Source organism: Pinus tabuliformis, chromosome J, assembly GCF_031772625.1.
Source record: "Pinus tabuliformis cultivar Carrire ecotype Pingquan chromosome J, CPIR1, whole genome shotgun sequence".
Taxonomy (NCBI): domain Eukaryota; kingdom Viridiplantae; phylum Streptophyta; class Pinopsida; order Pinales; family Pinaceae; genus Pinus; species Pinus tabuliformis.
The window spans coordinates 288,717,184-289,005,541 of NC_142295.1; positions in this window are offsets into that span (position 1 = coordinate 288,717,184).

The window sequence follows — 288,358 nt, forward strand, 5'->3', positions numbered from 1 at the left end:
ATGCAGACCTCCAACATACAAACAGACCACTCTATCATTAGACCACGTGTAGTTCTTGTCAAACATGGGTGGCAGATTTACATTTACTGACCTATGGTTCCGTCGTTGGGGGAGAGGGTCAGGCTGAAGGGCATGCTCGACTAACCCAACCACATGTTATATGCAAAGTCCCATGACCAATGGTGAAGTGTTGGGATTGGTGGGGTCATGGCGCCCTTTCCACATCCCAGCCCTAGGTTTCATTACAATTGCGATGACCATGAGCGGAGGTAATGATGGGGGCGTAGGAGAGGGGCATGAAAATTAAGCATTGGCCCACATTTATGTTGAGAGTCACGACGACTGAAAGATAGATAGGGGTTGTGGGCACGTGGCACCCTTCCTGTGCTCAGGTTGAGGCCATATGGGACTACATGATCGAAAGCACGGGGTTCGAAAAAGGCTTCAGGCCCATGAATAAAATAATAATAATTTAAGCGCCAAACCTGCTAGAAAATGGGGATCAAACTTGGAACCTCCAGGATTTCAACTAAGTGTCAAACCAATAGACCAACAAACCATTTTGTTGCAATCTTTTGTAGAGGAACCGGTTTTGAAGAGCAATTTGCAAACATATTGAAGAAGGAGGCCTATCTTGGCCATTTTTGAGCCTTTTTGAAACCAAAAAGAGCCTACACAGGGTTTTTGGTCATTTTGGATGCAATGGAAGTGTTATTTTTGTAGGTTGATCATTATATGTTGATGTATTTAAACATTTGAGCATATAATAAAAAGGGCCACCATTGGAAGATGGACCCGAATATGTAGATCAATAGGGGTGAACTCTGTCATCAATTTGCTATGTTTTGATGCTTCTTATTGTCCATTTTAATTGTTAAAAATATGCAAAATTTACTTTAGTTTGTGTGCTTTTTCATTCACGATCCATTGCCTAAAAGACATAAACGAGCTTGAAAAACATTTCATGAAACCTTCATTTTAAGTTTCAGATCATTCTAGCCCTATCCTCTTGGTTGAGGCATGAAGAGATGAAGACCAAGGAGGTAAAATGAATAGTGGAGGTAGAAATGGCCACACCATTATAGATAAGGGCAGAGGCCCATAATCCCTAAACCATCATTATAGCCCAAAACATCCTCGTGGAAGACTAACATGTAGCAAAAATTTGGAAGCAAAGACAAGAAGAGTTTATCCTCCACTTTAAGGATGTGTTCAAATTACTACGGGATGAGTGTATGCATGACATGCCAAATACGATGACAAAATTTATCATATAGCTTACAAATAAGAGAAGTTCATTCACCCACTAGGTTACATAATGCCTTATTTAGAATTCCTCTCTACTAAAGAATCTTACAAAGGTTGGGTATACAAAATATTGGACTAAAATTCAATCCTCTATTGTAAGAATAATAGAACATACCAACTAAGAGTAGGAATATGAAGAATGGAAGAGGATATAAAATATAGCAAGTTTTTCAACCAGAAGAGCTGCCAAGGTACATAGCATGGGATGCCAGGTAAGTTGCGAAGGAGATGAAAGAGTAGCATCTCAAGGATCGAGAATACTAAGACAGGTACATTTGCCCAGGAATGGGAAAAAATCTAACTAGGGGGGTTATGATGGAACCTTGAATTATATACTTACATGCCCATCTATAGCCTCCACCACCTTGGAAAACATGTATTTCTGACCTTGTCTATTATGCATTTTGATAATTTACATGTTATTCCTTATATTGAGTGGATGCTTGATTGATTGAATCATATTAATGATTTGTATGGCCTTTAACAACCTTATAATATTGGTTTGAATAGGTTTTTGAAGAGAAAAAAGTTCCCTCCAGTATCTTACCATAAAGATAGGAGCCCTATCCCCTTGGATACCAATACGAACCTATAACATTGCTTAAATATAGGATTTATAAGCAATTAGGATGAGAGGTGGTTGTAGTGAAATCACAAGGAGACCAACTACCATAATTGTAGGGATTTTTGGAGGGAAATCAACCTTCATATTAAGGAGGATACTCCCTTATAATTTTGTTTAAAATGAGGATTTGATCTAGTTTAAAGATAACTTTTGAGAGGAGGAAAAATATTACTTTGTTATTACAACTTTGCAACTTTTCATTTTAGTCTCTATTGGCCCTCAATTTTGGTCATCTTTTCCTATCCTAAATCCATTTATTTACCACCATATTCCATCCTATTTCACCTATATATGCCTCATTTTAGTCCTATTTTTCATATTTAGGTAACTAAATTAAGTTTTTCAATTTTTGGAAATTTTTGTAAAAATTGGGTTTTAAGAGTAAATTTGGACTGCATTAAAAATTCCCATAATAGCTCCATGGAATTCATATGTGTAGGACACCTGGGTGAGATCTGAGTGCATATTTGGAAAGCTTGGGAACCACAGATGAAGAAACACCTATTGGTTCAGTCAAATTGAGCAAAAACAAGCCCGATCAACACTGGTCAAACTTGACCTGTCATTAAGGAATTCCTAGTAAAAAGGAGCAGATTTATTATTTTGTGGGATTTTTCCTGATTTTGTGAACCAGACTTGATGAGTTCAACCTATATGGATGGATTAGGATTGATAATGCTGTTAGAGCCATTATAACAAAGTTTTTTTATGATTTTCTTATTTAAACAGAGTTTATGGACCATTCAAAGGGGCGTAATTTTGTATTAAGATTACTGGAGACTTTTGAGATAATTTGAAGAATCATTTCTACTGTTTTATTTGCTGTTCATGCTGTGGATGATTTATAAAGTTAGATGTAGCTGAAGAGTTCTTCAGGTGTACAAGTCAAGGTTTGAGGGCCCCCATACCAAACTAAGTACACTTTGGTTAAATTTTGTATAAATTAGCATAGTTTTGATTCAATATTTCTTGTTTCAGTTTTATGATTCAGTTACTTAAATGTGTTATGATTTCTGTATGATTTTTGGATGATTTTGGTTTAAAATATAATTTGCGTATGAAAGGAAAACTAAGGATTTAAGTTAAATTTTCTTTCTATCAAATTATGAATCACAACTAAAAATCATCCTTTTTCATTTCTTGAATTGTTTCTTGAATTCCAGTTTATGATTTGATGCAATGGTAATGTTGTTGGAGTAGAAATGTGAGGAAGGACAACTAGGACCTCCTAAGTTAGGAGCCGCTTTTCTTGCTTTCTACACATCACAAACTATTGCTCTTTAGTTTCTCTTCTTGAGGACAGTACTATGGGGAAGGACAACCAAGACCTCCTAAGTTAGGAGCCTCTTCCTTTGCTTACTACATCTTGAATCAAAGAATTTTTAGTTTCTTTAGACTTAGAACTTATTTTTAATATGCATTTCCCTTAACCTTTGAGCCCTACCTTCCAAAAATGACTTTACCTGAAATCCATATACTTTGGATGTGATTCCAAGTCTACAAACCCGGATTGACAAGCAAAACACATGCGTTAGTTTACTTAGTAAATTGACCTGACATTTTTGGTGTCGTTTCCAAGGAAGCACATTCATATTTAGTCAAAATAGGAAGCTTTAAACAAAACAAAAAAGCAAAAACATTTTTCATTATGATTATTTACATTTAGACAAAAATTAGAAAGGTAGATTCCCAAAACAAAACCCCCAAACACTAACAAAAACTCATTAATTATAAAATCCATTTGCAAAAAAAATGTCTATAAAACATGATGTTAAAGAATTCATTTAGATAAGGAGGGTATGCCACCACAAGGATCTTCTTAAACCCTTGCCCACAATTTAGAATGGTTACTAGGGATGAATCTTCATTTCAAAATATAGAAGAGGAACAAAGCATCCATGAAGAGGATCCGCAAGAAGAGAACTTAGAAGCTTCTTTTAGTTATCTTTGTAAGGAGATTAATGAGTTATGGATCACATGCGATGAAGTTCAAACAATAGATCTATAAATTCAAGAATATATAGCATATGATCCCTTGTGCATTCATGATTTTGAACACATTCCACAAGAAGAACTTTGTGATATGACAATTAAGGAGAACCAAACAAACAAATATCATTTCAAAACTTGGTTTCAACTAGTCATTAGGCCACAACACCACTCCATTTTTCAACATTCTTTAGCATCAAATCTTTATGATCAACTAATTTTTCAAGTCCAAGTATTTATTAAGGTATATTTTTCAAACTTGGATGTGAGTCTACTTATGATCTTGTTACGCAAATGGATGCATTGGAAATTCTCTTATACTTGAGAGAATGACTTATTTTTTATACAATAGAGTAGGATAGAATAGAATAAATAAATAAATAGGTAGAACGAGTTCACAATAAGAATTTTGGTTCAAACTCTCATGAATAAATTCTTCAAATCATTGTTCAATATTCATTTGGAAGGATTTCATGGCAAAATGTAGGATCATTTTCAAAACATGTTTTTAAGAAAGGTATCTCTTTAAATATAGTTTTTAAATCCATTTTGAAATTTTAATTTTGGATCACAAATAAAAAAAATATGATCAAAATACAAACTAGGTCTCAAGTGAAATTTTGAGGAAAGAGTTAGTACAACCTTGATTTTAGGGGTCTAATGGAAACATTTTAACATGATATTTATAGGGAAGATAGATATTGGAATATAGTTTACAAATCAATTTGAATAACCTTAATCTGATATCATATGAAAAATTTATGCTCAAAATACTAACTGCTTGTCAAAAACTTTGCATGGTGACAATTTTAGGTCTTGACTGTTCATTGGCATATTAAACATACCAAATCATCCTATTTTCAAAACATGTTTATATTGGAGATAGATATTCAAGTCTAGATCAACAAAAAATTTTAATCATCCCATTTGAAGGAGAAATGAAAAAGTTATGCCACATTTAGTGACTGCATGTATTAAAATCAACATAGTGAAACTCTGCCTCCTAGGGCTGTTCATCAACAATTTTGTGATATCAAACCTAAGAATTTTCAAAACCTATTTCGACTGGATAGAAAAAATGAATCTATTTTAATCTCCAAGTGGAATGACATTCATCAGATCTTTAACGAAAAAGTTACACTCCAAAAAGTGACTGTTGGTCTAGTCAAAACTTTACAAGAAGCTCTATCAAACATGGTGTTGTAGCAACTACAACCACCCTCCAAAATTTTGCCTTAGCTTCATTTTGGAGCCTCCCTACCAAGCATCCTCAGAATCATGTCTTGCAATGTCAAGTACATGAGATTCAGTGGTTTTCTAGCAGCTTTCCAGCCTGTGCATGATAGCTTGATTCAATCCCCTCACAAGCTGCTACATCGGACTTGGTCGAGCTACTAGCTGAGAAACTCCCTCAAGGAATTATGCAATTTTGGAGGGGAACCAATATTCCCTCTAGAAATTGTGCAAATATGACTAGAAACCTGCTGGGCTCAGAAACTCCACAATGTCAGACAACCTTGTTGAAAATAGCAACAAGAAATGCTAAATATAGAAGTGATAAATTTATCACTGCTATAAATAACATTTCGAGGTACCTTCCTATTTTAGTTAGCCCCTGAACTAAAATAGAGAAGTAAAAATTCGAATTTGATCTTAGCAGTTGTTTGTAAAATAATTAATTAATTCATATTGAGTTAATTAGTTGTAGAAAATCAAACATGAAGTCTATGTGGGGACATCCAACAGTTTCTCCATTGACTGAGGAATTTATCCAGCAGTTAAAGAGATAAGGATGAGTTGTAATTAGTTGGCTCAGTTAACTGAGTCAAGTCCAGTTAGATTAGTTCAAATAGTTTGTTGAACTAATTGTGAGTTCAGTTAGTTAATGCATGCATGCATGTAACTACCGCACTTCAGATAACTGAATATTCTCTCATAAATAACTCATGCATGTCAGTTCAGACAGAGACCCAGTTGAGATCATATGATGGGGTAGTGTACTATCAGTTGTAGGAATATTCCATTGTGAATATCTCTTGCATGAAGAAGGAATTCATTCCTTAGAGATTGCACAGTTACTTCTTCCATTTAGTGAGTGTGTGATGAGGCCAATCACTTAGGTGGCATCATTGGACCCCAAGAAAAACTGTGCAAGGAAATAGGAGGCTTGGAGGGCTGAGAGAAGGCATATCTAGTGTCTATTATGTCTGTAAGCTGTATTGTTTGATTGCAGAGAGAGCATGATAGCTTGTGAGTTGATTCTTTTTGTAATACTAAACATATTTCCACTTGTATGATAATACAAATATTGGGGTTTTAGGCTGAGGCTTTCCCTGGGTTATTCTTCTGTGTTCATATGTGATTGAATTCTCATTCTCAGTTATATGTGTTCTATTTGATCTTTCTCATATTCGATTAAGCTTCTACAAGTTTGTTGTAGAAGTAGATCTTGTATTTTGCTTTAGTATATTGCATAAGTGAAAGTTCTACATGGTATCGGAGCAAAGGTGATCAAAGGTGAAGAACAATATACAAGAAGGGAGAAGTTCGAAGTTTGAGGTTCCTAAATATAGAAATCGAGTTCTTATCACATTTCAATTTCACCAATGGCGTTCAACGGTTTAAGACTCGAGTATGCCCTTGATGGCAGCTCAAATTATATAGCCTGGAAGGATCGCATGGAAGCAATATTAGAGGATAACGGTCTAAAGGACTTCATTGATCAAGAAGTCCCCAAGCGTGCAACATCTGATGCTACAAAATTGGCGGAATGGAAGAAATGTGTGGCTAGAGCAAGGGGAATCCTCTTGGAGGGAGTTCGAGATCACATAGTCTCGAGCCTCCATGGGAAGTAGACACCGTTTTCGATGTGGAAAACATTGAAAGATCTATATTAGAACAACAACGATCAGATGAAGCTGGCGCTGAAAGACAAGCTTCAGAAAATCAAGTGTGAAAAGGACAACACGATCTCTACATATCTGAACAAGCTCAGCACCTGCAGGGATGAGCTTGGAAGTGTAGGGATCACGACAGCCGATGATGACATGGTGAGTCTTGCACTCCTCAGTCTTCCTAAGAGTTGGCATAGCTACTAAGACTTGGTTAATGGAAGAGAAAAACTACCAGATTGGGAACGACTTTGGTCAGATTTGATGCAAGAGGAGATAAGAAGAAGCATCAAAGATGGATCCTCATCGAATCAAGATGATGAGGAAAATCTAGCCTTAGCGAGCAAGGCAAGGAAGGGGAAGGGAAGGCGTCCCATTCCAAATCCAGTTCTTCCCATGGTGGGAAGAAGTTTGACAAATCGAAAGTGCGATGCTTTCATTTTCATGAAGTGGGCCATTATGCTACGAATTGTCCATAGAAGAAATCCAAGAAGGGATCCTCGAAGGGATCTGATGGTGAGGCCTCACAGTTTGAGTTGGATTTCTCTCTTATCACATGCATGGTTTCATCCATGGTGGGATGTGTGTGGTACCTGGATAGTGGAGCTTCATTCCACATATCAGGTGACAAGAATCTTTTCAGTACCTCGGAGGAGAAGGATCTCCAGATGCGGATCGAGATGGGCGATGATGGAAAGTATCATGTTTCAAGTGAAGGTACGATTATGTTTCAGAGGGAGCATGGAGCTCCTCTCACCCTGACTGATGTAAAGTATGTACCAGGTCTGAAGAAGAATCTTGTGTCTGTTGCTATGCTAGAAGATAAAGGCTATGACGTAGTCTTTAGTAAAGGAAAGGTATTCCTAAGGCATATCGACGCTGGACAGACCAAGCGAATTGGGATTCAAGTAAAGAATCTCTACAAGTTGGAGGTAGATGACTGTGTTGCATTGAGTTCCAAAGCTAAGATGGTGCAAAGCCAAGATGTTGGCGAGCTATGGCATAGAAGACTGGGCCACTTGCACCATGGAGCCTTGAAGATCATGCAACAGATTTCTACTGGACTTCCCAAGGGAAAACTGGAGTAGATGAATACATGCAAAGGTTGTACCTTGGGTAAGTATGCGAAATCTTCCTTTCCGGATCTAGATAGTAGAGCTGGAGAAATCCTGGAGTGAGTTCACTCAGATGTTTGTGGACCATTCTCTACAGCCTCCACCGCTAAAAAGAGGTACTATGTTATTTTTATTGATGATTTTTCTCTTAGATGCTAGATCTAATTTATGCAAAAGAAGGATCAGACCTTCTTGAGGTTTTGTGAGTTTAAAGCCTTAGCAGAGAAAGAATCTGGAAAGAAAATAAAAGCCTTACATAGCAACAATGGTGGAGAGTATGTCTCCCAATAGTTTAAGGACTTCTGCGCTGCAAAAGGAATTAAATGGGAGTTGACAACACCCCATAACCCACAATAGAATGGGTTGGCCGAAAGGAAGAACAGATCGATTGTGTGAGTAGCTTAAGCGATGTTGCATGACCAAAGCCTACCACTGCAATTGTGGGCTGAGGCATGAAATATAACAATATACTTGCAGAACAGAAGCCCGCACTGTATACTGGGAATGAAGACACCTATGGAGGCCTTTTTCGGGAAGTGACCAGATGTGAGTCACTTCCAAATCTTTGGATCATTAGTTTACTATCATGTGACCAAAGATGCCTGGAAGAAACTAGATCCAACAGCTGAGTTGGGAATACTTGTGGGGTACATGGATACACCCCACAACTATCGAGTGTACCTGCCTACTAGTCAGCGGATAGTGGTATGCAGGGATCTGAAGTTCGACAAGTAGAAATCCATGCGAGCATCACTTGAGAGGGAGCTCAAGTTGCATGCAGAGGAGGAACTTTCAGTTCCTAAGGAGGAGGAGCCTCAGATTGATGCAAAGAAGCCACATGCAGAGGATCCGAGAGTGGATACATCCACTCATGCTGAGACTTCCAGAGATGGGCGGAAACACTCAAGGGAAGCTAACAGGTTGATGATGGATGCGCGGGAGAATGTGGGACATCCATATTCTTAGCGCAGACAAAGGAGGTCACCCGAGTAGTACACTGGGTACATATCCCTGGTTGGGGAGTGTGTAGAGTCCTAACCTTCTTCATTCGAGGAGACAGTGCAACAACCAGTCTGGATTGATGCAATGGTAGAGGAGTGCAACACTATCATTCAGAATAGTGTGTGGAATGTTGTCCCAAGACTTCAGGGCAAATCCCTAGTTAGTTCCGGATTTCTTTACAAGGTAAAGCAGGCAGCTAATGGTAGTGTTGAGAAATGTAAGGCAAGGTTTGTTGCCTAAGGTTTCTCACAGGTCGAAGGGATTGACTGCGATGAGACCTTTTCTCTTGTAGCAAGGTACTCTTCTATCAGATCAATGTTGGCACTATCAGCTCAGATGGGTTGGAAGCGCCATCAAATGGACATGAAGACAACATGCCTCAATGGGAAGATTGAGGAGGAGGTGTACATTGAGCAACCAGAGGGTTTCGAGACCTTTGATCGTGAGTAGCATGTGTGCCAACTCAAAAGGGCTTTGTATTGGCTGAAGCAAGCACCTTGTGCTTGGTACACCAGGCTCGACAACTATTTCACCGGGTTGGGCTTCACCAAGAGTGAAGCAGATGCGAACCTTTACCACATCATGGTAGAAGGTAAACCATTGATCATTGTTCTTTATGTCAATGATCTGATTTTGACAAGTGATGATCAGCTGATCCAGTCTTGTAAGGAGGACCTTGCAAGAGAGTTCGAGATGAAAGACATGGGTCTTATGCGCTACTTTCTAGGCATGGAGGTGTGGTAGAAAGATGGTGAAGTATTTGTGTCTCAAGGAAAGTATGCCAATGAGATACTCCAGTGCTTTCACATGGAGAAGTGGAAGCCCATGCAGACTCCTCTAGTTGGGAAGTGGAGGAAGGAGGATGCTACTTCAGGTGAGGTAGTAGTTGCTACTGTTTATTGGTAGTTGGTGGGTTCACTTATGTATTTGGTGAACACACGACCCGACTTATGCTTTGTAGTGAATCAACTGAGTCAAGCTATGGTTCAGCCTACCAAGCTATTTTGGAAGGCAGCGAAGCATGTGCTGAGATACCTTAGAGGCACATCTCAGTTTGGATTGTGGTACAGACGGATAGAGGGAGTGAAGATTCAAGGCTTCACAGTTACGGATTGGGCAGGGAGTCCATCAGACCGGAAGAGCACTTCTGGAGGAATTTTCAACCTTGGTTCAGCTGCAGCTTCCTGGTACAACAGGAAATAGAGATCAGTTGCACTTAGCTCAGCAGAGGCTGAATACATGGCTGCTAGTTAGGCTGCATGTGAGGCTATTTGTAAGCGGAAGATTCTAGTGGGATTGTTTGTTCAGAGGATGGATCCAACTGTGATCTACTGCGATAATCAGAGTTGTATCAAACTCTATGAGAATCTAGTTTTTCATGACAGGTCCAAGTACATTGATATTTGGTATCACCATCTTTGAGACTGTGTTGTCAAGAGGATCATGTTGTTGTTGTATGTTTTGCCCAAGGAATAGGATGCATATATTTTGACTAAGGCGTTGCAAAATTGCAAGTTTGAGTTCCACAGAGACATGATTTGGGTTACTGATAATCCCTTTCTTGTTGAGAGGGAGTGTTGAAAATAGCAACAAGAAATGCTAAATATAGAAGTGCTAAATTTAGCACTGCTATAAATAGAATTTCGGGATACCTTCCAATTTTAGTTAGTGCCTGAACTAAAATAGAGAAGTAAAAATTTGAATTTGATCTTAGCAGCTGTTTGTAAAATAATTAATTAATTCATCTTGAGTTAATAGTTGTAGAAAATCAAACATGAAGTCTATGTGGGGACATGCAACAGTTTCTCCATTGATTGAGGAATTTATCCATCAGTTAAAAAGATAAGGATGAGTTGTAATATTGAGTTGTAATTAGTTGACTCAGTTATCTGAGTCAAGTCCAATTAGATTAGTTCAAATAGTTTGTTGAACTAATTGTGAGTTCAGTTAGTTAATGCATGCATGCATAATTGCTGCACTTCAGATAACTAAATATTCTCTCATAAATAACTCATGCATGTCAGTTCAAATAGAGACCCAGTTGAGATCAAATGATGGGACAATGTACTATCAGTTGCGGGAATATTCCATTATGAATATCTCTTGCATGTAGAAGGAATTCATTCCTTAGATATTGCACAGTTACTTCTTCAGTTTAGTGAGGGTGTGAGGAAGCCAATCACTCAGGTGGCATCATTGGATCCCAAGAAAAACTTCGCAAGGAAATAGGAGGCTTGGAGGGTTGAGGGAAGGCATATCTAGTGTCTATTTAGTCTGTGAGCTATATTGTTTGATTGCAGAGAGAGCAGGATAGCTTGTGAGCTGATTATTTTTGTAATACTAAACATATTTCCCCTTGTATGATAATACAGAGATTTGGGTTTTAGGTTGAGGCTTTCCCCGCGTTATTCTTCTGTGTTCATGTGTGATTGAATTCTCATTCTTAGTTATATGTGTTCTATTTGATCTTGCTCATATTCGATTAAGCTTATGCAAGTTTGTTATAGAAGTAGATCTTGTATTTTACTTTAGTATATTGCATAATCTATTGATATACGATGAAAGTTCTACAAACCTTCCCAGTGAAAACTGTGCAAACCGGCCTAGCAATGCTACTCAGCCCAAAAATTGTGCAATTCTGGGCAGTAGTCAGCTGATCCTCCCAGAAACTACGCAATCCCTCTGGATAGCCAGCCCAGCTTCCTCATAGAAACTGCGGAAAATTTGCCCTCAGTCAAGCAGGCTGTTGCATGTGCCCTCAGGTTGACTGGTTCCACCCAAGATTGAGAAAACTTGACTTGCATGCATGGGCTGATTTTTCCCGAAATAGCAAAAAGAAACATGAAAAAAACATCCCTAGATTTTAGGGAGCTATTTTTAGCAGCTGGAGGTTACATGCAAATATCATTTTAGAAACTTTCCTCCAAGTGTCACTTTTTCCTAGATTTGTGGCATGCGCGTCATGAGCCTCAAACTTATTTATTCAACACTTCAGAGCTCATTCTTCACATCGATCTTGGAGCTCTGACATCCCACAACACATCCAGGAGTCTTTGACACATCCAACTCAAATATTTCTGGGTAAGTCTGCTTAACTTGTCTTTTGCAACATTTCTGTCGCTTTTTGTGTTTTGGATTGTGTGAGTGCCGTCTGCTTGATTTTTATGAATGCTTTCTTTAGTTTGCATGCATATTAGCTTGTACAAGCACCATTTTAGTTTTCCTTAGCATCTCACTACTATCACATGCATGAAACTATTTTGCATGAACAATCGTCGATTTGGCGACTCGTCTCACACACATGCATGTTGTTCCGTTTTCTGAATCTTGAATTCAATGTTTGCATGCATGATCATTCACCTCTTCTTATACCTAGTATCGCCATGCATTCACATCTTCATTTGATTTCAATTGCCCGTCGGTGGGTCTGGGCAACCTTAGCCCAGACTTTGCCTCACCAAGACATCATTGTGAAATCCTAAGAGGGAAGGCTCTGCCTTCCTCCCAGAAAATGCACAATTCTAGATAGTGACTACCCTCCAGTTTTGCCTTGCTCAATTCTGATAGGCAGTGACTGTTGGCCTAGAAAATTGCATAATGCAGTCCCTGGGCCTGCAGCACTTGCCAGCTAAAATTGCGCATTGCGCAATCCCAACACCCAACAGGCCATTTTGGATTGTGCATTATGCAATTCCAATAGCCAAACAGACTCCCGAAAATCCAGACTACCTTTTGCGCAGTTCCGATAGTTAGTCTCTCGACATCCAGTGAAAATTTCCTAATCCTTGCTAGTAAGTCCCCAGGTATGTGGCATGTCATCCCTCACGTTTGCTTTGTTTTTAACTGACAAATTTCTTGCCATGCATTCCATGTCTCCAGATATAGAAGGTTTTCATCCATCTCTCAGCAGTTCAGGATCAATGGTCCCCAAGAGAGAAGGATCAAAGGACATCGACGTAAGTGCAACTGGAGCAGCAGTTGAACGAGTGTATACGAGTATTCTGATATATGAAGACACCATGATAATCATAGAAAAATACATCAAGCTAAAATGGAAAGAGGTCAATGATGCAATCTCAGGCACATTTGGGGAAGATCTCGAAGACCACCAAGTATATGTGAAAATTCACAAGTCCGGCCTGTACCAGATTGTATGCAGGTATCTCGCATTCCCATGTGTGGACATGATACATTGGATCATGTCACACACTGATCCCGAGAAGATGACATTGAGCAGTGTTAGTGGGACATAGATTTCTACCTTTAGGGCACATGATTATCAACAAATGTACCATTTGTCAAAGCTAATGATCACCATGGAGACACCCTTCAGCATACTCAACAGTAATGCCAATTCCAGGGATATCTTGAAGAACTGGGTAAAGAAGTCGGCCAAATTTAGGATGACAACCAACCAGATTTCTAAGACGAAGATACAGTGGAAGGCATATTAATACTTGGTCATCTTTGAATGTCTCTTGTATGGCCAAGAGAGCATGGAGACCTGCCCATAGAGTTGGGTGATCGCGTTGGACCAAATGGCCAGTGAAGGCAAAGCATGCAACTGGTCTGACATGTTGGCTCATAGGCTGAAGGAACAGGTCAAAGGAGCTTGACAGCTGCTCAAAGGTCAGAAAGAATAAATCTACATGTCTGCCTACATCTTGGATGTAATCTGTGCCCATCAGGAGTTCTCAGGCATGAGGTGGGCATGGACATTGGCGGAAACCTCTGTCAATACTTATTGTAAACTGTTGTTTGAATGCAACTTCAGAGGAGTTATCACACAACTTTCAGATCATTTTATCACCCCAGTGTATAAGATGATATTTGAGCAAGATCCACCTTGCATGTCGAAGGCGGCAATGGAGGCAATGATTGACATAGTGGATTGGTATGCCTCACCGTCCAACTCCTTCATATAGATGTACAATGTGGAGAAGCCTCCGCATGTTTTTTCGAAGTTTGCCATGGAAAAGCTTGCCATGCAAGAAGTATAATACCACATCTCGGTAGGACTGTCAGTTAGGCTGCATCAGAAGAAGAAGGAACCTTGGCCCACTCTTCCATTGTGGATCGGGTTGTATGAGATATAGAACCTCAAGCATGTGGATGTCAAAACAGAGGAGATCAAGAAATATCTTTTCAACATCCAAAGCTTCAATCTGTATGACCCGCATTGTATTGTGAAAGATCAATGCGCGAGAGTATAGTTTCAGTGGATCAAGGGGCGTGTCATTGGGCAGAGGAAGACCCATGGTGATATTGTTACAACTTCTCCAAGCCCAATGAACTAGTCGACGTCGCTGTGGAATGGTTAGCGAGGCAGTGTGAAGCAACATCCAGGAGAGCACCAGCAACAGAGGTAAACATACTGATGCGCGACAAAGGCAAGAGAAATATTGTCGATAATGTAGATGCAGAACAGAGCTGAAATTTTAGAGCATACCCACTTGTGTAGAAAGTAGCTTTAGAAATAGAAACAAAGAGGAAACAACGCGAAAGGAGGAACGCACAAAGGCAGAGAGAAAAAAAGAGGATGGAGGAAACAGTGAAGGAGTTGCATGAGTTGAAGGAGCAACTTCATAAGGAACAGGAGTTGTGGAAACAAGAGAAGAAAGTGCAATAAGAATAGTTACAATAGGGGGCGCAACATGTACAGACAGATGAAACTGCACCCATATAGGTAGTAGACTTATTCGAATAGCTGACACCAAGCAGACAAGGTGAGCAGTCACAGGAGTAGGACTTCGCTCAAGAGATTGAACAAAAACTTGAGCAGATGGATATGGATATGGAGCAACAAGAGTTAGAGCAAGACATCAACCTCATGCCTTACCACCAAGAGGTCGACCTACCAGCTTCACCAGATCTAGAAGCAGAGCAAGTCCCAAGCGACCAAGGAGATACTGAGATCCTTGGAGACACATTTGTAAGGAGAGATGCACATCATATCATTTGACGAGTCGCAACATATATTTGTGAAATCACGTAGAGTGTCTACTCTGGATGACAACACATCTCCTGTGTAGTTTGAAGAACGTGTGATCATGAATGATGTGCTTAGGCATCCAGTAGCATTGGCCGATGCTACCAGAGCATATACCAAAGCCACTAGCTTGAGTGTTCACTTCTTGATAGATGAGAAAGAGTGAATGGCTAAGGAGTTAACAAAGACCAAACAAGGAGGAGAACTGGTAATAGCATATGCCTAAGCAAAGTTAAAGAAGGAAATATTGGATGAAGTATTGTCCCTTGAGACAGTCATGCGGGCATTGTATTCCAAGTTTGGTACCGTGAATAAGGCAATTGTCCATCTCAATGGTTGGTAGTGGCGATGTGCTAGAAGAGCACGTATCTTGTCAAATGTGCATACTACTGTTGATTACATGCAAACATGGAAAATGAGATAAAGGGAGCCTCGATACACTTGCCTAAGATGATGAAGCCCAGAGTGATCGAGATGAAGGCATGCATCCAGAGTGAGATCCGGAACTATGAAGATCTCCTGCAGCTCATCACTAGTTTGCATGCTTCCCATGCATGGGTATTTAGGAGTATGGATGTTGTTGTGCATGCACATGCGATACCATCTATTGGGACACTCATCGAGGCAAAGATGAAGGCAGAAGTCTGATTGGATCTTGACTTGTACTTTGACGAGTTAATGTGCATAGCCACCAATGCAAACTTGGTGATCAATGCAGACACCACGTATTAGTATGTCACTGGTTTGGCCACATCCAAGACAACGATGTGCATATTGTTAGATGAGTTGGAAAAAGGAGCTGGAGCAATGTACCCAGATGCTACAGAGGCAAGAGTTTGTTTCCAGAAATATGTCAACATAGAGTACACGGAAACCATCGTGGACTACCGAACTTGGCATTAGTTCGCTACTGTCGACCACCATGAGGATGTCAAAGAGATGGTCTTCCCATAAATGTCCGAGTCATAGTGATGTCTTGCATGGATTACTCAAGCATATTTTGTCTCACATGGGTACATGTGCAGATTGTATGTAATGTCTTGTTAAGTGGAAGTTCAAGTGTTGATAGTTGGATGTAACAATCATAGAGTAGATGAAGAGTCATGAGGGTAGATGAATAGTCACAAAGGGGAATGTCAAGGGCCACCCCACCCTTTGCTATATATAGTCCCTCATAACTCATTGTAGAGGCTTTTGGTTAGCCAAGCTTCCGACAGGAGTATCTAGAGAAAGCTTGGAGAATATTGTAACAAGCCTTGGCTTCTCCACTATCTAGAGCTAGTATATCTCTTTGGAGGAGCATGCGGAAGTGACTGTAACGTTCCGATGTTGGAACTAGTGGTTGGTCATGGTTGTATTGTATGATTGGAACTTTCACTTCTTAATATAACAGAGCCAACACATTTCATGCATGTGTTGTTATTGTATTGCAACTAACTTGTTTACTCTAATAATATATGTATCTGTTTGCTTACACATGCATGTATGGCTTTCCTATATAAGTATGTATGAATCTTACTGAAATGTGCTGTTGGTTTAACCATCACTTTGGAGTGCTAGCTCACTTGCCTTCCTATTTTTGATGCATCTTGGCTCATGTGTTCCCTTCTTAACTCCATTCTTTCACAGGTTTCGAAGGGGTGCACTCACCTCACCCTCAATGTGTTAGAACCACTCATGCACCTTCCTTGACTTGTTGCATATGTCACACCCTTTCTACCAACAGGGAAGTATTACTTTCCTCTACGCGCAACCACGGTCAAGGTGATACCGTATGACCCAGTGCTCGGACTCCTTCGCCAAATGGTTTGAGGTCTAGTTGGGACTTCTTACTAGGGAGATCCCATGACATGTTGGTAGGTCCATCATCGTCAACATTTATGGCGCTAGAAGGAGGGATAGATGACAAGATGTGTCCTCTCATCCTATTTTGAACCTTTGCACATCTATCATGAATTTTATTACACTCATCCCTCCACGATGTCTTTCACATGCCGAACCTTTCAACATCACGAAGGAGTTTTTTAATCTCTTGTCTAAATTCACGTATGATGATGAAGGTGAAGTAGCCTAGCCTGAGTACTTAGAAGACTTCTATGCATTCCTTAATAATGCAGATGAGTTCAATGTAGAAGAGATCAGTTTGGTGCTATCATACACACTTCACAAATCCCCACAATGGTGGTGCTGTAGTCTGCCTCCTGGCAGCTTGCACTCACTTGAGTAGTTCTATGATCTCATTGAATTTACTTTCCATCATTTTGATCCAGAACCTCTTGAAAAAAAATGCTACAACAACGGAAGGCCCCACATGAATCGCCTATGGAATTTTGGGAACACTTTCGTGTGTTACAGTTTCAAGCTTCGAAAAGCTAGATGAAATTTCCATACCTTTGGGATAGATTCAAATACTGTCTTAACAAATCAGTCAATCCCAAGAAGAAGTTCGAGCCCAAGCCCTGCTCAAAATACTTCTGTGATGGAGCTGTGCAATCACAGACGAACATGGTTGCTGTCACAAGTGACTATCCGCCATCCCCTCATCTAACAACTCCACCACCATAGAGTGATGTAGGAGAACAAGCATAAACATCTATTCAACCGACACATCCTCCCAACATATATCCTTCTGATTTTCGCACAAGATTGGTTGTGAATCCATTGGGTTATCACATGCATTTTGTACCTCAACCTTTGTCTTTGTGTTTTGCTGATCCTCCGGATTGCACTATCTTGTATCCTTCCATTCTGGACTCTACACTTGTTGTGAAAAAGGATCAAGCTATCGACAGAGTTGGTGTTGCACAACCTATTGGCATTATGATACAGGTGTTGTCCTTGATGGCAACTCACTCAGATGAAAGATCACAGTGCAACATGTCAACAACAAAGAATTACAGATCAGACTACAAAGAATGAAGAAAGAGAGGTATATGCAGGTTCACCTTGACCAAGCTGCATATACACACAGGTTTACTGAAAAAAAGGAGCGTATATGTACACACACACTTTCACAGAAGGAAAAGCGCATATATCTTGGAAAAACAAAGTTTTTGGTCCAAGGTATTTGACCCAAGGTAATTGGTTCGAGGTATTTGGTCCAAGGTATTGGTCCTAAGTAGTTTTGGTCCATGGTATTGAGAAAGGCCTAAAACTATATAAGGACGATAAGATCATTAGGCCAAGGTGTGCAAGTATTTTGAATATCTTATGAGGTGTTGGATCATATATGCAAGTTAATGAGCTTCTGATGATTTGCTTGATTTGATCTGTGGAGGCACCTATATGGCTGATGAAGGTTGATGAACTGGGATCATAAAGGCTTAAAAGTATTCTCATTATGTGGTTTGATCTTGAACAGTCTAGATCTGAATACTGACGCATTGTTTTATTATGTAAATTTGATGATTAAGGTGTGACTGAATTCTGAAATTGTTGTGATGTTTTATGCTAGCATTTATAGATCTGTACGTAGGTTCACTTTAGTAAAATAGTGTATGCACACTGGTTCAGCATATCAAAGTAGCGTATACATCATAAATTGAAATTTGCAGATCTGTACACTAGTTCCTTTCGGTAAAAGTGCGTATACATATTGGTTCGACACATGGAAGTAGCATATACCTTATGAAGTATGATGTTTAAAGTTTCAGTTGTTTCTATTTGCTATTGCAGAGTTCTGGGTTCTTCTTTGTGTTCTGGTGACTGTATTCTAGTGACAGTGTTCTGAATGATCAGATTGATTGATTGTGATTTGCTTCAGTGATGATGGGTTGTCAATGATTGATTGATTTAGTTGTGGTTGATTCAGAAAGTGATGATTGAGTTTCAGTGATTGGTTGATGCAGATGTATTTGATGGTTGTATTGCAGTTATGATTTTCTGAGTTTCAATGTTGTTGATGGGTCTAGTATGAAAATTGGATGAAATGTGGCCTTCAGATTGTGGTGTTGTGTTCCAGGAGTATCCAACCTGAAAATTCATGAAACGTGGTCCCTGGTAGAAGAGTGGAGTTTTCTGTAGGCTGGCGCCTACATACTAGTAAACATATCAGCTAGTATAAAATCTAGGGGGTTGTAGCTCCCTTCCAGTAGAAGCTGGAGAATGAGAGAAGGTTGTAACCTTCTGCAGGTAGAAGCCTGTGTACTGGTATGAGTATGCACTAGTACAAGATTGTAAACAAATTTTCTTATTATTAAAAGAAGACAGAGACGACAACAGTAGGTGGTTTTTACCCACATTGGGTTTCCACCTTATATCTTGGTGTTCATGTGTGTTTCTTATGTGTGATGCTTTATTCTGCTTTTATTGCACTATCTAATATATCTTTCATATACTGGTTAAAGTTCAATACATGATAAATTGTCTAAATCAAAATTTCTCTGCATATACGCTGGTTTCTTCAAGTATAGTAGTGTGTACATGCTAGTTCACTTAGTTGAAGTAGTGTATATAAATCTATTTGGGAAATAAAATTATTTATCGGATAATATTGATTCACCCCCCTTTCAGTATTATTTCCAACAATTGGTATCAGAGCAGGTCCTTCAGAAGAAGCTTGATCACTTGAAGGGAGATCCACCATCATGAGTAATCAAGAAAGTGTGGGATCCATCAGACTGCCAATATTTGATGGGAGCAATTTTATTTATTGGAAAATAAGAATCACAGCCAATCTACAATCACTTGGAATGGATGTTTGGGAAATTGTGGAAGGAGGATATACATTTCCAACAGCAATTCCTACAGATACGACAGGTAAAAAGCAATATGAAACCAATGCTAGAGATGTCAATACTTTATTGGGAAGTCTGTCACAATCAGAGTTTGTCAAAGTCATGCAGCTCAAATCAGCCAAATAAATATGGGACAAAATCATTATGAGCTATGAAGGAGACTCTAAGGTAAAACATGCTAAGCTTCAAACTCTCAGAATTCAGTATGAAACTCTTAAGATGCACAATGATGAAAGTATAGATAGTTACTTCTTACATATAGATGAGGTTGTTAATTGTATGAAGAATCTGGGTGAAGAAATAAAGGAATTTACCTTAGTTGAGAAAATTTTGAGATCCATGTCTTCTAAATTTGAATCAAAAGTGTCTGCCATAGAAGAAAAACAAGATCTGTAGACTATCACTATGACATAGCTTCACGGAATCTTAACTGCCTTTGAGATGAGAAAAGGAGGACCATCAGATATGAGAGAAGCCACATTTAAAGCTTCAGCAAAAGGAAAGGAAGAACACAATGAATCAGGACATATTTTAGAAGAAGAAGATGAGGTAAAATTTGTCAAGAAGCTTCAATGGGGTTCCAGAAGATTTAGAGGTAAGCTACCCTTCAAATGCTTTGCCTGTGGCAGAGTCGATCATTATGCTGCCAAATGTCCTCATAAAGATAAATATGAAAAAGGGAAGGAATATGCAAAATGGAATAGAAAACAAGTTGTAAATAAAAGGAGTTACTATACTCATGAAGATAGCGATGGTTTATCAAATAGTGATGAAGATGAAAATAGTAATGACTATAGACTTCTAATGGCTTATGACGATGATAATTTTTGGGATGCTTTAGAAGGGATGACCTTCATGAAGAAATCTCTAAACTCAAAATCCGTTTATAAGAAAAGAATATGATTATAGATACCTTGACATACCACCTTAGTGAAAAACAAAAACACAATGAAAAACTAGAATGTAAAATTGTGGGTCTAAGAAAGGATCTTGAGAAAATGAAATCTCTCAATCTTAGATTTGCTAAAGGATCAGAAAATTTAAATGAAATTATCAAAGTGTAGCATTCTCCTCTGATAAATATAGGTCTTGGATATATTCAAGAAGCATCTCAATCGCAGAAGTTGTCAACCTCCACTAAAAGCTATCTTGATGCAGCGAAGACCAGTGAACAGTATGACAATCGTCAGCAAAGGCATAAAGCAGATCACGAGGTAAATCAGGTTCAATTTTCTCCAAGGATGAATAGAAGCCACAACCAAAATCAGGTAAATCATACTCAATTTGCTCCAAAGATGAATATCAATAGAAACTATAATCACCAGGTCAATAGATTCGATAGTCACGGGAACTTCTTTAATGGGCAATGTTTTTCATGTCATAATTTTGGACACAAAGCTACTCAATGTGTTGCTTACAAAACATCATGCCTAGAGAAACATGAAATCAAAGGAATGTAATAGGGGTCAAGAAAAGTTCCTATAATAACTTTTCTTTTCTTGAAAATGAAATAGAATGCTCAATCTGTAACAACTTTGGTCATGAATAATCTGAATGCAGGAGAAATTTTCAGCAAGCATCTCAAAAGGAGAAAAGTCCATTAAATCCCAAGATATGGAGAAGGAAATAATATTAAACATAAAGATGTGGTATAGCCTTATATGCAGAAGGACAAGAAAATCAGTGGTACATCGACAGTGGATGCTCAAAACACATGACAGGTGACAAAGAAAAACTTCACTCATATAATGCCTTAGAAAAGGAAAAGAATGTCTCATTTGGAAACGGCACTCTTGTTGTCATAAAAGGTAAAGGCTCTATTTTCTTGAAAGAAAAGGTTAAAGCTGGAAATGTTATGTATGTAGATAGTTTAAAGCATAACCTGTTGAGTGTCAGTCAAATGTGTGATCAAGGAAATGAAGTGGCGTTTCGATCAAATGGATGTGTTGTTTGTGATCTTGATACAGGAGAGATTGTGATCAAAGGTACAAGAACTCCAAACAACTTATACATACTCAAGGGAGGACAAAAACAATGCTATCTAAGCAAAAATGATGAAAACTGGCTGTGGCATAGAAGATTAGGACATCTAAGCTTTTCTCAAATAAGAAAAGAATGCAGATTGAAGGTTGTTAATGATCTTCCAGATATCAACATCCCTAAGAATACAATATGCAAACCATGTCAAATCGGTAAGCAAACCAGAGCTCATTTAATTGAAAAAGAAGGGTCAGCTAGTAAGCCTCTTGAACTTGTCCATACTGATTTATGTGGACCATCAAGGAAAAAGTCACCTCCTGGAGAAGAATACTTTATTTTGTTCATTGATGATTTTTCCAGAATGTGTTAGATAGGTCTTCTAAATCATAAATATGAAGCATTTGAAAAGTTCCAAGCCTTCAAAGCTTTGGTTGAAAATGAATCAGATCAAAAAATCAAATGCCTTAGATCTGATCGAGGAGAGGAATTTACCTCGGATGAATTCTTTGACTTTTGTGAACAACATGGAATAAAAAGGCAATTCTCCACCGCAAGGACTCCTCAACAAAATGGAGTGGTAGAAAGAATGAACAGAACTATTCAACAAATGGCTCAAGCTATGCTAGATGAATCTGGAACTCCTGCAACCTTCTGGGGTGAAGCTGCATTCGTCATCATAACTATTCTCAACCAAGCAAATGTTCGGGTAAATAGCACTCAAACTCCACATGAACTTTGGTATGGTAATACTCCTACTGTAAAATACTTTAAAGTTTTTGGAAGCAAATGTTATATCAAAAGGAATGATGAAAAACTTGGTAAGTTTGAGCCCAGAGCAGATGAAGGTATTCTTCTTGGTTACTCTTCCCGAAGTAAAGGATATAAATGTTATAATAAAAGACTTGGGAAAATTGTTGAAAGTATTGATGTTGTAGTTGATGAAGCATGCAAAAATCCAAAATAGATAAAAACAGAAGACTATAACAATGAAGAAGATGGGGATTATTTTCCCACATCAAATCACAATGATATTGAAGAAGAAACCAATGAAGCGCTAGAAGAATAGATAACGGTAGAATAAAAGACTCCATCTAGGTATGTTTAGAAAAATCATCTAGAAACTCAAATTTTAGGGGAAAGCGAGGCAGGTGTACAGACAAGAAGAACTATTACACAAACCTCAATCTATCTAGCATTACTATCCTCCACCGAACCTAAAAATGTAAATGAAGCATGCAAAGATGAATTTTGGGTCAAGGCCATGAATGAGGAACTTGAGAAAATTGAAAAGAATAATACTTGGGAATTAGTTCCTAGACCTCATGATAAAAATATTATAGGAACTAAATGGATATTCAAAACAAGCTGAATGAAAATGGAGAAGTCATTAGAAATAAGGCCAGAATTGTTTGTAAAGGGTATGCTCAACAAGAAGGTATAGATTTTGAAGAAATTTTTGCACCTGTTGCTAGACTTGAAGCCATAGGGATGTTTATTGCTCTTTCTAGCTTTCAGAAATTCAAAGTATATCAAATGGATGTAAAATCTGCTTTCCTTAATGGAGATTTAGAAGAAGAAGTTTATATTGAACAACCAGAAGGATTCATTCTTGAAAATGATTCAAAACTTGTATGTAGACTAAAAAAGGCTCTTTATGGTCTGAAACAGTCTCTAAGGGCCTGGTACTACCGCCTTGACAAATATCTACAACAATAAGGTTTTACAAAAGGTTCAACAAATAGAAATCTATATACAAAGATTGAAATTGATAAATTGTTAATTATTGTTGTTTATGTTGATGATATCATTTTTGGTAGCAATAAAGAATCCATGAGTTAGAATTTTGCTTCAGTAATGCAACAAGAATTTGAAATGTCCTTGCCAGGTGAACTTACTATTTTCTTGGTCTACAAGTTCAACAAAATAAAGATGGTATTTTTCTTTCACAAACCAAATATCTCAAATAGATCTTGAAAAGGTACGACATGGAAGATTCTAAACCTGTATGTACCCCAATGGTAACAGGATGCAGTCTCAGCTCAAATGATGAATCAGCAACAATACATCAACCAACTTACAGATCCATGATTGGAAATCTGATTTATCTAATTTGTATCCCTTGTGGTATATGTATTGGTCTGCATGGTTTGCTGCTAATCTTGTGATGTTGTCGAGGTAATGGGAGAAAGTGTAGTTTGATCACCCTCTAATGAGGAAACAAGTGGCTCTTTAGTGGTGATAATATTCTCTTGCTCTGAATCCTTGTTTAGGCTTAGTTTGGAATGTAACTTGGCCTTCTTCCTATACATGATTTTGAAGCTTTCACTAGAAATATCAATCATTGAAGGTGACTCCTCTTCTCTGCTTCTCTTTTTTGTTTTCTCCTTTGTGATGGGAGTTTGTACTGTTGAAGTGGACACCAACTACTCCTCTGCCTCTTGTAGAGTGTTCTTAGTCCATTCTAGCTATTTTTTATACTTTTCGATCTCTGGTTTGGCTGTGTGAAAATAAGTAATAGATTTTTTCTCTACCCTTAACTTGGATATGACCCCTAATGGATCATATGACCAGGTGAAACTAAGGCTAAACAACATCACTTTCAATAACTTATCTTCTTCTTCCTCTGCTGCCTTGGTGTTGAAAATGAAAGGTCCTATTTGAGTTTTTATTTTGAATTGGGATTTCTTCTTGGCAGCTAAAAAGTGAATCTCAACCATATTGAGCATTTGCTTGGTATATTCTAGAGAAAAAATCCTCATTGGGAGGAATTTTGGTAGCTTGTAAGGGGAAATCTCACACCCAAATATCCTAAGCTCTATGTAATTCTTATAAAGGTACCAATTCCCTGTCTAGACTTTGTCAGATAGCTGCAAAACTTTCCTAATTTCTTCACTGATTCTTGGCTTTGTCCTGCTACTTAGGAGACTGAGTGTTGGATGTACAAACATCTATGAATTGTTTGTATATATATTCCTTTTGTTCCTTCATTACCAACATAGTCCAGAAGATGACTGACTATTGATTTCCTTCTTCATCCAGCTTTTGTAAGGCAAGCTTGAGGTTGTCTCCGTGAAAATATAAAAACATATAAACTAACATAGAAGCATATTTGAATACTTCCTCGGTTTGGAATTTGATAAACTGCTCATGGATAGAATCTACAAGAAATTGGCTAAAGTTAAACAAGATGGAAGGCTTGGAATTTGCAGAGAAAATGGAAAGAAATCTTATAATTGCCTCATCTACCCACTGATATGAGTAATAGCCAAGGAGGTAGGAGATGGTTGTGATGATTTTCTTGGCTTTCTTAGGTAAAATGGAGGATGGATAGGGAGGATTTTACTTGGGTAATGGGGCATCTTCAGTCAAGAAAAGCTCCATGGTTTTGGCTCTTTTAGGAAAGTCCAGTTTTTGATAAAATTCAACAAGTGCTTCATGGGAAAAAGGGGTGGCATTCTCTGTTGTAGAATCTTGCATCATTTGGTATATAGCTTGGGGAGTGATGGTGAATAGAATTTCTCCAGTGGGGGCAATAATAGCTCTTTGGCTAGGTAGATAACATGCATGACATTTCCTGACAAATTGAGGGGTGTTGTGGGTACGGGGAAAAATATAGTGGGGCAAATTGGATTCCCACAGTTGAATTTCATCATATTTATCTATAAACCTCTCCTCAAGCCATCAATACATATCAAAAAGATCAAATTCACAGAGGGTTTCATTGATTTTATAGTCTCTGTTTTCCAAAGGGATGTGGTGAAAATCAATGGAAGGGTGGATTAGAGGACTCATGGGTCCTTGTCCCTTGTCTTTAGGAGGCATGATTGGCTAAATTGAGAATCACTAGTAAAATCTGGATGGTACAGGCTTACATTGTGCAAAGAAGACTTGGGATTTGCAGACAAGAAACAAAGGTACAGGCTTGAAATTGAGTTAGCGGGCAATGCCCTTGGCTAAGTGAAATTTTTGCAGTTTGGATTGGCAAACCTATAATAGGAGAATGACAATGGCAGTGTGAAAATCAGTAACTGGTGAATGGGTGATAGGAGGCATTATATAACCTTTTGGCTTTATCATTGATGGTGGCACGGGTCCGTTGGATTAACAATTAATCCATTTAATTTCTTAACGAATTAATTTTGGAGGGAGCGGAGGTGATTGGTGGAGCAACGGGTAGATGGCGTGGCAAACGGTGATTGGTGGGAGTGCAACAGACATGGTGGTGGTTTTACTTGGCAGAGAAACCAATTTTTAGAGGGGGGGAAGGCAGTTAATGGTTTCGGCCAGGGGGGTGCGAAACCATGTGGTGGTGACATGTTGCAGTGGAAGCGAGTTTGAATACCGCCCATTTCGGACCCCTCCCCCCCCGACGGTAAAGTTCGGATGATGATGGGGGGCCGAAATGTATTATGGGCTGACGGATTTTAAGAGGTGAGAAGGGATGAGAGGATAGGTAGCAGGATATTAAGGTGATGTGACGAGGCGTATGGTGGGGTTAGCAAATATATTTAATGTATGTTGGGGAATGATTAGAGTGTATGGCGGGGTAGGAGAGTGGACGAAAATATGAGTGGAGGGGTGACTTTGGGGTATTGAAACTTAGGAATAGGGGATTAATATATCTTATATTATTTGATATATCCCACTTTAGAGTAAAACTTCAATCCTTTTGCCTTTTCTCTACACATGAAATGTATTTGAAATTCATCTTAGAATAAAAACTTTCATGCTATTCCTCTAACCACCATAGTGCTTCTACCTACCCTTTCTCATTTCAATTCTTTTTCTAAGCTAACATTTTCTTTTCTTGCTTTGCAGGGTGCACTTAAACTAGCAGACCAAAATCATTTTTATTTTATGAAAATCTACCTTATCCTATCACTTATTCTTCCATTGACTCAGATTAAACTGTTGAATCAATTTTATTTCTACCTAGCTACTCATTTACCAAGATTAAATTGTTTGGTAAATCTTCATTCACTAACCTATTGAACAGAAATTTAAATGTGTTCAATCATGATTAAATTGTATGATCTAAACAGAATTTTAGTCATTGTGGCATTCAAAAACAATTTGCACACAACCTTATTTGATAATGAATTAAAAGAACTAACTTATCAGTAGTGGCATTTAGACTTGCAACACTTTCAGTATTATTTTCTATTTTTTATTTTGTGGGGTTATTATTTCCTTTTTTCTTTCTTATTTTTTTTTAACATACCCTCTTTTCATTTTCATTTTTCATATTTTTGGAAATCATTTGAATATTGAAATTTATGTACAATATGAAATTACAAATACAAAATACTCAATCACCTTGAGATCCTATAATTTATAGGACCCTAACAGTGGCTCCAGCTAGGGATGGCACTTCTCCAAGTGAAGTGTCAAGAACATATGATCAATAGCCTTGAGTACTCCATGTCTATAATGTCTTCATCTGATTTATTTGCCACTTAAGATACTATTGGTAGCTCATCAATCCAGGCTTAGGGCCTTCACTGTGGGCTTCAACCTTTGTCAATAAGTTACCCAATCAAAACCATAAAGACTATGATATTTAGAATGATAAAAAGAAAATATGTAGGCTAAGAAAAGTAGTGCTTCAACATCCTGCCATTGATAGGACCTCCAAGTATCTCTGCTCCATCTAGGCCCTTAAGGTAGAACGCATTATTTCCCTTGAAAGCATGAACAATATATGGCCCATTCCAAATATTATCAAACTTGCCATGTTTTCCTTTGTCTTCTCTCGTTGAATCCCATCTCAAAACTTGGTCCCTAATGTTAAAGTCATCATCTTTTGTTCTTCTGTCAAAGATCTTTTTAACGTTTTCTTGAATAACTTGGGCCCTGTTGTATACTTTGTCTGTGGACTACTGCAACTTGATAGTTTGATTAATCCTTCTTTGTACATCAATGGGTTCATCTTGCACTTCTTGAATGATCTTCATGACTGGAGCTCCTAAGGAGGATGGAAAAACTGCATCCATCCCATAGACCAATTGGTATGGTTAATGCCAATTGAATTTTTTAGTAGTAAGTCTGTCAGCCCAAATTTCATTGACCAACTTGTTGTGCCAAGACTTTTTGTTGTCTTCTAACAGTTTTTTTATGATGTTTACCAAGCTTTTATTTGAGGATTCAGCCAACCCATTACCCTGAGGGTAATAAGTTGTTGAATGTCCCAAATTAATGTGGTATTTATGGAAGAATTCAACCATCTTTTTAGATTTGAAGGTTGCAGCATTATTAGTGATGAGTTTTCTAGGACAGCCAAATCTGGAGAGGATATTAGTCTCAAGGAATTTAATAATGACAGCATCAGTGGCAGCTCTGGAAGAGGTGGCCTCTATCCACTTGGTAAAGTAGTCAGTGGCTGTAAGAATCCACTTATGTTGGGCAGAGGAAGAGGGATGAATTTCACCAATGAAATCCAATCCCCATTGCTGGAAGGGGCTTTCAATAGAGATAGGTTTTAATGGCAGGGGAAATAATTTTCTCTTTCCCTCAAAAATCTGGCATTTATGACATGAGGTGACTTGTTTGTGAATGTCAGGGAAAAGGGTAGGCCAGTAGAAACCAGCTCTAAGGATTTTATTGGCAGTGGTTTTCCAATAAATATGTCCACCACAATCTCCTTCATGGAATTCCTGCATAACTTTATTTGCATCATCCTTCAACAAGCATTTAAGGAAAATTCCCCCAGCATATTTATAATACAAGGCATTATCTATTATGCAAAATTTAACTGATTTTAACTTCAAAAATCTTGCCTTTGTTTTTTGTCAAACCAGGAGGAGCATTTAAATTAAATAAAACATAAGGCAAGTCTGCATACCAGGGTGAGTTCAGAAATTCCTCACCAATTTGTGGAGTTGTCTGTTCCTCTTGATTATCTAATGAATCAATCAAGTTAATGTCCAAAGCATGGAAATTTGACTCGGCCATCAATTTGGCTAGTCCCTCACCTTTGATTAACTTGGTGGGCTTGATTTCTAAGTCATACTCTAGAATGACTACAATCCATTTGCCTCGCTTTCCATCAGGTCCATTATGTGTCAAAATGTCCTTAACCACTGCATTAGATACATAAGCAATAATATGGGAATGCAAAATATATACTCTAAAACCTTTTATTACTTTAACCAATGCAAAGGTATGTTTTTCCATAATATTGTATTTCAAAGAGGCATCTCTTAAAGCTTTACTAAATAATGCAATTGGTTGTTCAAAGCCTTCACTATTTTACTACTGATCCATTAATGAAAAAGGTGTTATAGACTTTATGTGAAGTTTTCTCATGTTACTTAGTGCAATGGATCAAAAAGATTGCAAATAACATAAACACATAAGAAAATTGAAACATAATGAAACATATCAACACAACAACAATTTGATAACAGAGTTCACCAAACTTCCTGGCTACCTCTCTAGGTCCTTAGCTTCCAGTGTGACCAATTTATTAGTCTTCAAAATGCTTTTACAGACATGAGCTCAAAAATAGAGACTCAAATGAGAAAAAGTATCTCACCATTGTGTTCAGCTCGAAATTTTGAGTCAAATGAGTATAAACTTTTCCATATTTGGCCTTTGTGCCCTCCAGACCCCCTGGAATGTGCAAAACCACTTTACACTGACAAAAACTACCCTATGTGCTATGGAAACCACCTTAGTCAGCGTGTCCTGGATTTGGCGGGTTCGGCTTTGCAACAGGTTAACAAAATTTTGGTTCGGCTCTGTTTCAAGTCCGAACATATGGTATGTTGGTTAGCTCGAAGGTGTGAAGGCATTGGTATATAATGTTGGAGGTCGGCGGGTCGAAACCCCCCCCCGACACTCTGATGTTTTGATATGGATTGACATTCATATATAGCAACATATATTCACATGAAACTTTGGTGGCATATATCTCTGCACTCTGTTGGCTTATGCATTGAACATATGGTTATATATACCATATATGGTTGTGTGTTGCGGTGGATGTGGGATAATTCTTGAAACAAAATAAGGGGTCCGGTGGCCATGGGGTTGACCCCGGCTGTCGGCCCTTTTATTCGGCACCTCTTAATCCGCAACCATAAATACAACATCATCCACAATCCTAACAAGATTCACCATAGCCCGTCTGGTGCGACCCCTCAGGTGAAACCAAGAGGTTAGGGGTTCATTCCTCCCTGATCCCCAAAATTTTGGAAAATAAGTTATATTGGGCAAAGTCTGGGCTGCCACGTGTCAGCACTGAATTGGACCATTACAACCAATCACAATCTGCCATGTTAACTCCTCTGCTGACATCATCCAAGACCCTTAGGTCATTCCCGGGTTGACATGTGCCCTTTCCAATGTAGGCTTTGACCTGGTTGACCGTTGACCTTTGACTTTTTGTCATTTGCCCTAATTTTCCCAAAAAATTTGATTAGTCATAACTTATTCATCTGAACTCAGATTTACACGTCGTTCACAACATTGGAATCATATCGAAGAGCACTTAGACTTGATCCTACTTTCCACTACATTTGAAGACTTTGATCTGGAGGCAAAATTGGATCCATTTTGGATCACTCCCCCCCACTGGAAGCTTTTGGACCACCAAAAGTTGGTTTTAGTTGTTGAGTAAGTGAGGATAAAGTTCCTTCACTTTTCCAATCTCGATCCATCATGATTTACTCGGATTTCCTTGGAGTCCAACTCAAAGAAACTCAACATTTCCCCATCGCGAAGTCCTTATCCTCCTATCTAGAATCGTGTCCTCCTATAGCTCATTGAGATACTCAGGTGAAAAATCTTAAATAGAAGGCAGCTAACCTCGCTCTTCGGGATCTTCAATTAATGAAGGCTCATACAATCGCAAGTTTTCAACATTTATGACAGAATAGATTTGCATATAAGCTGGTAGATCTAGGCGAAAATCATTTTCACCAATTTTGTCAAGTATTTTGAAAGGACCATATCTAATTGGTTTCAACTTCTTACCTTCCCCTTGCAGTCTTTCTTTGCTGATGCACAACTAGACTTGATCACCAACTTGAAAACTATGCTCAATTCGATGCTTGTCATGTCGTGCCTTATACTTTTCTTGGCTTCTTTCCAGTTGTTCCTATACTACCTGGTGAATTTCCTGGATTTGTTCAATGAACTTGGTTTCTTTGTCCACATCATTGTGTCCATCAACTGCTATGTCTTTACCAAAGACAAAATCCAAGGGATACTTTGGTACAAAACGCAAACAAGTCTCAAAAGGAGATCTCTGAGTATAAGAATGTTTTGCATGGTTGTAAGAATGTTGCACATAACACAAATGCTCATCCCAAAGTTTGGGATGCTTGCTGCAATATCCTTGAAGCAACTGTATCACTATCCTATTGACCACTTATGTCTAACCATCTATTTGCGAATGAAATGTCGTGCTCTTATTTAAATTTGTGTCCATTAACTCCCATAGACTTGACCAAAATTTCTCGACAAATTAAGAATCTCGATCGGATACAATAGAAGTGGGTAACCCAAAATGAACCCATACATTTTGAAAGAAAAACTTTGCAGTTTGTTCAGCTGTGACCTGTTTATTACATGGTGTCAAATACACATCTTACTAAACCTATCCACAACTACATACAAATAGTCATGGCCCTTTCTAGACTTTGGCTATCCCCCAACAAAATCCATGGAAACACTTTCCCAAGGATAAGAAGGAATTAGAAGCGGAGTATACAAGCCTAATTTTCTATTACTTGGTTTGCTTGTAGCACACATAGTACATCCTTTAATATATCTAGAAATTGTCTCATTAATTCGTGGCCAATAGCAGAATCTTTACAATTGTGCAATTGTTTTACTTACACCAAAATGACCTGATATGAGAGAAGTATGTGCTTCTCGAATTATATTAACTCTTTCAGTTTGTGGAATACATAACTTTCCTTAATGATATAAGATTTTGTCCTTTATGAAATAATCCAATTCTTCTACCTGCTTACCATGACTTAAAGTTGCATATACATCCTTAAAATCTGTGTCTTGAGCATATTGTTCAATGTAACTTTCTTGAATTACTGAATTATGCTTAAGTATTGTGGATGCATTTATAATTGGTCTTGATAACATGTCTGCAACCTTATTATGTATGCCCTTCTTATATTTGATAACAAGATGAAATTGTTGTAGAAAACCCATCCATCGATAGTGTCTTGATTGTTGCAATTTAGTTTGTGAGTGTAAGTATTGTAGTGGTTGATGATCTGTGTGTATGATTGTTTCTTTACCCATTATGTAATGTTTCCACTTTTTAACACTCTGAACTAATGCATATAATTCCTTATCATATGTAGGATAGTTAACTATTGCTGATGTGAATGTCTTAGAATGAAAGAATATAGGCTTTCTGTGCTGCATCAACACTGCCCCCATGGCATATTCACTTGCATCTGTCTCGATCTCAAATGGATGTTGAAGATCTGGCAGTGCTAGTACTGGCGTTGTACTGATCCTTTCTTTTAATGTGTCGAAGGCTTTCTACTGTTTGCCTTCCCATTGAAACACATGTTTCACACTTGTCAAAGCATGTAAAGGAGTTGCAATCAAAGAAAAGTTAGCAATAAACTTTCTCCAATATTGTGCTACCCCTAAGAAACTTCTAACTTCTATAGCAGTATTGGGCTTAGGCCAATTTACAATGACTTCGACCTTAGAGGGATCTATCTTCAATTCACCACCCCCTACAATATAACCTAAATAATTCAAATATGTCCTACCAAATTCACATTTTGATAGTTTTACATAGATATTTTCTCTTTTCAAAACATCTAAAACCTGCTTTACATGCTTTACATGTTCATCCCATGTTCTACTGGAAACAAGAATATCATCTAAATAGACTATTACAAAATCATCAATGAATGGCCTAAATACATCATTCATGACTCGCATGAATGTAGCTGGAGCGTTAGTTAAGCCAAAAGGCATAACCATCCATTCATGGAGTCCTTACTTTGTTTTGAAAGTAGTCTTCCATACATCATGTTCTGCAACTTTGATCTTATGGTAGCCGCTTCGTAAGTCCAATTTAGAGAAGTAAACTTCATCTTTTAACTGATCTAACAAATCATCAATATGAGGAAGAGGATAATGATTCTTTATTGTGATTTTATTTAATGCTCTAAAATCAATGCACATTCTCCACGAATCGTCTTTCTTTCACACTAACACAATAGGTGACCCACACGGTGATGTGCTTGGTTGAATAAACCCTTGATCGAGCAACTCTTGTACCTGCTTCTTTATCTCTGCATTCTCTAGAGCTAATAACCTGTACATTCCAATGTTAGGTAGTGGAGCATCTTGCTGTAAATAAATCTCATGTTCTATCTCTCGCTTGGGTGGAAGCCCTTTAGGCTCTTGAAACAGAATATCATAATCAGAAACAACTTTAACTAGATCTACTTTCTGCTTAGAATTATAGCCTTGGAAAGCATCGGATTTATCAATATCCTTTGATTTTACAATCATAAGTAAATATTGTTTACTTGAATTTACAATTCTTTTCATCTATCCTAAATTTATGAGAGAGAAGTTATCGTTGAGTTTATGAGCTGTTACAATATATTCAATTCCATCCATAGTGGGTTGATACTTATTTTCAGTTTGATAGAAGATAGCATTTCTATCGTACAAGTATGGACTTCCTAATACAATTCCACATATGTCCAATGGGACTATGTCTAACTCAACCTCATCTACAAACTTTGACCCAATAGCAAAACGAAGCTTACATTGTTTCGTAACTTGTAGCTTAGTTTTATCACACACCCAACCTAACGGATATGGCTTTTTATGAGGTTTTGTTTCTAGACCCAAGTTCTTTACAATTGCTTCAGAAATCAAATTAACTTGTGAACCACTATCAAATAAAGTATCAATTTTAGTATGCTTGGAAATGAATCTAATGTGAAATAGCTCATTTATTTTCCTCTCATCCTTATCATTATCAACATAATGCGAAGAAGTATTTGTAGATTCTTTAGAATCTTTACCTTTTATACCTGTAGTTGTAACCATTGTCTCATCACCTGAATCTGATCCCAAGTCCTTTTGAATAGCAGCAACATTCTTCCACTCCTTACTCCCAAACTTCTTAGGCTTCAATTCCGAATGCAATGACCAGCAATGTGCCTCATCATGGCCTTCCTTCTTACAATGAGTGCATGAAGGTTTATCTTTCTTCACAGTGTTTATTTTCTTCTCCTTCCATTTAAGTTTCTTCTTGTCTTTATTCTTGCTTTCAATAGGTTTGGATGATTTCCCAACATCATGGGTTACATTTTTTCCTCTAGCTTCTAGATGAGTTGCTTGGACCGATACATCATCTAAGCTAGTTGGATTAAACATAAGTATAGTATGCCTCAAATAACTATGAAGACCACCTATGTATTTCAACAATGTCTCTGGTGAGTCCAATGATATGCCTAATGTTAAAGCTCTTTTACGAAATTCCTGAGTATAACTTTGAACACTTTGACCTTTTAATTGACGTAGTGTTTGCCAACTCATCATTGTTTGTTGCATATAATCTGAAGGATAAAATTGCTTCTTAATAGCAGAAACAAATTCATTCCAAGTTGAAATGATTTTACCATTCTTTTTGAGATCTTCTCGTGTCTTGCCTTCCCACCATACAAGTGTGGTTCCTCCAAGTCAAAGGCTAGCAAGCTGGATCTTCTTCCTTTCTGAAACAACTTTCTGCACCGTGCAATACACTTCAATTTGTCTTATCCAATTATCAAGCTTTTCAGCATTAAGTTCTCCATCACAAATTGACAAATCAAATTTTACATCTAATTTGATCAAAGAGGATTTCTTCTTCTTTCTTCTGAGAAGGACTAGATTTATGAGAGGAAGATGATGATGATGACGATGATGGTGATGATGGAGGAGATGGTGGAGGAAGCATTTCTCCCTTTCCCTTATCTTCTTGATCTTTAGGTGATGAATTGCCTTCTTATTTGTTCTTCTTAAACTCACGATACATCTCATCCACCATTGCACGTATCATCATGAAAGTATCCAGAAATTGAGATCTAATCCGAATGGGGTTTCATTCGTCATCCTTCTTTGTGAAAGGACCCTTCCAATCTCTGGATCCGCCTCAACAAGTTCACCTTCACCTCATTCAAGCCTTAACTTAGTAAGCATTCAAATCTTCACACAATTTTGTCAGACCTTAAAAACCTTGCTACTCTGATACCACTTGATCCGTTAATGAAAAAGGTATTATAGACTTTATGTGAAGTTTGCTTATGTTACTTAATGCAATGGATTGAAAAGATTGCAAATAACATAAACACATAAGCAAATTGAAACATAATCAAACATATCAACACAACAACAATTTGATAATGGAGTTCACCAGACTTCCTGGCTACCTCTCTGGGTCCTTAGCTTCCAGTGTGACCACTTTATTAGTCTTCAAAATGCTTTTACAGACATGAGCTCAAAAACAGAGACTCAAATGAGAAAAAGGATCTCACCATTGCGTTCAGCTCGAAATTTCAAGTCAAACGAGTATAAACTTGCCCATATTTGGCCTATGTGCCCTCCAAACCCCCTGGAATGTGAAAAACCACCTCTGCCTTCTGTAAAACCACTTTTCACTGACAAAAACCACCCTCTGTGTTGTGGAAACCACCTCAGTCCGCACGCCCTGGATTTGGCAGGTTTGGCTCTGCAACAGGTTAACAAAAGTTTGGTTCAACTCTATTTCAAGTCCAAACATATGGTATGTTGGTTAGCCCGAAAGTGTGAAGGCGTCGGTATCTAATGTTAGAGTTCGGTGGGTCGAAACCCCCACCCGACACTCCGGCGTTTTGATATGGATTTACATTCATATATAGCAACATATATTCGCATGAAACTTTGGTGGCATATATCTCTGCACTTTGTTGGCTTATGCATTGAACATATGGTTATACATACCATATATGGCTGTGTGTTACAGTGGATGTGGGATAATTCTTGAAAAAAAATAACGGGTCCGGCGGCTGTGGAGTTGACCCCAAATGTCGGCCCTTTTTCTTATGCCTCTTAATCGAAACCATAAATACAACATCATCCGCAATCCTAACAAGATTCACCATAGCCTGTCCGGTGCATCCCCTCCAGCGAAAAATCAGTCTTCTGGGAGGTCAAGGGTTCGATCCTCCCTAATCCCCAAAATTTTGGAAAATAGATGATATTGGGCAAAATCTCAGCTACCACGTGTCAACACCAAATTAGCCCATATCAACCAATCACAATCTACCACGTCACCTCCTCTGCTAACATCATCCACGACCCGTGGCTCATTCCCGGGTTGACATGTTTCCTTGCTGATGTAGGCTTTGACGTGGTTGACCATTGACCGTTGACCGCTGACCTTTCACTTTTTGTCATTTGCCCTAGTTTTCCCAAAAACTTTGATTGGTCATAACTTCTTCATCTGAACTCAGATTTACGCATTGTTGGCACTGTTGGAATCATATCGACGAGCACTTCGAACTGACCCTACTTTCAACTACATTTGAAGACTTTGATCTCGAGGCAAAATTGGATCCATTTTGGATCATCTACAGTAAGACTGCTGCAATAGTCTGTTCAGAAGCAAAAGAGAATATTATGAAATATTTTGTAAAATCTGGGTTGATCAATACTGGTGCCTAGGTCAATGCTTGTTTAACTAAGTCAAAGGATTGTTTAGCCTCAATACTCCATTTTATTTCAGAATCCTTTCTTAGCATGTTTGTGATGTTTCTAAGAAGTTCTGCCAAGTTAGGAATGAATCTCCTTAGGAAATTGATTTTACCAATAAAAGATTGAAGCTCTTTGATATTTCTTGGGTGATTTATTTTTAATATTGCTTCAATTCCACTGGGATCAATCCTAATTCCATCCTTGGAAATAATGTGACCAAGAATCTTTCCTTCCTCAAGGCCAAACATTGTCTTTTTGGGATTGAGTGAGATGCCAAACCTTCTACATTTTTCAAACACTCTTCTTAGATGTGCTAAATGTTCCGCATTAATTTTAGAATAGACTGTAATGTCATATAGATAAATCACAATAAAATGGCCAATTTCATCAACAAAGGCAATATCCATTTCTCTTTGGAAAGTGGCTCCAGCATTCATTAAGCCAAAGGGCATTTTCACATACATGAAAGTGCCCCATGGTGTAGTGAAGGTAGTTTTATCCTGATCATTAGGATGCACTAAGACTTGGTTATAACCTGAGAAACCATCTAACAAGGAAATCCTACTAGACCCTACTAACCTTTGTAATATATCATCATTTTAGGTAATGGGTAGTTGTATTTAAGGGATACCTTATTTAGATTTTTGAAATCAATACACAGTTTGATTTCTCCAGTTTTCTTTCTAGTAGGCACAATGTTAGACACCCATTTAGAGTATCTAAGGGCAAGTATAATTTTAGCATCATACATCATTTTTACTTCTTTCTTGATCAAAGGCATTAGGACAGGATTTATCCTACGAAGTTTTTTCTTAAATGGTTTTTGATCTTCCTTGATTCAGATGTTGTATGATGCTAGTGTCATATACTTTTAGGTATGCATAACTCCAAAGACATCTACGAATTCTTTGAAAAAGGATATGTATCATTGTTTTGTGACAATAGGAAGTGATTTTGAAAGTTTTATCATTTTGGGATTCTGCTCACTACCTATATTTCATTCTTCTATGTCTACCCCTATGGGTTCCATTTTTGGCTTTTTTGCTACATCATTAAAATCAAAAAGTTATTCTAATGGAACTAAACCCCTAGGCAGAACATTATCCTTAAGCTGAAGTACTTCAAATTCTTCTTTTTCTGGGTCTATTTCATGCAATTCTAATTTATGTACATCTTTATTGACTGAAATATTTACATCAAAATCATCAAGTTGTTTATCTATACTACCATATTCAACAATCTAATTTTCTACTTCACACTCTGAATCTATGTTGTACTCTTCATACTCATCCTTAGATTGCAAAAAGCTTTCAATTTATTTGTCACTTCCAAATACCTGCCAATGTCTCATATTGTTAGGTACAGCTGGACAGTGTTTAACCTCCATTGTATATTGTTTGTTGGGATGAGGCATTTTACATGTGCTAGCTGAAAAAGCTAAACCATTAGCCAAGACATTCTGATTTCTGGGAATAACAGCAAGATCATATTCTTCAAAAGTTCCTAGAAAGTCAAGCACAACATTTCTGTAGGCTCTCAACCTAGGATGTTTGGCAGCATACTCTCCCTTGATCTATCTTACAATTAATTCAGAATCCCCATGAACAACAATTCTTTTAGCACCTAACTTCTTCAATAATTGCAATCCTAAAAGAAGTGCCTCATATTCTGCTATATTATTGGTGCAATGAAAATTGAGTTTATAAGAATGACCTTCTGCATGATTGTTCCCTAAATTGGACACCCAGACACCTACCCCTGAACCTGCTTTGCTACAAGAGCCATCAAAGCTCATGTTCCAAAAAGGTTCAGTTTTAGTGTTTTGTTGCACAATTAGTGTTTGATTGTCATGTTTTTCATCAATGTCATTATTTGCCTGAGTAACCTGTGCATCAATGCCTTCATCATTGTAAAGAATGAAAGAGTCTAGGTCGGAATGAATAGAGTAAAGAGGGTAATTGTGTGGTTTATCTTGATTGTTGACCATATAATTCATTAAAGTCTCCCTATACAATTTTCTCTGTGGACCAAACACTGGTATAGTGGCATAATTCATGTCCATTTGTAGGGTTCCTTGTAATTTTTCTCCCCGTGAGTGTGAAAAAAGCATGCCATACTTTGGGGGAATGTCTACAACCACTATATCCATCACTATAATGTTAGCATGGATTTTGGCTAAAGTAACACACATGTCTTTGATAAGACCTAGGCACCTAACTTTGTTAGAATCAAAGGAATACAAATCTTTGTATTGTCTAGTAATGTCAAGTCCTATTTTCTCCATGACTGCTTTGGGCATTAAATTATGGGATGCACCTGAATCTAGCATAGCATTATGGAGAATTTTATCATGAACATTCAAACTGACATAAAATGGGGGGACCCCTCCTTCTTGTGGTTTGTCTTCTACTTTTGGCCCAAATAGGAGCTCAGGCTGATCATTTACATCATCAGTTTTCTCCCCTAAATTTAATGCCTTCGGGACCTAAGTCCTGTATACATTCTTGTTGATTAATTCAGTTAAGGGGATGGAAATTTTCATCTTTTCAAGTTCATTTTCTATACTGAATGGTGTTTGATTTTTAAGCAGATTTGAAAAATCATACTTATCAACAACTATTTTTGGGGCCAGTTCAATTTGTTGGCTGGTAGAAGGTAGATTAATTTGAGTATTTCTAGAAGAAGTATCAATTGCCTTTTTCATAGTAGCTTTTGTTGGCTTATTTCCAAGATTTTTTGTGGTTTTCTTAGGGGAATTTTCAGTTGTTTTCTTAGGATCAGAATCAAAGACCTTTTTGATAGGATTTTCAGCATTCTTTTTATTTGAAGTATCTTGATTTTTCTTACTTCTAAGATTATACTACATATGGACTTCCATTATGGAATTTTCAAATCCTTGTTTGTATTCCTCTAACTCTTCAAAATCCATTTCAATATGGGCTATAAGAAAAAGTTCTTGTTCCTCTTGAGTGAGGAAAAATACTTCATCATCACTTATCCCTAACAAATTAATCTAGTTATCATCCAAATCTTCCATAATATTCCCCTCATCATCTGTGTAATTTTCCTGAAAAGGAGGTCGAATCTGCTAATTTGGTCCCTTTTTCTCTCTTTGTTTAATATGGGGAACATTTCTTCTAAATTTTTGGTTTCTGGTTTGTAGGAAATTTTGGTTTTATCTTGCTTTATTTTGGTCATTGATGCTCACTCTTTGCATAATTTGATTCACTACTCTGACTAGGTTATCAATCTTATGGTCAACAACAAAATTAGAAGGTTCTTCTTTTATGGTTACTCTGCGTTCAGACTTCAGTTTGGCTTTTTCTGCCAGGATGTTGGCTTCAACTTTAATTGAATTTGCTTGCATTTCTTCCAAAGTTGTTGATTATGTTTCCCTAAGTTGATATTCCATATCTACATCAAAACCATCTGGAAAATCAATCAGAGCTAGACCAAGGGAGGGCTTGATGTCTTGTGGGATGGCATTGTAAACAGTATTGAATCTTTCACAATACTCTTCCACAGTTTCATTGGGTTTTCTTTTTAACCTTTTATATTCATTTAGGAGTTGAAGTGGGTTCTTCTTGATCTCCCATCTAACTAAAAAGGCTTGATGGAAAGAAGAAATGTTGGTTATACTTCCTGCAGGTAAACCCATAAACATTTTCTTCACATCACCACCTAAGCTTTGGGAAAACAATCTCATTTTAACATCGGCTTCATCCACTTCCTGGAGGTCAAACACGTCATTAATCCTATCCACATGTTGTTGGGTATTATAAACACCAGTGTTATCAAAGGTCACAATTTTGGATGGATAATCTGCAGGCATAGCATTTAGCTAGCCTGGTAACACCAAGGGTGCATACCTTCCTGCCATAACTGTCCTGGTAGATTGAGTTGAGGATGGACCTAGTGGAGGTGTAGTTTGGATAACTACAGGGATAATAGGTATAGTAGTTTGAGAAACCAGAGGTAGGGAAGTTGAAACTACAGAATGAGTAGGAATGGGAGGTTGTAAATGTACATACTAAGATGACTGAATAGACAAGGAGGCTATTGCAACAATTAAAGTAGAGAATTCAACAGACTAATGAATAAAAGCTTCTTCTATGGTTTGGTCCAACACTGAAACTAGACCTTGTAATTTGTCAAATTGCTGTAAAGATTCTAGATCAGGATCTATTTCAAGGTCTTGGGTTTGGGGTACATATGGTTTCAGTATGGTTTTATCTATGATAGTTTGATCTATAAAATCCTCAAACTTGGATCTAAACAAACTTTGCTAAAAGGGAAAATCAAATTCTATGTCTTGTAAAGTTTCAAATTTCTCAGGGAGAGAATTGGATATTGACAAAGGGGTATTTTCCAGAGGAGAATTGAATCTATACAAGGGACTATTACTACCTTAACTCTCGGTAAAGATTTTCTTTCTTACTAGTTCCTCAGGGTCATCTACAATTTTAGCAGGTTTGGGGTCAAGATGAGATCTAGTATACATTCTTTTAGGAGATAGGGTTATGGAAAAATCATCACACAAAAATCAAAATCAAAATCTATAATCTTGCAAATATCTACAAAAAACAACCTCAGATCATGTATTTCATATTGATACAACAATTGCTTATGGAAATATTGATTTTAAACTAGGGAATAATAATGTTTTTGATTAAAATGTATTCTTCCCCGGTATGGTCGCCACTATGTTATCGTTCTATATTTTTGAGGTTGAGGGAGTAAATATATTGGAAAACATCAAAACCACTTTTGAGTTCAGGGTCTAGCCCTCCTAAACTTAGAGAGGGATCTCTTTGTGATATTTAGCTTGGTTTTTAAGTTGATTTTAGGCTAGTTATGATTATGCTTGGTTGTTTGTTTGAATTTGTTTGATTGGTTTGGTTGGTTGATCTGATCAAATTAATTTCTTTCCATTGGGCTATGGAGTCAAATTCTAAAAAGTATAGTGCTTGATAAAAGAGTTACAATGATAAAAAACCGACCCTCAATACTTTGACTGAATGAAGTATTTAAACATAATTTGCAAAAAATATTACAATTAATGCCTCATTGACATGGCATTCTATTATTGACTTCAAACTAATAGAAATGTAATAATGCAACCAAAAGAGGTGATTTGGGGAAGTGATCTAGACATCTGGCATTGCTTTGGTGGAAAATAGTGGTTGAGTGGCCACTATTTGGGTGTTGTTCTAGTGAAGTTGGCCCTTTCTTTAATCCTGGAATTCACACAGTTTATCCCGCCGCTCCTCATCTGGAATGGTAATTTTTGTTACTTTGTGGTAGATCTCATCTACCTCAGTATACTAAGTGAATTTGGGTTTTACTACAAAGATGTGCTTTATCTCATGCTGGATGAAACTCATGTTGCTGATAACTTCATAAAAATCTCTCCCTGTCATAGCATCTTTAATGTGGGAATACTTGGGTGTATCCTTTGCAATGTCTTTCAGCTTCTTCATATAGTCTTCCCTAGTCATCATCTTGTCATTCATTACAAATAAAGAAGGCATACCCTTCTTATTCAATGCTTCTATTCTGGTGAAAAACCTGTTAACTGCTACCTCCAAAGTGTGACATTTCTCTGTCAGCTGCACAATCAAATTCTTCTTTGTCAGAACTTTATTTACTTCTAAGATTGTTTATGTTTTTTCATCTACTCCCAAATCATCCAATTCATATCTATTTTTAGAGTTGAGAAATTTGATAATGTGGTTGGTTGTGGTAGGCATTTCTCCCAATTCAGTGTTGATAGTGGAAATGGCCTGCTTGGCTTTCTCCATCAACTCTTTCTGCTCAAATATAATTTGGATACAAGGCCAAATTTCATCCATTGCTTCAATAATATTGTTCCAGATAATTTCTTTAACTTGGGCCAGTGTGTGGCCAATAGAGGACTCAATTGTTGATTTCCTCCATACTTCTATCTAGTTTTGAACTCTCTGTAGCTCTGCTACATGAAAAGTTTCAGTATTTGTCTTCTGGTCTTGTAGAAGATTGACTTGAGCCTGCAATATTTTGATTTCTTTAGTTTAGAGAGACATGTTCTACACTGCATTTGTCCACTGATCTATAGTAGCACCTATATTTGTTGTAGAAGATGTAGCTATAAGAATGGTTGTGATAGGCAATGCTTCCAAAGGTATAATAGCCATTTTGGCAACCTGCTCATTTTATTTTATTATATTTTCCATCTTTGTCTCCATTTTCTTTACTTTTGCACTCTGCTCCATGATGAGCTTCATCATGTCTACCTTTTGTGACTTTGTTTATTCAATGTCCTTGGCCAGAGGATCTTCTATGGCTGGTAATTTTAACTGCTTCCTTAATGCTACTATGTCTGTATTCTTTTTCCTTACGAGCTCTTCTGCAACATTGATATTTGCAGGATCATAACCTACTTTGATCACCAAGTCCTCCAAATCTTTGATCCTTGTGTCTTTGGCAAGCGCAGAGACCTTCTCCATCTTCAATTGCAATTGAACATTGGCTAATGTAACCTACAATTTAGACAAACTCATAGCAGTATTAGTGAGAGTGGATGAAATCATTTGCCTAGTCTGCTTGTGCATCTACATTTGGTCAATGGGATGTATGTCTTTCACATCAAATTCAAATGATGTCTTCTTGTAGTCTGATGCTACCTTAGGTTGTAGAATCTGTGCTTGGAGAAAGGCCATTTGCATTTTGCCTTTTTCTAAATCAAAGGCTAACAACAATCTACTTTGAGAGATGGAAGTCCGCTTCCAGAACTGATTGTATGTATTGATCTTCAAAGCCTCATTTCTTACTTTAATCTCCTTGAATAGATCAAAGATACTATTTTCTGTCTCCCCTGTGGTAGATGTAATGATTTGCATGGTATTTTGTTTATCTTGTGAAGTTTTCTAGGTAGTGGGAGAAAGTGTAGTCTGATCACCCACTAATGAGGAAACAAGTGGCTCTTTAGTGGTGATAATATTCTCTTGCTCTGAATCCTTGTTTAGGCTTAGTTTGGAATGTAACTTTGCCTTCTTCCTGTACATGATTTTGAAGACTTCACTAGAAATCTAGTCATTGAAGGTGACTCTTCTTCTCTGCTTCTCTTTGTTTTTTTCTCCTTTGTAATGGGAGTTTGTACTATTGAAGTGGACACCAACTACTCCTCTGCCTCTTGTAGAGTGTTCTCAGTCCATTCTAGCTATTTTTTATACTTTTTGATCTATAGTCTAGCTGTGTCAGAATAAGCAGTAGATTTGTTCTCTACCCTTAACTTGGAGATGACCCCTAATGGATCATATGACTAGGTGAAATTAAGGCTGGACTGCATCTCTTTCAGTAACTTATCTACTTCTTCCCCTACTTCCCTGTTGTTGCAAATGAAAGGCCCTATTTGAGTTTTGATTTTGAATTTGGATTTCTTCTTGGTAACTACAAAGCGAATCTCATCCATATTGAGCATTTGCCAGATGTATTCTAGAGAAAAAAATCCTCATTGGGAGGAATTTTGGCAGCTTGTAAGGGGCAAGCTCACACCCAAATATCCTCAGCTCTGTGTAATTTTGATAAAGGTACCAATCCCCTGTCTGGACTTGGTCTGATAGCTGTAAAACTTTCCTAATTTCTTCACTGATTCTTGGCTCTGTCCTGCTGCTTAGGAGACTGAGTGTTGGATGTACAAACATATCTATGAACTATTTGTGTGAATATTCATTTTGTTCCTTCATTACCATCATAGTCCAGAAGATGACTAACTATTGATTTCCTTCTTCATCTAGCTTTTGTAAGGCAGGCATGAGGTTGTCTCCCTAAAAATATAAAAACATATAAAGTAACACAGCAGCATATTTGAATACTTCCTTAGTCCGGAATTTGATAAACTGCTCATGGATATAATCTTCAAGAAATTGGCTAAATTTAAACAAGATGGAAGGCTTGGAATCTGCAGAGAAAATGGAAAGAAATCCTATAATTGCCTCATCTACCCACCGATTTGGGTAATAGCCCAAGAGGTAGGAGATGACTATGATTATTTTCTTGGCTCTCTCCGGGAAAATGGAGGATGGATAGGGAGGATTTTTCTTTGGTAATGGGGCATCTTAAATCAAGAAAAGCTCAAGTGTTTTGTCTCTTTTAGCAAAGTCCAGCTTTTGATACAATTCAACAAGTGCTTCATGGGAAAAAGGGGTGGAATTCTCTATTGTAGGAGCTTGCATCATTTGGTCTATAGCTTGGGGAGTGATGGTGAATAGAATTTCTCCAGTGGGGGCAATAATAGCTCTTTGGATAGGAAGATAACATGCATAACATTTCCAGACAAATTCAGGGGTGTTATGGGTATGGGGAAAAATATAGTGGGGAAAATTGGATTCCCGCAGTTGAATGTCATCATATTTATCTATAAACTTGTCCTCAAGCCAGCAATACATCTCAAAAAGATCAAATTCACAGAGGGTTTCATGGATTTTATATTCTTTGTCTTCTAAAGGGATGTGGTGAAAATCAATGGGAGGGTGGATCAGAGGATTCACGAGTCCTTCTTTTCCCTTGTCTTTAGGAGGCATGATTGGCTAAATTGAGAATCATTGGTAAAATCTGGATGGTACAGGATTATAATGTGTAGAGAAGACTTGGGATTTGCAGACAGGAAACATAGGTACAGGCCTAAAATTAAGTTAGCAGGCAGTGCCCCGGCCAAGTGAAATTTTTGCAGCTTGGATTGGCACACCTGTAACAGGAGAATGACAATGGCAATGTGAAAATCAGTAACAGGTGAATGGGTGAAAGGAGGGATTATATAACCTTATGGCTTTCCCGTTGATGGTGGCGTGGGTCCATTGGATTAATGGTTAAGCCATTTAATTTCTTAATGGATTAATTTTGGAGGGAGCGGAGGTGATTGGCAGAGCAACGGGCAGATGACGTGGCGAAGGGTGACTGGCGGGAGCGTAATGGATAGGGCGGTGGTTTTACTTGGCGGAGAAACCACTTTTCGGAGGGGGGAGAAGGCGGTTAATGGTTTCAGCTAGTGGGGGTGTGAAACTATTATGTGGTGACATGTTGTATTGGGCACGAGTTTGAATACCGACCATTTTGAACCCTCCCCCACCACCCGACGGTAAAGTTCGGATGGTGAGGGGGGACTAAAACTTACTGTGGGCCGTCAAATTTTGAGAGGTAAGCGAGGATGAGAGGAGAGGTACTGGGATATTAAGGTGATGTGATGGGGCATATGGTGGGGTCGGGAAATATATTTAATGCATGCGGGGGAATGATTGGAGTGTATGGTGGGGTAGGAGAGTGGACGAAAATACGAGCAGAGGGGTGACTTTGGGGTATTGAAACTTAGGAATAGGGGATTAATATATCAAATATTATTTGATATATCCAAATTTAGAGTAAAACTTCAATCCTTTTGCCTTTTCTCTGCACATGAAATGTATTTGAAATTCATCTTAGAATAAAACTTTCATGCTTTTCCTCTAACCACCATAGTTCTTCTACCTACCCTTTCTCATTTCAATTCTTTTTCTAAGCTAACATTTTCTCTTCTTGATTTGCAGGGTGCACTTAAACTAGCAGACCCAAATCATTTTTCTTTTATGAAAATCTACCTTATCCTATCACTTATTTTGCCATTGACTCAGATTAAATTGTTGAATCAATTTTATTTCTACCTAGCTACTGATTTACCAAGATTAAATTGTTTGGGAAATCTTCATTCACTAACCTATTGAACAGAAAGTTAAATGTGTTCAGTCATGATTAAATTGTATGACCTGAACAGAATTTTAGTCATTGTGGCGTTCAAAAACAATTTGCACACAACCTTATTTGATAACGAATTAAAAGAATTAACTTATCAGTGGTTGCATTTAGACTTGCAGCACTTCCAGTATTATTTTCTATTTTTTCTTTTGTGGGATTCTTATTTCCTTTTTTCTTTCTTATTATTATTTTTTTAACGTACCCTCTTTTCATTTTCTTTTTCCCTATTTTTGGAAATCATTTGAATATTGAAATTTTTGTACAATACGAACTTACAAATCCAAAATACTTAATCACCTTGAGATCCTATAATTTATAGGACCCTAACAGTTTATATATACCTCTGACGTGCTTGTTAAGGTTTTCCCTCTCACCTTACTCTACTTGACTGAGATGACAAGTGTTAACCCAAAAACAACCGACTAGAGTAGGTGACACTAGTTAGCATGCAAGCGTTGTGTTTTCACCAAGGTTCACTTCGATCAGTACATATTTTCCATTGGCTTATCATGGACTAAAGATAACAAGTTCTTCATACAGAGGCAAGACGACAGATAACCAAGTATTGATAATTGCACAAGTCCTCTCATACATTACCCAGCTTGTTTCAAGAGTCACACACGTTTCATGCGAAACTAACCTACGACGTAAACAAGCAAACAAACACAAAACAAAATGGAAGAAAAAGTAAATGTGAAAGAAAATCGAGTAAGAAAATAGGCATGCAAGAAAACAAACATGCAAGGTAAGAAGCAAACACACATGCAAGCAAGAAAACCAAAAGCAAACACTACTCCTACTCTTAGGCTAACAGTGCATGGGCCTAATCACGTGAAGTGATACTTCCAATGCAGCCATCGGTGCATTGGTCGACCCATGTTGCTGAAGGCATGGGTCACGAACAACACAGCTGTGTGAACCAGCAAACACGAAAGATATAACAATGAAGAAAAAGACACTCCAAGTTTAAATGTGTCCACAGAACATATGCAAGTGAAAGTGCATGAAATGTAGTATGTGAAATTATCATGGTGTCGTGGGACATTGTGTGCAGTTGTTAAGCATACACATACTCTTGATTGTGACATGCAAGCAAATGAAAGAAACAAAGACAACTTGTATCATGCACGTGTTCTTGATATGTAATATTACTCCAATGCATGAGCGATGGGATCGTGTAGTTCGAGTGGAGGAAGCATAATATGTGTGTGAGATTGAACTTTAATGCATACATATGAGTGATGAGGAGCCTCGGGTGTTTCAACAATTTCCTTATTGGAAGTGAAACCAACCTCAGGATAGTAAGGGCCTAACATAACCATCAGCTTGGGCTGAAGTGCCTCGATAGTCTGTGGGGTTTTGACTTCGTCGACAGATAGATCATCATAAGCAGGTGGCTTGGAAAAATCAACCACGATAGAATCATTATCATGATCAAATACATGAGTAAATAAATCATGACAACTACGATCAGAAAAATCAATGATTTCATCGGCATCCTTATAATCTGATGAACCAAATAGAGGGGTAGATGAGAAGCAAAAAAATTCACCCTCTGTGTTTCCGAAAAAAACATATGAAAAGTCAAGTGGATTTTCAATGAATAATTTATCCTCTTCGTTATCGGATGAAGGACTAACATCCTGTGTGTTCTGCAAATGATCAACAATGGGTGCATCCGTAGATGGAGATACACATGAGAAATCTTGGATGACAGAATCACCAAATATGTCAAGAAAACACGGAGGAGGCTCGGACAGAAGGAATTCATCCTTTGTTGAGGATTGATGCCAAGCTCCCAGTCATACTCTTCATGAATGATAGCGTAGGTTGGTTGTGTTGGAAATAATACTGAGAGGGGGGTGAATCAGTATTATCAAATCAATAATTTTATTTCCCAAATAGATTTATATACACTACTTCAGCTAAGTGAACTAGCATGTACACGCGACTGTACTTAAAGAAACTAGTGTATATGTAGAGAAATTTTGATTTAGACAATTTATCATGTATTGAGCTTTAACCAGTATATGAGAGATATATTAGACAATGCAGTAAAAGAAGAATAAAGCATCACACATAAGAAACACACATGAACACCAAGATATAAGGTGGAAACCCAATGTGGGTAAAAACCACCTGCTATTGTCATCTCCGTCTTCTTTTAATAATAAGAAAATTTGTTTACAATCTTGTACTAGTGCAGACTCATACCAGTACGCAGGCTTCTACCTACAGAAGATTACAACCTTCTCTAGTTCTCCAGCTTCTACTGGAAGGGAGCTACAACCCCCTAGCTTTTGTATTAGCCAATATGTTTACTATTATGTAGGCGCCGGCCTACAGAAAACTCCACTCTTCTACCAGGGACCACGTTTCATGAATTTTCAGACTGGATACTCCTGGAACACAACACCACAATATGAAGGCCACATTTCATCCAATTTTCATACTAGACCCATCAACAACATTGAAACTCAGAAAATCATAATTGCAATACAACCATCAAATACATCTGCATCAACCAATCACTGAAACTCAATCATCACTTTCTGAATCAACCACAACTGTCAATCACTGACAACCCATCATCACTGAAGCAAATCAAAATCAATCAATATGATCATTCATAACACTATCACCAGAACACAAAGCAGAACCCAAAACTCTGAAACTTTAAACATCATACTTCATAAGGTATACGCTACTTCCATGTGTCGAACCAGCATGTACACGCACTTTTACCGAAAGGAACCAACGTATAGATCTACAAATATGAATTTATGATGTATATGCTACTTTAATATGCTGAACCAGCATTTTCTCTTTTACTAAATCGAACTTGCATACAGATCTGTAAATGCTAACGTAAAACATCACAAAAATTCCAAACTTCAATCATACCCAGATCATCGCATTTACAGAATAAAACACGCGTCAGTATTTAGATCTAGACTATTCAAGATAAAACCACATAATGAGAATACTTTTAAGCCTTTATGATCCCAGTTCATCAACCTTCATCGGCCATATAGGTGCCTCCTTAGATCAGATCAAGCAAATCATCAGAAGCTCATTAACTTGCATATATGATCCAACACCTCATAAGATATTCAAAATACTTGCACACCTTGGCCTAATGATCTTCTCCTCCTTATATAGTTTTAGGCCTTTCTCAATACCATGGACCAAAACTACTTAGGACCAATACCTTGGACCAAATACCTCGGACCAATTACCTTGGGTCAAATACCTTGGACCAAAAACTTTGGTTTTCCAAGATATACGCGCTTTTCCTTCTGTGAAAGTGCGTGTGTATGTATACACTCCTTTTGTTAAATAAACATGCGTGTATATGCAACTTGGTCAAGGTGAACCTGCGTGTACATCTCTTTCTTCATTCTTTGTAGTCTAATATGTAATTCTTTGTTGTTGACATGTTGCACTGTGATATTTCATCTGAGTGAGTTGCCATCAAGGACAACACCTATATCATAATGCCAACAATCTCCCCCTTTGACATTAAGGGCAAAGGTTGGACCAAGATATTTTCTCCCTTTGACATACATTATGATGTTCATGCTCCCCCTGAGTACATGCTGAATTCTCTGATTGAGCTCCCCTTTTGTACATGCTAAGATGCAATGAAACCGTCTAGGCTCCCCCTGAGCACAAGCAGAGTCTGGAAAAAAATAGTTTCTAAAAGAATAACATGACTCTATAATTCAACTATGTGAAGATGACCTTCCTATCACCAATGACTCATCCATACATCCATCTCCCAACCAAGTGGGGATATGCCAATTGTTTATACATGACAGAAACAATAAATATTACATCATCCATCCCATGTAAAATGGGGATACAAACTACATCATTTGTCCAAGAGGAATCATTCAAATGTATGAGAAGACATATCACACCCTATACTTTTACATGACCTAAGCAACCAATGGTATAAATATCTGAAGCCATAGCTGGACTCAGCAACCATAATGCCAACAATGCTGAATGTACGTGAAGGCTAATGCTTCCCCTGAACCTGTGTTGCCCATATCAAAGCCCGCCCCACTATTTTGCTTGTCTGAAAAACATGTACACTCCTTGACCCATAGAAACCCACGTGTGTACGTGAATATACTCATGAAACACGCGTATAATAACCTTTCTCTGAAAAATTGGATTTAGTAGTAGGATGATGCAACAACTACTCCCAGCTTTTGTCTGAGATATTCAGATGTCTCTCTAGGTAGTGGTTTAGTGAATATATCAACAACTTATTCTTTGGAGGGAACATACTCCAATTTGACCTTTTGTTCAAGTACTTTTTCACGTCGAAAATGGTATTTGATGGGTATGTGCTTGGTCTTGGAGTGCATGACTGGATTCTTTGAAATACTGATGGCACTTGTATTATCACATAGAATGGAGATGGGTGGAGTACATGTGATCTGAATTTCTTGCAAGGTTTGCATCATCCAAAGTAGTTGTGTGTAGCAAGATGCAGTAGCCACATATTCTGCTTTAGCTGTAGATAAAGAAATTGAACTTTGTTTCTTGCTAAACCAAGACACTAACCTAGAACCCATATAGAATGCACCACCACTAGTGCTTTTTATATCATCAACACTTCCTGCCCAATTTGCATCTGTATATGCATGAAGAGTAAGATCTGTATCTCTAGGATACCATAAACCAAAGTTCTGAGTTCCTTGAAGATATTTGAAAATTATTTTGACTGCCTGAAGGTGTGATTCCTTTGGATTTGCTTGGAATCTTCCAACTATTCCTACTGCATGCATGATGTTAGGCCGGGTACCTAAAGAGTATATTTGATATATTCAAGGAGATTGAAGTAAGAAATGAGGCCTTGAAGATCAATACATACAATCAGTTTTGGAAGCAGAGTTCCAGCTCTCAAAGCAATCTGTTGTCATCCTTTGATTCAGAAAAAGGAAAAATGAAAATGGCCTTCCTCCAAGCCCAAATTCCACAACCTAAGGCAACATCAGACTACAAGAAGACATCATTTGCATTTGATGTGAAAGACATACATCTCATTGACAAAATGGAGATGCACAAGCAGACTGGGCTAATGATTTCATCCACTCTCACTAACACTGCTATGAGTTTGTCTAAATTGCAGGTTACATTAGCTAATTTTCAATCACAATTGAAGATGGAGAAGGTCTCTGCACTTGCCAAAGACACAAGGATCAAAGCTTTGGAGGAATTGGTGATCAAAGTAGGTTATGATCCTGCAAATATCAATGCTGTAGAAGAGCTCGTAAGGAAAAATAATACAAACATAGCAACATTAAGGAAGCAGTTAAAACTACTAGCCACAGAAGATCCTCTAGCCAAGGAAATTGAAGGAACAGAGTCACAGAAGGCAGACATGATGAATCTCATCATTAAGCAGAGTGCACAGTTGAAGAAAATGGGGACATAGATAGAAAAGATAATCAAAGAAAAGGAGCAGGCTGTCAAAATGGCTATTGTCCCTTTGGAAGCATTGCCTATCATAGCCATTCCTACAGATACATCTTCTACAACAAATACAGGGGCTGCTGCAAATCAGTTGGAAAATGCAGTGCAAAACATGTATCTCCAAATTGAAGAAATCAAAAGATTGCAGGCTCAAGTCAATCTTCTACAAGACTAGAAGAAAAAGACTGAAACTTTTCATGCAGCAGAGCTACAAAGAGCTCAAAACCAGATAGAAGTATGGAGGAAATCAATAACTAAGTCCTCTATTGGCCACACGCTGGCCCAAGTTAAAGAAATTATCTGGAACAACATTATTGAAGCAATGGATGAAATCTGGCCTTGTATCTAGATTATATTTGAGAAGAAAGAGTTGATGGAGAAAGCCAAGCAAGCCATTTCCACTATCAACATTGAATTGGGAGAAATTCCTACCACAACCAACCACATTATCAAATTTCTCAACTCTAAAAATAGATATGAATTGGATGAATTGGGAGTAGATGACAGAACAAAAACAATCTTAGAAGTAAAGAAAGTTCTGACAAAGAAGAATTTGATTATGTAGCTGATAGAGAAATGTCACACTTTGGAGGTAGAAGTCAACATGTTTTTCACTAGAATAATAGCATTGAATAAGAAGGTCTTGCCTTCTTTATTTGTAATCAATGACAAGCTGATGACCAGGGAAGACTATATGAAGAAGCTAAAAGACATTGCAAAGGATACGACCAAGTCTTCCCACATTAAAGGTGCTATGATAGGGAGAGCTTTTTATGAAGCTATCAGCAACATGAGTTTCATCCAGCATGAGATAAAGCACATCTTTATAGTAGAACCCACATTTGCTTGGTATACTGAGGTAGATGAGATCTACCGCAAAGTAACAAAAATTACCATTCTAGATGAGGAGCGATGGGATAAACTATGTGAATTACAGGATTAAAGAAAGGTCCAGCTTCACCAGTGCAACACCCAAATAGTGGCCACTCAGTGACTGTTTTCCACCAAAGGAGTGCTAGATGTCCAGATCACTTTGCCAAATCACCTCTTTTGGTCACATTATTTCGTTTCTGTTAGTTTGAAGTTAATAATAAAATGCCATGTCAATGAGGCATTAATTGTAATATTTTTTGCAAATTATGTTTAAATACTTCATTCAGTCGAAGTATTGAGGGTCGTTTCCTGATCATTGGAACTCATTTAGTACTTTTTCCATGTTGTTGGAGCATCAGTAATAAAAGGACTCTTCACAAGATACTTGTGTTGCGATGTAGTGGTGATGTTTTTCTTAGTGTAATTTTGCTTCCATTGTTATTCTATGTATGTTTATCATCTAAAATCTAATTGTAAAACATGATATGTGAAAAATACGATATGTTATTGAGCACCTTATTTGGACTGCGTTTACAATCTGTATGTTTTCTTTTGGATTCTGATTGAGAAATTCTTAACTTCTTTTCAATCACTACTGAATCACACCTTTTCTCCATTCCATAATTCAATTTAAAGATCCAACAAATGTAACTAGCTTTCCCTGTGATTAATCTTTCAAACTTTTGATGCAGCATCCAGCTTTATTTGACTCCATAGCCCAATGGAAATAAAGTAATTTGATCAGATCAACGAACCAAACCAATCAAACAACCAAGCATAATCATAACTAGCCTAAAATCAACTTAAAAACCAAGCTAAATCTCATAGAGAGATACCTCTCTGAGTTTAGGAGGGCTAGATCCTAAACTCAAAAGTGGTTTTGATGTTGTCCAATATATTAACTCCCTCAACCTCAAAAATATAGAATGATAACATAGCGGTGACCTTACTGGGGAAGAATACATTTTAATCCAAAACATTATTATTCCCTGGTTTAAAATCAATATTTCAGTAAGCAATTGCTGTATCAATATGAAATACATGATCTGAGGTTGTTTTTTGTAGATATCTGCAAGATTATAGATTCTAATTTTGAGTTTTGTGTGATGATTTTTCCATAACCCTGGCTCCCAAAAGAATTTATACTAGATATCATCCTGACCCCAACCCTGCTAAAATTATAGATGACCCTGAGAAACTAGTAAGAAAGAAAAGCTTTACCGAGAGTCAAGGTAGTAATAGTCCCTTGTCTAGATTCAATTCTCCTTTGGAAAATACCCCTTTGTCAAGGTCTAATTCTCTCCCAGAGAAATTTGAAACTTTACAAGACATAGAATTTGATTTTCCCTTTCAGCAAAGTTTGTTTGGATCCAATTTTGAGGCTTTTATAGATCAAACTGTCATAGATAAATCCATACTGCAACCATATGTACCCCAAACCCAAGACCTTGAAATAGATCTTGATCTAGAATCTTTACAACAGTTTGAAAAATTACAAGGTCTAGTTTCAGTGTTGGACCAAGCCATAGAAGAATATTTTATTCAACAGTCTATTGAATTATCTTCTTTAACTATTGCAACACCCTCCTTGTCTAGTTAGTCATCTCAGTCTGTACATTTACAGCCTCCTATTCCTACTGCTTCTGTAGTTTTAACTTCCCTACCTCTGGTTTCTCAAACTACTATACCTACTATCCTTGTAGTTATACAAACTACACCTCCACTAGGTCCATCCTCAACTAAATATACCAGGATAGTTATGACAGGAAGGTATGCACCCTTGGTGTTACCAAGCCAACTAAATTATATTCCCGCAGATTATCCATCCAAAATTTTGACCTTTGATAACACTTGTGTTTATACTTCCCAACAACATGTGGATAGGATGAATGATGTGTTTGACCTCCAGGAAGTGGATGAAGCCGATGCTAAAATGAGATTGTTTTCCCAAAGCTTAGGAGGTGATGTGAAGAAATGGTTTAGGGGTTTACGTGCAGGAAGTATAGCAAACCTTGCTACTTTCCATCAAGCTTTTTTAGCTAGATGGGAGATCAAGAAAAACCCACTTCAACTCCTAAATGAATATAAAATGTTAAAAAGAAAACCCAATGAAACGGTGGAAGAGTATTGTGAAAGATTCAATATTGTTTACAATGCCATCCCACAAGACATCAAGCCCTTCCCTAGTCTAGCTCTGATTTATTTTCCAAATGGTTTTTATGTAGATATGGAATATCAACTTAGGGAAAGAGACTTGACAACTTTGGAAAAAATGAAAGAAAATGCAATTAAAGTTGAAGCCAACATCCTAGCCAAAAAACCCAAACTGAATTCTGAACGTAGAGTAACCATAAAAGAAGAACCTCCTACTTCTGTTATTGACCATAAGATTGATAACCTAGTCAGAGTAGTGAATCAAATGATGCAAAGAGTGAGCATTAATGACCAAAATCAAGCAAGAGAAAACCAAAATGTCCCACAAACTAGAAATCAAAACTTTAGAAGAAATGTTTCCCAAATTAAACAAAGAGAGCAAAAGGGACCAGATCAACAGATTCAACCTCCTTTTCAGGAAAATTACACAGATGATGAGGGGAATATTGTGGAAGATTTGGATGATAACCAAATTAATTAGGGATAAGTGATGATGAAGCAATTATCCTCACTTAGGAGGAACAAGAAATTTTTCTTATATCCCAGACTCAAATGGATTCTAAAGAGTCAGAGGAATACAAACAAGGATTTGAAAATTCCATAATGGAAGTCCATAGGCAGTATAATCTTAGAAGTAAGAAAAATCAAGATACTGCAAATAAAAAGAATGCTGAAAATCCTGTCAAAAAGGTCTATGATTCTGATCCCAAGAAAACAACAGAAAATCCCCCTAAGAAAACCATAGAAAATCTTGGAAAGAAGCCAACAGAAGCTACTATGAAAAAGGAAATTGATACTTCTTCTAGAAATACTCAAACTGATCTACCTTCTACCAACCAACAAACTGAACTGGCCACAAAAATAGTTGCTGATAAGTATGATTTTTCAAATCTGCTTAAAAATCAAACACCATTCAGTATAGAAAATGAACTTGCAAAGCTGAAAATTTCCATCCCCTTAACTGAATTAATCAACAAGAATGTATACAGGACTTAGATCTTGAAGGCATTAAACATAGGGGAGAAAAATAATGATGTAAATTTGAGTGATGATCAGCCAGAGCTCCTATTTGGGTCAGAAGTAGAAGGAAAACCATAGGAAGGAGGGATCCCCCCATTTTATGTTAGTTTGAATATTCATGATAAAATTCTCCACAATGTATGCTAGATTCAGGTGCATCCCATAACTTAATGCCCAAAGCAGTCATGGAGAAACTAGGACTTGACATTACTCGACAATACAAAGATTCGTATTCCTTTGATTCTAGCAAATTTATGTGCCTAGGTCTTATCAAAGATGTTGGCTTATATGGGCCTGACCCAGGTTCAGAAGAGTTATTTAGCCAAACAAATCCCGCAACTACCAGACCTTTTGGCAACAACCCATGGAGCGTGGACTGAAGTCTCACCTAAGGTAGCAGGGGAGGGTGCTGGAACCAGGTTTCCACACCCTAGGGATGTCTTGGTGTGGTCTAGAGGTTTCACACACTAGTTTAAAGCTCCGCACTGCTCAGTATTTGCACAGATCCAAATTGATTATATATTTCTTATTAGTGCACTATTCTATCGGAGGATGCAGTTACAACTTAACAAGATCTTTAAGCAAACATTTAACCAACACAATTGATTAGTGCATTGAAATGGACCCAGATTTACATTCATTCATACAATAAGTAGATTAAATTAAAAAGATATTATGAAAGTCAGATTCGTGATGGCTCAGAAGGAACACAGAATTTTAGAAGAAACTTATCTTTATTTCCACTTATCCTCAATACATCCAGATTCGTCCTGCGCGCTCAGATGTAGGGATCTGTGCATACAGTTGCAGACTTTCCAGGCCTCTGCACACACAGCTGTAGAGCCTCTATCTACTACCCCACCCCTTGACTCGGACTTACAGATGCTTTCAGACTATCTTCTTCTAAAACCCATTACATTTCATCTTTTTCCAAACTGAACTGCCTTTCCCTCATAGAGCCGCACTCTAGTTATACCCTTCCTTGGCCCGCGATCCCTGCACGGGCTGACTCTATTTATATTTCTTTACATTATTTTCGGGTGGACTACCCTTTGACTCAATCCTATTATACTTCGCGCTCTGCATACTTCAGAGTTTTTACAATAATTTAATCCTACTTTTTGGGCTTTCTGCCCCAAAACTGTTACGCGGGACCTCCACTACCCAATAGTCCCCCAACACAATCATCATGACTCATCCTGAGTCACTCGTTGGCGCGGCTAGATGCTCTGCCTTGGCTTCGTGGTTCGCCTTCCTTTGAGTGGTGCTTGTCGTCCTGTTGCTCCTTCATTGTCTCCTACAACGCTTCGTCTGGCTCCTACTTCAATGTTTTTACCACGCCTCGCAACTGATGATGCTCATTCTGCTATGCTCAGTTAACACAGAACACCCCCTCATAGGATTTTAACGTGAGTAGGGGAGCCGCATATGGGACCTCCTGGTACCACTGCAGCTACTTCCGACCTTTGTATCTTCGCTTCACACCATCTTCTGCAACTTGTGTTGCAATTTTGTAAGACCCTGGCTACTGTCCGCAAGATCCCAATCTTCGAGGGAAATTAGAGAGGACTTATTAACTGCATAGCTACTCGTGGTCGTCGTTTTCCATCCTTTAGTTGTTCTGTCATAGTGCGCAGACCTGTCCCTAGGCAAGGCAATGACATCCAGACCAATTCTGCTTCGTGCTCCCTCTTTTCCAGTACATCCCATACCAGTGATGCGGTATCTTGCGGGATGGCCGTAGCGGTCAACACCATACTCCTTAGAGAGTCCTGCTTCTCCATTGGCCAGATCACTACCATCGGGCACATGCCTTGTGCATAACTAATGAAGAGCTTCATATGTGTTTCCGAAGTGTAGGCCGCCCTCAGTGATTTATAAGCCATGATAATTTAAAATTCACCACTTACTGCCTATTTCAGCGTGTGCAAACTGCTCGTGTAAAATCTATGGCAGCTCATTTCATATCTGGCTTGTACTATTTCTCTTAATTGCCCACCGCCTGCTCCCTTTTGCCATAATGCAGACATCTTGTCATGAATAGTGATATCAACGGTCATCATTCCTTGTATCAGCACATCCGCGTGATCCTTTTTGTGCAACCGCGATCCTTGTGTTTGGTCAAATGTACACACACTGTAGTACTTGCACATCTGTCCCTAAGTTTTCTTTATCGTCCCATGCTCTCTTCCAACTGGGTGGAGCGGTGAGACTATCCTCTCTTTGGCTAGTCAGGCGGTTGGCCCGCCTGTGTAGAGCTTTAGGCGACTGCCATTCACTCTGCCTGGGAAGGGGTCTCCATTGAGTTTAGCCAGCTGAACCGCGCCCCCATCGATAACTTCTTTGATGACATAGGGTCCCAACCAGTGCATGCGGAGTTTACCTAGGAATTTTTTGAACTTACTGTCATAAAGCAATACTAGATCATTTTCCTTGAAGGTGCGCACCTTGATATGGTGATCATGCCATGCTTTCTCGCGTTGTTTCTGTACTTTTTGATGGAATCTAGCTAGAAAGCGTTCCTCCTCCAATTCTTCTAGCTGTGCGAGCCTTTCTTCCAATGCCCCACGGTCTGCCATACCTGTGATTGCTGCGATCCGCAGACTAGGCACAATATATTCCATAGGCATAATGGCCTCCTTGCCATAGACTAAGCAAAATGGTGTCTGGCCTGTCAGCTTCTTGCACGTAGTTCGGTATGCCCATAGCACAACAGGGATGTGCAAGTCCCAGTCATTTCGTCGCGCATTACAGACCTTAGTCAATGCGGTCTCCAAAATTTTGTTGAAGGCCTCGACAGTCCCATTTGCTTGCAGATGGTAGGGCATACTCTATTGGTGATATATCTGAAATTCCTTAGTGAGTGCACTGATCGTTTCATTCAGGAAATGTGTTCCCCTATCACTCATGAGAATTTTGGGGCAGCCAAACCTGGTCAGTACATTCTCGAACAAGAATTTTGTTGTTGTCGTAGCCGTGCAATCCTTAACTGGCTGCACCTCTGCCCATCGGGTCAAATATTCGGTCGCAGTGATGCTATAATGCACGCCCGTCTTTCCTTGCGGTTCAATAGGACCGATGAAGTTGATTGCCCATTTCGCAAATGGCTATAGCATCATTTGTGGTTGAAGGGACATTTCATCTCTCCGCGATGGTTTTCCCGTCCATTGGCATACATCGCTGGCCCGATAGTATGCTTTCGAATCTTGATGTAGAGTGGGCCACCATAATCCGGTGCGAAGAATCTTCTGGGCTGTGGTGTGGTTTGCATAATGTCCGCTAGCAACCCCTCCATGTGCTTTGGCTAGGATCTGTTCACGCTCAAATTCTGGTACATATCTACACAATATTTCGTCGTTGCCCATCTTGTAGAGGTGGCCTGCAATTACGGTAAAATCTGTTGGATGTTGTTAGAGCCTAGATTTACCTTAGGCTGAAAAGGTAAGATCCAGGGCCAACATCAAACCATGCTCAGCCTCGTAGCTAGCCCTATGAGGAAAGGAGAGGGCTCTCTCCGGGTCAATCTCAGCAAAAGATAATCAGATGGGGCTTGAGATGAATGATTTAACAACTAATCTTAGGCTAAGTATGAAGTGCAAGGATTTGATTTGATTTTTTGGGGGCTTTTTGTTGGAAAAAGGGAAAGGCAAATTTGGGTCCGGGGATGAGGCCAAATTTTTGCAGAGTTTTGGTTGGGGCAAGGTAGGCAGTAATTTTGATGTTGTAGATTAAATGAATGGATGGAAAAGACTGTTGAGGAGCTGAAGAGGGCAAGAGGCTACAAGAATCCTCTCCAAACAAATGAAAACATATAAAACTAAACAAATTTTAAGGCAAAGCACAGCAAGCCAAATGAATTCTACCTTTGTCACTCAATTCGTTTAATTCCAGAAGAAAATAGAAGGGAAATGGCATACATAAAACATCAATGAACTTACAATTACATGAAGAAAAACACCATCAAAACACAGAGCCACAAGGATCCCAACAAGTGCTGCAAAAACCCTGGTCTTTCCTTTGCCAAAATTGTAGAAATGAAATGTACAATAGGGTGCCAAGCAATCCCAAGTATCCAACCATGAAAATGACTAAGAAATTACATAATATAGACAAGCCTAACTCCTTACCATGCCTCTAGGGGTCGAGCTCATCATTCTAGGAGCCGTTTCAACCATATCTAAACAAGGAACTGAAAAATAGGCAATGAAACAACTTGCCTCTATATGTTAGGAAACTGATTCATTCACTCACATTTCACCTTTTGGTGAATGAATCTTCTAGAACAAGTAAAAATGTGCCAATATTACATCATGGTTATCAAATTACATCATGGTAGATCAATAGTTACATCAAAAAGTAAAACTAGTCAAAACTGGGCGAATTTCTGAGCTGAAGAGTGAAAATGAGGCCAAATTTTTCTATGCGTCGTGCCACTTTGGAGCTGATTTTGAGGCACTTCCCAAAGTCCAAATTGAGCCCAAGATAGCTCGTTGGAAATCCCTGCCTGTCTACTTTCCAACCCAAGTGGAATTTCTAGATTTGGATGTCATTTTCCCCTCCAAAACTTCAATCTCTCAAGACTGCTTCCTGTGTGTCAAAATAGGGGCAGTGAGGTCATTTTTTGAGTGTTTTTGACCTCTTTGAGGGCTCAAAACTTGTCCAAATTTCTTGGCCATAGGTAGACAAGCATAAATTTTCATGAAAAATCTAGAAATGTAAAGTTTTTGTGATTTATAGCCCTCTAGAAAAAGCGAGCGCCACGTGGCGCGACGCATAGGGAGGGAAACTCTATTTTTTGTGCCAAACATTTTCAAAAATACAAAAATTGCTCCAAGTGCTATGATGGGCCAAGGAAGCCTCAGCCAAGATTTGAAGTCTATCATGCATTTTGCATCATTTTTGTGCTTTCCTTAATCTTTCCTTTAGGATTTTGATCCTCGCTTTGCAAACATGATTTCGTGCCCAATAATGGTTTTTCATGTGCCTGAGCATGTCCTTGTCCTTTCTTGCTTTCGCCAACAACATCTCAAGATGAATGTTGATCCTCTCAAGCCAAATCCCTCGATCAACCTCTATCTCCTATTGAATGGGTGTCATCTTATTTAGGCTTCTTTGGGCATCCTGTCGGTCTTCACAAATTTTTTGTCACCTCTATGAGGCCTCCTGGGTGCATGTACACTTGTTGGTGAGTCACTGAGGGTCTCCTCCTCATACTCATATGAAGAATCATATGCCATCATTGCTAGTGAATGAATTGTTTTGGAGCTGTAGATGCTGATGTGTTTGACCTTTTGTTTTGTTACCAAGGGAAAACAATGATATAGGGGATTGTAGAAGGGAGAAAAGAGTGAGGGATTTGAGGGACTGTTGGGATAGGGTTTAGTTAGGGATAACTTAGGTGTTTTGTATATGGACTAGGGTTTAGGATTTTGGGAAATAGGAATTGGGGGTATGGGATTAGTGAATTTAGGGGGTAGGGAAACTTAGGAATGATGAAAATAAGGGAGAAATGGGATGGGGGAATGAATTTGGTGACAAACAATAAATTTGAAACCCTAACAGCAGGTTTTTGGGTTTAACTATTTGTTTAGGGTTTCACCACATCAATCATCACAACACATCACAATATAAACCTCAAAATTGGATGAATAAATAACAACCTACTTGAAACCAAGATAATGTAGGAGGTTTTGGCAATTGGAGGCAATTTTGGAACGTTTCGGGCCAGTCAGCTGTATGCGCCGCGCAGCTCGCCCAATGCGCCGCGCCTCACCAATGCGCCGTGCACGTGTAAAATAACACTGTGCGTTTTCTCCCAGTGCACCGCGCCTCCCCAGTGCGCCGCGCCACCTGCTCTATGCGCCGCGCCGGCCAAGTTTCTTCCAAATTCACCCAAATTGCGCACTTGCTCAACAAATGTGCTCTACCTTGCTTCTCTTTAGCAAATGAGCTAATGACATGAAGGAATTACTTATAATCAAAGAGCTTTTAAGATTTTAGCTCATGAAACCCACTTTGTAATGTTTTGACTTGGCACTTTTTTCACAGTTAATACAACTCTGACTTTTTGTTTTCTCCTTGATTATTGGCTTGAATGATGAATCTTTTGGCTACTTTTGCAAGGATAATGGCATGTCTTGACAAAGGAAGACCAGGGCTGCGCCTGGAGAATTCAACAACTGAAAAACTTTTGAAAATTACATGGTAATTTATTACAAAACAGAATGACGAATTTTCTTCAAAACAAAGTTTTGAAGAAAAGTCATAGTCGAGCATATGATGATGAAAATATTGGAAATGAAAACTTATTAAGAACCTCCCTCATGGGTCTGCTGACATTGTTGGACATTGTTGAAGACCAAATCAACTAACCCTAGACCTAGTGACTGAAATGACTCTTGCTAATCAAGAGACTAAAACAAGACTGTAAGTGACTTTAGAACTTGATTTTGATGAACAGACCTAAGCCAGCATGATAAGGCATGACGGGTAATGAATGACAAGACCCTTCCGTCAGATTATGGCATGCCTCTGGTGGAATGCAACTGAGTGAATCGAGCGAGACACCTAAAAATGAAATGCAATAAGAGAAATGATCTCTGACAGAGGGATGACCAGACTGACTCTAACACGTGTATCACTAATTCCTTCTTTTGCTGGATAGAATACCCCTGTGGTGCAGTGCCCCTGGTTAAAAAGTGGATAATATCTTCAAAGTGGCCATCTGCAATGCGCAAGGCATATAACTGGGTGTCCAGGAGTCCCTCCTCTAGGTTTGTTGGTTCTTAGCCAGTCTCAATTCGGGACAAGTGATCTGGACCTGCATTCAGACGTCCCAGCTTGACAACAACCTCAAAGTCATATTCTTGACAACAACAACCATCGACAGATACACCCCCCTAACACAGGCTTATTCACTAAGTACTTGAGCGTAGAGTGATTAGTATACATCTTAAAATGTGCTCTGAGCAGATAGTGACTGAACTTTTGGAGTGCATATACCATCGCCAATCCCTCTCACTCTGTAGTAGAGTAATTCTTTTCTGCTTTGGACAACCTACGGCTTGCGAATGAAATCGAGTGATCGATGCCCTCTGCTCCTTCTTGAGTGAGTACCATACCCAATGTGATACACGATGCGTTGACATGTACATGAAATTCAATGTCCCACTTTGGAAAGACCAAGATAGGGTCAGATGCCATCTTTTCCTTAAGCATTTCTAGGCTTTTGTTACATTCCTTGTTCCAACAATACATAACATCCTTCTTCAGTAACTATTCCATTGGAGCTGTGATCTGGGCGTAGCTTTTTATAAACTTCCGATAGTAGCTCGTGTGTCCTAATGTAGCGCGTAGCTGCTTTACACTTCGCGGTGCTTGCAGATTTAGTATGACAACGATCTTTTCCAGATCCACCATCAGTCCTTGCTTACAAACCACATGGCCCAGCAAGTTCCCGAAAGGGACGAGGAAAGTACACTTCTTTAGGTTGAGCGCAATCTGGTGCCGGTGGCAGGTATCCAACATCAATTGTAAGCTCACAACATGTTTCTTAACCAAGCCAAATATGGTCTAGTCATCCAGGTAGACTTCTAAGAACTTGTGGATAAATTCCTTGAATGCGACTACCACAATATGGGAAAATATTGCCGGCACATTCTTCAGCCCAAAGGGCATTACTGTATACTAAAAACAACCCCATTCGATAGAAAATGTTGTCAAGCTCTGATCCTCTAGCGTGATCTTGATCTGATGGTACCCGGAGAACCCATTTGTTAAGGAGTATGCTTCCTGTCGCCTACATTTTCTAGTACCTCATTTGTAAAGGGTGTTGGAAAGGGATCGTTAACACAAGCATCATTGAGCTTCTATAGATCTACGTAGATGTAGATCTCACCCTTCTGTTTCTTCTCTTGTATGATGATAGGGCTTACCCAATTGGACTCCTAGACTAGTTCAATAATGCCTGCTGCCAGCATCTTGTCCAATTCTTCGCAGACCTTTGCTTTGTATTTTGGATTCAATCGGTAGGGTCACTGTTTCACTGGCTTTGCATCTAGCTTCAAAGTTATCTTCATCATTCCTAAGTCTCCTAGAATCCCTTTCAGCTCCATAATTTTTGTAGGGAATAAATCTCGGTATTCTCGGAGCAACTCGACGACCTTTTCCACCTTGGTGTCGTCCCAGTAGTCCCCAAGCGTAGCATACTTCGGTTCTTCCTCTGTTCTGATATTCACTTGATTTGTTTTCAATGGTGTCGTTATGTCTGGATCTTCTATCATAGGGCCACACACCTCACGACTCCCTTCGAATTCTGGGATATTGATGTTACACGGGTCATCCTCATCATCTTCTACTTGTACATTGTAACATGCTAAGGCCTGGCTCAATTGTCTGTTGGCATTATGATTCTGGTATGGCTTTATGATACATATGTTGTACTTGATGGCAACCCACTCATCTCAGATGATAAATTATAGTGAAGAAAATTTCACGCACTTATATGCAGAGAAAAGCTTATTCTATGTAGAGAAAAGTTCACGCACTTATATGCAGAGAAAAGTTTATTTCATGTAGAGAAAAGTTCACGCACTTTTATGCAGAGAAAAGTTTATTTCATGTCGAGAAAAGTTTATTTCATGTAGAGAAAAAGTTCACGCACTTTCATGTTGGAGAACTTACCTTTGGTCCATGGTAGTTAGTCCTTGGTATTTGAACCTATGGTTTTGGACCATGGTACCTCGTCAAAAGTGTGTATATGTTGGAGAACTTACCTTTGGTCCATGGTGGTTAGTCCTTGGTATTATTGAGCCCCATGTTTTTGGGCCCCTTGTATTGGTTATCTATGGTATTGATCCATGATTTTAGGAAGAAGCTTGCCTATATAAAGCAAAGGAGATCACTTGGCTAATTTATTCTTGCAAATCGAATATCTTAAGATCTGAAATATTGGGTTATTGTTTTAAAAGTTTGATCTATGAAAGGGAAGTTGAAAGTGAATCTGTGAAGGGTGATCTCTCGAGCGCTGCAGCTGCGGAAGTGCGGAGGCGCCACAGAAGGCGCAGTGCGGAGGCGCCACAGAAGGCGCAGTGCGGAGGCGCCACAGAAGGCATAGTGCGGAGATGCCACAGAGGCGCCACAGAAGGCGCAGTGCGGAGATGCCACAGAGGCGCCACAGAAGGTGCAGTGCGGAGGCGCCACAAAAGGCGCAGTGCGGAGACGCCACAGAGGCGCCACAGAAGGCGCAGTGCGGAGGTGCCACAGAAGGCGCAGTGCGGAGGCGCCACAGAAGGCGCAGTGTGGAGACGCCACAGAGGCGCCACAGAAGGCGCAGTGCGGAGGCGCCACAGAAGGCGCAGTGCGGAGACGCCACAGAGGTGCCACAGAAGGCGCAGTGCGGAGGCGCCACAGAAGGCGCAGTGCGGAGACGCCACAGAGGCGCCACAGAAGGCACAGTGCAGAGGCGCCACAGAAGGCGCAGTGCAGAGGCACCACAGAAGGCGCAGTGCGGAGGCGCCACAGAAGGCGCAGTGTGGAGGCGCCACAGAAGGCGCAGTGCAGAGGCGCCACAGAAGGCGCAGTGCGGAGGCGCCACAGAAGGCGCAGTGCGGAGGCGCCACAGAAGGCGTAGGTGCGGTGGTCGCAGCGCCACAGAAGGCGCAGGTGCGGAGGTAGTACAGATATCCGCAGATCTATACCAGTGAAGTTGCGATCCCTGCTTAAAATTTGTTTTAACTGCCTTTGACTATTCTGCATGGTTTTGGGTGCATAACTGATGTTTGGTTACTGGTATTGAGTTCAGATAACAACATGATTAATGACTTATCTTTATGTACTAGATCTGGTTGATAACTCTCATAATATCATTGTATATGTATGGATCTGGTGATTGGGTGATTCAGAAGGTTGTTTGATTATGAGCTTCAATGTTGTTGTTGGATCCAGTTTGAAAATTTATGAAAAGTGGTCCTTGAAAGAAAAGAAGTAGGGGGTTGTAGCTCCCTTCCAGGAGAGACTGGAAAACGAGAGAGAGTTGTAGCTCTCTGCAGGTTGCAGCCTGCGTACTGGTAAAGGACTGCACCAGTACAAAATCATTGTAACAGGAGTTTCTAATTTGAAAGAAGATAGAGACATATTGCAGCAGGTGGTTTTCACCCACATTGGGTTTCCACCTTATATCTAGTGTTCTTTGGTGTGACTATCTGTTTTTCTTGTTCATGCTCATTATTTTATGGTACTGATATGCAAAAATAATTCAAAGTGTAAATAAGGAAGATTTGTTAAAAGAACTTGATAATACTGATTCACCCCCCCCTCTCAGTATTATTTTCAACATTGTCGCGACCAGTCTGATGACACAACTTCTTCTAGTTCCAGCGGTGTTTTGAATATGGCGGTTTTTATTAGCTGTAATGCATCGTCCACGGTATCCATCCATTGGTCTTCAAAAAGAAATGTCGATAGAAACCCTTCGCGCAGGATATCCCACTCTCCAGGTGCCATGTCAGAGCTCTGTTTCTGTATACCAGTTCCGTGGAATGACATCCAGGGTATGATAAAATAAGTGCACCCATTCTGGTTGAGGCTCCACACCATAAGCTTTAGTCCATTTGGTCAGGTGCAGGCGCGAATCATCGCAGCCATCATATTTCTCCGTTATTCGTAGCTCTCGGTTCCCAAATCTTATCTGCATCATGCGCCTACAAATTTGCTAATTTTCAAAGGTCCCACCATCGCACTAGTGTCACGCGCAATGTCCATTTTAGCACATCAAACCATTGGTACTCTGGTACCGTGCTTTCGAATTTAACCAGGAATTCATCCACTACTGTCAGCCCATCATACATCAGCAGCTCACGGTTTTGAGCTTTAACGCAATACAGCGATTTCATCATCATATTACAGTGTAACGTGGTTACCCCGTTCACCCTGTTTCACCATCGCTCATCCTCTTCCTCTGAATCGCTGGTGCATGAGCCGTCGTAGCGTCGCGAGAGTCTCCACTCCTCTTTCAGCCTATTTGCAGCAACTTTGTAGATACAATCCAATGCATCATCCTTTTCTTTGTTGCGCACAGGTTCTATGTAGCGCGATTCGTCTGTTGGATCTAGCGGAATGACTACATGGAGTGACTTCTTCTCAAATATCATCTTCCTCTATTTAAGGTCAATAACCCCATTCATGTTAGTTGCCTAGTCTATCCCTAGCAAAGCAAGGTATGGCTACTCTTGTCCATGATTTCAATAGCTTCGAAATCCATCCAGGTACTTGCGCCATCAATATCTATTGTAATTCCTTGCAGTCTTCCCATGGCAAGATCATCTGTTGATTGGCCATCTGCAATTGGATAGGAGACCATTGTAGTATAGGCTTACCCATGTGTTCCCAAGTCTGTTTAGGCAGTACATTTGCATCTGAACCTAAGTCCAGAATGACTTGATCCATCTCGTAGTTGCCAATCTGCACTGTTAACCACATCTCCCGACCCGTCCGCGATGCGTGTCTTCCTAACTTCCAGATTGCATGAGGTTCATCCCATCTTGCACATCTATTTATCACTTCTGGTAACCCTTTAACTGCCCTGTTATCATGAAGCAGTTTCATGCATGTCTCTAAGAAGGTAGTCAACATCGAGGGATCCCTAGCTAGCTCAGGTCGATCCCTACTACCTCGGGTAGAGATGCCCGTGAAGCTTTCCCTAGCTTCCATATTGTTCTCCCTATTGACCGTTCCTGTGGCTGTGCCACTCCAAACTACCATGTTTATCATGGGTTCGTTGTCACGTGGTTCGGATCTCATCATCTGCACATTTTGCATTGTTGTAGGAGGCGCTGCCTTCTTGTTGCGAATCTATGTTATCAGCATGGGGTAGTCTAGCAACTCATGATCGAATTGCTCACAATAAGGACATGATATTCGGGTTGGATTGGTACAATCCCATGCATAATGTCCTGGTCCTCCATAGTTGTAATAGATTAGCTACCCGCGACCCCTTCCTAATCCTATTTTACCCTGTCCTCGACCTTGTCCCAGGAACCCACCACGCGCCATTGCCATGGCTGGATCCTGACCTCGCACCTCAGTCTGCATTCTATAGGCAGGTGCCTGGTCCATCAACATTTGATAGCTACGACAATCTCTTTCTTCGTGACCCACCGATCTACAAAAGTTGCAAAAGAGCTATTGGGGGGTCTGGTTGTATTTTGGCAATAGATGACAATTATCAGTGTTGTGCTTTCCTCCTACTTGATAGATTGTGCACCAGAGCGGGGCGATCACGCTCGGCCCTGCCTGTGCCTCTGGTCGCAATGGTGTCGATCCCCCCGTGACCACAAAATTCACCGAGACCAGACAATGATCTTTATTGTGTCCTTGGCTCCTGCACTTTATACACCATACTTCCTCCCGGAATTCCAAATGCGGTGTCTATTCTTGTTTTAACTTCTGTATTTCCAAACAAAAATTTTGGACCTACGCTTGGATTTGCTGAACTCCCAACCCTGTGTCTTGTACCAGGGTTTTGTGCAGCTGCATTGTTGCCTCCAGTGCTTCCACCTGGGTTGGGATTTTTTGTTGTGACAAAGGCAACTTCAAATATGGCGTTAATGATGTGACGAACCAAGCGCGGTGCTCTGCATCTGTTAGGGTCATGTTGGCCTCACGAATGGTGCTTTTCAACCTCTGATCCAAGTCCCATGGGGTCTCACCAGGGATCGTCTTGATCTCTTTGAATCCTACAGCCGATTGCGCTTTTGACTTTGTTCGGCTAAACTCCTTTGTTAATTCAGTATGGATGTCCGCTATCCCCGCCATTGGGTTGATGCTTGAATACTTCATGTACCATGTTAGTGCTTGATCTTGCAGTGTGCTGACTAAGATGGCTTTCTTGATATTATCATCCATGACTTACTGCGCATTCCATACTGATGTTAGCACAAACTAATATTGTTCTAGGTCTTTGCCTCCTGCTCCTTTGAACACTGGTTACTGGATCATGTTCACCATAGTTACCCTTGCTCTACTACCGTCCCTGATCCTTTTGATTTTTTAACATTCTTTTCTATAGAGTCACTGCGTTTCACACCAGACACCCCTTATGGAAATCCCGGTCCCAGCAACGGAACCATTTGTTGGCTTATATGGGCCTGACCCAGGTTTAGAAGAGTTATTTAGACAAACAAATCCCATAGCTACCGGCCCTTTCGGCAACAGCCCACAGAGCACAGACTGAAGTCTCACCCGAGGTAGCAGGGGAGGGTGCTAGAACTAGGTTTCTGCACCCTATGGATGTCTTGGTGTGGTCTGGAGGTTTCGCACACTGGTTTAAAACTTCGCGCTGCTCAATATTTTCACAGATCCAAATTGATTATATCTTTCTTATTAGTGCGCTATTCTATTGGAGGATGCAGTTACAACTTAACATGATATTTAAGCAAACATTTAACCAACACAACTGATTCACGCATTAAAATGAACCCATATTTACATTCATTCATACAATAAGCAGATTAAATTAAATAGATATTATGAAAGTTAGATTCGCGATGGTTCAGAAGGAACATAGAATTTCAGAGGGAACTTATCTTTATTTCCACTTATCCTCAATACATCCAGATCTGTCCTGCACACTCAACTGCAAGGGTCTGTGCACACAGCAGTGGACTTTACAGGCCTTGGTGCACATAGCTACAGAGCCTCTATCTACTACCCCACCCCTTGACTTGGACTTACAGATGCTTCCAAACTATATTCTTCTAAAACCCATTACATTTCATCTTTTTCCAAACTGAACTGCCTTTCCTTCATAGAGCCACGCTCTAGTTATACCCTTCCTTGGCCCGCGATCCCTGCACGGGCCGACTCTATTTATATTTCTTTACATTATTTTCGGCTGGACTACCCTTTGACTCAATCCTATTATACTTCGCGCTCCGCATACTTCGGAGTTTTTACAACAATTTAATCCTACTTTTTGGGCTTTCTGCCCCAAAACCGTTACGCGGGACCTCCGCTACCCAACAAAATACCTGTGTGTTACTTTAGCCCAAATCCATGCTATGGATATAGTGGTTGCAAACATTCCCCCAAAGTATGGCACGTTGTTGTCACGCTCACGAGGAGAAAAATTACAAGGAACCCTACAAATGGACATGACTTATGCCATTATACCAGTGTTTGGTCAATGGAGAAGACTGTATAGGGAGACTTTAATGAAGTACATGGTCAACAGTCAAGATAAACCACAAAATTACCCTCTTTACTCTGTTCATTTCGACCTATACTCTTTCATTCTTTACAATGATGAAGGCATTAATGCACATGTTACTCAGGTAGATAATGACATTGATGAAAAACATGAAATCAAACACTAATTATGCAACAAAACACTGAAACTGAACCTTTTTGGAACATGAGATTTGATGGCTCTTGTATCAAAGCAAGTTCAGGGGCAGGTCTCTGGGTGTCAAATTCAGGGAACAATCATGCAAAAGGTCATTCCTATAAAATCAATTTTAATTGCACCAATAATATAGCAGAATATGAGGCACTTCTTTTGGGATTGCAATTATTGAAGAAGTTAAGTGCTAAAATACTTGTTGTTCATGGGGATTATGAATTAGTTGTAAGTCAGATCAAGGGAGAGTATGATACCAAACATCCTAGGTTGAGAGCCTATAGAAATACTGTGATTGACATTTTAGGAAATTGTGAAGAATACAATCTTACTGTTATTCCCATAAATCAGAATGTCTTGGCTAATGGTTTAGTTTTTTCAGCTAGCACATGTAAAATGCCTCATCCCAACAAAAAATATACAGTGGAGGTTAAACACCATCCAACTGTACCTGACAATATGAGACATTGGCAGGTATTTGGAAGTGACAAAGAAATTGAAAGATTTTTGCAATCCAAGGATGAGTATGAAGAGTACAACATAGATTCAAAGTGTGAAGTAGAAAATCAGATTGTTGAATATGGTAGTATAGATAAACAACTTGATGATTTTGATGTAAATATTTCAGTCAATAAAGATGTACATAAATTAGAATTGCATGAAATAGACCTAGAAAAATAAGAATTTGAAGTACTTTAGCTTAAGGATAATGTTCTGCCTAGGGGTTTAGTTCCATTAGAAGAACTTTTTGATTTTAATGATGTAGCAAAAAAGCCAAAAATGGAACCCACAGGGGCAGACATAGAAGAATGAAATATAGGTAGTGAGCAGAATCCCAAAATGATAAAGCTTTCAAGATAACTTCCTATTGTCACAAAATAATGATACATAACCCTTTTCAAAAAAATCATAGATGTCTTTGCCTAGAGTTATGAGGACCTAAAAGTATATGACACTAGCATCATACAAAAAATCCCAATCAAGGAAGATCAAAAACCATTTAAGCAAAAATTTCGTAGGATAAATCCTGTCCTAATTTGATTGAGAAAGAAGTAAAAAGGATGTATGATGCTAAAATTATACTTCCCCTTAGATACTCTAAATGGGTGTCTAACATTATGCCTACTAGAAAGAAAACTGGAGAAATCAGACTGTGTATTGATTTCAGAAATCTAAATAAGGTATCCCTTAAAGACAACTACCCATTACCTAAGATGGATCATATATTATAAAGGGTAGTAGGGTCTAGTAGGATTTCCTTGTTATATGGTTTCTTAGGTTATAACCAAGTCTTAATGCATCCCGATGATCAGGATAACACTGACTTCACTACACCATGAGGCACTTTCATGTGTGTGAAAATGCCTTTTGGCTTAATGAATGCTGGAGCCACTTTCCAAAGAGCAATGGATATTGCCTTTGCTGATGAAATTGGCCATTTTATTGTGGTTTATATAGATGACATTATAGTCTATCATAAAATTGATGAACATTTAGAACATCTGAGAAGAGTGTTTGAAAAATGTAGAAGGTTTGGCATCTCACTCAATCCTAAAATGACACTGTTTGGCCTTGAGGAAGGAAATCTTCTTGGTCATATTATTTCCAAGGATGGAATTAGGATTGATCCCAATAGAATTGAAGCAATATTAAAAATCAGTCACCCAAGAAGTATCAAAGAGCTTCAATCTTTTATTGGTAAAATCAATTTCTTAAGGAGATTCATTCCTAACTTGGCAGAACTTCTTAGAAACATAACAAACATGCTAAAAAAGGATTCTGAAATCAAATGGAGTATTGAGGCTAAACAATCCTTTGAATTAGTTAAACAAGCATTGACCAAGGCACCAATATTGATCAACCCAAATTTTACAAAAGATTTTGGTGAGCACTAGTATTGCAGCAATAATGCTGCAACTCCTGGGGCTTCCTACTTTACTTTTATCAACCCATTAGTTCGTAACAAACTTGTAAGCGACGGTGCTATATGCACAAATACTAGCTCTTACTGTAGGCTGTCACTTGGTCAGCTGGTGCAAGATCACTAGGAGGTTAAGCCAAATTCTATGAATTCTCAGAAGAATCTTTTAACTGTGATGAAAGAAAGCTAACTCTACGAGGACTATTCTACTTGCAGAAAGAGAAAGAAGACTGAAATGTAAGGCAAACCCTAGCAAACCCTAATTTATCCAACTAACCCTACTTTTGCAGAAAAAGAGATAGAAACTGATGTGATGAGTGCCATTGTCTACTGAAAAAGGTAAATTACATTTATTCAAGCTACTTCTGAAAAGAAATGAGAAGAAAACATCTTTTGTGCTTTTGAGTGTTTTTATGTGAAATTATTATGCTTGTAATTTATCTAGTTGTGATTGTGTATAGGTTTCGTGGTGAAGGAAGATGGACTTGGTTTTTGCAGAGGTGGAGGAAGGTGTGGAGAGGTCCTAAGAAGCCCCTAGTACCCTTATGAAGACTTCCATTGCAATTGGATTTCAAAAAACCACTTACAGGGAATTCCACAGGAGGCTGCAGGGGATCTACAGGAGGAGGCTGAGAGCTATTTTTGGAAGTTTTGAAGGTGGAGAAATGATGGAAAAGGGTAACTGAAGGCTAGATGAAGGTTTTGAGGTGTCTGGAGTTTGTCAAGAAAGATCAAGAGGGAACATTATAGTTGGATTTGTTCAAATGGCAAGATGGAAGCTTATGGAGAAAACTATAGAAATTAGGGCAGATTGGCGAAATGTTGCGAATGACTTGGGAAATCTGTGAGAAGTGAGTTGGTGCTAGTTTCTTTATGGATGTATGGTGAGATGAGGTGCCTTGCAAGATATTTGCACATCTACTTACGAAAACTGATCAAAGAAAGGACTAACTATACCATGAAAACAAAACTTTCTCTAGCTTGACCTAATTTCTGACCTACAAATAGAAAATGCTGAACAATAACCTTTGAATAGAAAATCATGTAGAGAGATCTATTGTAAAAGAACAGGAAATGATCTAGGCAACTGAATCTGAAGCAATACATTAATCTTTCCAAATCAAGTCATCACACTAGAAATTGCATGGGAGAGCAAAACTGTGTTTTTGGTGGCAGCAGTAGTGCCTTGACCTCGAATCATAGTCCCAGAAAGGGAGAAAGGAGATCAGGGCCTACTGTTGGCCTTTTTGAATCTTAGTTTGTCACTGCATTAACCTACTTGAGCAACTAAAACAAAAACAGCTATGAAAACCATCAAAAGCAACCTAATCTAAACAAAGTAAAATGAACTGAAGCAGAAATTAACTCATGAACTGAAGCAAAAACATATAAGTACAAAGAAAGAGGTGCTGGGCAGCTTGGGTTGGGCTCTAACCCAAGAGCTTCAGCCCTTTGAAAGAGATCAGTGCTGGCTCAAAAACTGTTTCATCTCCATTATGAAAAGTAAGTCACATTACATAAGCTGTTCTAAAAAAGGAAGCTCGAAAATGAGCTGAACAAGTGCTGCACAAAAGTGCAAAAATTCTACTAATGACTGGATAACCTACTAAGGCTCTAAGCCCCCTTATTTATAAAAATTGAGTCCTCTAATCGTTCTCCTAAAATCAAGGAGATTGGCTTCCCAGACTTGGAGATAAACAATAGTCCTTCTTTACTTGCTCGGCTGCCCCTTGGATGCATCAATGTGGACCTTTGTGCTCCAAGTTCCTGATGGAGGATTTGAGGAAAGGGGTCATGAATGAAGGAGATACCCCCATACAAATACTCTTCCCTATTTTCCTCGAGTATTTTCTGCCATTTGCTCATAAATCCCTTAACTTTGTCCAAAATTGACGAAAAAATCTGCATAAAGCACACATTAGACTACATGGAAAAATGCCTAACCCAATTCACTCTATTAGCATAAATATATTCAAAAAAATGCAATAAACTAATGAGAATAGTGGATTAAGTCAAATTAAGAGGAAAAACGATCCCATATAATTACCCATTTCTGGGGCTCATCATCACCCCCTACTGAATGGGTTGCTCATCCTCTGAGTAACTAGTCTAACTCTTCATCCTTGATGGCTCTGATAGATTCCCTGACATCCCATGCTTCTGATGTGATATCTTCCTCTTTATCATGGAATCCTACCTTTCTATCCACCTCTTCTAACTGTTTCTGTTCTTCTTCCTTTTTTACTCCTTCCAGCAGTCCTAGCAGTAGTGGAGGACTGAATTTGAGGCCAATCCAATTGGCCTTCAAACTTTGCATAGAGTGCTTATACAGTGGCACTCTCCTCATGGCTTCCCTCATCCTGTTTGGGGAGTGATACTCCCTGATCTGTAGGCTGTGTGGCAATGTGTTCCACCTTCTCATGCAGGCATGAATGCAGTCATCTCCAAACAATCTCTCCATGTCCTCGAAATGTTTAATAGCCTGAGCCTGCCTATCAACATATTTGGGGACACTTTGAGGATTAGTTGCAAGGTGTTGGTGGGCATACATGAGAGCCATGGGGTCTGCTAGTTTTGCTCTAACCATCAAGGGTTCATTTAGCTCTTTTGCCATCATTTTCTGGATTTCTGCTACCCTTTTCTCTTCATGGCTCATCAAAGATGCCATGGCCATCTGCTGCAAGTCTCCTAACACAGCATTGGGGTCCCATAGGTTCATATCAGTAAGGTCCATGTTGTGCAAGTAAAACTCTACCAGCTTCGCTTTGTCCTCAGCTGAATTGTGATCACATAGATTCATGAATTGGCCATAATCCTAAAAAGGTATTGTGCCCCTTTGGGCCAATGTCTTGATCTGAAATTGGAGCCACTGATCCTTGAGTTACACTGCATATGATTTGGCTAGCTCCTTGCATTGTAATGCCTCCATAGCCTAGCTGGCCACGCAGGCTAATTGGGCTTCCCTTTCTTGTAGCTGCCTTCTTAAGATCAACACCTCATTTTCTACCTAGGATTCCCTTTCCTGTTGTTGTATTATTAATGTCTCACTGTCTACCTGGGGTTCCTCTTCCTGTTGCTGTCTTTTTAAGATTGACAGCTCATTTCCTCCTTGGGGTTCCCTTTCTTGTAGCTGCTTCTTTAACATTTCATTTTTTACCTCAAATTGAGCTCTTCTGATGCTTTCTGTATGCTTGACCATGCTCAATTGTTTGCCCATTTCCCTCAATTTGTTTTCCATGTGCCCAATGTCTTCCACCCCTCTTGATTTTGCAATTTGCATCCATGTATGGGTCCTTACTCTTTCCTTTTCTAGCTCAAAGAAAATAGGGACTACAAACTTTTGTGGGATGATTTTCCCCCCTTCCAGAAGGTTGTAGTAAGAGCCTAAGTTAGGCTGAGGTTTAGGCTCTGGTATCTCTTTTGCCTTATCTTCCTCCTTGGTCTATTCTTCTACCTTCTTTTCAAGATTTTCAGTCTCTTGAAGCTTTGTCAATGTCCCCTGTAGAGAGGTCTGCGCCTCCTGTAGGACTATTTTAGAGTCCATAAGTTTGATCCTTTCTTCCCAAGTAGAGGTATTAGGACTTCCTCTTTCATAAGTGATGGGTGTTTTGGATGGAGATTCCTCCTTTGTTGTAGTAGGGACACCCTCAATGATGATGGGCTCCATTGAAGGTGGCTGAGGCTTCCCCATCTTTATTCTGGTGCTTTTTCGAGCCTTGAAGTACATGGATGGTTGTCTCTTTCTTTTTCCTTTGGGCTTGGCTGGATTACTAAGTGCAGCAAGAACAGCTACTGCCTCTCTTGCCAGTGTCTCAGGAGACACTTCTTCCTGCTTTGCTTCTTCTTCTTCATTTGCTGTTTTTCCTGTTTCTGCTGGTTTTGCTTCTGTTGTCTTTGATTTTGTTTGCTCCTCTGCTTGCTTAGTTTCTACTTTTCCTGTGGCAACCTTCTTCTGAACTGTCATAGGCTTCTTCCTTTGAGTTCTTGGACTCTTCTTTTTCCCTGCTGTGGTTTTACCCTTTTCTGCTTTTGATTCTTTCTTCTTCTCTGCTTTGGGATCATCTTTGGTGGTGTCATGTTTCTCCTCTCCTATTTGGTTTTCTTCTTTTTTCGTGTGGGGTTCCTCTTCTTCCAATTGAGTGTTCTTTTCTTCTTCATGGATTTCCTTCTCAGCTTCCCCTTTTTCTTCCTCCTCTTCGCTTTCAGATGGACTAAGGTCATAGGTGAGAGTTTTTATATCATCCTCTTTAGTCATGTTTCTGAAAATCTCCTAGGCTATGGGGATTGTGAAAGTGTGGAGGGCATCCTCCACTAGCAATTTAATTAGCCCATGGTGATCCAATTGGTCTGGAACCCCTGCCTTCAATTTGGTGCTAGATTCTATTAAAGATTGGAGGAGAAAATATGGAATATTGAGTTTTCTGGATGTAGGAAGGTCCATGCCATATCTTAGTTCATGTAATAGTTTGAAATGGTACCCATAAACTATGTTGTATCTTCCTTCATAGGAGATGTATTTCATAATTTGATAACTGACCTCATCCCATGGATAAGGTATATTTTTTCTCCTAATGCCATTCTTGTCCTCGACAGGATGTTCATTAGACTGGAAAAAGGTCTTCTTGGAAACTTGACCCAATGGTTTTTATTCCTTGCTCCAGGGTAGTCCAAGTGGGAGACTGGTGACCCTACTGATGAATTCTGGTGTGAGTTCTATGGTTAGACCCCTAAAACTGACAGTGGCATGGGTTTTTGAGTGAGGTTTTAAAGACAGTGCAAATTCCTCTGTGACTTCCTCATCATACCCATGAAAATTTTCAAAGAAAGGCATCCAATTTTCCCTGGTAAAGAGGGCTACCACTTCTAGATGTTCATGCAACTTAGTTGAATTCAGAGGCTGCTTCCTCATAAAACCCCCTGTCATGATGTTTAGAGACTACTGGAATGTCTCAGGTGAGAAGGAAGGAAGCAAGTTTCAAACCCAAAAACAGAGGAACAGTTGAGGTTTTATTTCTAGAACCAAAGAGAGAGTTTTTGTGTTCTTCCTTTTTAACAAAAACAAATTGCAACTTTCCTTCCTTCCAAACTTTGTTCTTAAACTTACATTACTTCTCGGTCTGTTTGAGGGAAACAATATCTTAAAAAACAGAGAGTATACAGGACAATGTTTTTTCCCTTTCAAAAAATAAGTAGACTACCCAATGCAAGTTCACTTTTTTTACAGGCTTAATTTTCTAGAGTTGCATCATCTTTTTATAGAGGAGAATACCACGGAGGAGAAAGAGACAATATTTCAGTGCAAAGAGTAAATGGAGAAACTGTATATATTTAAAAAAAAAACATGGGCAAACTCTGTTCTCACTTTCCTTCCCTTTTCAACTCAATACCTCGCTTAGAATCACACCACCTTTTGTATATATATGGAAATGCAGAGTGGGTTTTACTGAGCCTACCATTTTCAGCCTGAATTTGTCCTGAAATCCTGAGTTTTCCTCTGCGGTGCTGCTTAATGGCCTTCCTGTAGAAAGGCTCCTGTAGGACTATGTTTTCGCTCCTGTAGAGCCCGATAAGCAGAGGGGTTCAGAAACTAACAGAGAGCGACTGTTTCGAGGCTCTGGAGGTGGTAGGTAGGTTGCTACAGCCGAGAGCTCATCGACACAAATGAGAACAAAGGTGGTGAAGGCGGTCGACTGTAGCGTACTTAAGCTTACGGGAGTGTTCTGCGGTGACGAGGTGAGGTGGCAGGAAGGGTACGTTACCCTCATCTAGACCGTTGGTCCCTACTTTAGTGTCATGATGAAAATTTTATGTCGTCTGCCACAATTATTTCAATCATTCCCGTTAGATGCCGCCACTACCTGTTTTGATATTTTTTCGAGTTGATTGAACACACGTGTTGATTGCACCCACTGAGCACTGTTTGAACTGGACGAGGGTGGCCAGTTAGCTGGCCACCGATCTCGTTTAATCGCAACCATCTCACTTGTCCATGCAGTTTTTAAATTATACTCATGCAACAGAGGAACGGGTTTAGTCACTTACCTGTTAGTCGAGAATTGCGTGCTACCGTGCTGTTGCATGCTCAGACTTTGGCGTTCTATCCATGGATTTTTGTTGCTAGTGCCCGTGGATTTTGAATTGGTGGCTCAGCTACCTCGTACTAGTGATCTTCAATCAGGACCGGGCTCCTTGCACATTTTATACATCTGTGGCTGCATTGACCCTGCCTCTAGAGCTCGATTTTTAAGGGGATCAGTTGCTACAAGAATCTTGTAGGATTTCCTATAACTGCTTCTCCCCCTAAAACTTTTGGCTGAGGCTTGAGTATGGATTGGAGAGGTAGTTGAGGAAGGTTCTATCAGTCAAGGAAAAGCAGCTGGTATGCACTAGGTAAGAGTTAAGTTAAGGATGCTGCTTGTTTATTCTTCATGTTTTGAAAAACAAAAGAAACAGGATTTCTGTGTTTTCTGTGCAGGGAAGAAAGAAGCGAGTGGAAATGCAGTGGTGTAGGTATATAATGGAGAATTAGGAGGATAAATGGTGGTAGGGGGGTCCACAGGTCTTCTGGACAAGTTTCTAGCCCTTTGATCCTTTTCTTGACTTGATTTCAAGCTCTCTGTGATTTCTACAAGAGCCTCCTGTAGAATGCACAGAGCCTCCTGTAGGATAAGTAGTTTTCCAGAACAAGTGAGACTAGGGACTGGGAAAAGACAATAGCAATGGAGAAATGGTCTGCCAAAGGTGTATTTGGCTTGGCCACGTCCCTTTTTCTTCTGTGGCCCTCCTGCAATCTCCAATGCATTCAAAAGAAGTTAATTTTTCTGTTCCTGTTTTTTCTCTTTTTTCTTTTTTTTTTAGAGACAGTTGGGGCACCTCCAGGAGGTTTTCACCCTCACTACCTGCCCTGGGCACCTCCAAGGGGAGGTTTTCACCCAGGGATCTTTTATTCTCCTCATTTTTCTTTTTTGTTTTTTTGTTTAGGGTGTGGGTGGAGTGGAGGCAGAGACTTGCTCCACTACCAACACTGTTTTACTTAGATTCTCAATGAATTGTTGCTTGGAGAGAAGCTTCCTATATATTTTCAACCTATGCCCATTGAAAAGCATGGGGATGGCTTCTTCATTGATGGTCCTGATCAGAATTGAACCATTGTCATTGCACCTTTCTATTGTGTACGGTCCCAACCATATTGTCCTCAGTTTGCCCTTGAAATCTTTATACCTTGAAGCATACAACATCGCCCAATCTCTTTCTTGGAATTGTTTCTCTTTGAGGTGTTTGTCATGCCATATTTTCCTTTGAAGCTAGACTACCTCTGAGTGGAGAAAGGCCTGCAAACTTTGTTCATCCAATCCATTTAGCTGGAGTAACCTTTCCTTTTGTGCATGGTTGAGATCTAGGTCCAACTAAGCTGCCATCCTTAGTGTGTTATATTCAAATTCTATTGACAGCAAAGCCTTCTTCCCATAGACTAGCTCATAGGGTGTGAACCCTGTGGTGGTCTTCCAAGTGGTGTTATAGGCCCAGGTGGCCTCAACCAATCGATTTGCCCAATATTTTATGTTGTTGCTCACTACCTTGGTCAAAATCCCTTCCAAAGCTCTGTTAGTGACTTCCACCTGTCCATTTGCTTACGGATGGTAAGGGGTGGAAGTTCTATGCTTAATTTTGTGATGTGTGAGCAGGTCTTCAATCAGATTGGAGGTAAACTGACTCCCTTGATTTGTGACTAATTCTCTTGGATATCCGAACTTGTAGAATATATTCTCTCTCAAAAACTCAGCTACTTTTTCTTTTATTGCTGCCTTGATCGCCTTTGTTTCTACCCATTTTGTCAGATAATCAGTGCACACGATGATGTAAGATTTCTGCTTTGGAGGGTTGAAAGGACCCACAAAGTCCATGCCCCACTTCTCAAATGGCTCGAAAGTCACTTGAGGTTGTAAGGGCATCTCATCCCTTGGAGTAGGTTTCCCCATCCTTTGACACCGATCACATTGGCTGATATATCACCTTACATCTTGATGAAGAGTGGGCCAATAGTAACCTGCTTGCAGTATTTTGAAGGCAATCCTCTTTGTTGCAAAATGGCCCCCACAGGGCCCATCATGATAGGTTAGGAGAATGTCAAATCCTTCCTCCTCCCTGACACATCTCCTCAAAACCTAATCTGTGCCAAGTTTGAAGAGATTTCCCCAAATTCAGGTGAAAGGGGCACTTTTCCTCATGATCTTTCTCTTCTCTTTTGAGGACAGGTGTGGCGGGAACTGTGTGGAAACCAACTAATTTGCTGTATCAGCAAACCATGGAGAGAGTACTAAGATAGAAAATAGGTGTTCATCTAGCATTTGATCATACACCATTCCTTCTTCACCTGTAGGCAAATCTATTCTAGACAAGAAATCAGCAACAACATTTTCCTTACCCGGCTTATCAACAATGTAAATGTGAATGAGTACAGACTAAAGGGTGCACCACCTTCATCTCCTTATAGCTCCAAGAAAAAGCATACAAGTGGTTTCTTAATAGGCTACAAAGTTCTTTCTCCTGAGAGGTGGATAGGGATGAGTTGATTTTCAAGGTTCTTTATGGCCGAATTCCATATTCTTAACTTGGAGAGAGGTCGGGTCAGCCACACAGAGATCAACTAAAGGATTGGCTTGGGTTTCTTCCACCAGCTCTTCTAATGGCAACACACTGGGGGGTGGATTCTGAATCAAGTTTTCAATAAGATCATCCTCGGTTTGTGGGTTCCCCCCCATGGTAGCTTCCACTACACACAGTGGTGCAAAATAGACTTCATCCTCATCTTCCTCCTCCAACCAGAGAGGTAAATCATGTTCTAACAAAGGTTGGGCAGGAGGATATAGGACTAGCTGCTTGGACATATGCCCATTCTTGATTGTCATGTTCCTAGCTTGACAACTGATGTAGGCATCTGTAGTATCCAACCAAGGTCTTCCCAGGATGAGAGGATACCTAGTGAGCTTTGCCTTTGGTTGGAGAACCAAGAAATCAGCAGGGTACTCCCAAGAATCAATGGAGACCATTACATCTTCCACAATCCCTTCAAGGGTCATGGTGGAGCGGTCTGCTAACTGTAGTACTGTTGTGGTCTTTCTCAGGGAGCCCTGAAGGTTGAGCTTGAGCATAGTGTCCTTAATCATCACATTAATGGCATCCCCTAGATCAATTAGAGTATGGGGGATTATGGTGCCATTGATGTGGACATAGACTATAATGCTTCTAGAGTCTAGATATTTCCGACAGATTACTTGCCCCAACATTAGGTCGGATAGTTGTCCTATGACATTGATAGTTGGAGCATCTCTCTTGCGCTTGCCTAGGTGCCTGAAGCACTTCTCCTTGATCATCTTGTTGTATATAGGCACATCCTTTATGGCTTGGAGAAGTGGTATCTTTACACATAATTGTTTCAATTCTCCCAGAAGTTTAGTTTCTTTTGGGGTAGGTTGTGTTGTTCCAGATAATCTCTCAGGAAAGGGTGGAGTGGCTTTTGGTTCACTTTCCTCTTTTTCTTCCTCATCCTCCTTAGGGGGAGGCTGGTTATCTGGGAGAACCTTCCCAGATCGTAGGTTAATCTCCTGAATCTCCACAACATAGGTCGGGCATGATGGTTCCCCACTATATACCTGCTGGGCCTATCTGTTATTCGGGTTCGGGTTCGGGTTCGGTTGAGCAGGTATTTGGGGTTGCCTTGGTGGAGCAGGAGGCAATGGTTGTGGTTGAGCAGGTGGTGGAGGCAAAAGAGCGGGAGGAGAGTTGTACTGGGGCCTCCACCCCTGATGAGGTGCATTCCATTAAGGCTGTGGCTGAGCATAAGAGTGAAATGAATGAGCAGTTGGTTGAGCATGGTATTGAGATGGATATGACCAAGGAGGGGGTGTGGACCAGGAAGGATGAGTAGGGGGACCCCAAGAAGGCATGGAAGTGGCTTGATTGGGGTTGTAATATGTCTGGGATGTCCCTTGCATTCCCTGCTGGTAAGGTCTGGGCCCATGTGGCCTCCTCTGGTTCATGAAATAGAGTGGTTCAGTGGCTCCTTCGGCCCCTTGGTATGTAGCTTTAAGTCCGGGCAAGGAAGGGAACTGATTCATAGAATGGTCTTATTCACACAATAAACACACTTCTATAGAGTTCAATGGAGATTTGTTCCTAGGATGCCTTCTGGTGCGCCTAGGAAAAAAAATGGCCAAGGCCCTTTCTGCTTCTTCTTGTTTCCTTTTGATATGCAAGGTATCTATTTGCATGGCAAGAGTCTGCATCATCTCGCTCTTGAAATCTTTGAGCAGATTTCCAAATTCACCTCTAAGGGATGAACTGAATGAGGATGTATTGGCTAGGGGTTGACTTCCCCTACCTCTCTTTCTGGCTGCCCTAGAATGGTTTCTAAACACAGTCTTTATGTCTTCATAAGGTAGTTGGTAGATGTCCCCCCCAACTAGCAAATGGAGGGTATCTAGAAGGTCTTTTGGGACTCCTATGAGCAGGACCAACTTCAGAGATCCGAGGTCTAGTGTGCACCTAGCCCTTTTATAACTGAGCTGAAACCTCTCTTCATAATCTTCCAAGGATTCATCACTTCCCATGGTCATTCAAAAGATTTCTTCCTTGGTATCCTTTGACCTACAGTAGTCCTGGTATTTGTTATTAAACGCTTGCTGCATCTAAGACCAAGTTGTGATGGTTTTGCTAGGTAACCCCATGAACCAGCGTAATGTTGCATCCTTGAGGGTAGAAGGAAATAGTTTCAACTTCTGTTCATCTTCTTCACAGTCATAGGTTCGAAAGATAATAGAAAATTCAAACAAAAAGGTATCAGGATCTTCGGTAGTTAACCCATGGAAGTGAGGTAAGGCTGAGAGACTTATGTTCTTCATTTTAGTGTCCCTATTGGTCTCTTGGATGGGAAAGGTACCCTCTACTCTTTCCCTATTCCCTCTAACGTTTCTGTTTTCAGCCATGGTCTCAGGAGGGATGGTTTCTTCCTCTTCTTCTGCTATAGGAACTTCGTATATCTCTGGTGGTTCACCTATAGGTTCTTCTGGATCACTGCCATCGAAGAAGAGAGAAGGGTGACTTTGTGATGTGGTGGGGGTGCTGGGTAGAAATTTCCCTGAATTATCTCTATTCCTATGAGGCATGAAAGGGAATCTCTTTTTGGGTGATTTTTTATTTTTTTTTAAATTTTTTAAATTTTTTATTTTTTATTTTTTTATACTTGCAAAACTGAAATTGATTGAATAAACAAATTGCAACTAACTGAAATGAACCTGCTGAAATGAAATTGTAGAATTGAAATGAAATAAAGGAAATGACTAATCTACTTTGTTGGAATGGAAATTGCAGAATTGAAATGAAAGCGAGGAAATGACTAATCTAATTTTGCTAAAATAGAAATTGCAGAATTGAAAGAACTAATCCACTTTTGCTGAAATGGAAATTGCAGAATTGAAATGAAAGCAAGGAAATGTAGAAATCGAAAGAATAACTACTCTACTTTTGCTAAATAAACTACTTAGCAGAATGTTGCAATAGAAAATAGAAGAAAAGCAGTAATCAAAAAATACTCTGATGCTTCCCTGGCAACGGTGCCAAAAAGTGGTGAGCACCAGTGTTGCAACAATAATGCTGCAACTCCTGGGGCTTCCTAGTTTACTTTTATCAACCTGGTAGTTCGTAACAAACTTGGAAGCGATGGTGCTGTATGCATAAGTACTAGCTCTTACTGTAGGCTGTCACTTGGTCAGTTGGTGCAAGATCACTAGGAGCTTAAGCCAACTTCTATGAATTCTCAGAAGAAGCTTTTAACTATGATGAAAGAAAGCTAACTCTACGAGGACTATTCTACTTGCAGAAAGAGAAAGAAGACTGGAATGTAAGGCAAACCCTAGCAAACCCTAATTTATCCAACTAACCCTACTTTTGCAGAAAAAGAGATAGAAAATGATGCGATGATTGCCATTGACTATTGAAAAAGGTAAATTACATTTATTCAAGCTACTTCTGAAAAGAAATGAGAAGAAAACATCTTTTTGTGCTTTTGAGTGTTTTTATGTGAAATTATTATGCTTGTAATTTATCTGGTTGTGATTGTGCAAAGGTTTGGTGGCAAAGGAAGATGGAATTGGTTTTTGTAGAGGTGGAGGAAGGTGTGGAGAGGTCCTAAGAAGCCCCTAGTACCTTTCTGAAGACTTCCATTGCAATCAGATTTCGAAAAACCACTTACAGGGAATTCTACAGGAGGCTGCAGGGGATCTATAGGAGGATCTACAGGAGGAGGCCGAGAGCTATTTTTGGAAGTTTTGAAGGTGGAAAAATGATGGAAAAGGGTAACTGAAGGCTAGATGAAGGTGTTGAGGTGTCTGGAGCTTGTCAAGGAAGATCAAGAGGGAACATGATGGTTGGATTTGTTCAAATGGCAAGAGGGAAGCTTATGGAGAAAAATGCAGAAATTAGGGCAGATTGGCGAAATGTTGCAAATGACTTGGGAAATCTGTGAGAAGTGAGCTGGTGCTGGTTTCTTTATGGATGTATGGTGAGCTGATGTGCCCTACAAGAGATATGCACATCTACTTATGAAAACTGATCAAAGAAAGGACTAACTATACCATGAAAACAAAACTTTCTCTAGCTTGACTTAATTTCTGACCTACAAATAGAAAAGGCTGAACAGTAACCTTTGAAAAGAAAATCATGCAGAGAGATATATTGTAAAAGAATAGGAAATGATCTAGGCAATTGGATCTGAAGCAATACATTAATCTTTCCAAATCAAGTCATCACACTAGAAATTGCATGTGAGAGCAAAACTGTGTTTTTGGTGGCAGTAGTAGTGCCTTGACCTTGAATCATAGTCCCAGAAAGGGAGAAAGGAGATCAGGGTGTGCGGTTGGCCTTTTTGAATCTTATTATGTTACTACATTAACCTACTTGAGTAATTGAAACAAAAACAACTATGCAAACCATCAAAATCAACCTAATCTAAACAAACTAAAATGAATCTATGTAAGCAGAAATTAACTCATGAACTGAAGCAAAAACATATAAGTACAAAGCAAGAGGTGCTGGGAAGCTTGGGTTGGGCCCTAACCCAAGAGCTTCAGCCCTCTGAAAGAGATTAGTGCTGGCTCAAAAACTGTTTCATCTCCATTATGAAAAGTAAGAGTCACATTACATAAACTGTTCTCAAAAAGGAAGTTCGAAAATGAGCTGAACAAGTGCTGCACAAAAGTGCGAAAATTCTACTAATGACTAGATAACCTACTGAGGCTCTAAGCCCCCTTATTTATACAAATGGAGTCCTCTAATAGTCCTCCTAAAATCAAGGAGCTCGGCTTCCTAGAACTGGAGATAAAAACAGTGCTTCTTTACTTGCTCGGTTGCCCCTTGGATGCATCAATGTGGACCTTTGTGCTCCGAGTTGCTAATGGAGGATTCGAGGAAAGGGGTCATGAATGAAGGTGACACCCCCCTAAAAACCCTCTTCCTTGTTTTCCTCAAGTATTTGCTGCCATTTGCTCATAAATCCCTTAACTTTGTCCAAAATTGACCAAAAAATATGCATAAAGCACACATTAGACTACATGGAAAAATGACTAACCCAATTCACTCTATTAGCATAAATATATTCAAAAAAATGCAATAAACTAATGAGAATGGTGGATTAAATCGAATTAAGAGGCAAAATGAGCCCATATAATTATCCATTTCTGGGGCTCATCAGATTTCATAATCTTCTCTTTTGCTTCCGAACACACCATTGCAGCTGTCTTACTGTAGAAAAACAATGAAGGCTTTGAATAGCCTATTGCATTCTTTAGTAAAGCTTTAAGAGATGCATCTTTGAAATACAATATTATGGAAAAACAGGCCTTTGCATTAGTTAAAGCAATAAAGATTTTAGAGTATATATTTTTCATTCCCATATTATTGCTTATGTACCTAATTCAGTGGTTAAGGACATTTTGACAAAAAATGGACCTGATGGAAAGTGAGGCAAATGGATTGCTGTCATTCTTTAGTATGACTTAGAAATCAAACCCACCAAGTTAATCAAAGGTGAGGGACTAGCCAAATTGATGGCTGAGTCAAATTTCCATGCTTTGGACATTAACTTGATTGATTCATTAGATAATCAAGAGGAACATGCGACTCCACAAATTGATGAGGCATTTCTGAACTCACCCTGGTATGCAGACTTGCTTTATGTTTTATTTAATTTAAATGCTCCTCCTGGTTTGACAAAAAAGAAAGGCAAGATTTCTGAAGTTAAAGCAGTTAAATTTTGCATAATAGATAATGTCTTGTATTAGAAAGGTGCTGGGGGAATTTTCTTTAAATTCTTGTTGAAGGATGATGCATATAAAGTTATGTAGGAATTCCATGAAGGAGATTGTGGTGGACATCTTTATTGGAAAACCACTTTCAATAAAATCCTTAGAGATGGTTTCTACTGGCCTACCCTTTTCCTCGAAATTCTCAAACAAGTCACCTCATGTCATAAATGCCATATTTTTTAGGGAAAGGGAAAATTGTTACCCCTGCCATTAAAGCCTATCTCTATTGAAAGCCCCTTCCAGCAATGGGGATTGGATTTCATTGGTGAAATTCATCCCTCTTCCTTTGCCCAACATAGGTAAATTCTTATAGCCACTGACTACTTTACCAAGTGGATAGAGGCCACCCATTCCAGAGCTGCAACTGATGTTGTCATTATTAAATTCCTTGAGACTAATATCCTCTCCAAATTTGGCTATCTTAGAAAACTCATCACTGATACTGATGAAAACTTCAAATCTAAAAAGATGGTTGAATTCTGCCATAAATACCACATTACTTTGGGACATTCAAAAGCTTATTACCCTCAAGGTAATGGGTTGGCTGAATCCTCAAATAAAAGCTTGGTAAACATCATAAAAAAGCTGTTAGAAGACAACAAAATGTCTTGGCATAACAAGTTGGTCAATGCACTTTGGGCTGATAGATGTACTACTAAAAAATTAATTGGCATGTCACCATACCAATTGGTTTATGGGATGGATGCAATTTTTCCATCCTCCTTAGGAGTTCCAGCCATGAAGATCATTCAAGAAGTGCAAGATGAACCCAAAGATGTACAGAGAAGGATTCATCAAAATATCTAGTTGCAGCAGTCTAGGGATGAAGTATACAATAGGACCCAAGTTATTCAAGAAAATGTTAAAAAGATCTTTGACAGAAGAACAAAAGCTGATGACTTTAACATTGGGGACCAAGTTTTGAGATGGGATTCCAAGAGAGAAGACAAAGGAAAACATGGCAAGTTTGATAATCTTTGGAATGGGCCATATATTGTTCATGCTTTTAGGGGAAATAATGCATTCTACCTTAAGGGCCTAGATGGAGCAAAGATACTTGGAGGTCTTGTCAATGGCAGGATGTTGAAGCACTACTTTTCTTAGCCTACATTTTTTCTTTTTATCATTGTAAATATCATAGTCTTTATGGTTTTGATTGGGTAACTTATTAACAAAGGTTGAAGCCTGCTGTGAAGGCCCTAAGCCTAGATTGATGAGCTACCAATATTATCTTTAACAACAAAGAAATCAGATGAAGACATTAAAAACATGGAGTACTCAAGGCTACTGATCATATGTTCTTGACACTTCACTTAGAGAAGTACCATCCCCAGTTGGAGCCACTGTTAGGGTCCTATAAATTATAGGATCTCAAGGTGATTGAGTATTTTGTATTTTTAAGTTCATATTGTACATAAATTTCAATATTCATATGATTTTCAAAAATATGAAAGAATAAAATGAAAAGAGGGTATGTTAGAAAAAAAAAAAAAGGAAATAAGAACCCCACAAAAGAAAAAATAGAAAATAATACTGAAAGTGCTGCAAGTCTAAATGCCACTATTGATAAGTTAGTTCCTTTAATTCATTATCAAATAAGGTTGTGTGCAAATTGTTTTTTAATCCCACAATGTGTAAAATTCTGTTCAGGTCATACAGTTTAATCATGACTGAACACATTTAAATTTCTGTTCAATAGGTTAGTGAATGAAGATTTACCAAACAGTTTAATCTTGGTAAATCAGTAGCTAGGTAGAAATAAAATTGATTCAATAGTTTAATCTGAGTCAATGGCGAAATAAGTGATAGGATAAGGTAGATTTTCATAAAAGAAAAATGATTTGGGTATGCTAGTTTAAGTGCACCCTGCAAAGCAAGAAGAGAAAATGTTAGCTTAGAAAAAGAATTGAAATGAGAAAGGGTAGGTAGAAGCACTATGGTGGTTAGAGGAAAAGCATGAAAGTTTTATTCTAAGATGAATTTCAAATACATTTCATGTGCATAGAAAAGGCAAAAGGATTGAAGCTTTACTCTAAAGTCAGATATATCAAATAATATTTGATATATTAATCCCCTATTCCTAAGTTTCAGTACCCCAAAGTCACCCCTCCGCTCGTATTTTCTTCCACTCCCCTACCCCACCATACACTCCAATCATTCCCCCACATGCATTAAATATATTTCCTGACCCCACCATACGCCCCGTCACATCACGTTAATATCCCGCTACCTCTCCTCTCATCCCTGCTCACCTCTTAAAATGCGACGACCCACAATACATTTTAGCCCCTGCTCACCATCTAAACTTTACCGTTGGGGGGGGGGGGGGGGGGGGGGGGGGCCCTAAAATGGGCGATATTCAAACCCGTGCCCATTGCAACGTGTCACCACCACATGGTTTTGCACTCCACCTGGCCAAAACCATTAACCGCCTTCCCCCCCCGAAAAGTGGTTTCTCCACCATGTAAAAGCACCTCCCTATCCATTGCACTCTCACCAGTCACCCTTCGCCACGTCATTCGCTTGTTTATCTACCAATCACCTTGCTCCCTTGAAAATTAATCCGTTAAGCAATTAAATGGCTTAACCATTAATCTAATAGATCCGTGCCACCATCAACGAGAAAGCTAGAAGGTTATATAATCCCTCCTTTCACCCATTCATGGGTTACTAATTTTCACACTGTCATTGTCATTCTCCTGTTACATGTGTGACAATCCAAACTGCAAAAAAATTCACCCGGCCGGGGGCACTGCTCGCTAACTCAATTTCAAGCCTATACCTTTTTTTCATGTCTACAAATCCCAAGTCTTCTCCGCACACTGTAAGCCTGTACCATCTAGATTTTACTAGTTATTCTGAATATGCCTCCTAAAAACAAGGGACAAGAAGGACCTGTGAGTCCTTTGATCCACCCTCCCATTGATTTTCACCACATCCCTTTGGCAGACAAAGACTATAAAATCCATGAAATCCTCTGTGAATTTGATCTTTTTGAGATGTATTTCTGGCTTGAGGAAAAGTTTATAGATAAATCTGATGATATTCAATTGTGGGAATCCAATTTGGCCCACTATATTTTTCCCCGTACCCACAACACCCCTGAATTTGTCAAGAAATGTCATGCATGTTATCTGCCTAGCCAAAGAGCTATTATTGCCCCCACTGGAGAAATTCTATTCACCATCACTCCCCAAGCTATAGACCAAATGATGCAAGCTCCTACAACAGAGAATGCCACCCCTTTTTCCCATGAAGCACTTGTTGAATTGTATCAGAAACTGGACTTTCCTAAAAGAGCCAAAACACTTGATATTTTCTTAACTAAATATGCCCCATTACCCAAGAAAAATCCCCCCTATCCATCCTCCATTTTCCCTGAGAGAGCCAAGCAAATCATCACAGTCATCTCCTACCTCCTTGGCTATTACTTAGATCAATGGGTAGATGAGGAAATTATAGGATTTCTTTCCATTTTCTCTATAGATTCCAAGCCTTCCATCTTGTTTAACTTTAGCCAATTTCTTGCAGATTCTATCCATGAGTAGTTTATCAAATTCTAGACTGAGGAAGTATTCAAATATGCTTCTATGTTAGTTTATATTTTTTTATATTTTCAGGGAGACAACCTCAATATTTCCTTACAAAAGATGGATGAAGAAGGAAATCAGTAGTAAGTCATCTTCTGGACTATGCTGGTAATGAAGGAACAAAAGGAATATTCACACAAACAGTTCATAGAGATGTTTGTACATACAACACTCAGTCTCCTAAGCAGTAGGACAGAGCCAAGAATTAGTGAAGAAATTAGGAAAGTTTTGCAGTTATCAAACCAAGTCTAGACAGGGGATTGGTACCTTTATTAGAATTACACAGAGCTCAGGATATTTAGGTGTGAGATTTCCACTTACAAGTTGCCAAAATTCCTCCCAATGAGGATTTTTGCTCTAGAATACATTAGGAAAATGATTAATATGGATGAGATTCACTTTGTAGCTGCCAAGAAGAAATCCCAATTCAAAATCAAACTCAAATAGGGCCTTTCATTTGCAATAATAGGGCAACAGGGGAAGAAGCAAATAAGTTACTGAAAGAGATGCAATTAAGCTTTAGTTTCACCTGGTCTTATGATCCATTAGGGGTCATCTACAAGTTAAGGGTAGAGAGAAAATCTACTACTTATTTTCACACAACCAGATGAGAGATCGAAAAGTACAAAAACCAGCTAGAATGGACTGAGAACACTCTACAAGAGGAAGAGGAGTAGTTGGTGTCCACTTCAACAGTACAAATTCCCATCACATAGGAGAAAACAACAAAGAGAAGCAGAGAAGAAGAGTCACCTTCAGTGACTGAGATTTATAGTGAAGGCTTCAAAATCATGTATAGGAAGAAGGCCAAGTTACATTCCAAACTAAGCCTAAGCAAGGATTCAGAGCAAGAGAATATTATCACCACTAAAGAGCCACTTGTTTCCTCATTAGTGGGTGATCAAACTACACTTTCTCCCACTACCTCGACAACTTCACAAGATCAACAGTAGACCATGCAGACCAATACATCTACCACAGGGGAGACAGAAAAGAGTATATTTTATGTATTCAAGGAGATTAAAGTAATAAGTGTGGCATTGAATACCAATACATACAATTAGTTCTTGAAGCAGACTTCCATCTCTCAAAGCAAGCTGCTGTTAGCCTTTGATTCAGAAAAAGGAAAAATGCAAACGGCCTTCCTCCAAGCATAGATTCCACAACCTAAGGCAGCATCAGACTACAAGAAGACATCATTTGAATTTGATGTGAAAGACATACATCCCATTGACCAAATGGATATGCACAAGTAGACTGGACAAATGATTTCATCCACTCTCACTAACACTGCTATGAGTTTGTCTAAATTGCAGGTTACATTAGCCAATGTTCAATCACAATTGAAGATGGAGAAGGTCTCTGCACTTGCCAAAGACACAAGGATCAAAGCTTTGGAGGACTTGGTGATCAAAGTAGGTTATGATCCTGCAAATATCAATGTTGTAGAAGAGATCGTAAGGAAAAAGAATACAAACATAGCAACATTAAGGAAGCAGTTAAAATTACCAGCCACAGAAGATCCTCTGGCCAAGGACATTGAAGAAACAGAGTCACAAAAGGCAGACATGATGAAGCTCATCATGGAGCAGAGTGCACAATTGAAACAAATGGAGATAGAGATGGAAAATATAATCAAAGAAAAGGAGCAGGCTGCCAAAATGGCTATTGTCCCTTTGGAAGCACTACCTATCACAACCATTCCTACAACTACATCTTCTACAACAAACATAGGGGCTGCTGCAGATCAGTTGGAAAATTCAGTGCAAAACATGTCTCCTCAAACTAAATAAATCAAAAGATTGCAGGCTCAAGTAAATCTTCTACAAGACCAGAAGACAAAGACTAAAATTTTTCATGCAACAAAGCTACAGAGAGCTCAAAACCAGATAGAAGTATGGAGGAAATCAACAACTGAGTCCTCTATTGGCCACACACTGGACCAAGTTAAAGAAATTATTTGGAACAATATTATTGAAGCAATGGATGAAATCTGGCCTTGTATCCAGATTATATTTGAGTAGAAAGAGTTGATGGAGAAAGCCAAGCAGGCCATTTCCACTATCAACACTGAATTGGGAGAAATGCCTACCATAGCCAACCACATTATCAAATTTCTCAACTCTAAAAATAGATATGAATTGGATGATTTGGGAGTAGATGACAGAACATAAACAATCTTAGAAGTAAAGAAAGTTCTGACAAAGAATAATTTGGTTGTGCAGCTGACAAAGAAATGTCACACTTTGGAGGTAGCAGTTAACAGGTTTTTCACCAGAATAGAAGCATTGAATAAGAAGGGCCTGCCTTCTTTATTTGTAATCAATGACAAGTTGATGACCAGGGAAGACTATATGAAGAAGTTGAAAGACATTGCAAAGGATACAACCAAGTCTTCCCACATTAAAGGTGCTATGACAAGGAGAGATTTTTATGAAGCTATCAGCAACATGAGTTTCATCCAGCATGAGATAAAGCACATTTTTGTAGTAAAACCCACATTCGCTTGGTATACCGAGGTAGATGAGATCTATTGCAAAGTAACAAAAATTACCATTCCAGATGAGGAGCAACGGGATAAACTGCGTCAATTCCAGGATTAAGGAAAGGGCTAGCTTCACCAGTGCAACACCCAAATAGTGGCCACTCAGTGATTGTTTTCCACCAAAGCAGTGCCAGATGTCCAGATCACTTCACCAAATCACCTCTTTTGGTCACATTATTTCATTTCTGTTAGTTTGAAGTTAATAATAGAATTCCAGGTCAATTAGGCATTAATTGTAATCTTTTTTACAAATTATGTTTAAATACTTCATTCAGTCGAAGTATTGAGGGTCGATTCTTGATCATTGTAACTCTTTTTATCGAGCACTGTACTTTTTCCACGCTGTTAGAGCATCATTAATAAAAAGACTCTTCACAGGATACTTGTGTTGCGATATACTAGTGATGTTTTTCTTAGTGTAATTGTGTTTCCATTGCTATTCTCTGTATGATTATCATTTGAAATCTAATTGTAAAACAAGAGATGTGAAAAATAAGATATGTTATTGAGCACCTTATTTGGACTGCGTTTACAATTTGTATGTTCTCTTCTAAAGGATAATTGAGAAATTCTTAAATTCTTTTCAATCACAGCTAAATCACACCTTTTCTCCATTCCATAATTCAATTTAAAGATCTAGTAAATGTAACTAACTTTCTCTGTGATTACTCTTTCAAACTTTTGATGCAACATCCAACTTTATTTGACTCTATAGCTTAATGTAAAGAAAGTAATTTGATCAGATCAACCAACCAAACCAATCAAGCAAATTCAAACAAACAACCAAGAATAATCATAACTAGCCTAAAATCAACTTAAAAACCAAGCTAAATCTCACAAAGAGATCCCCCTTTAAGTTTAGGAGGGATAGACCCTAAACTCAAAAGTGGTTTTGATGTTGTCCAATATATTTACTCCCTTAACCTCAAAAATATAGAACGATAACATAAACTACTTCTCTGAAGGAAAAACCTCTTATGCTCTCAGTAACTTGGGATCCCTCTTCTGCCTCTGAAATGAATAAGTGTTATTCACAGTTATGAAAATGAAAAATGAAAAAAATGAAAAAGTGAAAAATTTCTAAAAAAAATTGAAAAATGAATAAGGCGAAAGAAGAGAAAGGCTTCCTGCGTAGAGAGGTGATGTAAGTAACTCTGTTAGGGTACTAACCATGCTCAATGGCAATGGAGCGATGCTTGTGTTCCTGCGTGACTCCGCCGAGGTACTATCCAGGTCTACTGGCAGCGGAGCAACATCGAAGATGAAACTAAAACTCTGATGACTATACTTCTTGTGCACCAATATACCCCTCATCCCTAATCGAAACAACTGTGTTGAATTGGCTTGGAATGTGTGTTGATCGACCAAGAGCTTGGTAGATGCTACATCCTACAATCAAGCAAGTGTGGAAACCAAGACGAACAAAGAACTGAACAATACTTCTGGAGGTGTTAGACTTGCTTTTCACGAACAAGGTCCATTCAGAGAGCTAGAGTTCTACTAGTGTGTCACCAAGTGTTGTAGCAGCCACAACCACCCTCCAAAATTTTTCCTTAGCTTCATTTTGGAGCCTCCCTACCAACCATCCTCAGCAACATGTCTTCCACTGTCAAGTACATGAGCTTCAATGGTTTTCTAGCAGCTTGCTAGCCTGTGCATGATAGCTTGCTTCACCCCCCTCACAGGTTACTACTCCAGACTTGGTCCGGCTACTGGCTGAGTATCTCCCTCAAGAAATTGTGCAATTTTTTAGGGGAACCAGTCTTCCCTCTAGAAATTGTGCAAATCTGATTGGCAACCTATTGGGCTCAGAAACTGCATAATCCTGTGAGACAACCTTCCCAATGAAAATGAACAAACTTTTCCAGTAGTGCTGCTCAGCCTAGAAATTGTGCAATTCTAGGCAGCAATTAGCTGCTCCTCCCAGAAATTCACAATCCCTCTGGACAACCAACCCAAATTCCTCCCAGAAACTGCGCAAATTTTCCCCTTAGTCAAGCAGGCTATTGCATGTGCCCTCAGTTTGACCGGTTCCACCTAGGACTGATAAAACTTGACTTGCATGCATGCATGGGCTGATTTTTCCCAAAATAGCAAAAAGAAACATGCAAAAGGCATCCCTAGATTTTAAGGAGCTATTTTTAGCAGCTAGAGGTTACATGCAAAGATCGTTTTAGAAACTTTCCTCCAAGTGTTGCTTTTTCCTAGATTTGTGGCATGTGCATCATGAGCCTCAAAATTATTTATTCAACGCTTCAGAGCTCATTCTTCACTTCAATCTTGGAGCTTTGACATCCCACAACACATCCAGGAGTCTTTGACACATCCAACTCAGCTATTTCCGAGTAATCCACTTAACTTGTCTTTTGCAGCATTTCTGTCACTTTTGCATGCATATTAGCTTGTACAAGAACCGTTTCAGTTTTCGTTAGCATCTCACTGTTGTCACATGCATGACACTGTTTTGCACGAATGGTCGTTGATTTAGTGACTCATCTCACACACATGCATGTTGTTCCATTTTTTGAATCTTGAATTCACTGTTTGCATGCATGATCATTCACCTTTGCTTACACTTGGTATCGCCATGCATTCACATCTTCATTTTCTTTTAGTTGCCCATCGGTAGGTCTAGAAAAACATTGGCCTGAACTCTGCCTCACCAAGACAACATTGCACAATCCTTAGAGGGAAGGCTCTTCCTTCCTCCCAGAAAATGTGCAATTCGTGTCAGTGACTATCCTCCAGTATTGCCTTGTGCAATTCTTAGAGGCAGTGACTGCTGGCCCAGAAAATTGCGCAATGCAGTCCCTCGGCCTGTAGCACTTGCCAGCTAAAATTGTGCATTGCGCAATCCCAACACCCAACAGGCCAGTCTGGATTGCGCATTACGCAATTCTAGTAGCCAACCAGCCTCCCAATAGTCTGGACTACCTTTTCTATAGTTTTGGCAGTCAGTCTCCCGAACTCCTAGTAAAAATTGCGCAATCCTTGCCAGTCAGTCCCTAGGTATGTAGCATGTCATCCCTCAAGTTTGCTTTGGTTTTAATTGACAGATTTCTTGCCATGCATGTCACCATGTCTCCAGATATAGTAGGTGTTCGTCCGTCTCTCAACAGTTTAGGATCAATGGCCTCTAAGAGAGCAGGATCAAAGGACACCAAAGGAAGCGCAACTGGAGAAGTAGTTGAATGACTGTCTACGAGTTTGCCGATCTATGAAGACACCAAGCTAATCGTAGACAAAGACATCAAGCTAAATGGAAAGAGGTCAATGATGCATTCTCAGCACATTTGGGGAAGATCTCGAAGACCACCAAGTCTATGTAGACATTCACAAGTCTGGCCTATATCGGATTACATGTAGGTATCCTGCATTCCCATGCGAGGACATGACACATTGGATCCTCTCACACACTGATCCTGAGACGATGACATTGAGCAGTGTCAACGAGACAGATATTGTTACCTTTAGGGCACATGATTATCAACAAATGTACCATTTGTCGAAGCCAGTGATCACCATGGAGACACCCTTCAAAATACCCAACAATAATGCCAATTATAGGGATATCTTGAAGAACTAGGTGAAGGAGCTAACTAAATTGAGGATGACACCCTACTAGATTTACAAGACGAAGATACTGCGGGAGGAATATCAGTACTTGGTCATCTTTGCATGTCACTTGTATGGCCAAGAGAGCACGAAGACCTTCCCGCAGAGTTGGGTGAATGCGTTGGACCAATTGGCCAGTGAAGGCAAAGCATGCAACTAGTCCGACATGTTGGATCATAGGCTTAAGGAACAGGTCATAGGAGCTCGGCAGTCACCCAAAGGTCAACAAACAGAAATCTACATGTCTGCCTACATCTTGGATACAATCTGTACCTGTCAAGAGATCCCGGGCATGAAGTGGGAATGGACATCAGTGAAAACCTCTGTCAATACTTATTGTAAAATGTTGTCTGAATGCAGCTTTAGAGGAGTTATGACACAGCTGTCGAATCATTTTGTCACCCCGGTCTATAAGATGATAATTGAGTAGGATCCACCTTGCATGTTGAAGGAGATAATGGAGGCACTGATCGACATAGCGGATTGGTATGCCTCACTATCCCGTACCTTCATATGGATGTACAATGCAGAGAAACCTCCGCATGTTTTGTGGAAGTTTTCCATGGACAAGCTCGCCATGCAAGAAGTATCATACCACATCTCAGTAAGACTATTAGCTAGGCTGCACCGGAAGAAGAATGCACCTTGGCCCACTCTTCCATTGCGAATCAGGTTGTACAAGATACAGAACCTCAAGCATGCAGATGTCAAAACAAAGGAGATCAAGAAATATCCTTTTGACGTTCGAAGCTTCAATCCGTATACCCGCATTGTATTATGAAAGATTGCTATGCAAGAGTACAATTTTAGTGGATCCACGGGGCATGTCATTGGATGGAGGAAGACCCATGGAGATATTGTTACAACTTCTCTAGGCCCAATGAATCAGTTGACATCACTGTGGAATGGTTAGTGAGGAAACATGAAGCAGCGTCCAGGAGAGAATCACCAGCAGCAACAGTAGAGGTAAACATACGGGTGTGTGACAAAGGCAAGAGAAATATTGTTGACAGCGTAGAGGTGGAACAAATGTGCAAGTTCAAAGAAGACCCACTTGTGCATAAAGCAACTTTAGCAATAGAGGTGAAGAGGCACCAACGTGACAAGAGGAACACACAAAGGAAGAGAGAAAAACAGAGGATGGAGGAAACAATGGAGGTGTTACATGAGTTGAAGGATCAAATACAGAAGGAAGAGGAGCTACACAAACAGGAGAAGAAAGCGCAGCAAGAATAGGTACAGCAGGGGGTAAAACATGTATAGACAGATGAAACTACTTCCATACATAGTAGACTTATCCAAACAACTGGCACCAAGCAAACAAGGTGAGCAGTCGCAAGAGAAGGACTTTGCTCAAGAGATTGAACAAGAACTTGAGTAGATGGATACAGATATGTAGTAGCAATAGTTAGAGAAAGACATCGACCTCATGCCTTACCACCAAGAGGTTGACCAACTAGATTCACCGGATCTGGAAGTGGAGCAAGTCCCAAGCGACCAAGGAGATACTGAGATCCTTGGAGACACATCCAAAAGGAGAGAGACACAACATATCATTCGACAAGTCGCAACATAGAGTTTTGTAATCACACAGAGTGTCTACTTCGGATGACAACATGTCTCCTTCATAGTTTGAAGAATGAGTGATCGTGTCTGACATGCGCAAGAGCATACGACGAAGCCACTAGCTTGAGTTTTCAATTCTTGATAGCTGAGAACGAGTGAATGGCTAAGGAGTTACAGATGGCCAAGCAAGGAGGAGAATTGGTTACAGCATCCCCTCGAGGAGAGTTGAGGAAGACAATACTGGATGAAGTATTTTCCCTTGAGACAGTCATGCGGGCATTGTATTCCAAGTTTGGTACCATGAATAAGGCAGTTGTCCATCTTAATGGTTGGAAGAAACGATGTGCTAGAAGAACACTTATCTTGTCAAACGTGCATACTGTTGTTGTTTACATGTAAACATGGAAAATGATACACAAGGGAGCCCTGTTACACTTTCCCAAGATGATGAAGCCTAGAGCGATCGAGTTGAAGGCATGCATCTGGAGTCAGATACAAAACTATGAAGATCTCCCACAGCTCATCACTAGTTTGCAGGCTTTCCATTCACGGGTATTTAGGAGCATGGATGTTTTTGTGCACGCACATGTGATCCCATATACTGGGACACTCACTGAGGCAAAGATGAAGGCACAAGTCTGGCTGGAGCTTGACTCGTACTTTGACGAGTTAATGTGCATAGCCACCAACACAAAATTGGTGATCAGTGCAGACATCATGCATCAGTATGTCGCTGGTTTGACCACACTCAGGACAATGATGTGCATGCTATTAGATGAGTTGGACAGAGGAGCTAGAGCAGTTTACCCAGATGCTACAGTGGCAAGAGTTAGTTTCTAGAAAGATTTCACCATAGAGTACACGGACACCATCGTGGACTGCCGATCTTGGCATCAGTTCGCTACTGTCGACCACTGTGAGGATGTCAAAGAGCTAGTCTTCCCACAATTGTCCGAGTCTTAGTGATGTCTTGCATGGCTTGCTCAAGCCTATTTTGTCTCACATGGGTACATGTGTAGATTGTATGTAGTGTCTTGTCAAGTGGAAGTTCAAGTGTCGATAGTTGGATGTAACAGTCATAAAGTAGATGAAGAGTCATGAGGGTAGATGAATAGTCACAAAGGGGAATGTCAAGGGCCATCCCGCCCTTTTCTATATATAGTCTCCTCATAACTCATTGTAGAGGCTTTTGGTTAGCCAAGATTTCGATAGGAGTATCTCAGAGAAAGCTTGGAGAGTATTGTAACGAGCCTTGGCTTTTCCACTATCTAGAGCTAGTATATATCTTTAGAGGAGCAGGCAGCAGTGACTGTAACGTTCCATTGTCGGAACTAGTGGTTGGTCATGGTTGTATTGTATGATTGGAACTTTCACTTCTTAATATAACAGAGTGAGCACGTTTCATGCATATGTTGTTATTGTATTGCAACCAACTTGTTTACTCTAATAATATATGTATTTGTTTTCTTGCGTATGCATCTATGGATTTCCTATATAAGTATGTATGAATCTTATTGAAATGTGTTATTAGTTTAACCATCACTTTGGATTTCTAGCTCACTTTCCTTCCAGTTTGTGATGCATCTTGGCTCATGTGTTCCCTTCTTAACTCCATGCTTTCACAAGTTTCCAAGGGGCGTGCTCACCTCACCTTCCGTGTGTTAGAACCACTCATACACCTTCCTTGACTTGTTGCATATGTCATACCCTTACTACCAATATGGAAATATTACTTTCCTTTGTGTGCAATTGTAGTCAAGGCGATACTGTATGACCCATTGCTAGGACTCCTAAACTAAACGGTCTGAGGTCTACTTGGGATTCCTTACTGGGGAGATCCCCTGACATGTTGGTGGGTCCAACACGTCAACACATGGTACTCCTCATTATTTTTAATGCAACATTTTAAATCATTTTGAAAACTTGTTTATACTAGAAGTAGCCATTAGAATTCACTTCAACTTGGATTTGGAATCACTCTAATTAGAAATAAAATGAAGGTTTTGTGAAAAAAACACCGCTAGGAGGTCTAGGTTGGTCACCATTCCTCCAGGGGTAAACAAATGCATTTTCCTTGTATATCATCTTTGGAATTGTTTTTAAGCAATGCTTGTAATTATTTTACATATTTCTTGGAAGAAGAGAGACTGTACACCTCTCTTACTCCATTATCTAATATTGTATTGTAGGCAAATGCTATGTTTTTGCAAGTAATAAGAAGAATTAAGGAGTGAACTCCATGGATAAAGGACTTTTCAAAGTCAATCTTTAAAAATTCATATCTATGAATATGAAATGCAAATATGCAAGTCAAATTAAGGTGTAATTCACTTAATGTTGAGTTCATTCAAATAAACTCAAAACTCTTGAAGCTTGCTTTCAGTTGATAACCAACAACACCAACAAACCTACAAGATGGATTTAGATTGAGGAAAAAGACATGAAGCTAATGATTAGAAGAACAAGTCAAGTTCTACACCATGGTAAGTCACATCCATTTCATAAAAATCCTTTCATAAGCCATATTGTTCATGATTTCATTCATCTACCATATTGAATGCTAAGCTTCATAATAATTCAGATCTACCATATTGACATCCAGATATATTATATATATATACATCTACTCCTACATCATAAATTCAACCTATCTTACTTTCATAATATTTCCATAATCCCCTACACCATTATACCCCACCTCCATCTAGAAAAAGAAAAAGAAAAGAAAAGAAATAAAAAATAATAAAGGAGTTTGGTTGTGAAAATCCAGGATACTGGCACAATATAAACTCAAATTCATATCAGAAAACCAACTTGTTTGGTCAATATGAATTCTCTTTTATCTTTTTCAATTTAATTTTGTAGAATCATCCTCCAAAATTCAAATATTTGAGGACAGGTCTCAAGATCAGCAAGGGGGAAGATTCATAATAAACCAACAAACTATGAAACTAGCTTAATTTCAAGCAGTTGTATTGCAGAAGGGACCTGAGACATGATAATCAATATTTATCAGTAAAGGACCTGAACAAGACCAATGTCATATGTTATTGTAGAAGGGAACTGATTATTCTTAAAATCAACATCAAAGGGACTTGAGAAGCAGCTACAAGCATCTACAATCCAGCAAAATCATTCAACAAAATTCATTTTGAGGTCAAGGTATCACCGTCATTAGCAAAAGGTCAACTGTTGACAAAAGAGCTAAGGTCATCATCAATAGAAGAAATGAATTGACAATGAGCTATGAAGTGAAAGGAAAGTAATGTAAGTTTAAAGTATTCTTAATTCCTTTGATTTTGAATTTTTTTCTAAGATTGATAAACTAGTTTAAACTTGAATATGCAGTACCCCAATCCATGTATATATTATCCTACATTATCCTACATTACCCTGTATCCTACATCACCCTACATTATATACATTTACCTCTTACATTATTTATTCACATTATTACATTCATTAACCTTATTATAACCTTACATTCATCAATTCATCATTCACTCAACCACATTCATTTGCATTTTTGACCAAAATTTTTGGCCACATCTCCTTTTTGGACCAATTTTTTTTTACCTCATGGAAAATTGCCTACAAAACAAGAAGGATTAGTCTCATATGCCTATAAAACAAGAACAAAGAGAGTTATTATCATTACAAATATACTTAAAATATTATTTCGAAAAGAATTTGATTTGAAATGACCCAAGATTATGGTCATTTAAAAACAAATCAATACATAAGTATATGTAAATGATGATAACAAAAAAAAGGCGCATATGATTCAAACCATGGTGGGCATATAATTTAAAATATTTTGAAAAATGAGTATAACATTGATAATAAACAACAAAGAGAGATGCTATATGAATCAGGTGAAAGGGAATTGAAGAAAAGGCTAAAAGATAAAAAGGAAATAGAATTCAGAAATCAAAAGTCAGACAAAGCGAAGGAAAAGAATGCAACTATTCAAATGATAGTTTCAGTTGAGAAAATTGAAACTCTACCCTATGTTATTAATGCTCCAAGCAATTTGAGAGAGTTAAGGTCTTTTCTTGATAACCGGTCGGATGATCAGATAGTTGAAACAATTTGTCATATTTGAGCATGCAATGCTATTAGCTTGGTTGCAGAGAATCGTCATAAAATGAAAGTATTCTATGGTGTTTTGGTGCAATATTTTGCTGTTCTTTCAGATGAAAAGCCACTAAGATTAAATAAACTCAACTTATTTGTGAGGCCCCTTATAGAGATCAAATTTGAAATACAATATTTTGCAGCCATTTGTGCATGAAAAAATCTAATATGCATTCGAAACCAGTTCTCTGAGGATATTAAGAACCCAGACAAGAGCAACAACTGGCCATCTGTGAACACTGTTGTTACTGCGACTTTGGTCACTGATATTTCCTTCTTCTGATTTCTGGCATGTTGTTATGACACCGATGAGCCTCATGATTGGGTAATTCTATGGGCCTTAATTCACCTCCTAGCTTAGTCAAACCAACTCTTCTCACAACTTATTACATGTTTTGATTATATTTTGTTTAATGAGATGAGTTAAAGTGAGATATTATGCCTAGTGGACTAATATGCATTGAATGCAGGTTTGGAAGAGAAAATCAAGGAATTTTGGCAAGACTAAGGTTTGAAACTCGAATGGGACAAGGGAGAGAGATTATAGGAGGTAAATCCTCCTCATTTACTCCTCCCCCACTTGAATATTCCTCCATTAATCACACCAGCTCGGAGTGCAAGCAGCCAAGTCATGAAGATTAGAAGGCAACCAAGCAAGTGATAGACAAAGAGTTAGTTCATCTCGAGTTTGGGAGCCGAGCCTCCCTAAATTTAAGGAAGTCGTTGGGGACTTCAGTTGTATAATTAGAGAGGCCTAGAGCCTCATTAGGATTCGAATTTTTATTGTAAAAACTCTAGTTATTTTCGAGCTCTAGACTTGTGGAAGATTTTGATGTAATTTTCTGTTTTGGTAATAAGAATGAGCTTTTTCTTGATCTAGTATTGAGTTAACTCAGAGGGCTGAAGCTCTTAGGTTAGGGCCCAACCCTAGTAGAAAAGGCTCCTCTTCTTGTATCTTTATGCTTAGCTTAGTTTCATAGATTCATGGTTAAATTATTTTTAGAAGTATTTTATTGCAAGTAATGTAGATTTGATTAATTGTTTATTAGTTTGCTTCCATTTGTGACTTACTTCAGTAGTAGGTTAGAAGGGATAAAAGAAGCACCACAAAGTTGTCAATAGCTGTCTTGGTATCACTTCTTCCTTCTGGGATCATGATTTGAGGAAAAGACCCATATGCAGCCCCAAAAAGACAGATTTCCATTTCTTTCATAAGATTTAGATTTTGTTGTACTTAAACCAGCATTTGATCAGTTTTGTGAAGTAGGATTTCATTTCCATCTCTTCTATATTCATCCTTACAGTAGATATCATCCATGATTCCATTTTATTCAACAATTTCCTCATGCATAAGGTAGACAATTAGTTCATTAAAATTTGCTTTTCTAGCTCATGAGAATTCTTCTTATTTACATGACTTTTTGGAAATTACACGTTAGTTGCAAAGCGGGTGTTTCAAAAGTAGAAATAAATCTCATAGTCAGCAACCACCTTCCAAATTAATCCACTCATAGGCATTCCTCTTTTTCATCAAAACCTTAACCAATTTCATCATTTTACATAGAATTTTCCCCAAGCATTTTGAGCAAATCTAACCATCTCCTAAACTTGGTTTTGGGTTCTGAATGATCCTAGGCCTCTTCTCATTCCATTCCACCCATCAACCACCTTCCATAAGCCTTCCATCACCTCCAAAACCCATCATTTTTCTCTCTGTCGTATCCTATAGAAATATAGGGAATCCTATAGGTTTCTAGTACATCTTGTAGGTTTTCCTGTAGTGGCCTGTTTTGAGGCCAACTTGAGGGAAAACCTCTAGGAAGCCTCCCAAGGTCACCCAAGGGTCTCCCAAACCTTCCAAACATCTCCTAAACCTTCCATCCATCCACCAACATCCCTAAGCCACCTACCACATCACCAAAAGAGATTAGTTTGCACACTTGATTTTCATGAAAAGCACAAAAAGGAAAAACAAATTTATTATAGTCCTTTACATGCATAACTGTGATGTTTTATGTTTTTAACTTCCATGCTTAGGAAAGTAGAATTTTTTTCATGTTAATTTAGCATTATTGCAAAGTATTAGCAATTAATTAGGAAATGGTGTGCCTTAGTATTGAATTTCGGTCTTTTTCATTTTTGCAATAGATCAACTCTCTCTTAGAGTAGATTTCTATTTCTTTCATCAAGGAACCAAGATTCTTCTAAATCCATAGAAGTCTAGCTTGAAAACCCTAGTGGTCTCTTGCCATCTGAACAGTGACAAAAGGCAGAACCATCACTTTTACTTGTGTATACAACACTATCACCTCCAGGTTTGTACGAACCCCAGGTTGATAAAGTAAAGCTGATAGCCCAAGAGTTGCAGCATTCTTGTTGCGATATTGGTGCTCATCACTTTTTGGCGCCGTTGCCGGGGAGGTGTCTGAGCAATATGTGATTACTGCTTTCTTTCTTATATTTCTTATTTCTAGTATTCTACCATTAGTTTCATTTCTACAAAAGTAATTTAGTTTGCATCCTTTTCATTTTGCATTCTTTTCTTTCCTTTCCACTGTGAAAGTTAGATTTCAATCAAGTAGTTAATCTTTTCATTTAGTCAGTATTTTTCATTCAGTATGCAATTTCAATTCTGCAAGTTATATTTCAATCAAGTAGTTAATCTTTTCATTCAGTCAGTAGTTTTCATTCAGTTTGCAATTTCAATTCTGCAATCACTTTCAAAGTTTGAAAAAATTCACAAAACCAAAACCAAAAACATTTCCTTTCATCCCTGGTAGGAATAGGGATAACTTAGGGAAATTATTGCCAAATACCCCCACTGCATTAAACAACCAACCTTCCCTCTTCTTAGGTGGTTTTGAACTGGAGGAACCCTTAGGTGAGCAACCAGGCATATTTGAAGAACCTATAGGGGAAGAAGAGGAAGAAGAACCCATTGCTACCGAGCCAATGACTGAAAACAAAAATGACAGAGGGAATAGAGAGAGAGAGTTGAGGGTTCCTTCCCCATCAGGGAAACCAATGGGGACACTAAGATGAAAAATATAAGCCCCTCTGCCCTTCCTCATTTCCATGGCTTGATCACAAAAGATCCTGACACTTTACTATTTGAGTTTGTCGTTATATGCCGAACCTATGACTACACAAATGATGAGTAGAAGTTGAAACTATTTCCATCTACCCTCAAGGATGCAACTTTGCACTAGTTCATGGGTTTTCCTGGGGATAGCATCATAACTTGGGCTCAGATGCAGCAAGCCTTCAACAATAAGTATCGAGACTATTGTAGGTCTAAAGATACTAAAGAGGAAATTTTTAGGATGACCTTAAGTGATGATGAATTCCTAGAGGATTATGAAGAAAGATTCAATATTAGTTACAAAAGGGCCAGGTGCACACTTGATCTTGAATCACTGAAGTTGGTCCGGTTAGAGGAGTAAGGGAAGACCTTTTGGATACCCTACACTTGTTAGCAGGAGGAGATATATACCAGTTACCCTATGAGGATATCAAGACTGTCTTTAGAAACCATTCTAGGGTAGCTAGGAAAAAGGGTAGGGGAAGTCAACCTATGGTCAATACATCCTCTTCCAATTCATCCATCAAGGGTGAAATTGGAAACATGCTGGAATATTTCAAGAGTGAGATGCTACAAACCCTTGCCTTACAGATGGACACTATGCACATTAGGAGAAAGCAGGAGGAAGCAGAGAGAGCCTTGGCCATTTTCTGTCCTAGATGCACTAGGAGACACCCTAGGAATGAATGTTCGCTGAATTCTATTGAAAGTTTCTTAGTATGTGAAGAAAACCACTCCACAGACAAGTGCCCTTCTTTGCCTGGACTCAAAGATGTATATCAAGGAGCTGAAGGGGTCATTGAGCAGCTTTGCTACATAAACCAAAGGAGACCTCGTGGGCCTATGCCATACCAACGGGGCATGCAAGGGTCATCCCATGCACATTACAACCCCAACCAAACCATATCCATACCTTCTTGGGGACCCCCTCCTCATCCTTCCTGGTCTACACCTCCTCCTTGGTCCTTTTCATCTTAGTATCATTCCCAACCAACTAGCTAGTCATTTCAACCATATGCTCCACCATAACCTCATTGGAATGAACCACCCTAGGGGTGGAGGCCCCAGTACAACAATGTTCCTGCTTTATTTCCTTCACCACCTGCCCAACCACAACTATTACACTCTGCTCCACCTAAACAACCCCAGATGCCTGCTTAGCCAAATCCGAACCTGAACAACAAACATGCACAACAAGTATACAGTGGAGAGACATCATCTCCAACTTATGCTGTGGAGATCCAGGAAATTAATCTGAGATCTGGGAGAGTTCTCTTGGATAACCAACCTCCACCTCCACCTAGGGAGGTTGAAGAAGAAAGAGAGGAAAGCATTCTTAGAGTAAATCCACCCTTTCCTGAGAGATTAACTCAACCACTTCAGCCTACCCCAGAAGACACTGAAGTTTTGGGAGAATTGAAAAACCTATCTGTCAAGATTCCACTTCTCCAAGCCATTAAAGATGTACCTATTTACAACAAGTTGATTAAGGAGAAGTTCTTCAAACATCCAGGGAGATGAAAAAGAGATGCCCTTGCCATTAATGTCATTGGTCAATTGTCCGACTTAATGCTGGGGCAGGTAACCTGTCCAAAGTATTTGGACCTTGGAAGCCCTGTAGTAGATGTGCACATCAGTGGCACCAATGTCCCACACACTTTGATCGATCTTGGGGCTGCCATTAATGTGATGACCAAGGACACCATGCTCAAGCTCAACCTCCAAGGTTCATTAAGAAAGACCACAATAGTCCTGCAACTTGCAGACCGCTCCATAGTGACCCCTGAGGGGATTGTGGAGGATGTGATCGTCTCCATTGACTCTTGGGAGTAACCTCTAGATTTCCTAGTTCTCCAGCCTAAGGCTAAGCTTACTGATTACCCTCTCATCCTTGGGAAGACTTGGTTGGCCACTGTCGATGCTTACATTAGTTGCAGAGCTGGGAATATGACCATCAAGAATGGGCATAAGTCTAAACAGTTAGTCCTATACCCTCCTGCTTAGCCATCTCTAGAACATGATTTACCTTTATGGCTGGAAGAGGAGGAAGAATATGAAGTTTATTCTTCCCAACTGTATACCTTAGAAACAACCATGGGAGGAGGACAACAGGATGAAGATGACTTGATTGAACACCTACTCCAAAGTCCAACTCCCAGTACATTGTCCCTAGAAGAGGTAGTAAAGGAAACCCAGACCAACCATCCAATTGATCTATACTTGGCCGATTCCAACCCTCTCCATGTCAAAACCATAGAATTTTGCCCTGAGAGAAATTTGAAAATCAATCCATCTCTTTTTGTTCTCAAAGAGGAGAAGTTGTGCAATCTGTTAAAGGAACATCTAGATGCCTTTGCTTGGAGTTACAAAGAAATGAAGGGAGTACACCCCTTAGTGTGTACTCACCACATTTACATCAAAGAAGGATGCAAGCCAATCCAGCAACCAAAAGGAGGATGAATCCAGCTCTTAAAGATATAGTCAAAGAAGAACTGCAAAAATTTCTAGATGCATGATTCATTTATTCTATCTTCGACAATGAGTGGGTCTCTCCTTTGGTGTTAGTTCCTAAGAAAAATGGTAAGTGGAGGATTTGTGTCGATTACAAGGAGTTGAACAAAGCCACAAAGAAGGACCATTTCCCTCTACCTTTCATCGACCAAGTGCTAGATGGCTTGGCAAGGAAAAAGTTTTTCTCTTTCCTAGATGGATTCAATGGGTACAATAAAATCCAGATTAGCTCAAAAGACTAGGATAAAACCACCTTCACTTGTCCTTGGGGTAATTTTGCCTATAGGGTCCTTCCTTTTGGCCTATGCAATGCTCCTGCCACTTTTTAGAGAGAATTCTTGAGTATCTTCGCTGAGTTAGTCCATGATGCGGTAGAAATATATATCGATGATTTCACACCTTATGGGGGTGATTTCGAGGAGGCTTTGTCCAACTTAGCTAAGGTTTTGCACAAATGCATTGATATGAACTTGTCTCTCAGTTGCGAGAAATGTGAATTCTTGATGGCTGCAGGGACTATGCTAGGTCATTCAATATCTCAGCAAGGACTGCAGGTGGACCCAAACAAAATAGCTATCATCCAAAGGGTCCCACCTCCTCAAAAGCAGAGAGATGTCAGAAGTTTCCTAGGGTTAGATGGATACTACCGAAGGTTCATAAAGGACTTCAGCAAGTTGGCCTCTCCTTTATTTGGGTTGTTGGCCAAAGACTCTGAGTTTATATGGTCAAAAAGCTATCAAGAGGCCTTGGACATCCTGAAGAACAAGTTAACCACTGCACCGATTCTCTGAGGTCCAAATTGGGCCCTTCATTTTCACATTCATGCTGATGCCTGACACAAAGACATAGGAGTAGCCCTAGGTCAAATAGATGAAAAATTGTCTTACGCCATTTACTTTATCAGTAAGAATTTGTCAAAGCCCGAACTGAACTACACAGTGACTGAAAAGGAGCTCTTGGCTATTGTGAATTCATTGAACAAATTTAGGAATTATATTACATACTATCAAACATTTTTCCATACTGATCATGCTGCAATCAAATATTTAATGAATAAACCCAATGTGAATGCTCGTATTATAAGATGGTTACTTTTATTACAGTAGTTTGATCCAACTATTGTTGATAATCCTGGTAAGGAAAATGTTGTTGCAAAATTTTTGTCCAGATTAACTTTGCCTGTAGGTGAAGAGGGAATGGTTGATGAATAGTTACCAGATGAGCACTTATTCACCATTTCAGTTCTCTCTCCATGGTTTGCTGACATAGCAAACTATTTGGTATCTGCACAGTTCCCACTGAACTTGTTCTCCAAAGAGAAAAGCAATATTATAAGGAAGAGCGCCCCCTTCACTTGGATTGGGAGAAATCTCTTAAAACTTGGCCAGATCAAATCTTAAGAAGGTGTGTCAGGGAGGAGGAAGTCTTTGACATCCTTTTGACCTCTCATGATGGGCCTTGTGGAGGTCACTTTGTAGCAAAGAGGACAACATTCAATGTGTTACAAGCAAGATATTATTGGCCCACTCTTCATCAGGATGTGAAAAGATATACTAGTTAGTGTGATCGGTGCCAAAGAATGTGAAAGCCTACTCCAAGGGATGAAATGCCTCTGCAGCCTCAAGTGACTTTTGATCCATTTGACAAGTGGGGCATGGACTTCATTGGACCTATTAACTCTCCTTCCAAGCAAAAGTAGTACATCATTGTGTGCACTGACTATCTTACTAAGTGGGTTGAAACCAAGGCAATTAAGGCAACAATAGAGGAGAAGGTGGCTGAGTTCTTAAGGGAGACTATATTTTACAAATTTGGGTACCCTAGAGAGTTGGTCACTGATCAAGGTAGCCAGTTTACCTCCAACATGATTGAAGACTTGCTCAGCTAGCACAAGATCAAGCATAGGTCCTCTACTCCATATCACCCACAAACTAATGGGCAAGTGGAGGTGACCAACAGAGTGCTAGAGAGCATCTTGACCAAAGTGGTGAGCAGTAGCAGGAAAGATTGGGCAGATAGACTAGTTGAGGCCACCTGGGCCTATAATACCACTTGGAAGACCACCATCACTGGATTCACACCCTATGAGCTGGTCTATGGGAAAAAGGCCCTACTGTCCATTAAGTTCGAGTATAACACATTAAGGATGGCAGCCCAGCTAGATCTAGATCTCAATAGTGCACAAAAAGAGAGATTTCTCCAGTTAAATGGTTTAGATGAGTTTAGAATGTAGGCCATAATACACACAGAGGTAACCCAACTTCATAAGAAGATCTGGCATGATAAGAACATCAAGGATAGACAATTTAATGAAGGTGATTGGGACTTGTTATATGATTCCGGATATAAATACTTTAAGGGCAAGTAAAGGATAAGGTGGCTAGGACCTTATGTTATAGAGAAATGTCATGATAATGGTTTAGTGAAGATCAGAACCATAGATGTAGAGGCCATTCCTTTACTTGTTAATGGGCACATACTCAAAGTTTACAAAAGGCCATTGTCAAAGCAAGAGTTCATTGATGGTATCAATAAACAATGATGGTGGTGGAGCAAATTTCAGCTCCCGCCTCATCAAATCACTAGGAGAAAAAAAGAAAAGAAAAATAAGGACTCAGGTGAAAACCTCCATGAGGCGCCTAAGTCCCACTATTGGGCTGAAAACCTCTTAGGGTAGCCCAATGGTGTCGAAAAAAAACAAAAAAGAGAAAATGAAAAGATCTCTGGGTGAAAACCTCTCTTGGGGTGCCCAGGGCAAACAAATAGGATGAAAACCTCTTAGAGGTAGACTAGTTGTTTTCAAAAAAAAAAGAATAAGAAAAAAAGAGGAAAAATCATGAAAATTTCTATTTGTAGGTCAGCAAGGAGGACGATCAGAGAACAAAGGAGGATAAAAAAGGGACCTATTTCACTCACATTTTTATTTTTCCACCCATCATCATTCATCACTCCACCATTTCTTTCATTTTTTCACTCCTTTGCTTTAGTTTACAAGGGGACTGTGTTTTCTACAGGATCCCCTGTAAACCTACAGGATCCCCTGAAAACCTACAAGATGATCCTGTAGGAATTACAGTGGCTCGGGAATCCTACAGGAAGTGACCCTAGGGCGAGAAAATGACCTACCATGTCAAAAAAATAACATCCCTACATCACCACTTCATTACCATACCTATCTCCACTTTCATCACCCCTGCATTCACCATAAAAAAATTAGTTTCAAAAATATATATTTTTCACAGTCTTCAAGAGAAAAGAAAAAAAAATGAAACAGAGAGAAGAAGGGAACAACACCTGAGTGTATTCCTCATTATTAACACTCCTAGTCTTCCTCTCAATCCATGTCATCATCCTCAAAATCCCAGCAGAAGAAATGATTAGAAATTTTGAGGGAGAAGCAAATACAAGACATCCTGTAGGAAATATTGTAGCAGCCTATCCCACAGAATACAAACCATGATTGCAGCAAGCTTCCAACATGAAGATCCAAGGGCAAAAGGAGCTCCAGAGCAGTAGCAACACCATCGGCTTCAACACCAGGTATCTACACATCAAAGGAATCATCAGAGAGCAATAAAAAAGGAAGGAGAAATAGCATGCAACCAACACACAACAAGAACCTCAGGTCTTCAACAACTACAGCAAGGTATTAGCACCACAGGTAAGTATCTCGCTTCACTCTCTCATTTGCATAATGTAGTCAAAAGATGTAAAGGTTATGAGTAAGTTGGTTTATAAGTGAAAGGTGGCCAGTTAACTTGGCCACCTTCGTTTAGTTGACGAAGACAAAACAGTTGGTCCTCCCACACATGGCAACTGTCAAGTCAAGAAAAGAGAAGAGAAGGACAAAAGTAGTTAATTCTACGGAGGCATGAACTGGGAGTTGAGTATGAGGAGAGGGGAATGATGAGGTGGTAGTGGGGACCAACAGTCCAAAAATAGAAACCGTACCTCTGCTGCCAGCACACCACGTCACATAACTCGGCCATAAGAAGAAATACTTGTTGATTCCCATGCACTCATGCATTTGTTTCCTCGAGGCTCACTCTAGCAAAGTCACTCTCATACCCAGGAAACCTAAAAAAGATGAAAATCCACCTTTCTCCTACACAGGACTTCCTAGAGGATTACACAGGAAATCCTACAGGATCGTACAGGAAGCCTATAGGAGCGTACAGGAATCCTACAAGATACAGACAGACAGTCTACAGGATTGGACGAGAGGAGTTTTAGAGGGGAAAACATGGGGGTTGGCTACAAAAAACACTATGAGGAGGTAGAATCTATAATTACTTCCCTTTTTCAAAGTGAATTGAGCAGGAAATCACCTAGTATTGAGTGAATTTGGCAGCTATGTAAGGAAGTTGTCTCCACAATTCTTTTAGTTATTTACTTCTGCATTCAAAAAATGTGTTAACCATCTCAGCTCCTCAAAATTCACCAACAAAAGGACAAGGGATTTAATAGAAGGGAGCCCATTAACACTATGAGAATCCACCAACACTCTCAGGTGTTAGAAATCTTCATAAGGCATAATTGGATGGGGTATTTTGAAAAATTAAGAGGTTATAATGATGAAGTGGCCTGAGATATTGCTCTCTCCCTCATTCGACTGACTAGAGACCATGCCAGTGTTATGGTGAGAGGCCTCTCCATATATCTCACCCTTGAACTCATAAGAAAAATTACCACACTTCCCCTAGGAGTTCCTTGGAGAAAGGAAGACAAGGGAGATAGCCAGATTGCCAAGAAGAAGTTCTTTTTAGAGGGAGAAGAGCCCATTGAGGACAAAAATGGAGTAAGGAGAGAAAGCCTACCATACCCCTGGAATGAGGTGAGCTACCACCTTATCAAATACATATCATGTGAGGGTAGGTATAGTGTGGTTTATGGGTATCACTTTAGGCTTCTTGAAGAATTGAGGTTTGGAGCAGAAACACCTCCTCACCATAGGCTCAACATACCATACTTCCTTCTACAATCACTGATAGATACAAGCATAAAGGTGCAAGAGGGAAACCACCAACAATTAGCCCACCATGGGTTGGTTAGAATCATCATAGAAGATGCCCTCCAGAACCTCAGAATTCCTATCCAATGGGAGATTTTCAGAGACATGCAGACAGAGGAGGATATCAAAGCCCTCACATATGACATTAGTCCTAGTGTCAGTGAAAAAGAGGAGGAAGAAACCAAAATAGATGGAGAAGAAGCAGAGAGGGATGAATATTAGACAAATGAGGAGGGAGAAGAGGAGAAAGAGAAGGAAGGTGATGAAGAAACATAGGAAGATGTCAAGGAGGAGACTGATAAACAAGATGAGGACCTGGAAGGAGGAGAAAAGGGGAAAAACGTAGAGGAAAAGGGAAATGGAAAAGAGGAGGCAAAATACAAGGAGGAGTCACCTAGGGTGTCTCCAGAACCCACTGAAAGAGAAGCAGCAGCTTCCCTCATTGCTCTTAGCACCCCTATCAAACAAAAAGGCAAAAAATAGAGGCATACCCCCTTATATTTTAGAACAAGGAAAAGCACAAGTATAAGGTAGGGGAAACCCAAAACTCCAACCAAAATTCCCATTATAATTGATGATCACCTAAACAGTAGGAGAAAATGCCTCCTCCTAAGTATCCTATCACCTATGTGAGAAGGCTTGTAACTAGATCCACCTCATCCAAAGGAAAAGAAATCCTACAGGATGCATAGCAGGACCTACAGGAAGCAGAAGCAGTCCTACAGGAGACTCTACTAAACCTACATGAGACTCAAAATTGGATAAGGAGGGAAGCCTACAACAAGGAACTAAAGAAGAGGACCCAGAGCTAAGGGAACCTAGCTCCCAACCTAAACTTGACTCCTACTACAGATTTATTGAAGGGGGTAGGGTCATTCCACAAAAAAATGTTATTCCATTATTCTTTGAGCTTGAGAAGGAGAGAGCCAGAACTCATAGATGGATGTAGATTGCCAAGTCCAAGGGGGTGGAGGAAATTGGTCACATGGAGGAGAAGCTCAAGGAGATGGGTAGAGAACTAAGTAGCTTGAGAGATAGAGAGGCCATAATGAGAAATCAGTTAGAGACAAAAAATGCATGGTTGAAAGGACAAGTGCAAGAAAGAGAGAATCAATTGGCATGCATGGCCAATCTCTCTTTGGAAGCAATCCAGTGTAGGATGCCAGCTAAATCCTATGCCCTATACCTTAAGGAACAATGGCTGTAGTTCCAAATCAAGACCCTAGCATAGAGAGGCACTATGCCATTTCAGGATTATATGTTGGCATTATGATACAGGTATGACACAAGTGCTGTCCTTGATGGCAACTCTCTCAGATGAAAGATCACAGTATAGCAGGTAAACATAAAGAATGAAAAAAGAAAGGTATACGCAGGTTCACCATTAACCAAGCCACGTATACACGTAGGTTCACTATACACAAAGGCACGTATAACGTACACATGCACTTTCACAGAAGGAAAGGCGTGTGCATGTTGGAAAACTAAGTTTTGGTCCGTGGTATTTGGTCCATGATATTTTCGTATTGATCCATGGTATTTGGTCCAAGGTATTGACCCCAGGTATTGGGTCCAAGGTATCGGTCCTACATGGTTTTGGACCATGGTATTGAGGGAGGCCAAAATCTATATAAGGAGAAGAAGATCATTAGGCCAAAGTGCAAGTGTGCAAGTGATGAATATCTGATGAAGTGTGAGATCTAGTATGCTGGTTATGGGTTTGTGATGCTTTGCTTGATCTGAACCAAGGATGCACCTATGCAGTTGATGATGGATGATGGATCAGAATCATAAGGCTTGGAATTTATTATCATTATGTGGTTTGATCATTGATAGACTAGATTTGAATTATTGACACATGTTTTATTGTATAAATGTTATGATCTGGGTATGACTGATCTCTGGAATAGCTGCAAGGTTATGAGTAAATATTTGCAGATTTGTACGTGGGTTCACTTTGGTAAAAGTGTGTATACATGCTGGTTCAGGTCATCAGAGTAGCGTATACAGTATGAAGTATGATATTTGAAGTTGCAGTTGGATCTGGTTGCTGTTGGAGAATTCTATGGTCTGCTCTGTGTTTTGGTGACTATGTTTTGTTGACAGGGTTTTAGTGTTTCAGTATTGGATGATTCAGAGATTGATGATGCAGGTGTAGTTGATGGGTGTATTGCAGTGGTGATTGATTTTGTGCTTCAATGTTGTTGATGGGTCCAATATGAAAATTGGATGAAATGTGGCCTTCAGATTATGGTGGTGTGCTTCAAGAGTATCCAGTATGAAAATTTATGAAATGTGGTCCCTGGAGGAAGAGAGAAGGTTGTAGCCTTCTACAGGCCGGTGCCTATGTACTGGTAAACATATCGGCCAGTACAAGAGCCAGGGGGTTGGAGATCCCTTCCAGTAGCAGCTGGAAAATGAGTGAAGGTTGGAGCCTTTAGTGGGCTGGCGCCTACATACTAGTAAACATATCGGCTAGTACAAGAGCCAGGGGGTTGTAGCTCCCTTCCAGTAGTAGCTGGAGAATGAGAGAAGGTTGTAGCCTTCTACAGGTGGGTGCCTGCATACTGGTATGAGTCTGCGCCAGTACAAGATTGTAAACAGGTTTTTCTTATATTAAAGGAAGACAATAACAGGTGGTTTTTGTCCTGCATTGGGTTTCCACCTTATATCATGGTGTTCATGTGTGTTTCTTATGTGTGATGATCTGTTCTGTTTTACTGCACCTATTTACTGTTTATATGGTTAATGAAGTTTTGATGCACTGATTAAAGATCAACATATAATGGATTAACTGAATCATAAGTTTACTAGATATACACTAGTTGCATTAAACATAGTTGCGTGTACATGCGGGTTCCCTTAACTGAAGTAGCGTATATGAATCTGATTATGGAAATGAAAAAGTTAGTGATTTGCTAATATTGATTCACCCCCCTCTCAGTGTTATTTCCAACAATTGGTATTAGAGCAAGTCCTTTGGTAGAAGCTTGATCGCTTGAAGGAGGTCCGTAGAACAATGGGAAAGAAAGCGCATCAGAAGAAGAAGATAGCTCAAAGGAATAGTGACAGCCTGCCGTTAAGTGGAAGCAAGTATTTAGATTCTGAAGATGAACAAGCAAATGAAGCATCAGATAAAATTATAGATCAACAAGATCTATTTAACAAAAGGGAGAGTGCCCTCAAAGAAGAATTTATCAGCTTAAAATCTCAGCTGGAGTGTGTCTTCAGAGTACGTCAAATGCTGCAGAAGTAGAATGAAGAACAAGAAAATGAGATTCTCAAACTAAGGAAACAAGTGGAAGAACGAAGAAAGTCTCAAGAAATCTTGAAGAAGCAATATTTGGAAAAGGAAGAACAACATCAGGTTGAGGTAAATATCTTGAAAGGTAAATTAGAAGAAAAAGATAAATTGTTACAATTTCAAGACAATACCAAGATTTTGGATGATATTCTTAGTAGTCAAAGGTCATCTGCTATTAAAACTAGTCTTGGTTTTTATGATTGTGTTGAAGGTGAATATAGCTCACAAGGTGAGGCAAGGAACTCTAATACAAAATTTGAAATGCTCAATAAGGAGATGAGAGGTCAACCCCATCAACAACCAAAGAAAGAAAGTCTTCAAAGAAAATCCTTTACTCCTAATTGTGGAAGTGATAGATGGTTATTTCCTCCGATGAATAATGTTGCATGTTTTATATGTCATAACTTTGGGCATGTTGCAGCTAGATGCAGAAATAGAATGGTTCAAGACCATCACACAGAAAGATCATAACATTCCAAGTACTTTAAGGGATCCTGTTTTGCTTGCAATATGTTTGGTCACAAAGCCATTGACTGCTATAGAAGGAATACGAAACATATAAGATGTTATGCATGTAACAAGCTTGGACATATAGCAAAGGAATGCAGGAGATTATTTTGGGCACCATAGCAAAATGAGAAAAAATCATCACAGTCGAAGATATGCAAGAAAAAGGAAGTATAGTCAGAAAGATGTGGCATAGCAGAGTATACAAACATGGAAGACTCAGAGGGAGCTAAAGGTGTGGAACCTTAGTGTTCTAAATATCATACGCAAGTTTCATAAAGACAAGTCATGTGTATACGCAAGTTCGAAGCTGCATAGTCGCGTATATGTTGGTTTGAGGAAAAGCAGTGGGACAGACTCAAGAAAAAGGGTCTGATATGATTCAGTCAATTATTTGCTCTGTTTGATAATGGTTACAATCTGTTGATGATGTGTGGAAATGTGTTGGTACTCATAAGATGTTGTTTAGAAGTGCTTTTGATCCTAACTTGATGATGATGATGCCTTGATACTTCTTGCTAATATATGCATGATTAGATCTGACAGTGAATAGATGGAATAGGTTCAGGGGGAGCATATGCTTTGAATAATTGCATTGTTTTCATTATGGTTAGAAATCTTTGGTGATGATGCTTATGTGGCTAAATTATTGTTGGTTGGCCAAGAGAATAGTATTACAGGTTACAGGTCTAGATGCTAGTGACAGATGCTTATGGTGTAGATCATATATGGTGTATGATAGTTGTTGATGATTATCATGGTCCTGTTTAGATTGCTAGTCATTTTTATAAAGGTCATGTATATCATTTGATGTAAAGGTCATGAAAAGACCTAATTTGTAACCCTAATTTGCATGGGGAGGATGATGTAATAATTTATATTTCAGCCATGTATAAAAAATTGGTATATCCCAACTTGGTTGGGTGGATGAGTCAAAATGGTGTATCCCCACTTGGTTGGAAGATTGATGTATGTATGAGTCATAGGAAGGTCATACTCACTTAGTTGAGTTGTAGAGTCATGTTATTCTTTTGAAAAATATTTTTGCAGACTCTGCATGTGCTCAGGGGGAGCATGGATGGATTGGTACATCTTGGCATGTACAAAGGGAGAGCTCGATCAGAGATTTCAGCATGTACTCAGGGGGAGTATGGACAACAAAATGTATATCAAGGGAGAGAATATCTTGGTCCACCCTTTGCCCTTGATGTCAAAGGGGGAGAGTGACTTGGTGTGGTTGTTGCCATCAAGTCCAAAGGGGGAGATTGTTGGCATTATGATACAGGTATGACACAAGTGTTGTCCTTGATGGCAACTCTCTCAGATGAAAGATCACAGTATAGCAGGTAAACAGCAAGAATGAAGAAAGAAAGGTATACGCAGGTTCACCATTGACCAAGCCGTGTATACACACAGGTTCACTATATACAAAGGCACGTATAATGTACACATGCACTTTCATAGAAGGAAAGGTGCATACATGTTGGAAAACTAAGTTTTGGTCCGTGGTATTTGGTCCATGGTATTTGGTCCAAGGTATTGACCCCAGGTATTGGGTCCAAGGTATCAGTCCTACGTGGTTTTGGAACATGGTATTGAGAGAGGCCTAAATATATATAAGGAGAAGAAGATCATTAGGCCAAAGTGCAAGTGTGCAAGTGATGAATATCTGATGATGTGTGAGATCTAGTATGCTGGTTATGCGTTTGTGATGCTTTGCTTGATCTGAACCAAGGATGCACCTATGCGGTTGATGATGGATGATGGATCGGGATCATAAGGCTTGGAATGCATTATCATTATGTGGTTTGATCATAGATATACTAGATCTGAATTATTGATGCATGTTTTATTGTATAAATGTTATGATCTAGGTATGACTGATGTCTGGAATAGCTACAAAGTTAGGAGTAAATATTTGCAAATCTGTACGCGGGTTCACTTTGGTAAAAGCATGTATACATGATGGTTTGGCTCATCAGAGTAGTGTATATAGTATGAAGTATGATATTTGAAGTTGCAGTTGGATCTGGTTGCTGTTGTAGAATTTCGTGGTCTACTCTGTGTTCTGGTGACTGTGTTTTGTTGACAGGGTTTCAGTGTTTTAGTATTGGGTGATTCCGAGATTGATGATGCAGGTGTAGCTGATGGGTGTATTGTAGTGGTGATTGATTTTGTGCTTCAATGTTGTTGATGGGTCCAGTATGAAAATTGAATGAAACGTGGCCTCAGATTATGGTGTTGTGCTTTAGGTGTATCCAGTATGAAAATTTATGAAACGTGGTCCCTAGAGGAAGAGAGAAGGTCGTAGCCTTCTGTACGTCGGCGCTTACGTACTGGTAAACATATCAGCTAGTACAAGAGCCAGGGGGTTGGAGCTCCCTTCCAGTAGCAGCTGGAAAACGAGTGAAGGTTGGAGCCTTCAGTAGGCCAACGCCTATGTACTAGTAAACATATCGGCTAGTACAAGAGCCAGGGGGTTGTAGCTCCCTTCCACTAGTAGCTGGAGAATGAGAGAAGGTTGTAGCTTTATGTAGGTGGGTGCCTATGTACTGGTATGAGTCTGCGCCAATACAAGATTGTAAATAAGTTTTTCTTATATTAAAGCAAGACGGAAGCATGTGGTTTGTCTCGCATTGGGTTTCCACCTTATATCATGGTGTTCATGTCTGTTTCTTATGTGTGATGATCTGTTATATTTTACTGCACCTGTTTATTGTTTATATGGTTAATGAAGTTGTGATGCACTGATTAAAGTTCAACATATAATGGATTAACTGAATCATAAGTTTACTGGATATACGCTAGTTGCATTAAACACAGTTGCGTGTACACGCAGGTTCCCTTAATTGAAGTAGTGTATATGAATCTGATTATGGAAATGAAAAGTTAGTGATTTGCTAATACTGATTCACCCCCCCTCCCCCCCTCTCAGTATTATTTCCAACATTATAGAGAGTTCATTGATCTTTGTGATCAAAGTACATTGGAAGATAGGGCCAAGATGTCTGAGTTTTATTTGCATAACATGGCCTTAACATACATGAATGTATGGGACCCTAATGCCAAGCTAGGAGATTTATAGTTGATGACTTTGGCATCATGGATGAACCATGAGGAAGCAAGGGCTGCAAAAATGAAGAAGATATTGGCAAGAGAACAAACAAAGCCTCTTATGATCAGAGCTGAGCAATCCAATCCAATGGCCCTCATCAGTACACATAATTTAATTGCAAATGATCCTCAGCTTGCACCCAGGTATCTTGCTACCCAAGAGAAAGCAATTTCACATTTTGAGGACATGTTCAGGTTGTTAGGGGATGACAACATACAAGCTTTCTTGAGGAGATGGAACACATTGCCATACAATTTAAAGATAAGAGAGTACCACTCTCCTCAAAGAATGAGAGAAGCACTAAACAGGAATTCCATGTACAAGCAATCTATGCAAAGGGTCAAAGTTAATTGGATTGGCTTGAGACTCAGTCCACCACTGCTCTTAGGAATGCTAGAATGAAGAAAGGAAGAAGAAGAAAGGAGGGAGTGGGAGGAGGTAGAAAAGAAGGTGGGTTTCTATGAACAAGAAGAGGAAACCACAACAGAGGCATGGGATGTCAGGGAGGCCACTAGATCTATGAAAGACATGGATATTGATTGAGTTGCTTAGAGGATGAGCAACACTTTCAGTAGGGGGTGATGATGAGCCTCATCATTGGGTAATTCTATGGGCCTTAATTCACCTCCTAGCTTAGTCAAATCAACTCTTCTCACAAATTATTACATGTTTTGATTATATTTTGTTTTTTGAGATGAGTTAACGTGAGATATTATTCCTAGTGGACTAATATGCATTGAATGTAGGTTAAGAAGATAAAATCAAGGAATTTTGGCAAGACTAAGGTTTGAAACTCGAATGGGACAAGGGAGAGAGATTGTAGGAGGTAAATCCTCCTCATTTACTCCTCTCCCACTCGAATATTCCTCCATTAATCACACCAGCTGGGAGTGCAAGTAGCCAAGTCACGAAGATTAGAAGGCAACTGAGCAAGTGATAGACAAAGAGTTAGTTCATATCAAGTTTGGGAGCCGAGACTCCCTAAATTTAAGGAAGTCATTGGGGACTACATTTGAATAAGTAGAGAGGCCTAGAGCCTCATTAGGATTCTAATTTTTATTGTAAAAACTCTAGTTATTTTCGAGCTCCAGACTTGTGGAATATTTTTATGTAATCTTCTGTTTTGGTAATAAGAATGAGATTTTTCTTGATCCAATACTGATTTAACAAAGAGGATTGAAGCTCTTATGTTAGGGCCCAACCCTAGCAGCAAAGGCTCCTCTTCTTGTACCTTTATGCTTAGCTTAGTTTCATAGATTCATGGTTAAACTGTTTTTAGAAGTATTTTATTGCAAGTAATGTAGATTTGATTAATTGTTTATTAGTTTGCTTCCATTTGTGCCTTACTTTAGTAGTGGGTTAGAATGGATAAAAGAAGCACCACAAAGCTGTCAATAGGTGTCTTGGCCTCACTTCTTCCTTCTGGGATCATGATTTGAGGACAAGACCCATATGCAGCCCCAAAAAGACAGATTTCCATTTCTTTCATGAGATATAGAGTTTGTTGTACTTAAACTAGCATTTGATCAGTTTTTCATAGGATTTCAATTCCATCTCTTCTATCTTCATCCTTTCATTAGATCTTTTTGAGAGATTAAATTGGTGAATTAATCTCCTAATATTTATTTGTCAATCCAGGCTCGTAATCACGAGCTGTCTTGTGCTTCCTTTATTCATTTCTAGGTCAGAGTTTTAACATTTCTTTTATAATGATCAGCTGGGTAATAGACACACCAATGCTTGCAAACTCAAAAGAAATCAAACATCTAGCTAGCACAGGCAGAATCAATAATCAAATTTAATTTAAAGACTTCCAAATTTCTATGAACTTAACCTATTTGGAACTAGAATTGAAATCTGGACTTAATAGGTGACTTGAATTTTTACCATAGATTCCAGGTTATGAGAATGAATACCTAATAAAACAGACTACATACAAAACTTAATCATTCAAAACACTCAAGTTCGAATTCTTACAATCCACACCCGAAGATTTACTACTTGTAATGACAATCCAATTCTAGCTAATCAACCAAACTGTACTCAAAACTCATTATCCCTACTATCTTATCAATAATAAAAAATATTAGTGCTGAGCACTTAATGTAGATACTCTATTTTACTCTCAACTAAGTTGCATACAAGTCCCTAATTGATCATGACCGCAAGCACAAATTCAAGCACTAACTCTACTCAAACATGGTAATCAACCAAAACAATTATGAGAAACTGTACTCAAAACTACACTACAGTCGCATCAATCAAAACGTAAACAACCTTATTTGAAACCTTAACAAACCAATACTTTTCTTTTGAAATCCAATTAGGCATCTAAGCTATGGAAAATATAACCAGAAATTCGAATGAAACAAGGGAATCAAGCAGTCCAAATGAACCAAAGGAAATTTCTTTAAAAACTAACACTAGATCACTCTTTTGGACTCTGAAGTTAATCCACGCAGTCCACTTAATGGCCAAGAAATCCATTTGAAAAATGAAACTACCTGAAGCTATAATAAATCATTCAAATCAATTACTCTAAAAGCAATGCTTCTGTTGTATACACATTCATGCAAATAACCTAACATAAAACCAGTTGACTTCAACTAAATTAAGCTCATGGCAATCGCATTATTCAAATAATCAACCTGAATTAAATACTCCCTATGTCACACACATCTGCAGAAATAATCCAGCAGCGAGTCAATCAATTCAATTACTAGAGGAAACAAGAGAAGAGATTTTGAAATTGATAATCATAATCCAAATTCAACTCTGAATATGTTATCCGATTTAGGCATTTGAAAGTATCTTCTGTGTTGTCAATGGGTAATCTAGCTCTTCATAAGCATTAGATGACAATGGCATTCAACAAACTTCATATGTATCTATGACAGTCACAGTCCAATACAATGTGTAGTGTCCATAAACAGAGTAGGTCTTTGCCTTGAAAGCAAAGGCGATGGTCACACCAGAGATTTAGATTTGGATCGCGGAAGCAAAGGGGTTTAAAAGCATCATATCATCAACATAATACAATCAATTGAAACTAAGAAAAATCTCCATGCAGTAGCTAAACTAATAATGTATCACAGATATTTGAAGAGTGACAATATGTATCACACAGATATACTGCTATGCAATATTACAAAGCTGAACCTAGATGGGTGGGCCCAGCCACACCCAGGGAGCTGGTTAACTTACAAAAATTGAGAGACTTCGATCACAATTAACTTGTCATCCACATTGAACCATCGAACACTTTAACTCGAACTTAATGCATAACCATTGTAAACATCTTTGATTAAAAAATAAGTTTAAGGATACAAAATAACAATTTAACTTCTGTTTGCTAGCATATAAGTATTACATAGCAACCTTTTATAGGTGTTAACTAAGTTAAAACAAACTAAACCATGGATAGTAAATCCTAACAACCTAGCTAATTCATTCCTTCAAATCGGATGGCTCAAACAACTTGTCCAATTTAGTTTAACAACCTTCAACCAATCCCAATATTGGTGTCTGCTCCATTCAGAGAGGATAACGAGGATCTTTGTCGTGGCTAGAGTTGAACACGTTCAAGCATGGCTGGAGGTAGCTCACCATCTAGAAGTATACGACCTCTTATCCCTTGCGTTGTTAGGTACCAAACCCAAAATGGCTCTTGAGTACGAAAGTGGAGGAACCATGGTTCACTGCCTGCATTCTCCTATTGTCACCCTACACATCTACTACAATGTCTACACTTCGACCATAGTGATTAGTTAGTTTATGGATAGCTACTCATATCCAATTAAATTCATTAATAAACAACAAAATGTTACCATGAAAGACTCTACCTCATAGTAAGATTAGGACAATGTTTAGGGCAATAAGAATGGCATGTGAGTAGGTTTAGGAGTGCCAAAAAGGTCAAAATAGAGATGGAAAATAGTAGTGGTGGAGATAAAATGGGGGATCAACATCCTCCCACACCGATTCTAATGCATGTCCTCATGCATCCGCCAAAAATAAATTTTTTTTGAACCAAAAAGAGACTATGGTCAAAGACCAGCTGTCTTGATCAGTATCTCGATCCCTTGTTTGATTGGTGGTGAGAATTTTTGAAATTGAAGAGCTAACCCTTTTGCATTCAATCTTTTAGCAGGCTTGTTCCTTGCCACTTTCCACCGCAGTAGTTGCTTGTTTTTTCTGGCCAAGGCATCGTTATGAGCATATAACTTCATGTTGGAGTCCCACACTTTCTGGTTCACATCCATGACGAAATGGAATAAAACTTTATATTTGTTGGCATGTTCTCTAAGCTTGGTGATCATTTTCTGTAACTTGACAAGTCAGATCTTTAAGTTTTCTTCGGCATCATATGTAGGAGCTCTGGTTGGTGTCGTCGACTGCTGTGAGGTACTACCTTCGGGCAACTTTCCTTTGTGTTCTCTTGGGGAAGAATGATGCGGACTGGCCTTCGTGATGCTCCTACCTGTTGAAGGTCAGGCAAGAGACAAGGTCTCTATATCTCGTGCAATATCCAAAGGGATATTCACCTTGGTCGTGGCAGTGGGCTCTCCCTCAAGGGATATTTCAATTTGTTGGACATCAACATCATGGGAGGATGAGATATGATACGTTTTGAGCTGGTGCCTTTAGCCTTGGACTGTGGGGTCTGAGCCATGCTCAGAGTTCGATGATGGCCTTGAGCAGAGGTCTCGGCTGTTAGGTTCCTATATCAATAGGTTTCATTTTTCATGATTGACTATGGAAGTGCCAAATATGATCATCCTTTCCATGTTGCAAAGGTTCCATATTTCGTATACAGAAAAAGAAAATTAAAAAATGTAAAGAGGGTATGCCCTAAAGGAAAAATCAAAGGGAAAAAAGAGTAAATTGGTCAGAAAAAATAATAGAAATTAACCCCAAACCAAAAGACCAAGAAGGTGGCCAGTCAAAATGCCACTGCTATCTGATTTGCAAGTTCACAAATATGCAAATGTTGTTGCTTATCACATTTGATGGATGGCTCAACAGTTCAATTAGAACCACTCCATATTTAAATTTGCTGTGGTAGAATAGAGAATTAATATCTGTCCAAAGAGTTCAAGCTTCACAGATGAGTGGATAAATAGAGAAAATAAGGAGCCCAACTGCTTAATCTGGGCCCTTGGAAGAGATAAGGGTAGATTTAGATAGAATGGCAGTCAAAAGAAAAGAGGAAAATCAGGGTTTGCTAGTCTAAATGCACCCAATCAAAAGGAAGAAAAAATGCTAGATGTAGGCTGGGTAAGCAGGTTGAGGTTGCAGAAGCAAGATTATGATCACTTTTTGTCTTGTCAAGAAAGACTCATCTCATCAATGATATTGGTACCATGGAAAAGTGACTGCAGAACAGTGGAAGCATGACTAATTCTCCCATCATCCCCCCAGAAATCTTTTACTAACACCCCCTCAAGGACCTTGGGATCTACCCAATAGTCCAGCTCCACTTCATTTTATGAGAAATGCTAAGTCAAACACTAAGTTTACTTAGTGCAAAGAAGCCACATTTCTTGTGTAAAAATCATCATTCCACACTCCTTTCATTTTCTTATGCCTAAGTTTTCACTTTATAAACTTAGCATTTGTTCTTACAGTTTCATTCCATAAAGTCATATTAACATTTAACTTTATTATTTAGCTCCCTCAATCATTTTTCCTACCCCTATTCTACAAAAAACTATATAAAAACCCAAAAAATATAAATATCCCTACCCATTGGCAATTATAGCCATATAATACAAAGTTTGGGGAATATTAATTTCATTTGGGACTTTATATTAACCCTTACACGTTCGTAAAACCTTGGGGTTTATTTAACCTCTGGTTAAATAAATAACCAGGCTAACCCCCGCACAAACCATACATTTATACCCTCTGCACATGTACAACAAGGCATTTGTTTAAAAGTTTGAATTAAATGAATAACCATGCCCACTCGTATAAACCACAAAACCCATAAACCCTAAGTTTTTTACTCCCACGACATTTTAGAACATTAAATATACGGGCGAGTCCCCGCGGCGTATTGTACCGGCACCTGCGCTTCCAGTCAACCGTTGGATTGTGCCCACCAGATCCAACGGCCTGCATTGATATCGGAGCCGCCCCGTAGTACGAAGATTACCTCCCGATAGAAAGCGGTTTTGCTGCCGTACGCAGGGACGCGTGGCACATTTGTATTGCATCGGGCCTGCTCTGACAGAAACCATCCCCATACCAAAAGTGGTCCGATGCAAACCACTTACCGCTTGTCCTCCCCATCGCCCACGTCATACACCACGCCAGCACCGGCGCTACTGTATAGTCCACCGTGGCTGCCCCGTCACCCATCCACATCAGCTGCCACGTTACCCGCCGTACCATGCTACAGGACTAGGTGATGTCATGCTGACGTCAGCACAAAAAGTGCCAAAAAGTCCGAAAAACCACAAATTTTCATTAAAACTCACGAAAGTGATGTTTTTTGTTTGTTTTTATGTGACCAATGGTGAAAGTTTGTGCATGAGAATTACGTCCAATCCGCCATTGACGTCCCAGTCTGCCACCCAGGCATATTCAACCTGCAAACCCAACCTCCTCGGCTCTACCTGCAACTGCATTCCACAGCAAAGTCTCAAATAAACAGGTATTTACCTGGGAACGCCCATAAACCCTATTTTTTCATAATTTCTCTGCAAAAGATCACCAATACAGCTAAATTCAATTCAAAGACATTATCGCTCACAATCTCCTCTGCTCTGCCTCACTGTGTAACCATACCTACGAGCAAAACCTACCAATTCTGTGACCCTCTGGTAAAATTTTCCATTAAAGCTTGAAATCCAGCTCCTGTTCACCCGCAAAACCACCAAAAAACTTGTAAAAATCCCCGCTCTTTCCACTGTTTTCAAGCTTCTTCATTGAAGAATCCTGCAGACTCTATACTCCCATTGAGTTCCACTCAGCAAGGACACCTTCACACAGAACTCAAACTGCAAATTTCTTGCTAGAAAGCCCTCTGTCAGGACTCTGTTTCCTGTTAAAATATAGACCAAATCCAACTATAATCACAATCAATCATGGAGGCTCCAGTAGCCCTAAATATTGCACCATTAAATGCACCTCATAAAGAGTTAGAGTGGCTACCTCTTGCCAACAGGGACTATCAAATTGATGATATGGAGGGAATCAAGCCTCACCTTCAGGGTTTCTATGAAATAAGGAATAACTTCAGAAACAAAGCTGACCTGTTTGGAATATGGGAATCTAATATGCCTATATATTACCTTCCCTCAGTGAATTTCTTCCCTGACCTCATCCATCAATGTTGTGCTAATTATGAGCCTTCTCAAAGGGCAGTGATGGACCCTGCTGGAAATGTCCTCTTTTACATTACCCCTCAATCCATAAATGAGATGTTTCAGTTCTAGCCAACTCAGCCTTTTGTCCCCCTTTCCATGAAACAATTGTTGGATCAAGCCTCAAAATTGTCCTCTGCAGAAGTTGACCGAATTTCCAAGCTGTTTATGCCACCAGAGGGTTACTCTAGATTCAAAATCCCCTATCACCATGCTTGGTTTACTGAGGATAGAAAAATGCTCGTAGACATGATTTCCTACATCCTGGGATTCAGAACAAGTGAAATTGTGGATGAGACTGTCTTTGCTTTGATGTCCATGTTTACTCCAGGACAGCCCCCTGCTGTCAAGTATGACTATGCCACCTTCATAGCCAACAAGATTCATGAGCAGTTCATGAACTTAGAGAGGGAAAGGGTGTTCAAATACACTTCATATATATATCATTTGCTATTGTACTATCAGTCTGATAGTTTCCCAGTCTTCCTCAAAAATTGGATGCAAGGGGAGAGCGAAGGTTTGTAATATTTTGGTCCTCAGTGTTCCATCATGTTAATTACTCCCCATACACATACTGTGAGTTCATTGAACTTTTTATCTATCCAACCACTTGCTTATTGTCAATAGATCCTCCTCCCAGGCTCACTGTTGAAATGCAGAGAATTTGCCTTGGAGTACTATCGGCAATTCAACAATGCAGATTTAACTCACTTATATGGTGCTAGGAAAAAAGCACAGCTCAAGATAAGACACCAACTGGGCCATTTTATCTTTAATAAAAGGGAAGAAGCATGGAAGGATGCTGACACTATTCTGAGAGAGAAACTTAAGCTCAAACTAAGTTTCCAATGGTCACCATATGACCCTGAACATTTCATAAGCTTTAGAAGAGTTAAAAACAAGCTCACAGGGTATGTGCACCACAGAATCCTTGAAATTGAACAATATGCCAATCAAAAAGAATGGGTAGAGGGCACACTAGTGGAAGAGCTTACTGAAGAAGAGATAACAGAAAAAGAAATCAAAGACATTAAAAAATCAGTTGACCTGGAATCTTTTGGACAGGTGTTTTGCACATTGCCTCGACACCTTGGAGCGGGCACATCATCTACCACAACTTCCCAACAACCTGCAAAAGTAAGTGCTCCACCTGCAGGGACAGCTAAAGGAAAAGAGATGCAGCATTCAGAGCAGCAGATGCACCATTCTGAGCAGCAAGAGATAATGGCAGACCGACCAGTTTCAACAGATGAACAAAGTCAAGGGCAAGACCTTTCAACACAAGCACAGGTGACTAAAATCCCTGTGTTACAGACTCCTTTTAATGAGGAAAGGGCCAAGAAAAGGGATAGACAGGAAGAGACACCCACAGGGGCATCTACAGATCAGCAAGGAGAAAAAAGAAAAAGATTAAATCCTTATTCAAAAGAAGAATTGCCAGAGGGACCAACTGAACAACAAGTTCCCCCAAGTATGGAAACATCGGCTAGATCCTTTCAGCCAGAGCAAGAGAGACAACAAGGTGTGGAGGTTACATCCACCAGGCAACAGAGCAGATAGGGCTCTAACATCAAGAAGGCATTCACTGATATCAAGGCCAGAAATGAGCCAGTAAGGTTCCAACTCTATAACCAATTGCTAAGAATGGCGCCCACTAATCAACAAAGGCTAATGGCAGCCTATGATATCCAGGAAGGGAAAATGACCCTTAGTCATTTCAGACTTACAACGCAGCAAACACAATCAGCTGCTAACTATATCAGAACAAATCTGGAAGTTCTCTCCAAAGATATCCATCCAATGGACCAGATTGAATTACACAAACAAACCGGCGAAATGGTATAGTATACCTTGGTAGACAAAACATTATTGGCTCATAGATTGAAAAATTCATTGCACAATACTTCTGCCCAACTAGAATTGGAGAAGGCCTCCTCAATGGCTAAGGATAATAGAATCAAATCCTTGGAGGAGATTATTATAGAGCTGGGACATGATCCCAAGGATCCTAAGGGCATTCAGGCCTTGATCAAAAATAAAGAGGAAGACATAGCAGCCCTCATAAGACAACTCAGGCTGCCACCTACAATTCATCCTCAAACCACAAAAGTAGCACAACATAAAGAAGATGAGGATGTGGTTACTTTGCTTATGAGGATGCATAAAGGACTAATAGAAATAGAGAGTGCCTTGGAAACATCACTACAAGGTAGACAGGGAGAGTTGGCCTCTCAGCCAGTTCAAACAGCTCACATTCTTACAGCTGCTCCTCCTATGGTCACCGCAACATTCCCCCCTACTGATCCAACATCAATAGCAGGTACCTCAACTTCAACAACAGTTTCAGCAACAACTACAGCAGCAGTAGAGCAAGAGGCTAGCCTAAGTATGGAGGAGATGATGAAAGAAATAAAGGCTCTGGAAGTACAGATGGCAGAATTGAAAGAGGCCAAAGAAAAGCTGGCCAAAATTGAGGTAAGATATGACAAATCAAAGATGGATGTAGCAGAGAAGATAAGGGAAGTAAAGGCCTTGGAGAAAAGAATAAAGGAGCTGGAAAAGGTGCTTACCCTTGATAAGACTCTAGCTGAAGTCAAGAAAAAATTTTGGGCCAAAATTGGCTAATCCATTACTGACCAATGGCAATCAATTGAAACTATACATGAGTAGATGGAATTGATAGGCTTAGCTCAATTCGAAACTCAAAAGGATAGAGCATCACTAGGAAATATGCCTGAGCAAGCCAATAGAATGATTCAATTTCTGAACACTCATACCAAAGAGCAGTTAGCAGCAATAGGTATCAGGAATAGGATAGATACCATCTTACTAGTGAAAAGGGTGTTGACCCTAACGAATTTTGTGCAGAATCTGGAAAGAAAATGCCAAGAAATGCAGGCAGAGATAAATGATTTCAAAATCAAGTTTGCAATATTGCAGAGCAAAGGGCTACCCAGTTTATTAACCAGTGCTGGAAGACTACTATCACATGAGCAATATGCCCACAGGGTAAATAACTATGCCTCCAATCAAATTACAGCATCCTCAAGCACCTCAGAAGAAACAGGGCCTCCCTCAGGACAGAGTCTCTATGAAAAACTGGAAAATATGTTCTACATTGAACATGAGATAAACCACCTTTTCGAAGTCCAGCCCAACTTTTATAGATACACTGAAGCTGATGAAACACTGATAAAGATACAAAGACATCAGTTGCCTACAGAGGATTGGTGGAAAGGAATGATGGAGATATTGCTCAGGTAACTTTGTTTTTATTTTTTCTTTTGGTCAGCTACAGGTCAACAATTACAGAGGCACGGTCCACCTGTCAAAGGGTGAAGAACAACAAAAAAGCAAAAAATAAATGGTGACTACAGCTCATTGATGAAAACCGAGCATTGATGACAAGGCCAAGACAGCGGCACAACAACATAGCAACATCAAGGCAGCAAACGCAGAGTAAATGCGCAGAAACCAACCGACTCACTCAGTCCAAAAGGTCAAATATCTCTGACAATCTGGACAGCCAGCACATTCACATTTACTGCAGCATTTATTTCCCTCATTTACTTCTTCTTAAGAGTTGGTAAAGGAAGTTATGACTTCAGAACTTATCTTGATGATATTTTGTATCTCCCTGTTTGTATAAAAACCTCCCCATAATATGTATTTGGGGTTGGTGATTTTCTCTCTGGACTACGCTGTAAATTCTGAGACTATTTTAATACAAAGGCTGTTGAAGTTCACTGTTGCTGACCGTCTGGATGTGGATTTGATGTTCTGGGACCTGCTACAGAATTCCTGTGTCATTCTATGGATCAATAAGTTATTCTAAACTGTGTTTTATGTTTTCTGTTTTCGCAAATTTCACATATGTTCCATAATCTTGGTAACAGAGAAGAAGAATAGCCCAGGATTTGTTTAAATGCACCCCGTGTTCAATCTCTGCTATTAAGTATGTTTTCTTCAGAATTGGTCATAAATATGAATTCTTAGTTGCTCATGTTTGCACTAATTCTTTCACTTTGAATATTACCTAGGAATTCTTCATCTCTCCTTGATAATATCCATGCACTCTCCCTCGGCCAGCATACTGAAAGATTCTTGATTGCCTTTCATTCCCTGACTTCACTCCATCAATTTCAGATTTGAAAATTGTTCCAAAACTGCCTATCTCGCTCTGTGGCATTACCATTTACCCAAGAAACACTTTCAGCAGTACACCATCATTGATTCCATTGCCCAATAGTATAGAATGTTTTGGACTTGCATCCCAGCTCTGCCTAAAATCACCATCCAACAAACTTAAAACAAAACCCTGTACATCACAACTAGCCTAAAATATTTCAAAACAAAGCTAAATTACAAAGAGAGAGACCTCTTTGGTTGCAGATTGGCTAGAATCTGCGGCTACAAGATTGGTTAGTGGTTACCTCGGCCGTATTCCCTTCAGGAGGCAGGGAACAACCTGAGTGATAACATCATTGGTGACTCCACTGGGGAACTCTCTGAATGACTGTTTGTAACTGCTGTCTATTTTCTAAAGCTACAGATGGAGCCTTAAGTTAGCTAGGTAGCCTTTGAAACTGTCTTTGCTCTGCATTTACAGGAGTATAAAAGTTGCTTCAGTCAATCTCCAGTATAGTTTTAGACTTTAAACAACTATTCCAAAGATTTACTCAGTTTCCTCTATTTCAACATTTTCAAAGGAAAGCCTAAAGCCTCCTATATTTCAAAGAAACTCTTGTAGAATATTGTGAAAAAACTGTGATTTTAAAACATTTCCAGAAAATACCAAAAACAAATTTAGAAGCTGGCTCCAAAGAAGAAAACTCGTTACACCAGGTCAAACCCTGACCCAGACCCTCCAGCTATTTTTGAAAATCCCAACTTGATCCCTAAGACCCATAGGAAGCAAGAAACTCAAGAAAATTCTGCTGACTCAAACCTTCAAACAGTTCAACAGAACTATATCCAAACTCCTGCTAAAGCGTCAATCCGTCCTCACATTACTGTTACTTCTCCTAGTTCTTCATCCACTCTCAAAGCACCTTCTCCACACCTCCATCCACTGCACATATTTCCGCTGCAGTCCCGGCAGTTTCAGCTATTCCATTTCTTCCTGTTGCCCCATTTATCCCTGTAAGTATGGAAAACCGTTATGCTCCTCTACAGTTACCTGGAAATACAGGGGCTATGCCTCAGGATTATCAAAGTAAAATTACATATTTTGATGGTACAGGCTCCTATACATCCCAACAACACACTAAGAAAATGCGAGATTACTTTGAGAATTATGAAATAGATGATGATGATGTGAGGATGAAGACTTTTGTCCAAAGTCTAACGGGTGAGGTAAGAATTTGGTTTAGAGCACTTGCTGCAAATTCTATAGTTGATTCAGAAGCTCTTTATCAATCCTTCTTAAACAGATGGGAAAATAAGAAAGACCCTCTACACATCTTAACAGAATATGACAATTTGAAAAGAGGCCCACAGGAAACCGTTCAGGACTATTGTGCTAGGTTCAACAATGTTTATAACGCTATTCCTCAAAACCTTAGACCTCCACCTGATTTAGCTTTGATCAAATTCCCTGATGGGTTTGATTCTAACATGGCATACCAACTGAGGAAAAGAGCCCCTCCAAGCTTAACAGACATGCAAAATATAGCTGTTAGTGTGGAGGAAAACCTGATTGCTAAACGAAATCGGGCAAGAGCTGAAAGAAGAACTACTTTCAAAGAAGAGCCTTCAACATTTGAACAAAAACTTGATGTAATCATCAAAGGTATGGATAGAATTGGGGATAGGGTGGAAACTATTGAAAGGAAATCATCATGGGAAGGTCAACCAAGTAACACTCCAAGAAACCCAAACTTTAGAAAAAATCAAAATCCAAATGTTGGAAGGGCTGGCCCTGACCAGAACATCAGACCTCCATTTCAAGAGAACTATGCCGAAGCCTCAACATCTAGTGAACCAATAGAGGACACCCAAATCAACCTAATGGGGTTAAACAATGAGCAACAAATTTTTCTAACACAAGATGACCAAGAGGCTCACAATTTTAATCAATTTCAAACCAAATCCGGAGAGTCATTTGATTTTAGGGAAGGCTATGATGCAGCAGTCTATGAGGTTCATAAATAGTACAAACTAAGAAGCAGAACCATAGATGTTCCTGAACCTACCAAACTGAAGGATACCAAGCAGCCAAAGAAAACAAAGGATAAAGCTGTCCTGATAGAACCCTCCGCTAAAACAAACCCAGACCCAAAGGAAGTCACTGTGGAAGACATATCAGACTTACAGCCTTTAAAAAATCAGCCATACACATCCCATTCATCAAAAGAAAATTTGAATCACCCTCCTGAAAATAATTTCAAATCTGATGTACCTCAAAACAACACTCCTGATCAATAGAAAATCACTGGAAATTCAGCTGAAAAGAAAAGTCTGCTGTCCATAATACAAAAATTCAGATAGAAAAAAACTTTTAACTTAGAAATAGAAATAGGTAAGCTGAAAATAGCGATTCCTCTCTCTGAATTGGCTAAACATGAAGTGTACAGATAGCAAATCAATAGGTCACTACAAATACCAGAGAATAAGGATGCAGTCAATGTTCTAGATGATCAACCAGAACTGATTTTTGGTCCTGAAGACAACGGTAAAATTGTAGATGGAGGGGTCCCTCCATTTTATGTGAGCTTAAGCATTCATGACAAAGTGCTGCACAATGCTATGTTTGATTCCGGAGCTTCCCATAACCTAATGCCTAAGTCTGTAATGGAAAGATTAGATCTAGACATCACAAGGCCCTACAAAGACTTGTTCTCATTTGATTCCAGCCAGGTCAGGTGTCTAGGCCTAATCAAAGACCTTTGTGTATCTTTAGTCCAATATCCAGCTAAAACAATCTTGATGGATGTGGTGGTAGTTGATATTCCACCTAAGTATGGTATGCTTTTGTCAAGATATTGGGGTGCAAAACTCCAAGGATCTTTCCAACTAGACATGTCCTATGCCACTACTTCAGTCTTTGGACAACCAAAGAGATTATACCGAGAAACACTAATGAAATATGTGGTTAGTAGTCAAGAAAAACCCCAAAACTTCCCCATCTATTCTATGCATTCCGATATGGATTCATTCATTTTATATAATGCCGGGAAGTGTCCCAAAACTGATGTCAAATTCCTAGAAGCAGAACAAACACAAAGCATAGAGGATCAATCTAGTGCCCAAGATCAAAAAACTGTTGATATGATTGATGTAACAAAGGGAAATGATATATCATGTGAAATACAAGAGCCAAATCTGCCCTCTGAACAAGCTTCTAAAACTCTTGAGGCTAGTCATACTCAAGAAACCTTATGATACTTAGAGTTTGATGGCTCGGTAAATAAATTAGGAGCAGGAGCAAGGGTTTGGACACACAACATACAAAATAACCATGCTGAAGGTCATGCATATAGGTTAAACTTCAGATGCACAAACAATATGGCTGAGTATGAAGCCCTTTTGTTAGGACTCAAGCTCATTAAACGTCTAGGTGCAACCAAGGTTTCAATTCTAGGGGATTCAGATTTGATTATACAGCAGATGAAGGGAAATTTTGTTACAAATGATCTTAGGTTGAGAGCTTACAGAGGGGTAGCCATTGAAATACTTAACACTTTCTCAGAATCTCAGCTCACCAAAATCCCTAGAAAGCACAATTTACATGCACACAGCTTGGCAACTTTTGCCAGCACTTGCAAGCTACCATTTGAACCCAACCACCATTTCACTGCTGAAATCAAACACAGACCTGCTGTCCTAGATAATGTCAAAAATTGGCAGGTCTTTGAGAATGATACACAGATAAATAACTTCCTGACTTTGAAAGAGGAATTCTCTAGCATAAACATTGATACAAGCACCATGGATGATCAACAACAGATAGACAAAATTGAACAAAATATATCAGCTGAAACAACAAATCTGATTTTGCACCCAACAACTTTTGATGACAAGAATTTACATGAACTAAAGCAAACAGATTTTGATGAAATAGCTGAGGCAGAAGCTGAAGTAATTGAACTAAAGGATAATTTTCTGCCCACGGGCTTAACTCCTTTAGAGGACATATTTGATTCAAATGACATTCCTAGAAAGCCAAAGATGCAACCTCTCAATGCAGAAATTGAGGACTGTAACATTGGAACTACAGAAAATCCCAAAATGGTAAAACTATCCAAGACATTGCCTGCTGATCAAAAGCTAAAGTACATTGAGTTGTTTAAAGAGTTCCAAGATGTCTTTGCCTGGAGTTATGAGGACCTCAAATCCTATGATACTTCGGTCATCCAACATACTATACCCTTGAAAGAGAATAAAAAACCTTTTAAACAAAAGCTTAGAAGGGTGAACCCTGTCCTCGTTCCCCTAATTGGAAAATAAGTTAAACGAATGTATGAAGCTAGAATCATTGCACCTATCAGGTTCTTAGAATGGATTTCAAATCTAGTGCCTACTAGGAAGAAAACAGGAGAGATAAGATTGTGTGTTGACTTAAGAAATTTGAACAAAGTCTCTCTCAAAGACCACTACCCCTTACCAAAAATGGATCATATCCTACAAATGGTAGTAGGAGCTTCTAGGATCTCATTGTTAGACGGATTCTCAAGATTCAATCAGATTTTAGTCCACCCGGATGACCATGATAAAACTACCTTCACAACACCTTGGGGAACCTTCAAATATGTGAAAATGCCTTTTGGACTCAAAAATGTAGGGGCCACTTTTCAAAGAGCAATGGACATAGCATTTGCCAAATAGATCCATGATTTCTTAGTCATATACCTTGATGACCTCACTGCTTTTTCAAAATCAGACCAAGAACATTTAGAACATTTAAGGCAAGTGTTCCTACTTTGCAGAAAATATGGCATATCATTGAACCCAAAGAAATCACTGTTTGGCCTGGAAGAAGGCAAACTCCTAGGGCATATAATTTCAAAAGATGGCATTAGAATTGACCCAGATAGAATTCAAGCCATTCTCCAAGTTCCTCATCCAAGAAACATAAAAGAACTACAAGCTTTTTTAGGAAAAATCAATTTCCTAAGAAGGTTCATTCCCAATTTAGCCGAGCTGATAAGACTGTTGAATAATATGCTGAAGAAAGATTCTAAATTCAAATGGACCATGGAAGCTAAACAAGCCTTTGAGGACATCAAAACATCCCTGACAAAAACACCAGTCCTCACCAGTCCCTGGTTTGATAGAGATTTCATCATTTTTTCCTTTGCATATGAGCATACTATTGTTGTTGTCCTATTACAAAAAGATGACCAAGGTTGTGAGAAGCCCATTGCTTTCTTTAGCAAAGCACTTAGAGATGCTCCACTCAAATATCAAATCATGGAGAAGCAGGCCTATGCCCTTGTAAAAGCCATCAATGATTTCAGAGTTTATATCTTGTACCCTCATGTGATAGCCTATGTTCCAAATGTTGTGATTAAGGATATTTTAACACAAGAAGGAATTGAAGGTAAAAGGGGAAAATGGATAGCCAATATCTTAGAGTATGACATTGAAATCAAGCCTGCAAAACTCATAAAGGGACAAGGGTTGGCTAAATTAATGACTGAGACCAATTTCCAAGCCCTTGACATCAATGAACTGGATAACAAACAGGAGATAGCGACTCCACAGATCAATCAAGCCTTTTTACAATCACCTTCGTATGCTGACATATGTTTTGTATTATTAAACCTGTAAGCTCCTCCAGGGTTGTCTAGGACTAAAAAGAGATTCTTGAAAATGAAGGCATCAAAGTTTTGTATTATAGACAATGTTTTATTTTGGAAAAATCATCAAGGTATTTTTCTTAATTTCCTAACATTGGATGAAACTAACAAAGTCCTCAAGGAATTTCATGTAGGTGACTGTGGAGGACACTTGTATTGGAAGTCAACAGATGATAAAATCCTAAGGGATAGATTCTATTGGCCTTCCCTGTTTGCTGATGTGAAAAAGTTTGTAGTTTCATGCCATAAATTCCAGATCTTTGAAGGCAAGAGAAAGTTGTTACCTTTACCCCTCAAACCTATTTCAATTGAAAAACCGTTTCAAAAATGGAGTTTAGACTTTATTGGTGAAATTCACCCTTCCTCCTCTGGCCAACACAAGTGGATTTTGACTGCCACAAACTATTTTACCAAATGGATAGAAGCCATCCCTTGTAGGCAAGCCAATGACTCAATCATCATGCAATTCTTAGAAACCAACATCTTGTCTAGATTTGGTTTTCCAGAAAAAATTATTACAGACAATGCTGCTGCATTCAAATCCAAAAGAATGATCAACTTTTTCCATAAATACTACATTACCTTGGGCCACTCCATAGCCTACCACCCTCAAGGTAATGGCCTAGCTGAGTCATCCAACAAAAGCCTCATCAACATCATTAAAAAGGTCTTGGAGGAGAATAAAAAGAATTGGCATAAGAAACTGGTAAATGCATTATGGGCAGATAGATTGACCACCAAAATATCCATTGGAACAAGTCCATATGAATTGGTATACGGTTTAGAGGCCGTTTTTCCCTCCTCCTTAGGAATCCCTATGATCAAGTTGCTGCAAGAAATACAAGCAGAGCCTAATGATATTCAGAGAAGGATCAATCAAACTATTCACTTGCAGCAGACAAGAGAAGAAGTATATCAGAGAACCCAGGTTTTGCAAGATAAACTCAAGAAGATCTTTGACAAAAGAACAAAAGCTGAAGATTTCTTCATAGGAAACAAAGTGCTGAGATGGGACTCTAGGAGGGAAGATAAAGGGAAACATGGGAAATTTGATTTTCTTTGGAAAGGACCATTTATTATTCAGGCTGTACAAGGTAACAACACCTATTTTTTGAAGAGTTTGGATGGCAAAGATATTGAGGAAGGCCCAGTCAATGGGTGAATGCTCAAGCATTATTTTGATTCCCTTTGATCAACACAACACAACTGTATATTGTACATAAATAGTTGTATTTTCACCAGTTTTCATTTATAGCAATTAGATAAGGAACAAGATGCAGCAGATCTTGAGGAAAAGTTAGGGAAGTACATTACTTTTTGTGTGAGATTTTGAATTTACCAGAAGATATCAAGAAGAAAGCTTGGGAGTTATAAAGATGATGATAAATACTCGGAGAAACCAACAAAGACAGAGATGTAATTTCACACAGATCAGCTCATAAGGAGTGCACACAGGGTACAAAGGTTCAGATCATTGGTTTCCAGGAGAAGGAAGTTTTGAATTACAGCAGCCAACTGAGAATAAGGCCGTCTGACCTGCTGTTCTTGGCTTTTCACTAGGAAAATCTATCCCTAAGTGGAGCCACTGTTAGGTTCCTATACCAATAGGTTTCATTTTTCATGATTGACTATGGAAGTGCCAAATATGATCATCCTTTCCATGTTGCAAAGGTTCCATATTTTGTATACAGAAAAAGAAAATTAAAAAATGTAAAGAGGGTATGCCCTAAAAGAAAAATCAAAGGGCAAAAAGAGTAAATTGGTCAGAAAAAATAATAGAAATGAACCCCAAACCAAAAGACCAGGAAAGTGGCCAGTCAAAATGCCACTGCTATCTGATTTGCAAGTTCACAATATGCAAATGCTGTTGCTTATCACATTTGATGGATGGCCCAACAGTTCAATCTGAACCACTCCATATTTAAATTTGTTGTGGTAGAATAGAGAATGAATATCTATCCAAACAGTTCAAGCTTGGCAGATGAGTAGATAGATAGAGAAAATAAGGAGCCCAACTGCTTAATCTGGGCCCTTGGAAGATATAAGGGTAGATTTAGATAGAAGGGCAGTCAAAATAAAAGAGGAAAATCAGGGTTTGCTAGTCTAAATGCACCCAATCAAAAGGAAGAAAAAATGCTAGATGTAGGCTGGGTAAGCAGGTTGAGGTTGTAGAAGCAACATTATGATAACTTTTTGTCTTGTCAAGAAAGACTCATCTCATCAATGATATTGGTACCATGGAAAAGTGACTGTAGAACAGTGGAAGCATGACTAATTCTCCCATCATCCCCCCAGAAATATTTTACTAACACCCCCTCAAGGACCTTGGGATCTGCCCAATAGTCCAGCTCCACTTCATTTTATGAGAAATGCTAAGTCAAACACTAAGTTTACTTAGTGAAAAGAAGCCACATTTCTTGTGTAAAAATCATCATTCCACACTCCTTTCATTTTCTTATGCCTAAGTTTTCACTTTATAAACTTAGCATTTGTTCTTATAGTTTCATTCCATAAAGTCATATTAACATTTAACTTTATTACTTAGCTGCCTCAATCATTTTTCCTACCCCTATTCTACAAAAAACTATATAAAAACCCAAAAAATATAAATATCCCTACCCATTGGCAATTATAGCCATATAATACAAAGTTTGGGGAATATTAAGTTCATTTGGGACTTTATATTAACCCTTCCGCGTCCGTAAAATCTTGGGGTTTATTTAACCTCTGGTTAAACAAATAACTAGGCTAACCCCCACACAAACCATACATTTATACCCTCCGCGCATGTACAACAAGGCATTCGTTTAAAAGTTTGGATTAAACGAATAACCATGCCCACCCGTATAAACCACAAAACCCATAAACCCTAAGTTTTTTACCCCTGCGACATTTTAAAATATTAAATATACGGGCGGGTCCCTGTGCCTTATTGAATCGGCACCTGCGCTTCCCGTCAACCGTTGGATCGCGCCTGCCAGATCCAACGACTTGCATTGATATCGCAGCTGCCCCGCAGTACGAAGGTTACCTCCCGATAGAAAGCGGTTTTTCCACCGTACGCAGGGATGCATGGCCCATTTGTATTGCATCGGGCCCGCTCTAACAGAAACCACCCGCATACCAAAAGCGGTCTGATGCAAACCACTTACCGCTTGTCCTCCCCGCCACCCACGCCAGCGCCCGCGCTACTGTATAGTCCGCCGTGGCCGCCCCATCACCCATCCACATCAGCTGCCACATTACCCACCGTACCATGCTACAGGACTAGGTGATGTCATGCTGACGTCAGCACAAAAAGCGCCAAAAAGTCTGAAAAACCACAAATTTTCGTTAAAACTCACAAAAGTGATGTTTTTTGTTTGTTTTTATGCGACCAATGGTGAAAGTCTGTGCATGAGAATTACGTCCAATCCTCCATTGACGTCCCAGTCTGCCACCTAGGCGTATTCAACCTGCAAACCCAACCTCCTCGGCTCTACCTGCAACTGCATTCCACAGCAAAGTCTCAAATAAACAGGTATTTACCTGGGAACGCCCATAAACCCTGTTTTTTCATAATTTCTCTTCAAAAGATCACCAATACAGCTAAATTCAATTCAAAGACATTATCACTCACAAGCTCCTCCGCTCTGCCTCACTATGTAACCATACCTATGAGCAAAACCTGCCAATTCTGTGACCCTCTGGTAAAATTGTCCATTAAAGCTTGAAATCCAACTCCTGTTCGCCTGCAAAACCACCAAAAAACCTGTAAAATCCCCGCTCTTTCCACTGTTTTCAAGCTTCCTCATTGAAGAATCCTGTAGACTCTGTACTCCCGTTGAGTTCCACTCAGCAAGGACACCTTCGCACAGAACTCAAACTACAAATTTCTTGCTAGAAAGCCCTCTGTCAGGACTCTATTTCCTGTTAAAATATAGACCAAATCCAACTATAATCACAGTCAATCATGGAGGCTCCAGTAGCCCTAAATATTGCACCATTAAATGCACCTCATAAAGAGTTAGAGTGGCTGCCTCTTACCGACAGGGACTATCAAATTGATGATATGGAGGGAATCAAGCCTCACCTTCATGCTTTCTGTGAAATAAGGAATAACTTTAGAAACAAAGATGACCTGTTTGGAATATGGGAATCTAATATGCCTATATATTACTTGCCCTCAGTGAATGTCTTCCTTGACCTCATCCGTCAATGTTGTGCTAATTATGAGCCTTCTCAAAGGGCAGTGATGGACCCTACTGGAAATGTCCTATTTTACATTACCCCTCAATCCATAAATGAGACGCTGCAGTTCAAGCCAACTCAGCCTTTGGTCCCCCTTTCCATGAAACAATTGCTAGATCAAGCCTCAAAGTTGTCCTTTGCAGAAGTTGACCGAATTGCCAAGCTGTTTATGCCACCAGAGTGTTACTCCAGATTCAAAATCCCCTATCACCATGCTTGATTTACTAAGGATGGAAAAATGCTCATAGACATGATTTCCTACATCCTGGGATTCAGAACAAGTGAAATTGTGGATGAGACTATCTTTGCTTTGATTTCCATGTTTACTCCAGGACAGCCCCCTGCTATCAAGTATGACTATGCCACCTTCATAGCCAACAAGATTCATGAGAAATTCATGAAGTTAGAGAGGGAAAGGGTATTCAAATACACTTCATATATATATATATATATATATATCATTCTCTACTGTACTACCAGTCTGATAGTTTCCCAGTCTTCCTTAAAAAATTGGATGCTAGGGGGGAGTGAAGGTTTGGAATATTTTGGTCCTCAGTGTTCCATCATGTTAATTACTCCCCATACACATACTGTGAGTTCATTGACCTTTTTATCTATCCAGCCACTTGCTTATTGTCAACAGATCCTCCTCCTAGGCTCACTGCTAAAATGCAAAGAATTTGGCTTGGAGTACTATCGGCAATTCAACAGTGCAGATTTAACTCACTTCTATGGTGCTAGGAAAAAAGCACAGCTCAAGATAAGACACCAACTGGGCCCTTTTATCTTTAATAAAAGGGAAGAAGCATGGAAGGATGCTGACACTATTCTGAGAGAGAAACTTAAGCTCAAACTAAGTTTCCAATGGTCACCATATGACCCTGAACATTTCATAAGCTTTAGAAGAGTCAAAAACAAGCTCACAAGGTATGTGCACCATAGAATCCTTGAAATTGAACAATATGTCAATCAACAAGAATGGGTAGAGGGCACACTAGTGGAAGAGCTTACTGAAGAAGAGATAACAGAAAAAGAAATCAAAGACCTTGAAAAATCAGTTGACCTGGAATCTTTTGGACAAGTGTTTTGCACATTGCCTCGACACCTTGGAGCGGGCACATCATCTACCAACTTCCCAACAACCTACCCACGTAAGTGATCCACCTGCATGGACAGCTAAAGGAAAAGAGATGCAGCATTCAGAGCAGCAGGTGCACCATTCCGTGCAGCAAGAGACAATGGCAGACCGACCAATTTCAACAAATGAACAAAGTCAAGGGCAAGACCCTTCAACACAAGCAAAGGTGACTGAAATCCCTATGTTACAGACTCCTCTTAATGAGGAAAGGTCCAAGAAAAGGGATAGACAGGAAGGGACACCCACAGGGACATCTACAGATCAGCAAGGAGAAAAAAGACAAAGATTAAATCCTTATTCAGAAGAAGAATTTCCAGAGGGACCAACTGAACAGAAAGTTCCCCCAAGTATGGAAACATCAGCTAGATCCTTTCAGCTAGAGCAAGAGAGACAACAAGGTGTGGAGGTTACATCCACCAGGCAATAGAGCAGATAGGGCTCTGACATCAAGAAGGAATTCACTGATATCAAGGCCAGAAATGAGCCAGTAAGGTTCCAGCTCTATAACTAATTGCTAAGAATGGCTCCCACTAATCAACAAAGGCTAATGGCAGCCTATGATATCCAGGAAGGGAAAATGACCCTCAGTCATTTCAAACCTACAACGCAGTGACCACAATCAGCTGCTGACTATATCAGAACCAATCTAGAAGTTCTCTCCAAAGATATCCATCCAATGGAACAGATTGAATTACACAAACAAACCGGCGAAATGGTATATTCTACCTTGGTAGACAAAACATTACTGGCTGATAGATTGCAAAATTCATTGCACAATACTTCTGCCCAACTAGAATTGGAGAAGGCCTCCTCAATGGCTAAGGATAATAGAATCAAATCCTTGGAGGATATTATTATAAAGTTGGGACATGATCCCAAGGATCCTAAGGGCATTCAGGCCTTGATAAAAAAGAAAGAGGAAGACATAGTAGCCCTCAGAAGACAACTCAGGCTGCCACCTACAATTCATCATCAAACCACAGAAGTAGCACAACAAAAAGAAGAGGAGGATGTGGTTACTTTGCTTATGAGGATGCATAAAATACTGATAGAAACAGAGAGTGCCTTGGAAGCATCACTACAAGGTAGACAGGGAGAGTTGGCCTCTCAGCCAGTTCAAACAGCTCACATTCTTACAGCTGCTCCTCCTACGGTCACCGCAACAGTCCCCCCTACCGATCCAACATCAATAGTAGGTACCACAACTTCAGCAATAGTTTCAGCAACAACTACAGCAGCAGCAGAGCAAGAGGCCAGCGTGATTATGGAGGAGATGATGAAATAAATAAAGGCTCTGGAAGTACAGATGGCAGAATTGAAAGAGGCCAAATAAAAGCTAGCCAAAATTGAGGTAAGATATGACAAATCAAAGATGGATGTAGCAGAGAAGATAAGGGAACCTTGGAGAAAAGAATAAAGGAGCTGGAAAAGGAGCTTACCCTTGATAAGACTCTAGCTGAAGTCAAGAAAATTTTGTGGGCCAAAATTGGCCAATCCATTACTGACCAATGGCAATCAATTGAAACTATACATGTGCAAATGGAATTGATAGGCTTAGCTCAATTCGAAACTCAAAAGGCTAGAGCATCACTAGGAAATATGCCTGAGCAAGCTAATAGAATGATTCAATTTCTGAACACTCATACCAAAGAGCAGTTGGCAGCAATAGGTATCAAGAACAGGATAGATACCATCTTACTAGTGAAAAGGGTGATGACCCTAAGGAATTTTGTGCAAACTCTAGAAAGAAAATTCCAAGAAATGTAGGCAGAGATAAATAATTTCAAAATCAAGTTTGCAATATTGCAGAGCAAAGGACTGCCCAGTTTATTAACCAGTGCTGGAAGACTGCTATCACATGAGCAATATGCCCACAGGGTAAATAACTATTCCTCAAATCAAATTACAGCATCCTCAAGCACCTCAGAAGAAACAGGGCCTCCCTCAGGACAGAGTCTCTATGACAAACTGGAAAATCTGTTCTACATTGAACATGAGATAAACCACCTTTTCGAAGTCCAGCCCAACTTTTATAGATACACTAAAGCTGATGAAACACTGATAAATATACAAAGACATCCGTTTCCTACAGAGGATTGGTGGAAAGGAATGATGGAGATATTGCTCAGGTAACTTTGTTTTTATTTTTCTTTTGGTCAGCTACAGGTCAATAATTACAGAGGCACGGTCCACTTGTCAAAGGGTGAAGAACAACAAAAAAGCAGAAAATAAATGGTGACTATAGCTCGTTGATGAAAACCAAGCATTGATGACAAGGCCAAGATAGCGACACAACAACATAGCAACATCAAGGCAACAAATGCAGAGTAAAAGCGCAGAAACCAACCGACTCACTCAGTCTAAAAGGTCAAATATCTCTGACAATCTGGACAGCCAGCACATTCACATTTACTGCAACATTTATTTCCCTCATTTACTTCTTCTTAAGAGTTGGTAAAGGAAGTTATGACTTCAAAACTTATCTTAATGATATTTTTTATCTCCCTGTTTGTATAAAAACCTCCCCATAATATGTATTTGGGGTTGGTGATTTTCTCTCTGGACTACGTTGTAAATTCTGAGACTATTTTAATACAAAGGCTGTTGAAGTTCACTGTTGCTGACCATCTGGATGTGGATTTGATGTTCTGGGACCTGCTACATGTTGGAAATAATACTGAGAGGGGGGGTGAATCAGTATTATCAGATTAATCAACCTTTTTAAATGCTCAGAAACATATACGCTACTTCAGTTAAGTGAACCAGCGTGTACACGCTACTGTGACGAAGTAAAACAGCGTATAAGAAGAAAACTCACAATTTAGTTAGCTTATTCTTCAATTAAGTGCATCAGGACATTATTCACCACATTAACAGTAAACATGTGCAGTATAACAGAACAGATAAAAAGCCACACACATGAACACCAAGATATAAGGTGGAAACCCAATGTGGGTGAAAACCACCTGCTGCAAGTTGTCTCTATCTTTCTTTAATATGAAACTTCAGTTTACAATCTTTTGTACTGGTGCAGCCTTATACCAGTACGCAGGCTACAACCTGCAGAAGGCTACAACCTTCTCTCGTTCTCCAAACTTCCTTGGAAGGGAGCTCCAACCCCCTTTGCTCTTGTACTAGCCAAGATACTAGTACGTAGGTGCTGACCTACAATCTTCCTTCTTTCAGATATCACTTTTCATACATTTTCAGACTTGGATATTCCTGAAGCACAACATTACAATCTGAAGACCACAAATCATTCAATTTCCACAACAGATTATTGAAGCATAAAACAACCAAACTTTGAATCACTGAATCACTGAACCCTGTCAATCACCAGTTACCAGAACACAGAGCAGACTACAGAACTCTGCAATAACAGTCAGACCTCACTGTAAACCCAAAATCAAACTTCAAAAGATATACGCTACTTCAATGAGAAAAACCCGCGTATACACGCGCTTTTACCGAAGCCAACCTGCGTACAGATCTAAAAATAAACTTTCTCAATTTGCAGCTGTACCAGACATTAGTTAGATCCAAAACGTAACATTGCGACGATATGCAGATCTAGAAATACGCATAATCAACCATATCATGATAGTGCATTTCAAACCATTAGATCCCGATCTATCCTTAGATCTAGTCTTCCATCAACCGATGTGATCTCTCCTTGGCTTAGATCAAGCAACCCAGAACCTGCATATCAGATCTCTTTCTCTCTTAGATATTCAAGCCTTGTCGAAAGATGATTTTGCCTAATGATCTTCTTCTCCTTATATAGTCTTAGGCCTAGCTCAATACCAAGAGCCAAAACCATAGTAACACAATACCATCAACTTCAAAACTAGGGATCGACACGCCCGTCGAGACACAATGGTCCGAAATCATAGGCACAACTTCCAAGGACTAACCACCATGGACCAAAGGAACCTTTCCACATACACGCGCTTTTTATGAATCGAACTAGCGTGTACACGCGACTTGGGCTTAACAAAACGGCGTGTATGAGCTTCCTTGGCATGCTGTACTGAGATCTGTCTTCTGATTAAGTTGCCATCACCTGTACCAACCTCTGAGCACCTGTACCATCCTCTGAGTGAGTTGCCATCAAGGACAACACTTGAATCATAATGCCAACACTACAGAATTCCTGTGTCATTCTATGGATCAATAAGTTATTCTAAACTGTGTTTTATGTTTTCTGTTTTGCAAATTTGACATATGTTCCATAATCTTGGTAACATAGAAGAAGAATAGCCCAGGATTTGTTTAAATGCACTCTGTGTTCAATCTCTACTATTAAGTATGTTTTCTTCAGAATTAGTCATAAATATGAATTCTTAGTTTCTCATGTTTGCACTAATTCTTTCACTTTGAATATTACCTAGGAATTCTTCATTGCTCCTTGATAATATCCATGCACTCTCCCCCGGCCAGCATAATGAAAGATTCTTGATTGCCTTTCATTCCCTAACTTCACTCCATCAATTTCAGATTTGAAAATTGTTCCAAAACTGCCTATCTCGCTTTGTGGCATTACCATTTACCCAAGAAACATTTTCAGCAGTACACCATCATTGATTCCATTGCCCAATAGTATAGAATGTTTTGGACTTGCATCCCAGCTCTGCCTGAAATCACCATCAAACAAACTTAAAACAAAACCCTGTACATGACAACTAGCCTAAAATATTTCAAAACAAAGCTAAATTAAAAAGAGAGAGCCCTCTTTGGTTGCAGATTGGCTAGAATCTGCGGCTACAAGATGGGTTAGTGGTTACCTCGGCCATATTCCCTTCAGGATTCAGGGAACAACCTGAGTGATAACATCGGCTAGAGAAGCGAGGGGAGTGTTGAAGGGAAACATGGGTTGTCGGGCGGATAAATCGTTCTTGCGGACAAGACCGATCTCCCTAGTATCTATGGATATCTAGCGACAAGCAAGACAAACAAATTCTATCTTTCTCTAAATATTGTGATTTATAAATAAAAGCCAATAGATGTTTTAGACCCTACCTCAAGTCCAATGCCAGTTTGTGGAAGCCACGCTCCGTTCGTCCAAATGAGCTCCCTTTTAAAGAACCTGCAAACACAAACAGGCACACATCAAATAACACCTACATAGCCAATATAATAAACCATATTTATCATGATGATCAAGGAATTCATGAAATAAACCATAGAAGACAATTTATTGAGAAAAATGAATCTGATTGTATTAACTTTAAACAAAGAAGAACTTTACAACCTTGGTGCCTTGATGCTGTACAAGCTCCTCCCAGGGTCCAGCAAGAATCTCCTCTACTTTGACAAGTTTCACTCTCTTCCCAAAGAGATCAAAAGGTATGTAATCTCTCCTCTCAAGCTCAATTAGGAAGTCTAAATTCCAACAGCATTTACCCTAAAAAATATTCAGCTTTCAACCTCCCTAGCAACCAGCCCAATGCCTCATTTTATAGTGCAAAGGAAGGAAGTTACCAGGTCCACCTTCAAAGGGATAGAGTCCTCCTTCAAAGGGATAAGCTCCTCTCATCAAGGGGTTAGCTCCTTTAGTTATGGGATGCATGAACCACCTAGGAGAAAACTTGCCACCTCAAGATTCCTTCTAGAAGCATCCAGAATTAACCCAAAGTGAGTTTTTAATAATAAACTTGCGCCTTTTTTATTTTTACAAGGATCCGCACCCATTCCTTTAGAGACAGAGTGGGCAGGTCCACAGGTAACATGACCAAGGGGTCCGAGACCACAGGTAATGCTAAGAGAAAGTGTGGAACTAGAGTTTTAGAGATTTTCAAGGACTTTCTTTCATTTTTAAGGCTTGACATAAAGAGCTAAGGTTTAAGACTTGCAAAGGAGGACAGTATGAGTGGTGATAGACTCACACTGACTGCAAAAGTCATCGTGACAATATTTTGTGTAACAGATTGCCCCCTAAAGTGCGAAGTCTATAATAGATAGTATTTGTCATCTAAGAAGAGTGAAGTACTTTATCATTTCGAGGATCATCTTTTGGAGAGCCTGGTTGGAACCTGTAAAAACATTCAATACAAAATATATATATGAGATCATATCATCGTTGAGGTAGGCATTCCCATACTCAGATCAAAACTGACTAGAAAACTAACTAAACTGCTCTGATATAGGAATGATCTTGCAATACATCACAAGTATATACACATGTAGACACAATATGGGTGCAACCATCTGTTTATGAATAGTCCACTATATAATGAATGCAAAATTCCTCGCAACCTGGATGGTGGAAACTAGATCTAGGGTCTTGATTTCTACTCCCCGAAATAGTATGATTCTATCCATGTAAATGAATGTGTGGAAGTCGAACATGGTAGAAACCACTTGATTACCAGTCAATGCTGTAAACTGTTAATAAGTGTGAGAGAAACCACCATTAATGTCAATGGCTCTCAAAGTACTCAGTACAATCCATGAAATGTGAATAGATGTGTTGATGTCGAACATGTCACGGAATCCTTTGATCGAAGGTCAATGATGCAACCTATCGTCGAAGGCGAGAAACCTGCCATTGAGGCATGCAGATTCCAAGGTACTGATGATTTCTAGATCATCTTTCTAGATAATGAGCTGAAGTCGATAGAAAGCGGTCCGTTGTAGGCAAGCCCACAACACGAAATCACAGATCAAGTTTGAAGAAATATAGTTGCAAGGACTGACTCAGGGATGGTCAAGATGGATGACAGATATTTTGCAGATGAATGGTTTATTTGCACTAACCTCTTGAACACATAATGACACTGCAGATGGTTTTGGTGACAATTGACCCAAAGCTAATACCCAGAAACTGGCTAAAGACTTTCAATATGGTTTGATTAACTGTTAGGCAAAGGATTTCCCAACCCAGGTGAACAAAAAGGGTCGTGTTCAAGAGTGGTTAAATTTTTTTCTGAGACACAAAGTATGACAAACAGGTTCATTTTTCTCTCTTTTCCCCCACCATTTCTGGCAAGTACCTCTTTATTTTTGACAAGCTTGAGGAGGATAACATTTGCTTGGTTATAAGCTCATCCTTCGAATGAGTCCAACTTAGTTTAAATTCGAACCCTAAGAAGGAGTGGTCCGTTCCTGTTTGTAATTGAACAGGTCCTTTACTGTTAAATTTTAACGAGTCCAGTATAGGAGAAACTTGGTGTTTTTCAATTTTAGGGAGTCAGAAGAAAAACTTAAGAAAACTCCATGGTTGTCCTTTTTCGTAAATTTGTGTCTCCCAAGCCCGAAAAAAGTATAGAATAATACTTGAGAGAACCGCTTGACCATTACGATCAAGGAGTACTTTTCATAATTAGTGTCTCTGATCCGAAAAAGTAAAAAAGCGATCAAAGACACATCGTTTTATAACCAATATCGAATTTTAAACGAAAAAATCCAGCAATCTTTTCGTGTTTATACGATCAGAAAAGAGCTGTAAGTGGACCGTCTTTTTAATTCTGTTTTAACGAGCTTAAAAAGAAAAACTCAACGATATTTTCATATTTTAGGAGTCAAAAAAGAGCTTAAAAATGACTCCAATTTTTTTGTAGAAAATGATCAGTTTTGCCTGAAAAATCTGATATCCTGCACAAAAACTCAAACATTACTCATACCTGTTTTAAATAAATAAAAATGCTTCAAAAGTTACCTCTTTAAAGTGAAAAATAAATAGATTAAAAATTCATTTATTCAAAAAAACTTATAAAAAGGGCTTTTGTAAATTCATTTTCACCGTTTGACTTCAGAGTGAGAAAGAGAGCTTTTGGGTAAGAAACCTCCAGTGAAGACTGCGGAAAATCTATCCGTTGGAATCGAACACTATCACCTCCAGGTAATCCACATCACTTTACTCTTGCATTTCAACCATTTGAATTTTTTTTAGGGTTTTATTTTGATTTAAGAAGAATTTTGTTTAAAAGTCCGCGCGCAGGGGTCCGCCAGCGCAGCAAGAGAAACTTGCGACCCCGAATTTTTGTTATGCAGGAAAAAGCCATGGGCCCACACCTACTGTTCGGGCAAAGTGCAGACCTATGCACTGTCTCTAACTAGATAGTGCGCTCCCTGCGGCATAGGTTTATAATTTCAAATTCTTCAAATTCCGCCCAAAAACTTCGATTTAAAATGTTCTAATCTGCCTTTTATTTCAATGTAGGGTATACACCATGCTTAGCTGGTAGGAACGTGAGCACGAGGATGTGGACCTCACCGCAATTAATCATAAACCTTCAATTGATTCATTAAAGGCATGTAGGTTATTTAAATTTTGGGCCATACCTGGCATGAGGGCCCAAGTAGACTTTCTGCAGTGGCTGGTGGATAGGTGGAATGTGCAGGACCAATGTTTTATTATTGGTGGCCACCAGCTCGAAATGGAGGTAGAGGACATTTACTTTTTGACTGGTTTTCCCAAGAGAGGTGAACAATTGACTCTATTCGGGACTAGGCCAGGTGACCAGTCTATCGATAGTCTCCGGCTAGCGTTTTGTAATGACCAAACAAAGGACAAAGGGATTGATATCAAAACCATCTCCCGTCCTAAACTCAAAGTGATTGCATTTACTGTCACCAGACTCTGCGGAAGTGCAGCACTACATATGGCCACCAGATCCCAAATGCGGATGACAGTAGACTGCTTTCAAGGCACCGTCTTCAACTGGTGCAAAGCTGTGTTGGCTAATGTAAAAGGCCAACTCACTAGAGCAAAGAACGGAATACTAAAAAACTTTGGATATGGTTTCTTAGTTGTGAGCTTTGGTCTAGAGAGGGTCCCAATGTTGGTCCCACAGCATCTTCTCGTTGAAGCTGGACTTCCCCGAGAGCCCAAGCTGATGCATTGGGTTGCAGTTATGACCCGTCATCCTGAGGAGGGTTCAGAGGTTGTTTGATTTCCTCCTGAGTATTTTCATTAGTTAGATAACCAAGTTTTTGAAATTTAGGATTTTCCTTATGCTGGGATGGATTATCGTGGTGACCCAGACATGGCTCTTCCACTAGGAGAGCAATGGGATGACTCAGGTAAAATCATTTTCAACATTTTCTAATTTAATTTTTTTTTCTTGTTTTTAAATCGTCCCAAAACTGATAGAAAAAGGTTTCAAATGCAGATGTAGGTCCATGGCGACTAGCCACTCTCCGACCCTATGAGAGGAAACAGCCAGCTGCAGCAGCACCAGCCCCACAGGACAAATCTACAGAGACCCTGGCCGAATTGGAAAACCATCTAGAGCATTTGACAACAGACATTCCAGAGACTAGCATAGATGACATTCCTCTTAGGCTACAGCGCTATGTGATTGGGGTCCTAGGACCTTTCAGGAGGTTCCTTTGTAGGGTGGCCCGTACAGTGGTTTCTTATCGTGATCATCACCAGTGATAGGATGATCGCTTATTATAGACTCATATGACATTTTTTCTTTTTGTACTATCATTTTTGTCGATCATAAGGTGTTTTTCAACCTACGGTCGAACACGATGTATATATGACACACTTCTACGCTATGTTATATCACTATTACTGGCTATCTTGTAAAACATGTTATGGAATGTTTTTAAATTTACTGTTTGATTATTGCAAATGTCTACTTAACATTCAAGAAGAAATTGCATCTGCTAATGTATTTATATATCTTGGAATATGCTGATATTCAATATAGTCAAATTCACGTTCCAAGAGATGAACTCTTAAAAATAATCTTAATAACACCGGATTTCTAATGGCATAAACACTATTAGGTTGCAATACAACGAGTTCAGAATCTAACCTGATAATCAAACTCCGAATTCCAAATGAAATGGATTCAGATAATAACTCAATCACTGCACTATACTCTGCAATGTTGTTCGTTGTTTGACCGAGGCTTACCCCATCCATATATACCAACTCATCAGAGGGTGAATAGATAACCCAAGCTGCGGAAGAGATGTTCTGTGTATTACGACAAGCACCATCAGCAAAACCAATGTATGTTTGAAGAGACATCAACATCTACAATATCAAGAGTAAAATCAAGATAATCAAGAATATTGACAAAAACACTCTCTAAACTAAGCACACTTTTCTAATCTAAAACAGACCAGCTAGAAAGAAAACTAACCTAACTAAAATCTCCACACCTAGATTTAAGCATAATATCTCTTCAAGTAAAGCCCATTTCTGGGTTTACCTAAAGAGACACCGTCAAAATCTACTAATTCATAGGCCCCTTTTGCTAGCTTTTGCTTAACAACATAAGGACCATGCCACATGGGTACGAATTTTCCGGCGCCTAACATATCATTTTCTTGATCGTATAGTAAGACTAGGTCTCATTTCAAAAAATTACGAGGTGTAACATTTCGATCATACTGAGCTTTAATACGTTTGGCATGAGTTTTGATTTCTTGTGCAGCATCACGTCGATTCTCATCTAGCTGAGCCAAGTACAACAAACGTTTCTCCTCTTCGGAAGTGGCTCGAAGTAATTCTATGGCCATTTGCAATTACGGGATTTCGCATTCAATGGGTAACACAACTTCCAAACTATAAACTAGTTGGAAAGGAGTGAAACCAATTGATGTTTTTATTGAGGTTCGATACGCCCAAAGCACTGAAAATAACATGTTATGCCAATTCGACCTATGAATCCCAATGATTCGTCAGATCATAATGACTAGAACTTTGTTGATGGCTTCAACCAGACCATTAGCCTATGGGTAATATGGAGTAGAACTATCGTGACGCAGGCCAAGTTGATCTGTTAGTCCAGTCATCATAATGTTTCAAAAATGACGCCCATGATCAGCGCTTGTGGAACACCGAATCTAGTAATTATATGATTGAAAATGAAAATCGCAACAGTTTTGCTGTCTGCCAAAAATGTAGGCATCGCCTCGGCCCACTTGGTAAAATAATCTACTGCAAGGATGATATACGCATGCCCCCCGGCCGAGTGAGGGTTACATGTAATAAAACCGATACCTCATTTCACAAAAGGACCGATGGAAATTATAGGGTGGAGAGGAGCAGGTGGAGCGCGCATCTTTCGATCAAAAATTTGGTCGTTGTGGCATTTTCGGACCGTGTCAATACAATCTTTAAACAAAGACGGCCAGAAATAGCCAGCGCGCAATATCTTTTGGGCTGTGGAAAATCCAGACATATGACCGCCACATGCTCCACAGTGACAGTCATTTAGAACCCTTTCAGTTTCCTCATGAGTTAAGCAACGTCGGAAAACAAAGTCCGCCCCACAACGATAAAGCGTATCTCCAATAATTTTGTACTATTGTGATTGGAATCGTATTTTTCGATGCTGAGATTTTGAAATTTCAGGCTGAAAGGATTGGGTTTAGAGATAAACTATGATATCTCCATACCATGGATCAAGAGTGCTGATAAGAAACAAGGATTCGTCCGCAATGGGCTCTTCCGCCACAGTTTCAGTATTAGCACGCAAGAAGTCACACATTAACTCCGCAAAAACTAAAGATTTCTTTGACTTAGATTTTTCAAAATCTAAGTCAAATTCCTGCAGGATAACAATCCATTTGGAATACTTGCCCCCTAGCAATTGTTTTGTCAAAATATAGATCATAGGGTTGCAGTCGGAAATTACAGTAGTTTTGCGTAGTAAAATGTAATGATGAAAACGTTGGACAGCTTGAACAGCTGCCAAGGCCAATTTCTCCACATGTGAATATTTTAGCTCAGTTGGATTCAAAGTTCGACTAAGGTAATAAATCACATGTTCACTACCAAATTTGTCTTCCTGAACTAACACCATTCCGATGGTGGAATGAGAGGCGGCGAGATACAAGAAGTAATCTTGGTTGTAGTTGGGAGGATGCAATAACGGTGCATGGGTCAACGCGTGTTTAAGTGCATCAAAAGATTTGTCAGCTATCTCATCCCAAAAGAATGAAGTATTCTATTTCAACAACCTGGTAAAACCCTTTGTTATCTCGGTGTAGTTAGGAATGAATCGACGTAAAAAGTTTGCTTTCCCCTGCAAACTTTGGAGTTGGCGAAGAGTTGAAGGAGGAGGAAATTTGACAATAGCTTCAACCTTTGAGGGATCGACACGAATATCGGCTTTCGAAACAACAAATCCCAGTAAACGACCCGTTTCTATACAGAAAACACATTTGTGTGGATTCAACCTAATTCGATAATGCCTACATCTCATAAAGATTGCTCGTAAATGAATGAGATGATCGACTCTACGTAATGAATGAGCAGGTAAATCATCGAGATAAGGTTGCATAGTGTGCTTGATGTCATGAAACGTGTAAGACATAGCTCTTTGAAAAGTTGCCCCGGCGTTCTTCCGCCCAAAAGGTAATTTGCAATAAGCAAATGTCCCCCATGGACAAATGACAGCCGTTTTTGGTTGATCAGCAGGTATAATGTTGATTTGATTGTAACCAAAAAAACCATCCATAAAGGAGAATATTTCACTGTCGGCACAATCATCAATGATTTGATCGATATAGGGAGTCGGATAATTGTCTTTGGGACAGGCTCGATTAATATCCCTATAATCGATGCATATTCTTATTGTTCCCTGCTTTTTGTTAACAAGAACAATATTTGATACCCAATCCGCTAAGGGAATTGGATAAATGAAACCTGCTTTAAGTAATTTTTAAACTTATGCTTCAATAGCAGCAGCTTTTCGCCAGTGGATCTGACGCAAACATTGCCGAACGGGTTTAGCATCTGGGTAAGTTTTGATTTCATGAACAACAATTGTTGGATCAATTCCTGGCATTTCTTCATATGACCAGGCAAACACGTCACATAATTCTTGAAATAGGGCCTTATATGTTTGAAATTCATCTTCCGTACAAGAGGCACCTATATGAATGTTTTCAACGATTCCAGGTTTAACTGAAATGTCAATAGGAACAGTTCGAGAAATATTGCCCAATTTTAACTCAGAATCAAGATTTTTCAATGGATTCTGTGGTTCCTTGACATAATCAATTGTAAAAATAGACGAAAAATCATTTTCAAAATGATCAATCTCAGGTAAGAACGAAGATCTATGATGAAGATCTTCCCATGGTAAATCATCAACAGACAAAATTTCACGAATTTTCTCATCAGTATGAACAAGTTCAGAAAATGTCATTGAATCTGAGTTTGATGCTGAAAGTGATCCTTCATGGACTACATTCATTAAGTCAATTTCGGTTGAAGAAGGGTCGGAAAACGACTGTACGGCCTAATACGCAATTTCATAGGGACTCAAAGGCATAACATCACCAAATGAATCCATCTCAGGTTCGGAAGGTACGATCCAAGGATCATCATAAACAATAGTGTCTGATGAAATCATATGAATGGTTGCAGTAGAAGGCGATACGTTAGGAGGAGGAAAGGAAATAGTTCCTTTGTAAACCAAAATCTTTAACTAATCCTACTCCAACATCCTTATAAGGGATAGTTGTTTTACCGACATGCTGGATACTTTCAGAAGAGGTTGGGTCAGATGAGTAATAAGTTAGCTGGTTTATAGTTATGATCTTTCCATTATGAGTAAACTTTATAAGCCAAAAGACCGATGAAACAACAACAGTCATAGTGTAAGACCAACTACGGCCCAAGAGAAGGTTGTAATCCAGAGGGGCATCAACCACTTCCACATCTAGATTAACAGTTTTGCCTTCAACCCCTATAGGTAAATCCTGTAGAATGCCAAAAGGATGGAACCCACGGCCATCAAAAGCCTTTAAAATTGTCGGGGATTGATTAAGTGTAGGAGAACCAAGCGATCTCCTACATTGGATCGACATAATAAACGTTGAAGCTCCCTCATCAATTACAGTCCTATAGCAAGGTCTGTTTTTGACTAACACTGGAACCTGGAAAGCCATTTGATGAGGTAAATGAGGTGTACTATTTTCTAAATCAAAGATTATAAGGTTCGAGTCCTGAATATCAACAGCTCCTATAGCCAACAATAGCAATTTATGTTGTGCTGGACATGATTGCAGCACCTCCAAAGCCGACATTGCTGAAGGTGAAATAACTAAATCTTCAACAATGTTATAGTTCTGAGAAGCTCTCGCATGTGGATTGAAAGTTGACTTTCGAGGTATACCCTTGGCGGGCGGTTTGATTACTAAGTCTAGGTTAGGTTTCTCGATCTGTAGTGGATCAAAACCAAGAGTTGAAGTTGATGGGTTCAAATTAGAAGATTATGCTTCCTTACCACCAACAGGACTTTTACTTCCATAATCTTGCGATCGTGTCACAATCCTAACATGGGACATCATCATTATGGGTTCTTCTGAGGCATTTGAGGAAGAACCTATCATCTTACTATCTTGACTAGGAAAAGGATCCTTCAAGACAGTAGGCATTTGAGAACCTTTGACGATTTTCGCAACCTCAGTGCGATGAGGGCAGTCTCTTGTAAAATTCTCTTCGTCACAAATGAGACAAGGATAACAAGGTTTACGTTTCTCATCAGTAGATTCTGTTTTATCTGGTTTCTCTTTTGAATTTTTATCTGATTTATTTTTCTTTTTCCCCTTCTTCTTACCGCCAGATTTTGATTTGGCCGTAGATGACTCTACAACATGAATATCGGCAGAAATTTCAGCGGAAGAGTCTCCTGTCAGGGAATCTGGTAAAGTTATAATAGGAGAAGAATTCTTGGAAGATTTCTTCTTACTTTTGGTATTAACTGAACCAATCATACCGTCAGTGGCATGAGTGTTAGGATATTCCGACACATAGGATATAGTTAAGTTCAACTTGGTCTAGTGTAGAGTTAGGTATAGAGTTAGGTAAAGTGTGTTTCTTTACCGTTGTACATTTTGTAACTTACAATCCGACGGTCACGATATGTAGTGATCCGACGGTTCATTCTCTCCTCGGTATTACTGACACTTGATCCGTGGCTTGACACCCGATTGGTCCATGAGTTCTATTTAAAGCGCATGGAGGTTCATTGTTCGGGTAATCCGTGCATGAGAGAAGCTTATGTAAATTTTCATTCTTTGATTAATAAATTGCCTGTAGTACCCACGTTGGGACAGGCCGTGGACTGTTTCCCTCCTTGCACTTTGAGGGTTTTAACCACGTCAAAAATATTGGTGTATTGATTTGAGATCTGGTTGTGAGCGGTGTCCTTTTGGTGTTCTTTCTGAGGAACTTACCCTGTAAATTCCTACATGGTATCAGAGCTATTTGAGGGCCGCGTTCGTTGGTGATCCAAATCTGAAGCCGGTAGAACTGCATGCGGCTGTTGTTTCCTAAATCTGCTGTTTCTGACTGCTTTCGGGCCGAGAGGACTACTCTGTTGCGTTTGGAGCATCTGTTCCAGTGAGGAACCCCTTTTGTTTCACGCGAAAAGGTTTCCGGTAGCCCTAGCTGTGTCATTTTTCAGATCGGGAGGTATTCAGTGTTTTTTGCAGTTTACTGTTATTTTCTCTCTGCATATTTCGGTTTCGGTTTATTTAGCCTTTATTTTAACCGGATCTATACCTTTCATTTCTGCATATGCTCTTTGCCCTGCGACTCTGTGCGATCTGGGCAAATCAGAAACAGAAAGGAAGGATTTTTCTCATGCGTATGCTCTTTTCCCTGCACCTTAGTGTGATCTCGGAAAATCAGAAACATTGAGAAAAATATTTAGTTTTTCGGCTAACGCTAACTTTGAGATTTTTTTTTTAAATTTCTAGTTTTTTTGGCTAAAGCTAACTTCGAGCCGCAAGGTTCGTTTTTCTTTGCATATTCGTGTTGGGTTTTGTGTTTTGTATTTTGTAGGGAAAAAGAGCTTTCTCAAGGCAAGCACGCAAACCAAGCCCCCCCCCCCCTCTCTCTCTCTCTCTCTCTCAAATTTTTTGTATAGATCAATTGGTTCAAAGCTATTTTAAGAGAGTAGAGGTCTTGGGTTCAAGTCTCCATTTTGTGGGGGCGGATTTTTTCATTCCCGCACTTTCGTGCACTTTGCCGGCAACGTCAACAATTTTTTTTCAAAAAGCCATAACTTCTTCATCCGGAAGCCTTTTTCAGAGCCGTTTTTTTTAAAACCGCCTATTTTTTCGAGATCTATCCATTGGAACACTTAATTTCAGCATCTTCAGCTTCATTTTTTTAAAAAAAATGGAAAGTCCATGCCAAGTCATTCTTGACAGCACTAACTACTTCCAATGGGTAGCCTACATGGAAGATTTACTTAGAAGTAAAGGTCTCTTTAGAATAGTCACAGACCAAGAGAAGAAACCCAAAGATGAAGACAAGGCTGCAAAATGGGAAAATAGACAAGATCAAGCACGTGGTTTGATAGGGATGTCTATTTCTCCTGATCTTAGATTCCATATTGCAGAACTTGAGACTCCTCATGAAGCATTGGAAAAACTCGCTAAAGTTTTTGGGATTAAAAATGAAATTAGAGCCCATCAACTTGAAAATGAGTTGCTTACTTTGGATCCTAATAATTTTTCTTGCATTGAAGATTTCTTGTCCAAATTCAAGACCCTTAGATATCTCTTGGAAGGTGTTAAAGTTAAGAAAGAAGATGGTAACCTTATTTATTCCATCCTTACTAAGTTGGGACCCGCCTACTCTGTATTTGTTTCCACTTTCCATTCTACAAGGGAAGCTTTCATTTGTCAAGGAAAAGACTACAAGGCCCCTTCCTTTGACTCCTTTTGTGATTCCTTAATAAGAGAACAAGAAAAACTCTTACATCTTGGTCTTCTTAATCTTGGAAACTCTTCCACGAAAGCGTTAGCCGCCCAGCAGCTACCAAATTCAAAGAATCCTAAGAAGTCATATCCTAAAAAGAATGGTCCTCAGCCTCCAAATGAAAGATCATTTCAGCAAAATGATAAGACCAATAAAAACAAATGGAAGAAGACTGATAGACATTGTAACTTTTGTAATCGAGATGGCCACTTAGAATCTAAATGCTTTAAGAAGATGGAAGCCTTGGAAGCCGCAATGAAGAAACATAACATCCATGTGGAGCCTACTTCAACTTCAACTTCCGGAATGGCACTTTCTGCATGTCGTTGTCAATCATCTCAGTCTGGTTATGAATTAAATGTATCTTCTTCTTCTTCTCATTCTCATGAGTGGCTCATTGATTCTGGAGCCTCTTATCACATGGCCAAAAACCAAGCCATGTTTTCTTCTTTAAATGATTGTAACACCAAAAATATATATGTTGGTGATGATAGATCTCTTAATGTTGTAGGGACTGGAACTGTTCATCTAGACAATGGTCAGTTTAATGATGTATTATGTGTTCCAACCTTATCCTGCAACCTTCTATCTGTCTATCAGATAACTCATTCAGGTGAAGGTAAAATTGTTGAATTTTCACCTCATGATGTTGTAATCAAGGATCTAAAAGATCCTAAACAGATTCTAGCTACTAGTCTTGCTGATGATTCCACAAGGTTGTATAAGTTTCACAACTTTGGGTCATCCAATCTTCCCTCAGTATTTTTTGCTCATAATGATGAAGTGAGAAAACTTTGGCATGAGCGATTTGGTCACTTAAACTATCGCTCCCTTCAGCATCTATGTAAAGAAAATATGGTGACAGGTCTTCCTATGGTATCTTGCAGAGATGGTGTTTGTTCCGGATGTGTACTCGGAAAACATCATCGGGACAGTTTTGACAAACGTGCCTCTTGGCACGCCTCAGCCCCTTTACAGCTTGTGCACAGTGATTTATGTGGTCCTCTTCCTATTGCTTCATTCTCTGGCTGCAAGTACTTCTTAACTTTCATTGATGATTTCTCCAGACGCACTTGGGTATACTTCTTAAAACTCAAGAGCGAAGTATTTAACACATTTTTGGCCTTCAAAGCCTTTGTTGAAAAACAATCTGGACATCAAATTCTTAAGCTAAGAACTGATAATGGTGGAGAATATGTTAAAAACACATTCATCAACTTTTGCACCGAAAATGGAATTCAAATGCAACATACTGTTCCATACACTCCACAACAAAATGGTGTAGCTGAAAGGAAAAATCGCACTTTAAAGGAAATGGCTAATTGTATGCTACAATCTAAAGGACTCAGTCTTAGTTTTTGGGCCGAAGCAATTAATTGTGCAAATTATATAATCAATCGCACTCCTACTAAGGTTCTACAGAATATCACTCCAGAAGAAGCTTGGAGTTCCATTAAACTAGATGTAAGTCACTTTCGTGTTTTTGGAAGTGAAGCATGGGCCCATATTCCAGATGAAAAGCATAAAGCTTTAGAACCTAAGAGTGAGAAATGTACTTTTGTTGGATATTCTGAAGATGTAAAAGGTTATAGACTTATTCCATTTAAGTCCAAAAATGTTATCATTAGAAGAGATGTAAAATTTGATGAAAATAAATCGGCCTGCGAGCCTAGTCCGGCGGATGTGCCACCTCTTCCTATCTCTTCTACTTTTGAAAACATTTCTTCTTTAGATGATGAAAGTGAGGATGATAATCCTCCCCCACCTTCTCAGGATCCTCAACTTCGAAGATGGGTCCGTGCTACTCGGGATGCAGCAGGTGATCTTGCCGGTGATCCTACAGATCAGCGACGTACACGTTCTCAGTTTGAAAGAGCCTCTTCTTTACTGGCTCAAGCTCCAGTAAATCATGATCCTGACACTTTTGCAGAAGCTTCAGGCCATCCACATTGGGAAGCAGATATGAATTAAGAATATCATTCATTGATGACAAATGATACATGGGATCTTGTTCCTCTACCAAAGGGACGCAAACTTGTTAGATGTAAATGGGTTTACAGAACCAAGTATGGACCAGATGGGAAATTTGATAAACATAAAGCTCGTCTCGTTGCTAAGGGCTTTTCACAGGTTGAAGGCATTGACTACACTGAAACCTTCTCCCCTGTTGCCAAAATGAACTCTATCTGCCTTGTTCTTTCCCTTGCTGCCTCTTTAAAATGGGAAGTCCATCAGATGGATGTTAAATCTGCCTTCTTGCATGGGGACTTGAAGGAAGAAATCTATATGGAGCAACCCATTGGCTTCATACAAACAGACTCCAGCCTTGTTTGTCGACTTAAGAAATCCCTTTATGGCCTCAAGCAAGCTCCTCGGGCTTGGTATGCCAAAATGGATAGCTTTCTTTTAGAATCTGGCTTTTCTAGGTGTCATTCTGACAATACTGTCTACACCAAGAAAGTGGGCAACTCTCTTATCATCCTTGTTCTTTATGTTGATGATCTTATCCTTACTGGTAGTGATCCCAACCTTATAAACCATGTGAAGTCTAGCCTCAAAAAGAAATTTGAAATGACAGACTTAGGACACTTACACTATTTTCTTGGTCTTCAAGTCTTGCAATCCAAGGAGGGTATTTCCCTTTCCCAGTCCAAGTATGCTTGTGATATTCTTCGTCATTTTCACATCGAAGACTGTAAGCCAGCCCCTTCTCCCTTTCAGTCTGGAGTCAAACTTTCAGTCTCTTGTACTTCTCCTGAAGTTGATGCTACCTTATACCGTCAACTTGTAGGAAAACTCTTGTACTTAACCCATACTCGTCCTGATCTTTCCTTTGCTGTTGGCCTTGTTGCTCGCTTTATGCAAAACCCCCGTGAAAGTCATTGGAAAGCAACTAAAAGAATACTTCGTTATGTTCGAGGTACAGTACAGTTTGGGATTCATTACAGTGCCAAAGCAGCTCCTCTATTAGTTGGTTTCACTGATTCTGATTGGGCTGGTGACCCTGATGATCGGAAGTCCACTGCCGGTTATGTCTTCACTCTTGGTTCAGGACCTATTACATGGGCTTGTAAGAAACAGGCTGCCATTTCTCTTTCGTCAGCAGAAGCAGAGTATCGTGGTGCCGTGGAAGCTAGTAAGGAAGCCTTGTGGCTTCGTCAGATCCTATCAGAGTTTGGCTTTGAGCAGCAGCATCCAACCACACTTTGGTGTGATAATCAAAGTGCCATTCAGCTATGCAAAGATCCAGTCCAGCATCAGCGCAGCAAACACATTGAACTACACATGCACTTCATCAGAAAGCTCATTCATGACCATGTTCTTGAAGTGCAATATTGTCCAACAGATGATCAGGTTGCAGACATCTTCACAAAGGCTCTCACAGAGGCGAAGTTCACTAAACTTCGATATATGCTTGGAGTTCAGGAAGTTGTCACTAAGGGGGGATAGGCTCTAGTGCCTCCTTCCTTCTCCTATTGTGTCATATTTGTAAATCCTTCAATCCTATCCCAAGTTGTTCTTAAGGGGGGATGTTAGGATATTCCGACACATAGGATATAGTTAAGTTCAACTTGGTCTAGTGTAGAGTTAGGTATAGAGTTAGGTAAAGTGCGTTTCTTTACCGTTGTACATTTTGTAACTTACAATCCGACGGTCACGATATGTAGTGATCCGACGGTTCATTCTCTCCTCGGTATTACCGACACTTGATCCGTGGCTTGACACCCGTTTGTCCATGAGTTCTATTTAAAGCGCATGGAGGGTCATTGTTCGGGTAATCCGTGCATGAGAGAAGCTTATGTAAATTTTCATTCTTTGATTAATAAATTGCCTGTAGTGCCCACGTTGGGACAGGCCGTGGATTGTTTCCCTCCTTGCACTTTGAGGGTTTTAACCACATCAAAAATACTGGTGTATTGATTTGAGATCTGGTTGTGAGCGGTGTCCTTTTGGTGTTCTTTCTGAGGAACTTACCCTGTAAATTCCTACAATGAGACCCTGAAGGAGCTGCAGTTATTTGATTTTGTTTAGGAAGGTTGAGAATTTTCTCGTGTAAAATACCCGACTGCATATAAACGAGGTCAAGGTACTGAGCTTGAGAAATTACTTGCTCTTCAGTAACAACTCCTGCCTTAGCTACATCCTCAGTTATTTTAGGTAATAATGATTTAACAAACCATTCTGCTAAGATTTGATCCGGAATAAAAACTTTCATTAAACGACGTTGACGTCTCCATTCATGAATGTGATCTGTGAAATATAAGTGGGCGTTGACTGTTTTAATGAAGTTAATAATTCTGTGCCATTTTCATATCTGGCAGGCAACTGAAAATGAGTTAAGAATGAAGTAGCTAACTGAGTAAAGTTATAAAAAGTGGCTCTCGGTAACTCAATGTACCACTTGGCTGCAAGACCAATTAGAGTGCGTTGAAAAAGATGGAAACGAATCGAATCATCTGAAATGGAGTTAGATGCACACCAGAGGTGATAAGTCATCACATGGTTTGACGGATCCTCTCCTGATTTACCTTCAAACTTTGGGATGTAACTGGGCAACTTATTCGGCATTGGCGGCCAAAACGGAAGATAATTAATTGGATCGTTCGTAAGGTGCGACAAATCAGGCAAGTCCAAAGTTGCAATGAACGGTAACTGACGATTAGGGTCTCGAAAACCTTGGGTCATAAGACCAGCGCCAGGAGGAGGATATCCAAGATAACTTGGAATTGGAATTGCATTTGGGATATTATATCCTCTCGAAAAATCAGGATTAACTGGACCGTACTGGGGTTGTTGAGGTTGATGATATATCCAGGGTACGATTGACGCTGATAGACTGGGTTCTGCACAGCAGGACCGAATTGGTACTGTCCCTGGTACGGTTGATAAGTAAATTGAGGTTGACTTGTGACAACCATACTTGGACCAGGTTTTCCTACAGGCATTTGAACCGAAGTCTGAATTGTCGATACTCCAGAAGTAGGTGGAGTAGATGGAACAGATGTTGTAGCAGTTGTAGCAGTGGTTTGAGGCGGAGTTCGAGGTGAACTAGGCCCAGGCTAAGAAACTACACCAGGTGCAGAAGTTTGAATAGTAGGCTAGACAGGTTGCTGGGTTGAACCAGAAACCAAGGGTTGTCCAGATTGAGATGAAAACTGCACATTCGGTTGCAAGATCTGTTAGGATTGAGATGGATCCCACACTACATTCATTCCGGGGTATGGACCCATAAAGGGTTGAGCATATTGAGGATCATAACTAGGTTGAGGGTAGGGTTGATAATTCAAAGGTACATTTCCAGCTCCTTGGACAAATGATTGACCTGAATGTGGTTGGAAACCTTGAGTTGGGTACTGACCTTGAGGTTGATAACCTTGAGGCACGTACTGAAACTGGGGTTGACCTTGAGGCATATATTGATACTGGGGTTGACCTTGAGGTACATACTGAGTTTGGGGTTGACCCTGAGGAATGTACTGTCCCGAAGGTATGTAATGTCCTTGAGGTTGCCCCCTAGGTGGTAACTCACTACCTTGAGGTTGCCCCCCAAGTGATAATTGAGGACCTTGAGGTTGCCCCCCAGGCGGTAACTGACTACCTTGAGGTTGCGGATTTGGAATGGTACCTGACATCATAAGAATATCTTCTACACTCAACGGTTTAGTTCCGCTATTACCAGTTAATAACCCTTGTTCAACAAGTTGAGGAGATGCTCCCAAAAAAGTACTAGTAAGTGACTGATACCTAGAGGGAACAGAAGGACCACCATATAAAAAAATTTCTGGAGATTGAGAAAACATGGATGATAATAACCTCTAGGTGTTGGATGAAAAGGAATGCGAGGTGGTGAAAAACTTAGTCCCGGGTTTTCTAGAAAATTGGTCAATGAAAGATACCAAGTGTCCCTCCTAGGTGGACTGTAAAAGATCAATTCATGCTCCCTAAGTTCTATAGTCGGTTGATTTTCAGGGATAGATATACCTTCTTCTGGAGTAACAAGTTCTTCAATAGCAATGAGTCCAGAAGGAAGATTTTGGGTAATAATTCTTCCTACCCTGGGTGAACCAGGACCACTAGAAGTTGGAGAGGCAAATCCTGATGATGGACTAGTAGCAGGTTCAGTTTCAGGTTCAGAAATTTCAGGTTCATCGGCTAATTCACTAGTAAAAGAAAAACTACTAGTAACTTCAGAAAATGAAATAGGTTTAATAATATACTCTGGTGCTTGAACTTGATAATCAAGATGCACAACTAAAGAAGATTCTCCTTCTTCGGGTGACCCAACTCTATTGTCACTAGGAGTTACAAGAGCTCGTAGCCCTTCAAGCTGGCTTGGTGAAAACTCAGGAGGTTGGCCCTGAAGTCTACGGGACTGTCTCGGTAATTCAGCCACGATTAAATATTTTAATTACTTCACACGCAAACAAAGAAAAATCTCAATGAAAACCACCTAAAGTCTCTAAAGAACCAAACAATTTGAATCACACGCCTAAAGAATCTAGGAGGTCAAACCACACACAAACAGTAACTTTCCGTACCGAAAACACTAGTTGGTGATGAAATCCAACGTCACAGAATTCAATACAGAAATGGCGGTTGGAACAGTTACCCCGACAACCTGCTTAATGAAACAGACTGGCACAAGTTTCTCCACTAAACCGTCTCGAGTGAAGAGAACCCCCCAGAGAGTCCAAGTGAGTCTAGTCGATGTCTACTCCAGGTACAGTGGGATCTTCCCTCCACCATCACCTTAGGAAAGAATCCTATAGATTATGGTCACTATGGTTACCAACAGAAACAAATATACCTGGGGGAACAGTCTGTGATCCGATACACACGCAAGGGCAGAGTAGCGAAACTCAATCCCCTTGAAGGCTCCTTGCATAATCCAAGGTTTACCAACAAGTGACCCTAGGCTCCTTGACAATGTTTAATCTGAGGTTTACCGTTTTTAATACGTGTATATCTGCTATCGTTCCCAATGAGGAAGGATTGATTACCCCACTAGTTCGGATATGACCTCGTGCTTGACTCCTTTAAGAGGAGCTTCCCAGAGCATAGATGTAACGATTGGAATTTATCTCCTAACGCAAGATACAACTACTTGTTTGTTTTTACTATCTTGGAGAGTTAATTACTCCCTACTCCAAGATACTAGCCTAAGCTATGTTGGTGATAAAGAGCCCTAGAAATAAAAAAATTGCTAGATAGATTTTACTTTAAGCGTTATTTTTATGGTTGTTTCTTAAGTCAAAAGGTGTGGACATAAAACTTTATGGTGTGAATACTCGACTCCAAAATACTAAAAATGCACTTAAGATGATAAACAATCCTTTTTCTTCAATGAAGTTCTAGCTAAAGAAAGAGTTGAGAATGCAAATGCTTGGAAAACAAATATTTCCTTAACAAAAAAATTAAAAGAAAATTTTTTTTGTCTTTTTCAATAAACTCAAAAACAAGACTACTAATTATGCTCACGAAAAATATCCCTTTCTTTTCAACACTCAAACACTACAAAAACAAACTTTTCCAAAAGAGATTTTTTTCTAATTTCTAGAACACACTCAAAACTATTAAAAATCTAATCTTGAGATCTATAAATTCTAAAAATCTAATTGAAGCAAAAGCTTACAAAATTTCTTTTCGAGGATGTTTTACTTAGTTATGAGCAAACTAAGGACTAATTCATTCAGAATAAAAAATTAATAAAAAACAACCAGCTTATGTTTTCTTTTTTAAAAATGAAATCCAAAACTTTCAAAACAAGTTCTTTCGAAGCTTTGCAAAGAGAAAAATGAGATGTATTCCTCACCAAAGGTATATTTTACTAATCGGTCAGACTCATAAAGAAGACCAACAAAAACCAGGGTGATCTGAGGTTTCTAAGGCTTCTAAGCTCTGAGTTACTACAAAGACCAAACGAAAATCAAGCCAAGCACACAAAACTTCTAGAAATTCACCTAAAACCTAAATACCAATGGAATTCACCTAAAAAAAGTTTCTGGAAAGACACGTGCAGATTTGAGGAGAGGCTAAAACACATAAACGAACCCTAAGCTTAACTGAATAAAAAGATTTTAAGTTTTTCAAAATTTTGACAGGGTTCGTAGGCTCCCAGTATAACCAGGTGCGGTACCGCTCTGTGTAGTAAAGTGACAGTGTGGAGATGTCCGCCCTGTGTTACAACCAGAACATGCGGTCCTCTCTCAAAAGCGTGAAAAACAAAAACAATTCAAAATCTAAAGAACCTACCCAATCCCACACACATCAAGCAAAAACCAGAAACAGAGAAAAAGTTTCTCAAGTCAAAGTAAAAGCAAAGGCAAAAACCAAAAATTCAAGTCCCAAGTGGAGTCGCCATTTTGTCAGGCGGATAAATCGTTCTTGCGGAAAAGACCGATCTCCCTAGTATCTATGGATATCTAGCAACAAGCAAGACAAACAAATTCTATCTTTCTCTAAATATTGCGATTTATAAATAAAAGCCAATAGATGTTTTAGACCCTACCTCAAGTCCAATGCTAGTTTGTGGAAGCCACGCTCCGTTCGTCCAAGTGAGCTCCCTTTTAAAGAACCTACAAACACAAACATGCACACATCAAATAACATCTGCATAGCCAATATAATAAACCATATTGTCATGATGATCAAGGAATTCATGAAATAAACCATAGAAGACAATTTATTGAGAAAAATGAATCTGATTGTATTAACTTTAAACAAAGAAGAACTTTACAACCTTTGTGCCTTGATGCTGTACAAGCTCCTCCCAGGGTCCAGCAAGAATCTCCTCTACTTTGACAAGTTTCACTCTTCCCAAAGAGATCAAAAGGTATGTAATCTCTCCTCTCAAGCTCAATTAGGAAGTCTAAACTCCAACAGCATTTACCCTAAAAAATATTCAGCTTTCAACCTCCCTAGCAACCAGCCCAATGCCTCATTTTATAGTGCAAAGGAAGGAAGTTACCAGGTCCACCTTCAAAGGGATAGAGTCCTCCTTCAAAGGGATAAGCTCCTCTCATCAAGGGGTTAGCTCCTTTAGTTATGGGATGCATGAACCACCTAGTAGCGAACTTGCCACCTGAAGATTCCTTCTAGAAGCATCCAAAATTAATCCAAAGTGAGTCTTTAATAATAAACTTGCGCCTTTTTTACTTTTACAGGGGTCCGCACCCATTCCTTTAGAGACAGATCAAGCAGGTCCATAGGTAACATGACCAAGGGGTGCGAGACCACAGGTAATGCTAAGAGAAAGTGCGGAACCAGAGTTTTAGAGATTTTCAAGGAATTTCTCTCATTTTTAAGGCTTGACATGAAGAACTGAGATTTAAGACTTGAAAAGGAGGATAGTATGAGTGGTGATAGACTCACACTGACTGCAAAAGTCATGGTGACAATATTTTGTGTAACAGGGGTCACCGACGTTTGGAATTTGGTGTGGTGCTTTTGGGATTCGGGGAAGGCTCTACCAGAGATTCGAATGCGTCGCTTTTTGTAATGGGGCTCAAATCAGGTTGGTTTGGCTTAGCTTGATCTCATTTTCTTTTCCTTTGTGAGCCCACCAGGGCTTTCACTGGAACCGCTTTTTCGCCATCCTTCAAACTGTCATCGGCTGTCTAGGGGAGTTTAGAAACAAGAGTGGGAGAGTGGGTAGGTGTATATTTGGATTTGGACAGGAGTGTGGCATCATCTAATTTCAGAGAGCGGCCTACTACTCATTGCCAACCCTTAGTCTGGGTTTCCTGCCCAGGGAATTCCTCAATTAGGAAATCCTCCCACGACCATTTCCTCTTCTTGAGCTCAACAACCAACAGGATTTTAATTAAGCTATGGTGGTATAATTCAGTCTAGAGTTTCCTGCCCCGCAACTGTACGCCTCTAGCCATATTATGCAAACTTAATTTCAGAAATTGAGGTTTGTTTAACTGTCTATCTTCAGTAAAATGGATCATTAGCTGGATATGGTAAAGGAATACAACAACAAACCTCCCTTTACAGGTCACAAAGCGTTGCAACATCGTAAGTAATGGATGCCATCATTCCTCGATGCAGTTGCAGAGCACTCCTTTTGCGCAATTGATTGACTTGTGGGTAGGCTTAATAAACAAGGTGCAATTTGGAATTTCCAGCTACCCACCTTTGAAGAATTTCTCGGCCATGACCGGTAGCCCTGTGGCTTTGCTCACCGATTCTTCTATGACTCTGAAATTTAAGTTTCCTACTTGGGTGTGCTCGCCATCGAAACTCCATGCAAATGCCATAACAACTTGGTCATTATAACCTTGAAACCTTTGCAGAAAGGTCATCCAACCCTTTTCCTCCAAAATACCACTGCATTGCTGATACTCTGTGTTGCACGTGAACTGGCCGAAGGTAGGTTCGTGTCGATCAATGCCCATGGTGCCTGCGTTCAGCTGCAATTCTATTTCTCCCAATTCTTTTCTACTCCTTTGGTCTCTCACTAATTCTCTAACCACGGTTGCAGACACCCCTTGTATTAATTTTTGATGAATGATCACCATTATGATGGATTGGAAATGTGAGATTGATTACCATTATTGTTGGGCATCGGATCCCCCACATAATGGTTTTGGGGCTTAAAACCCACATTTTTGGGTATTGGTATTGTAAAAAGCTCTGTGAAGTGCGCAGAATGTGAATTGTAAAGGGTCAAGTCTAAGGGTAGTTCGCCCTAAAATATTGTAAATTAATCTAGAATGTGTTGACCATAGGAATGTATAAATAGAGCAAGGCTCTAAGTATAGAAGGCAGCTTTTTGGGGAAGATAAGTAAGTGTATGGGTTTCAGAAAAGTAATAATGGATTGAAGTCTGTAAGTCTGAGTCGTGGGTCGTAGTAGTAGAAGAGGCTCTGCAGCTGTGTGTGCAGAGGCCTAGTAGAGTTCACAATTATGTGCACGGATCCCTGTAGCTGTGTGCATAGGGTAGGAAGTGGATTGTAACAAGGAAAAGCATTAATAAATATAAGTGGGTTTGGAATATTGCATGTATGTTTCTCTATTTTTGTTTATGAATCTATTTACCATTTATGATTGTGTGCATATCTGTTTATGTTAACTGGTAACTGAAAGTATTGGGCCTACTTAAATTAATTCAAGATCTATAACAATACTTAGTAAGCACAGAAAGGGTAAAAAGCATTCATGCTCATCCTTCAAGCCTCGCGAAGGTAGTTTCTCCGAACAGACGGTTGTGCAAAAGTAGCGCAATGTGAGGGATCGATTCGCAAACCTTCCAGACATCCCTAGGGTGCGGAAACCTAGTTCCAACACCCTCCCATACTACCTTGAGTGAGACCTCAGTCTACACTTTGTGGACTATTGCTAAAAGGGCCAGTAGTTCGGGATTTGTTTGGCTAAAACACTCTGGACCTGGGTCAGGCCCCATCAAGCCAACAAATGGTTCCATTTGTAGGACCAGGATCTGCCTAAGGGATGTCTGATGTCAGAACGTTGGAACCCTACAAATAAGGAAATTGAAGATTGGTTGGATTAGAAGCTTCACGAGTTCATGGTACAGGAAAACAAAATCCTGTAGATATCTGAGTAGAGGTGGCTAGATCGCTACGTATATATGGAAATCCACAAGATCTTCTTTGTGTCTTTCTCTTCAGAGCTGTATGAGTGGATCACGAGGCTAGCAGATAGCCAGGGAAGGTGCAAGCTTGATCAACCCATAGTGTGGACTCCAGAGTTGGTGCACATGCTAGAGGAATCTGAAGATAAGATTACGCAAGTTGTAGACCATTGGCTAGATCAGATCATAGATCGGATCATAGGGTTTATCATTGAATTTGCAATTGACACAACTATCAGCTACAACGAAGTAGAGAGATGTTTTCTCAAGGGACCGCAAGGTAAACACATCAAGTCTATGAATACCTGGATTAAGATGCTGTTATGTAAAAAATGGGTGATGCGAATACATTAATGAGTGGAACGACGCAGAGCAAAAAGTTCTACAAAGGGATTGAAGGGTTAGGAAACAATCCTTTAATTTCACCTCCGTGAGCAAGTGACGAAGAGTGCGCTTGGGTTTCTCCGAGGAGTGCGGTCAGTTTGATCAGGCAGCACATTCCGCAGTTATCATCCTCACTAATGCCACCACTTCCGTCACCTTCTTCACCTCCAACTTCACCCACACCGCCTCGACCAAACCAGTAGTTTAGCATGGCAAGCGTGATCAAGTTGCATATATTCAGAAGAGTAGGAAACAAATATCTAGGTAAGTTTTGGTTCGTAGTAAGAGTAGTATGGGAAACACACGGGGTTATGGATGATAATATTAAGAAGGCCACATTGGTATGTGCACTGCAGGACCTCCCGCTGACATGGTATATCAAGCACTCAAATGATCACCCGAATGCTGGAATAGCGGAGATTCAAATTGCATTGAACAAAGAATTTAGCCACCGAAATTAGAAATGCAGTCAATCATCAGATTCAATGAGATCATGATGCTTCCAAGAAAAACCCCTTGGGATATGGATCAGAGGCTGAAAAGTATGATCTGCGAGGCTAATATGACACTGACAAATGCATAGCACTATGTGTGGCTTGTGGCATCTTTGACACCACACCTGAAGACAACACTGTCACAACAAAAGCTCTCAACCCAGGCAGAAGCATTGGAAATGGCGATGAGGTTGCATGAGATGTCGATACAGGATCCAGGGTTGGGAGTCCAACAAATCCACATGCAGCTACAAAACCTATGCTTGGAGATGTAGAATTTGAAATAGGATAGGGCACCCCAGCCGGAAGTGTGCGAAGAAGTGTGGTGCATAAAATGTAAAGTCCAGGGCCACGATAAGGATCATTGCCCCGTATTTTCAAACTATTTGGTAGGAGGAGGACCGATGCTATTAAGGCCAAAGGCACAGGCGGGCCCAAGCGTGACACTCGTGCTCTGGTGTGTGATCTGTCAGGTGGGAGGAAAGAACACTACGGACAACTATCACTTGTTGCAGAAGTATACGCAAACTCCACAGCAGCTATTTTGTAAGTTCTGTAGATTAGTAGGCCATGATGAGCAAAACTGTCAGAGCTATGAATTATTGATGGATCGAATGCTTGCCTACAAGATGCAGATCGAAGCACGAGGTCAGGATCTAGCCGCAGCCATAGCGCGTAGTGGATTCCAAGGGTGCGGATGAGGATGAGGAGTAATGGGACCCAAATGAGGGCACGGGTAGCTAATCTGTTATAATTGTGGAGGACTAGGACACTACGCTCATGATTGCACCAACCTGATGAGAATATCTTTCCCGTACTGTAAACAATTTTATCATGAAATGGTAGATTGTTCGACACTGATTGTACAAATGCGTGAAAAATGGGTGCTACATCCTACTCTAACGCAAAATATTCAAATGATGAGGTCCGAGCAATGCGAAGAAGACCCCAACATAAACATGATGCTCAGAAGTTGCGTGACCACAGGGGAAGATAAGGGGAAGCAGCCTGAGGAAGATACCTAGGTACGAAAGGCTCCTACAAAGGAAACTGAGTTTGACATGGAGCGCGTAAGAGAAATGTTTATGGAAGCTAAGAAGAGCTTTGTGGAGGCCTCTACTTTAGGTAGTAAGGATCAACTAGAGACGGGAATGGATCCTTCTATGCTTACTACCTTTTTAGAGACATGCATGAAGCTGCTATGCGATAATAAGGTAGTTAAGGAACTACAAGAGCTGATTGCTAGATGCACAGGACTGGGCGAATCATGCATGGTCCGAAAATTGGGGAGGCATGCTCTGCGCACTAGAAGGGAAATGCGGTTGACAGCACAAATTGACGAATATGAGATGGATCAGGTAATCTTAGACCTAGGTTCAGATGCGAACGTATTACCAAAACAGACTTGGGAACACATGGGCAAGCCCATGTTACAATGGTCTTTGATTCAATTACAAATGGTGAACCAACAAAAGATCTTGCCCATGGGGAGATTGCAAGGGGTAATAGTGGATATTGAAGGTGCGAGCACGCAGACGGACTTCGAGGTAATAGAGATTGTAGATGACAGTAATCCTTACTCCACGTTCCTAGGAATAGACTGGGCTACAGATATGAATGGAGTCATCAACCTAAAAGGCCAGAAGATGATATTTGAGAAAAAATCCCTATACGTGATAGTTCCGCTGGATCCCGCTGAAGGAGAACGCTACATTGAACTCGTGCGCGATGATGGAGGCGATGAGGAGCTGGATTGTATCTACAAAATAACCGCGTGAAACCAAGATTGGCTAAATCCGACTACAAATGGAAGGGTCTCGTGGGAATTCACAGAGTCCTACCTTGTGGATTTAGACAAAGAAGATGAATGATGGCACAATCGGTTAAGTGAAGTGACAATGCTAAATTGTAATATGATGACCAAATCACTGTGTTGCATCACCGCCCGAGCTCGAGATTTACCAACATATGATGGATTGACAGCAGTGGAAGAATTCTTGAACAAGTTTGAGAGTGTAGTACCAGAGCACCAAAGGTTCGATGCATTAAAGTGGGTGCTATGCATAACACCTGCGCGTTGGTGGGGAACACATGAAGGAAATTTTGAAAACTGGCACGACTGCAGAAGGATGATGCAGCTAAGGTTTGGGAAGTTGGAACTACGAATAACCAAGAAGTATGATGGATGCGATAACCCATTAATGCACCTCACAAAATGGACCAGAGCCTATGGCGAAGAGCCCTAGCCTGAATGGGTACACTTATTTTGTCATACCCTGGATGTCATCCCAATAAACTAGTATACCGAGATAGAACTCCAACATGGAACAGGCGAATGGGATATCTTGCATGAGGGATTTTTGTTAACATTCTTATTTGAAGACCAATGTGCAAATACTGTTGACGATGCACTGCAAGTTGTGAAAGCCGCCATTTTCAAAATACCACAGGAACCACGAGAAATAGTTCAACCAGTATGGTCACATTAGTTAAGCCATGCCCTAGAATGTTACAACATGCAAGTGGAGGATGATGATGATGACCCCCGAAATATTAATATTTCAGAAACAGAAGGGATTCGTGAAGTTCGAGGACCATCAATCGAGGACCCCGATATCACCGTGCCATTGAAAACGAAACAGGTGAACATTGGTACAGATGCGGAGTCGAAATATGCAACGCTTGGGGACTATTGGGATGATGCCACGGTGGATAAGGTCGTCGAGTTACTTCACGAATATCAAGATTTATTCCTAACCAAAATAATAGAGTTAAAAGGGATCCTCAATGACCTAGGGATGATGAAGATAACTCTGAAACTAGACGCGAAGCCAGTTAAGCAATGTCCTTACCATTTGAATCTGAAGTATAAGGAAAAGGTCCACGAAGAATTGGACAAAATGCTTACAAAAGGAATTATTGAACCAGTGGAAGAGTTAGATTGGGTGAGTCCTATGATAGTGTAGGAGAAAAAACAAAAGGGCGAAATTCGAATCTACGTGGACCTCTAAAAACTGAATGATGCCTGTGTTCACGATCCATTCCTGGAGAATTTTGGTGGATAGGAAGTGTACTCATTCATAGATGGGTTCTCAAGGTACCATCAGATCAAGATCATGTCGAAAGATAGAAGCAAGAAAACCTTTGCGACTGAATGGGGATGTTTTCAGTACACTATTATGCCCTTTGGGTTGAAGAACGCGCCCGCGATATTTTCACGTGTATTAGTGGCCGCATTCAAGGAATTCATCCATAAGTTTTTGGAGGTTTATTTTGATGATTGGACTATATTTGGGCTAGTCAAGAAACATATAGCGAGCTTACGATTGATGCTGGATACTTTCCAATGACACCAGATTGCACTGAATCTTAAGAAGTGCACCTTCCTTGTCCCCTTTGGAAATTTTCTCGGCCATGTGATCTGCAGATAAGGCCTCATGGTGGACCCTGCGAAGATTGTTGTCATACTCAATCTGCAAGTGTTGAGAAGTGTCAAAAAACTCCGCACCACGTTGGGGCACACTAGCTACTATCGGAAGTTTATTAAGGGCTATGCACAAATCATGGCACCAATGGAATAGTTGTTGAAAAAACATGCTACATATTGTTGGAATGATGATTGTAAGAAAAGTATGGAGATTCTCAAGGAAAAGATAGCATTCGCCCCCATTTTGGTTTTCCAAAAATGGGACATTGAATTTCATGTACATGTTGATGCGTTCTATATCGCACTGGGTGCTATACTCATGCAGGAAGGAGCAGAAGGCATTGATCACCAGATCACGTTCGCAAGTCAATGATTGTCCAAAGCCGAAAAGAACTACTCTACTACTGAGCATGAGGGATTGGTGATGGTATACACACTCCAGAAACACTACCACTATCTACTCAGGGGACACTTCAAGATGTATACCGATCATTCCGCGTTGAAATACCTAGTGAACAAACCTGTGTTGGGGGGGTGCATTTGTAGATGGTTGTTACTATTTCAAAAATATGATTTCGAGGTCATCATTGAGATGCGATGCCTAAACGCAGGCCCAAATCACCAGTCATGAATTGAGAATGGTGAGGAGCCAACGAATTTAGAGGAAGGACTACCTGATGCATAGCTCTATGTAATGCACGTCATAGACGGCCACTTCGAGGATATAATCCACTTCTTAACCACAGGGATCGTGCCACAGGGATATTCAGTTTAGCAGAGAAAATAATTGGTGGTATGCACAGCGGGTTTCACTGTTATCGTGGGACACCTCTACAAAATGGGAAACGACGAAATATTACGAAGATATGTACCATAATTTGAAAGAGGACAGATCCTCGCAGAAGCACATGGGGGGCTGTAGGAGGATATTATGCGGGATAGGTGATAGCACAGAAGATTCTTCGTGCCGGACTATGGTGGCCAACCCTACATCAAGACTCGAAAGCATATTGTTGGGCCTGTGATGTATGTCAACGGATTGGGAAACCATCGTGAAGGGATGAGATGCCACTCAATCCACAGATGACGCTGCAACCATTCAAAAAATGGGTAATAGACTTTGTGGGGCTTATCACACCTCAAGGGAAAACGGGTGCACGCTACATCATCACTGTGACAGAGTATTTGACTAGATGGGTGGAAGTACAGATAGTTAAGGACTTCACGACCACTACAACTACGAAATTTTTATTCGACAACATATTGACACAGTTTGGCTGCCCGGAAATTTTAATGAGTGACCCCAGAACACACTTCCTAAATGAAACTATCAGCACACTTACTAAGGAATTCCAGGTGTATCATCAGTAAAGCATGCTATACCATCCACAAGCGAACGAGACCGTGGAAGCATTCAACAAGATTCTGGAGAATGCTTTGACCAAAGTATGTAACGCACAATGAACCGATTTGGATTTACGCATACCTGCCATGCTATGGGCATACAGAACCACATGCAAGAAATTGACGGGGCAGACATCGTTTAGGTTAGTTTACGGCACGGAAGTCATCATGCCCATGGAATACATTGTACCCAGTTTGCGGATAGTAGCGATGATCGGCATAGCAGACTGCAAAGCCTTGGAAGAGAGGCTCATGCAATTGGAAGAACTGGAGGAAGAATGGTTTCTGGCAGGATTCCATCAGCAGGTACAGAAACAGTGCCAGAAAGCTTGGCATGATCACCATATCAAGCTGTGCATATTCAACGTAAACGATTTAGTATTATTGTATGACAACAAGTTTGAGAAATTCCTTGGAAAACCTCGAATGCATTGGTTGGGACCAAATGTAGTTAAAGAGGTCACAGATGGAGGCGCGGTCTAGCTCAGCAAGCTTAATGGAGAGCCCTTCCCAGGAAGAGTAAATCGCAGTCGCCTGAAGCTCTACACGAGTGGGCCGGTTGACTGACTAACTAACCGAAATATAGTCTCAACACTCCAAGTAGTTGAAAGAAGGCGCAAGACTATAAATGAGTATGTAGGAAAGGTGCGCAGAAACAGGGTTTTGCATAAGGCGCGTTTAGCACAAGAATCGTGATCACTTATAAAGGGCTGTGCTGCTATTCAGAAAGGTAGGAAAGTGACCGTTGAGGTCACTGTTCATGACAAGATGGTCAATATGAGACAATGAGGAGTGGATGGTGGGAATTTAAGACATGGCGTCAGAATTGGATTTTAAAGATCTCCTATCAGTATCGCATTAATAAACCAGAAAAGGAGGGAATGGTCGAATTTGAATATCGGCCGGCCTATAAATCACAGCTGGTTGTCTACCGAACAACCCATGGCACTGTGAGACCTGAGTTATTGAGCTATCTGATAGATATGGAACCACTTCGATGCTTTGAGAATACATCCAGTGGTTGCAACGTTGCCAAAAGAGACGCTGAACCTTCAGAACAAAGTAATGCCGATAGTCGAGGTCATCATGCCAAGCCCAATGCCAGTGGTGGGAGATATACCGCAAATTCCCAGACTGATAGTAGGATTGGTCTAGATGTTTCCGCAAAACCTGTGGTTTGGTAAGCAATCTATGAAAGATAAGGGTGAGATGGTGAAGCTTGGGATAAAAGACAGAATTCCGTTGAAAAGTGCATCCCTCGGCCATGTGCCCTTGATGAAACTTGAAGATTGGGACCTCACAAAAAACAACATCTCTCTTGCAAAAATGCAGCACAAGCTTCAGTAGACATTGAGTATACGGGACCAGAGATTGCAACTTTGTTGCTCTTGCACAAAGAGTTTATGACTTTGGCATCCCAGCTACAGCTAAAATCCTATGAGGATCCACTTTGTGTTAATTGAGCAGAGTAGAATGAGCTTCATCGGTTAGGTGAATTAGCAGGGGAAATGGAGCAGGAGCTTGAAGAAGTGTTGTAGGAAGCAAGGATGGAGCAACGAAGAGTAGTGCGTCACTCACAGGGATAGTGGACCGCAAAGCCTTGGTAGCGTGTCTCGCCACATCGACGAGTGACTCGAGACGAGTCACGATGATTGCGTTGGGGGCCTGTTGGGAAGCGGATCCCCCGCGTAACGGTTTTGGGGCTTAATACCCACATTTTTGGGTATTGGTATTGTAAAAAGCTCTGCAAAGTGCGCATAGCAGTCTAAGGGTAGTCTGCCCTAAAATATTGTAAATTAATCTAGAATTTGTCGACCATAGGAATGTATAAATAGAGCAAGGCTCTAAGTATAGAAGGCAGCTTTTTGGGGAAGATAAGTAAGTGTATGGGTTTGAGAAAAGTAATATTGGATTGAAGTCTATAAGTATGAGTCGCGGGTCGTAGTAGTAGAAGAGGCTTTGCAGTTGTGTGCGCAGAGGCTTAGTAGAGTTCGCAGATGTGTGCGTAGATCCCTACAGCTGCGTGCGCAGGGTAGGAAGTGGATTGTAACTGAGAAAAGAATTAATAAAGATAAGTGGGTTTGGAATATCTCATGTCTGTTGCTCTATTTTTGTTTATTCATCTGTTTACCGTTTATGATTGCGCACATATTTGTTTATGTTAACTGGTAACCGGAAGTATTGTGCCTACTTAAATTAATTCAGGATCTATAATAATACTAAGCACAGAAAGAGTAAAAAGCATTTGCACTCATCCTTCAAGCCTTGCGAAGGTAGTTTCTCTGAACAGACGGTTGTGCAGAAGTAGCACAACATGAGGGATCGATTCGCAAACCTTCCAGACCTCATCCAGACATCCCTAGGGTGTGGAAACCTGGTTCCAACACCCTCCAATACTACCTCGGGTGAGACCTTAGTCCACGCTTTGCGGACTGTTGCCGAAAGGGCTGGTAGTTCAGGATTTGTTTGGCTAAAACACTCTAAACCTAGGTCAGGCCCCATCAAGCCAACTATTATGATGATCGTCCCATCCACAACTGGTTCGGAGTGCGAACACTTGATTGCAGTGTGCGAGCATCTATGGGAGTGTGTGAGTATCACGACCAAGAGGCAGCGCATCCTCCTCATGATTACTGAGAGGTGCCATGAAACGATGGCCAAGCATGGGCAGGGTAGACCTCATCACACAATAAGTATGAATTATGAGTGGGTGGCAGTTGTGGTTCGTGTCTCATCAACGTGCTGGAGAGTAATCGTTGTGGAATTGGGAATATATAGGTGGGGAGGCATGGTATATGATTATGGGAAAAATTTAGGAGAGGTTTAGAGGCACACTTCCATGATATACATTTTAACTACTTACTGGTCAAATTCAAGAAAAATATGAGCACGTACCTAAACCACTTTAGTGATTTTGTGTCGATTGTCTGATTGGATGTGCTTATCGGAATTTGAATATAAGTAATGCTGGCTGCAATTGTGTGTTGTGATCTAGATTCTAAAAATGGAACTCAATTGACATGTTTGTAACCTAAGCAAGTTGAGTACAGATCTTATGGATCTATACTTACACAGATTGATTTGCTAACCATGATCATTCTTTACTGCTAGTGAAGATGAGTCCTAACTCAGGAAACATGTTGACATATATATAAAGATGATCTCTTCATGATCCAGAAGGGCTTCTTCACTCACACTGTGATAGAAAATGTGTAATTATAGGACATAGATTTGGACATAATTTTAGGACCCTCATATGTAATAACAAGTTGCATTTTAGATAGAGTATAGAGCATAGGCTATTTGAATCATAATTTCAATATCCTCATATGTAATAACACATTGAATTTAGATAGAGTATAGGGCATAGGTTGTTTGAATCATAATTTCAGGATCCTCATATGTAATAGAAAATTGAATTTAGACAGAGTATAGGGCATAGCCTATTTGAATATAATTTCAGGAACCTCAGACTTAATGCCATATATCATGCTGCTCATTGTCTTCGGGCTAAAAAAAAAAAAAAAAAAAAAAAAAAAAAACTGCTTATCAATCCATGGATTTTAAACAGGCCTGGAATGATGATTGCCTGGGGCATTTCTTCTTTAGGGAGCTAGGAATGTCCAGAAAGAGAGCTCCAAGGGGGCTTCTTTTCTGTAGTTATTCCTTTGGGCTCGGAAAAGAATAATTCAATGCCCAAAGGATCCCTAAACTACCATTACTTTATTGTTTTAATGAGCCTAAAGTAATTGGTGCTCGAGGAATTCATGTTTAGAGAGTCTGAATTGTCCATAGTAGACTCTAGGGGGTTTCCTTTCCGTAAACATTTCCTTAAGCCCGGAAAAGAACAATTCTATACTCAAGGAATCCCTAGACTAATACCGGTTCATATTATTTGTGAGCCTGGATCAGTCAATGCTCGGGAGCTTCATGTTTAGAGAGTCTGAAGGCTTCCAAAGAAGACTCCACAGGCTCCTTTTCCATAAGTAATCCACCAAACCTGGATAAAGGAATAAACTTGCTCCTGGAGAATTCCTCCTTTATTCTACATGGGCTGTGGGGAGGACCACCTGCAGATATGAAAAGTGATAGCGCATTGGTTTATATATATATACACATATGTAAATATAAAAATTAATCAGCTGAACTAGCAAGGGGCCAGTCATTTGCATGAATCAACTCCAAACTTGGATCCCTTCGAACTTCTTGCAAAAACTAATCACATGAAAGTGGTTTATGATAAACTTTAAGCTGATGACCATTTACTACAAAAGAAGTCTTATCATCATCAATAGTACAAATATGAACTGAACCATTATCAAAAACCTTAGATACCTCATACAGTCCTAACCATCTGGTAGAAAATTTACCTTTGAAATGCTTAAACTTACTATCATATAATAAGGCCCCGTCACCTGTGTTGTAGGGAAAAGTATCCGATTCGGATGACCCTATCCCACTCTAAGGGTGATAGTACCTCAGCAACAACTGTAAAGAAAACTACTTAAGGTTTACTTCTTTATGAAAGCAAGAGAGAATGAAGAAATGCACTAACCGTTGCCTTGCGCTTAATGTCGAATCCAAACTCTTCTCTTTGCTTGCTTGCTCCCAGCTCCTTGCTCTTTTACTGGCCCAGCTACAATGAGATCCTGTAAAATAACAAAGAAGGAAACTACAAGAAGCATGCAATCATAACTGATTCAAGGATTAGCATAAATCAAATATACAATTATCACAACACATCATTGAAACAAATGTATATAGAAGAACCTCAATAGCTTTTATTAATAGAAGAAGTAAAGTTCTGAGAGTGTTACAACCATTGAAGGCCCCAATCCAGCAACACCTCCCAGCAGAAAGAATTTCTCCTCTTCACCTCCTTCAAGCAATCACCCAATAGTTCTATAGTGAAACCAACAGCATATCATTACTTTGCACAAAATTCCAGCCTCCTGAGCTCATAGGAGAGAGCTCAATATATAGATGAATTGAGAAAGGATGAGTCAGCTTGCAACTGATGTGTAGTTGCCTTGTGTCCTCTCTCTCTTCAGTTGATCTTCAGTTCTTGAGTCCACTTGGAGAACTTTGCTTCCACTTGGAGAAACAGAGCCTCTGACTCATCACAAGGCGAAATCCCTAATCCAAGTGTCATTTTTGGAAGATTCCAGAGCAATGACTCAGTGTGCCACTTGTCCCATCTCGCTCAGCGCAGGTGGCCTTTGTTCTACCTGCTTTGCAATGCAGGTACACCATGGAGGAGTTGAGTTTCAGCGCAGAAGCCTAGTGGAGCACCTGCTTTGATTTCAGGATTGCTTGTTTTTGAGTGTTTTCAGGTGGAGAACTGATCTGAGAGCTGTTGGTTTGCTGACCTTGTTCCTCTAGGGGTAGGAACATCATGTTTAGGGACTTTGGATCCCTTGGATTATTGACAATTCATGCAAGGCACAAAATTGTCTATAACAGATGCCCCCTAAAGTATGAGGTCGTTTATCGGGTGAAATGCTTTATTAGGAGGATTCGAAGTTCATTCAATCTGCTGAGAAGTGTCCTGTAATAAGATACAATACAATACATTATTTTTCATACTTTTTCATGATCTAGCTGAGGCGGGCATTCCCATGCTCAGCTTTATAAATTCATTTTGGTACATAGCACAGACGATCGTCTGATGATAGACTGATAATTCTCTGCTGAAATTATCATCCTTTGAGAAGGATGATCATCTGCTGCAATGATGTACATATCAAATGTTTTTATATCCTGAATATATATCGCAGCCCGGATGGATGAAACTAGATCCGGGGTCTTCAATCTAATCCAATCTTCACTCGATGTACAAGTCGATCCATGTGAGAATTTCTTGAAGTCGAACATGGAAAGACATCGCTTGATTACCGGTCAATGATGTAAATCGTTAACAAGCGCGAGAGGAATCACCGATAAGGATGATGACCCTCAAGGTACAATAGTACAATTCACATGGTGGGAATAAAGGACTTGGCGTCGACCACCATGCAAAATCTTCTGGTCGAAGGTCATGTATGTATAGCTATCGCCGGAGGTGAGAAACTTGCCATTGAGGCATGCAAGCTTCAAAGTACTGAAGGGGTTGTTCCTAGATCAACTCCTTGGATAATGAGCTGATGTCGACAAGGAGCGATCCGTCAAAGGAGGGCCTTAATGAATCCCACATCAGTGACACGGAACGGAGCTAATGATTGTGATGAGGTGAAAACAAACTGTGATGTATGATTCAGGGTGGCGGTCATGAAATGGATGAAGGACAATGTATGGTAGTGGATGGGACACGGTTGACGCTCTGCAGAACAACATCTCTTGAACATATAACGACACTGATGTGATGGATTGGTAGCATTACCCCAAATGTGGATGGTGTGGCGAGGACCATGGTGATGAGACCGGTGAATGAAACAACCCAACCCGATGTGATACGGAGGACAAAGTGTCATGTTCAAGAGCGACTTGCTACCATTAAAGCTGTGAGGTTCTCCCAATTTTTCCCCAGTCATTGCTGACCAGTACCTCTTTATTTTTGTCAAGCTTGAGGAGGATAACATATGCTTGTTCTATAACGTGCCCTTCGGGCAAGCCCATCGCTATGTTTTAATGAGCCTAGCGATAGGGAAACTCGTTCTCGTCTAAAGACAAGTTTGTCGCTATTTAATGAATTTAACGAGTCTAACGACAAGGATAACTCGGTCCTTTTCATTTTTAGAGAGTCTGAAAAGGTACATAAAGTCAACTCCAGAATTCCTTTTTCGTCATCTAATCCCTTAAGTCCGAAAAATTATAAAACAATACAGAAGGGATGAATTTTCGATTGCTTTAACGAGCCGAACAAAACAAGTGCTCGATCTTTTTGTGCAATAATCCCTCAGGTCCAAAAAGATTAAAATCTAGAGGAGGGATAGCTCTTCCGGTCGTTTTAACGAGCTGGAAGGCCAAAACTCGGCAAACTTTTCATATTTTACGAGTCAGTGAAAAGAGCTCAAAGAAGACTCGTCTTTTGAGGAACGAGTGATAAACAGGGATAGCAGCAGATTCCAGGTACAAGTTGGAATATTCCAATCACGGCAGTGTCACAGGGATGGCTAAGTGAAATCACTCTTCGCAGCTGTTCCTCAAAATGGGTAAACAAACATATGGAGATGAACGATTGGCCAAATGAACGGATGGAGGTGATGGCATATAAACACAACCAATGGCTTTTAATATGGCAGTCAAAGGTTACATTTCTCAAGGTTATTTACCGGTTCATTTTTTCTGGGTGAGCTTGAACTCTACGGGAAGATTGCTCACAACTTATGTTTATTTTTTAACGAGCATGAACTATGTATTAAAACTGCTCGGATCTTGCGTTTATTTTTTAATGAGCATGAACTGTGTGCTAAAACTGCTCGATTATACCAGTCATAATACAAGAAACGCCTCAGGTGAGATAGCTATTTTTTAAGGAGCTTTATCTCACGAAGCTATGCTCCTATTTGGCAAGTTTTGACTTTTGCCCCACATCCCTTTTTTTTATGCTAGTTCGGAAACGACTAATCCAAAAAACAGATAAATAACCGCTCTTTGCTTGCACTCCAAAAGGTTTGCATGCCCCCAGGTATAAAATATAATTTCAAGGCTACCCCTCCTCTGTCCCACCTCCGTTTTTCTACTTGTCGTCTTGCTATTTTTCGGTGCCGATGGTACTTGTCTTCCCATTAGTTCACTTTTAGGTTTTTGCAAGATCGCAACAGATAAAACATTGGTGTTACGGAGGGAGGTTTGCCTCTTACTTATTATCCGAAAAATGGTTTTGTTTGCTGCCGCAAACTAAACTCTTTTTCCCGGCGATGTCTACCATTAGGTTACTAAGGATGGTGACCACTTGTTGTAGCAATAGAATCTCTTTCTTTGGAGGTTGCCCCTACTTATCCTTCAAAACATATGTTTTAATGGGTGAGGCTTGTCTTCAAAGATGGTTACTACTTGCTACCGCAAATGGTCCCCTTCCTCGGTATCCTTATTATCTAGACAAGGGGAGCGAGAAGCAGATTATCTCACTCACATAACTTTTGACAAAATAATCTTATTTTAGAACAACCCTCTCTTCCTTCTTTCGGACGGGGTACGGACTAGTCATATTCTTCTGCGGAAATCAACTTTATACCCAAGGTTTCCTCTGCCCAAGGCAGGCCAGGGTGCATGCCCCCTGGGTCCCAGTTATATCTTTCCGAATCACTCGCATTCATCGGGAAGTAGAACCGGGGGTGGAGGCATTTCTTGAGTGAATAAGCCATTTAGGGTTGGTATTTGACTATTTGCGATGCGAGATCCCGGAAATGAAAGTTGGTCCACGAGCTTGACCATCTTTCCTTCGTGTGGAAAACACATTACTCTAAAGAGTGAGGAGACTATTGCTCCCATGCAATATATATAGTCCCGTCCAAGGAGTAGGTTATAATCCAAGGGTCCCTGGACGACCATGACATTCATATGAACTGTCTTCCCCTTCAATGTAACTGGAACATTGGGGAGAATCCCTAACGGGCGACTGGTTCCTTTATCAAAACCTGATAGATTTCTCATCTCAGGTAAAAGCGCCAGGGAACCCAGTGCTTTCCAAGCAATAGAGGAAAGGATACTCACAGATGCCCCTTCATCAATGATAGTTCCAGCCATCACCATTCTGTAGATTTGGACGATGATTCTGAATGGGATACTGGCTGGTAACCGGGGTCTGCCTAGTTGTTTCCAATCAAAGGATACAACTAGGTTGCTTGGTGGTGGGACCGAATACACGGTCGGATACGACCCTGACGATGTTCCTTCCTGCGATAAAGGAATGGGCGCATTACCCTGATGCTCATCAGAGTCTGTGTTGATGAAAAGAATATGGACGGTGTCATCCTTATCCTCTTCAGTGAGGGTGTCATTTGAAGATGGGTCTTCAATGACGGAGTCATTTGAGGATGAAACCTCTGAAGGGAGAACCGGGTCAACTGCCGTTTCGACCTTTAGACTTTCGTCTGGTCTGGATTCAGCAGGTTCATTCTCAATGACTGACACTTCAGCTGACCACTTGAGCGGGCCAGCTGGATTTTCAACTATCGAGGGACTTGGCGCGAGTTTTTGGTATCCAGGAGGAAGTCGTAACAGTGAAACCGGACGATCTTCCAGAACTCTCTTCGCCTCATCTAAGAATGGACATCGGTGGATCGCGTGATCGCCTTCACACAACATACAGGGTGATCTTGGTCTCCCTTTTCGTCCTTCAATCTCGCTAGTTGATGGACTGCAATCAACATGACTACCAGAGGTTGATGCTACCGGATCGTGCAACCTCGGGGACCAGTCCCTTAGTATCCGGGGAATACAAGGACAATCACGATGGAAGTGGGTCCCTTTGCAAATGACACATGGCGATTTAGGCCCGGTCGGTGCAGTGTGTGGATTTTTGTCAGATGTCTTTTGCTTGCCCCCAGTTGCCTTCGCCATAGGCCCCTTCTGCTTCTTTTCTTTCTTCTTCTTTTCCTTCTTCTCCATGGGAGGCTGACTTCTGCCGGCTCTACCTTGTGAAGATGAAGGATCAGAGGAAGAATTGTAAGAAGTGGAAGGCTGGTGGGCAGCTCCAGACTGGTCTGACTGTTGATTCGACTGCTCAGGATTTGTGGCGATTTGAACTACATTAGTTGAAAAGAGCCATACAGGTAGGCCAATTTTCAATCCTGGAAGTGACAATGTGGCCATATGAGGCGCACCAACATCTCCCCAAGAGGAGAAGGGATTGGGATTTCCACCAAGGTGACTTCCTTGGTTGGTGGGCTCCATACTTTTCAACTGAAAGATCAACGCGGGAATAACAGGTGATTATGTTCCGATTAAAATAAATTTTATTAACGACGCTTTAGACACAACTCTGCTTTTTCATGTTTTAAGAGTCGAGAAAAAGCTAAAGATGACTCTAGTCCCCTTCGATGTTTTAACAAGCCCGAAGTGACAAATGCTCGGATGGACTTTTTCAGTTATAGAGTTTGAAAAAGGCCAAAAGAAACTGCTCTGGAGTTCTAGGCAGAGGGTGTGCCAAACTTTTCGCGAAACCACAGAATACGTTTTACGGTACGGGTGGTCGATCTTCGTGAATGCTGTGTTCACTGCATCGCGATCAGTAGGGCGGCCGACACGGCTTCCTATGGATAAAGGCTTTGTTCCTATAGGGGTCTCCCAATATATACGTGACGGTACGTGGGAGCACAAGTCCGTATTAGTGCCACCGACTCTCAGGAGGAATCACCCACCTTCGTAGAGATCGACAGTCACTACGTTTAACGACGCCGGAACACGTCTCTACCTAGACCTCTATGTGTTTGCGTTATGTTTCAAAGCGTTGTTATGTAAATTGAATTTATTTTAATGTTGATCTTGCTTAGCAGTTTGCCTTTAAGGATCACCACGAGATGTATGTAACAAATTCCTGAATGCAGTCTAAGATGAGAAGCAAACTTTTCAATCTTTCAACTTTGAAAATCTTAACTACTGAGGAGAAGAAAGGCAAATCTTTTCACACAGATCATAGAGCACACACTAATGCAAAATTTCCTAAATCAGCATGCAAACAGTCAAATGCAAAATGCAAAATGCATGTATTTTCTTTTCCCTTTCTTAATGTTGATGTATTACAAAAAGAAAGTTGTTATATAACTTTGATTTTGATTTAAAGCGAAAACAAACAAGCTTGTCCAAAATCAAAAGACACCTTAAGATTTACTTGTTTAATCACTGGAAATACATGAAATCAAACCATAATGACGAAAGTAAAAAGACTAATCAATTATGGACAGCAAACAAGCTAACTCTTTAGACCAGCAAAATGCCTAACACAGGTTCAGATCTAAGAGGCCAAAGCAAGACTAGTTCACTTTCGTTATGGGAAATTGTAAATGATGTAAGAAATACAAAAGAACAAGTACAATTTCGTTATATAACAGAGGCGGAATGATGGCAAGTAAGGTTGGTTTCAGAACAGGTACAAGACTGGTAACTGGCTGCAAAATCTATAGTGAAAACAGGCAAGAAAAAGGGAGGAAACCCCAAATGCACAAAGCAAAATTGGGCCAACGCAGGTGCTGCACAGCCAGTCTAGCTCTCAGCGCAGGTAGCCCCTTTGGGACCTGCGTTGCAAAGCAGGTAGCCTGTGTACTACCTGCTTTGGAAAACGAAAGTTGCGTTTTCTCAGTTTTCGGGTCACAATTTTCTCAAAAATTCACAGTTTTTGCTCAAATCAGAAGCTATCAGTCAAGTACACACAAAGGGATGACAAGGAAGATGAAAAGCTATCACTAAGAGCTTACAAGGATCCTTGTAGATCAGCTCTTCAAATCATGAACATGCTCAGAAATGAGCTAGAGTAGCTGCCCTCTACTTCGCTTTTGATATAGTCAAAAGCTTTTTGATTTGGTACTCTTTTGTTCAGGAAATGAATAGCAAAATACTACAAACAATCAAACAGATACGATCCCCAGCGGAGTCGCCAGTTTGTTGTAGGGAAAAGTATCCGATTCGGATGACCCTATCCCACTCTAAGGGTGATAGTACCTCAGCAACAACTATAAAGAAAACTACTTAAGGTTTACTTCTTTATGAAAGCAAGAGAGAATGAAGAAATGCACTAACCGTTGCCTTGCGCTTAATGTCGAATCCAAACTCTTCTCTTTGCTTGCTTGCTCCCAGCTCCTTGCTCTTTTACTGGCCCAACTACAATGAGATCCTGTAAAATAACAAAGAAGGAAACTACAAGAAGCATGCAATCATAACTGATTCAAGGATTAGCATAAATCAAATATACAATTATCACAACACATCATTGAAACAAATGTATATAGAAGAACCTCAATAGCTTTTATTAATAGAAGAAGTAAAGTTCTGAGAGTGTTACAACCATTGAAGGCCCCAATCCAGCAACACCTCCCAGCAGAAAGAATTTCTCCTCTTCACCTCCTTCAAGCAATCACCCAATAGTTCTATAGTGAAACCAACAGCATATCATTACTTTGCACAAAATTCCAGCCTCCTGAGCTCATAGGAGAGAGCTCAATATATAGATGAATTGAGAAAGGATGAGTCAACTTGCAACTGATGTGTAGCTGCCTTGTGTCCTCTCTCTCTTCAGTTGATCTTCAGTTCTTGAGTCCACTTGGAGAAACAGAGCCTCTGACTCATCACAAGGCGAAATCCCTGATCCAAGTGTCATTTTTGGAAGATTCCAGAGCAATGACTCAGTGTGCCACTTGTCCCATCTCGCTCAGCGCAGGTGGCCTTTGTTCTACCTGCTTTGCAACGCAGGTACACCATGGAGGAGTTGAGTTTCAGCGCAGAAGCCTAGTGGAGCACCTGCTTTGATTTCAGGATTGCTTGTTTTTGAGTGTTTTCAGGTGGAGAACTGATCTGAGAGCTGTTGGTTTGCTGACCTTGTTCCTCTAGGGGTAGGAACATCATGTTTAGGGACTTTGGATCCCTTGGATTATTGACAATTCATGCAAGGCACAAAATTGTCTATAACAACCTGGACAAAATTTGTCATGCCATCAGGCTCTTTGGTTCTATACTAATGTAGTTCTATGGTAGGCATCTTGTCAGATCTCGTCAAGTTCATTCAATTGCATCAATCTCTGTTCTTGAGCCTCATTTAGATTCATGCCCAACTGAGTGGCAGTTCTGAATGCCTTTACTTGGAACTCGATGGGCAAGAGTACTTGCTTACCATAGACTAACTCATAAGGTGTGTGTTCAGTCACATTTCTCCAAGTGATCCGGTAAGCCCATAGTGCTTCTGGTAACTTATCCACCTAGTCCTTGTGATGCAGTTGAATTGTTTTTGTAAGGATGGATTCCAAAAATTTGTTTGTGGACTCCACTTTCCCATTACCCTGGGGATGGTAAGGAGTTGATTTGCAGTGCTTAACTTGATACTACTCCGTGATTTCCTTGACCAAATTTTATGTAAATCGTGTACCTTGGTCTGTGACGATTTCACGAGGCACACTGAATCTTGTAAAGATGTCCTTGAACAAAAATTCTACTACTGCCTTTTTAGTGGCAGCATACAAGGCTTTAGCCTCCACCCACTTGGTGACATAATCAGTGCATACCAAAATATATTTCTTCTTATTTGACATTGGGGAGATGGGCCCTACAAAGTCCAATGCCCACTTCTCAAAGGGTTCAATGGAAATTTGTGGTTGAAAAGGTATTTCATCAAAGGAAACTAGTCTCCCAATTTTTTGGCAAGCATCACAACTCAAAACAAACTGCTTGGCGTCTTTAAAGAGTGTAGGCCAATAGTATTCAGTACAGAGAACTTTATATGCCATCCTTTTATCGGAAAAATGGCCACCACAAGGCTCGTTGAGACTAGCACTTAGTATATCATGCATTTCATCTTCTTGTACACACCGCCTCATAATCAAGTGTAGCTCGGATAAAATAGATCTCCTTCGATCCAAGAGAAACCAGCACTGCGCTGCACTATATTATGCTTCACTCGGGCCGACATGTTTTGAGGTAGTTTTCCTGATACCAGATAATTAGTGACATTGATGAACCAAGGAGTAATAGTGGAAATGGAAAATAATGCTTCATCTGGAAATTCATCAGGCATTGGTGTTGGCATGTTTCCCTGCGTAAGATTTAAACGAGATAAGAAATCAGCTACCAAGTTATCTCTTCCAGGCCTATCAATTATAGTTATATTGAATTATTTTAGAAGAAACAACCATCTAGTTATCCTATCATTAGTAATAGGTTTATTCACTAAAAATCTAACAGTAGAATGGTCGGTATGGACAAATGTCTCATAACCAGTAATATAATGTCTAAACTTTCCTATAGGATGCACAACTACTAACAACTCTTTTTCAGTAACTGTATAATTTAATTCAATGGGAGAGAAATATTTGCTGACAAAATAAATGGCATAGGGAAAGTTGTCCTCCCTTTGTCCCAAAACTGCTCCTAGGGCAGTATCAGAGGCATCTGTACAAATATGAAATGGTAAGGACCAATTTGGTCCTCTTAGCACCGAAGCTGTAGACAACTTTCCCTTCAGAACTTGAAAAGCCTGTTGACAGTCAACATTCCATACAAAGTCAACATCTTTAGTTAACAATTTAAATAATGGTGCTGCAATTCTAGTGAAATTCTCAATAAATTGTCAATAATATCCTGCGTTCCCTAAGAAACTTCTTACCTCTTTTTGCAAGCTCGAAATAGGGATAGGTGAGATTACCTCGATTTTTTCCGGGTCAACTTGAATCCCTTCAAATGACACATGATGGCCTAGAACAATTCCTTTAGTTTGCATCATCCTACATTTATCACTACTAAGGGCTAGATCAACTTCTTGACAACGAATCAATACCTTCTCTAGATTTTCTGAAGCCCGCGGAAAGTCATCTCCATAAACTGTGAAGTCATCCATATAGACTTCCACATAGTCATGGATTAGATCAGAGAAAATGGCAAGTAAAACTCTCTGAAAAGTGGCGGGGTTGTTACAAAGACCAAAGGGGAGGACTCTATATGCATAAGTACCCAAAGGACATGTAAAGGTAGTCTTCTCCTGGTCTTCTTCAACTATTTGTATTTGATTGTACCCAATGTATCCATCTAGAAAAGAAAAATATTTCTTACCTAACAGCGTGTCGAGGAATTGATCAATGAAGGTAAATGGAAAATAGTCGCACAATGTGGCCTTGTTTAGTTCTCTGTAGTCAACGCAGATCCACCACTTGTCGTTCTTCTTTGGAACCACTACCAGAGGCGACACTCACTTATTGTCAGAAGTGGGGTAGATGAAATCTGCGGCCAAAAGTTTCTGAAGATCATCTTTGACAATGTCTTTTAATGCTGGTTTCATACGCCTTTGTGGTTTCTGAATAGGTCTCATTTCTTCATTCGTATATATATGGTGGATGCAAGTGTCTGGATGTATTCCCCTCATATCCAAGTAATCCCATGCAAATTCTCTAGTTTGTTCGCAAATCATACTCATCAACTACTGCCTTTGTTCTGCAGTCAATCTTGTAATGATATGTAAGATATTTCCTTCAAAAATTTCAATAGGTTCTGTGGTGAGCTCATGAATTTCCTCCATTGCTGAAAAAGAGGCGAAGACAGTTGGATGGCAGGTTTCCTGAAACTCATCACTAAACACATGCTGATAACCATTAAAATAGATGGGATAATCGATACAAGAGCTATAAGCTAAAAACTGCTGTAAAACATGTTTATTAGAATGTTCCTAGAGACCTCTAGACTGATCTGATATTAACAAAGGAACATACAGTCCTCATCTCCATATGGGTTTTTGAGCCATAATGGTACTTTTACAGCTCTCTGAGCAGGTGGAAAAATAAACAATGTTTGATTGTGAGGACCATTAGAAATAATCATTTCTCCATTTCTGCATCCAATGACAGCATCAACAGTTGCCAGCCATGGCTGTCCCAGGACCACAGGGTGTCTGAGCCTAGAGGTTTTTGGAGAAATGACTATGAAATCTATGGGAAATTTCCAAGAGGCAATAGTGACTACTATGTCCTCCAGGGATCCTATTGGTTTGACGATAGATTTATCTACCATTTCTAAAAGGATAGGGGTGGTTTTAAGTCCAGGTAGATGTAATGATGTCATTGTTTCATAGGTCATTGCATTTATTGTTGCCCCTAGATCCACGAGAGTATTTGGCAGAAGTACTCCATTTATCTCAATGGTGACAATGGGGTTCTCGGGGTCATTGTATTTGGCAGGCATATCATAAATCATCGTGGACATTTGGCTCATGATTTTGACATTCTGGTTTTTATGCCCCTTTCTCCCCGGTTTCTTAATGCAGAGATCCTTAACAATTTTGGTATATATGGGAATGTCTCTAATTGCTTTTAAGAGCAGAATTTTCATGTAGACATTCCTAAGTTCATTTTCCAAATCATATTCAAGCGGGATCTCCTCTTTCTTTACAATTAGTCTGCCTGGGTACGGTGGTTCAAGTGATTCTTCTTTCTGTGATTATTGTTGTTTTTCGTTTTGCAAATGATTTTCGAATGATGTGGAGCATACCTCTTCTTGGATAACAACAATTGATTTTCCTTTGTTGACTGTCTTTCCTAATCGTAATTGGATTTCATTCATAGGAATGGCAGTGATAATTTATGTAGGAAAAGGTTGAATATCAATGTTTTGCACTGGTTGAGGTAATCTATTATGACTTGGGTTAGGTACGTGTTGCGCAGGCAACAATGTAGGTTGGGGTGGGTTTATGGTAGTAGGTGCTTGCAAAGATGATGGGTTAGTAGGTGCAGGTAATAATTGATGCAAAGGAGGTGGTGGCAATGTAGGTTTTTGATACATGTTGGGGTTATACACTGGTTGATAGGTTTGCATGGTCGGATTATATGAAGTACTTGGCATATCTGGATAAGATACATAGAATTGGGGATGGGGTTGATAGCTATTGGCATAGGGGTTTGTCCTTGAATTCTAGCTCCAAGCAGTATTTTGTGGTTGCTAAGCATCCCAAGGAGAGTAGGATGCAGGAAAGGTCCAAGGCTGAGACTGGCTATAACCTTGAGAATTTGGATCTGGAAACATATTTTGACTTTGGCCTCTCCAGGTGGGTTTTTTGGTCGCTTGAGATTGGTCAATGGTTTCAGCGTTCCCCTTGTAAATGGCCTGTAAGCTAGGAAGTGATGGGCACTTCTCGGTTGGGTGTTCTAGAGTATAGATTCCATAGACCTCAATGGTGTTTAAAGGAAATTCCCTCTCTGCATGTTTACGCCTACACTTGGAACAAAAGATTACCATGGATGCTTTCTCGACTTCTTGTTTTTGTTTAATTTTCATGGTGTCTAGCTGGTCACTGATTGTGTTTAGGATATCAGTTTTAAAATTTTCTAATAGGTTTCCCAGCTCGACTCTTGTAACAACATTAGCTACAGTTTTCTTTTGCAGATAGTCTCTAGAATTGTCTCTAATTTCCCGAAGCTTTTTACCTACTTTAACTTGGCTCCTAGAATAGGTGCGACAAAGCTCAATGACTTTAGAAAATCGCTTCTTATAAATATCTCCACCACTAAGAAGGTTTAATGTTTTAATGCAATCATCTCTCAGGCCTTTTAGAAACACGGTTTTGATAATCTTTTCATCTAGGTTGAACCCACGAGATTTGTGAAAGTTGTATAGGAACCGTTCAAGATACTCTTCTAGGTTTTCATCTTCAGTTTGTTGCATTCTAAGGATATTGTTGATATCCCTACATTTACAAAAATCTTGATACTTTTTAAGAAAAACTAATCTCATGTCATCCCATGTGTATATAGTGTGTTTCCCTAGACTCATGAACCACCTAGAAGCTGCATATTTTAATGTGGTGGGAAACAATTTAAGTTTATGTGCATCATCATAGTAATTATAACTGCGACATAAAATATCGAATTCAAAAAGAAAGGCATCGGGATCTTTAGATGATTTACCGTAGAATAATGGGAGAGATGCCATCAGAATGCTTTTCATTGTGATATCACGAGTCACATCTAGGATAGGGAATCCAAAGGTAACCTCCTCTTCGTCTTCCTAGTTGCCCCCTCTAAAGAGGTTCCCATTGCGTTGAGGACCTTCTCCCTCTTCCTGGCATTCTTCATTGTGTCTGTCCTCCCCATCTTGGTGATCCATTTCTACAACTGACACCCGCTGGGGTTTGCTGATTATGGTGTGAATAGGGGGTATTGGGACACAGTTGATGTTGGTTGATTTCTCGTCCAAGTTGTCTTGCTGTTCCACTAGTTCTTCTACAGGGTTGTCAAAGACAACCTGTTGAATGATCCTTTCCCCTCGATCTAAGAATTCCTGATCCAAAACCACGTTGGCATCAACGCTTCCTCCTTCTTGTCTCAGACCTGCATATCGATTACCAGCGGTAAGAATGGGTATATTAATTGATCCAAAAGTTGCAAGAAATTTATAACTGGAAATAAATCTACCCTTTCTATCCTTAGGTATACCTGTACTCCTACGCATAAAGATAAAATAAATAGAAACTCAAGAACAAGTAGTGATCGGTCAGACTTTGGAGCAACCTGACAAAAGTGGATGTGTGGCTCTTCACTCATGTCTTATCGTACTCTCTCCACCCTCTGATAGTCCTGCAAGATCCTAAAACTCAAATGATAATGGTTACCTGAATAAGAAATGACAATGTCCCTGGAAACGATGCCAAAATGTTGAGAGATTAAATTGGTGAATTAATCTCCTAATATTGATATGTCAATCTGGGCTCATAAGCATGAGCTGTCTTGTGCTTCCTTTATTCAGTTCTAGGTTAGAGTTTTAACATTTCTTTTCTAATGATCAGCTGGGTAATAGCCACACCAATGCTTGCAAACTCAAAAGAAATCAAACATTTAGCTAGCACAGGTGTTGGGCGCGGGATCCCCCAAGGGAATTTTTGGGGCTAAAATCCCATGTTTTGGTCCAATTTTGTAATCGAAAGGTAAAGACTCCACATTTTGTGGCCGCAGAGTGCATAGGTGTTAAAGAGTCATAGGGTTGTCTGCCCTTATTTTGGAAATGTAATTTCGGCTATAAAAGATCTACCCATGGTCCACGAACCATGGGATTATATAAATAGAGCTAAGCTTTAAGTGGTTAGATGCATGAAGAAGGCATCGACATGTATGAGAGATAATTCGGAAGTAGAAGTATAAGCTTGGGTTGTAGCATAGGTAGAGGCTCTGCAGCTGAGTGCGCAAAGGCCTAGAAGTCCACAGCTGAGTGCGCGGACCCCTGCAGCTGAGTGCGCAGGGCGGGTCGAGTCTGTAATTGTCCAGAATTATCAATAAAGAGAAGGATTCTATAATTTCTGTGTCTTTATTTCCTATTTATGCATCTATTATATTGGGTATGAATTTCACTTATAATGATTATATGATGCGCGAATGTATGTAAATGTGTTGGTTAAGAAAACACAAGTAAGAACATCTGTTTACGCAAAGCTAACTAAGATCGGTTAATAAGGTAAGTAAGACACTTATGCTAGTTCAGGAGATATTGCAGTTCACTGCCCTAGCAACACGAAAGTATATCAGCCCCTGGTTAGGGTTGCACGAAAGCCGATTGTATCCTTTGTGCGAAGGTATTGAAGGGTGGAACAGAGGGCTAAGCAACCTGCATGTAGGCAGGTATAACTGGGATATCCCAACATCACAACCATCTCAAGGGTGCATAAACTTGGTTCCAACATCGCCCCATACTGCTTCGGGTGAGGCTTCAGTCCGCGCCCTGCGGGCTAATGCCGAAAGGGCCAATAGTGTAGGGATTTTTTGGCTAACTGACACTAAAGCTGGGTCAGGCCCCCTCAAGCCAACAAATGGTTCTGTTGCCGGGACCAGAATCTGCATAAGAGATGTGTGATGTCGTATCACTGGAATCCAACTAATAAATAAATCGAAGGCTGGTTGGACAGAAGGATTCACGAGTTTGCAGCACAAGAAAACAGAAACCCGTGACTGTAAAAAAAAACAGTGGTTGGACCAATACCTGTATAGGAGATCCATGAATTTTTTTTTGCCTCCTTTCCTGCTGAGCTATACGAGTGGATCGCAAAGCTAGCAGATAGCCAAGGAAGGTGGAAACTTGATGATCCTATTGGGTGGACCCCAGAGCTAGTGCGAAGGTCGGAAGCATCAGAGGATAAGATCGCCCGCGCTATCGATCATTGGATCAATCACATCATAGGAGGATTTGTGACTAAATTTGTGGTCGACACCTCAGTCAGTTATAGTAAGGCAGAGTGACACTTTTTTAAAGGACCATGAGGTAAGTATGTAAAATCTTTGAATACTTGGATTAAGATGTTGTTGTGTGAAAAACGGGTTATGCATCTACCTTGATGTTCGGGGCTACATGAAGCAGAAGATTTTACAAAAACGAAGGAAATAAGGATCCATAACATAGCCCCTTGATTTCACCTCCGCAAGGGGACAAAGAAGGGATCGCAAAGGTTTCTCCGCGAAGTGCTATTTAGTTGATAAAACAAGTATTCCCATGAATACCACCTCCACCCACACCACCATCAACTTTACCGCCATCACCTCCAACTTCACTCGTACCACCTGCACCTCCATCGTGATTCAGTATGGCAAACACAGTAAAGTTTCCTTTGTTTAAAGGCTTGGGAAATGAGGACCATATAAAGAAGCGACACTAGTTAGCGCTCCACAGGATCATGCACTAACCTAGTATATTAAGTACTCCAACGATAACCCGAATGCTAGAGTAGTAGACATCCAAGCAGCACTAAATACGGAATTTAGCAGGCCTAAATCTAGTGCAGTCGATTGTGGGATTCAAAGAGATAGTGCTGCAACCAGGTGAGATGCCTTGGGAGCTAGATCAGAGGCTGAAATGTATAATTTGCGAAGCCAACATGAATTTGACAGATGCACAACATTGTGAGTGGTTTGTGGCTTCACTACTACCACACTTAAGGAGTGCGTTGTCGCAACAGAAGATAAGCACTCAGGTAGAGGCCTTGGAGATTGCCATGAGATTACATGAGACTCCGATGCAGGATCCTAATATAGGAGTCCAACATATCCATGTGCAGCTAAAAAATCTATGCCTTGAGATGCAAAGTCTGAAGCAGGACAAGACAGTTTGACCAGAGGTACGCGAAGAGGTGTGGTGCTTGAAAGGTAAGAGTCAGGGTCATGACAAATACCATTGCCTGGTCTTCACAAATTACCTTGCGAGAGGAGGACCAATGCCTTTAAGGTTGGAAGCTCAAACAGGACCTAGCGTAGCACCTACTTTATGGTGCGCTATCTATCAGGTAGCTGGAAAACATGCCACAGACAACTGTCACTTGCTACAGAAGTATGTGCAAACACCACAATAGTTGTTCTGCAAATTTTGTAGGTCGGTAGGACATGATGAGCGTACTTGTAGGATCTATGAATTGATTATGGACAGAACTCCTGCGTACAGGGTTCAGGCCGAAGTGCGGCCCCTTTACTAGAATGCAAGGATGGCGCGGATACGATTTCAGGGGCACGGTCGAGGCCGAGGCGGAGGAGGACCTAGTAGAGGTCGAGGATAGTTGATTTGCTACAATTGCAAAGGACTAGGACACTATGCTCGCGACTGCACTAATCAAACGCATCCATCATGAAAGTATTGCATGCTGTTTGATCATGAAATAGAAGATTTTCCCACATCGATAGCTAGGATTTATGACAAAGGGGCGTTACCACCTACCTCGACTCAGAACCTGCAGATGATGAGGTCTGAGCTGCGTGAGTAAGATACGAATGTGAATATAGTGCTCTAGAGTGGAATCACGATGAGAGATGACAAGGGGAAACAGCCAAAAGATAGTACATGGGTTTGCAAGGCCCCGGTGAAAGAGGCTGAGTTTGATTTGGAGTGCGCTCGGGAAGCCTTCATGGAAGCTAAGGAGAGCTTTGCTAAGGCCTCCACTTCAAGAAGCAATGATAAGCCTGAGCCAGAAATGGACCCCTCTATGCTCACAACTTTATTGGAAACAAATATGAAGTTACTGCATGACAGTAAGGCTATAAAAAGGCTACAAGAACTCATCAATAGATGTGTTGGAACCATGCCAAGTGAATCACGTGTAGTACGAAATATTGGCAAGCATAAGACAAGGATGGGACAAGAGATGAGACTGACCGCGCAAATAGGAGAGTATGAAATGGATCAGGTCATTTTGGACTTGGGGTCAGATGCGAATGTCCTACCGAAGTAGACTTGGGAGCGAATGTGGCGACCTGCACTACAATGGTATCTGATTCAGCTAAGGATGGCGAATCAACATAAAATCATACCCATGGGGTGGCTGCAGGGAGTGACCATGGATATTGAGGGAGTGAGTGCGCTGGTAGATTTTGAAGTAATAGACATTGTGGATGATAGCAATCCCTACCTTTCACTCCTGGGAATTGACTAGGCTACTGATATGAACGGGGTAATCAATCTAAAGAAGTGAAATATGATCTTTGAGAAGAAATCACTGTGAGTAATAACACCCTTGGATCCTGCTGAAGGATCACGCTATACAGAGCTAGTCCGCAACTATGAGAGTGATGATGATCTATATTGCATCTATAAGATAACAGCGCGAGACTAAGACTGGGTGAATCCCACATTGGATGGACGGATTACATGGTAGCATGAGAGTTCCTGCACTTCGGATTAAGACGAAGAAATAGAACACTGGTAGAATCGGTTACATGAAGTAACTACACTGAATTGCAATATGATGACCCAGTCGCTACATTGTGTGTTTTCCAAGGTAAGAAATATACCTACTTATGATGGTCTAATTGAGGTAGATACCTTTTTGGATGCATTTTAAAGGGAGATTCTAGAAAAGCAATGCTTCCAAGCCTTGGGCTGGGTACTACGCACTATGCCCGCAAGATGGTGGGTTACGCACAAGGGAAGATTTGATGATTGGTGTGAATATAGGAGGATGATGAGAACATGATTTGGGAAGCCTAATATGCAACTGAAACACAAGTAGGATGGGTAGGATGATCAGTGTGCGCATCTGGCCAAATGGATGCAGGCTTATGGAGAAAAGCCTCAACCTTAGTGGGTGCACCTGTTCCGTCATACCATGGATGTTTTCCCAATGAATTGGTATATAGAAATAGAGATATGCCATGGGATTGGTGAATGGGATATCCTGTGCGAAGGCTTCATGATGTTGAGGATGGATTTGACAGTATTGATGAAGCGCTACAAGAGGTGAAAGTAGCCATCTTTAGGATACTGCAAGATTCTTTATACCTGATTCAGCCTGAATGGGATACTCAGCTGAGTCACGCGCTAGAATGTTACAATGTAATTGCTGAAGAGGAGGACGAAGAGCCGTGGAAGATTAACATTCCAGAAACAGAAGGCCACTGCGAGGTTCAAGGGCCACAGATTGAGAACCCTGATATAATCCTGCTGGTGAAAACTAAATAGGTGAACATTTGTACAAAGGCAGAACCCAAATTCGCAAAGATTGCAGACTACTGGGACGACGCAACGATGGATAAGGTTGCTGAATTATTCCATGAAAATCAGGACTTATTCCCGACCAAGTTTATGGACTTGAAAGGAATAACTGGAGATCTAGGGTTGATGAAGATCATGTTAAAGCCCGATGTGAAGCCAGTCAAGTAGAGGCCTTACCGCCTAAACCCAAACTACAAGGAGAAGGTTTGCTTAGAGCTAGACAAAATGCTAGCAGCAGGCAACATTGAGCCTGTGGAGGAATCCGATTGGGTAAGCCCAATGGTGGTGCAAGAGAAGAAGCAGAAGGATGAGATAAGGATATGCATGGATCTCAGAAAACTAAATGACGCTTGTGTGCATGATCCTTTCCCAACTCCATTCACGGATGAAGTGTTGGACAATGTAGGTGGTCAGGAAGCATATTATTTCACTAATGGATTCTCTGGGTGTGACCAAATCAAAATCACACCAGAGGATAGGAGCAAGGCAACCTTTGCGACTGAGTGGGGTTACTTTCAATATACTGTAATGTCGTTTGGATTGAAGAATGCACCTAATATCTTTTCGCGCGTGGTTGTTGCGACATTCAAGGAATTGATTCATAAGTTCCTAGAGGTCTATTTTGATGAATGGATTGTATTTGGTTTGATTAAGCACCATGTAGCGAGCTTGCACTTGATGTTGGATAACTATCGAAGATACCAGATCGTGCTCAACCTCAAGAAGTGTCTATTTTGTGTTCCTTTTGGGAACCTCTTGGGGCATGTGGTTTGCAGACAAGGGCTGATGGTAGACCCTCTGAATATCGTAGTGATTCTAAACTTGGAAGTGTTGAGGAGTGTGAAACAGCTGCACGCTACTCTAGGACACGGGGATATTACAGGAATATTATCAAGGGCTATTCCCAGATCATCGCGCCAATGGAAAAATTTTCTGAAGAAGGATGTCACGTTTTGTTGGAATGATGATTGTAAGACAAGATTGGATATATTGAAAGAAAAGATGGTTACCACGCTGATTCAAGTCTTTTCAAACTAGAAGAAAGAGTTTCATGTACATGTCGACGCGTCGTGTATAGCGCTAGGGGAATTACTAACACGGGATGGCTGAGAAGGCTTGGACCACCCTATCGCTTTCGCAAGCTGTATATTATCCAAAGTAGAGAAGAACAATTCTGCCACTGAACGTGAGGGGCCAACTATGATGTACGCACTCCAGAAGTACCGATGTAACTTGCTAGGAGGACACTTTAAGATGTATACGGACCACTCTACGCTAAAGTACCTGGTCAATAAGCCTGTGCTGCAGGGGAAAATCTGCAGATGGTTGTTATTGTTCCAAGAGTACGATTTTGAAGTTGTTGTGAATCCTGGAAGATTGAACACGAGACCAGATCATCTGTTGCGCATCAAAATAGGGGAGGAACCTACTAATTTGGAGGAAATATTACCTGATGCGTAGCCCTTTGATATGCGCATCGCGAATGGACATTTCAAGGATATACTACACTTTCTAACAACTGGAACTACACCGGAAGGATACTCTGTGCGTGACAAACTTCTCTGTCATTTTTGGGCTTCTACACAAGATGGGAAATGATGAAATACTATGAAGTTATGTACCTGAGTTTGAATGAAGCAGCATCCTCGCGAACGCTCATGGGGGCTTCACAGGAGGACATTATGCAGGGAGAGCAACCACACAGAAGATTCTATGCGCAGGGTTATGGTGGCCAACCCTTCATTAGGATTCAAAAGCATATTGCAAGGCATGTGATGTATGTCAAAGAATAGGCAGGCCAACGCAGAGGGATGAAATGCCTTTGAATCCACAAATGATGTTGCAACATTTCGAAAAGTGGGCAATAGATTTTGTAGGACCCATTCAACCTCAAGGGAAGATAGGCGTGAGGTACATTATCACTGCGACTAAGTATTTGATTCGTTGGGCAGAAGCATAGCCGGTGAATGATTGCACAGGCATGACTGCTGCGAAGTTCCTATTTGAGCATGTACTGATGCGATTTGGATGTCCAAGGATCTTGATGAGCAATCATGGTATGCACTTCCTGAATGATATGATCAACGCACTAACGGAGGAATTTCAAGTGTATCACCAAAAGAGCACACCTTATCACCCACAGGCTAATGGGACAATGGAGACGTTCAACAAAGTGCTTGAAAATGTGTTGACCAAGGTATGCAATGCTCAGTGAAGTGATTAGGACCTACGCATACCTGCAATGTTATGGGCTTATCAGACGACATGCAAAAATCTGATGGGACAGACACCCTTTAGGCTGGTATACGGGGTTGAAGTGGTGATGCCTATGGAATACATCATGCCTATTCTACACATAGTAGTGCTCACGGGTATGACAGATTGTGGAGCCCTGGAAGAGAGGCTCGTGCAGTTGGACAAGCTCGAAGAAGAGAGATTTTTGGCTGGATTTCACCAGCAGGTCCAAAAGCAGCGTGAAAAAGCGTGGCATGACCAACATATTAAGCTGCGCACCTTCAAGGTAAACGATATGGTTTTTTTGTATGATAGTAAGTTTGATAAATTCCACAGAAAATTCAAGATGCATTGGTTAGGTCCGTATGTTATTAAGGAGATTACCGATGAAGGCACGGTGTAACTGGTCAAGTTAAATGGAGAACCCTTCCCAGGAAAGGTGAATGGCAGTTGCTTGAAGCCATACACCGGCGATCCGGCCATGTGACTATATGAAAGTAGCACAATATTAGTGCTCTAGGTAGCTGAAAGGAGGTGCGAGACTATAAACTACACTGCTTGGCTTGGGGAGTTGCATGATGTCAGGACTGTGCGAAGCAACGAAGTGTCACAGGGTCCGTGACAGCGCGAAGACAGCTACGCTAGCACATAGGCCCACTGGAAAGTGATCATTAAAGTCACTATTCATGATTTGATGGTTGGTTTGAGGCCAAATGGAGCGGGCGATAGGCATTTAAGGTGAAATTTATGTGTTAGATTCTTGAAAATATACTGCCAATCTAGCATTAATGGGCCGAATGTGGGGGGAACTGTCGAATTTGAATTCAAAAAGCCCTATCAATTACAAGTGGCTGTCCAACGAAAAACACTTTGAATTTTAAAATTCAGTTGTTGTGCTATCAACTATGTATGGACCTTTCAAATTTTGAGGCTTTGAGAGCAAGTTCAGTGTTTGAGAGATTTCCAAAGGAGACACATGACTTTCTGACTAGAATGATGTCGAAACCTGAGGAAGCTGCACAGGAAATTGTGGTAGTAGAAGCCCCAGAGAGTGCCAGAGTGATAGTTGAGGTCCCTAAATCACCTAGAACATTGAGACCTAAGAAGGATAAGCAGGCTACGATCCCGGTGTACGTCTCACCAAGAAACCCACAGAGGACCAAACTCACTTTGCAGGAAAAGGGGAAGGCCATTAATATGGAGGTCAAGGAGGAAGAATCTAAGGAAATCTTGGTGGATGAGGAGGACACAGAAATGGAAGTTGAAACCCAGGGTGTGGACCCTATTACCAGGTTACTTGAATATGTTCCTCCATGCATGGGAAAAGCCAAGGTGCTGAAGGACATAAACGAGAGCAAGAGCTCCCTGCAAACTCCATTGCTCCCAGATGATATTGTTTTTAGGAATTGCACTTAGGGCGAGTTCCTGTGCTGAAATTCGAAGATTGGGACCTCGCAGATCACGCGAAATTCCTACATCTAGCGACTGAGAAACTAATGCGCCAATGGATTGACGCAACTGCTGAAACAATTGAATTGGAGCCGCAGACCTGGCTCAAGGGTGTAGAGAAACCCGGGTTGCTTAACCTACTCTGGGTGTCGCATTACCACTGTGCCCCAGTGACCGTATTTGTCATCAGGCAGTTGCTCTGCTTGGTGCAAAATGGGTGTTTGTGGCTGGACGAGCCCATTACCATCACAAACCACTTGATCCATCAGATTACACGGTTGCCTTAATCAGGGGAGGATCCAACGCAGTATTCCAGAAGAAAAAGGTGGCGAGTTGGCCCTCATGGAAGCTATGAAGAAGAAATTCAAGTTGGAGAAGAAGAAGCGAGGATATGCCATCTCCAGTATTAAAAACTGTAGTCAAGGTAGCCACGCAAATACTAGTATGGAAGGTGATGCGAAAGTGCCACGTGGATTAGGTGCCCATGCCCGTGATTACACTAGCGGCCCAATGCACTGAAGGAGTCTAGTTCAACTAGGAAAATTATCTTTGCGGTGAGTTCCTTGTGAACTATCACGAGACACAAGAGTAGGGAAAAACATTTCACTATGCATGGCTCTTGCTGTCGATCGTATTGGTGGCATGGGAGCTTCCAAAAGACAGGGAATTCCCTTCAGTCACGCCAAAACTTCCAGAGGCAGCGAAGTATGCTTTGCTGTGGGTGACCGAGGATGTGCAATGCATAAAATAAAGCAAGATCTTTTGGGTCTTAATGGAGATGAGTATCTAGATGGGGATCAATCGCAAGTCGTAGTTGTTGCCCACAGTATACACTAGTTTATAGAGCTTTGCAGAGTTCAAAGTGGATTTCCACGATGTTTTTATCAAGGTGCGGAAGCACCCCACGAAGAAATGGCATAACTTTCAATATCTGGAGTCTGATGATGTGATCCTTGCAGTCCTCGAGTCTTGGCCACTGGAGTGGCATGCTCCAGAATGCTCTGGGTCGAAATGGAAAAGTCCACTGTGCAGTGTAAGAAGGAGGAAACAAATCTCTTAATGGTGCAGCTGGCTGAGAAGTGCAGAAAGGAGGAAGCAGAGGCTAAGGCCCAGGTAGCGCGTGACATCGCGAAAGTGGAAGAACAATAGAAGATAGGAGAAGAAGTGCGCGAAGGACAAAAGCCACCTTCGCCTAGGGCTGAGGCAGAAATAGAGGAGTCGAAATAACAAGGTGGTGTGGACCCGCAGACAACATCCACCCAACTCAAGCGTTTGCGCCCGTAAGAGAAGGCAACATCATGGAAGAAAACCAAGGCTGCAAAGACATCCTTGGACCCAATCACCCTTACGAAGGGGGATTTGCACGATATCAGTGAAATGGTGAGGTATGTCACCCCAGAGGCCCTCTAATAGCTCGAAGAACAAAAACAGTTGGTATTGGGGGCTCTCCGAACAGAAGTGTAGGAGTTGCAAGTTCGCACTCCATAGGCTGGCAGAGTGTCCACCAGCCTCGCGATCAACACTTAAGCTGCCGAGGAGATGTTGCACACAAGGGTGACCAACATGATAGTGCTACTAGATGGGGCACTTACTGGTGAGCTCCAGTATTGCAGCAATAATGCTGCAACTCCTGGGGCTTCCTTCTTTACTTTTATCAACTCGGTAGTTCGTAACAAACTTGGAAGCGATGGTGTTGTATGCACAAGTACTAGCTCTTACTGCAGGCTGTCACTTGATCAACTGGCACAAGTTCACTAGGAGCTCAAGCCAACTTCTATGAGTTCTTAGAAGAAGCTTTTACTGTGATGGAAGAAAGCTAACTCTATAGGGGCTATTCTACTTGCAGAAAGAGAAGGAAAACTGAAATGAAACGCAAACCCTAGCAAACCCTAGTTTACCCACTAACCCTACTTTTGCAAGAAAAGAGATGGAAACTATTGAAATGGGTGCCATTGACTACTGAAAAGGTAAATTGCATTTATTCAAGCTACTTCTAAAGAGAAATGAGAAGAAATCATATTTTTGTACTTTTGAGCATTTTTATGTGGAATTATTATGCTTGTGTTTTGACTGGTTGTGGCTGTGCATAGATTTGGTGGTAAAGGAAGATGGAGTTGGCTTTTGCAGAAGGTGAGGAAGGTGTGGAGGGGTCCTAAGAAGCCCCTATTACCCTTTTGAATACTTCCATTGTGATCAGACTTCGAAAAATCACTCACAGGAAATTCTACAGGAGGCTACAGGGGATCTATAGGAGGAGGCCGAAAGTGGTTTTTGGAGGTTTGAAGGTGGAAAAATGATGGGAGAGGGGAAATGAAGGCTGGATGAAGGTGTTGGGGGGTCTATAACTTGTCAAGGAAGATCAAGGACGAAGGAGATGGTTGGATTTGTTCAAGGGGCAAGAAAGCAACTTTATGGAAAAACGCAGAAATTAGGGCAGATTGGTGAAATGTTGCAAATGAGTTGGGAAATTAGGGAGAAGTGAGTTGGTGCTGGTTATTTTATGGAGGAATGATGAGCTAGGATGTCCTACAAGAGATCTGCACATTTACTTCTCAAAACTGACCAAAGCAAGAACTAAAAAAAACAGAGTTTTGTCTATCTTAACCTAATTTCTGACCTAAAACCAGAAAATGTTGAACAGTACCTTATGAATAGAAAAGCATGCGAGAGAAATATGGTAAAAGGACATGGAATGATCTAAGCAATTAAATCTGGACCAATATCAACTTTTCCAAATCAAAGGATCACACTAGCAGTTGCATGGAAGAGCAAAAACTGTGTTTTTGGTGGCAGCAGTAGTGCCTTGACCTCAAACCATGGTCCCAAGAAGGGAGAAAGGAGATCAAGACCTGTTGTTGGCCTTTTTGGATCTTTTTCTATCACTGCAGCAACTTACTTAAACAACTTGAAACAAAAACAACTATTCTAACCATCAAAAGCAACCTAATCTAATGAAGTAAAATGAATATATGCAACAGAAATTAACTCATGAATGGAAGCAAAAACATATAAGTACATAAAGGAGGTGCTGGGAAACTTGGGTTGGGCTCTAACCCAAGAGTTTCAGCCCTCTGAAAGAGATCAGTGCTGGCTCAAAAACTGTTTCATCTTCATTTATCAAAAAATAGCAGTTACATCACATAAACTGTCTTCAAAAAGAGCTCGAAAATGAGTTGAGTACAAGGCTGCACAAAAGTGCGAAAATATACTAAGAACTGGCTAACCTATTGAGGCTCAAAGCCTTCTTATTTATACAAATGGGGACTCCCAATAGTCCTCCTAAAATTAAGGAACTCGGCTTCCTAGAACTGAAGATAACAACAGTCCTACTTGACTTGCTCGGCTGCCCCTTGGAATCATCAATGTGGGCCTTTGTACTCCGAGCTGCTGATGGAGGATTCGAGGAAAGGGGTCATTAATGAAGGAGACACCCCTCCTACAAGTCCTCTTCCCTGTTTCCTCAAGTTTGGCTACCATTTTGCTCATAAATTCCTGGTCCTTGTCCAAAATTGTCCAAAAAATCTGCAATAAACACTTATTAGACTACATGGCAAAGTGACTAACCCAATTCACTCTATTGACATAAATATATTCAAAAACATGCACAAAACTACTGAGAATGGTGGATTAAATTGAAATAAGAGGCAGAATGAGCCCATATAGTTACCCATTTCTGGGGCTCATCATCACCCCCCTGTTGAATGGGTTGCTCATCCTCTGAGAAACTAATCTAACTCTTCATCTTTAATGGCTCTAACAGATTCCCTGACATCCCAAGCCTCTGATGTGATGTCTTCCTCTCTATCATGGAAACCTGATTTCCTATCCACTTCCTCCCATTTTTTTTGTTCTTCCTCCTCCTTAACTCCTTCCAACAGTCCTAGCAGCAGTGGAGGACTGAATTTAAGACCAATCCAGTTGGCTTTCAAGTTTTGCATTGATTGCTTATATAGGGGAACTCTCCTCATGGCTTCCCTCATTCTAGTTGGGGAGTGATACTCCCTGATCCTTAGGCTATGTGACAATGTATTCCACCTTCTCATGCAGGCATGAAGGCAGTCATCGCCAAACAATCTCTCCATATCCTCGAAATGAGCAATAGCTTGGGCTTGCTTGTCAACATAGTCAGGGGCAACTTGAGGATTGGCTACAAGGTGTTGGTGGGCATAGATGAGATCCAAGGGTTCTATTGGTTCTGCTCTAATCATCAGGGGCTCACTTAGCTCTTTTGCCATTATTTTCTGAATCTCTACTGCTCTCTTTTCTTCATGGCTCATCCAAGAAGTCATAGCCATTAGCTGCAAGTCTCCCAATGCAACATTTGGATCCCATAAATTCATGTCGGTAAGTGCCATGTTGTGTAGGTAAAATTCTGCTAGCTTTGCTTTATCCTCGACTCAGCTGTGATCACATAAATGCATAAATTGGCCATAATTTTGAAATGGTATTGTGCCCCTCTAGGCCAATGTGTTAATCTAGAATTGGAGCCACATATCTTTGAGATACAGTGCATATGATCTAGTTGGATCTCTGCACTGCAAGGCCTACATTGCCCAACTGGCCATGTAGGCTAACTGGGCTTCCTTTTCGTGCAACTACCTTTTCAAAATCAGCACTTCAGTTTCTGCCAGGGATTATTTTTCTTGCTACTATTTCATCAGTGTCTCACTATCTGTCTGTGGTTCTTCTTCTTGTTGATGTTTCTCTGCTGCTTCACTATCTGCCTGGGATCCCTCTTTTTTTGTTGTCCTTCCAAGATTGACAACTTATTTCTTCCTTGAGGTTCCCTTTCTTGTAGTTACTTTTTCAACAATTCATTTTCTTCTTGCAGTTGAGCTCTTCTGATGCTCTTTGTGTGCCTTACCATGCTCAATTCTTTGCTCATCTCTCTCAACTTTTTTTCCATGTGCCCTATATCTTCGACTCCTTTAGACTTTGTAATCTTCATCCATGTATGTGTCTTGAATCTCTCCTTTTCCAGCTCGAAGAAAAGAGGCACAACAAATTTTTGTGGGATAATCTTCCCACCTTCCAGAAGGTTGTAGTAGGAGCCTAAGTTAGGCTGAGGTCCAGGCTCTGCTATTTCTTTTTCCTTACCTTCCTCCTGGGTCTGTTCTTCTACCTTCTTTTCAAGTTTTTCGGTTTCTTTGAGCTTTGCCAATGTCTCCTGTAGAGAGGTCTGCGCCTCCTGTAGAACTGCTTTAGAGTCCATTAGCTTGACTCTTTCCTTCCAGGTAGAGGTCTTAGGACTTCCCCTCTCATAAGTGATGGGGCTTTTGGAGGGATATCCCTCCTTTGTCACAGTAGGTGCATCCTCAATTATGATGGGCTCCTTTGAAGGTGGTTGAGGCTTCCCTACCTTGATCCTGGTGCTCTTTCGAGCTTTGAAGTACATGGATGGCTGTCTCTTCCTTTTCCCTTTTTGCTTAGCTGGAGTGCTAAGTGCAGCAAGAACAACTGCTGCTTCTCTTGCTAGTGTCTCAGGGGACACTTCTTCTTGCTATTCTTCTTCTTCATCCTCTGCAGTTTTTCCTGTGTCTGCTGTTTCTGTTTTTGTTTCTACTGTCTCTGGTGGTGTTTTCTCCTTTTCTTGCTGAGTTTCTACCTTCCCTGTGGCAGTCTTTTTCTGAGCTTTCTTGGGCTTCTTCTTCTCAGCTTTTGTTCTCTTCCTCTTCTCTGCTTTTGATGCTGTTTTCTTTTCTGCCTTAGGTTCAACTGTGGTTTTGTCATGTTTCTCTTCTTCTCTCTATTTTTCCTCTTTTTCTTCTTCTACTTGAATATTTTGTGCTTCCTCATGGATTTCCTTCTCAAGTTCCTCTTTCTGCTCCTCCTCTTCACTGCCAGATGGGCTAAGGTCATTAGTAAGATTTTTGATGTCATCTTCTCTAGACATGTTCCTGAAAATTTCCCAAGCTATAGGGATGTTGTATTTGTGGAGGGCATCCTCTACCAACAATTTGAGGAGCCCATGGTGGGCCAGTTGGTCTAGAACCCTTGCATTCAACTTGGTGCCACATTCTATCAAATATTGGAGGAGGAAATATGGGAGACTGAGTTTTCTAGCTGCAGGTAGGTCCATTCCATATCTTAATTCATGCAATAATTTGAAGTGATAACCATAGATTACGCTGTATCTCCCTTCACAGGAAATATATTTCATGATCTGGTAGTTGAATTCATCCCATGGATGAGGTATACTTGTCCTTCTGACCCCATTCTTGTCCTCTACAGGATGTTCATCAAGCTGAAAAAATGTCTTTTTAGCAACCTGTCCTAATGGTTTTTCTTCTTTGCTCCAGGGGAGCCCAAGTGGAAGATTTGTGACTCTGCTGATGAATTCTGGTGTAAGATCTATGGTCAAACCCCTAAAACTGACTGTAGCATGGGTTTTTGAATGGGGTCTTAAAGACATTAGAAATTCCTCTGTCACATCCTCATCATATCCATGAATTATCTCAAAGAAAGGCATCTAGTTTGCCTTGGTAAAGAGGGATACCACTTCTGGGTGTTCATAAAATTTGTTGGAGTTCAAAGGCTCCTTTCTCATAAAACCTCTTATCATGGTGTGTAGTGACTGCTGGAAATGATTAGGTGAGGAGGAAGGCAACAAACTTTCAAAATTGGAAACAAAGGAATAGTTGAGGTTTGTCTCTCTGGAATCAGGAATTTTTCGTGTTCTTCCTTTTCACAACATCAATTTGCAATTTTTTCCCTCCCTTCAAACCCTGTTTTCAACCTGAATTTACTTCTTGGGATTTTGGAGGAAATCAATATTTTGACAGAACAGAGGGTATATAAAACATTGTTTTTCTTTCTCACAGAGTAAACAAACTTGCAATTTCGTTTTTCACAGGCTTGATTTTCTATGGTTGCATCCCTTTTTTTAACAGGAGAATACATGGAAGAAAAAAATAGATTTTTAGTGTAGAGAAGAAAATGGAGAGACTGTATAGAATTCAGAAAAACACAGGCAGACTTTTGTGCTCACTTTCCTTTCCTTTTTCAACCTAATACTTTGCTTCTACTCCCACCACCTTGTGTAGATATATCACATGCAGAGTGGGTTTCTGAGCCTACCTCTTTTCAAGCTTGAATTTGGCAAAAATTCTAAATTTTCCTCTGCAAAGTTGCTCTTTGGCCTTCCTGTAGAAAGGCTCCTGTAGACGGTGTTCCCGCTCCTGTAGAATGCGATAGTGCTCCTGTAGAGCCCGATAAGCGGGAGGGTTTTGAAAAACTAGCAGAGAACGACTGGTTCGATGTTCTGAAGGTGGTAGGTGAGTTGCTGCAGTTGAGAACTCATTGATGTAAATGAAAACAAAAGGTGGTGGAGGCTTCAACCGTAGTGTACTTAAGCTGATGGCGTGATCTGCGGTGATGAGGTGAGGTGGTAGGATGGGTACGTTATCCCCATCCAAACCATTGGTCCTACTCCAGTGTCATTATGGTATTTCATGTCACCTGCCCACCATCACTTCCATCATTCCCGTTATACGCCGCCACCACTACCGGTTCTGAGTTTTTCCTTCCCGAGTTGACGGACCACACGTGTTGACTGCATCTTTTGAACTGCTGTTTGAATTGGACGAGGCTCGTTTGAACTCAACGAGGGTGGTTTGAACTGAACGAGGGTTAGCTGGCCACCAATTTCATTTAATCATAACCATCTCAATGGTTCATGCAGTTCCTAAATAATATTCATGCAACAGAGGAACGGGTTTAGCCACTTACCTGTTAGTCACTACCGTGCTCTGCATGCTCGAACTTTGGCACTTTGTTTTTTTTTTTATTGTTGTTGTTGCTGGTTTTCATGGCCTTTGAACTGGTGGCTTATGCTGGTGATTTTTGATTAGGCACCGCTCCTTGCACGTTGCATACATCTTGGTTGCACTGACCCTGCCTTTGGAGCTTGTTTTTTTAAAGGGATCAGCTGTTACAGGAATCCTGCAGGATTTCCTGTAGCTGCTTCTCCCTCTAAAATTTTTGGCTGATGCTTGAGCAAGGACTAAAGAGATAGCTGAAGAAGGTTCTGGAGGAAAGGAGTAACAACTGGAATACATCAGGTAAGCAACAAGTGAAGAATGCTGCTATTTTATTCATCATCATTTTTTTGTTTAAGAACGAAAGAAACATAATTTCTGTGTTTTCTGTGCAGGGAAGGAAAAGCAAGTGGAAATGTGGGTGTGTAGGGATGGAATGGAGAATTAGGAGGATGAATGGTGGTAGGGAGGTCCACAAGCCTTCTGGACAAATTTCTAGCCCTCGGATTCTTCTCTGAACTTGAGTTTGAGCTCTCTGTAATTTCTACAGGAGCCTCCTGTAGAATGCACAGAGTTTCCTGTAGGATGCGAAATTTTCAGAACAAGTGAGACCAAGGCCTGGGAAAAGATAATGGCAATGGAGGAATGGGCTATCAAGGGTGTATGCAGCCTGGCCATGTCCTTTTTTTCCTCTGTGACCCTCCTGCAATCTGCAATGCATTCAAAAGAAGTTAGTTTTTTTTTGTTTTTTCATTTTTTTTTTTTTATGAGATAGTTGGGGTGCCTCCAAGAGGTTTTCACCTTCACTGCCTGCCCTGGGCGCCTCCAAGAGGTTTTCACCCAGGGATCTTTTATTCCTTTTTTTCTATTTTTTTCTCTGTTTTTTCATTTTCTCTTTTTCTCTTTTTTTTCTTTTTAATTTTTAATTTTCTCTTTTTTTTAGGGTGTGGGTGGAGTGGAGGCAGAGACCTGCTCCACTACCAACACTATTTTACTCAGATTCTCAATGAATTCCTACTTGGAAAGGGGCTTCCTGTAGATCTTCAACCTATGTCCATTAACGAGCATGGGGATGGCTTCTTCATTGATGGTCTGGGTCAGGATTGAGCCATTGTCATTGCATTTTTCTACTGTGTATGGTCTTAGCCATCTTGTGCTCAGTTTGCCCTTGAAATCTTTATATCTTGAATCATACAGCAGCGTCCAATCTCCTTCCTGGAATTATTTTTCCTTGAGGTGTCTGTCATGCCATATTTTTCTTTAAAGTTGGACTACCTCTAAGTTGAGAAGGGCCTGCAATCTTTGTTCATACAATCCAATTAGCTGAAGTAACCTTTCGTTTTGTGCATGGCTGAGATCTAGGTCCAGATGAGCTACCATCCTTAATGTGTTATATTCAAATTCTATTGACAACAGAGCCTTCTTCCCATAGACCAGCTCATAGGGTGTGAACCCTGTGGTGGTTTTCTAGGTGGTGTTATAGGCCCAGGTGGCCTCAACCAATCGATCTGCCCAATCTTTTCTGCTGCTACTCACTGCCTTAGTCAAAATCCCTTCCAAAGCTCTATTAGTGACTTCCACCTATCCATTTGCTTGTGAATGATAAGGGGTGGAAGTTTTGTGCTTAATCTTGTGATGTGTGAGCAGGTCTTCAATCAGATTGGAGGTAAACTGACTCCCTTGATCTGTGACTAATTCTCTTGGATAACCAAACTTGTAGAAGATATTTTCCCTCAAAAACTCAATTACTTTTTCTTCTGTTGCTGCCTTGATTGCCTTTGTTTTTTCCCATTTTGTCAGATAATCAGTACACACAATGATGTAAGATTTTTGTTTTGAAGGAGGGTTGATAAGACCCACAAAATCCATGTCCCACTTCTCAAATGGCTTGAAAGTCACTTGAGGTTATAGGGGCATCTCATCCCTTGGAGTAGGTTTCCCCATCCTTTGACATCGGTCACATTGGCTGATATATCTCCTGACATTTTGATGAAGAGTGGGCCAATAGTAACTTGCTTGCAGAATTTTGAAGACAATCCTCTTTGCTGCAAAATGGCCCCCACAGAGCCCATCATGATAGGTTAGGAGGATGTCAAAAACTTCCTCCTCCCTGACACATCACCTCAAAATCTGATCTGGGCCAAGTTTAAAAAGATTGCTCCTAATCCAGGTGAATGGGGCACTTTTCCTCATGATCTTGCTCTTCTCTTTTGAGGACAGGTGTGGTGGAAACTATGCTGAAACCAAGTAATTTGCTATATCAGAAAACCATGGAGAGAGTACTGAAATAGCAAATAGGTTTTCATTTGGCATTTGATCATCCACCATTCCTTCTTCACACATAGGCAGATCTAGTCTAGACAAAAAATCAGCAACAACATTTTCCTTACCTGGTTTATCAACAATGGTCAAATCAAATTGCTGCAATAAAAGTAACCATCTAATAATACGAGCATTTACATCCGGTTTATTCATCAAATACCTAATTTCAGCATGATCAGTGTGTACGAATGTTTGATAGTTGGTGATGTAGTGTCTGAACTTATTTATGGAATGGACTACAGCTAGGAGCTCCTTTTCAGTTACAGTGTAGTTTAATTATGCCTTGGACAAGTTTTTACTAACAAAATATATGGCATAAGGCAGCTTCTCATCAACTTTCCCTAAGGCTACTCCTATCACTTTGTTCAAGGCATCTGTGTGAATGTGGAAAGGTAGGGCCCAATTCGGATCTCTCAAAATTGGGGCAGTTACCAATTTACCTTTCAAGGCATCTAGAGCCTCTTGACAGATGTCAATCCATATGAACTTAGCATCTTTTCCCAAAATACCAAATAATGGAGAGGCTAGCTTACTAAAATCCTTGATGAATCTTCTATAATATCCTGCTAAGCCTAGGAAACTCTGAACATCTCTTACCTTTTGAGGAGGTGGGACCCTTTGGATAATTGCAATTTTATTGGGATCCACCTATAATCCTTGCTGAGAAATTGTATGAACTAGCCCGGTCCCTTCAGTCATCAGGAATTTGCACTTTTCAGGACTGAGGGACAGGTTCATTTCAATACACTTGGCTAAAACTTTTCCCAAGTTAGTCAAAGCTTCCTAGAAGTTAGAACCGTAAGGGGTAAAGTCATCCATATAGATTTCCACTGAGTCATGAACCAGTTCAACAAATATGCTCAATACTACTCTTTGGAAAGTGGCGGGAGCATTGAAAAACCCAAAAGGAAGGACCAGGTATGCAAAATTACCCCAAGGACAAGTGAAAGTGGTCTTATCTTGTTATTTCGGGCTAATTTGGATCTAGTTGTACCCGCTAAACCCATCTAGGAAGGAGAAGAACTTCTTCCCTGCCATGCCATCTAACACTTGATCTATGAAAGGCAAAGGGAAATGATTCTTCTTGGTGGCCTTGTTTAGTTCCCGATAATCTACACAGATTCTCCACTTCCCATTTTTCTTTGGCACTAGCACCGTTGTCAGAAATAGGGTAGATGAATCCCACATCCAACAATTTTTGTAGTTCTTCTTTTAAAATGTCTTTAAGGGCTGGATTCATCCTCCTTTGAGGCTGCCTGACTGGTTTACAATCTTCTTTAATGTAAATGTGATGAGTATAGACTGAAGGGTGGACTCCCTTCATCTCCTTATAGCTCCAAGCAAAAGCATCCAAGTGATTTTTCAATAAGCTACACAGTTCTTTCTCTTGAGAGGTGGATAGGGATGAGTTGATCTTCAAGGTTATTTCTGGGCTGAATTCCACATTCTTAACTCGGAGAGAGGTCGGATCAGCCACATAGAGATCAACTAAAGGATTGGCTTGGGTTTCTTCCACCAGCTCTTCTAATGGCAACACACTAGGGGGTGGATTCTGAATCAAGTTCTCAATAAGATCATCCTTGGTTTGTGGACCCCCCATGGTAGCTTCCACTGTGCACAATGGTGCAGAATAGACTTCATCCTCTTCTTCCTCATCCAACCAGAGAGGTAAATCATGTTCTAATAGAGGTTGGGCAGGAGGATATAGGACTAGCTATTTGCACATATGCCGATTCTTGATTGTCATGTTTCCAGCTTGACAACTGATGTAGGCATCTGCAGTAGCCAACCAAGGTCTTCCTAGGATGAGAAGATACCTGGTGAGTTTTGACTTTGGTTGGAGAACTAGGAAATCAGCAGGGTACTCCCAAGAATCAATAGAGACCATTACATCTTCCACAATCCCCTCAAGGGTCACGGTGGAGCGGTCTGCTAGCTGCAGTACTATTGTGGTCTTTCTCAGGGAACCTTGAAGGTTGAGCTTGAGCATAGTGTCCTTGGTCATCACATTAATGGAAGCCCCTAGATCAATCAGGGTATGGGGGATCACGGTGCCATTGATGTGGACATCGACTACAGGACTCCTAGGGTCTAGATATTTTGGACAGATTACCTGCCCCAACATCAGGTCAGACAGTTGTCCTATGACATTGATAGTTGGAGCATCTCTCCTGCGCCTACCTGGGTGCCTGAAGCACTTCTCCTTGATCAACTTGTTGTAGATAGGTACATCTTTTATGGCTTGAAGAAGTGGTATATTTACACATAACTATTTCAATTCTGCCAGAAGTTCAGTTTCTTCTGGGGTCGGTTGTGTGGTTCCAGTTAGTCTCTTAAGAAAGGGTGGAATGGATTTTGGTTCACTTTCCTATTTCTCTTCCTCATCCTACTTAGGAGGAGGTTAACTATCTGGGAGAACCTTCCCAGATCATAGGTTAATCTCCTGAATCTCCACAGCATAGGTCGGGCATGATGTTTCTCCAGTATATACCTACTAGGCTTGTCTATTATTAGGGTTCGAGTTTGGTTGAGCAGGTATTTGGGGTTGTCTTGGTGGAGCAGGAGGTAATGGTTGTGGTTGAGCTGGTGGTGGAGGAAAAAGAGCGGGAGGAGAGTTGTACTGGGGCCTCCACCCCTCATGAGGTGCATTCCACTAAGGTTGTGGCTGAGCATAAGAGTGAAACGAATGAGAAACTAGCAGAGCCTGGTACTGAGGAGGATATGGCCAAGGAGGGGGTGTGGACCAGGAAGGATGAGCACGGGGACCCCAAGAAGGCATGGAAGTGGCTTGATTAGGGTTGTAATAAGTCTGGGATGTTCCTTGCATTCCTTTCTGGTAAGGTCTATGTCCATGAGGCCTCCTTTGGTTCATGAAATAGATTGGTTTAGTGGCTCCTTCGCCCCCCTGATATGTAGTTTTAATTCTGGGCAAGTAAGGGCACTGATTTGTAGGATGGTCCTCTTCACAGACTAAACACACTTCTATAGAGTGCAATGGACATTCATTCCTAGGATGCTTTCTAGTGCACCTGGGAAAAAAGATGGCCAATGCCTTCTCGGCTTCCTCTTGTTTCCTTTTGATATGCAAGGTATCCATTTGCATGGCAAGAGTCTACCTCATCTCGCTCTTGAAATCTTCCAATCGATTCTCAAGTTCGTTTTGAAGGGATGAACTGGATGAGGATGTACTGGATAAAGGTTGACTTCCCCTACCTCTCATTCTAGCTGACCTATAATGGTTCCTAAACACAGTATTTATGTCATCATAAGGTAGTTGGTAGATGTCTCCCCCAGCCAGCAAATGGAGGGTATCTAGAAGGTCTTCAGGGACTCCTCTGAGCAGAACCAACTTCAGAGATTCGGGGTCAAGTGTGCACCTGGCCCTTTTATAACTGAGTTGAAACCTCTCTTCATAGTCTTCTAAAGATTCATCACTTCCCATGGTCATTCGAAAGATTTCTTCCTTGGTATCCTTTGACCTAAAATAGTCTCGGTATTTTTTGTTAAAGGCTTGTTGGATATGGGCCCAAGTTTGTTATAGACATATTTGGGCACTGCAAACCTAATCACATATGTCCATAAACCAAGGGCTTTTAAACCCCTAAAAGTGTTGTTTCATACCCTAAAGGGACAAGGTCAGCTGATTACATCATCTCCCAGAAGTTCTCCATGAAAAACTACTCAGAACTAGTTAAAACTGGACCATACAGACTGCTCCATGCATAGGGTGCGATGCATCTCACATATTATACATGAGGGGTGTGATGCATACTGGAAAGCTCTTCTGTAAGGTGTGATGAGCGAGAGCAGACAAATGGCAGAAGCAGTTTGCTAGGTGGAAATCCAGAGAATATTCTAGAAACTTCTCATATGACACTTGCCTCTCTAAATTCGTCCAGGGATGAGAAAGAGATCTGAAATCTCCAAGTGGAACCAAGAACTATCAGCGAAATGACACTAATCAAAATCCCAGAAACTGACTCACTCTCCTGTAAAAATCTATATATGGATCCCTCATCCAAGAGATCCAGGGGGGCTGCAATTTTGTAATTTGCAAGTGCTATTAGTTTCTCTTTGAAGACATTGTTGGGTGATATGGCTTTGTATGAGGTGAAGAGGGATTTCATGCTGGGAGGATGATGCTGGATCAGACAGCTTGGTTGTAATCCTCTCTTCTACTACTTCTATCAATAAAGCTATTTGAGTTTTCCTCCATATGCTTGTATATCTCTAAATCTTGTATTTGTATATGCATCTATATGGTTAATGTATATTTGATCCTACATTATTTATGGTTATAGATCTCTATGCTTTGATGGTATTTTTCTGCCTTGACTCTACAGGTGTTCTTTGAAGTGGGACAAGCGAGAAAGGGGTGGCGAAATCTCTATCAAGGGAGAGAAGAAACGAGCAAGGAGACTAGCAAAAGACTAAGGTTGGTACTCTCTGCTTCTCTCTCATCTATCTCTCATAAAGGAAAACACAAGTAACTTTAGTTTGTTTGTTTCTAAGATAGCTACCCATTTTAGTGGGACTAGTAGCTCTAAATGGACACTAGTTTTCCCAATAACAAATGGCGACTCCACTGGGGACCGAATAGTTTGTTTGTTTTGTGACTGTTGTTTTCCTTATAAACCACAGAAGGAGCCTGAAGTCAAGCCAGCTAGCCTTCGAACTGCTTTTGCTATGCAACTGCAAAGTAGATCAACGCTGCTTCAGTCAATCTCTGGGTTGGTTTATGAACTGAACATCTAGCTTGCAAACATCCTAAGTGCCCTGGTGGTAGCTCAAATAACCTCATTAGATCATCCCCTATACTTTGTGTTTATTAACAATCATCAGCTCAGCCTAAATCCTTGAACTTAGTTGCAAACTGTGAGTGAAAACCAAGCACAGTCTCATCTCTAGACCATCGCACTATCTCTTCTAGGAAATATAGATGCATCACACCTCCTATGTGTTGTAGGTGAGATGCATCCCTGTTTCCCTGTGTTACAGGTGCGATGATTGAATGAGACTGTTTCTGCCTCCAGATTTTGGTTTTTTCTTCATTGTCTTCAGCTTTATTCAGTAGTTTTGCTGTCTATGATTAGTATATCTCTGTTGAAACCATCTTCCTTTGCATTATTTAGCCTCCATCAAAAGGAATTGTGAATTTTTTTTTATGTATTTTTCATCATTTACAGTTCTCCTTTGAAAATAGTAGCTTAATCAAACTGTCGTCTTTTGATTTGAAAGTGTCGCAAGTGTCGTTTTCAGTCAAGAAAAAGAGTGTCACAAAGCATTCCTCTTTTAGATAGTCGATTACACTTTTTCCATTGTATTTGATTTGAATCATTAGTATTTCAAGTGTCGAAAATAGTTTAAAATTCAAAATTGCAAAGTGTCGTCTTGACCTTGCTTTCATTTTTTTTTAGAAGAAAATTGTTAGTACTGTAGATTTGAAAAAAGATAGTTCAGATCTATACTTTGTTTTCTTTTTGTCATTCTCACATAAAGGAAACTGAAAAACAATACATGCATGTGCATTTACATTAAGGCTGCATGTTGAAGTTGATTTAGGAAAAGTGCATCTAGTGTGTGCTCTCTGCTCTATGTTGAAAGAATTTCATTTCTCTTTCCTTAGTAGCTAGGATTTTCATTGCAAAAAGAAAATAAACGACTGTTTATCATCTTAGATTGCATATTTAGGAATTGTATATCTACATCACGTGGTGAACCTTAAAGGCAAACTTCTTAAGAAAGATCAATTGTAAAATAAACTTCAATGAACATAAAAACGCTTTGGAACCTAACGCACAACATCTAGAAGTCTAGGCTAGAGAAATATTCCGGCGTCGTAAAGCCTGGTAACTATCACATTCATCATAGGTTGGGTGATTCCTCCTCTTTGAGACGAAAAGTGCCAGTATAGACTTTTGATCCCACGTACCATTGAGTATATATTGGGAGACCACAATAAGCTACATCCTTTATCCTTAGGAAGCCGTGTCTGCCGCCCTATCGATTGCAATGCACTAAACACAGCATTCGGGAAGATTGGCTGCCGTACCATAAAAATTATTCTGCAGTTTTGCGATTGATTTGGTAATCCCCTCTATCTAGATTTCCAGAGTAGTCACTTTCGTTCCTTTTCAGACTCCTTAAAAGAAAAGTGTCACATGGAATGAGTTGTTCTTGCGGACAAGACCAACCTCCCTAGTATCTAATGATATCTAGCGACAAACAAACCAATCAACTTCTATCTTTCTCTAAATATGCAGTTTATAAATAAAGGCAAACAAGTGTTTTAGGCCTACCTTGGGTCCAATGCAAGTTTGTGGAAGCCTCGCTCCGTTGATCCAAATGAGCTCCCTTGTAGAGAATCTGAAAACACAAACAAGCACACAAATTAAATAGCACCTGAAAAGCCAATAAACAAAGCATACTTATCATGATGATCAGGGAATTCATGAAACAAATCACATAAGACAATTGGTTGAGAAAAATGAATCTGATTGTATTAATTTAAATCAAAGAAGAACTTTACAACCTATGCCTTGATGCTATACAAGATCCTCCTAGTGTCCATCAAGAAGTCTCCTCTACTTTGACAAGTTTCACTCTCTTCCCGATGAAGCCAAAAGGTATGTGATCTCTCCTCTCAAGCTTAACTAGGAAGTCTCAATTCCACCAGCATTTACCCTAAAAAATGTTCAGCTTCTAACCTCCCTAGCAACCAGCCCAATGCCTTAATTTATAGTGCAATGGAGGGAAGTTACTAGGTCCACCCTCAAAGGGATAAAGCCCTCCTTCAAAGGGATAGCTCCTCTCATCAAGGGATTAGCTCCTTCACTTTTGGGATGCATGAACCACCTAGGAGTGAACCATCCACGTCAATATTCCTTCTAGAATCATCTAGAATTAACCCAAAGTGAGTTTTTAAGAATAAACTTGCACCTTTTTGACTTTCACAGGGGTCCGCACCCACTCCTTTAGAGACAGAGTGGGCAGGTCCGCAGGTAACATGAACAAAGGATGCGGGACCACTGGCAACAATGAGAGAAAGTGCGGAACCAGAGCTTTATTGATTTTCAAAGTCTTTCTCTCATTTTTAAAGCTTGACATGAAGAGCTGAGGCTTGAGACTTGCTAAGGAGGATAGTATGAATGATGATAGACCCATACTGACTGCAAATAGTCATGGTGACAATATTTTGTGTAATAGATTGCCTCCTAAAGTGCGAAGTCTGTAGTAGATGAGGATTTCATTTATCATCTAAGAAGAGTGAAGTACTTTATCATTTCGAGGATCATCTTGTGGAGAGCCCGGTTGGAACCTGTAAAAACATTCAATGCAAAATATATATATGAGATCATATCATTGCTGAGGTAGGCATTCCCATACTCAGATCAAAACTGACTAGAAAACTAACTACTGCTTTGATATAGGAATGATCTTGTAATACATCACAAGTATAGACATGTGTAGACACAGTATGGATGCAGCCATCTGTTTATGAATAGTCCACTGTATAATGAATACAAAATTCCTCGCAGCTTGGATGGTGGAAACTAGATCCAGGGTATTGATTTCTACTTCCCGAAATAGTACGATTCTAACCATGTGAATGAATGTGTTGAAGTCGAACATGGTAGAAACCACTTGATTACCAGTCAATGATGTAAACTGTTAACAAGTGTGAGAGAAACCACCAGTAATGTCAATGGCTCTCAAAGTACTAAGTACAATCCATGAGATGTGAATAGATGTGTTGATGTCGAGCATGCCATGGAATCCTTTGATCGAAGGTCAATGATGCAACCTATCGTCGAAGGTGAGAAACCTGCCATTGAGGCATGCAGATCCCAAGGTACTGATGATTTCTAGATCATCTTTCTAGATAATGAGCTGAAGTCGATAGAAAGCAATCCGTCGTAGGCAAGCCCACAACACGAAATCATAGATCAAGTTTGAAGAAATTTAGTTCCAAGGACTGACTTAGGGATGGTCAAAATGGATGACAGATATTTTGCAGATGAATGGCTTATTTGCACTAACCTCTTGAACACATAACGACACAGCAGATGGTTTGGTGACAATTGACCCAAAGTTAACACCCAGAAACCGGCTGAAGACTTTCAATATTGTTTGATTAACTGTTAGGCAAAGGATTTCCCAACCCAGGTGAATAAAAGTGTCGTGTTCAAGAGTGGTTACAAAGTATGACAAACAGGCTCATTTTTCTCTCTTTTCCCCCACCATTTCTGGCAAGTACCTCTTTATTTTTTGACAAGCTTGAGGAGGATAAAATTTGCTTGATTATAAGCTCATCCTTCGGATGAGTCCAACTTAGTTCAAATTCGAACCCTAAGAAGGAGTGGTCCGTTCCTGTTTGTAATTGAACAGGTCCTTTACTGTTAAATTTTAACGAGTCCAGTATAGGAGAAACTCAGCGCTTTTCAATTTTAGAGAGTCTGAAAAAACTTAAGAAGACTCCATGGTTGTCCTTTTTCGTAAATTTGTGTCTCCCAAGCCCGAAAAAGTATAAAATAATACTTGAAAGAACCGCTTGATCATTACGACCAAGGAGAACTTTTCGTAATTAGTGCCTCTGATCCGAAAAAGTAAAAAAGAGATCGATGACACGTCATTTTATAACCAATATCGAATTTGAAACGAAAAAAATCCGACAATCTTTTCATGTTTTTACGGTCAGAAAAGGGCTGTAAGTGGACCGTCTTTTTAGTTTCGTTTTAACGAGCTTAAAAATAAAAACTCTGCAATCTTTTCATGTTTCAGGAGTCAGAAAAGAGCTTAAAGGTGCCTCTAATGTTTTTTCGTCGAAAATGACCGATTTTGCCTGAAAAATCCATTATCCTGAACAAAAAACTCAAACATTACTCATACATGTTTAAAATAGATAAAAATGCTGCAAAAGTTACCTCTTTAAAGTGAAACATAAACAAATTAAAAACTCATTTATTCAAAAAACTTATAAAAAGGGCTTTTGTAAATTCATTTTTACCGTTTGAGTTCTAGGTGAGAAAATAGAGCTTTTGGTAAGAAACTTCCTGTGAATATTGCTGAAAATCCATCCGTTGGAATCAAACGTCGTCTCCTCCGGGTAATCTACATCATCCTACTCTTTCATTTCATCCGTTTCAAAGTTGTTTTTAGGCTTTAGTTCATTTTTTAAGGGATTTTTAGGTTAGAAACCCGTGCGCGGGGGTCTGTAAGCACAACACAGGTAACCTGTGGACCCCGACTTTTTCATAAAGGGAAAAACGTTAGTGGTCCGAACCTGCCATGAAGGCAAAGTGCGGACCCACACACTATCTCTAACAAAGAGGGTGAGGTCCCCACAGTAAGGGTTTTTAAACCTAAATTTTCCAAACTTCACCCAAAAACTTCGCTTTTAGATATTCTAATTTGCCTTTTTGTTGAATGTAGAGTATACATCATGCTTGATTGGCGAGAACGGGAGCATGAGGATGTAGATCTTGCTGCGATAAATCATCAACCTTCGATTGATGCATTGAAGGCATGCGACTTATACAAATTCTGGGCCATACCTGGCATGAGGGCCCAGGTGGACTTTTTGCAGTGGCTAGTAGACAGGTGGAGCATACAGGACCAGTGCTTCTTTATTGGTGGTCACCAGATCGAAATGGAGCCAGCAGACATTTACTTTTTGATTGGTTTGCCTAAGAGAGGTGAACACTTGACTCTATTCGGGACTAGGCCAGGTGGCCAGTCTGTCGATAGCCTCCAGCTAGAGTTTTGCAACGACCAGACTAGAGACAAAGGGATAGATATCAAAACCATATCCCTTCCTGAACTAAAATTGATTGCGTTTACTGTTACCAGGCTCTGTGGTAGCACAACACTACATATAGCCACTGGATCCCAGATGCGGATGGCAGTAGACTGCTTTCTAGGCACCATCTTCAACTGGTGCGATGCTGTGTTGGCTAATATAAAAGGCCAGCTGACTAGAGCAAAGAACAGACAACTGAAGACCTTTGGATATGGTGCTTTAGTCATGAGCTTTGGTCTGGAGAGGGTTCCAATGTTGGTCCCACAGCATCTCACTGTTGGAGCTGGACTTCCCCAAGAGCCCACACTGATGCGATGGGTTACAGTTACGGCCCGTCATCCTGAGGAGGGGACAGAAGTCGTTCGATTCACTCCTGAGTATTTCCATTGGTTGGAGAACCAATTTTTTGCTATTCAGGACTTTCCTTACGCTGGGGTAGATTTTCGTGGTGACCCAAACATGGCTCTTCCACCAGGAGAGCAATGGGATGATTCAGGTAAAATCATTTTCAACATTTTCTAATTAATTTTTTTTTTTTGTTTCTATCTCGTCCCAAAATTGATAGTAAAAGTTTCAAATTCAGATGTAGGTCCACGGCGACCAGCCACTCTCCGGCCCTATGAGAGGAAACAACCAGCTACAGCGGCACCAGCCCCACAGGACGAATCAGCAGAGACCTTATCCGAATTGGAGAGCCATCTAGAGCGATTGACAACAGACATTTCGGAGATCAGAATATATGACATTCCTCTTAGGCTACAACGATATGTGATTGGGGTCTCAGGACCTTTCAGGAGGTTCCTTTGCAGGGTGGCCTGTACAGTGGTTTCTTATCAAATTCATCACCAGTGATAGGATGATCGCCTGTTGTAGACACATATGACATTTTTTGCTTTTTGTACTATCATTTTTGCCGATCATAAGGTTTTTTTCAACCTATGATCGAAGACGATGTATATTTGACACACTCCTATGTTATACTATATCACTATTACCAAATTATCTTGTAAAACATGTTATGGAATGTTTTTAAATTTACTTGTATGATTATTGCAGATGTCTACTTAACATTCGAGAAGCAATTGCATCTGCTAATGTATTTAAATATCTTGGAATATGTTGATACTCAATATATTCAAATTCACATTCCAAGAGACGCACTCTCAAAAATAATCTTAATAACACTAGATTTCTAATGGCATATACTCTATTAAGTTGTAATACAATGAGTTTAGAATCTAACCTCACTATTAAACTCTGAATCCCAAATGAAATAGATTCAGATAATAACTCAATCACTGCACTATACTCGGCAATGTTGTTCGTTGTTTGACCGAAGCTTACCCCATGCATAGATACCAACTCGTCAGAGGGTGAATAGATGACCCAAGTTGCAGAAGAAATGTTCTGTGTATTATGACAAGCACCATCAGCAAGACCAATGTATGTTTGGAGAGGCGTCGACATCTGAAATATCAAGAGTAAAACCAAGATAAGCAAGAATAATGACGAAAAAACTCTCTAAGCTAAGCACACTTTTTAAACTAATAACACACCAGCTAGAAAGAAAACTAACCTAACTAAAAAATCTCCACACCCAGATTTAAGAATAATACCTCTTCAGGTAAAGACCATTTATGGGTTTACCTAAAGAGACCCCGTCAAATTCTACCAATTCATAGGCCCCTTTTGCTAGCTTTCGCTTAACAACATAAGGACCATGCCACATAGGTACAAATTTTCCAGTGCCTAATTTATCATTTGCTTGATCGTACAATAAGACTAGGTCTCCTTCCGAAAAATTTCGAGGGGTAACATTTCGATCATACTGAGCTTTAATACGTTTGGCATGAGTTTCGATCGCTAATGCAGCATCACGTCAATTCTCATCTAGCTAAGCCAATTATAACAAACGTTTTTCCTCTTCGAAAGTGGCTAGAAGTAATTCGATGGCCATTTGCAATGACGGGATTTCGCATTCAATGGGTAACACAGCTTCCAGACCATAAACTAGTTGGAAAGGAGTGAACCCGGTTGACATTTTTACTGAGGTTTGATACGCCCAAAGCACTGAAAATAGCATGTTATGCCAATTCGACCTATGAATCCCAATGATTCGTCAGATCATGATGACTAGAACTTTGTTGATGGCTTCAACCAGACCATTAGCTTGTGGATAATACGGAGTTGAACTATCGTGACGCAAGCCAAGTTGGCCTGTAAGTTCAGTCATCATAATGTTTTGAAAATGATGCCCATGATCAATGATAATCGCTTGTGGAACACCAAACCTAGCAATTATATGATTGAACATGAAAATCGCTGCAGTTTTGCCGTCTGCCTCAAATATAGGCATCGCCTCGGCCCACTACGCATGCCCCCCAGCCGAGTGAGGGTTACATGTAATAAGATCGATACCCCATTTCGCAAAAGGACCGACGACAATTATAGGGTGGAGAGGAGCAAGTGGAGCGCGCATCTTTCGATAAAAAATTTGGCAGTTATGGCATTTTCGGACCGCGTTAATACAATCTTTAAACAAAGACGGCCAGAAATAGCCAGCACGCAATATCTTTTGGGCTGTGGCAAACCCAGACATATGACCACCACATGCTCCAGAGTGACAGTCATTTAGAACCCTTTCAACTTCCTCATGAGTTAAACAACGTCAAAAAACAGAGTCTACCCCACGAAGATAAAGTGTATCTCCAATAATTTTGAATTGTTGGGACTGCAATCGTATTTTTCGACGTTCTGACCTTGAAATTTCTGGCCGAAAGGTTTGGGTCTAGAGATAAATGATGATATCCCCATACCATGGATGTAAAGTGCTGATTAGAAGCAAGGATTCGTCCGCAATGGGCTCCTCCGCCACAGTTTTGGTGTCAGTACGTGGGAAGTCACACATTAACTTCACAAAAACTAAAGATTTCTTCGACTTAAAATTTTCAAATTCCAAGTCAAACTCCTGCAGGATCATAATCCATTTAGAGTACTTGTCCCCTAGCAATTGTTTGGTCAAAATATAGGTCATAGGGTTGCAATTAGAAATTACTGTAGTTTTACATAGTAAAATGTAATGACGAAAACGTTGGACAGCTTGAATAGCTGCCAATGCCAATTTCTCCACATGTGAGTATTTTAGCTCAGTTGGATTTAAAGTGTGACTAAGGTAATATATCACATGTTCAGTACCGAATTCATCTTCCTAAACTAACACCATTCCGATGGGAATGGGAGGCGACGGGATACAAGAAGTAGTCCTGGTTGTAGTTGGGAGGATGAAATAATGGTGCATGAGTCAACGCGTGTTTTAGTGCATCAAAATATTTATCAGCTATCTCATCCCAAAAGAATGGAGTATTCTGTTTCAACAACCGGGTAAAACCCTTTGTGATCTCGGCGTAGTTAGGAATGAATCGACGTAAAAAGTTTGCTTTCCCTTGCAAACTTTGGATTTGGCGAAGACTCGAAGGAGGAGGCAATTTGAAAATAGCTTCAACCTTCGAGGGATCGACGCGAATGCCGGTTTTCGAAACAACAAACCCCAGTAACCGACCTATTTCTATACAGAAAACACACTTGTGTGGATTCAACCTAATTCGATAATGCCTACACCTCATAAAGATTGCTCGTAAATGGATGAGATGATCAGCTCGATGTAATGAATGAGCAGGAAAATCATCGAGATAGGGTTGCACAATGTGCTTGATGTCATGAAACGCGTAGGACATGGCTCTTTGAAAATTTGCCCCAGCGTTCTTGAGCCCAAAAGGTAATTTGCAATAAGCAAATGTCCCCCATGGACAAATGAAAGCCGTTTTTGGTTGATCAACAAGTAGAATATTGATTTGATTGTATCCGGAAAAACCATCCATGAAGGAGAATATTTCACTACCAGCACAATCATCAATGATTTGATCGATATAGGGAGTTGGGTAATTGTCTGTTGGATAGGTTCGATTAATATCCCTATAATCGATAGATATTCTTATTGTCCCTTGCTTTTTGTTAACAGGAACAATATTCGATACCCAATCCGTTAACGGAATCGGATAAATGAAACCTGTTTTGAGTAATTTTTCAACTTCTGCTTTAATAGTAGCAGCTTTTCGCGGGTGGATCTAACGCAAACGTTGCCAGATGGGTTTAGCATCCGGGTAAGTTTTGATTTCATGAACAACAATTGCTGGGTCAATTCCTGGCATTTCCTCATATGACCAGGCAAACACATCACGAAATTCTTGAAATAGGGCCTTATATGTTTGAATTTCATCGTCCGTACACGAGGGACCTATATGAATGTTTTCAACAATTCCAAGCTTAACCGAAATATCAATAGGAATAGTTTGAGAAATGTTTCCCAAATTTAACTCAGAATCAAGATTTTTCATGGGATTCTGAGATTCCTTGACATATTCAGTCGTAAAAATAGATGAAAAATCATTTTCAAAACGATCAATCTCAGGTAAAAATGAAGATCTATGATGAAGATCTTCCCATGGTAAATCATCGACACATAGGATTTCACGATTTTTCTCATCAGTTTGAACAAGTTCGGAAAACGTTGTTGAATCCGAGTTTGATGTTGAAAGTGATTCCTCATGGACCACATTCATTAAGTCAATTTTGGTTGAAGAAGGGTCGAAAAATGACTGCACGGCCTGATATGGAATTTCATATGGACTCAAAGGCATAACATCACCAAAGGAGTCTATCTCAGATTCGGAAGGTACAATCCAAGGATCATCATAAACAATAGTATTTGACGAAATCATATGAATGGTTGCAATAGAAGACGATGTGTTGATAGGAGGAAAAGGAAAAGTTCCTAGTAAACCAGAATCTTTAACTAGTCCTACTCCAACATCCTTATACGGGATAGTTGTTTTGCCGACATTCTGAATACTTTCAGAAGAGGCTGGGTTGGATGAATAGTAAGTCAGCTAGTCTATAGTTACGAGCTTTCCATTATGAGGGAACTTTATAAGCCAAAAGACCGATGAAATGACAGTTGTCATAGCGTAAGACCAACTACAACCTAAGAGAAGGTTGTAATCTAGAGGGGCATCAACCACCTCCACATCTAGATTAACAATTTTGCCTTCAACCCCTATAGGTAAATCCTATAGAATGCCAAAAGGATGAAACCCACGACCATCAAAGGCCTTTAGAATCGTCGGGGATTGATTTAGCGTAGGAGAACCAAGCGATCTCCAACACTGTATCGACATAATACACGTTGAGGCTCCCTCATAAATCACAGTCCTATAACAAGGTCTGTCTTTGACTAACACTGGGATCTGGAAAGCCATTTGATGAGGTAAGTGCAGTGTACTATTTTCTAGATTGAAAATTATAAGGTTCGAGGCCTGAACGTCAACAGCTCCTATATCCGACAATAGAAATATACGTTGTGTTGGACATGATTGCAGCACCTCCAAAGCCGACATTGCTGAAGGTGAAATAGCCAAATCTTCAACAATGTTATAGTTCTGAGCCGCTCTCACATGTGGATTGAAAGCTGACTTTCGAAGTATACCCTTGGCAGGCGGTTTGATTACTAAGTCTGGATTAGGTTTCTCGATCTGTAGTGGATCGGAACCGGGAGTTGAAGTTGATGGGTTTGAATGAGAGGATTCTGCTTCTTTACCATCAACAGGACTTTTACTACCATAATCATGCAATCAAGTCGCAATCCTAACATGGGACATCATCATTATGGGTTCTTCAGAGGCATTTGAGGAAGAACCTATCATGTTACTGTCTTGGCTAGGAAAAGGATCCTTCAAAACAACAGGCGTTTGGGAACCTTTGACAATTTTCGCAACCTCTGCATGATGAGGGCAGTCTCTTGTAAAATGTTCTTCATCAAAAATGCGACAAGGATAACGAGGTTTGGATTTCTCATCAGTTGATTCCATTTTTTCTGGTTTCTCTTTCGAATTTTTATCTGTTTTATTTTTCTTCTTCCCTTTCTTCTTACTGCCGGATTTTGATTTGGCTGTAGATGACTCTACAACATGAATATCGACGGAAATTTCCATGGAAGAATCTCCTGTCAGGGAATCTGGTAAAGCTATGATAGGAGAAGAATTCTTGGAATATTTCTTCTTACTTTTGGTATTAATCGTACCAATCATACCATCAGCAGCATGAGACCCTGAAGGAGCTGCAGTGATTTGATTTTGTTTAGGAAGGTCGGGGATTTTCTCGTGTAACGTACCTAGCTGCATATAAACTAAGTCAAGGTATTGAGCTTGAGCAATTACTTGCTCTTCAGTAACGACTCCGGCCTTAGCTACATCCTTAGTGATCTTTGGCAATAAAGATTTTACAAACCATTGAGATAAGATCTGATCCGGAATAAAAACTTTCACTAAACGTCGTCGACGTCTCCATTCATGAATGTGATCTGAAATGTAGGTGGACATTGACTGTTTTAATGAAGTTAATAATTCTGTGCCATTGTCATATCTGACTGGCAACTAAAAATGAGTTAAAAAAGAAGTAGCTAGCTGACTAAAGTCATAAAAAGTGGCTCGGGATAACTTAATGTACCACTTGGCCACAAGACCAATTAGAGTGCGCTGGAAAAGCCTTAAATGGATTGAATCATCTGAGATGGAATTAGACGCACACCAGAGGTGATAAGTCATCACATGGTTCGATGGGTCCTCTCCTGATTTGCCTTCAAACTTAGGAATATCACTAGGAAACTTATTCAGCATTGGCGGCCAAAATGGAAGATAGTTAATTGGATCATTCATAAGGCATGACAAGTCAGGCAAGTCCAAAGTTGCAATGAACGGTAACTGACGATTAGGGTCCCTGAAACCCTGGGTCATGAGACCAGCCCCAGGAGGAGGATATCCAGGATAACTAGGAATTGGAATTGCATTTGGGATATTATATCCTCCCAGAAAACAAGGATTAACCAGACCGTACTGGGGTTGTTGAGGTTGTTGATATGTATACCCAGGGTATGGTTGATACTGATAGACTGGTTTCTACAAAGCAGGACCAAATTGGTACTGTCCCTGGTACGGTTGATAAGTAAATTGAGATTGACTTGTGACAACCGTACTTGGACCAGGTTGTCCTACAGGCATTTGAACCGAAGTCTGAATTGTGGATCTAGACTGAGGTAAAGATGTCTGAGGAGTTGATACAGGAATAGTAGAAACCGGAGCTGTTGATACTCCAGAAGTAGGTGGGGTAGATTGAACAGATGTTGCAGCAGTCGCAGTAGTCGTTTGAGGCGGAGTACGAGGCGTACTAGGCCCAGAATGAGAAACTACAGAAGGTGCATAAGTTTGAATAGTAGACTAGATAGGTTGCTGGGGTGAACCAGAAACCAAGAGATTGAGATGACAACTGCAAATTCGGTTGCAATATCTGTTGAGATTGAGATGGATCCCACACTAAATTCATTCCGGGGTACGGACCCATAACAGGTTGAGAATATTGAGGACCATAACTGGGTTGAGGGTAGGGTTGATAATTCACAGGTACATTTCCAGCTCCTTGGACAAATGATTGACCGGAAGGTGGTTGGAAACCTTGGGTGTGGTACTGACCTTGAGGTTGATAACCTTGAGGCACGTACTGATACTGGGGTTGACCTTGAGGTACATATTGATACTGGGGTTGACCTTGAGGTACATACTGAGTCTGGGGTTGACCTTGAGGAACGTACTGTCCCGTAGGTAAGTAGTATCCTTGAGGTTGCCCCCCAGGTGGAAATTGGGTACCTTGAGGTTGCCCCCCAGGCGATACTTGAGGACTTTAAGGCTGCTCCCCAGGCGGTAACTGGCCACCTTTAGGTTGAGGATTAGGAATAGTACCTGACATCATAAGAATATCTTCTACACTCAATGGCTTAGTTCTATTATTTCCAGTTAATAACCCTTGTTCAATAGGTTGAGGAGATGCTCCCGAAAAGGTACTGTTGGAAATAATACTGAGAGGGGGGGTGAATCAGTATTATCAAGTTCTTTTAACAAATCTTCCTTATTTACACTTTGAATTATTTTTGCATATCAGTACCATAAGATAATGAGCATGAACAAGAAAAACAGATAGTCACACCAAAGAACACCAGATATAAGGTGGAAACCCAATGTGGGTGAAAACCACCTGCTGCAATATGTCTCTATCTTCTTTCAAATTAGAAACTCCTTTTACAATGATTTTGTATTGGTGCATCCCTTTACCAGTACGCAGGCTACAACCTACAGAGAGCTACAACTCTCTCTCGTTTTCCAGTCTCTCCTGGAAGGGAGCTACAACCCCCTACTTCTCAAGGACCACTTTTCATAAATTTTCAAACTGGATCCATAAACATCAAATAATCATCAAGTACATGTAAATTACACAGTCAACTACAGTAACCAGATCAACAATAACAGAACTAAACCCAGAACACCTTATCAACAGTAAAATTCAGTCAACAGAAGATCTTAAGACAGATACGCAGTTTTTCTTTCTCTGGCCTGCGTCGCTACGCACTTCACCTTTTGCTTCCCTGCGTATACCCGCAGAGAGCCTTCTGCTGCACGGCGTACCCACGCACTGCTTCTTCAATCGCGCTGCGTACTATTACTGTAGGTACGCACCCAGAGACACTATCGCGCCGCGTACTGCTACTGAAGCCACGCACTCATAGATACTATTGCGCCGCGTACTTTTACTGTGCGTACGCACCTGAACCTCTGTCGTGCTGCATACCCACACAGTTCTGCTTCTTCTGCTCTGCGTACCCACGCAGTTCTACTTCTTCTGCTCTGCGTACCCACGCAGCTCTCCTGTTTCTCCTCTGCGTACCCACGCAGCTCTACTTCTTCTGCTCTGCGTACCCACGCACTTGCACCGTTATTCACCTGCGTACTTTTGATTAGGGCCGAATTGGCAGTTCACCAGTGTGCCATAGTTAGTTGGATGCCCAGATCTAATCATGCGCTCGAGAGATCACCCTTCACAGATTCGCTTTCAACTTCACTTTCATATAGATCAAGCTTTTAAGACAATAACCCAATATTTCAGATCTTTAGATATTCAATTTGCAAAAGATACTTAGCCAAGTGATCTCCTTTGCTTTATATAGGCAAGCTCCTCCTAAAGTCATGGATCAATACCATAGATAACCAATACCAGGGGCCCAAAAAAATGGGGCTCAATAATAATAATAATAAAATAATACCACGGGCCAAAACCATAGAATCAAGAGCGGCGGGCTAAATACCACGGGCCAAACATAGGAAACGCCACGTGAACGCGCTTCTTTGCCTTGAAGTAAGTGAAACTGGGGGTACGCATCTTCTAAACGGGTGACCTGCATGTCTGGCCGCGGTTCCTTCACAGTGTACCTGCGTGTACACATCTTCTGAATTGTTCTCCTGCGTACTTCTTAATTTTCAACATTTTGAGAGCCTGATCAGAGCATTGCCACTTGAGGGTGTTGCCATCAAGTACAACATCTGTAACATAGAGCCATACCAGAATCATAATGCCAACAATCTCCCCTTTTGGATTTGATGGCAACCTCAAAATCTTCAGCTTCATTCTCCCCCTTTGAAATCAAGGGCAAAGGGTTATGCTCCCCCTAAGAGCATGCTCCCCCTGAATATGAACCAGATCTGCAAAGAAGAACCATAATCCACCAAACACCATAAATGACCATGAAAGAGATAGAGACATATTGCAGCTATATTCAGACCAGCTTCCATGATCTCCTTCTGTACATCCTTCATAATGCCAACAATGCATTATATGCTCCCCCTGAACATGTGCCATTCAATCTTCAACCAATCAGCCACCCAGCACATGTACACATATACCCCAGATGAGCCATGCCTACAACCATCAATCAGAAGAGATTCAACAATAAGATGATGCATCAACAACCCCCAGCTTTTGCCTGAGGTATTCAAAAGTCTCCCTGGGCAATGGTTTGGTGAGTATATCAGCAACTTGTTCCTTAGAAGGAACATACTCCAACTTGACCTTCTGTTCAAGCACTTGTTCTCGGAGAAAATGATACTTGATTGGTATGTGCTTGGTTTTTTAATGCATCACTGGGTTCTTTGAGATGCTGATTGCACTTGTGTTATCACATAAAATGGAGATAGGTGGTGTACAAGTGATTTGAAAATCCTGCAAGGTCTGCATCATCCAAAGGAGTTGAGTGCAGCAAGATGCAGCAGCAACATATTCCGCTTCAGCTGTAGACAAGGCAATCGAACTCTGTTTCTTGCTGAACCAAGATACTAGTCTGGAACCCATAAAGAACGCACCACCACTTGTGCTCTTCCTGTCATCCACGCTTCCAGCCCAATCTGCATCTGTATAAGCATGAAGTGTGAGATCTGTATCTCTAGGATACCATAAGCCATAATTTTGAGTCCCTTGAAGATATTTGAAAATTCTCTTCACTGCCTGAAGATGAGTCTCCTTCGGATTTGCCTGAAATCTTCCAACTATTCCAACTGCATGCATGATGTCCGGTCAGGTACCTATCAAATAAAGTAAACTTCCAATCATAGATCTGTAGGTTGGTTGATGGACTGCTGCAGATTCATCATTTGCACTGAGGCTACATCCTGTGACCATGGGTGTACATACTGGTTTTGCATCTTCCATGCCATATTTCTTCAAAATCTGTTTGAGATACTTGGTTTGAGACAAAAAGATCCCTCCTTCTTTTTGTTGAATTTGCAAACCAAGAAAATATGTCAGTTCTCCCAGCAAGGAAATTTCGAATTCTTTCTGCATCACTAAGGCAAAGCTTTGACTCATAGCTTCTTCATTGCTGCCAAAGATAATGTCATCTACATACACAACAAGTATTAGCAATTTGTCATTTTCAACTTTTATATAAAGATTGCTATCTGCTGATCCTTTTGAAAAACCTTGTTGATGAAGATATTTGTCCAAACGATAGTACCAAGCCCTTGGAGCTTGTTTGAGACCATAGAGAGCCTTTTTCAATATGCATACAAGATTTGGATCATTTCCAAGGATGAACCCATCTGGCTACTCAATGTATACTTCTTCTTCCAAGTCTCCATTCAGAAAGGCTGATTTCACGTCCATTTGAAATACTTTGAAGTTTTGAAAGCTTGAGAGAGCAAGGAACATTCAGATGGCCTCAAGTCTTGCAACAGGAGCAAAGGTTTCTTCAAAGTCTATTCCTTCTTGCTATGCATACCCTTTACAAACAAGTCTGACCTTGTTTCTAATTACTTCTCCATTTTCATTCAATTTATTTTTGAAGACCCATTTTGTTCCGATAACATTCTTATCCTTTGGTCTAGGAACCAGCTCCCAAGTGTTGTTCTTTTCGATCTGCTCAAGTTCTTCATCCATTGCTTTCATCCAACATTCATCTTTGCATGCCTCTTTCACATTTTGTGGTTCAGTGGAGGAGAGTAATGCTAAATAGCTTGAAGCTTCTACAACTGTTCTTCTTGTTTGTACACCTGCTTCTTTCTGCCCCACAATCTGAGATTCTAGATGATTCTTATGAACATATATGAATGGAGTCTTCTCTTCTATTCTTGTCTGCTCCTCTGGTTCTTCTTGAGGTTCTTCTTCTTCATCATTCTATCTTTGAGGGTAGCCTTCATCTTCTTCGATGTCTTCATGATGTACTTGCCTAGGAATGTATCCCTTCTCATCAACCACTACATCAATGCTGTCAACAATTCTGCCAAGTCTTTTATTGTAGCATTTGTACGCTTTGCTATGTGGAGAATAACCAAGAAGAATGCCTTCATCTGCTCTAGGTTCAAGTTTGCCAAGTTGCTCATCAGTATTCTTAATATAACATTTGCTCCCAAATATTTTGAAGTGCTTTACCGAAGGAGTCTCACCACACCAGAGCTCATGAGGGGTTTGAGTGCTGTTCACCCGAACATTTGTTTTGTTGAGAATAACAACCGCAGCATGTGCAGCTTCACCCCAGAAAGTTGCGGGAGTTCCCAACTCATCAAGCATAGCATGAGCCATTTGTTGGACTGTTCTGTTCATTCTTTCCACAACTCCATTTTGCTGAGGAGTTCTAGCTGTAGAGAATTCTCTTCTTATCCCATGTTCTTCACAGAAATCGAAAAATTCATTTGAGGTAAACTCCCCACCTCTGTCGGATCTGAGGCACTTTATTTTGTATCCTGATTCATTTTCAACCAAGGCTTTGAAGGATTTGAATTTTTCGAATGCTTCATCTTTGTGCTTCATAAGTCCTAACCAGATAAACCTGGAGAAATCGTCAATGAATAATATCAAGTATTCTTCTCCTCGAGGTGTCCTTTTCCTGAATGGACCACATGTATCTGTATGAACTAGCTCAAGAGGCATGCTAGCTGATCCTTCCTTCTCTGGAAAGTTAGTTCTGGTTTGCTTTCCAAACTGACATGATTTGCATATGGTGTTGTCTGGAATTTTGATATCTGGAAGATCGCGAACAGCCTGATATTTGCATGCTTTCCTTATTTGTGAAAAGCTTAGATGCCCCAATCTCCGATGCCATAACCAGTGTTCATCATCCTTGCTTAGATAACATTGTTGTTGTCCTTCTTCAAATATGTATAGATTATTTGGAGTTCTTTTACCTTTGATCACCATTTTACCTGTATCAAGATCACGAACAAGACATCCATTTGTTCTAAATATCACCTCGGTTCCTTAATCACACATTTGGCTGACACTTAGAAGATTATGTTTCAATCCATCAACATACAAAACATTTTTCAGCCTTGACCTTTTCTTTTAACTGAGCAATGCCTTTTCCTTTTATAGTTGCAGGAGTATCATTTCCAAAAGAAACTTTCTTTCCCTTTTCTAGAGAAGAATATGACTCAAGTTTTTCTTTATCACCTGTCATATGCTTCGAACATCCACTGTCAATGTACCATAGATTTTCCTGTCCCTCTGCATAAAATGCTATCCCACATCTTTCTGTTTGTGGTTCCTTTATTCTCCATGTTTTGGTGATTGAGGATTGTTCCTTTGTCTGCTGAAACCTGCTCCTGCATTCAGAATCTTCATGACCAAAGTTATTACAAATAGAACATTCAACTTCATTTTCAAGAGCTGAAAAGTTGTTATAGGTCCTTTTTGTAATCCCGGTCATACTTCTTTGTTTTTGAGCTTCTCTAGTCATGATTGTTTTATATGCAACACATTGAGCTGCTTTGTGACCAAAGTTATGGCAAGAGAAACATTGTCCATTGAAGAAACTTCTGCGGTTATCAAATCTACTGGCCAAATGATTGTAATTTCTATTGTCATCCATTCTTGAACCAAATTGAGAAGATTTTACCTGTGGCTGGTTGTAGCTTTTGTTCACCCTTAAGACGGATTGCCCCTGATAGTCTCTGTTTGCAATTCGTCCCTGCTTTACCTGATGGTCTCCATTGTGCTTTTGCTCATTCCTTCTTGCTGCATCAAGATAAATTTTTGAGGTGGATGCTTGAGAAGTTTCTCCATTATAGCCCAGACTTGTCTTGTTTAGTGGAGAACGCTGTACATTGATAATCTCATCCAAAGTTTCAGATCCTTTGACAAACTTAAGATTAATAGCTTTTGTTTTCTCAATCTCTTTTCTAAGACCAACAATTTCACCTTCTAATTTTTCAAGATGTTTTTCCTTTTCATCAATTTGAAATTGTAGAGTATCAATGATCATATTCTTTTCTTCTATACATCTCTTGAGTCTAGTAATTTCTTCATAAAGGCTATCCACATCTATAGCATCCATATAATCATCATCTTCAAATGCCATTAACAGTTTATAGTCATTACCTCGTTCATCTTCATCATTATTTGATAGACCATCACTATCTTCATGAGTGTAGTAGCTTTTCTTATTTGCACTCTGTTTCTTGTTCCATCTAGCAGGTTCCTTTCCTTTATCCTTATAAGGACATTTTGCAGCATAATGACCTACTCTTCCACAAGCAAAGCATTTAAAAGGTAGCTTACCTCTGAACCTTCCAGAACCCCTTTGAAGATTTCTGACAAAATTTGATTCTTCTTCTTCTTCTTCTGGCACGTGACTTGCTTCATAATAATCTCCTTTGCCTGAAGCCTTGAAAGCAACTTCTCTTTTGTCTGATGGACCTCCCTTTCTCATTTCATAAGCAGTTAGAATTCCGTGTAGCTGAGACATAGTAAGAATTCGTAGATTTTCCTTTTCTTCTATTGCAGACACTTTAGATTCAAACTTGGGGGACAATGATCTTAGAACTTTTTCAACCACAATAGCCTCTTTTATTTCTTCACCCAAGTTTTTCATGCAATTAACAATCTCATCTACTCGAAGAAAATAGTTAGCCACACTTTCATCATTATACATCCTGAGATTCTCATACTGAATCCTGAGAGTTTGAAGTTTAGCACGCTTTACCTGTTCATCTCCTTCGTAGCTCAAGACAATCTTGTCCCATATTTCTTTTGCGGATTTATATTGCATAACCTTTACGAATTCTGTTTGAGATAAGCATCCCAGCAAAGTATTGACTGCTTTAGCATTTGTTTCATATTTCTTCTTTTCGGCCGTATCTGTAGGAGTAGCTGAAGGAAAAGTGTAGCCTGTATCTATGATATCCCAAACTTCTGTACCAAGAGATTGAAGATAGGCAGTAACTCTTACCTTCCAATAATTGAAGTTTGTCCCATCAAAGATTGGTGGCCTGATTGATGCTTCCCTCTCGTAGTTGCTCATGATGAATGATCTTCCTTCAAGCGATCAAGCTTCTCCGAAGGACCTGCTCTGATACCAATTGTTGGAAATAATACTGAGAGGGGGGTGAATCAGTATTATCAAGTTCTTTTAACAAATCTTCCTTATTTACACTTTGAATTATTTTTGCATATCAGTACCATAAAATAATGAGCATGAACAAGAAAAACAGATAGTCACACCAAAGAACACCAGATATAAGGTGGAAACCCAATGTGGGTGAAAACCACCTGCTGCAATATGTCTCTATCTTCTTTCAAATTAGAAACTCCTTTTACAATGATTTTGTACTGGTGCAGTCCTTTACCAGTACGCAGGCTGCAACCTGCAGAGAGCTACAACTCTCTCTCGTTTTCCAGTCTCTCCTGGAAGGGAGCTACAACCCCCTACTTCTCAAGGACCACTTTTCATAAATTTTCAAACTGGATCCATAAACATCAAATGATCATCAAGTACATGTAAATTACACAGTCAACTGCAGTAACCAGATCAACAATAACAGAACTAAGTTACTAAACCCAGAACACCTTATCAATAGAAAAATTCAGTCAACAGAAGATCTTAAGACAGATATGCAGTTTTTCTTTCTCTGGCCTGCGTCGCTACACACTTCACCTTCTGCTTCCCTGCGTATACCCGCAGAGAGCCTTCTGCTGCACAGCGTACCCATGCACTGCTTCTTCAATCGCGCTGCGTACTGTTACTGTAGGTACGCACCTAGAGACACTATCGCGCCGCGTACTGCTACTAAAGCCACGCACTCATAGATACTATCGCGCCGCATACTTTTACTGTGCGTACGCACCTGAACCTCTGTCGCGCTACGTACCCATGCAGTTCTGCTTCTTCTGCTCTGCGTACCCATGCAGTTCTGCTTCTTCTGCTCTGCGTACCCACGCAGCTCTCTTGTTTCTCCTCTGCGTACCCACGCAGCTCTGCTTCTTTTGCTCTGCGTACCCATGGACTTGCACCGTTAATCACCTACGTACTTCTGATTAGGGCCGAATTGGCAGTTCACCAGTGTGCCACAGTTAGTCGGATGCCCAAATCTGATCATGCGCTCGAGAGATCACCCTTCACATATTCGCTTTCAACTTCACTTTCATATAGATCAAGCTTTTAAGACAATAACCCAATATTTCAGATCTTTAGATATTCAATTTGCAAAAGATACTTAGCCAAGTGATCTCATTTGCTTTATATAGGCAAGCTCCTCCTAAAGTCATGGATCAATACCATAGATAACCAATACCAAGGGCCCAATAATAATAATAATAAAACAATACCACGGGCCAAAACCATAGAATCAAGAGCGACGGGCTAAATACCATGGGCCAAACATAGGAAACCCCACGTGAACGCGCTTCTCTGCCTTGAAGTAAGTGAAACTGGGGGTACACATCTTCTGAACGGGTGACCTGCGTGTCTGGCCGCGGTTCCTTCACAGTGTACCTGCGTGTACGCATCTTCTGAACTGTTCTCCTGCGTACTTCTTAATTTTCAACATTTTGAGAGCCTGATCAAAGCGTTGCCACTTGAGGGTGTTGCCATCAAGTACAACATCCGTAACATAGAGCCATACTAGAATCATAATGCCAACAGGTACCAGTAAGTGACTGATACCCAGAGGGAACAGAAGGACTGCCGTATAAAAAGGTTTCTGGAGATTGAGAAAACATGGACGAATGTCTTGACATATTTAACGAAGGATAATAACCCCTAGGTGTTGGGCGAAAAGGAATGTGAGGTGCTGAAAAACTTAGTCCCGGGTTTTCCAAAAAATTGGTCAATGAAAGATACCAAGCATTGCTCCTAGGTGGACTGTAAAAGATTGATTCACGCTCCCTAATTTCTATAACTAGTATATTTTCAGGGATAGGGATACCTTCTTCTTCCGGAGTAGCAAGTTCTTCAATAGCTATAAGTCTAGAAGGAAGATTTTGGGTAATTATTCTTTCTACCTTGGGTGAACCAGGACCACTAGAAGTTGGAGAGGCAAATCCCAATGTTGGCGTAGCAGCAAATTCAGTTTCAGGTTCAGATATTTTAGGTTCCTCACCTAAATCACTAGTAGATGAAAAACTACCAGTAACTTCGGAAACAGAAACAGATTGTGGATTATAATCTGCTACTAGAGCTTGATAATCAGGATGTACAACCAAAGAAGACTCTCCTTCCTCAGGTGACCCAACTCTACTGTCTCTAGGAGTTACAAGGGCTCGTAACCCTTCAGGCTGGCTCGGTGAAAACTCAGGAGGTTGGCCCCGAAGTCTACGGGACTTCCTCGGTAATTCAGCCACGATTAAATATTTTAACTACTTCACACGCAAACAAAGAAAAATCTCAATGAAAACCACCTAAAGCCTCTAAAGAACCAAACAATTTTGAATCACACGCCTAAAGAATATAGGAGATCAAACCACACACAAACAGTAACTTTCCGTATTGAAAACACTAGTTGGTGATGAAATCCAACGTCGCAGAGTTCAATACAGAAATGGCAGTTGGAACAGTTACCCCGGCAACCTGCTTAATGAATAGACTGGCACAAGTTTCTCCACTAAACCGTCTCGAGTGAAGAGAACCCCCCAAAAAATCCAAGTGAGTCTAGCCGATGTCTGCTCCAGGTACAATGGGATCTTCCCTCCACCGTCACCTTAGGAAAGAATCCTATAGAATATGGTCACTATGGTTACCAACAGAAACAAATATACCTGGGGGAACAGTCTACGATCCGATACACACGCAAGGGCAGAGTAACAAGCTCAATCCCCTTGAAGGCTCCTTGACATAATCCAAGGTTTACCAACAAGTGACCCCAGGCTCCTTGACAATGGTTAATCCGAGGTTTACCATTTTTAATATGTGAATATCTTCTATCGTTCCCAATGAGGAAGGATTGATTCCCACACTGGTTCAGATATGATCTCGTGCTTCTCCTTTAAGAGGAGCTTTCCTAGAGCATAGATGTAACAATTGGATTTTATCTCCTACCGCAAGATACAGCTACTTGTTTGTTTTACTATCTTGGAGAGAATTACTCCCTACTCCAAGATACTAGCCTAAGCTATGTTGGTGATATTGAGCCCTAGTAATAAAAAGATTACTAGATAGATTTTACTTTAAGCGTTATTTTTATTGGTTTTTCTTTAAGTCAAGAGGTGCGGAGATGAAACTTATTGTGTGAAGACTCGACTCGAAATCACTAAAAAATGCACTTAAGATGATAATCAATCTTTTCCCTTCAATGAATTTCTAGCTAGGAAAGAGTTGAGAATGAAAATGCTTGTAAAAACAAATCTTTCTCTAACAAACAAATCAAAGAAGAGCTTTTTGTCTTTTCCAATACACTCAAAACGAGACAACTAGTTATGCTCACGAAAATTTCCCTTTTCTTTCAAACCCTCAAATACTACAAAAACAAACTTTTTCAAAAGAGATTTTTTAATTTTTTATAAAACACTCAAAACTATGGAAAATCTAATCTTGAGATCTATAAATTCTAAAAACTATTTGAAGTAAAAGCTTACAAGATTTCTTTTCAAGGATGTTTTACTTAGCTATAAGCAAAACTAAGGACTAATTTGTCCAAAATCACAAATCAATCCAAAAACAACCAATTTTTGTTTTCTTTTCTAAAAATGAAATCCAAAACTTTTAACACAAGTCCTTTCGAAGTTTCGCAAAGTGAAAACACAAGATGGATTCCTCAACAAAGGCAAATTTTGAAAATGGTCAGACTCATAAGAAGGCCAATAAAAACCAAGGTGATCTGAGGCTTCTAAGGCTTCTAAGCTCTGAGCTACTACAAGACCAAAATGAAAATCAAGCCCGGCAACCAAAACTTCTAGGAATTTCACCTAAAACCCTAATGCCAATGGAATTAACCTAAGAAAATTTCCTGACAAGTCACATGCAGGTCTGGGCAGAGGATAAAAACACCTAAACAAATCCTAAGCTGACTGAAAGAGAAAATCTTAAGTTTTTCAAAATTTTGACAGGGTCCGCAGGCCCGCAGTCCACATAGGTGCGGTATCGCTCTGTGTGTAAAGAAAAAGTGCGGATAGGTTCGCACTGTGTTACAAACAGAGGGTGCGGTCCTCTCCCAAAAGTATGAAAAACAAAAAATAATCCAATATCTACTAAATCTACCCAATTCCACACACAACAAGCCAAAAACAGAAACAAAAACATAGTTTCTCAAGTCAAAGTAAAGCAAATCAAAAAATCAAATCCCCAATGGAGTCGCCATTTTGTCACACGGAATGAGTCGTTCTTGCGAACAAGACCAAACTCCCTAGTATCTAATGATATCTAGCGACAAACAAACCAATCAACTTCTATCTTTCTATAAATATGCAGTTTATAAATAAAGGCAAACAAGCATTTTAGGCCTACCTTGGGTCCAATGCAAGTTTGTGGAAGCCTCGCTCCATTGATCCAAATGATCTCCCTTGTAGAGAATCTGCAAACACAAACAAGCACACAAATTAAATAGCACGTGAAAAGCCAATATAACAAAGCATACTTATCATGACGATCAAGGAATTCATGAAACAAATCACATAAGACAATTTGTTGAGAAAAATGAATCTGATTGTATTAATTTAAATCAAAGAAGAACTTTACAACCTGTGTCTTGATGCTGTACAATCTCCTCCCAGGGTCCATCAAGAAGTCTCCTCTACTTTGACAAGTTTCACTATCTTCCCAATGAATCCAAAAGGTATGTGATCTCTCCTCTCAAGCTTAACTAGGAAGTCTCAATTCCACCAGCATTTACCCTAAAAAATGTTCATCTTCTAACCTCCCTAGCAACCAGCCCAATGCCTTAATTTATAGTGCAATGGAGGGAAGTTACTAGGTCCACCTTCAAAGGGATAAAGCCCTCCTTCAAAGGGATAGCTCCTCTCATCAAGGGATTAGCTCCTTCACTTTTGGGATGCATGAACCACCTAGGAGCGAACCATCCATGTCAAGATTCCTTCTAGAATCATCTAGAATTAACCCAAAGTGAGTTTTTAAGAATAAACTTGCGCCTTTTTTACTTTCACAGGGGTCCGCACCCACTCCTTTAGAGACAGAGTGGGCAGGTCCGCAGGTAACATGAACAAAGGATGTAGGACCATAGGAAACAGTGAGAGAAAGTGCGAAACCAGAGCTTTATTGATTTTCAAATTCTTTCTCTCATTTTTAAAGTTTGACATGAAGAGCTGAGGCTTGAGACTTGCTAAGGAGGACAATATGAATGATGATAGACCCATACTGACTGCAAATAGTCATGGTGACAATATTTTGTGTAACAAAAAGGTCCATCTGAGCACTTGTCACTTTAGGCTCATTAAAAATCGAAGGCGACTAGAATCATCTTTAGCTTTTTCTTGACTCTTAAAAATTGAAAAAGCAATTTGTGTCAAAGCGTCATAAAATTCATTTAATTTGGAATAACAGTTTCCCCCTTTTATTTTGAGTTCATCAAGTAATCCGCAATCATGGAAGAAAGTCAATCAAAATCCCATCATTCACGAAGACTAACGAGTCAACTATCTTTGACTCTAGAAACGAAACCATTCTGGGCCAAGCAATCTCGTTTAACTGGGTCAAAGTCTCTTGGTTTGTTTGAATCTTGTGTTTCAACATCCTCAGAAACTCCAGTTACTCCAACTATTTCTAGTATCCCTGCCTCTACAGAAGAAGTTCCACAGTTACAAGAGGACACTAGAACTGATCCTACTGTAACGATAAACACATCTATTCCTGAACCGGTTCCATCTAGGACTGATTCAAAAGGTGTTAACCCTCCAACATCTGTCGCTGCAGAGTGTGCACCTTCTTCGACGCCAGAGATATTTTACGGACCTGACGGTTTGCCTCTTCCACTTGGACTGATTGCAATAGAAGAGATTGTGGAGGATATTCCATCCAGTACCCCACTGCATTTTGGAACTGGGATCCACCTATATCCTTCTAATTTAGAAGATAGTCAACTTTCATCGCAAGTTCCCGTAGAATTGCTAGGAAGTCTTTTGGATAGGCTGAATATGTCTGAACAACCATCGACATCTAGGACAGTGTCATCCAATATAGCAGTAGCAGAACTTCCTGCCACTACTCCAACAATGTTCGCTGGTGTACCATCTGTCCTAACTAGCTCTCAACCACTAGATGGAGTCCACCCAAGGACTGTTTCGACAGTATGTTATGTTCCTGTTTGTTCATCTGGAATAATATCTAGAATTTCTTAGGTTGAGTCTCAGCAAATTGATCCTCCACAATAGTATCAATTTGGGCAGTCCAGTCTACAAGGACCAATTTTTCCTTTGAACACTGGATTGCCACCATATGGGGGGCAGTATGCCTTTTCATTGTTCCCTCTAGGAGAACAACCATATGAGAGTTCACAACAGAATTCGGGTCAAGCTGGAATTGCATCCAGTGGTTGGGTGCCAATACTGCCTCAACAACCAAGAGTTGTATATTCAATGCAACCAAATCTACCTGTGTCAAATATTCCCACTACACCAACTATTGTAACGGTGTTGCAAGTACAAGCGCTGCCTGTTGTATGTCAACCTCAAGTCTCTCAGGTCGTAATACAATAGCCTCTTGTCTCAACAACTCAACCACAATCACTAATTAGTGGCTCCTTAACTGAAGCGACTCAGGCTCAAACGGGTACTATCACCCCCCATCTTGGTCAAACATCCAATATTGGACAACAGAAAATGGCTTCACAACCATGGATGGTGCAATATAAACAACTGCAATTCCAGCAAGCTTACCAAGGACCTGAGAAACAAAGCTTTGCGGGTAATGGGCAACCGTATATTCAAAACAGTCACCATCAATCATATCATAATGGTTATGCCCATCATCCTTATCAAAGTTATCAGCATCAAATACATTATGCTGGTATGCAAAGACCCACTGCTCAGGTGATCCCATCTTATCCTGGGTATGCTTCGATGAACCTGAATCAACAGTTGCCTTTCGTCGCAACGTTGGAATTACCATATTTGAATCAGCTAACAAATGATCCAATAGCTTACGCCCCTCGGTGGCTGGCAATTCCTCATAAACTTTCGTCAGATATTCCTAAATTCAATGGAAATCCAGGTGAAGATCCGTCGAATCATGTGATGACCTTTCGTCTGTGGTGTTTGTCCAACACTCTCAATGATGATTCAATTAGGCTTCGCCTTTTTCAGTGAACGTTAACTGGTCCGACAGTAAAATGGTACATCGAATTGCCTAGAGCTTCATTCGATAACTTCAACACCCTTGCCACCACCTTTTTAACCCATTTTCAGTTACCCTTAAGGTACGAAACAGGAACAGAGCTTCTCACCAATTTTAAGTAGACAATAGCCACTCACATATCAGATCATATTCATGAGTGGCAACGTCATCGTCGAATGGTAAGAACATATGTTCCTGATCAGCTGCTAGCTGAATTGTTTATTAAGTCATTGTTACCTTATATTACAGAAGATGTGGCTAAGGGGGGAGTTGTCACTGAAGAGAAAGTCATTACTCGTGCACTATATCTATACTTGATTTATACTCAGTTTGGCATGCTCTATGACAAAATTCCTGATGCTCCTAGACCAGAGTTTTCCGTTCCTCCTCCTCCTAAATCAAGCAAAGACTCTCATGTCGGCGATGGCGTGATAGGTACAACCAACACGAAAACCGCAAAGGCCACATCTAAGAAAGCCCGTACGGTTTCTGGTCAAAATGCAAATGAAGAACTTCTTGCCTCGGAGGTTAATGTCGTGTTGACTGACAAAGGCAAAGAATCGAAGCAACTAGGGGGTGAGAAAAAAGGGAAAAGCAAAAAGAAGAAGCAGGATGATTCGTCTCCTGAAAAATCTTCTGCAAACCCTTCTGGGCAAAAGAAACCTAATCAGCCATGTCTCATATGCGATGAGGACCATTGGACGAGAGATTTTCCATATAAAGCTGAAGTTAAGAAAATCTTTAAGAGTTCAAGAACTTCAGCGGTATTGACTGACCCGTTTCCAAACCCAGAAACCAATCTGGTTGCTAGTGACAATGCTTCCCCATCCCAAGTGCTTATGTTGTCCATTTCGAAACAGAAAAATGATGCTTTGATATCGACAAGGAATAAATATTATGAGAATCCATAGCTGTCGAACAGTAAGGCTGCAGATCAACCTAGTAGTTCGACAACAACTTCAATCGAAGTTATGCCACCCATCGTTCCTGAGCTAAAAATAAAGCCGCCAAAGGGAGTAGTACACAAATCAACATTTAATCCTCGTGACCGAGTAGCACAAAATTATAATATAGTAGAGGATTTGGCCCAATCGACGTCTGCTATGTCGACACTTGAAGTACTACAAAATTTCCCCTCCCAAAAGCAGGCTCTATTATCAGCAATAAGTGGGATCGACCCAATGGATTCCAATCTTGTGGCCTTTAATCACAAAGGATTCAAACCTCAGTTACCAGCTCAACTCGCTTTCCTCATCCAAGTGAAAACCCTCAACAAAACTATTCATCGAACAATTATTGATGAGGGGGCATCTACCTACATTATGTTAATGAGTTGCTAGAAAACTTTAGGATCACCACCCTTGTCAAGATCATCAACGACATTAAAATCATTTGATGGATGAACATACACCCCGTACAGGATTTTAAGTAACTTACAAGCTGAACTGGGGGGTAAGATAGTAGAAATTGACGTCGAAGTTATCGATGGAAATCTCGATTACAATATCTTACTAGGAAGGCCCTAGATTTATGCTATGGCTACTATTGTATCAACCTACTTTAGAAAGATTTCATTTCCTCTCCAAGGAGGAATTATAATCATTGATAAACAAACCTTTCTCCCCAACAGTTCACAAGTTACAGGAAGCATTCCAATGATCCATGGAAGCTCTCATTCGCTTCAAAATGTCGGAGTAGGCCTACTGAAAGACCCTACCTTGATGGGTAATTTTTCACTACCGCCTTCGAGTAATCTGGTGGAAGTAGCAACAGTAGGAACCTACAATATGATATCTTCCATTCAAAAGATTTCCAAACATTTTATTAGCATGGATCATCAACAGGTTTTGCCTCCAAGTCCAATAGAAATTCTGTAGCAATCAATTTTCTCAACCTGGGCAGCAAACCCAAATCAATGCTCATCGAGTGTTTGGGTAGATAGGTCAAAGGAATATGGAACCTCTTCAGATCCTTGGTCACATGTACATTCTACAGATGAAGGAATTATTCAGTCGATGATGATAAGAGAGGCACCATGGGAAGATGACCACCATCGTTCCCATATTCCCGATTACAACGAAGATTATTCCAACGACCTTGACCATCCTTCAGTTTTTTATTTTCTATCAAATACTATAAATACAATGGATTCCGAGTGAAATCTATCAAATATTGAAGAAACTGTCGCCATAAATATCTCAATCAAACCTAATGTTGTAGAGAATATTCATGTCGGCAAATCTTGTTCCTCTTTAGAACTGGAAATATATTGCGCTCTCTTTCGCGAATTAAGAGATGTATTTGCATGGTCATACGAAGAGATGCCACGCATTGACTTGAGTATAGTTGAACACGAAATCAAGATGTATCCAGATGTCAAACCGGTAAGACAATGGCTTCAGCAGGTGCACCTGAAGAAATCCGCTGCCATTAAGGCAGAAGTTGAAAAACCTTTACATGCTGGTTTCATTTACCCGGTTCCTCTAACTGATTGGGTATCAAATATTGTTCCTATGATGAAAAAGCAAGGAATGATTAGAGTGTGCATTGATTACAGGGATGTAAATCAAGCTTGTCCAAAGGAAAACTACCTTACACCCTTCATCGACCAGATAATTGATGAATGCATTGGATGCAAAATCTTTTCATTTATGGATGGATTTTCCGAGTATAATAAAATAAATATCTGTCCACAGGACCAGTCAAAGACTACATTCATATGTCCGTGGGGCACATTCGCTTACCGCAAATTAACTTTCAGTTTAAAGAACGCAGGGGCAACCTTTTAGAGGGCTATGAATTATGCCTTCCATGACATCAAGAACATCGTTCAACCATATCTCGCTGATCTTCCAGCACATTCGCGAAAGCAGACTGATCATCCGTAGCACTTGAGAGCTATATTTCTACGTTTCCGACACAAGTGTGTGTTTTGTGTCGGTTCTGGTTGTTTACTTGGCTTTGTGGTTTCTAAGGATGGAATTCGACTCGATCCATGTAAGGTTTAGGCAAGGTTCAGGCAATCATCGATATGCCTCCACCTTCAAATTTGCTTTAGATTCAAAAACTCCAAGGGAAAGTAAACTTTCTAAGGAGGTTCATTCCAAATTACACCGAACTTGCTAAAGGTTATACACGTCTTTTGAAGAAAGAAGTACCCTTCAACTGGGATCAGGTTGCACAAGCTTCCTTTGATACTCTAAAGGAATCCCTAATAAAAGTGTCATTAATGTACGCTCCTGATTATCAAAAAGACTTTAACCTGTATTTAGCTGCAACAGATACAGCCATTGCAATGGTTTTAGTTCAAGAAGAAAATGGAATTGAACATCCTATCTATTATTTAAGCCGAAACTTAAATGATACAAAAAGAAAATACTCCTATGTTGAAAAGCTAGCTCTTGCAGCTGTTCAAGCAGTACAGAGATTTCGACACTATATCCTCTTTCGCAAAACTACCATTTTATTAGATTGCAACCCAATGACTTACATTCTATCACGTTAGTTACTTGGGGGAAAATATTCAAAATGGATAAATATTTTGCAAGAGTTTGATCGGGAATTCGTAAAGTCCAAATCAAAGAAATCTCTAGTTTTCGCGGAGTTATTATGCGATTTCCCATCGTTGTCCAATGATTCAACATCCAAAGCAACAATCATGGATGAATCTTTGTTTCTGATATTGTCAAGCGATCTATGGTACGGAGATATAATCATCTATCTCCAGGCCCAAACATACAGGCCTAATACCTCTCGCTCTAAACAACGACGTACTCGATACCAAGCAAAAGACTACATGATCATCAGTGATATGCTTTACCGTCGTGCTTTCAATACAGTTCTGCGAAGGTGCCTCACCCATGAGGAGGCCAAAAAAGTCCTGAATGATTGTCATTCAGGCACGTGTGGGGGGAATCAATCTGGTTACGCTACGACGCAAAAGATTTTATGAGCAGGATACTTTTGGCCAACAATGTTCAAAGATTGCATAACCGTAGTCAGAAGTTGCCATGCTTGTCAAATCTTCGACCATAAAACCAGAATACCACCTGCACCTTTGCAACTAGTAGTTGTTGTTGGTACATTCTCCAAATGGGGCATAGATTTCATGACATGTAACCCCACCTCAGCTGGGGGGCATGGGTATATCATAGTCGCAGTTGACTATTTTACGAAATGGGTTGAGGCAATGCCTACATGAAACAACAACGACGAAACAACTGCTCTTTTCTTTTTCAATCATGTAGTATCTAGGTTCCGTATTCCACAGGCTATAGTCACAGATCATGGATCGCATTTCCACAATCACATGATGGTCAAATTGGCTGCCAAACTAGGATTGTCCCACAAAAGTTCTACTCCGTATTATCCGAAAGCTAACGGACAAGTTGAGGCCATCAACAAAGTCCTAAAGCGCATGCTGCAAAGGATGATTGGAGTCTACAAACGGAGTTGGCACCTAATCCTGCACTCAGCCTTGTGGGCATACAGGACCTCGGTAAGAAATACGACCGGGTTTACACCCTTTTCAGCTAGTGTATGGCCTGGAAGCTGTCTTACCAATTCAATGTGAGATTTCATCTCTCAAGCTCGCAATTGACCTTCTCCCCGGAACTTCAGAGGAAGAGGCTCATTTCTTCGAACTATTCCAATTGGATGAAACCTGTCATGATGCAGCCTTGGCTAACGAAGCCCATAAGAAATGAGTTAAGGCGCAATTTGACAAAAATGTCAAACCTCGTGTCTTCTCAGAAGGTGACCTAGTCTTGCTTTATGATCAGGAATCTAATAAATTGGGAGTAGGTAAGTTCCAATATTTGTGGATGGGTCCCTACATTTTTAAACGAGTGTTAGCAAAAGGAGGCTACGAGCTAGTAGATTACAATGGAATTCCACTAGCACAACCCCAAAACGGGCTGTACCTTAAGCGTTACTATGCTTGACCAAGTGTGGTAACCTCTTCATATGCTTTTGTTACATTTTTGTTTTCATCAAAGAGTGATCGTTTTGGTTAGGTAATCCACTTTTACATTTGTTGCATATGTTGAACCTATTGGAATCATTTGTTGGATATGCCGACGGAGCTAGTCGTAGTACGCAGAACCTATCTTTTGCGGCCTGGACCATTTTGGATCCAAGTGGAGAATTAGTGAGTTTCAAAGGAGTATGTACCAGTCGATCAATGAACAACATTGCTGAATATAGCACGTTGATATAAATTCTCTCTGATGTCATCACACATGGCATACGCTGACTTTTTTTCGGGCTAGACTCACAATTTGTCATCCTACAACTTACTGGCATATATTCTATTCGGAATCCAGCTATCTATCGTATGTTCCTAAGGGTCAAGATTTTGGAAAGGAAATTTGATTCTATTCAATATCAACACATTTCCAGAAACTTAAACACATTAACCGATTCATTGGCAAATTATGTGTTAGATAGACATTTGGAGCATTTATAAAAGAAAGCATTTCAATCAACATTTGCATCAGGATCATATAACTTAACCAAAATAAAGCTCCCAAAATCAAAAATATATATAACTGTTTATAGTTTATCAAAATGTTCTGTGTCCAAGACAAAATCGGTCACATGACCCAAAAACTAAAAAATGCAGAAAATCACCCTAGACTAATGGTGCCGATGATAAAAAGTCACCGCTTGTGCGATCATACGTAAGAGCCTAGTCCATCGACTCGGCACGCCAATAGTATGGAACTGTAATCTCAGAGGTAACTCATCAGTCCTCACATCCTGGATACCAAGGGTGAGGCTCTTGATATGATCCTGAAATATTGCAAGGGTCTCGGTTATGTCCAGATCACGAAGAACAGCCCTCCCTACAGCCTCTCCTGCTAGAATGGCAGCTGCTACCCTCGGGCACACTGCTGGTTGCACTGGTCCAATATCTACACGAATATATGAGTTCGATTAGTTTCGTTAGCATTTAAAATATATAAGAACATTATAAAAACAATAAATAGAGATATGGTCAGATCTTTTACCTATAACACCCCACTGCTCGCTAGCCGGCAACACCAAATCTGGGTCACCCTGGAAATTCATCCCAGCATATGGATACTCAGCAAAGACCATCTCCTGACGGTCGAAACATTCAAAGAAGGCATCAGAGAATGAAATCTATGACTGACCAGCATGTCTGGCCATATGATCGACCCATCTCTGCATCCGTGGTTTCATTGGTACAGGCGGTCCGAGTGAAATGTACTGTGGCTGCATCCGTGGTTTCGTTGGTACAGGCGGTCCGAGTGAAATGTACTGTGGCTGCATCCATGGAATCTTCTCCAAGGCGAAGGCGGTGAGAATAGAACCATAATCAAAGTTCTTAGATCTTCCGTTCTTCACCTTGGTAAGCTGTTCTTTTATAACCGGAAGTACTGCATCACACCAGTTGAATACCTTTAGTTCAAGGCATTCCAGAGCATACTCCATATAGGACCTGTTGGCCAGATGAAGAGCCGCACTACCAGCCAATCTAACAAAGGTGAATAAGATAGTCCTCAAGGATCGATCAGTGACATCTCGAATACTGATCTTTCCATCCCTGCTTGGCTGAGATCCATCTCTACAAAATCGGTGAATATAATCCCTCACGGATTCACCTCCACGGGCAGATCCTGATAGTGAGAGAGGCGCACCACGCCTCAATAAACCAATCAAGAAGTAGATATCCTCAACTGTCAAAGGGATGGATTTACCTTGAACCTAGAACACTTGGTTGGTAGGATCCCATGCATCGAGAAAATATTGCAACAAATTGATTTGTTGCCTCATGCTAGATATGTGGAAGAATTTGAGCAAACCACAGTTCCACAATGCAGTCACCGTACCTGGATCATGTAAAGCAACCATGTCCTCTTCTTCATGCTCATGTTCATGCCATGTAACGACCATCTTGATCCAATGAATCTCTGAAAAACAAACAAGAGAAGAATTAGGATCCTGATTCAGGCAAAAACAGGCAAAATTTCCTTGAAAAAACAATGCATAAACTTTCCCTTTTGCACCCATCACACCCCAGCTATGTACTGGGTGAGATGCATCCTGACTGGCCAATGGCCAGCTCAGTATGCATTGCACCTTTCGATGTACATTGGGTGCGATGGGGAGAGAACAAATTGTTCAAACCCCAGAGGCCCAGAAGAACAGGAAAACATGCTCAAAATTAGAAAAGGAAAGAATGCAATTGAAGAGCTCAGGGTTAGCTCCTACCTGGTCCAGACGGTGCCGAAAATAGTCCACAGAATCTCCTGGAATCAGTTGGTGAAAATCAAAGGGGGAAACACCTCCAGAGCTCCAAAAATCCCAAATTTGAATGAAATGGTAAAAATGAGAGGTAAAAACTATTTTTATGTTACTATTCACGTAGTTCAAGTAAGATATTGTTGTTTAAACTCATTTTTCAAGCATGTGTTTACATTTCTAGTCAATTTTATGGAGTAATTGAATAGGAAACATGACCATCAAAAGAACATAGTGTTAATGGTGAAATCAACGTCTCTGACTATTATCACGAGCAGTTTTACACAAAGTTCAAGCTCGTTAAAAAATAAACCTTGCCATGAGAAGTTTTACGCGAAGTTCAAGCTCATTAAAAAATAAACCTAGCAATGAGCAAATGTTCCCATAAGAGTTTAAGCTCATTAAAAAATGAACCCCACCTCTGGTAAATAACCAATATGATCGCATGACTATAAGCTTTTGAACCTTGGTCGTGTTCTTACCATCACCTCCACTCTTTTTTAGCCAATCATATGCCTCCATTTGATTGTTTACCCTTTTGAGGAATAGTTGCAACGAGTGATTCTATTAGCCACCTTCTTTACACCGTCATGATTGAAAAAGTTCCAAACCTTACCTGGAACCAGTTGCTATCCAAAAACATCGTTCGTTCCTCAAAAAATGAGTCTCCTTTAAGCTCTTTTCATCTGAATCATAAAATATGAAAAGATTTCCGAGCAATTGGCCTCTCTAGCTCATTAAAGCAATCGAAAATGCCATCCCTCCTCTAGATTTTAATCTTTTTGGACCTGAGGGATTATTACACAAAAAGATCGAGCGCTTGTCTTTTTTGGCTCGTTAAAACTATCAAAAATTCATCCCTTTCGTATTATTTTATACTTTTTTAGACTTAAGGGATTACATTACGAAAAAGGAATACTGGAGTTGCCTTTCCATCCTTTTTTAGACTCTTTAAAATTGAAAAGGATGGAGTTATCATTGTCATTAAACTCGTTAAAACAATAGCAACAAACTTGTCCATGCAGACAAGAGCGAGTTTCATTGTCGCTAGGCTTGTTAAAACATAGCAACAGGTTTGCCCGAAGGGCAAATTATATAACAAGCATATGTTATCCTCCTTATGCTTGAAAAAAATAAAGAGGTACTGGTCAGCAATGATTGGGGAGAAAGGGAAGAAAACTTGAATAGCTTCATTGGTAGCAGGTCGCTCTTGAACATGACAATTTCACTCCGTCACCATGATTGAGTCGAGTTGGGTTATTCCATTCACTGGTCATATCACCATTGGTCCACCGTACCATCCATTTTTGGGGTTAACGATACCAGTACATTTCATTATCGCCGATATGTTCAAGAGAAGTCGCTCAAAGAATTCACCAACCTAGCTAACATCTCATCCGCTGCAATACCTTCACTCTCCATTTTTCATGATCACCACCCTGAACCTTGTATCATCAGATTTTTTTCACCTCCACAAAATCATTTTCTTGATTCTGTGTCATAGATGTGGGATTCATTAAGGTCCTCCTACGACGGGTCACTTCTTGTTGACATCAGCTCATTATCCAAGAAGTTGACTTAGGGACAACCCTTTTAGTACTTTGAAGCTTGCATGCTTCAATGGCAAGTTTCTCACTTTCGGCAACAGGTTTACATCAATGGCCTTCGACCGAAAGATTTTACGTGGTGTTCAACATCAGCTCATGTATTCACACCACGTGAATTGTACTGCAGTACCTTGAGGGTCATCATCATTATCGGTGATTCCTCTCGTGCCTGTTAATAGCTTAAATCATTGGCTGATAATTAGGTGATGTCTTTCCATGTTCGACATCAGAACATCTTTTCACATGGATCGACTTGTACTTCGGGTGAAGATTGAATGAGTTTGAAGACCCCAGATCTATTTTCATCCATCTGGGCTGTGATATATTCTAGAAAATAAAGACATCAAATGTACAACTGCACAGATAATCATCCAAAATAAAGGATGATGGCTCTACTAGAATCATCAGTCTACCACACAAACAATTTTCTGTCTTATGTACATGAATATGAATTTATAAAACTGAGCATGGGAATGCCTGCCTCAACTAGATCATGAAAATGTTATGAAGATAATGTATTGTATTGTATCTTATTACAGGTCACCTTCAGGCTTCCAGTTCGAAAAACCTCGGATCCTCATTATAAATCATTTCACCCGACATCAAAAGATTTACGAACTCATGCTTTAGGGGGAAACTGTTAGAGACATATTTGGCCACTACAACCCAAATCACATATGTCCATAAACCAAGGGCTTATAAACCCCTAAAAGTGTTGTTTCATACCCTAAAGGGACAAGGTCAGTTGATTACATCATCTCCCAGAAGTTCTCCATGAAAAACTACTCGGAACTGGTCAAAACTAGACCATACGTACTGCTCCATGCATAGGGTGTGATCCATCTCACCTATTACACACGGGGGGTGCGATGCATACTAGAAATCCCTTCTGTAAGGTGCAATGAGCAAGAGCAGACAAATGGCAGAAGCAGTTTGCTAGGTAGAAACCCAGAGAATCTTCTAGAAATTGCTCATATCACACTTGCCTCTCTGAATTCACCCAAGGATGAGTAAAAGATCTGAAATCTCCAAGTGGAACCAAGAACTATCAGTGAAATGACACTAATCAAAATCCCAGAAGCTGACTCACTCTCCTGTAAACATCTATATATGGATCCCTCATCCAAGAGATCCAGGGGGGCAGGAATTTTGTAATTTGCAAGGAAGTGTTGTTGGTTTCTCTTTGAAGACATTGTTGGGTGATCTTGCTTTGTATGAGGTGAAGAGGGCTTTCATGTTGGGAGGATGATGCTAGATCAGACAGCTTGGTTGTAATCCTCTCTTCTACTACTTCTATCAATAAAGCTATTTGAGTATTCCTCCATATGCTTGTATATCTCTGAATCTTGTATTTGTATATGCATCTATATGGTTAATGTATATCTGATCCTACATTATTTATGGTTATAGATATCTTTGCTTTGATGGTATTTTCTGCCTTGACTCTACAGGTGTTCTTTGAAGTGGGACAAGCGAGAAAGGAGTGGCGAAAGCTCTATTAAGGGGGAGAGGAAACGAGCAAGGAGACTAGTGATAGACTGAGGTTGATACTCTCTGCTTCTCTCTCATCTATCTCTCATAAAGGAAAACACAAGTAACTTTAGTTTGTTTGTTTCTAAGATAGCTACTCATCTTAGTGGGACTAGCAGCTCTGAATGGACACTTCTTTTCCCAATAACAAAGTTGTGATATTGTTTCCATGTAACCCCATCAACTAGCGCAATGCTGCATGGTAGAGGGAAACAGTTTCAACTTCTGCTCGTCTTCTGCATAGTCATAGGTTTGACAGAGAACAAAAAAATCAAACAAGAAGGTATCAGAGTCTTCGGTAGTCAATCCATGGAAGTGAGGTAAGGCTGAAGGACTTATGTTTTTCAGTTTTTGTGTCCCCATTGGTCTCTCGAATAGGAAAGGCACCTTCTATTCTTTCCCCATTTCCTCTAACGTTTTTGTTTTCACCCATGGTTTCATGAGGAATGGTTTCTTGCTCTTCTTCTATTATAGGATCTTTGTATATCTCTGGAGGTTCACCTATCGGTTCTTCTAGATCACTAGCACCAAAGAAGAGAGAAGGGTGACTTAATGATGTGGTGAGGGTGTTGGGTAGGAATTTTCCTAAATTATCTTTGTTCCTACGAGGCATGAAAGGAAATCCCTTTTTGGGTATTTTTGTTTTTTTCTGCTTGTACCTGCAAAATTGAAATGGATTGAACAACAAATTGCAACTAACTGAAATGAATCTTGCTAAAATGGAAATTGCAGAATTGAAATGAAAGCAGGAAATGACTAATCTACTTTGCTGGAATGGAAATTGCAGAATTGAAATGAAAGCAGGAAATTCCTAATCTACGCTTGCTGAAATGAAATTGTAGAATTGAAATGAAAGAAGGAAATGCCTAATCTACTTTTGCAGAATTGAAATTGCAGAATTGAAATAAAACAACTACTCTACTTTTGCTGAAATAAACTACTTAGCATAATGTTGCAGTAGAAAATAGAAGAAAAGCAATAATCACAAAATACTTTGACGCTTCCCTAGCAATGGTGCCAAAAAGAGTGGTGAGCTCTAGTATTGTAGCAATAATGCTGCAACTCCTGGGGCTTCCTTCTTTACTTTTATCAACCTGGTAGTTCGTAACAAACTTGGAAGCGACGGTGTTGTATGCACAAGTACTAGCTCTTACTGCAGGCTGTCACTTGATCAGTTGGCGCAAGTTCGCTAGGAGCTCAAGCCAACTTCTATGAGTTCTCAGAAGAAGATTTTACTATGATGGAAGAAAGCTAACTCTATAGGGGCTATTCTACTTGCAGAAAGAGAAGGAAAACTAAAATGAAACGCAAACCCTAGCAAACCTTAGTTTACCCACTAACCCTACTTTTGCAAGAAAAGAGATGGAAACTACTGAAATGGGTGCCATTGACTACTGAAAAGGTAAATTACATTTATTCAAGCTACTTTTGAAGAGAAATGAGAAGAAATCATCTTTTTGTACTTTTGAGCATTTTTATGTGGAATTATTATGCTTGTGTTTTGACTGGTTATGGTTATGCAGAGGTTTGGTGGTAAAGGAAGATGGAGTTGGCTTTTGCAGAAGGTGAGGAAGGTGTGGAGGGGTCCTAAGAAGCCCCTAGTACACTTTTTAAGACTTCCATTTTGATCAAACTTCAAAAAATCACTCACAAGAAATTCTACAGGAGGCTGCAGGGGATCTATAGGAGGTTCTACAGGAGGAGGCCGAAAGTGGTTTTTGGAGGTTTGAAGGTGGAAAAATGATGGGAGAGGGGAAATTAAGGCTGGATGAAGGTGTTGGGGGGTCTATAACTTGTCAAGGAAGATCAGGGACGAAGGAGATGGTTGGATTTGTTCAAGGGGCAAGAAAGCAGCTTTATGGAAAAACACAGAAATTAGGGCAAATTGGTGAAATGTTGCAAATGAGTTGGGAAATCAGGGAGAAGTGAGCTAGTGCTAGATGTTTTATGGAGGAATGATGAGCTAGAATGTCCTGCAAGAGATCTACGCATTTACTTCTCAAAACTGACCAAAGCAAGAACTAAAAAAACAGAGCTTTGTCTATCTTAACCTAATTTATGACCTAAAACCAGAAAATGCTGAATAGTACCTTATGAATGGAAAATCATGCAAGAGAACTATGGTAAAAGGACATGGAATGACTTAAGTAATTAAATCTGGACCAATATCAACTTTTCCAAATCAAAGGATCACACTAGCAGTTGCATGGAAGAGAAAAAATTGTGTTTTTAGTGGCAACAGTAGTGCCTTGACCTCAAATGATGGTCCCAAGAAGGGAGAAAGGAGATCAAGACCTACTGTTGGCCTTTTTGGGTCTTTTTCTATCTCTGCAGCAACTTAGTTAAACAACTTGAAACAAAAACAACTATTCTAACCATCAAAAGCAACCTAATCTAATGAAGTAAAATGAATCTATGCAACAGAAATTAACTCATGAATGGAAGAAAAAACATATAAGTAAACAAAGGAGGTGCTGGGAAACTTGGGTTGGGCCCTAACACAAGAGCTTTAGCCCTCTGAAAGAGATCAGTGCTGGCTCAAAAACTGTTTCATCTTCATTTATCAAAAAATAGCAGTTACATCACATAAACTATCTTCAAAAAGAGCTCTAAAATGAGCTAAGCACAAGGCTGCACAAAAGTGCGAAAATATACTATGAACTAGCTAACCTACTAAGGCTCGAAGCCTTCTTATTTATAAAAATGGGGACTCCCAACAGTCCTTCTAAAATTAAGGAACTCGACTTCCTAAAACTGAAGATAACAGCGATCCTACTTGACTTACTCAGCTGCCCCTTGGAATCATCAATGTGGGCCTTTGTACTCCGAGCTGCTGATGGAGGATTCAAGGAAAGGGGTCATTAATGAAGGAGACACCCCTCCTACAAGTCCTCTTCCATGTTTCCTCGATTTTGGCTACCATTTTGCTCATAAATTCCTCGTCCTTGTCCAAAATTGTCCAAAAAATCTGCAATAAACACTTATTAGACTACATGGCAAAGTGACTAACCCAATTCACTCTATTGACATAAATATATTCAAAAACATGCACAAAAATACTGAGAATGGTGGATTAAATCGAAATAAGAGGCAGAATGAGCCCATATAGTTACCCATTTCTAGGGCTCATGACTTACTACGGAGAATGAGGCCAACAGACCCACGATCAGCAGTCTGAAAGGGGTAGGATTGAATATGGTTGTGCTCCCTCGAGAGATGCTCTACCTCTTGTAGGATGGAGTCATCATGGAACTTTAGGCCCAGGAGAGTCGCGCTCTACAGGTGATGGGCGAGAAGTGCATTAACATCGAGCACTTGGGCCTGCAGTCCAACGAGTTAATGGAGAAAAATAAGAAAATAATGAAGGTAGTGGAGGAAGACTACCGAATGGTCCCAGATTTGGGAATTTAGGCAGAAGAATTGCTAGAGGCATGCATCTGCAAGTTAGCCACAAGGGTGCGCGACGCTCAAGCAGAGATGGCCCGGGTTCAGTTGGAGTTGAACCTGTAGATCACAGAATTGCAGTTGAGGGCTTAGCCTTCAACTCTGCCAGATGTCAGGGAACAACATACCACCACTATTGCAACAACAATAGTGGTGGTTGACAGTGTAGTAGCAGACTGCATGCAGATTTTTGAATAGTAATTTGAGGTCCTAACCACCCTGCAGGAGGACCCAATTGTAGAGCACTTGGAGACAGAGAAGCGCGAGCTACAACAAAAGTATGATGAGGTCAAAGGGACTATACAAACAGTCACCCTCACACAGAGGCTTGCACGAATGCAGGAGGCAAAGGTGCTCAAGGAACAGGTGGATGCGCTTGGCACAAAGAAGTGGTCTTTAAAGCACGCCTACATCCATGGATAGACGAGGCTTATATGATCACATCCCACATTGAAGGAAAGCTCGTGCAACTGTAGACAACTCAACAGAAAATTCAGGGCAACAGTTCAATGGCAGTCACCGAACAACGAGTGGAAGAAGTCCAGCAGGTGGCCACCCAGTGCGCTGTCGAAGTTGTAGTGATCCAAATGGAGCTGGGAGGTCTTTGTGCTAAGATCTCCACTCTTACAGAGTGACTCGAGGGCGAGTCACAATGTTTGTGTTGGGGGCTTGTTGGGCGCGGGATCCCCCAATGGCAATTTTGGGGCTAAAAGCCCATATTTTGGTCCAATTTTGTAATCCAATGGTAAAGACTCCACATTTTGTGGTCGTAGAGCGCATAGGTGTTAAAGAGTCATAGGGTTGTCTGCCCTTATTTTGGAAATGTAATGTCGGCTATAAAATATCTACCCATGGTCCGCAGACCATGGGATTGTATAAATAGAGCTAAGCTCTAAGTAGTTAGCGACATGAAGAAGGCATCGATATGTATGAGAGATAAATTGGAAGTAGAAGTCTAAGCTTGGGTTGTAGCATAGGTAGAGGCTCTGCAGCTGAGTGCGCAGAGGCCTAGAAGTACGCAGCTGAGTGCGCAGGCCCCTGAAATTGAGTGTGTAGGGCAGGTTGAGTCTGTAATTGTCCAGAATTATCAATAAAGAGAAGGATTCTATAATTTCTATGTCTTTATTTCCTATTTATGCATCTGTTATATTGGGTATGAATTTCACTTATAATGATTATATGATGCGTGAATGTATGTAAATGTGTTGGTTAAGAAAACGTAAGTAAGAACATCTGTTTACGCAAAGCTAACTAAGATCAGTTAATAAGGTAAGTAAGACACTTATCCTAGTTTGGGAGATATTGTAGTTCATAGCCCTAGCAACGCGAAAGTATATCATCCCCAGGTTAGGGCTGCACAAAAGCCAATTGTATCCTTTCGCGAAGGTACTGAAGGATGGAACAGAGGGCTAAGCAACCTACGCGTAGGCAGGTATAGCCAGGATAACCCGACTTCACAACCATCTCAAGGGTGTGGAAACTTGGTTCCAGCATCCCCCCATACTGCTTCAGGTGAGACTTCAATTCGCGCTCCACGGACTGATGCTGAAAGGGCTAGTAGTGTAGCGATTTGTTTATCTAACTAACGCTGAACCTAGGTCAGGCCCCCTCAAGCCAACAACATGCAGAATCAATAATCAAATTTAATTTAAAGACTTCCAAAATTTCTATCAAATTAACCTATTTGGATCTTGAATTGAAATCTGGTCTTAACAGGTGACTTGACTTTTTACTACAGATTCCAGGTTATGAGGATGAATACCTAATCAAACAGACTGCATACAAAACTTAATCAGTCAAAACTCTCAAGTTCGAATTCTTACAATCCACACCTGAATATTTACTACTTGTAATGATAATCCAATTCTAGCTAATCAACCAAACTGTACTAAAAAATAATTAACCCTACTAACTTATAAACTATAAAAAATCTTGGTGTTGAGCACTTAATCTAGATAAATTTTTTTACTCTCAACTAAGCTGCACACAAGTCCCTAATTGATCATGAATGCAAGCACAAATTCAAGCACTAACTCTACTCAAACATGGTAATCAACCGAAACAATTATGAGAAACTGTACTCAAAACTACCTTACAGTCACATCAATCAAAATGTAAACAACCCTATTTGAAACTTTAACAAACCAATACTCTACTTTTGAAATCTAATTAGGCATCTAAACTATGGGAAATAGAACCAAACATTCGAATGAAACAGGGGAATCAAGCATTCCAAACGAACCAAAGGAAATTGCTTTAAAAACTAACACTAGATCACTCTTTTGCACTTTGAAGTTAATCCACGCAGTCTACTTAACGACCGAGAAATCCATTTGAAAAATGAAACTAACTGAAGATATAATAAATCATTCAAATCAATTACTCTAAAAGCAATGCTTTTGTTGTATACACATTCATGTAAATAACCTAGCATAAAACCAGTCAACTTAAACTAAACCAATCTCATGCCAATCACATTATTCAAATAATCAACCTGAAATAAATACTCCCTATGTCGTACACATTTTTAGAAACAATCCAGAAGAGAGTCAATCAATTCAATTACTAGAGGAAACAAGAGAAGTGATTTTGAAATTGACTGATCATAATCCAAATTCAACTCTGAATATGTTATCCAATTTAGGCATTTGAAAGTATCTTCTGCGTTGTCAATGGGTAATCTAGCTCCTCATAAGCATTGAATGTCATTCAACAAACTTCATATGTATATATGACAATCACAGTCCAATACAATGTGCAGTGTCCATGAATAGAGTAGGTATTTTCCTTGAAAGAAAAGGCGATGGTCACACCAGAGATTCAGATTTGGATCGCTGAAGAAAAGGGGTTTAAAAGCATCATATCATCAACATAATACAATCAATTGAAACTAAGAAAAATCTCCACACAACAGGTAAACTAATAATGAATCAGAGATAATTGAAGCGCGACTATATCTATCACATAAATATACTGCTATGCAATATTACAGAGATGAACCTAGATGGGTGGGCCCGGCCACACCTGGGGAGCTGATTAACTTACAGAAATTGAGAGACATAGATCACAATTAACTCATCATCCATAACAAACCATCAAACACTTTAACTCAAACTTAAAGCATAAACATTGTAAACATATTTGATTCAAAAATAAGTCAAAGGATACATAGTAACAATTTAACTTATGTTCGCTAGCTTCTAAGTAATACATAACAGCCTTTTATAGGCATTAACTAAGTTAAAACAAAATGAACCATGGATAGTAAATCCTAATAGCCTAGCTAATTCATTCCTTCAAATCGGATTGCTCAAACAACTTGTCCAATTTAGTTTAACAACCTTCAACCAATCCCAGTTTTGGTGTCTGCTCCATTTAGAGAGGATAATGAGGATCTTCGTCATGGCTGGAGTTGAACACATTCAAACATGGCTAGATGTAGCTTTCCATCTAGAAGTATACGACCGCTTATCCCCTACGTTGTTAGGTGCCAAACCCCAAAATGGCTCTTGAGTATGAAAGTGGAGGAACCATGTTTCACTACCTACATTCTCCTATTATCACCCTGCACATCTGTTGCAATGTCTACACTTCGACCATAGTGATTAGTTAGTTTATGGATAGCTACTCATATCCCCTTAAATTCACTAATAAACAACAAAATGTTACCATGAAAGACTTTACCTTATAGTAAGATTAGGATAGTGTTTAGGGCAATAAGAATAGCAGGTGAGTAGGTTTAGGAGTGCCAAAAAGGTCAAAATCAAGATGGAAAATAGTAGTGGTGGGGACAAAACGGGGGATCAACATATCTCATCCATGATTCCATTTTATTCAGAAATTTCCTCATGCATAAGGTAGACAGTTCGTTCATTAAATTCTTCTTTTCTAGCTCATGAGAATTCTTCTTGTTTACATGACTTTTTGGAAATTACACATGTTTGATGTAGAGAAGGTGCTTCAGAAGTAGAAAGAAATCTCATATCCAGCAACCACCTTCCAATTTCATCCACCCATAGGCATTCCTCGTTTTCATCAAAACCTTCACCAATTTCATCATTTTACATAGAAATTTCCCCAAGCATTTTGAGCGAATCCAACCATCTCCTAAACTTGGTTTTGGGTTCTGAGTGATCCTAGGCCTTTTCTCACTCCATTCCACCCATCAACCACCTTCCCTAAGCCTTCCATCACCTCCAACACCCATCTTTTTCTCTTGGCTGTATCCTGTAGAAATACAGGGAATCCTATAGGTTTCTAGTACATCTTGTAGGTTTTCCTATAGTGGCCTGTTTTGAGGCCAAACTGAGGGAAAACCTCTAGGAAGCCTCCCAAGGTCACCCAAGGGTCTCCCAAAATTTCCAATCATCTCATGAACCTTCCAGCCATCCACCAACATCCCTAAGCCACCTGCCACATCACCAAAAGAGATTAGTTTGCACACTTGATTTTTCATGAAAAGCCAAAAAAGAAAAAATGGATTTATTACAGCCCTTTACATGCATAACAATGATGTTTTATGTTTTTAACTTCCATGCTTAGGAAAATAGCATTTTGTTCATGTTAATTTAGCATTATTGCAAAGCATAACTCTTAGCAGTTAATTAGGAAATGGTGTGCCTTAGTATTGAATTTCAGTCTTTTTCATTTTTGTAGTAGATCAACTCTCTCTTAGAGTAGATTTATATATCTTTCATCAAGGAACCAAGCTTCTTATGAATCCATAGAAGTCTGGCTTGAAAATCCTAGTGGTCTCTCGCCAATTGAACAGTGACAAAAGGCAGAACCATCACTTTTACTTGTGTATACAACACTGTCACCTCCAAGTTTGTATGAACCCCAGGTTGATAAAGTAAATCTGGTAGCCCAAGAGTTGCAGCATTCTTGCTGCAATATTGGTGCTCATCAGACGCTTGCTATTGTACTTATGTCGAAGTATCTTATGCATTGCCCCATCAATTCAGGACATGATGTTGCTCCATACTTTTCTCAGTTAAAAAGTTGGTGGCAAATCTGAGTTTCCAACTGCACAGTGGAAGTCTACATTTAAACTCCAGGAGTGAAGTTGTTACACATTAAACTTTAGTGGTATTAATTACAATCAACATCAGATCATCGATTTCTTCTAAGATTTGATTTCTCAAGTCCAGTGAACACTTAGATAACTCCAATGAGCATTGTATAACACCCAAGAATTTGCTTCACATCTAGAAACTCAACTTCTGAACAGTCAATAAGTTCATGCAAGTGATTATTGAATTCAATTTCAAGTGCTAAGAAGACAAAGTAGAAATTGATTTTGATTTCTGGAAGAATAGAGAGTTAATTAATCATTTCTAGAATTCAATTTCAGATTCTGAGGAGATATAGGAAAATCGATTTCAATTCCTGAGGAAGCAGAAAAGGTAAAATTGAAAGAAATTGTTCAGGTTTATTTCCAGAATTTGATTTTTGATTTCTACAAGGAAGGTTGATTATTATTTTTCCAATTTTGAATTTGAGGAGGATTATAAAACTGAGAAAAATTGTAACCAACTTGTGGTTTATTTTCATTCTTATCTCCAAAACAATTTCTCAAAGGCAGTATATGAATGGTTCTGTTGCATACAATGTATTTCCAATTTAGATTTCTCCAGGTCAGAAAATATTTTCCAGTTTTGATTTCTCCAGGTCATGTTTTCCAATCCTTATTTCTCCAGGTTAGAAAAATTTTCCAATTTCGATTCCTCCAGGTGAGAAATTGTTTTTTCAAAATTGATTTTGAGGGACAAAAGAAGAGTGTATTTCTAGAATCGATTTTGAAGAACAAAGATTCATTTTTAAAATCATTTTTGAAGGACAGACAGGAGTTTATGAAAAAAAAATTCAATTTCGATTTTGAAGAACAGAGATTCATTTCTAAAAAAGATTTTGAAGGAACAAAGGAATTCAGGGTTCGAAATTGATTTTGATTTCTGGGAAGATAGAGAATTTTTTTTTTTTTCATTCCTAGAAAATTGATTTCAAGACACAGTGGAATAATCATTTCCAGAAAATCTACTTTCAAGAAGGCAAAGTGGGTAATTATTTCCAGAAAATCGATTTCAACGCAAAGTGGGTAATTATTTTCAGAAAATCGATTTCAAGATAGAGTGTAATAATCATTTCCAGAAAATAAATTTTCAAGAAGACAAAATAGGTTTCCCGAATTCAAGTTTTAAAGTTTTAAAGTATTCTCTCCACAAGAAATTGAAACAGAGGTTCAATATTAGAAATATTTCCCTTTTCTCTCATAACATAAGTGTCTAAAGTTCAGATCTAGTCTTGAAACCAAAAGCAAAAAAGACACCCAGATTTCAGTATGGGGAACAGAAATGAACCAAATGGATTTCAATTAGAAATATGACAACAAAGAAACAACATAAAAACTTTACCAAGAAGGGTTATTGGATTTTTTAAGGAATTTTAATGGACACAATGAAAACGTTACAGAGGCGTTTGTAACCAATTTTGACAATAAAAAAAGTCCAAAGTTGGAGACATTTTTGTTCCCATCACTCTGGAATACATAGCCCAAGCCACAAGTTTTCCACTAATAGGTGAAGAATACTACAAAAGGAAACACTTTAAAGAGAAAGGATGGAATTTCTTTTTAAAAAATAGAGAAAAGGAAGGAGAAAAAGTAAAGAATTCCATCTCCAAAGAAGATAAACATGAGGGTATTGACATTCTCCTTCAGAATAAGAAGAAGCTACATGATCAGGAACAACAGGGGAATCATCACTCAGGAGATTCAGACAGAGGAGGCAAGCATGAGGACATGCTTGAACATCAGCAAGGGGGAGGTGTTGGCCCTCAATTTTGGTCATCTTTGCCTATCCTAAATCCTTTTGTTTACCACCATATTCCATCCTATTTCACCTATATATGCCTCATTTTAGTCCTATTTTTCATATTCAGGTAACTAAATTAAGTTTTTAAATTTTTGGAAAGTTTTGTAAACATTGGGTTTTAAGAGTAAATTTGGACTGCATTAAAAATACCCGTAATAGCTCCATGGAAGTCATATTTGCAGGACACCTAGGCGAGATCTAAGTGCATATTTAGAAATATTGGAAACCACGGATGAAGAAACACCTATTGGTTCAGTAAAACTGAGCAAAAACAGGCCCGGTCAACACTGCTCAAACATGACCTATCATTCAAGAATTCCTAGTAAAAAGGAGCAGATTTATTATTTTGTGGGATTTTTCTTGATTTTATGAACCAGATTTGATGAGTTCGACCTATATGGATGGATTAGGATTGATAAGTCTATTAGAGCCATTATAGAAAAGTATTTTTATGATTTTCTTATTCAAATAGAGTTTATGGACCATTCAAAGGGGTGTAATTTTGTATTAAGATTATTGGAGACTTTTGAGATAATTTGAACAATCATTTTTACTGTTCTATTTGTTCTTCATGCTGTGGATGGTTTATTAAGTTAGTTGTAGCTGAAGAGTTCTTCAGATGTACAAGGAAAGGTTGGAGGGCCCCTATACCAATCTAAGTACACTTGGTTAAATTTTGTATAAATTAGCATAGTTTTGATTCAGCATTTCTTGTTTCAGTTTTATGATTTAGTTACTTAAACATGTTATGATTTCTGTATGATTTTTTGGATGATTTTGGTTTAAAATATAATTTGTGTATGAAGGGAAAACCAAGGATTTAAGTTAAATTCTATTTCTATCAAATTATGAATCACAACTAAAAATCATCCTTTTGCATTTCTTGAATTGTTTCTTGAATTCCAGTTTATGATTTGATGCAATGGTAATGTTGTTGGAGTAGAAATGTGAGGAAGGACAACCAGGACCTCCTAAGTTAGGAGCCTCTTCTCTTGTTTTCTACACATCACAAACTACTGCTCTTTAGTTTCTCTTCTTGAGGATAGTATTGTGGGGAAGGACAACCAGGACCTCCTAAGTTAGGAGCCTTTTCCTTTTCTTACTGCATCTTGAATCAGAGACTTTTTAGTTTCTTTAAACTTAGAATTTATTTGTAATATGAATTTACCTTAACCTTTGAGCCTTGCCTTCCGAAATTGACTTTACTTGAAATCCATATGGTTTGTATGTGCTTCCAAGTCTACAAACCCGGATTGACAAGTAAAACACCTGCATTAGTTTACTTAGTAAATTGACTTGATAGTCTCATGTAATATTGACTTTGAATTAATGGAGGAAAAAAATTCTCTAGAAAACATATAGTGTAGATTTTACATAGGTCCCTGAGCATCCCGAGGAGGGCTCACCCACATATGATCTGAAGACCATCTTATGATTTTATGTATCTCATTTCTATGCATATTTCTTAGGTTGTTCATGCTTTTTTTACTTTTACAATTAAGTTTAGAGAATGATGCACTTTGATGTTTATTGTAGGAACTTAGGAATATGATATTTTTCATTTGTTGTGTTGTTATTATGAGTTGTATGTGCTAGAAATATCTTCTTTTATTAGATTTAAGCTTTATTTTATCAAGTTACTATACTTAGTTCAATTATTGTAGTTTCTGTATAACTACATGTTTTTCTTATAGAACTATAGATATTTTTGTAGAATAATATGATAGGTTCATTTTTGCATTATTTCTCATGGTTGTATTTTCATCTAACGAATATCTTGAATAATCATCTGTGGCATGATCTAGTGAATGAGGGGAGGTTGAGAATAAGACAATCACTTCTACAGGATTACATTACAACATTGTAGATTACTTTGTTATTGTTTTACGTGTGATTTAATTTGCTTTCCTATAGAAGTAATGTAGGATTTTATTTCCTTACAAGTTTAGTTTAGTTCCCTTCATTGCAAAGTAGTATAGTCTTCATTTCCTACAACTTTACTTTCTTGTATTTTCAGTTTCCTGCAACTTTATTTTCTGCAATCTCAATTTTTTGCAAGAGTAAACCAAGCTTAGTCACTGTTGAGCTACATGACTATCCCTCCTACTTGATACAAAATGAAAATTTCTTTCATAGATTAGCATGCATTGGGAAGTAAGAATAATTATGAATTGCATATGTATTGCATGATACTTCTTAAGTTTGTATGAACCTTGGGATGACACTTTAAAGTTTAGACCCCCAGGACTACAACAATGTTATTGGAATACTAAGGGGAATTAATCCCCCTTGATCCATCACATCCAAACCTCACTCTGGAGAAATGGGCATATCGATATTATAACGAATGAACCATGGAGGATGACAACATATATATCAACCACATTAAGGATGTAACTATCCTTGTTGCAACAACTTTGATTGTATAAATGTATGGTGGGATTTCTACCCACCGTATCATAGGATGATCAATTGGCATATTATAGTGGACTACATAGTGGACCTTATTTGGTTGGGCACATCTAGTACATGCATCCATGGTGAGCAAACTAACTTGGTGCATAGAGGGGTGACTATGAGATTTTTCATTCAAGATTCTACTATGCATATTTTTCTTTTAGCAGGTGGTGATCATTTGCTTGTAGATTGGGGTGCATGTGATGCCTTTGAGCTAGTCAAGGATCAGACAAGGGGATAGTTTGATGATTTGAGAAGGTGGAGAGGAGACAAACCACTACTAGATGACAAAAATGGAGCAATGGTGTTTGTCGATGCCCCAAATCATCCTACAATACTTGTATGCCAACATGGATTTCTAACATGATCTTGAAACTTTACTACCCCAAATGAGATCTAGGGACGCTCAAGTATGCATGTTGATTATTTGTTTTCCTTGTTAGTACTTTTATTTATATTTTATTTGATATGAGGTATGATTGACATTTTTCATGAATTTTGGTTGTAGATATGGGACCACGTGGTCATGACAGGCCCATTGTTTGAGATGAGCCACGTCAGGAAGAGAAGGCTTGGCTATCTATGCACATTGACTGAGTTCACCCTTTTAAGGGTGATCTCGAGGATGTGGCACGACCCTGGAATATAGGTCAATTTTATTTGGGAGATAGACCTTCTCATGTTTCAATGGAAGTGAGAGAGGGAAAGGGCACCTAAGATGAGGAAATTTGATGTCTATGAGAGGATAATATCAAGATACGAAGACATGACATGGATGTGCGGTGAAAGATGGCCATGGAACTACATGGTATCCCATAGATTGGCTAAGCCATGCCAAAGGAGGATTTGGTGGATGTAGAGGGCACCCTATTCAAGAGTGGAGACTCACATTGAGGCAGGTAATAGAAGTAGTAGTAATAACACTTCTCATTTTAGTGCCATAGGGTTATGAGGTGGCTCCGCGTGAGGGAGAGGGGGGCCTAAAGGGGCTTGTGAATTACCACCCCCATAGATGGGGTTAGTTTCACGTTAGGTATAAATATATTTATTATATAGGTGATGGCACCCATTATGAGGATAACCTCCCATGAATGTAATATGATTTCTCTTATGCCTAGGCTTGAGTGATGTCCCTAATGTATTTTTGTAACACACACACACACACACATAAACACACTTTTGGCTTTGATGGATGTCTCTATGATGTGATGTTTATGATGGATGTGTATAGATTTGATTTTCTATTTATGATTTATGATGTGTTTTAGACATGTTTCATCATTGATTGCTAATTTCACATGCCTACATATGGATCTTGAGTGGATAGTGTTAATGTGATTCCCAAGCTGTAGAGGCCATATTTTGAGTCCATTGATTGGAACCATCAATGAAGCCTATGAAGCACACTAGTGGTGCATTCAAATGTCAAACAAAGTAAAGATGATGATTAGAGAGATGATACCAGATTGATTTAGTTGACAGTGATAATAATATCATGTACACATAGCAGACGAGGGGAAATAAGTAATATCTCCCTATGGATGAAATTTTTTGAAGTAGAGCCCATTGATGAAGTATTTGTGACATGTGGCATTGAGTTCTACTAAAATTTATGCCCCTTTCATGTGGAATTTTTTGACAATGTAGGGCCTTTTCCATAAGGTTTCAAACTTCCAAGGACCCAAATATTCATCGACAATTATATTTTAATGAAATATGAGGTCCTTATCGTTAATGTATGAGGGTTAATGTTATGGTCAAATGAGGATTTGGATATTTTTTTCGTAGCCTCATTGTGTTAGAGGGAAGCACATCTCCTTTGTTAACATTTTCCAGTGTAACAAGGTATTTCTCAAGGGAAGTGGTGTCAGGTAGAAGTTCAACGGGCATGTGTGGGTGGGGATCTCAAATTTGATAGGGAGAGTTGGTTTGAACTTGTGCACAAGGTGGAAGGGGGTAAGCCTAGTGGAGGTTTTGACCAATGTATGGTACACCCAAAGGGTGGAGAAAAACATATGATACCAATTGGTCTTGTGTTTTTTCACCATGTGATGCAATATCATTTTAAGGACTTTGTTGACAATTTCAACTTGCTTGTTTGATTGAGGGTAGTACAATGATGTAAAATTAGGGGTGAAACCCAGGTGTGATGAGAGTTCTTGAAAAAACTCATTCTTAGAGTGCTTACCATGTTTGAACACCAACTGCTTGGGGACGCCAAACTTTGTGATGATGTGATTGAAGAAGAAATGTGCAACAATGTTAGTTTTATTGTTGAATGTGTGCATGGCGTCAATCCCCTTCATAAAATAATTGATGAATACTATGATGTATTTTTGGATTTATTTATATGATAAATTGTAGGTCATGAATCCAATTCCCTATTTACAAAATGGGTTTATTGTGATAACATGATGCAAAATTAGGAGGTGCTCATGGATTATGGGCCAAAAACTAACATTTGGTGCATTGCTTGACTACTTGAATGCAATCACGGAAGAGTGTGGGCCAAAAAAGTTGGTGCGAAGGATATTTTGGGTAGTGTACATCCCCAATAGATTCCCCCTACAATCTCTACTATGGTAGTCATTTAAGAACCATTTGAATTCTTCCAATATGAGGCATCAACCTAAGATGGTATTGACATCGTATCTTTATAGCACATATTCAATGAAGAGATATTGATGGTCTTGGTGGTGAATTTTCCAATAATTATCTTAGGAATGGACCTAAATTTATGAATGTGCAAATAGATGAGAATATCACCATACCAAGGATTATCAAATGAGCTAATGAAGATATTTTCATCAAGGAAACTTTCATCGACTAGTGGATCCTTAGTGTTTGGTGGGAAGCTTGTGATGAATTTATATGAGTATAAAAGCCTTTTTGCTTTTTAGTGAGGAAAAAGTAAGATCAAATGCTTGAAATATGACTATCCATCAAGTTAACTCATGGTTCATCATTCTATAGCTGATTAAGTAAAGCATAGGTTTAGAGTTTGCAACTACTTTTATAATCTTGAGGATGATGTAGTGACATAATTTTTGGGCTACATGCATTGATGGAAGAATGATTTTTTGGTCCCGATCATAATTAAGGGATGATCTTGATAATTTTTTACTTCCATGGTAGATGATGTGTTCTCAATTGCCATCTTCTTCTTGAATTAATACCCTAACAATGGTGACTTATGAAGTTGACAAGTTTAGGGTGTAATCCTTAGTGAAATCAGGAGAACTAGTCAATGGGGTTCTTGAAAACACATCGTTTAAAGAACCAAATTATTATTGAGATTGTTCATATCATTAGAATGGGATATCCTGATGAAGGAGACATTGAAAATCCATCAACACAAATGGTGTAATAGGGGATGAAGTATTGTACGCAATTGGACTTGCCTTGAAGGCTTTGTAGTTGGTATAGTGTTTTGGGTGGAAGGATCTCTTGGATGGATTGAATATTTAAGGGGTCAATTATAATACCTTTCTAGGATACAAAAAACCCTAACAAATGTCTAATAGACACACAAAACATGCACTTGATCAGGTTCAATCAGAGCTTGTATTTTAGACAATTCTAAATGGCTATGCGAAGATCCTCAAGGTGTTAAGATCACCTCTTGGAATGGGAAGTGATATTGTTCGGGTAAGCAAGTATGAGATAATCTAGATTGAGAAAATCTAGTTCAACACTAGCTAGAAAGTGGCTCCAACATTCTTGTGTCCAAAGGGCATAACATGATAGGAAAAAGTGCCCCAAGGTTTTGTAAAGGCTCTCTTGTACTGATCTGTGTGGAAATTTTGAATATGATTATTCATGCAAGAGAATTCAACCCAAGAGGAAATATTTGTAATTAGTAGACATAGGGGGTCATGTGTTTAGGGAAATTAGTTTCCTAAGTCTCAAGTCAATGTAATATTTAGGCCTTTAAGTGATTTAATTAGATATGTGAGAGGAAATTGTAAGTACCCTCGAATAAATGAGGACATGAGTGGCAATAATAACAAAAGAGCCTAAAGTCAATTAGGACTCTTAGAACAGTTCATGATTCTAGGAGCGAGAGAGAGTTTTTAGGCATTAAATGGAGAAAAAGATGGAATGGATAAAAGTCTCGAGGAGACTTATTAAATGTAATACTGCCACATATGTAGCGAGCTTTAGGGCTTTAGTTGAGTGATTTAAGGAAAGGATGTGATCAGATCCTTCACAGTGATCCGATCCAATGTTTCCATATAAATATATGTAAGCCTACGGGCAGACTCAGAGGAGGCCACGAATAGTAGAAATCAGGCCTGTGTGAGAGACCGAGAGTCTCAAATGTAATCAATTATTTTTATGTTATATACAGAGAAGGAATTCGATTCTAAGTGTGTCATATGCATGAATCGAGTGAATAATTGATTTCTGTGTCAACTCGTAGGTTTTGTAATAGGTTGTAGGCAGAGTTTAGAGGACACGTAGAGGAGAAGGATGATTCCAAGGGAATTGTAACGGATTGTTGAATCCATTTAGAGGATCAGGAATTTATTTGAAGTGATAGCGATCAAGGGAGCATGAGGAGTTGAGCCAGAAGAGAGTGGCGCAGTAGAAATAGTGAGGACTAGAACCCTTTGGAGACCCAAAACCTGCAGAAGATTGAAGAAAATGAGGAAAAAAACTAAGTAAAGGGATGGACAAAGAAGCGTGAAGAGTTAGCGCTCAGCCGCCGTTGGATCTGGGTGATCAACGGCCACGATTGAAATCACAATCAGAAGTCGGAGGTGCCAAGGGACGGCGACAACAGAAATAGCGATACTCCGACGAGCGATGTGGTGATATCGCTGATAGACTGATCAACGATTGGGTAATCGGAGGTTTAAAGCAGAAGAAGTCAGGTGCGGTTGGAGAGTGATAGCCGATAGTGATAAATCCGATTGGCGATTGGAGGTCGGGGTGATCACTTGTCAGAGTTCGGAGGAATGGTGCAACGGAGAGTCCAATGATGAGCGGACTCGATGATATACAGATTCGGATCTATATATTTTAAAGTCCAGAATACATGCGCACAGCGGAATTGTAATGAAATTCCTTTATGTTCAATAAAGTGATGGCCCGAGTCTTTTAGGACTAAAACCTATATATATAGGTGTCCTGATAGTCGCATGTCGGAAGAAGAAGGGGTGATGAGGTAGGTATATATTTCCGATGGGAGCGATGGGTGATTGTGATGGGGCTTAGCCTCGAAGTTTGTGTTGAGGCCGTACTAAAGGCGGAAAGGCTTGTTTTGCGTAATTTTCCCTTTGAAATGGTTTAATAAGTGAAAGGGCCGGTAGAAGGTTTTATATGTTGAAACGTATATAAACAATGTATTAAAGGGTTAATGAGAGGGGTTTAAATTCCCGAGAGAAGGATTTAATGAGGAAGGCTTTAATGAAGTCTTATGTGGATGTATATGAAGGGTTTTGATTCCCAATGGAAAGGTTCGGTGGGGTGGTTGAAGTTCTGATAACAAAGGAACTTATAAAGGGCCTTAACCAATTATAGTTTGAAGATTTGACTCCATTGTAGAGTCAAATACCTGGGATAGTTGTGTTATGCATGTTCTTACATACTGTGGGTATATGTTGGGTAACCCTGGCATGATATTTCTAAGTATAGTTATATGCTAGGGGACCTGTGCATCATTAGTGGTATCAGAGCAGAAGTTTGTAATCGGAGCAAGTTAAAATCAAAGCGAGGAAAAGATTTCTATAAAAAGGAGGCTGCACACTAAAGAAGGTAATGTGTTGAATGATAAAGACTACAATGGGAGATTGTAGCAAGTTCTAGTAGAGGCTTGGAATAGGTAGGAACAGAGGATTCCTTAAAGGAAAGAAAAAGCAAGATTGCTTAATGCAAGTTCTGAAGGAAAGAGGTCTTAGAGACAAAGCAAAGGACAATCCATTCAAAGTGCAGAAGAATGGGTGAAACAAGATCATGCTGAGATCTTGAAGGTAAGGAAATATGTTTTGTTTTAAATTGAGAATGTGTGTTTTTATACTAATGCACAGGTGCCAGCAAGAAAAGCTGTGATAAGAGAACTAAATGTGTTCTTGAAGGCAGAGTAAGGAGAATACTCTGAAGAAGAAGTGGCAGTGAACCTGAAGAATCCAACAAGAGATTGGATAGAGAGGACAACTGAAGTGTTCTCAAGAGAGAGTGAGAGATTGCAGAAGCCTAGAAGGAGCAAAGGTGTTGCTCAAGAAGAGGTTCTAGATAGAGGACCTATGCTTACCAAAAGACTGAGTGAGGAGAGCTTAGTGAGGTAAGATTGCAGCCAGGAGGCTAGCTGTTGCAAAGGAGCTCATGAATAAATAAGAGAAGAAGATGACTACTGATAGTCATAGCAGAGGTTTAGAGAGAAGCCACAATAGAGGATATAAGAAATAGGATGCCAAAGAAAATGGCAAGAGGATGAGTCAAGAAGAAATTGACAAAGAGGTTTCTGAATTAAAAGAACAACTCAATGCATTAAGGATAATGCTTGAGGAAAGCCAGAGACTAGGTTGGGTCTTGAGGAAGAAGCCAATGGAATGGCATGAGATGTAGAGAAGACTACAACAAAAGCAAGTGAAGTGGTTGATGGAAAAACTCAAGGAAGTTGAGTTAGAAATGGAAGAATCTATTTGTGAACCAGAATAAGGATAATTTCTAGGAGAAAGTGAAGATGAAGACTTGAAGACTGAAACTTCAAGTGAGGCCAAAGGGTCACATGGGTTTAAAACTGACAATTTGTGTATGTATGTAGGTGAAACATGTAAAGAAGGAAAATTGGTTGATATTGTCATAAAGGAGGAAGAAGACTAGAAAAATCTAAATTCTATTCTAGAAAAAGATGAGATAGATAGATCTCATATACAGCTAGAGGAAGATGTCAAGCAACCAAGTGAAGGACTTGAGGAGATTGAAGAAGATACTCTCAAAGAATTTATGAATCATGTGAAGGATTTAGAACAGTAGGGAGATATGATGGCTAAACCATCAAGTGAGACCATAGGGTCTTATATTTTTAAAACTGATAGTTTGTGTATGATGGCAGATATTGCAAGAGAAAAGCAGCCATTTGAAGATATCTTCAGAGGAGATGAAGATCTAGAAGTAAAAGGTGACCGAGAAAACTTTCCAGAAGAGAAGGAATTTGACTACATACAGAAGAAAAGGTATATGGATGAGTCTATAGAAGCTATCATGGAGATGAGGAATCAGGATCTTATTCTGATGAAGAATGAAGAAATATTGTCTCAAAAAGGTAATCAAATAAGCTTGATTAATGTTATTGATGAAAAACAAATGCAAGAGAATATTAATGCAGATGGTGAGACAAGGATAGCTCTTGGAGAAGATAAACAGAAAGGGAATGAAGGCAAAATTGAGGAAGAGACTATGTTAGTTGAAAACATAGTAAAGGATCATCAATTCACTATAATGATAGGCATAGTGGAGATAGCCATGGAAACTATTGAGACAAACAATAGGGAAGAAGGACATCTACTAAAAGATGTTAAGAAGGAGGAACCCTATGCAAAGGATTTAACCTTGGGAAAAGGAACATTAACAAAGGAGTGTTTTAAAGAGGATGGATAGTCTTTTGAAGATGTTGAAAGTCTAGAGGAGTACTCTAGGAGAACAGAGTATGATGGAGAAGACCTCTTGAATGAGGGAAGTAGTGATTTGCTACAGCAGAAATACCTTGAGATTACAAGGGTCAGAGGAAGAAAGAGTTTTAATATTGTAACACAACATGTAAAGGATGAAACTGGAAGAAGAGAGCATTGTGATGAAGTGCTTGCTAAGTGTGAAGAGGAGATTAAACTGTTGGAGAAACTGATGAGAGAACCTAACGGTAGAACAGAAGCTGCAGTTATAGTTTTTGAAGAAGAAGATGTGTCTCAAGTAGCCATGGAGACAGGAAGATGTAATAATTTGTTGGCAGATTCATTAAAAAGCATGAATGAGTATGAGTATGTGATCAAAGAGATTGAGTAGAGGTTGTTTGAAGATGGTAAGGAGGTAGTAGGAATCAAACAATTTCAAAGGGAAGATAACCAGCAGCAGGTTAAGTGTTTCCGGGAAAATTAGTCTCTTGTCGAATGACTAACCCTCTAGGTTTGGTAGCTAACCTAGAAACAACAGTTAAAGCAATTCAATATCTTTCCTATGAGTGACAGATAAGAAAGAGATTATGAAAGACCAACCTATAACTTCCGCTTGAATCCTCGCTTGATCTCCCTCTCCTTTGGCCGATCCCGTAACTCCTCCCCGTACTTAACATGCTTGGAGAGTACCTGCACAGCTACAGAAACAAAGACCTGTCAAAGCATAATGATCCATCACAGCATAAACATCATAGAATCAGAAATATGATAAACAAATGAATGCATTTACAGTTAACACAATCAATTGGGAAAAATCTTGAAGAACTTTATTGATATCAAGGAGAATTACAACCCATAAGAAGTCTGATCTAGTGCCATCCTCCTAGCTTCAAGCCTTCTTCACCTCATGAATCAGCAAGAACACAGCAACAATATCGCAATGCTCTCACCTCAATACTAAAACTAGCAGCACTTCCTAACAACTCAGAATAATTCAGCCTTCTGATCTCTTGGATGGGAGATCCTTTTATAGATGATTGCAATAGGGTGAGTCATCAATGGGATGATGAATGCCATTCCATTTGCTGAAATTAGTTCCACAAGAGAGGGGAATTGGAGATGGTTTCCTAGTTCCCTTGGTCATCCTTGGGCGAATTCAGAGAGGCAAGTAGCATAGGAGAAGTTTCTAGAAGATTCCATGAGCAACCAACTCACAAACTGTCCCATAATTTTGTCCAATCTCATTCATCACACTTAATAAAGGGCCAAACTGCAATGCATCTCACTTAGACAGTGTAGCAGGTGAGATGCATCTCACCCTAACACAGGGCTTTCAGATATGGTTCAGTTTAGGCACTTTCTGGATGATTTTTTAGCTGGAACTTTTGGGGAATGAGGCATTCAGATGAATTAGTTATTTTAGGGTATAAAACAAATATTTTAGGGGTTGATGAACCCTAATACATTGACATGTAGGTTTGGGGTTGATGTGCCCAAATATGTCTATAATAGTTGCCCCCTAAAGCATGAGGATGTAAATGTTCATGTCGGGTGAAATGCTTTATCATGAGGATTAGAAGTTTCAAACTGGAAGGTGACCTGCATCAATTACAATACAATACATGATAATATGACTTTTCATGATTTAGCTGAGGGAGGCATCCCTATGCTCAAATTTATAAAATTTCATTACATTGTACATAGATCAGATAGTTGTCTATAGATATAGACTTTTAATCCATGATTGGATGGCCATCTGTCTAAAGCCTGTGTACATTTGATGTTTTTGTACTCCTGAATATATCGTAGCCTGGATGGATGAAACTAGATCTGGGGTCTTCAAACTCATTCAATATTCTTCTTCATGTACAAGTCAAACCATGCGAAAAGATGTTCTGAAGTCGAACATGGAGAGACATCGTCTGATTACCAGCCAATGATGTAAGTTTTTAACAGATGCGAGAGGGATCACCAATAATAAAGATGAACCTTAAGGTACGACAGTACATTTCACGTGGTGTGAATAGATGATTCGATGTCGAACACCATGCAAAATCTTTCAGTCGAAGCCCATTGATGTCAACTTGTCGTCGGAAGAGAGAAACTTGCCATTGATGTATGCAAGCTTCAAAGTATTGAAAGGGTGTTTCTAAGTCAACTTCTTGGATAATGAGTTGATGTCGACAAGAAGCGACTCATCGTAGGAGGGCCTTGATGTATCCCACATCTACGACATGAAACAAAGCAAATGATTTTGGAGATGAAAACGAACTGACGACACAAGGTTTAGGAATGGCAATCATGAAAATGGAGGTTTATGGTATTGCAACGGATGAGACTTTAATTGGAAGAATTCTCTTGAACATATCAGTGACACTGAGATGAATTGGTAGCATTAACCAAAAAAGATGGATGGTATGATAGACCAATGGTATGATGACTAGTAAACGGAATAACCCAACCCAACTCGATCACAGAGATGAAGTGAAAGTGTCATGTTCAAGAGTGACTTGCTACCATTAGCTTTTCAAGATTTTTCCCCTTTTTCCTCAGTCATTGCTAACCAATACCTATTTATTTTTGTCAAGCTTGAGGAGCATAACATATGCTTGTTCTATAATTATCCCTTCGGCCAAAGCCATTGCTATTTGATGTTTTAACGAGTCTAGCGATAGTGAAACTCGGTCTTGTCTAGATGGATAAGTTTGTCACTATTATTTTAACGAGTTTAAAAACAAAGATAACTCGATCCTTTTCATGTTTAGAGAGTTTGAAAAGGGATGAAAAGAAAACTCCATAAGTTCTTTTTTGTAAAGTAATCCCTCAGGTTCGAAAAAGGATAAAATAATACAAGAGGGATGACATTTCCAATACTTTAACGAGCCGAAAAGACAAGCGCTCATGTTTAGAGAGTCTAAAAAGGGTTTAAAGAGGACTCTATAGTTTTCTTTTCATTTTTGAATCAAAGCTCGAAAAGAAGACAAAAAGTTTGCTTGGCAATCAAAGATGCTCAATTTACCATTAGCACATTAGATTTTGTCGATAGTTGTTCAACTTGCTCAAAAACTCCATCAAATTGATTAAAAATACATATTTATGGATGAAAAATGAACTAAAACTAACATTTACTTGAAGTACATGGAAAAGTAAACATAAAAAGTAGTTTTAACATTTCATTTTCACCATTTCAATTCAAATATTGGATTTTGGAGCTCTGAAGCGATTTTTCCCCCAAATTTCATCAATCGATTGCGGGAGATTCTATGGATCATTTCCCACGCTATCATGACTAGGTAGGAGCTATCCTTATGCTCTTCAATTCTATTCCATCTTTTCTCAGTTCTGGGCAAGTTTCCTCATCTTTCTAGGCCTCAAGGGTTTTAAAATTTCATTCTCCAATCATCGCACTTTACCCCTATCGAAAAGTGTGATGCATACTGGGCTGCCAACAGGCAACCTAATATGCATCTCACCTTGCTTAAGGGCTAAGTGTGATGGGCGCAGAAGGGCAAGTTTGTACAATGTTTTTTCATCAAATTTTGAACTTTTTTTTACCTAAAATGAATCCTAACTCATCTAATGTTTGTATTTAAGATATTTGTTGGATCAAGATGGTTTTTTCATGGTGAGAACGAGAACATGAAGAGGAGGATATGATTGCTTTACATGACCAAGGCACAGTGGATGCATTAAGGAACTGTGGTTTACTAAAGTTCTTCTGATTATCTAGCATGAGACAACAAATAATTTTGTTGCAATATCTTCTTCATGCTTGGGATCCTATTGACCAAGTATTCCAGATCAGGGGTAAATCTATTCCTTTCATGATCAAGGATATTTATTTTCTGACGGGTTTGTCGAGACGTGGCGCCCCTCTTTCACTATCAGGATTTACTCGGGGGGGTGAATCAGTGAAATATTACATTCGTCAATTCTGCAGGAAAGGATCCCAACCCAGCAGAGATGGTAAAATTAATATCCGGGATGTTTCTGATTGACCTTTGAGGACCATTCTTTTTACCCTTGCTAGATTGGCTGGTAGGGCAGCCTTACACTTAGCAAATTGATCCTACATGCAGTATGCCTTAGAATGCCTGGAACTGAAGGTGTTCAACTGGTGCGAGGCGATACTTCCTATCATGAAAGATCAACTGTCCAAAGTAAAGATTGGAATAACCAAGAATTTTGGTTATGGCTCCATTTGACTGCCTTTGCTCTAGAAAGAATCCCACTTATGCAACCTCAGAACATTTCACTGGGAGTGCCTGGACCGAGAGAACCACACATGCAGAGATGGGTGGACCTTTTGGCTAGGCATACTGGCCAGTCACAGTTCTCATTCTCATCTGTCTTTTTTGAGTGGTTCAACCACCAAGAGATGGCATTCGCGGAGTATCCATATGTAGGGATGGATTTCCGAGGCGATCTAGATTTGGCATTACCAGTCGGTGAGAAATGGGGTGCTATAGGTAAAATGATTTGACCACATCTTTTCTTTATAATTTTCTATTGTTTTTGTGTTTTTTAATTGTTACCAAGACTAAACAAACTCATGTGTGTGTGCAGATATTGGGCCAGTTCGACTAGTGGCACACCCACGGGAGGCAGATGTTCCAGCGGGGGAAGCTGTAGGGAGGGCAATCCTTAGGGATCTGGACATAGCGGAGACCCTTGCATAGTTGCAGGATCAGATAGAGGGATTAACTCTTGGCATTCCAGATGTCCGGACTGACAAGTTACCTATGAGGCTACAATGCCATACTACTGGTGTATTGAGTCGTTGGACTAGGCTCCTGTGCATGATAGCACAGGCAGTGACCTAATATCACTAGCATCACTAGTCTAGGATGTTTTTCTGCATTCATTTTGAGTTTTTGGGTCAAATGACCAATTTTGTCTTAAACACAAAACATTTTGTGAAAACTTATAAACAACTATCTATTTCGACTTTTGGAGTTTTATTTTGGCTAAGCAATGAAATCCTATGCAAATGTTGATGTGAAATGCTTTCTTTACATATGTTGCAAATGTGTATTTAACACATAGTTTCCTAATGAATCAGTCAATGTGTTTAAATTTCTGGAAATGTGTTGATATTGAATGAAATCAAAATGTCTTTCCAAAATCCTAACTCTTAGGAACATGTGATGAATAGCTGGGTTCCGGACAGAATAAACGCCAGTAAGTTGTAGAATGACAAGTTGCGAATCTAGCCTGACAATGATTCAGCGTATGCCATGTGAAATGGCATCAGAGATGAGTTCAATCAACACGTTATACTCAACGATGTTGTTTGTCGATCGACCAATACATATCCCTCTGAAACTTACTAACTCGCTTCTTGGAGCGAAGATGGCCCAGGCTGCAGAAGATAGGTTCTATGTGCTATGACTAGCCCCATCGGCATACCCAACAAATGGTTCCAAAAAGTTTCACATCTGCAACAAACCTGAAGTGGATTAGCTAACCAAAATGACAACTCTAAAACAAAACACACAAAAATGCAATGAAAGCATATGTACAGTAAGTTTTACTACACTTAATCAAGCATAGTAATGTTTGAGATACAACCCGTTTTGGGGCTGTGACAGTGGAATCCCATCATAATCGACTAACTCATAGGCTCCTTTTGTCAACACACGTTTAATGATATAAGGGCCCATCCATAATGGTTCAAATTTCCCTGCTCCTAATTTGTTAGAATCCCGATTGTAAAGCAAGACCAGGTCACCTTCTGAGAAGACACAAGGCTTAACATTTTTCTCATATTATGCCTTGATGCGTTTCTTATGTGCTTCGTTAGCCAATGTGGCATCACGATGGGTTCCATCCAGATGGATTAATTCCAAGAAATGAGTTTCTTCTTCAGAAGTTTCGGGTAGCAGGTCGATCTTAAGCTTGAGGGATGAGATTTCACACTGAATTGGTAAGACTACTTCTAGACCATACACCAACTAAAAGGGCGTAAATCTGGTCGCATTTCTCACTGAGGTCCGGTATGCCCACAGAGCTGAGTACAAGATTAAATTCCAATTCTGCTTATGGACTCCAATCATTCTTTGCAATATGCGCTTAAGGACTTTGTTGATTTCCTCAACTTTTTTGCTAGCCTGTGGATAATATGGAGTAGAACTATCATGGGACAGTCCTAATTTGGTAGTTAACTCGATCATCATGTGATTGCGAAAATGCAACCCATGATCTGCGACTATAGCCTGTGGCACACCGAATATAGAAACTACATGATTGAAAAAAAAAGAGAGCAGTTGTTTTGCCGCTGTTGTTCAATGTAGGCATCACCTCAACCCATTTGGTAAAGTATTCGACATCAACTATAATATACCCATGCCCCTCGGCCGAGGTGGGGTTACATGTGATGAAATCAATGCCCCATTTCAACATCCAGGAATGTACGTCTTTACCATTCGACGACGATGCTGCCACTCATGAATATGATCAGATATGTGAGTGGATTTAGTCTGTTTAAGGTTGGTGAGAAGTTCTGTTCTAGTTTCGTACCTGATCGGTAATTAAAAGTGGGTTAGAAAGATAGTGGCTAGAATTGTGAAGTTATCAAAAGAAGCTCTAGGTAATTCAATATACCATTTTGTAGCTGGACCAGTAAGCGTTCTCTAGAAAAGACGAAGTCTAATCGAATCATCATTCAGGGTGTTGGATGAACACCACAAATGAAAAGTCATTACGTGATTCGATGGGTCTTCTCCTAGATTTCCATTGAACTTTGGAATGTCAAATGGCAGTTTATGTGGAATCGCCAGCCACCAAGGGGCGTATGCAATTGGATCATTAGTAAGCCGGTTCAAATCTGGTAGTTCTAGAGTTGCTACAAATGGCAACTGTTGATTCAGGTTGGGTGGAGCATACCCAGGATAAGATGGAATCACTTGAGCAATAGGTCTTTGCATACCAGCATATGGCATCTGCATTTGGTAACCTTGATAAGGTCGTTGGACATAACCAGTATAAGGCGGTTGTTGATAACTAGTTTGGAAATATGGTTGTCTATAACTTGCAAAGCCTTGTTGCCGAGATCCTTGGTATGTTTGATATTGTCCCATACTAGTTTGAGCTTGGAAACCAAGTCCAAACTGAGGTTGGGACTACTAGAATTGAGGTTGTTGATATTGTGACAGCCATGGTTATTGGACCGTTGCTGCTGTCCAGTACTGGAAGATTGACCAAGTTGTGGATTAACTGTACCTGTGTGTGCCTGAGTTGTTCAAGATAAAGGAACACTAACTTGAGGTTGTTGTTGAGCCCCAGAAACAAGTGGTTGTCATACATAAATCTGAGAAACTTGAGCCTTTTTCCTTGAAACCTGAGGTTGTAAGGAAGAAGGAACACTTTACACTAGTTGAGATACCATAGATTGTGCTTGTGGCTGTAGCACAGTCATAACAGCAGTTGTAGTGGGAATATTGGACATAGGTTGAATTGGTTGTGTTGGATATAAAATTCTTGGTTGTTCTGGCAGTACTGGTCGCCAACCACTAGCTCTAATTCTAGTTTGACCTGAATACTGTGAGAAACTCTCATATGGTTGTCACCGGAAAAAGGAGGAAATGGTTAATAAGCATACTGCTCTCCATATGGTGGTAGTCCAATGTTTAAAGGATACATCGGTCTTTGATAACTAGTTTTCCCAAATTGATATTGATATGCCGGATCAAATTGCTAAGTTTCTGTGTGAGAAAAACCAGATTGAAATCCGGATGAATAAATGGTAGTTGGCCATGGGGCTAAAACAACCCTTGAGTGGGTTCCAGCTAGTGATTGGTAAACAACCAGAACGGATGGTGCACCGTACAAGTGTGACTCAGGTGTACCAGAAAATATTGGAGTAGCAGCAGAAGATTCTGCCATAGCTACATCAAATGATACATTCCTGGATGTTGACGGTTGTTCAGACATGGTTAACTTGTCCAAAAGCTCTCCTAATGACTCGACGAGAACTCACGATGAAGCAGGATTAAAGGAAGCAAATTAAGGGGTAGCAGGATACAAATTAATCCCAGTTCCAAAATGAAACAGGGTGTCAGATGGAGGATCCTCTACTATCTCCTCTATAGCAATCAAACTAGGTGGAAGAGGTTGACCGTCGGGTCCGTAAAAGATTTCTGGAGCCGAAGAAGGTGTAGTTTCTGCAGTGACAGATGCTAGAGGGGTAACAACTTCTAGATACTGAAATTCAAAGTCCAGATGTTCAGGTGATTGAATTTCCATCTCAAATGGAGGTTCTTCAACAACTCCTGGTTCAGATGTAACCTCAGTTTGAATTGGAATGGGTTCTAGACCAACTCTAGATGGAGTTATTTCAGGTTCATAAGTATTTACCATTACACTAGGATAAGTTATAATGTCCTTTGGTAGCTGCGAAACTTCCTCTTTAAAGGTGGATGTACCAGAAATAATTGGAGTAACTGGATTCTCTCATGATGTTGAAACGAACGTTCCAAATAACCCAGATGAACTAAACTCAGTTAAACGAGACCGCTTTGTCGGAATTGGTTTCACTTCCAAAGGCAAAGAAAGTTGACTCGCTAATCTCTACGAATGACGGGGTTTTGATTGACTTTCTTCCATGATTGCAAATTACTTGATCAACTTAAAAATCAACTAGGGGAAAGTGATGTTATTTCGTAGTCAATTTATTTTAACGACACTTCGACACAACTTTGCTTTTTTAGTTTTAAAGAGTCGAGAAAAAGCTAAAGATGACTCTAGTCGCCTTTGATTTTTAATGAGCATGAAAGGACAAGTGCTCAGATGGACCTTTTCTTTTAGAGAGTCGAAAGGGAACGAAAGTTACTACTCTGGAGAATCTAGACAAAAAGGTTTACCAAACCAATCGCAAAACTACAATATACATCTTGGTGATAAATTAAAGAGAAATTACCAAGGACTTATGTACGACAGTCAATCTTCCCGAATGCTATGTTCAGTGCATTGTGATCGGTAAGGCGGCAGACTCAGTTTCCTATGAATAAAGGATTTAAGCCTATTGTGGTCTCCCAATATATACATGACGGTACGGGGAGCACAAGTTTGTGCTAGCACTTGTCGTAGAAAAGAGGAGGAATCACCCAACCTTCAATGAAAACAATAGCCACTAGGTTTAACGACGTGGGGACACGTCTCTAGCCTAGACCTCTAAATGTGTTGTGTTAGATTCCAAAGCATTGTTAAGTTCATTGAGGTTCATTTTAAAGTTGATATTTATTAAAAGTTTGCCTTTGATGGTTCACCATGTGATGTATGATCTAAAATTCTTAAAGATGTAATTACAATGGTAAGCAATTTTTTCGTTTATTTGACCAATGAAAATCCTAACTACAAGTGATAGAGCATAGAAGCGCTTTTAAAGAAAACAGCAAAGAGCACCCACTAATGCAATTTCCCTAAATCATCTTTTTGCACACAAACCAAAAATTCCAAAATTCAAATGCATGTATTTGTTTTCAGCTCTCCTTAATATGAATGATTCAAAATGGAAAACTAAATGTAGCGATGACTCAAAATGTTTCACTCAAAATGACAATTTTCAACAATTTTTCTTCAAAGAGGGAAAGGAAGACTCAAAACAACACTTCCAAAATTGAAGAAATATCTTTTTGACAGTTTGAACAAACTCAAATCAAATCAAATGCATCAAAAAAGTATAATTGATAAGCGAAAGAAGGAGGAATTTACGACACTTCACTTTTTCGATGAAAATTGAAGACTTTACGACACTTTTTCTATTGAAAACGATAAATTGATTAACACTAATCTTGACAATCGATTGTAAATGAAAAAAAATAACACAAAAACATTCACCAATCCTAATGTAAATAGAGCCTAATCTAAGTAATGTAAGTTGGCTTCAGTGATGAGGTATTGTTCAAATTCAGCAAGCAACCAAACAAGTCTGAAAACTAGTCAAAAACCCTCAACTCCTAGATGGGAAATTAAGTTCAGTCAATCATCATACCTGGTCTTTGCAGATAGTTAGATGCATCACACTTTTCTCATTCAGGAAGTGAGATGCATATCAAGTCATAGCGTAAGACAATGCAATGGTCATGGAATGCTTTTGAAAATGGTTTTGGCTCAAATTTGCAATACTTTTCAATGGATCAAGCTTGGTTTTGATGAACAATGATAAGCAAAGTATGATGGAATGTCTTATGAGGTTACTAAGCTACCAACAAGGGATTTTTGATGCTTTTGTAAATCAAATTCTCAAGATATAAACTAAACCAGAAATTAACTGAAGTAGTATTTATCTACTACACAATTGTATAACAAAAGCAGTTCAAAAGCTTCTTGGCTAGCTTCAGACTCTATCTATAGTTTATATAATCGAACATAGAGCATACAACAACGAAAAACAATCATCATTCCCCAGTAGAGTCACCAATTTGTTTCTGGGAAAATTAGTGTCTTCTCGAATGACTAACCCTCTAGGTTTGGTAGCTAACCTAGAAACAACAATTAAAGCAATTCAATATCTTTCCTATGAGTGACAGATAAGAAATAGATTATGAAAGACCAACCTGTAACTTCCACTTGAATCCTCGCTTGATCTCCCTCTCCTTTGGCTGATCCTGTAACTCCTTCCCGTACTTAACTCGCTTGGAGAGTACCTGCACAGCTACATAAACAAATACCTGTCAAAGCATAATGATCCATCACAGCATAAACATCATAGAATCAGAAATATGATAAACAAATGCATGTATTTATAGTTAACACAATCAACTGGGAATAATCTTGAATAACTTTATTGATATCAAGGAGAATTACAACCCATAAGAAGTCTGATCCAGCGCCATCCTCCCAGCTTCAAGCCTTCTTCACCTCATGAATCAGCAAGAACACACCAACAATATCATAATACTCTCACCTCAATACTGAAATTCACAACACTTCCTTACAACTCAAAATAATTCAGCCTTTTGATCTCTTATATGGGAGATCCTTTTATAGATGATTGCAAGAGGGTGAGTCATCAATGGGGATGATGAATGCCATTCCATTTGTTTAAATTAGTTCCCCGAGAGAGGGGAATTGGAGATGGTTTCCTAGTTCCCTTGGTCATCCTTGGGGGAATTCAGAGAGGCAAGTGGCACAGGAGAAGTTTCTAGAAGATTCCATGAGCAACCAACTCACAAACTGTTCCAGAATTTTGTCCAACCTCATCCATCGCACTTACTAAAGGGCTAAACTACGATGCATCTCACTTAGATAGTGTAGCAGGTGAGATACATCTCACCCTAACATAGGGCTTTTAGATATGGTTCAGTTTAGGCACTTTCTGGATGATTTTTTAGCTGGAATTATTGGGGAATGAGGCATTCAGATGACTTAGTTCTTTTAGGATATAAAACAACTATTTTAGGGGTTGATGAACCCTAATACATTGACATGTTGGTTTGGGGTTGATGTGACCAAATATTTCTATAACATTAAGGAGGGATAAATTCACTACTATGAATCCAAGCAGGAAGACATCATTAGAACAGATGGTGTGGAAGAGAAATTAACTGACAGTCTCATGAATTCTGCTGAGAATTCGAATTAGCATATTGATGTGCTGACAGAGGGGAAGGAGAAAATAGAGCAGCAAACTAAATTGTTGCCAAAGGAAGATAAGGCACAACAGCCTTATGTTTTTTATTTTAACAAATGTTTTGTGAGTGCAGGTTTAGTTGTAGATGCTGGAGGAAATCTGGCACAGATGAGCAGCCAAATAAATATGGAAGACGAAGCTTCCATGGGAAAATTCAATCCATGGAACAGAAATTTTAATTCGCTGGAGAGAGTGTTGGAAAATCATGATTTAATCATGAAAGGGGGTAAGGATGATAGGGAGGCAGCAAAATTGGAGGCAATGACTACAAAGGTGGTAAACAAAGCAAAAGTTGGAGCAAGCAAAGCCAACGTAGAAGACAATAGCAACGACCTGGAACACAGAGAAAGAGGAAGAAGTAAGAAGCAGAATATGGACCAGCCCAAAGATATGTTGGACATAGAAATTGAAGAAATATGGCAGCAGATGATGAAGCAGTCCAGATGGAGGAAAATGGTAGTAGAAGCAAGCAAGATCAATCAGAACTTGAATCTGATTGATAAGAAGAAGAAAATGAAGCAAAAGATAGCAAAAGTGCAGCAGAAACAAGGGAACAAAGCATGTGGAAAGTTACAGAACAAAGTGTGGGATCCAGGAAGACCAAGATCAGAAGGCACATGATCAGGAGATCATGAATATTTTCTACTTTGGGAGTCTGATGTAGGAGCATTCAACCCAAGAGGAAATCTTTGTAACTAGTAGACATAGGGGGTCATGTGTTTAGGAAAAGTAGTTTCCTAAGTCTCAAGTCAACGTAATATTTATGCCTTTGAGTGATTTAATTAGATATGTGAGAGGAAATTGCAAGTACCCTCGAATAAATGAGGACATAAGTGGCAATAATAAAAAAAGAGCCTAAAGTCAATTAGGACTCTTAGAACAGTTCATGATTCTAGGAGGGAGAAAGAGTTTTTAGGCATTAAATGGAGAAAAATATGGAATGGATAAAAGTCTCGAGGAGACTTATTAAATGTAATACTGCCACATATGTAGTGAGCTTTAGGGCTTTAGTTGAGTGATTTAAGGAAAGGATGTGATCAGATCCTTCATAGCAATCCAATCCAATGTTTCCATATAAATATATGTAAGCCTACGAGTAGACTCGCAGGAGGCCACGAATAGTAGAAATCATGCCTGTGTGAGAGACCGAGAGTCTCAAATGTAATCAATTATTTTTATGTTATATACAGAGAAGGAATTCGATTATGAGTGTGTCATATGCATGAATTGAGTGAATAATTGATTTTTGTGTCAACTCGTAGGTTCCGTAACAGGTTGCAGGTATAGTTTAGAGGACATGTAGAGGAGAAGAACGATTCCAAGGGAATCATAACGGATTGTTGAATCCATTTGGAGGATCAAGAATTGCTTTGAAGTGATAGCGATCAAGGGAGTATGAGGAGTTGAGCTAGAAGAGAGTCACGGAGTAGAAACAGTGAGGACCAGAAC